The sequence below is a fragment of the Scatophagus argus genome, chromosome 23 (assembly GCF_020382885.2).
Source record: "Scatophagus argus isolate fScaArg1 chromosome 23, fScaArg1.pri, whole genome shotgun sequence".
NCBI lineage: Eukaryota > Metazoa > Chordata > Actinopteri > Scatophagidae > Scatophagus > Scatophagus argus.
The window spans coordinates 1,984,993-2,228,757 of NC_058515.1; the positions used below are offsets into that span (position 1 = coordinate 1,984,993).

At 40.1% G+C, this 243,765-nt stretch overlaps 2 protein-coding genes across 35 annotated transcripts; one reads left to right on the forward strand and one right to left on the reverse strand.

The window, feature by feature from the left end:
- The first annotated feature begins 5,865 nt into the window (after positions 1-5,865).
- ank2b (ankyrin 2b, neuronal) lies at positions 5,866-163,706 on the forward strand. 27 transcript variants are annotated; one of them, XM_046380285.1, is made up of 54 exons: positions 86,136-86,596; positions 93,098-93,199; positions 96,122-96,220; positions 98,570-98,668; positions 98,884-98,982; positions 100,331-100,516; positions 104,070-104,093; positions 105,423-105,431; positions 106,067-106,165; positions 107,657-107,755; positions 109,396-109,494; positions 109,954-110,151; positions 110,351-110,449; positions 111,564-111,662; positions 112,208-112,306; positions 112,445-112,642; positions 114,460-114,558; positions 114,965-115,063; positions 115,685-115,882; positions 116,232-116,330; positions 116,467-116,565; positions 117,122-117,220; positions 117,313-117,411; positions 117,975-118,047; positions 118,739-118,792; positions 120,531-120,672; positions 121,200-121,208; positions 121,771-121,858; positions 123,037-123,128; positions 124,532-124,570; positions 126,611-126,835; positions 128,146-128,244; positions 129,684-129,838; positions 129,957-130,168; positions 130,729-130,933; positions 131,018-131,114; positions 131,208-131,436; positions 133,947-134,072; positions 134,188-134,310; positions 135,082-135,114; positions 135,422-135,443; positions 138,038-140,158; positions 140,594-142,624; positions 143,191-143,268; positions 143,406-143,537; positions 143,652-143,801; positions 143,947-144,184; positions 145,082-145,142; positions 156,907-156,999; positions 157,577-157,660; positions 157,743-157,907; positions 159,852-160,040; positions 160,309-160,400; positions 161,052-163,706. In XM_046380285.1, exons 1-54 carry the CDS (start codon positions 86,456-86,458, stop codon positions 161,278-161,280), a joined length of 10,227 nt encoding a protein of 3,408 aa, XP_046236241.1. In that variant the 5' UTR covers positions 86,136-86,455; the 3' UTR covers positions 161,281-163,706. The 27 variants fall into 27 exon arrangements, with proteins under 27 accessions (XP_046236224.1, XP_046236226.1, XP_046236220.1 ...); XM_046380286.1 differs by having other exon boundaries at positions 86,177-86,596; positions 138,038-139,621; XM_046380268.1 differs by lacking the exon at positions 86,136-86,596 and adding an exon at positions 5,866-6,157 and having other exon boundaries at positions 138,038-142,624.
- A 357-nt stretch (positions 163,707-164,063) lies between these two features.
- Positions 164,064-240,078, reverse strand: camk2d1 (calcium/calmodulin-dependent protein kinase (CaM kinase) II delta 1). Of its 8 annotated transcripts, none has more exons than XM_046380294.1 (19): positions 239,738-240,078; positions 238,195-238,289; positions 207,095-207,154; positions 202,390-202,444; positions 200,007-200,072; positions 198,690-198,762; positions 191,661-191,763; positions 190,716-190,799; positions 189,008-189,102; positions 186,659-186,781; positions 186,482-186,565; positions 186,201-186,243; positions 183,818-183,855; positions 180,475-180,534; positions 178,752-178,796; positions 177,450-177,498; positions 169,028-169,103; positions 168,595-168,689; positions 164,064-167,121 (listed from the first exon to the last, which is right to left on the reverse strand). In XM_046380294.1, the coding sequence occupies exons 1-19, from the start codon at positions 239,797-239,799 to the stop codon at positions 166,889-166,891; spliced, it is 1,539 nt and encodes a 512-aa protein (XP_046236250.1). In that variant the 5' UTR covers positions 239,800-240,078; the 3' UTR covers positions 164,064-166,888. The 8 variants fall into 8 exon arrangements, with proteins under 8 accessions (XP_046236250.1, XP_046236249.1, XP_046236248.1 ...); XM_046380293.1 differs by having other exon boundaries at positions 183,818-183,858; XM_046380292.1 differs by lacking the exon at positions 198,690-198,762 and adding an exon at positions 196,818-196,890 and having other exon boundaries at positions 183,818-183,858; positions 239,738-240,077.
- Between the last annotated feature and the right edge of the window lie 3,687 nt (positions 240,079-243,765).

A 243,765-nucleotide genomic window follows, 5' to 3' on the forward strand; every position in this document is an offset into this window, starting at 1 on the left:
ACAGAGGAGAGAAATGTCTTGTAGTTAGCATGAAAAAAATGTTACTGAATGACTACAATATAGGAAACAACAAGTGCAAACATTAGCTATTAAGATAACAATAGGTTCTGCTTGTGTGCTAATATGGTCATTCCTTAGCGTTAAATGTTTTTAAATTAGCATGAATGTAAGTACAGCAAGTTAGCTACTGTTAATGTAAATATACACAAAACGAACTTCTAGGCTATGCAGAATATAAATCTAAGACACCTAAGAAACACCTAATCTAAGAAATCTAAGAAACATGTGCTTTAAAGTAGTAAACAACCGAAACATTAAATTAATTTTGAACTTTCTTCCATTAACCTAACTAAATTAAAGGGAAGAACAAAGATGTAGCTACATCACTGTGTAATTTGTATTTATCTTCAGATTATATGAAACGCTGTTTGTTCATTTAGGGATTATCTCAGTGAAAGAAAGTTATTCTTACAATTTGATTGTAATTCAATTGGAATGCTGTTTGCAAAAAATTTCCTGTTTAGAAATATGCAAAATTCACAAAATATAAAGTCCATCAAGGTGTAATTGGTGTTTATGTTCAAATTACATAACTGCACACATTATTTGTTCGATTTGGTATTATCTCAGCAATAGAATGTAAGCAATAATAGCTATTACCTTCGTAAATTTGACTTTAACTCTTTTTGAAAGTTATTTACAACTTTATTTCTTGATTCAGAATACTCTGGTTTATGTAAATATTAAGAACATTGTGGTTAACATCAGATTTTAATTCAAATTAGGACTGCACACACTATTTGTTCATTTTCACATTATCTCAGTGAGTTATTTTTACTTATTTGACTCTAATTCACTTGGAGAGATGTTTCATACTGTGTTTTTTGTTTAGAAATAGGCAGTGTTCAATAAATATGTTGTACATCATGATGTTATATGTGTTTACATTCAGATTAGGAAGGTAAACACAACTTCATTGTGTTCATTTTGACTTTATCTCAGCTAGAGAAAGCTATTTTTACCAGGTTGATTGTAACTCACTTCGAATCATGTTTATATCTGTGTTTTTGTGCTGAGCAACACTCTGATTTGTGTAAATATGAACTTAACATGTACTGTACTGTACATGTACTTAACTACATGTATTACGCTTCAAATTAGGACTGCACACAGCTTGTTCATTTTGGCATTTTCACAGTAAGAGAAAGCTATATTCACAGATCGGAATCAGAATCAGAATCAGCTTTATTTGCCAAGTATGTGTGACCATACAAGGAATTTGACTCCGGTTTTTTCTCTGTCCTGTGCACCATACAAAATACAAAATAGCAATAATAATAATAAAAATGAAGAATAAAATATTTACAAGAAAGGGAATATATATATATATATATATATATATATATATATAGTGCAAACAGTGGAATGATGATTTCACTGTGTCTCACGTGGAAATATTTCAGTTCCGAAAATATGAAGTATATCAAGGTGTAAGGTGTATTTACCTTAATATTGGGACTGCACATACTATTTGTTCATTTTTTTCTGTATCTCAGCAAGAGAAAGTTATTTTCACCAATTTGACTGTAACTCACTTGAAAACATGTTTAAAACTGTGTTTTTGTTTAACAATACTCTGATTTGTGTAAATATGAAGTTCTTAATGGTATAACAGGTGTTATCTCAATTCCCTCAGCCCCGTGGACAGGGACAAGGACAGGCTCGGGGTTATGACCGCTGGGGCAAGTAACAAACAAGGGACCCAGCTCCAGTGTTGCTCTGTGGAGCAGGGAGAACCTTCAAGAAGGACAACCGTTTCTGCAGCTCTCCACCAATCAGGCCTGTATGGTAAAGTGGCCAGACGGAAGCCACTCCTCAGAAAACTGCATATGAATTATCTTCCAACAGGACAACGACCCTAAGCATACAGCCAACATCACAAAGGAGTGGCTTCAGGACAACTCTGTGAATGTCCTCAAGTGGCCCAGCCAGAGCCCAGGCTTGAACCCTATTGAGCATCTCTGGAGAGATCTGAAAATGGCTGTGCACCAACACTCCCCATCCAACCTGATGGAGCTTGAGAGGTTCTGCATTGAAGAGTGGAGGAAACTGCCCAAAAATAAGTGTGCCAAGCTTATAGGATCACACTCAAAAAGACTTGAGGCTGTAACTGCTGCCAAAGGGCCTTCAACAAAGTATTGATCACAGGGAGTGAATACTTCTGAATACTGTACATGTTATATTTTTGTTTTTCTATATTTGATAACTTTGCAAAAAATTCAAGCAAACTTGTTTCACTTTGTCATTGTGTGGTGTTTTGTGTAGAAAATGAATTTAATCCATTTTGGAATGAGACTGAATACTTTCCGGATGCACTGTAATGCCAAAAATGAACTTGCAATAAATTTATTTGTAAATATATTCCCAAGTGAGTTGGTGGGGGCTGTCTGTCCTGTGTAAATTAACCTATGAAAGAGAGGTGTCTGTGAAGCCTGAGACATGTCTGGGTGTGTGGCCATATACAGTATTCATTGGAAAGACTTGTATATCTGTGTGTGTGTGTGTGGTGGGGTATTCTTTAAAGCAGTTGTCCTTTGTGTCATTGTCAGAGCCACTTTAGCCATGAATCTGAATTAATTTAATTTTTAATTTTATTTACTTTATTAATCCCAAACTGGGAAATTACTTCTCTGCATTTAACCCTCCACTGACTGAAACACACACGCACACATGCAACATGCAGTGAAACACACAGGAGCAGTGGGCTGCCACTGTCAGGCATCCGGGGAGCTAACTGGGGCATTATTAATCACACCACCACACCCAAATTTTTCCTGCCAGTCTGGGGGTAATCAAACCGGCAACCCTCCATTCACAAGCCGCTTCTCCAACCTGTACTGTTTTTACTGTACTGTTCTTGCCATGTAGATACAACTGCTATGTTAAGTTACACAGCAAGCCAAACTCGGTTTACACGAGCGCCTTACCCCTTCATTTACAATTTCCATGCATGACAGGTGAAAGTCTTTGAGTGAAACTGTAACATACAGAAACAGAGGAGAGAAATGTCTTGTAGTTAGCATGAAAAAAATGTTGCTGAATGACTACAATATAGGAAACAACAAGTGCAAACATTAGCTATTAAGATAACAATAGGTTCTGCTTGTGTGCTAATATGGTCATTCCTTAGCGTTAAATGTTTTTAAATTAGCATGAATGTAAGTACAGCAAGTTAGCTACTGTTAATGTAAATATACACAAAACGAACTTCTAGGCTATGCAGAATATAAATCTAAGACACCTAAGAAACACCTAATCTAAGAAATCTAAGAAACATGTGCTTTAAAGTAGTAAACAACCGAAACATTAAATGAATTATGAACTTTCTTCCCTTAACCTAACTAAATTAAAGGGCAGAACAAAGATGTAGCTACATCACTATTACCTTCACACAGGAGCAGTGGGCTGCCACTGTCAGGCATCCGGGGAGCTAACTGGGGCATTATTAATCACACCACCACACCCAAATTTTTCCTGCCAGTCTGGGGGTAATCAAACCGGCAAACCATTCACTCCATTCACAAGCCGCTTCTCCAACCTCTAGGCCACAAGTGCTGGTGACAGAGTGATAGCCAGCTCAGTCTGTACCTGGATTGGATGTTTTTCAGGGGAAATCACAAACTGAATATGTGTATATTATGGACATATAGAAGTGAACTTTGCACTACAGTTGGTAAAGTGTCTCAACTGTGCACATTTCAGTGCTGAATTTTGATGGTAAACCTTAACCTTCTCGGAGTTCATTCACTTGATCAAACTATATTTTCTCCTCCACTGGAGCTGGTACAAAGAAAACACATTAGACTGAACTCATTGACCTCGGGTTAGAAACCGAAATCAGCACTAATTTTTAATGTTTATTGCGCTATTTTCATTATCATCAGAAAGCTTAAAATGTATTGAAGACACATAGCCAGTTTCTATTACTCATGTCTCCACATGTTTCTGAGTTTTAGCACTCAACAGTTCATACTGGAAAGCAGTCAGCATGTTAATCCTACTTTCATATTCATCAAGTTAAGGCAAAAACACTTTGGGTTGTATTCATTTCTGAAACTGTCTGAAAATAAAAACAAAAAAAATAACTTGAATTACCTCAAAATCAGTTTACATTAAGTTACTGATGATGAAGTTTAGTTGATTCCACCGAGTTCTGTTATGATATTTTACAATATATTAAGCTAAGCCAACATAAATATATCCTTAAACATATTAATACAGGTAAACACAGCAGTGACCTCTCATTTCTCCCTTGGGGCCACTGTAGTTCTTGTTCACTAATGCTGAGGGTTTTCACCCAGCTGGGATCCTCTTTGACAGACTAACTGAGTCATTCCTGTGACTCAGTCATTCCTTTGCTAAAATAACCTCTCTGCCTGCTCTCAGGCTCATGCATAAACACTAATGACCCTGCACAGTGCTCAGAGATATTGAAATCGTGAGATGAACTTAACCTACGACCTCTGATCTGTCTAGATTATACTGTAGCTTGATCATATCCACCTGTCTCTGATTAACAAAGGTTTGCAAGCTTTGGGTCCGGCTTCCTACTCCACTCAGAAATATTACATCATCAATCTTTCGTTCAGACAGCTCTCCTTTGTCTGCTGTAGCCCACTGGGACATTAATTGAATCAGAAACCCTAACACACCACTGATGGGTGTGTGGAAGTGCAGAAGTAATAGATACTCTGACCTGACTTTTTTTCTCCATGACATTCATGCCTAAACTGACGTGAGAAAAGCTCAATGCAGATGGCATTAAATGACATGAAAACCAAAAAAAGATGTTGTGATATCATGTGACAGAACTTGACACTGACATGTTATTCATACACCATTTAGTGAGACCAAGCAGAAACCAAACACTGCACAGTTGTTGAGAAAGGCTTTTATTTTGGAAAGTTATCACGGACACAATTCTTATGTCTTACATTGAGACTAGTGTGAGGTAAACAGTAGAAATACAGCATTAACATATCAGAGCAATCTACCAGGAATATAGATTGTAGTAATACATACAGACAGCTGAATGACATTACACTGTGCTGGGACAAAGGTCCAGCCAGAAATAGTGAAAATATTCCAGATGCAAGTGCTGACAGCTTGCTCTGGTGATGTCATATGGAGCCAGAGTCTGCATATTTGCATCTGGGCAATGGAACAGTAGCAAGGGAGGATAATTCTCACTCGCAACTCTCAGCTGTCAGTGAAATAGCATCAAATAAGTAATTAAAACCAAACTTATTAAGAAACACTTGAACACATATCAAACAACAAAAACTACCTAAAATTTGATTTTTTATTTTGACCCACGTCCCATCTACCAACATGGAGGGAGAGGGGTTTATGACCTGTACTGCAGTCAGCCACCAGGGGGCGTTTGAAATGTTGTCTCACGTCAACCATCTTTATATACAGTCACAGGTTTAGACAATGACAAGCTTAAAATATGTTTGAATCCAGTTCTACTTTTTATTCCCATCGAGAGGATCATTTCCAGCCAACTGTCTGCTGAAGTTGTTTTCATTTCAGTGACACACCTTCTTTTGATCATTTAAAATAAGCTGTCATCCAATTATTTTCAGTCGACATCATGATTATCTATCAGTTTTCCAGTCAGAGCAAACATGAATATTTGTCTTTTCATTCAAATAAAACCAACCCCCATAAGACAAATGACTATTCCTCATAACCCACTGCATGATGACAATAGTCATAATACTCAGGTGTATGTGATTTGATGGGTTAACTGGAAAGAAGTTAAAGACAGGGAGAAAGAGAGTGTGACACAGAGGTGTGTGTGTGTGTGTGTGTGTGTGTGAGTGTGAGTGAGAGAGAACACGTCATCTGCCTGACTGATACCGGACTACAAGCAGACGAGCACCAGCCCGAGGAGGGACAGAGATTCACTGTGCTCGTACGGAAAACCATTGCCGTTACGCGGGGAAAGTGACACAGCAGGACCATGTCTTAGAAAGTGACTGAGCCAGGGAGGAATGACATGGCTTCTTCTTCTTCTCCGGTCACCCCAGCGTCACTCGAAGGAGAGACACCTTCACCCACTGGGAACGAGGAGGTCGCTACAACTCGACAGGTACGTATCTGTCCGCTCCTTGCACGCCCGGCAGTGTTTTATTCACACAGATAGGCGAAGAAACAACATACCGAACTTCATTTAAAAGCACGTCAGTTTAACACTGCAAATGTAGACGCGTGCAATAGCGTGATTTCAAATACAGTCTGAGTGAGCAGAAACAACGCTTTCATTTTAGATTGCAGTTACTACATTAATCAGCACTTAATTTTAAACAAAATCCCAATTTAATATCCTTTCGTCAACTACCTACGTTCCATAAAATAAATAGTTGTCAAGCTGCACGACTTGCTATAGAAGTTGACATTTTATTGAGGTGAGTGCCATTTGATGAATCAAGCACACGCCGAATTTAACAGAAGACCTAAAGACAAACGGGATTGTCGATTTCATTTCCATGTCCTGTCCGTGTCTTTGCTGACGTCCGAAGAAATATAAACCTGATAGATTTTGCATGGAGTTTGGCGTGTCGCTCCTGACACGCTGATATTACGTCGCTGATACTGGTAGTGAAGTGTAAAGGGGATAGTTTGTCCCATAAAGAGACAGCAGGCTCTAGCTGGGAAGGCATTTCCCTTAATGTGACGCTTGCTTTACCGTCCAAATCACTGCTGTAAAGTCGTGAACTTGTCTTTGGTAGTTCTGTTAGTGCTGACTATCCAAACCAATGATGGTGTGTGTATGTATACTATATTTATTGACTGCAATGTTCCCCCCTCGGTGCTAGCATACTCACTTGTGGCATATTTTTCTACAGGCTATGGTGTGCTTGTGCAGGAAAGCTGACATGAACTCCATTCAGATAGTTTTAAACACATAGTGCCCTGACACTCGTATCTAGCCGCTACAGAGCATGTTGTCTTTGTAAAGGTGAATTTGTTTACGGCCTACTCCAAGCTGAGATCCTCACAACAGGTGTATGGTGGTGTCAGTGTCAGTGTCACCGGCCTGACAGCTCTCGTGTCCTAATGTGCAGTCTATACACGGCCGGGGTGACGGGAATGCCAGATGTGCAGCCAGACTGCTTGTTCTCCAACCTGGGTAGGGGTGGCATCAGAGAGTTTGTGATGAATGATCTGCAGCTGCAGAAATTCTCTATGATGGTGACACTAAACTGCACACAACATGTCAAGGTTTAAACATTATCTGTGTTCGGGAAATTAGGGCAGGATATTGTGCATCTTTACAGAGAGCCTGTTACCTGTTCTACTCCCATGCTTATTGTAGTGACTCACCACAAGCTTATTGTCATTATTTCCTTTAAGCTTCCGGTATGAACTATTTTGCAAGCAAATCTAGATGAACTTTACAGTGTCGCTTTCTTTGCACGTGCTTCCCCTCCTCATCACTTATCTGGCAGGTGAGGTTATTCATAGGCCTCAGTTTGGCTGGAAGACAGAGCTGAAGTTTTGAGAGCAGCACAAGAGTTGGATTCAGAGCAGAGTTGGAGCAGAGATTTCCTGCAGGTCGGTTTAAAAGGTGTTTTGAACATCAGAGTTTGACGAAAAAAGGCTGAGAGGCAGAGCTGCTCCACAGCTACAACGCTCAGTTTTGTGCCTGTTGTCTATTAGGCAGTGTTTTCCATTCCACCACAGTTGCAGTATTTCCTGTAGGCATTCCAAATAACCACTGCAAAGCACTGCGCTGTTACAGACATGTGACTATTGGATGCTGCAATCTGTCATTTCCAGTTATGCACAATCATTTTTATGCCAAAGAAAAAGCGACAATTTATGCCATAGGCTAGACTTCCAAATCATATCAGATATTGGAAGGTTAATCTTAACATGAAAATCAGTTTGTTTCTGTGGTTGGCTATTTGCTTCATCATTAGCATCTGAATAACATAAATAAACTGCAGAAAGACTTTTAGGTCTCGGAATGCTGACCATTAGAATGAGGTTGCAATAGAACATTTCCTCTCCAGGCCAAATCCCTTTAGTGCAGAGGCCCAATAATCAGATATTTAAGGTGTGTGACCATGCAGGGCCTGTCCGTTTTTATTTTTTGTATCGTTCAGAGATTTTACTGAGTGAAACTTGAGCTCTTTTCAGGTTTGTGCTTTCAAGTCTCAAATCAAGTGAGTCTTGTCTGTAAATTTTGTCAAGTAAAATTTCAGAGTGATCACGTGCAATTCAAGACTCAAGTTATTGCATACCTTTTTGACCAACAGGTCACTGCCTTATTTGTGTCTCATGCGCATGCGTAAGTGCATTTGTAGGCAAGTAGCTATGTCTGGCCTGATCATCATGAGCACCACAAGAATTCCTGCTGTCTTTGCCAGTCTTATTTTTCAAGAAAGTGTTGATTAATAATAGGAACAATGTGTCTCACATGAGTGGAGAATCGATTGATCTGCTGCACAGATTGTTTTGTACCTCAGTTGTTTTTGTAGTCTTATATGTTGCCACTATCATTTTTAACTTCCAAGATTGATTCTTTTTCTACACTTAAGCCTATGCTATCAAAATAATATTTGAAATTAGGGGCTTTAAAACTTCATGTTCTGTCGTATTATGAACTCAGGAAGCCAGCCTATGAAGAACAAACGGGGTTCCTCGCTTTGCATCTCCTCAGAAGCTCAGGGTTAAAATGGGGGTGAGTTTTTGTTTGCAGCATTGCAGTCTCAGGTCAGACTGACAGAAAAAAAATGGATATGGATATGTGGTTCTGAGAAAGAGAGGCAAAGAGGGGAAAATATTGTGCTTTGTCATCAATTAAAGGATGTTTTAATGTCACAGTCACTAGGTTTTTATTTCTGATTTTGTGTCTCAGTAAGAAGTATGGATTGATGGGCAGTGAGATTGAGTCAGGGTTTGAATGTGAGATGTTTGCCAGTTTAAACTGCAGAAGAGCTTAGATTTAAATGCAAAGGAGAAAGTGAGGGGAAATTTTGAGGATAATTCTGGTTTATCATGTCTTGAATTTTTTTTGCAGTTTTGCCATTATTCCTAATAATAATATTGTATTCATCAAAGTAATTTAGATATAGAAAGGTAGCAAAATTGTTAAAACAGCATCTGGTTCAGCTTTGGCCTAATGGGGACAGGGGAAAGCTTAAATCACTAATCAATTCCTTGTGATTTGAACTTTCCCTGTTTAGCATTCAGCACTTTGAAGGATCCATCGTGCTTTTAAATTTGTATTTCACTTAAAGTTGAATCTAGCAAACAAGGCTAGTTTCCACTTTCAAGGTGGAAGCTAATGAGCTAGGCTAATTATCTCCCTTTTGGAAAGTGGAGGCTAGTTGCCTAGCTAGCTAACTTTAGCACCGATTTCCCAGAAGACAGAACTTTCCATGTTTGTTACTTCAACAGCTGTTGAGTCATTGGCTGCTCCTGCATGCCTTTAACTTAATAGCCAGTTCAAATCTACACAGTAGCGTGCTCAAAGTCGCCTAAACTGTTGAAATGTAAACAATATAACGAGTTTTGGGGGCAGCCGTGGCCTAGAGGTTGGAGAAGTGGCTTGTGATCGGAAGGTCACTGGTTCGATTCCCCCACCGGATGGGCAGGAAAAATTTGAATGTGGTGGAGTGATAATGTCCCCACCCCCTCATTAGCCAGCTGATGTGCCCTTGAGCAGCCCACTGCTCCTGTGTGTTTCACTTCATGTTGTTCATGTTGTGATGGGTTAAATGCAGAGAAGTAATTTCCCAGCTTGGGATTAATAAAGTAACGTAAATTAAAATTAAATAAAAATATTCAGTCAGTAACAAAAATGAATACTAATCTGAACATTAAGAAAGGGGCACTATCGCTGCTGGAAAATTACTACTGTTTCTGTTTGGTAATTGAAATCTTGACCAATACGAATACCATTAGGAGGTGAAAAATAGTGGTTGAGAGTGTTTGTGTAATGGCAATGGTGGCTGTGTGTGTAGTGGGTGCTCCCTGGTGCTGTCACACACTGTGATTCATAACCTAAGGGTGATAACCTTGAGATCTGCTGCTACAGTGAAACAGAGACTCTCCACTCTCACCAACTCTCTACCACACTATTGTCTTCATTGAAACAAATGATTGTGTTGTGCAATTAGTATTAAAACTATGCAACAGCACCGCATAAAACAATTTATGCATGCGCTCTTGGTGTGTCTTTGCGCAGAAGTGGGGACACAGCTGTGTTGTGCGGACAGCATCCGCCCGTCTGTGCCTCCACCTTGTAGAACATGACAAAGCATTTTTGCACAAAGCAGAGCAGATACTTAAGAACAGGATAGGTGCAGTATCATGGATGATGGCCTTATTTATGAAGCTTTACAGAACACAAAACAAATCTGTTCCTCAGTGGTCTTTAATTTTTATTTTAGTCATCACTTTGCTAACAAAATAAACTTGACAAAATACTGATCACTAATGTCATTTTTGTCAACAAAAACATTCACCTATGAGTCTTGCTTAAACGCTTACATAAATGCTTCAACGGACTTTACAATCTTCTGTTCTGTATCACAAGTTTCTGTTTTGCGATACTGTATGGTTTCTTAAAAAACACTATTAATAATTTAAATTCAAAGATTTGTGGCTGAGGTTCATTTTGTGCCGTGTTTAAACCTACATATCACCAATGTAAACACAAAGAACACAGGCCTATGAAACCATGTATCACCTGGCTTACAATATTACAATGTATCACAATATAATGAATTGTAACCCCTGGATCACCATGAGATAAATTGTGTAACCAGATTGAAATGCATGACTTCCTTGACTGTCTCCTCTGTCTATCCTTGGAGTCTTCTGCATTGGCTCTTGAGTCCTCAATTTCAGCCATGTTTGTTGGCAGACAGCACTGGATGATGGTGATATTTTGACCATGGGTTGCAAATCCGATAATAATGATTATATGATTTAATGATGAGTTTTTATTAAACCTTATTTGCAGATCGGTTACCTTGTTCATCTGAACTGGTGTTGATGATTGATTGTTTTTTTGTGGTTGGTCCACCACTTTGTTCACACCAAAAAAGGCCATATCTAGTTAATGTTCTCACAAAACAAAAGGAAATTTGGTACAAGCTTCCAAATCGTGCTGATTTTGCTTAACCAATTACTTTTGTCTCACAAGATTGACACTTTGGTTTTTGAGTTAAATGTCTCTAACTGCTAGATGGATGATCCCATGAAATTTGATATTCTGTAGGGAGCATACCTTTTTGTTCCCTATAGGATGCAACTTTGGTGATCTCTGACTTTTCATCCTGGGTCAAATGTCAAAATGTGTTTGTTTATAACCAGAAGCAATACTGATGACATCGTCATCAGTCTCATTCTTTGTGTCCATTGCTAATAAGCAAATGTAAGCACACTTAATATGCCCAATTAAGATAGCAACAAAGACAACCTTTATGTACTTCTAATCAAAAGCATGTTAGCATTATCACTGCAAGCACGAGCATTTTTACATTAGCGTTTAGCTAAGAACAGCCTCAGAGAGCTGTTAGCATGGCTGTAAGTTGTTCTGCACTATACTGACAAAGTGACCATGAGCTGAGATGGAGGCGCGAGGACGGCTGTAGTGAGCTAGGAGGAAGCATGAGACGGACAAATACCATCTCAGTCTTTTCAAGTTACTTTCGCTTTCGGTTCATTTGTGTTCGAAGAGTCAGTTGAGCTCAGAACAACAACTGGAGGAAACAAAGATAATTCAATTTCTTTTGCCCCGTTATTAGCAGGGCCTAAAGATGACAAGGGTGATTGGTTAGCCTTTGGTCTGGAGCAAGATCATCTAGAACTACTGCCCAGATTGCCATGAAATTTGGTTTATATATTCATGATCCTAGAAGGATAAATGACTTGATTCCTTACTTTACTTGATCGCAGCAAGAGGCTGCTCTCAGGAAATCGCAGAATTAGGTAATTTATGATTGATGTTGAGTGCTGTTGATTTCTGGTAAGGACAGTCTCAAATTACTGCAAAATGTACATCTGAAAACATGACAAAAACAGCCCTGTGCTCTATTGTTAACATTTTCTTAGTTATCCTGAGTTTTGACATTACAGATCTCTTGATTCAAGTTTCATACTTTGCTGGAACCTTTGTGGAACTACTGAGAACCTCTGTACATGGTACTAAGAACAGTGACAAGAAAAAAGGAATGTTACTCAAAAGATTTAAATTGGGTGTGAACTCATATAATATGTATTTGGCTGGCTTCTGATTTTTCCACCCCTTTCTAGGTTCCTGCTTAATTCCTCCCACTACAGGTGATTGTGGTGGACGATTGTTGCCACCTGCTATGAGCTTATAAAAGCTCACAATCCAAGATGGTTCTCTCTCATCCACCTGGAAGCCTGGTGCCCTACAGGCATCACAGCTTGGTTTTGCTTGTGTTTCTTTGCATTTGATTGAACCATGGTTTGTTTCTCAGGCAGCTGAGTTGGTAGAACATGTTCCATGCATCCAACACCCACACCACACCACTGACTGCTGACCTACTAAACTATTGTTTGATTATGTTGTCTTAACTTAAATTTAATGCTTATTTTCCATGGCTGCTGTGAGGACCTTCCTTCTTTGTTATGCTCTTGAACAAGCTGGGTGTATTAACTCACAGAGTGCATCTGTGTTCTTGTTATATGCCTGCACAGTTCAGTTGATTATAAACAGTCATGTTTAACACCATAGTTCCAAAGTGATAAGATCATGGGAATTCACTAACATGCATCTCATCGGACCTCAGGTTTCCAACAGTTTTGAATTTGGTGGTTGTAGCCGTTCACTGTTCTCCTTAGCCACTCACCGACTCACTCTCTGACCTGGATCTGAAGGCTATCTGAAGGCTCTGACAGCATATTTGCTCTGGTTTGGGCTCATAGAGACGGTATCAGACAGCCTTCCAGGCTGTGGGCATGTGTCACATTGGTGGCATGCCTTCACTGTGCCTCCTACGGTCCCATAGGAAGTGCAGATATATATAGATATATATTTGTGTGTGTGTGTGTAAGCAGTATGAATGGTAGTCTGTGTGTTCAAGGATGATCAGCAGCCCCCAGGGGACAAAGCCAGCGTTTGTGTTCCTGACAGAAGGAGGCAGATTTTAGTTTCCCAAAAAACACAATGGGACAGTTGAGGCTCTTTTTCTCTTTTTTACGTCGTAGGCCTTGGAAAAAAAAAAATCTGTCAAGAGGTATGACAGCATGCTTTGGTCACCAGAATTCCCTTCTCGGTAGTAGACCTGATTGTACATATTACACATGTTGCACAGCCATGAATGGGTTGTTATGTCTCACTGAAGCTGGTTGTCTAAGTAAAGTGGACATGCACTGAAAGGTGGAACACCACCATATTTTCTTGCCTAAAAAGCAGTCAGATTAAATGTTCACAGGGCTGTTAGTCTCTAATTTTCTCGTGTAGAATGAACTCCCAAAGACTTAAACCAGCTCTTTGATATCGGGCAAAATTTCCCTCAGAACATCCTCATTTATTCTCTTTGATGTGGCTACATGAGGAACTTTGCATTCTGATTGGTCTTTTATGAGTCAACCTGTTGTCTTTTACTGTTCCCAAAGGCTTAATGTGCCTTATGAAAAGAAAATAAAAATTGATGATTGAAGAAAAAAAATAATAGAAATTATTCTCAAAATATGTCTCAGTGTATTTTTTATGATTTATTGTATTGACGTAATCATGTCTTATGTTAACTTTAAGCTCTGGAAAAAGGGAGTGAGTTAACCTTGCCTAATTTATAATGTTCTTAACTTCCATTTTTTTCTTTTGTTTTGTTTTTTTGTTTTTATCTGTAAACATTAAGTAAGATTAATGGCTTAATGAAACTTTATTGAAAACCAAAAACAAATAAAAATTTTAATTCATTATAAAGTTAAGAGAAGGGACCAGGCAAATTTACAAAATATAGAAAAGGCAGGCAGCTATCACAAACAAACCCAAGTCCTATTTTTGTTCATATATATGTATGTATGTATATATATTATATAGATAGATAGATAGATAGCACTTTCTGCTCAACCTAGATAAATATATTTATTATTTAATATAATATATTATTTCAACCTTGCATTTACACACATATATCAGGGGCAATCGTGGATCAGCGGTTAGGGTGTCGGACCCGTAACCGGTGGATCGCTGGTTCGATTCCCCGTCCCAGTGTCCATGGCTGAGGTACCCTTGAGCAAGGTACCTAACCCCCACTGCTCCCCGGGCGCTGCACGCGGTCGCCCACTGCCCCGGGTTTGCTGTGTGTGTGTGCACGTCACTTGGGTGGGTTAAATGCAGAGAACAAATTTCGTTGGAGTGAGTTCCCTCCAATGACAAAATATGTCACTTTATTATTTCTTTACTTTATAGTCAAAAAAATAGACCTGAAGCATAAATAAACATTTCATGTTGTGCTTATAGTCACAGCGGAGATGTAAGCCTTTATGACAGACTGACAGACTAAATGAGAGAGAATCTTGTGTGAGCAAGTAGGAAAAACATGCCTGATAAAGCTTGTCAACAAAATTCTTGTCCAAATCAATCATAAGGTGAGTCACTGTTGCAATAGAGACCAAGTTCTGCTAAATTATTATTACAAACCATATATACTGGAAAAGTGAAATATATCACAGTTTTGCTTTGTTTTTGTTTTTTTTTGGTGACTGTAATGCAAAAGTAGTATAATCAGTAACACATCACATAGAAAGTAGCATTATAAAGTAACTAGCAATATGTAATATATTACATTTTGAAAGTAACTTTCCCAACTCTATACGGGAGTATAGAAAAAAATAAACAAAAAAAAAGTTATGTAAAGCCTTTAGTGTCTCCAGAGGGAGCTGTGTGAAGTCTAAAAATAAACTTCCTTTAATGATATCAGTTAAGTCGCTGTCAGTTGTGGCTGAAGATGACGTGTAAGCTTACCTGACCCGACTGCTGGAGCTGCTCCTCGTCTCTTTTTGAGGCTAAAGGCACCACGCTACGTTAGTTGCCACTAGGATGACACACATGAAGTGTCAGTGGTAGAATTGTGGGTAATGTAGGCACCAGGTTTGGAATTGAATTGAAAGATGAATGTCATTTTCATGAATAGATTTAATTTAAAGCCCTGCGATTGGCTGGCGACCAGTCCAGGATGAACCCCGCCTCTCGCCCGTAGTCAGCTGGGATAGGCTCCAGCTCCCCCGCGACCCTGACGGATAAGCGGTATAGAAAATGGATGGATGGATTTAAGTTAGAATATTTAGTCATGTGCAGCGTACAAAGTAATCACATTGATGTCTGCACAAAACCTCTTGCCTCCATTTTCAGCACACTGTAACATGACTTGACTGTTTAAACAAAAGCGTAAAGGATGATTCGGCAGATTGTGAGATCTGTAGTTTACCTTCTTTTGGTCTCATATCCAGATCTGCCTAGTGGTACATGTACGAACACTTCTTCTTTTTCTTTTTCCTGTTTCTTTCCCTGCTCTTTCTCCTCCCGTTGTGAAACATGGTGGTCTGTGTTTGTGTATTAATATGGATGGATGATATTTAGCATGAAGACGGGTACTTTAAGGCAACACTGTGGCTGCAGTGACCTTACAGTTTCTTTCATGCACATCATGGAGTCATCTTCTTTCTTTTTTATTTCATCCAAAGAAGCCGAAAGCACGTCATCTGTACTGTGGCTGCAGCCCTATCACGTTAGTTCATAGCTGCTATTAAGCTGTGGTAAAGGTGAACCTGTGCCAGTTTTGACACACATATCTGGTTAAATTTAGCACACAGCTGCATGCTGATGTGACAAAGCAACTGTCTGTTCTGTCGGGCACTTGTGAGAGACTGAAAAACGTTAAAAAAAAAAGAAAAAAGAAAATTAAATTAAAGAGTTTGGTGTCGACCTGCTCTAATTGGAAAGTGTAATGAGACAAATAAAATTTAAATAAATTTTAATAACAAATTAAATTAAAGTGGATAGAACATTACAGGCAGGTGCAATTAGGTTTTTGCACGTCTTCTCTTATTTTCTTTCTCTTTTCTCTTCCAGGTAAGTTGACATGGATCTGTGCAGACCAGAGGCCTCACTGTAGGTACCTTTACCTTACTGTCTACGCTTCTCATGTGGCTTCAGTTGCTGTGTTTTTCCTGTGTTCCTCTTTGCTGGATGCAGTGTTCATTTTAGGTGAATGAGATTAGATAGTGGAAAGCGGAATCAGATTTTTAAAGCTTTGGATGCACATATTGTATGGAATTAATTCATTTTTTTTGTTTGGGCTTTACATGGGACTCTTTGACAAAAAGAAAAATATCCACCAATCTACTGCTGCTTTTAAACTTCTGATTGGATGGGATTTTACAGTGGTGTGATGTGTGGTGTGTCTGGATGTGGACACAGGAAGACAGAAGCACCATCCTGTCTCATGTCATCATATGGTGTCATGCTGTGATGTGACTCAGTGATATAGATACACTGGATGGCCAGAATGTCTTGATTTACCCTGTGCTGCCCTTACTCATAATATTGCAATACTGTATGTTTTTTTTTCTTCTGCTGACTGTTCATATACTTACACCAGACATTTGATTCATCTTGGACGTATTTTCATAATAATACCTGCTGTAAAGATCCAAACAAGCTACGGTCTGAATTTTGTGGTTGTTTATTCTCAGTTGTGATTATCCTCTCTATGCAGCTTTCTTCTCTCATGGTCAGAGACGGAGTTTGTGTGTCTGCTCTATTGAATTAGCGTGTCTGGTGCTCCAGTGGCAGCATACTGACCTGTCAGATGGAGAATGTCTGTTCATAAACAAGCTCAGGGGCCTTCATGTACATTTTAATGTAACTTGACTCATACTGACCAGAGCAACTGTGTTTTATAAATGCCCACTGCTGTTTGCAACAGCACAATTTCAGACTTTGACATAAAACTATCAGTCCTGGGCTGCTCCCTGGACTCAGTGGATGAGGTGGGTGACAGGAGGACGATAGCCAAGCTGTCGTCCATGCTGGAGACCTCCTCCCACCCCATGCAGGACACTCTGACAGCACTGGGCAGCTCCTTCAGTGACAGACTGCTACACCCGCTCTGTGTGGAGGAGGTACCACCGCTCCTTCCTGCCCACTGCTGTCAGACTCCACAACATTCACAGCTGATAGACTGGACATTTAAGCTGTTGAATGTGTTAACTGGACAATAAATCATGTGCAATAATGGGACAAATGGTCACACCAGACCTGCAATAATACATGTGTAGTAATAATTGTGCAATAATCCTTACTCATGTAACACTACTACCAGGATCAGTACATACATGCTTAGTCTTTTCCTGAAACAAATCGGTCCAATAATCAATCCATCCACTAATCATAACTTGAGGGACTCTAGTGTGAATAGTATTTTTCTTTTCTGTATTGTGTGCAGCTGCAGGTACTTGTTTCCTGTGTATTTATTCTTTTTGAATGCACATCCTTCCCTGCATATCCTGTTTGCTGCTGTAACACTGTATTTCCCAGTTATGGGACTAATAAAGGATTATCTTATCTTATCTTATAAAACATGGAACAACAGGCTAAATGAGACAAATTATGAACTTGATATCAGCATGCGGAGATATCAGTGTTGTGTTGATCAATTTGACTGATGATGAAGATGGTGATTCTGAGGAGGAGGGTAGTGATCACCCACTGATTTCCTTTGTCAAGGTAAACTGCAATGATGTTAATATTTAGATAGTATGCTAGTTTTTCAGTTTGGATTTCGCTTATAGCCAAATCTGGTTGTTGCCAGGGAACCATTTTGATAGATTTTGTTTTGTTTACATCATGTCTTTGTTGAACCTCCTGCACTCAAATGAAAATCAATTGTGACTGAGTTCTGTCTGTCTTTTAAAAAAAAAAAAAATCAATGAATTGTGTGCAGCACAGCCAACATACATCTGAGTAATTATGCACTATGTGTGCTCTGTTCCCCATTAAGCAAGCTAGAAAAACAAGTGCATTCATTTTTAATGAAGATGCCCTAAGAGAGCCCTCATATGTTTGAATGTGTGTGTGCCATCTTGACTATCCATAATTAATATGATAAAACATACCCTGCTGGGGGCAGTACTGACAATTACAGTAGTGACGGTCAGTCAAACAGATTGTGTTGATATTGATAGAACTATGTATTTAACAATCTTACATGATGGAATCGACTTGTGATTAATTGAACAATTTCCTCTGCCTATTTATTACCAATTGTGCTGAAATTCTCTCACTCACCTCATTCATTTAGTCTGCTGCCTCACATGGCTTCATGAGTAATGAGTGTGAATATTATTAATTAGATCATTATTAAATTGTAGCACATCTTATGTGAAATGCTGACATATATTCAAAACTGAACATGCCTAATAGGCTGTGATCTAATCTGCATGTTTCAGTAATCTGCATGTTTCAGTGTTTGGTGTGTAAAATAATAATGTGCACAAGACACAAGATTGAGGTCATTAAAACCATTAGGATCATCAGCCATCATCAGCCATTTATTTGACACTTATGGTTATCGGGTCTTTAGTCGTTGAGACGTTTTGAACTTAAGTGATGGATGGTTTCAGATGGACTCGACTGTCGACCACATCCTCTTGGTCTGATTAGTTTTCCATCCATCCATTTTCTATACCGCTTATCCGTCAGGGTCGTGGGGGGGCTGGAGCCTATCCCAGCTGACTACAGGCGAGAGGCGGGGTTCACCCTGGACTGGTCGCCAGTCAATCGCAGGGACAACACACAAAGACAAACAACCACACACTCTCACACTCACACCGAGGGGCAATTTAGAGTAGCCACTTAACCTAATGTGTATGTTTTTGGTATTGTGGGAGGAAGCCGGAGAACCCGGAGAAAACCCACGCAGGCACAGGGAGAAAAAGCAAACTCCACATAGAAGGGCCCAGACCGGGATTCAAACTTGAAACCCTCTTGCTATGAGGCGACAGTGCTAACCACTGCACCACCGTGTCGCCCCTGATTAGTTTTATATAGCCTGATTTTTTTTTTTACTGTTGTGTAGTTTAATCTGAAGAAATGCATTATCCATCTAATCCAAGAGGGGTTTAAATATCTTTAGCTTAAAATTTTCTTGACACATAAAAGCAAACTTCACTCTTCATTTTATCACAAACATTCAGAATCAGATTCAGACGTGTTGTTTTCACTGTACGTGACGTGTGTGAAAAACTAATCACTAATCACTAATAATTGACACTGTGGTCTTAAATTGTTTGTAATTTCATTTTACAATGAAAAAACTAACTAAAACTAAAAACATCAGATTGGAACATTTCACATCCTCAAAAGGCTTAGTGTGATTGTATGATTGTACAAAAGATATTACTAACTATGGCTCAGGAACACAGTGAGTGTCAGTAAACACACACACACACACTCTTTTTTTTCTTTTTTTTCAACTTTTTTTTTTTTGGAATTAGCGTTATAGCTGAACTACAGCAGACACTTTTAGACCTCACAGACCTCACACACCTTGCGACTCTATAAAATTTTTATCGCCTCAACATTTTAAACATGAAGTCGAGTTGGCAGACTTTTGAGAGAGTGAACAGAATAAAGAAGGCTAAATAATGATGCAGAATTTGGATTTTGGGGTGCTTCCTGTTTCAGATTTGTAGTAGATGAGTCAAAATTACTCCAGTGTAACCCAAAAACATCATCAGGGGTTTATTTCTCAGACCTCCCCGTGATCCACATTATAATTTCACAGGCTGAGTTGCACTAGTGGTGCAGTGGTTAGCGCCGTCGCCTCATAGCAAGAGGGTTTCAGGTTCGAATCCCGGTCAGGGCCCTTCTATGTGGAGTTTGCATGTTCTCCCTGTGCCTGCGTGGGTTTTCTCCGGGTTCTCCGGCTTCCTCCCACAATCCCCAAAACAACATTAGGTTCATTTGCTACTCTACATTGCCCCTAGGTGTGAGTGTGTGTGTGGTTGTCTGTCTTTGTGTGTTGGCCCTGTGATTGACTGGCGACCAGTCCAGGGTGAACCCTGCCTCTCTCCTGTAGTCAGCTGGGATAGGCTCCAGCTCCCCCGCCCCCATGACCCTGATGAACAAATTTAAATTCAGTGGAGCGGCCAGGTCAGAAGCTCTTTTGTTTCAGATGGACTTGTGAGTTGACCCCCTTCAGTGCCGGCTGTACACCTTCCTTTATGGCAAACTGTCAGCTGTGTTATTTTCGACGGGGACAGTAAAAGCGTCTCGCACTAACTGTCACACTTCTGCGCCCGTGAGAACACTGTGACACTTTGGCGTGCCATGTGACCCGCTGCCAGGAGTAATACTGTCACAGTCACAACAGGTGTGAGTGCTGTGGAGAAGGTCAGGAGAGGAAGAGATGCCACACTGAACACAACATGAATACTGCCTATGGAGATTTCATTTAACAATGCCTATATTTAATTTAAACATATTGTCTAACATTATTATTATTCAATATTTTAAGCTCTTTCAGTGGCTTCAGTCACTCGTAAAGCGATTATGGTCATGTAATGTTTGTAAACATCCTCAAGAGGGCACCATTCACCAGCTGAAATTTGACAAGAGGTTGGGAAGACTTGGATCAATAAATGAGAAAAGTAAATGGGAAATAACAAAATGTACAGTTCTGGAACTGATTTTTGATTTTGTATTTTATGCTATATTCATTCAAGAATATAATTAAAGTCCCAGTGTAAATCATTTCATCATTTAACTTTCAGGTGGAGGTTGATGGGTATGATCTATCTCTCTGTTGTGAGGCAAGACTGAGGAAAAGAAAAAAAAAAACAGGAGCCGGAACAAATATATTAAAATGACAAGATTAATTTTTAGTTATTTCCTGTTAGTTTGTTGCTTAGATACTTTTGTCTCCAGTGTTTTTTGTTGTACACTGCTCATGTGTATACGCAGTCTGCTACTTCCTGCTATGAAAACTGGTCACAAAAGATAAATAGCTAGATAGATCGATAGATAGATAGATATTTTATTGATCCCAAGGGAAATTCAAGCATCCAGTAGTCCATTACAGCAGTGTAGGTTAGTCAAAAGTAAGCAAACAAACAACCAAATAAGGTCTAACTAACTAGATTAAAAATATACTAAATAAACAAAAATATGCTACATAAAGTACAATAGAGTGCAGAGGAAGCAGGTCGACCAGATTGAAAATTTATTAAGATTTATACAAGATAGAGACATCATTCAACACCAACAGTTTTATATAGTACACATGGAAATGAGAAATCAGTTCCATTAAAATATCTGTCCTGTCAGACCTCCCATACCTTCTATAAATTTTTGTCCATGCCTTCAGATCAGCTACTGGGTGTTAAGACTCCAAACTGCCTGTTGATTGGTTATTGAATCTGAGAATCAAAGGTGACAGGATGTCCTCAGTCACTCTGTTTTTTTGGTTTTTATTCCGACCAAACTTTGGACAGGTTACAGTTGCGTTTTTCAGAAGACTTGAGTTATGTTAGATTGTCATCTGTCTTCTGTGTATAGAGCCTGGTCTAACATGGTGACAAATGATTAAACTGGGAAAGGATTATGATGAGTTGATGATCAGTCTTCCATAGTGGATGTTATTGATGGTGATGTCTCAACCTTGGATAAAGAAGTTGGATTTTGATGGCCAAATATACCTTAGGTTTTATGTTATGCTGTCACTTGATGTACACCGTACTGTATGTTAGCTTTGTGTGGTAAGTGTTTCCATATGTTTCATACATTTATGTTAGATGTATTTTATTCTGTTTATATATCTGATGTTCCACTGTACATTTTCTCTGGGGACAAGTTGATATTGAAGTTTACATTAACAAATGAGCATACAGATATTCAGACATGCTGACAGGTGATTAAGCAGAAATGTATATCTCTATATATGCGTATATAATATACTTTAGTTTTATGGTAAAATAAAATTTATACAAGATAAATGCAATCATGATAAACTAGTACAATAGAAGTCTGCTGAAATACATTTATGTGGGATTGTATGCTTTTTTAAGAACTTGGTCTCCAGTTAATTATGTCATTCATGTTATGAATGACATAATTAAGCCTGATTAAGCCTTCATCCAATGTTATGAACTGATTGAAGGCTTTATTTCGAACATGTGAAAATAATACAAAAAAAAGAAAAAAACAGTTTTAAGTTAGTATGCCCAAAAAGGAGTAGAAAGAAGCACAAGCTTATTTAATCCTGCCCCTTCTCCACAACTCAGTAATGTGTATGTGGGTGTGTGTGCACGTGTGTGTTTTTATATATATATGTATATATATATGTATATATATCCTATCTGTGCCTTCTGAAAACCACATTTCTGTACTACCTTTTGAACTGTGTCATTCAGTTTAGTAATGTTGTATGAAAGCAAAGATGCTTTAAATTTAGTCTATGTACATTTTTAAGTAAGTGACATCGTGAAGCTCTCAGCTGACTGAGCATCTGCAGCCCTGCCTCTCTTTGTCATTTCCACATCTACCCTCCTCTGACCCTCTTGTCTCTACTGGTATTTCCCACTACAGCATCTCCCTTTGTCTGGTTGCCCTGACAACAGACAGTCACCCATGCAAGGGTTTCCTTGAAGATGGTACAGATGAGGGTTCTCCACCCCTCTGGTCTGACAGTACGGCTGCTGCACCACCTGTGAGGGTTATATCTAATAAATATGATAGTCTGTTTTTGCATTGTACATTGTTTTTTGCTTTTTGTGTATGGTTCATGTTCAAGAGCACATTGAACATGTGGCTGGATGGCAGATTGTGGATATGAATTTGAGGACCTGGGGATGTAGGGGCAGTGAGGATTAAGCAAATCATCTCCTGCATTGTTCTTTCTCTCAAAGTCTCAGAGTAAATCGCAAGGACCCAAGCTGTCAGATGAATCTCTAAATCTAAGAACAGAATATTTTCACTTTTTTTTTTTTACAATCTGAAATGTGCACAGTAACTGTTTAGAGGAATAAATAAGAGCCAGCTTTCTTTTTGGAGCCATCTGATGGTCCTATCAAGACTCATCCTGTGACAGACATGTGTACTACTACAGAAATGAAATGAAACGGGGTTCTGTTTCACAAGTATGAAAACCTCTTGGTGAAAGCACTAATAAAGACCTATCTTATCTTATTTTAGAAAATCCACACATTTCAAAATCACTCTACATCACTTAAACTCCAGCCTCAGAATCATGCACAACATTATGTCCCATGGTTCACTGCATTTGTATAGCTTTAATAAACACGATGTTCCACTAACTTTGCATATGCGCATCATCACTAAAAAGTTTGAAAGACATACGAAAACTACATCATCATCAGCATCAAATGTGACAAAGAAACCTACTTTTGGGAAGTTGTTTTTAATATAGACAGGTTCTGATTTGTTTACATCAGGGCTGCACATGCTGACTCAAGCTCAAATAAACATTAGGTTGGCTAGTCACTTTTAGCTAATGAGGTTCTCTGGGTATCAGCGCTGCTTATTCATGCTGGAGAGAGGTTTTGTCTGATGTTCACACTTTTTGCTCTGTCTTGGTCTCCACCAACTCCTGAGGGAAATATTTGATTCATTAGCTGCTTACACGATCCACTATGGTCACTAGTCTGTCTGCTGTTTGGTGTGGCAGGTAAAACAGTGAGCTGAAGGATGCTTAAAGGTCCCACAGAGGTACATTGAACTGCAGAATTCAGTGACAATTCCTTATTATGTTGCTTTAATAAAATATTGTGATGAAAACTGATGAGAAATGAAAAAAAAAAAACATTTATTACCCCTGGGGCAATCCCTGTCTCAAAGTCAGTCTCTGAAACAGCAGCAGTAATGTACTTCAACAGCACATGAAGTCATTCATGAGGATTATTTGGTGAAGGCACAGCTCTAGTGTCTCCTTTGGAAGACTCTGACACTAATTAGGCTTCATATTAAATTGAACGCAGCTTGGTTAAATAGCTACTTATCACCAGCTCCTCTGACTCCGAGCTCGAAAACAGATGCTGTTCTCCTAGCGTGGTCTACCCCCGAGGTAATTATTACACAAGAGGCGTTTGGAAAGGGTGGCAGTGCCTTCAGGGAATACCTTCCTTTTTGTTCTTTTCCCCTTTGCCTTTCCTCTCTCTTTGTCCTCCTTCACTTATGTCCCATGTCCTCTTCTTTCTTTTTTGTGTCCTTTGTGTTCTCCCTCTCCATTCTCTGCTTTCCCCTTGTCCTCCTCATCGGGCCTGTTTGATCTCCAGCACTGTAAACCAGCAGCTATCACTGTGCCACCGAAAGCATCTCTGTGGTTGCTATGGTTATTCACTTAGATACAATTACTATAGCAACGCTGTTTCCGAGGGCATGGGAGGAAGTGGCTCAGCTGGAGTCCAGGTGGAGACACACACAACACATGCACTACATAGACACACAGTTTCATGTTGGTGTACCAGGGAGGAAGCTGAATGAAGATACATTTCTTACATTAAAATGCTCTGCGTGCATCAAGTTCAGAAGCCAGATTGAATTAGCTTTAAAATTCATCATTTCAGACAATTAATTATGTCCCCCAAAGGCAGGAATATTATACTGAGTTTGTGCCTGTAGTAAGCCAATCCTTAAACACCAGCTCATTTAAAAAGATTTATTATTGAATTTCTTCCCTGAACAGAAGAACATGTTGGTCAGTAATGTTGAGGGATTTCTATCGACCATTTATGCTTAATTGTTGTAATGTTCCAATAGACTGGTTGATTCAGTTGCAGAGAGGACACAAGCAAACCAAAGGCAACACAAGGTTCGCAATACAAACACTTTAATCGACGGGCCAGGCGCAGTTTCAAAAATCCAAAAACACAGTAAGAAAAAGGGCATCAGTACAGACAGGGGCAAGGCAACAATCAAAATCCAAATCAAGCAGGCAGGGTACAAAACCAAAGACGGTCAGTGGATCAGGCAACGGTACAAGCGGGGTAATGCAAAGAATCAGTAGTCGAAAAAACAAAACAAGCAAACAGGAAACTGAACACACATGAGAAAATAAAACAGGGAGTGCATCCAAGACCTTGCAATTGTGGCAGTGTAGCAGACAGGATATAAAGCTTGTGCACATTTCAAGTTGGTTAGCACACATATAAGCTTTTCATATGGATGCATAGTTAAAAAAAAAAAAAAAGTTAAAACATTTTGGGAGGAAATATTTCATTTATTTAGTCGAATTATTGTGAAACTGATCAATGCAGACTGTGCACATGTACTTGCTGAAGGAGCACACAAACAGAGATGTGTAGCAACAGCAATAATACCAGAAGTATTGGAACTATAGATAATGATAATGATGAAGTACACAGAAAGTATTATGGTGATTATGATAACAAAAGTGGTAACAATAATAATGGTAGTAGCTGTACAGAGTAGTAATAGAATTAAAATAGATTATGACTAAACAGTAGTAATCGCAGGAGGTTTCAAGCAGGACCGCAGCAGGAGGCGAGAAAGCACAAGGACTCCGGGAAAGAAGCATAACTAGGGGCCAGCCTAGGCCGGCCCTAACTATAAGCTTTATCAAAAAAAAGTTTTAACTCTATTCTTACGTGTAGAGAGGGTGTCTGCCTCCCAAACTGAAACTGGAAGATGATTCCATAGGAAGGGAGCTTGATAACTGAAGATTCTGGTTCCCATTCTACTTTTGAAGACTCAAGGAACCACAAATAACCCTGCATCTTGGGAATGTAAAGCTCTCATAGGATAATAGGGTACTATGAACTCTTTAAGATATAGATCCATCCATCCATCCATTTTCTATACCACTTATCCTTCAGGGTCACAGGTTAAGATATGATATGAAGTAATATGGATTTTTTCATTATACTTTCAAAAATAATGGAACTATATATAATGTGTTTTCTAGAGTGTTTGTCAAAGGAGATGAGCTGAGAGATGGCTGGATTTGTTGACGTGTGTTTTCTGATTTTTGATCAGTGATGAACTACTCGGGGGCGGCATGGTGGTGCAGTGGTTAGCACTGTCGCCTCATAGCAAGAGGGTTCCAGGTTCGAATCCCAGTCTGGGCCCTTCTATGTGGAGTTTGCATGTTCTCCCTGTGCCTGCGTGGGTTTTCTCCGGGTACTCCGGCTTCCTCCCACAATACCAAAAACATGCACATTAGGTTAATTAACTCTAAATAACTTAACTCTAAATTGCCCCTAGGTGTGAGTGTGAGAGTGTGTGGTTGTCTGTCTTTGTGTGTCAGCCCTGCGATTGACTGGCGACCAGTCCAGAGTGAACCCCGCCTCTCACCCGTAGTCAGCTGGGATAGGCTCCAGCCCCCCCGCGACCCTGATGGATAAGCGGTATAGAGAATGGATGGATGGATGAACTACTCGGATAAATTGGCTTAGATTGTGTTGGCAGAATTTTTTAAAAGTTGAGCTACCCAGTGGCATGGCTTTAGTTCAGACGTCAACCAAAAATAATACAAACAAACACTTCAGAGAATACTAATACGAGCAAAACCTTCTTAACCAAAAACCTGTATTTTTTGAATTACAGGTGGGCATCATTATCATCACCGTCTCCTTTGTATTCCATCAGAAGGACCAATAGATCTGACCCCACATCATCAGTTACAGCTGGCTGGTCAACAGAATCAGAGGCTGGATCAGCTGTAACATTTTTACGCTATGGATCAGCCTGTTAGCCAAATCAATCCCATCATCATGGCTTTTTTAGCCACTGTCCCGTCCAGGTCATCAGCAGTTGCCAATAGCCGCATTAGACCCTGCAGCTGATAGTGTTACTTTCTGTATTATTCACTTTCAGTGTGAACGGGTGTGTACATTGTTTATAACTGCATTATTTGCTGTCCATACAGTAAAAATCAACACTTTATTGAAGTTCTACGTAGAACTGCACCCTCAGGCAGCAATACTCAGACCTCTGATAAACCCACTGTACACTACCTGCTCAGCACCAAACAGCAGACAAACTGGTAAACACAAAGGAGCATTTAGCAGCTGAGGAGCCAGATACTCTTCTCAGGAGTAAATTAAGACTAATCACAGGGTTAAAGGAATAGTGATTAACATTCATCAGGTGGGCACAAACACGACTCCAAATGATTGCTAATTGCTCTTTGTTCACTGGATGAGCAAAAATTGAGTTGAGTTTAGCCATGCTCACACCTCTGTGATGCTGTACTTAAAAACCCCAGTGGTTTGAATGTGTTGAAATGTTAAAATCAGCCTAGAAACATGTTTATGTTTACCATGGTCACCATCTTAGTACAAAACAAAACAAAATTCTCTTGCACTGTGGGGTCATTTTTATTAGGAATATGTGTACTGCTGCTGCTTACTTCATATCAAACGGTGTGGTGGTGGAGAAGGAATTACAACAGGCATGAAGAGGATTTCATTATGAAGCATATTTCTGTAGCACATGAACAGGTGTTCACCTTGGGAACAGTAAAGATCAGGTGTCCTTGTCCTCATAATGCCAAAAGATACAGGTTCGTCCTACAATAAGTCAGAATCAAGGTTAAAGCTTCTTCTTTACTATCCTGTCACTATCATCTCCCTCCGTTTCATTTCCCCCCTCAGTCACCCCACCTCTCTCCCTCATGAAATATTCAGAAAGCTTGGCACTTGGCCAGATGGCCCCCCTCCATCTCTACTAGGCAGGCAGGCAGCTGACGGGGCACGTGGCTCACAGAGAGGAACAAAGGGTGGATGTACAAAGAGCTAGTTGGGTTTGAAAATGCAGAACAGGAATATTTTTGATGTTCATCTTCTAATAGTGAACCCTGTTATTTTGCAGGTACTGATAAAGGATTTTTTTTAATTTATCTGCCTAAAGGAAATTTTCTCCTACCTAATGGTTTATGGATTATAATATCGAGCCCTGGAAAATAAATTACTCCATAGAAAACTGTTCTTTTGCCTGGAAGCATGATTACATGCAGAGTCAGGGCTGACCTGACCTTTTAGCAGCCCCTGGGTTCATGTGTTTATATCATCCTGCCAGCCATCACCAGGAACATAAGGGACAATCTACATATTCACTTTGAACATATAAAGATTTTGTAAAAGCAACATATTTGTAAAAACCCAAATAATATTTGATTGTGTGCAGGTGATAGGTTTTTGGGGTATCTGCTCTCAGGTGGGGTCAAAAATTAAAATGGTGGCAATAATCTCGGTTGTCCACTTTGAAATTGTGCTGATTGTATATCTTATGTACTGCCAAGTTGAACCTGTGTCAGTCATCAACTTTTTTATAATTTACTGTGGCCTGTGACAGCCATAGACACATTGATTGCTGCTGGGATGTTAAGAGATTTTCAACAAATATATCAAAAAAAATCCTGTGTTGCAAATCAATAAAACATCAAAGTTTCAGTTCAGTTCAGTTTATCTATATGGCGCCAATTCACAACAAAAGTTATCTCATGACACTTTCCAATTAGAGCAGGTCCAGACCAAACTCTTTAATTAAATTGTAATACAGAGAACCCAACATTCCCCCTTGAGCAAGTACTTGGCAACAGCGCAGGGGAAAAACTGCCTTTTAGAAGGCAGAAACCTCGGAGCAGACCCCGGCTCAAGATGGGCAGCCATCTGCCTTGACCGGTTGGTCAGGACAGTTTCCAAGGGGAATTTTTACTGTTTACACACATGCTGTGTATTCACACACAAAGTGCAACATAAGAGGAATAATACCATCCTAAAAAGATATTACCCATAACCTCCTGCATTTTTCATGTTACACACAGGCTTACACACACACACCATTTTTCTTTATTGGTATTGGACTTAGTTTTAGATTGTGAGCTGCAGAATTGTCTAATATGAGTGGAAACCCTAGAGAGACTGGGCTCTGTGAAGCTTATCAGGGCTCCTTTTGGTTTGAGGACCTGGGGCATTTGCCAGACTTGCCCTTTGAGTAATACACACTGCATAATCATGGTCTTTCCTGAAATATAATCCCCCTGTTGTCGAGGAATACCTCAAGTTTTACTCAAAGAGAGGAACAGAAGCTTAGACACAATAAGAATAGATGTGGTTTCACAAAAATGTTCAGAACAGAAACTGAATACCAGCTCACTAATGATAATATTAAAAAACCATTTTTTTCATTTCGTTTTTTTTTTAAATATATTTTTAAAAATAATTTGTTTAATCTTAATCTTACTTAATCTGATACCTCTCTGTCTGCTCTTCTGTCTTCCATGCATGTTGCTGCAGATTTGTCTTTAGCTCTTGTTAAAGTGTGACAGATACGGCCTCAATAGCAGTCCTCAAAGTGACTTCTTTGGACTCTGAGCCATTCACTTCTAAATCACTTTGATTGCACTGAGAATCCTTTATACAAGCCTTTGTAGTACTTGTGCATGTGTGCGTGTGCATGTGGTTTTGTGTGTGTGTGTGTGTGTGTGTGTTGTTCAGTGGCTCTGTGGAATGTGGGTGTTCATTTTGCCTTGGTGTGTATTTGTAAAACAGCCTTTTCCTCTTAATGGAAGTAGTGTCAGGCCAGGTCAAAGTCACTGAGGCCTTTGTGTGTGTGTGTGTGTTTGTGTGTGTGTGTGTTCGGAGTTGGTCTGGGAAGCAGTTTGAAAAGACTTTTTCTTCTTTGGGTCATAAAGTGAAGAATCTTGGTTTCTTCTTTATGTTTTAATTTAATAGAGGTAGAACAGAGAATTCCCTTGTTCAGTACAAAGTTTGCTTGGGTACACAGTTCTCATGCGAACAAGCGCATACACACTAAACACACTCTTAACTTGTTTAAGCTCGTCAGCATCCACATAGATACACAGTGCATCTGGAAAGTATTCACACCGCTTCGCTTTTTGCACATTTTTTTATGTTACAGTCTCATTCCAGAATGGAATGAAATGGAATGAAATTCCATTGGAATGGAATGAAATTCTACACAAAATACCACATAATGACAAAAAAAATATATATATATATATAACATGTACAAGTAAGTTTTCACACCCTGTGATCAATATTCAGCCCTTGGTGCAGGGCCATCCAAGCCATCACCAACTACAGGACGACAACACCTGCCTGTGACAGTGACGGCCCCCTCCCAGATGCACTGAACAACTTCTATGGTGTCTCTACAGTTTGAGACACAGAACAATGTGGCAGCAAGGAAGACCACCCTTCCTCTCAACGACCAGGTGCTACGTCTCACTACAGCTGACATGTGGAGGACTCTATATAGGGTGAACCCACGGAAGGCTGCTGGACTGGACAACATCCCTGGCAGAGTGCTCGGGGAATGTGCAGGCCAGTCAGACCAGCTGGGTATTCTCACGGACATCTTTAACATCTCCCTGAGCAGTGCCATCGTCAAAAGTGCGTCAAAGAAGCCACCATCGTTCCCATTCCCAGGAAGTCCACAACGTCCTGTCTCAATGACTACTGACCTGTCACACTGTCGAACGCCCGCCCTCATGAATTGCTTTGAGAGGCTATACACATCAAGGAACAACTGCCCCCCTCCCTGGACCCTCTGCAGTTTGCGTATCCTCTCAACTGTTTAACAGCCGATGGCATCACCACTGTGGTCCACCTCGCTCTCGCACACCTTGACAATAAGGACACTTATGTTTGAATGCTGTTCATAGACTTCAGCTCAGCATTCAGCACCATCATCCCTCAGCAGCTGGTTGGTAAGCTGAGCCTACTGGGCCTGAACACCTCCCTCTGCAACTGGATCCTAGACTTTCTAATTGAGCAACCTCAGAAAGTGTCGATCTCCAGCACTGCACAAAGGGTACCGGAGCCCCACAAGGGTACGCACTCAGCCTTCTGCTGTTCGCACCGCTGACTCGTGACTCTGAGGGAATGCACAGCACAAATCACATCGTCAAGTTCGCTGATGACATGACCGTGGTTGGTCTCAACAGCAAGGATGATGAATCAGCTGAGAGAGGTGGTGCAATGTCTTACAGACTGGTGCAACATCAACAACCAGTCCTTGAATGTCAGCAAAGATTAAGATTAAAGATTAAAGTGACATATTTTGTCATTGGAGGGAACTCACTCCAACGAAATTTGTTCTCTGCATTTAACTCACCCAAGTGACGTGCACACACACACAGCAAACCCGGGGCAGTGGGCGACCGCGTGCAGCGCCCGGGGAGCAGTGGGGGTTAGGTACCTTGCTCAAGGGTACCTCAGCCATGGACACCGGGACGGGGAATCGAACCAGCGATCCACCGGTTACGGGTCCGACACCCTAACCGCTGATCCACGACTGCCCAAAACCAGAGATGATTGTGGACTTCACAGGGGCGCAGAGTGCCTAGTCTCCGCTGATCAACGACGGCTCCAGTCTTTGTGCACTGTGTATAGTCCTTGTGATTCATGTAGTTATGAATCCAATCCAAGTCTGGATTGTGTTTAATCTCTTTTGTTGTGCTAGTGTGGCACCTGGTCCCTGGAGGAACGTTCATTTCACTGTTCAGTGTATTAATGTAAACAGCTGAAATGACAATAAAACACCACTTGACTCGAAGTTATGGCATTACATTTCTGTTTTCATTCGAAGTCCACAATGGGACATTTTGAGTACAGGAAAATATTTTTTGTACACTGATATGGGTCAGGCATGGGTCTCTGGCAGAATGGCTTTGATTGGCTCATCCACAGCAGGTGTAAACACTTTTGGCTTTAGACATGATGTTATGAAATGTTTGAAGAATACTCACATCACCCTACTTCTTATTTTGCTTTGTATGACCAGAAGAAGTTTCTTTCAATTCAATTCTATTTCAATTCAATTTATTTATATAGCACCTTATTCAATCAAAATTGTCTCTAGATGCTATACAGAGACCCAGAGCCTGAACCCCCGAGCAAGCAGACAGTGGCAAGGAAAAACTCCCTTTTAACAGGGAGAAACCTTGAGCAGGACCCGGCTTGCAAGGGAGAACCATCCTGCTGATAGTCGGCTGGGTGAAGGGGGGGAAGAAGAGGTAGACAGGACAGAGAGGATGAAAGAGAGAGAGAGAGAGAGAGACTTTAGCACTACCAAGGCAAGGCTGTTTAAGAACAGCACCTTTTATACATTGAGCACATTGCTGATGTTTAAAACAAGACATTTCCTTGTTTTATTGCCATTTATATGTTCGAAGCTCACTGGCTCCATGGTTTGTTGTCTTCATTTGTCTGTCTCTGTGGAAAGTACTTTAAGCTCATTATTGGAACCTGAAGGCATTGGAGCTCAGGCATCCAACCTAAAAACACACTGTAGGCTATGCTTACAGCAATAAACACAAAACCGACACAAATTAACACAGATAGAAATGCTGCTGATGCTACAGTGTGGTTTAATTGCAATGTGCAAGATGAGGATTTTGTTACGGCACAAGTCCAGTAGTACACGAACTACACATTAAATTTGAGAAGAGAATTATAGATGCTTAATTAAAATGATTGCTATAGTGTGAAGAGTTACAGTAAAAGTTCTCATGAGATAACATCAGTGTCATGTAATTTCTGCTAAAAGCTTTGATGGGATTCGACCCTGAATGATCAGTCCTTACTATAAACCAACAGGCAATCAGACTAGGAAAAGCCAGATTTGGTGGTAGAAAAAATAACTTTGATGAAACATTTGTAATGACTAAATCATTTTAACTTTTTGGTTACTCCTTCCGATACAGAATGAGGTCACTAGTCATACATATGTGATACACTGCTGTCCAGGAAGTAACACTTTTTCAGGCAGTTCACATTCTTATATCTGGGTGTCTTTACAGTTACTTGTATTTGTTGTAATTAGTGACTGCTGAAAAAAAAGAGATGAAAATTCTTTTTCCTACAGTGTGACAATGTGACAGTGCTTAACAGAGGAATGAAGTATTCCACAATGACCGTTTACTACTATAAGATGTAAATGTAGTCTTCTAAAAGTCTTCTGCACAGAAATGCAAGATTGTGCAGGTCTAATAAGGTGTAGGATTAATATATCTGTTTGTGTTTGATGATTGTGACAGTGTTCCTAGCTTGTTAGGTCTGATCTGGTCTGGTCTGGTCTGGTCTGAAGAGTTGATTTGATTCAAGCTGACATATGAACACAGGCAGAACGCCCCAAAATGAACACATCACACTGTCTTCCTTGTCCTCTTCTGTTCTCTCTTTCCCTCCTTCATCTGCTTCCGTCTCCGTTATTTCCTCAGCACCATCAGCAGGTGTGCCTTCTGGCATTGGGAAGTTCTCATGCCAATAACACATACATGCGCATGGTGGCTTTATAATTGCGACTGAAAGGATGCGACTTTGAACAGCAGGTGTAGCGTTCCAGTTAACAGTTATTTTCTAAACATATTGATCCACAAAAATAACGGGTGATCCTCTGGAGGTCATGAGCATCCTGAACAAATTTCACGAATTAGTATTCAATACCCAGTTTACAGGGGTGACATATTGGTGTGAAGGTGGTATTAGAGTGTTCGAAATAGAAAGGGTTCATCATTCAGGGAACATGTATCATCTCTCTTTGGCCAGAAGCTGGGGCTAGATCAAAGGTTGTTCTCACACACAGCACAAGTCAACACATATGCTGATGTCCGAGGCTGCCATTCAGGGTGCCATCCTGCTCTATGGGGGTAATACAACACCCTCCATCCAAAGTGTCCTTTCTGTGTTCAACCATTCACACGCTCTTACATTGTGTATCATTCTCTGAGGACTGTGAACAATCAATGCAAAGTTAATCCAAATTTTGACATTTGTTTCAAAAGTTCTTGACCAAGATTTTCAATTTCGACTTCCTATAGCATGAAATGACATGTGAGGATGTATCAGAATCTTTGTAGGAAATCATTTCTCCATTTATCTCAAGGCATCTTGTACTTGACCAAATTTAATGGTAACCTAGTTGACAAGATGTATTAATCGCTCTGAATTGAAGCACTGAATGAACAAACTATGCTGCCAAAGTTCCATTGATTACAAAGACGAGGTGCTTCTTATTGGATCCATTAAAGTGGCGATATATTGTATCCTGCTCCTTGCAGATTCAACTATTTTATTATATTGAATTTTCCTCGGGATCAATAAAGTATCTATCTATCTATCTATCTATCTATCTATCTATCTACCTGTATTTCTGAGTTTGACAACTTGTATGTAAATCGAATGTGGAATAACATTTAGAACATTATGGAAAATAAAGTTTTACACATAATAATTAAATAAATGAGCAGTTACTGAGTGAATAAAATATGACAAATTCAAATACATAAACTTCATATGATTATTATTATTTTTTTGTTGTTTTTTGGTTATTTTAGATTTAATTTCTTATGTATTCAAATTTTTGATGTGGGGTGGTTGTGCATTGGGAGGATTGTTGTTTTAAGATCTGGGGGGCCTGTAAAGTCCTGTACCTGTCTCGTACAGAGCATAGCTGACAGTGTCTATCTATCCCTTATAGACACCTTAACTCACCTCAATCTATCTCTCTCTCTTTCTCTTTCTTTCACACACACACTTCCTCCCACACTCCCAAAAACATGCACATTAGGTTAATTTGCTGCTCTCCATTTCCCCTAGGTGTGAGTGTGTGTGTGTGTGGTTGTCCATCTTTGTGTGTCAGCCCTGCGATTGATTGACGTCTGTCCGTCCAGGGTGTACCCAGCCTCTTGGCCCTCGTCAACTGGGATAGGCTGTCACCTGTAAATGGATGGAGGGATAAGATATGATGATCCTTTATTTGTCCTGCAGTGGAGACATTTACGTTGTCAAGGCAGCAAGCAGGATTCGAAGAAAGCAAAATCCACTGAGAACATTCATAGAGCAAAAGCACAACAAACAAACAATAAATAAATAAATAAATAAACAAAATAAATAATAAGACCAATAGCTGGTCGGTAAACAGTAAACTGGCTGTTGATCGAATTGCACAGTGAGTGAATGAGTGTGGTCTGCAGGACACAATGTTCATTAATGAGTGTTTAATGATGTATAGTATTTATGGAAAATCTTTCATTAGGGCTTCATGTAATGATTGACAAAAATGAACCCCAAATGAGCAGATGAACACAACCCACAAAAAAGTTCAAACAAGTCGTTACTAAAGGTTAGTTCATAAACAAGTAGAAAACCAAATGAAAAACAATCCAGTTATGGGCGACAAATGAGTGCAATCAGTCCAAAAAACACAAAACATCCAAAGGTCCAGTCCAAGATCAAACACAGAAAACTCCAAAACAGGAATCCAATGACGAGGGCAGAGCAGGCAGAGACAGACCAGGGAACCTGAGAGCAGAGGAGAACAGGATTAGTCTCAAAGACATCCAACGGTTGCAAAACACAAGAGAGAGTCTGACTGAATACAACTGCAGCAGACAGGATAATCTGGCGAGGTGGAGAGGGAAAGCTGACCTTAAATATCCGTAGGGAAAGGTGGATGATGGATGCAGATGAGAGGAAACGGGTCCACTCCGCCCCGCGTAGAACCAGATATGCTCATTCAAGAAAAAGAAGGTAGGAAAAAACACAGACAGAGATAACAACAACCACAAGAGATAAATCCCGACACTCCAACTGGAGCCTGTGCCTGTATCAGATTTTTAAACTATATTTCAACACTGCTTTATCACCAAATTCATTAAATATTAATAAAATTACTTCACTGGCTGTTTTGGGGAGTTTATCAGACCTGATCAAACACTGATCGGTGAACCTCATGATGTGACGTTATTAGACTCTGCAAATCATTAAAATAAAATACTATTGGTTGGTTGTTTAAAGTCTGGCACCGTTTACTGGGAACTACAGATTTTTTTTTTTGCTGATGAACATCTTTAGCTGGATCTAATGGAAATTTCATTATCATTTCTTTTTTTTCCATCAAACTATTCATTGTTTAGTCAATGTACCCCCCATAAATATCAGGATTACTCAAACTTCTCTCAGGGCAGAGAAGTACGAATTCCATGTCAGCTGGGTGAGTTTCCTGGAGTACATTATTGCTGACAACCAAGTTCAGGCTGAACCTGAAAAGGTAAGGGCTGTTAACAGTTGGCCCAAGCCAGAGATCCGTGAACAGTTACAAAGATTTTTGCTATGGTCGTGCCTCTGACTAAGTTTACCTCAACTAAGGGAGCCTTTTCTTGGTCAGCAGATACTGACCAGGTTTTTGATCATCGGAAGACACTGTTTTCCTGGTTGAGGTGGATGCAGAGACTCCATCCCTGTGCCTTCTTTTCTTGCTGTCTGACTCCTTTAGAAAGGAACTGGCTGGCTGTTAAATTAGCTTTGGAGGAGTGGAGGTACTGGCTGGAGGGAACAGCTAGGCAGTTGAATTTGTGGCAGGCTAGGTTCTTTAGTCGCTTTAACTTGACTCTGACCAAAAGACCAGGTGCTTAAAACATCAAGCCCGACGCCCTCTCCAGACGGTTCACAGATGCAGAAGAAAGAGACTCCAGCCATGAACCCATCCTTCCCTCCACTGTGGTTGTAACAGCTGTTTTTTGGGAAATCAAATGTGATATGCATCAAGCTCAGAGATTGGAACCAGACCAAGGTAATGGTCCTCTTGGTCGATTATATGTACCTCTCTCTGTAAGATCACAGGTCCTCCTGTGGGTTCATACTTCCAAGTTCACTTGTCATCCAGGAGCCAGGCGAACCCTGTCTCTGCTTAACCGACATTTCTGGTGGAGCATGATAGACACCACGTGTGTCACATGTATGTCGGAGCCTGTACTGTACTACACTGTCATTCTCACTGTTGTTGATAGGTTTTTCAAGGCTGCGCATTTTATTCCTCTTCCTAAACTACCTTCTTCCTCTGCAACTGCTGACTTGGTGGTCCATCATGTGTTTTGCCTACACAGCATTCCCCTGGACATTGCGTCAGATTAAGGTCCTCAGTTTTCCTCTCATTGGAGTCCTTGGTCAGTTTATCTTCTGGTTTTCACCCACAGACCAATGGCCAAACTGAGAGGACTAACCAGGACCTGGAGTCAGCCCTTCGCTGTGTGGCATCCACTCACCCAGCTTCCTGGAGCGAACATCTGCCCTGGCTTTAGTATGCTCACAATTCCCTGACCAGTTCTGCTACTGGTCTGACTCTTTTTGAGGCCTCTCTGGGTTACCTGCCTCCACTTTTCCCATCCCAAGAGACTGAGCTGTTTGTTCCTGCTCTTCAACCCCAACTCTGTTGCTGCTGCAGGATTTGGAAGGAGACCAAGACGGCCCTTCTGCAAACTGAGACCAACTGCAAGATGGCAGATCTGGCAGTACCTGTCCCAGATTACCAAGTAGGTGAGAAGGTTTGGTTACTGGCTAAAGATCTCCCTGTTAAAACTGAACCCAAAAAGCTTTCACCTTGTTTCATTGGCCAGTTTCCCATAGCCAAAATTATTAATCCCTCTGTTGTTAAACTCGGTCTTCCTGCCTTACTCACATTTAAAGCCATTTTCCTCCAGCCAGCTCTGCCCTTTTTCCAAACCCCCACCACACCCCTGGCTCATTTATGATTGCCCTGCCTTTACACTCCATGTCCTGTTGGATGTCAGGTGGCGAGATATGGGTCTCCAGTTTCTGGTTGATTGGGTGGATTGTGGTCCTAAGGAACATTCTTGGCTGCCTTGCTCCTTTATTTTGGACACCCAGTTTGATTTCACCACTGCCATCCCGATAAACCAGGTTGTCCGCCTGGAGGCGCCTGTTAAGGGAGAGGCACCGTTAAGATTACTTTCTTGTTGTGTTTTGTGCTCTTAGTTTCCTGTTCTGTTCTTTCCCTCCCGTCACTCTGAGGTTTGTCTGTTTTCCTGCACACGTTCTCCATCAGCATCTAACTACTCACCTTGTCCTGTGATTATGTAAGACCTGCTCTCCCTCTCCATTGTCGCCAGATTATACCCTCAGCTCAAGTGGTATTTTGTCAGGCTCTCTTCTAGATTTGCTTTGTTACTTGCTTCATAAAACTAATTATTGTCTACTTGTTCAAGTTCACCTTCTGTCCCTGCCTGCCCTGTTCAGCACTGCCTCTGGTTTTAGATCCCTGGTTTCCCGAGTTTGGATTTAGCTCTGTTTTATGGACTCAGTGTTTGTGGATTCCTCAGTCTCAGACTCAATGCACTCTGGACCCCACTTTATTGCTCTCTGTTTTTTGAAATCATTCCCAGTACCTTGGTTTGTCAGTTTGGAGAATATCTGTCGAGTAAAGAGTTTATTATTATTGCACTTATTTAACGAACCTAACAATAAAACACTGAAATAAGACAATAAAATAAGAAGACATTCAGCAATGTTTTGTTCAGTTTGCAATGATGCAAAGACAAAAAAAAATTAGCTTCATAATTTATATTTTAATTTTTATGTTATTATGAAAGTTCAAAACGGTGACCTTATTATTATTTGAGCTTGATTCTTTAATCGTGTTGATGATTTCAAATCAGCTTCTCCTTTCATCTATGCTGTTGGCTTTTACAGCTTCTTATAAACAGAATAACAATTAAAAAATGTGCAAGAGCACCAGCAGCTACTGTGTGTGTGTGTGTGTGTGTGTGTGTGTGTGTTCATGCACATGTGGTGACTATTTTGGTTTGCCAGCAAGGTTTCTAAGATAAACACTGGTGGCAGCTGCTGCCATAGCAACACCATTGTGCACCCTCCTTCCTCACCTCCCCTCCCCACCCCCTCCCAGCCTGGCTCTGTGCTCCACACAGCCTGAGAGTACGGACCAGAGATCGCACCGTGGAGGGTTTATAGAGACAAGACGAGCGGATAGAGAGAAGAAACAAAAAAGGGAGGAATAAACGAGTGAGAAGTGGTAGCTTTGGGACAGAATGAGTGAGGACAGCCATTCCCACTACAGGCTGGACCCTAACGATCGCCTCAATGGGCTGGGACAGAGGAGAAAAAGACCCAAGAAGGTAAATGAATAGATGGAGAAGCCACATGGTACAGAGAGAGTGAGGGAGCTGGATCTGGGGAGGGAGGAACCCTGCCCGCCTGCTCCCAGTAAGAGAGCAGGGTGTAGTAGGGTGTCTGGGTGTAGTGCAGATGGAGAATAGTGATATGTGTGTTTGAGATTGAGATTTTTTTTTTTTTGGCCGGAGGTATTTTTTTTGTTGTGCCAGCGAGGGATGTTTATGTTCTTTTAAACTTTAATTCCTGCTTACACTGATGTGATTTTTCTGTCCATCTTCACCCCGGGAATAAAGCCATATCCCAGCAGGAGCTTTCCATATTTTCTGAATACACTTTTTTTTTTTTTTTTTTTCCTTTGATTGATTACTCCTTCACGCTCGCTCATATCCATTTCCTTCTCTTTCTTATTTTCTGTATGTCAGTGTGTTATTGTTGTTGTGAGTAGTAGGAGGAGGCTCCTCTCACATGCTGGCAGGGTGGGTCCCTGCTTCTGCTTGCTCTTTGTGTGCCTGTTGTTGTGGGCGACGTTACACACAGATATTAGCTCTCAGGAGATTTATTTATTATTTATTTTTTTGTTACCCTATCAACCTCAGTGCAGAAGGTCTTTTTAACATGCACAACCGATTATTTCCTGTTATCGTTTTAATTCTGCAACCACTGTGAAGAGCGTGCACACGCCCATTTCCCCGTCAGCTTTTCATGAACGCACAGATTTTCATGACATAGAAATTAAGGAATATTATGAGATGTCACTGTCTGCACAAATTTAATGCAAAAGTTAAATTATTATTTGTATAATCATTATAATCATATGATATAATCATTATATCATTATTACATGATACATATACAACGATGTCCATTGTAATATTGAGGGATATTCTATTTAGGGCTTAATTATTGTATGTTTGGTGAATCACTTGGTCTACAAAACAGTGAATAGTGAAACCAATAGTGAAATCTTTAAATTGCTCAAAAACACCAAAAAATAGTGGAAAGGGAAAAACGGTAACCTTTGAATTTGGGGTGTTTTTGCTTTAAAAATCATCAAGATTAATTATCTGTTGATGTAGTCAGTTCATTTTCCCCATAATTTCACTTCCAACAGTTAATTATTAAATATGCAGCCCGTCCAAACATTGCTGCAGCCTACTGGACAATGTTAGCCCACTCACTGATATATAATTAAATCTCATACTGTGCTATCCAATGTAATCCATTACATATTTTGTCCACCAGAGAGCACTGTCAAGTTTATTTCTGTAAACTGTAAAATTTCTTGCTCAGAAAGCGCCTTAGTCATCACATTAAAATTAGCCTATATGTAGTCGCTGGCTTTTTAAAGTCTTAAATACCAATACTGAGTAGTAGTAGTTCATGGTTTAGTTAGTATATTTGCTTATAACACACTGAAAAACAAAAACCAAAAAAAAAATCTTCACCAAACATTCTTCACATTTGTTACAACTACAGAAAGAAGAAAGATTCTATTTCAGAACTGTATTGTTTCAAATGTGATTAAATATCACTAAAATACCAAAACAAGCAGACGACTGCCTGCCAAACTACCTCATTTTTATGGTTCCATTTTTTTTGTATGTCCAGGCATCCACTCAGCTCAGCTCATTGTGATTCACAGATCCAGTATATAGAAAGGTTGACCTCTTGACACTGCTGCTACACTGGACTGCTGGTCATATCTGTGAATGTTGACCGGCATACGTCAGCTTGTTTTACAGCTATGTTATAAAATGTATCCAAATTGGCACTGATGTGGCCTCAAGTCTGTGTTTTGATTTCTGCCTGTGCTGATTTTTTTTTTCCTCACTGTCTGACTGCATTTCTCTTATACATGACAGATCAGTCTTTTTCCCTCAGGCTAGAAGGGCGCAGAAGCACAGAATCCAACCTTATTGCATTTTGACGGACTTTGTGTGTGTTATGAGGCTTGCTGAAGGAGAGCGGTTCAGCTGATTTCATGGCAGAATCTTTTCTTTAGCCAAAAACGGCAGCGTAGGGGTCTGCTGTCCTGCGCATTTGACCATGTTGGTTTTGAAACAACCTTGTCGTTCATGTTGCTTCTCTGTATTTTGCCCGCATTGTTTACAAAGGGTGCAAGGATTTTAAAATGACAAGGGCCTGATGGCGTGGCTCCCTTTACCACGTCTGTCATAGATGAACACAGCAGTAACAGCCACTTACACCTAAAGCCTAGGACAAAATAATGGAAACCAAAACACCACAGCAATTAGCATTTAGCCATGCCGCCATTCACAGATCAGAATCTGCTGCTGCTTTAGGGCGTGTCTGCTTCTTTAATGTGCACACAGAGTGCTGAAAATTGCATGAGACCCTGAAGATACTAGCCAACAAATCACAAGCATCAGGTAACGTTTAAAAACAAAAAAACAACAACAATATGCATACGTTTACCAGAAGGCTTCAAAGTTCAATCATTGTGTGTCGCACTCAATTTTTCCCTCCTTTTCTGCCATTGTAATCAATAGACAAATTCATAGTGTGGAGTTATTGGGGACAGAATTTGTCTTGTTTTCTGCTAAGCATTTCTAGCACTTAGGGAGCTATGGAAACTTCCTTGGTAAATTCCCCAAACAAACAATGGGGCCTCCAGAATTTTGAAGATGATTGATAAAGATTTTGAAATGTAGATTTATTCAACCTAAAGATAACAAGAACAAGTGGAAGGCTGATTGCATCTTTTATCAAAGCATGTTGAAAGTTCTGTCGCTGCTTTGTTAGCAGCAGAGGGAAATTCAAGCTGCACAACTTTGTTTTGATGTATTCTTTTTTCAGACTCGATTTTTGGATCAATTCTACAACAGTTTTGCTCCTGATGCCCCTGATCTTCTTGTTAACTTGTTATATCATTATTGCATTTTAGTGTTAAATAATTCATGTAGACTCAAGTTTTAGTTTTGAAAGTAAACTTTCATGTGTGATTTGAGTGCAGACGTTTCTTCTTGACCGTGGAAAGGGGATAAAGATTGATTTCTTAGTGTTTTCAGAGCTTTCAACCTTCATCGCAATCACAAACAGCTCAAAGCTCCAAAAGAAAAATAATTAAGTGGACCTCAAGATACATTATTACTTTATATGTAATAATGTATCTTGATACAGCAGCTTCACTCCCTTCTCCACTTTATACCACTCAGATTTAAACTGCATTTTGCTCAGTACCTGCAACAGTCACCCATTGTAATAACATAGAATGAGTAGTGATAACAAATGCTTTAAGACAAAAAAAGATGTCACTGCTGCCATGCTATACCCGTGCCTTCACATTTTTCTATTCCAGGAAGAGAGAGTGAGAAGGAAAGGCGCAGCAGAAGGCAGGTGTGCTGAATCTACACAAGTTTATTGTTGGTGGAAGCAGAGGCGAAGCATTTGGCAGGGGGGTGGGGTTATTCAGAATCAATGGATGAATTATTGATATGCTCCCTGCCCCATGCTTAGATAGGCACATGGAAACACAAACACGCATGTTACAAATACACACCCCTTTGGTGACCTACAGGCGCTGATCTTTGCTGTGTGCAGCTCAGCTGAGTCAAAGTAAGGTGCTTTGCTTATGTCTGCTGGTGCACTCTTTCAGCTGGTAGAAAGCCATAGTTTAATACTGTGTGTTGTTGGCTCTTTCGTGAAAGCCTTAAGCACTTTAATCTTCCACTGCCTCAATTAAAACGCTGCCCCCGACACTGATCCAAACGGGGGGTTTGAAACACAGCCCTACTGTACCCATGCAGCTTATGCTTGTTCATTGTATAGCTTCTTTCAAGGTGAGGAAGACTGTGGCAGTGATGAAGATACAGGTTTCACTTTATGATGAGCGCAGGAAGGTGTCAGTCGTGGCTTTCTGTCCTGCAGGACAAGGACGTTTTAAAATAGTCAGATTGGTGTTTTGTTTCATTGAATACAGAGTTCAGCGATTTTCATCCCCTGTTTTTTTTCATTTATTTATTTTTTTTTTTTTCCGTGACTCAGTGGTTCTCATTTGGATTTATAGTCCTTCTCGTCTTTTTTAATGGCTTTTAAGCTGAACCACAATGGGGGGAAAAAAAAAGAAAAGAAAAATGAACATTAGATTTGCTTTATGCTTGCCTTTCAGTGATGATGTAATGTGGTCCAATCAGCATCACAAAATACTTATTTGATATGTATATAGTGGTGTAATGAATGAATGTAAATGAATGAACTGCAGGGCCGGGTTTTGTTTGTTTGATACTAATCTGATGCCTGAGTTTCTGTAAACTGTAAACTTTTTCCCAGCTAATATCTCTAGCCATTGTGTCCATATTCTATTTTCTCACATTCTGTTTCTAGTGCTTGTTTTCAGTGCAAGTGCAGAAACTAGATTGCTCTTTATGTTGCTGCTATGAGTGTCACATGACTTTCACGGGGAAGACAAGAGTTTGCGTCCTGTCATAGAGCTGTAATTACCACCTACCGTTTTTGAAGAATTCTGAAATAATATCTGGTCACAGAATAATGAACAGCATCAGTCCTAATAGGAATGTTTGTGGAGCCACTCTCAGATACAGACCTATAAATGTCTCATGACTCATAGCTGCTTAAATCATCCTTCCACCAGGATGGGCAAATTTTCAAACTACCTCAACCCTTTCACAAAACATGGTACAACTGTGATCCTCTTCATGAGAGCTTCAAAAAAATCTTGTCACACATCCCATATACAACACAAAAATACATCTGATAGTCTTTGCCAGGCACTTCCTTTCCACCAAGATTTCCTTTCTGGTCTACACAATCCAGGAGTCAGAGTCGGTCGATTTTTGTGAATACCTACTGATTGAAACAAAACTTAAAGCAACATCTCTATTATTAAGGCATAGCTGAGTTTAAGTAACTAACCAGTGATTTGTCAGACTTGTTAGTTTTCAACCCCATTTCATAATCTGTGAACAGCAGTATCTATCATGAAATTGTGTGCCCAACCAGCTGTCATGACATCCTTCAGAAGATACTATATATATACAGTATATGTACCATCACCCTTTACTTCTGTCAAATAGTAATTATTCATCTGATCACAACTGGTTGCTGGTCAGGAAAGTGTAAACGAGTTCATTTTCAGCATTTGAACAAACAGCAGAAGCTATCAGTTGTCTTGTGAGGTCTCAGAAGCTCAGTTTGATTTCCATGCTTTTTCTGTAGGATCGTCTTTAGATTTTTCCGTTTTTCCATATTTCCACAACTGGCAAAGCTCTACGAATTGGTTTGGACTTCTAATCTTGTTACATTTAAATCTTTAAATGTAACAAGATAACACGATGCGTGTAAATGACTAGATCTTAGTCATTGGTGGTATACACAGAGAAAGTCAATTCAAATGTGAGGACTTCTATCGACCAGTGTTACACAATTGCTGGGTTACTTCTCTGCTGTCTGGTCTGATTTGTCTGGAAATAACTCTCAGGATAATGAGGAAGTACCCAGTGTGTCTAGCTCTCTAATGACTGTTCACACTGTGACTCAACATGGTACAAAAGATTCAAGCTTGAAATCTGAATTTACTGTTCATTTTATGTGTTCATATTGTGGATTTCATCCAAATTTTGAGGCTTGGCGATTTTAATGCTGAGGCAAGGGTTACAGCGAGAAATAGGATTAGGTTTAGGTTATAGTCAGGATTGAGATTAAGGCTGATTTCTTAAACCATCAGCTGTTTTTCTGTAGGTAAGCGAGGAAATGCGTATGCAATCCATGCGTGCTCTGTCTCCTAGATATTACATTTATGTGTGGTGTAGCCCAAACAGTCATGTTGCATGTTATTATGAAAATCAGTGTAGCAATGGGCAAATATCTGAGCATTCTGTTCTATTTTGTGTGTGTGTGTGTGCGTTTGACCCTTCCATGCTGCCTCTGTGTGTTTTGGACAGCAAACAGCTATGCAGATGGTCTGTGAGGATGACCCCCAGACATTGCCATGATGTCCAAGAGCCTTGTTGCTAAAAAGAAAACCTTTAGCTGTAAACATCTGAGGTGACACCTCTGTTCTGGCAACATATTCTTTGATGTCAGAATGGGGTTTTTATCTGGAAAGTGATAATTCAATTTATTTTGCCACATTTCACAACAAGGAGCAGCACTTGAGCATAATATGTCCCTATCTGATTTATTTTTTCATGAACTGTCTATTAATCATCAATATTGGATTTGAGCAGAACAACGCCCCTCTTTGGTAAAAGGTCAGGGTGTGGTTATTCTCTGGGCAGCTATGACTCTGTCTTGCTATGTGATCCAGGTTTTTTAAAATGTGTTGTTCTCATCTTTCAGATAGAAGATCAAAACATTGAGGGTTCTAAGAAACAACATGAGCTTAATGGGCATTTAATTTCAATTAGTGGATGATGAAGTCGATGTGCGCTCTTATCAGGAAATAACTTCAATTACTCTTGCTTGCGCAGACTCCTGCAGTCATAACAGATGTCATCTGTCATCAAACTTGAGGCATGGCATTTTTACAGGAATACCTCATTAAGTGCTTCACTAGCCCAAAAGTCAGCCAAATGCATACATTTTTACTATGCTGAGAAATCCAAGGACTGTGGAATCTCCCACACTACAGTTTACAGAAGGGTTTAGGAAAGGCTAGAAATCTGCATGTTTCATTTGAAGGTCCACATCTGAATTTAAGTAGACAAGGTATTACGTTACTTTTGAGGATATTGTGGCTGTTAAGGTACACAAGACATCTTGTGTGGCATGAAGACATCTTTTTTTTTTTTTTTTTTTTTTTAGGCAGTGGAATGTCTGATGACATGTGACTTAGTCATGACTCATGTTTCTGCACTATGAATGACCATTTTTCTCTTTTCAACCAATGAAGTGCTTACAGTATATTAAAGTGTCTCATTTTCATAACTTGAGACAAGTACAAAGTTTCTATTACCCAATCTTTTATACATTTCCTTGAAGCTGGATCTTTTTTAGTTATTTAAATTAAAGTTATTAAGATATTTCTAATTAAGATCAACAGTTCAAAGTGACAGTTTTCCTGATAAAGTGCCAAACCCCTTCATTTGCTGTGTGTCAGACGTGCAGTGGCAGGTTTGAATGCCAGTTCTGTGCTGAAGTGGGAGTACTAAGTCTGACACTAGGCAGGTGTCTCCCGTCTCACAGTTATGGATGGTCAGGGATTATTTATTGATGAATGGAGCTATCCATTAATTATGCCTGGGGACTCTGGGCTGGCCCGTGGATCGATGCAGCTTCTCTGGTTCAGCTGAGGCAAGGATTTTGGGCAAGTCAGAGGGTTTTGGCCTGGGCAAGAGGTCACAGAGCTGCAGTCACAGAGGCATTGGCATGGTTTTACTTTCCAGAGAGTTCCCAGGAGAAGTTCTTCTTCCAGTCCAGTGTTGATTGTGTTGTAATTTGCAGCTCTGAAAGATTGTGCACTTAAATGCCTTTTTAAAAAGCTAACTCATAAAGATCTTGAAGAAAAAAAAAACCTTCAACCTTCATACATTAAAGTGAAAAGGTGTTTCTGCTGTAAATAGTCCAACTAAAAGACTTCATGTGTACATAGGCTGTAGCATCACTGGCAAATGTAAGTATATGTTATGATATCATGCACTATCTGACATTGTGCATCGATGAAATGGATGTCTAAATTGTCAACATTTAGAAAGACACAGAAGAACATCCATCCATGCATCCATCCATTTTCGATACCACTTTATCCATGCAGGGTCGTGGAGGTGCGGAGCTTATCCTAGCTGACAATGGGCGAGAGGCGGGGTACACCCCGGACAGGTTGCCAGTCAATCACAGGGCTGACACACAAAGACAGACAACCACACACGCTCACACACTCACACCTTGGGGGTGTGCAGAGTAGCCACTAAACCTAATGGGCATGTTTTTGGGACAGTGGGAGGAAGGTGGAGTACCTGGAGAAAATCCATGCAGACACAGGGAGAACATGCAGACTCAAAAGTCCACCACACCAACACGGAAGACCATAGGAAATACAGCGATGAAGAGGAAAAATATAATATTATTGACTATGTTTTAATAAAAATAGCATTATCTTGGAGGATTCTTTGAAGAGCAGTCCTCTTTCCCTGCTTCACCATTTTTGTCTTGTCAGGGAAGAATTTCTTATCTGTTGCCTTAGTATCTGCTGCTTGTAACATTTAGAAAGTGTAAATAAAAATATGTAAGCATAAGTAAAGACTAAGCAAAAATAAAAATATTAGGTGCAATTCCGGTAGTCAGTTTTACATTTTTTTGCTTCTTTTATCTAGTAGTCATACCTGACCAAGAAAGGTTGCATCTGTGAAACCTCTGACTTCTTATGAATTCAACTTTTCATTTCCATGACAAAGACTGTTTATGAAGAGCAATGTTGAAAGTTGAAACTTTTAATCTGGAATGCATCAAACTGATATGGATATTGGCTCTAATTTAGCTTACATGAATTGGGCTGTGTCTGTATAGCGCTTCTTTAGTCTACAGACCACTCAAAGTGCTTTACAGCACCAGCCATCATTCACCCATTCATATACACATTCATACACTGGTGACTTCCATGAGACTACAATGCAAGGTGTTGATGTGCTCAGCAGGAGCAATAACCATTAAGACAATGAAACACCTGCAGAAGAGCCATTAGGAGTCATTTGGATTTCAATATTTGAAGGTTGTATTTTATAAAGACAATTTAGCTTCCTCTCAAGCCTCTGGCATGAGCTCAAGCCTCTGGCTTGAGTTGGCATGAGAGGTGCTATTGACCCCAATTTCTTTCATTTCTCTTGTTTGTGTGTGTTTTCCTGCTGTTTCACGCATTCAACAGCATCTGTAGAAATTCTATGCAGAACTGAATAGGAGAAAACATTACAAAATCGATTTTATGAAAGGCACATTTTGTTTTGTTGATTGCTTCATTTCCGTTGTCCAGGCCTCATTACCTGAGGAACCACACTGGACCCTAAGGGTAAAACTGGGGATGTATACAGAGAGACATCCAAAGTAATTAGAAAGGAAAGGTTACCAGGTTACAGCACAGTGTGTGTGCAAATGGCTGGGGCTTCACCCAAAGGAAAGACTTCAAAGAGCAGCATGTCACAGGTGGCCTTCGTCCAGCTTATTAAAAAGCATATTGTCTAACCTTTGCCTTTCAAAGTAAAGACAGTGTGTGCAGGTGTTTATTAATCTCCCATACATGTCATCCAAAAATACACCCACACTGTAAATCTTATTACATTTACAGTATTAACACATCCCCATCCAATGAATCATACCATATTATGGTCAGTGTGAGACCTTATTTGTTGGTTTGTTTGATTTGGTTTGTTATGAGGGAAATGCTGGTATGTGTGTATGGGGGTCTTTGTGTGCATCGTATGGAGTAGAACTCAATTTCGTTGTATTTTTGCATAATACAATGACAGTAAAGGCTTTCTTCCATCTATCATGCTGAGATGTTGTTGTTGGTAAGAAATAAATCAAAACATCAGAGAATATAGGAATCAAGATGACTTGACGGCATTAAGAGGAAGAATATAAAGTCATAAAATCCTGTTCTCTTTTTCTCTTCATCATCCTCACTAAATCTTCTCGCTAATCTTGTATTTGCTACATGATGGAAAGAATTACTGGACGACCTCCAACATTCCTGTAAAACATTGAGTTCTCTGTGTGGATTTGGTATATGGTATATTTATCTTTACAGTATATAGAGACGTTAATAGCAAAAAGAAGTCAGATATATCATTTATTATTACGAATTTGTGATCAGACAAGTGAGTGCACTGTAAATTGAACATTTTGAATGGAGTCTGACTGTCATGTGTCAGAATTAAACAAATTAAAAAGATCCAGTTTATAACAAAAGCAATTATAGCAGGAAAAAAAAAACTTTATTTGAACCACTGAATAATGGTGTGCTTGATTCAACTGGCAATAATGGAAATAATTCTCGTGTGATATAGCTGGTGGAAGAATAGATAGAAGGGAGTAAGGTTATGGATGGATGAGGACGGAAGAGGAGAGCATGTACCCTGTGGTAGACCTCAACGTGGGATGTTTTCACACTAAATAGCTTTCCATACTTTGTAGTTATTGGAAACATTAATTAAATAAGTGGCGTGATTTTATTTCAAAGCATATGTAAAGTGGTTTGAATAATATCTAATCCAGCCTATTACAAATGCTAGTTTTTAATAGTTGCTTCTTGGCAAAATATGTTGCAGCTTGTTCTACCTTAAAACATAAAAGGTGCAATATCTTACATTAAATACATACCTTAAATGTGCAAAGATATAGCTAAAATTTTAGTTGATATCTTCTGAAGTTAGCATGCTGAGAGGCTAGTTCCAGCTTATCCTTTCAGATAATACCACCTCCACAGGCAAAAGTCCAATAGCTCCTCCCCTTTTTGGCCTCAGTGACTTCCAACTTTGCGATAACAATTTGGGGAAAGCCATTTTCTTTTCCAGCATGACTATGCCCCAATACACAAAGCAAGATCCTTAAAGACATGAATGGATGAGTTTGGTGTGGAAGAACTTGACTGGCCCACACAAAGCCCTGACCTCCAAACTCATCGAATATCCTTGGGGTGAACTGGAATGGAAATTGTGCGCAGGGTCCAACATCAGTGCCTGACCTCACAAATGCTTTACTGCATGAATGTGCTAAAATTCCCACAGAAACCCTCCAAAACTTTTGTGGAAAGCCATCCCACAAAAGTGGAAGCTCTTATAGCTGCAGTGCTGTAGAATAATATCCCAGGATGTCTCAGAGTAGAAGACCAGAAGGGGGAAAAAAAATCTCCTATTTCCCACTTGGTAGGGTTTGGTACTTCAGTAGAGTTTGCGTCGAAGAGAAGTTTTACTTGCCACAGACAATTTTGCATCTAAGACATGCTCATTATCCGTTCTTCACTAAAAGGTGGATTTTAGGAAGCTCTGAGGGCATAAGAAAATATTTAAGTAATAAATTATTTAGTTAATTAATTTGATATACCTTTGGCTTTCCAAACCTGTGCTCTATAGTTTTCAGAGGAGCTAAGGTAGGATGTGCCTACATGCTTCTGCCCAGGTCCCAGATCATTAGCAGCCAAAATGTTGCGTAGGTGCCACCTTTCAGGTAGGCTCCCTGGGGATGGGCAAATGAACAAATATATACATCACTTGTAGGTTTTTGGAGCTAAGTAATTATTTATTTATTTCTATTTTCATAGTTAATTTATTTTAATAATTTATGCTGGTTCCATGCAGGGTATGAATTTAGGATTTTTTTTAAGCAAGTTTTCAAGTTGGTAATTTTTGGAATAAATGAAAGTCATACTAAGGCAGAAGTGTGTTTGTAGGACCTTTTAAAAGGCACCTAAGCTCAGTGAAAGAGAGAAAATTGATTTCAAAAGGTGTGTGGTGGAATTTTTATCTTTAATAAGGAAAGCAGGAGTAAGATTATACACAGGGGTGTGCATAACTGGTACGCATGTGCGACGAAATCAGAAGTGAGTACCAAAAAAGAAAAGAACACCATCTCCTGGTACTCACCTGAGTAACTCACTAAAAAAGTTATGTGCACCCCTGATTATGCAGTATTTATACTACGTATGAAAGTCACAATCGGCACTGAGACACCTCTCCCAGCTGAAACTAAATCGCCAAAGGGATTTTCCTTTTTTGATTACACAAATCTAACAAATTACTTTTCTCAGAAGGTAACTACTGTAATGTAACAAGTTGCTTTTAAAAGTGGTGTTACCCAACGCTCCTGAGTAATACAAATGAAAACAGTCAGGAGCAGAGAGTAAAGAGTAATAAATAGGTTAATACTCAGCAGCCCTCCGTGTTGTGGAGCTACATGATGTAACGACTCGCACCAAGTAAGCCTCAGAGCAGACTCTGAATGTGCTAGTAGTTTGTAGTGTTTGACCTCAGCCTCATTACTGACTGCAAGTATGAAGACAGGAACCCCACCGCCCGCCCTGCATCAAAAGATTTTCACATTGTGGCTCTGACTTCTGTAGTAATGTCCATACACACACACACACACACACACACACACACACACACACACACGGCTATGGCTGGAGGCTTTTAAAGGGCCATTTTGTTTTGTTTTGTTTTGATAGTACCTTGGTCCCAAGTGTGTAGCTTTTCATTTTCTGCTGTTATTTGCAGCGTTTTGTGCTGAATCAGAAACTTCTGGCTTTTGTCTGCGACGCTTCTGCTTTAGTTGCTTTTTAGCTGTGTGTGTCATCAGGGGTGAATGTAATCACTACATTTGTAAGGCTCTTCTTGTTGGCCTGGGGATGAGAGCTCAGGTGCAAAGATAAACAACCATGGTGGGTATAGAGTGTATGTATATGTGTTTCCCCCTTTAATTTCCCCCTGAGTTTTGATTTAAAATCTAAGGTGAGTGCTTTATATGTGGATATTGAATGTGTCATTCATTATCCTAATCCTCCTGGGGGAAAGTATGCATCCACTTTTGTTTTTATCAGTTTTTTGCTGAAACTTGTGCAATAATGCATCTCATCATTTGGCACTACTGCAATGTTATTCTTTAAAAAATATTCAAATACTGTCAGTTTTCATGCATGCAATAAAATGACTAGCTTTGAGAAGAGGCTGGACCAACATGTGATACATTTATCCCTATTTGTACTTAAAATACTATCTCTCTATACCCCACTTTTCACCTCGTGTTTGATTGTGGCCATTCAGACCATGCATAAGACTGTATTTTTGGTTAAATGTTAAAATATTGAAAATATTGTGCTTTTGTGTGTTTTTGTCCTTTTGAGGCAATGTTGGCAATACCCCCACAACCCTAACCTCAATTGTAGTCTTTAGTTACCAGGTTGTAACCTTAACCCTAACCCCCATCGAGTTTCATGCACATATATATTGTAATTGTGTTTGTTTTTGCTTTTTTGTCCTTCATTTTGTCCATAATGGTGTTTATTACTGCCATTTGCCATTTTCATCCTTTAAGTGTTGGGCTTTGTACCTAACATACATACTAAGAAGCTCAAAACTTGATGAATATGCCAAAGAAAAATTACACTGACAGGCCAAAGGAAATCATAACAACATGCTTAAACCCTCTGATGTATTTGTGAATGATTGGTCCAGATGTGGTTGCAGTTGTGATGACACGTTTATTTTTTCATGTTGGCCGAATCATTCTTCCCCATTAATCTTTTGATTAATCCGTCTGCCTCACAACAACAGCTTCATCATCTCAATCTTCCTGTTTTTCAACAGCCCTCTCTGCTCTTTCTCTATGTTTTTTTTATTTTGCCTCTCTCCTCCTCCCCTCTCGGTCCATCTGTGTGTTTGGAGTCATGCCATGCAGCCTTAATGACAGACAGTCTAGCCAACAGTGGTTGGGTTAATCCAGTTAGTTTGGTGCTATAGCAGGACTCATTTGCTGTCCCTCACCACCAACACAATCTTTTGTTTCTGTTAATCCCACTGGCACAGCCTCACCACGCTCTACACACACAGAGTCAATATTCTTGTCGCCCTTCATACACAGATGAAATCACACACACGTGGACAGGACATTGCTAAGTCTACTGCCTGGTGTAAATTCTGAATCCTCCCCTGTGGATCAGGAGTGTTTGAGTGACACTTGCTGTGTCACATGATAAAGCAGTATTGTGACAGCTTTTGTTTGATTTTCTTACCAATTTCAAACACACCCTGTCACTCAGCCATCAGTGAATGTTGACGGCATCCATGTTTGCCATTTCCAGTGTTTTTCAAGGCAAATTTATTTTTGTCTTGTCAGTTGTCACGCTGGTTTCCCATGGTCACGACTGAAATTTGGACTCTGCATTGTGTATGCTCGCCAAATTCAAAATAAATCCTAATGGAATTTACCATTTGGATGATTTTCTTGCCATGAATTTAGGTTGTCATCAATGCGATATCAAGAATGCTAAAATCAGCCTGATAATGGCCCAACCCGATAGCTCTGGTCTATATTAATGTCTATTCCCTGGATGCTCACCGGGCCACGACTGCGAAAATCCGCCACCTGTTCCTTTGCTTTCCTGGTGCTGATGTGGAGGCAGTTCCGCTGGCACCAGTCCACAAAGTTGTGGATCAATTCTGTGTATTCAGAATCAGAATTCCTTTGTTTATTCCCGAAGGGAAATTCTATTTTTCTTTAATTCTGCATCATTCTGCTCAGTTGTGAGGCCAACCGTCGCAGAGTCATCAGAGAACTTTTGCAGGTGACCGTTGGTTGTGTCTTAAGTCAGCAGTGTATGGGGTGAGAAGGAATGGAGCCGAGACCAGGTGAGAGAGGGCCCTGTGCAGGAGGAAGGTTGGTAGGCCAACAGGAGTGGGTCCATTGATGGGTTCACCCGATGGCAGAGATGTACAAGGACCAGCCTCTCCTGAGTCTCCATGAGGTGGGATGTCAGTGCCACTGGTCTGTAGCTGCTTAGGTCCTTGAGTTGTGGTGTCTTTGGCACCAGTACCATGCAAGGTGTTTTCCATAGCGGTGGCTCTCCACCCCAGGTTAAGGCTCATGGTGAAGATGTACTTCAGTGCAGTTGGTCTGTTCAGGACTTGAGGAGCCTGGAGCTGATGCCATCTGGACCTGAAGCCTTCCTCTCCTTTATTTTTTTAAGCTCAGCTCTCACCTAGTCTCTGGTGAGAGACATGCTGGAGCAGGGGGGTTGTGTGTCGGAGGGATTGGGGGATGGGTCCACAGCAGATGAAGCAGGAGGAGGTGGAAATACAGGGGTGGAGGCTTGCAGTAGAGATGGCTGGGTGGGGGAAGGGCGAGGTGACTGATAGATAGATACATACATACATACATAGATAGAATAGACTTTATTGATCAGTGTTGCACACAGTGACGATATCGTGAAAGAAAAATAATAACCTATACATGTTAAAATATACAATATACAAATATACATATATATAAAAATGTATATACAACAAATAAGCAGTATTGAATGTTGTGCAAAATAAAATAAAATGTAAGGTGCAGTGAACCTCTAACAGCTGATCCCTAATGTAAATAAAAAAGACATGGCTGCACAACGTGATCTCAAACAGCAACATAATTTTGGTCTCCGTAGAAGAAACATCAAAGTTTCAAAAGATATATAAGAGTTGTAAATATAAGAGAGGTATATAAAAAAGAAGTACTTAAGAGTACTTAGGAAGTATATGAGGAAGAGCAGGAGGTGCTGTGTGCTCATGTGGCACCATCTTGGTGATGAAAGAGATCTACAGAATGCTTCGCCTATCACGCAAGAATTCTGATTCAAGAAAAATTTAGATGAACATACATTTAAGGCACTTAACGGTAGATTAAAGTTAAAGGCAGTTTTCCATTAGGCATAATTTCCTCGAGAAGCACTAGTTCAGTGACAGACCCCCTTAAAGAAACCACCCCTTCTGGTCGGCCTTGGCTCCAAACTCGTTGTTAACCACAGATAGTGTGAAGTTAATACCCGAGCTATCCCTGGGCGCTTTATGGCAGAACATGCTTTTCCACTCACAGAAAGGAAAGACTCATTAAAAGCCCTCTGGAGCACCACAATACCTATCATGTGATCAGTATTTAGTTGATTTTAATGTCCCAGTGTGTACCGAGGGAGAGGTAGAGTCTCAGGTTTCCAAAAGAAGAGCAGCTTGCACACTGGTGTTCTGGGTTTAATTTTGGTAACTCTAACCATTGGTTTGGTAAACTATGGTAATACTGTACTCACCAAAGTAGTTGTAAGTGCTAAGATGAATGAGATCACCATTGTAAGGCAAATAGGGCAAGAGAGATGTATGGCTGGAAAATCATACGGGTGTTAAACGAATTCACAGTTTTGTCAAATTTAGTACAACTTGATTTGGAAGTAAAATTTAAATAGAGTGGGCAGTGGTTAGCACTGTCGCCTCATAGCAAGAGGGTTCCAGGTTCGAATCCCGGTCTGGGCCCTTCTATGTGGAGTTTGCATGTTCTCCCTGTGCCTGCGTGGGTTTTCTCCGTGTACTCCGGCTTCCTCCCACAATACCAAAAACATGCACATTAGATTAATTGGCTACTCTAAATTGCCCCTAGGTGTGAGTGTGAGAGTGTGTGGTTGTTTGTCTTTGTGTGTTGGCCCTGCGATTGACTGGCGACCAGTCCAGGGTGTACCCCGCCTCTCGCCCGTAGTCAGCTGGGATAGGCTCCAGCTCCCCCGCGACCCTGATGGATAAGCGGTATAGAAAATGGATGGATGGATGTAAATAGAGTTATATTGCTAATTATACTTATTGCACAGGTGACCCAATGGGTTAGCTCAAGTACGATACACAGAACTGAATCAGAAACTCTTAGTTACTCATAGTTACTGAGTCAAGGTTTTGATGACTTTCAGTAATTTGAAAGGTACCTTTAAATAAAATGCATTCTTCTTCTTCCTCTTCTCATTATTATTATTATTGTTGTTGTCGTTGTTATTGATTAACAGTTTTACCATTCACTCCCTCTTCCCGACAAGTCCGACAGATTTGGGATCTTGTCTACAACCTGAGTGGTCATCTGACAGGTTTAATGTCTCCCATGTTTGATCTGCCTTTAGAAATGATATTGCATTCTGAGATCTCTGCAGTTCCTGGAACTGTCATGGAACTGATTGCCAGAGTTACCGTACTGAGGGTCAATAGATTGAGCATTTTGCTAGGATGAAATACAGATGTATGAGGGAAGTCTCCTCAAAGTAGGTTCTTTCAAATATTTGTGTTTTAAGCATGTACTGTGTTGCAACGCTTGTTTCCTATAGAGCCTTTAGCAGTACCTCTATCGACAGGAAGCATGATTTATTGACAGTGGAATGAACCTGCCTTGACAGTAACTTTTCTTTCACTGACAGTGATAGATGAAGAACGCCCAGTACTCTGAACAGCCTGTACTGACACTGGCACATTTTTGGTATGTCATATCAAATTCTTATGAAAACAAGACTGCCAAAAATCAAAGTCAAAAACATAAAATGTCTTTCTGGCTCAGAATACCACTTTGGCTCATTCAGACAATCATAAGAACTTGACAGTCCTGTTACCTCATAATGTTGGCAGCAGTACAGTGCGTATATGTGTTTCGAGTACTGCTGTTTGGTGTTTGGGGCACATTCCAGAATTTCTGAATGTCACAGGGTGAGATTTATAGGAAGGGCTTGGCCTAGCATGAGTTAAAGGCCATTTTCAAATGAGAAGGCCAGTCATACATGTGAGAGCAGTGCTGGAGACATGACAGCTCACAGAGCGGCAAGAGCGAAAGTCAAAATAGGCAGTCTGTTCATCAGCACAAAAGATAGCCTTTTTACGCAAGACCTTCCACTGCACTGCATGTTCTTCCACCCCTTGCTTCTCAGAAGTGACACAGAGGAAAGAAGGACAAGGCAATGCGGTATCTTGGAGATCTTTGTTGATGTTTTGGTCAGCACCAGTGTTCTAGTGAAGGAATTTGATGAGAATTTAGTCAAATTCAATAGCGGGGTCAGAGGATAAGAGCTCTGGTGTGCAGTCTTTTTCCACAGCTGTCTAATTGCTCAGACTGACACAGTCAATCAGCAACACAGCTTCTTTTCCACATTATTAACCTGATATATTCAACATATTTCAAGCTAGCCTCCTCAATGAACACAAATAAGCAAATAACTTTACTGACCAAAGAGTTTGTTAAAACATGCTTATTAATTCCATAATATGTGCTTCCAATTTCTTTATAATGTTGTCAAAATCTCCCATAAATTAGACTCAAATACAACTCCGCTATTTGAATTTTGTTTATAAGGGACTGTGAAAGTAGATATAGTGTAGTTCACATTTACATTTTATTAGTGGTTGCGATAGGAGAGCTCATTACTACATTCATACATAAATCAACTGTTATCTGAATAACATGCAGTATAGGCGCAGTTCTAGCATTAAGTTTTTAATCAAGGATTTATACTCCACTGGTGTAATAATTCACAAGTGGTTGGCAGGTAATAGCCAATGGGAATTGGATACAGAGACAATCTCATTGGTTGTTATTCCATGGTTTTTTTCCCTCTGAATTTGTATCAAATTGCCTTTGACCCCCCTGTTCTATCAAATGGATCATATTTACCTTGGTTGCACACACACACACACACACACACACACACACACACACACACACACACACACACACACACACACACACACACACACACACACACACACATACACGTACAGAGAGAGAGAGAGGACACGCCCTGCTTCCCTCATGCATCATTCACTGTCATTCAGTGTCACTATAGCAGGTACTTTAAAACCTTGCAGCACTGCCTCAGCCCATCAAAGGATGTAGAAACAAACAAAAAAAAAAACCACAAGTGTGTTTTATGAGAGATGCTAATCCGGGCTCTAAATACAGTACATGCAGATGTGTTTTCATGGTGTTCAATGAGCCAATGTTTCTCTGCACTGTTTCCCCTCTGGTAGCCCCCACCCCCAGCTATAGCCCCAGGCCGCGGTAAATAATCACCATCCCACCCCCCCGTAGCCTCTCCTCCCTTGGCCCCATTCATTATTCACTGCCCCATGGAGGGCAATGGCGTGTATGTGTGTGCATACATGTACTTATCACCTTCACTTTTTATGTGTTGTCTGTTTTCATGTGTTTGTGTTGGATATACACACTGTTTGCATTTGTATATAGGAAGATGTGTGTGTGTGCGTGTGTGTGTGAGAGAGAGAAAGAGACCATATAAAGTCCTTGAGCATATATATATAACGCTACTTCAACTGTGGTGCCACCTGCTGACAGAGACTCCTTACTACATTAACCTTGCACAATACACACACAGGACACACACAAGGTTTTTACAAGAGACAAAATGATCCATACAGTGTTATTTTGATAATAATATATTAATATCTCATATATTATGTCTTTTCATGGGGTGGGGACTGTATGAAAAAAACTAAGGAATAGTTACATTAAAACAAGCCATGAAAGCACACCATATGCACAATTATGTCTTATTAGGGTGTTGTTTTTTTTCCATCATGACTTGTTAATAGGACTAATATGTTAATAAAGTATTATAATGCATTCATAGTGCATTATGACTGGATCAACAAACAAACAAACAATTATTTTATGATGCACATAAAACCTTTACAGTTCACAGGTCTTATGGAAGCTCCTGATGAGTTATGAACTATGGGGCTTATAATAAATTATGACCCTGTAACACACTATAGATGTGATGTTTATAAATAATCTCCAACTACTTTTTATATGTTTTTTTTTATATGTTCCACAAACCTTCTTGTCTATTTGTTGCCTAATTGCTGTCAACTATTATGCACATCGATTTCAGTGTGCATGATTTTACAAACATGTAGAGATGACATCACCCCCCCAACCCTCAATCTTGAAAATAAACAGCAGCTGCAAGCTTAGCATGTGGTGTGCACACACATACACACACACACACTCTGACCTATGCATACATCCATGTGCACATATGGTATAGGAGATGATGGATGCGTGTGGAATTAGCCAGATGTTCTCTCAAGTAGGGTTTACTGTTAAGAAGAGATTCATCCTTACATAATATTAAAGCACATTTTTGATCTAAGCTGCGCACTGAAATGTACGGTGCAATCTTTGTATCAATCTGCTGACATCTACAATGCACATTATAGATGGGTGCAGGCATCATCTGTTTTCCTTCAGAGGAATGGTTGGATTGTGAGCATGCACACGGGTGTGAACAAAACGTTTCCTTGCACAGCCGAGACAGCATTCTAACAGCATTCCCTTGGCATCTCCTGATGTATTTATTTTAAAAAAAACAGAGTGGATGAAATGGAACAGATAAAAATGCCTCAGGTGATGAGGTTGAGTGAAAAGCTAAACAGCTGCATCCTGTTCCAACCTGTTCTTCAGCGGGGAGCTCATCATTGGCCAGCATAGGTTTTCGGGCGTCTCATTCTCATGAATTTTTTCAAATTTAGCACAAATATCCATACGGAGTCAAAGATGAACTGATTAGATTTTGTTGGTCAAAGCTCAAAGGTCAGTGTGACCCATGACAAAATTTCCCACAAATGTCTAATAAGATAAAAGGTCAACATCACTGTGACATAATGTTTTCTGTCCATTATTCAATAGCGTAAGTCAGGATCAGAAGGGCAAAACGATTTTCCCACAAACATCTTTGCATCAACATCCACATTTGAAGCATTGTGGTCCGCCTTAAGCTCACTGGTTTGATGATACTGAGGTGTGATATCTGCTCAGCAATAAATAGCTAATTAATGAACCTGCATAATACCCATTTCATTAAACAGTATCTCTAAGTACACATTTTTGGCCTTGGTTTAACCTGAGGTGCAACCATAAGCAGATGATGCAACAAGTCTCAAAGTCCTGTAAATCCTGTGGGGCAGAATGGATAAAAATAATGGTACAAATTGAGAGTTTTAGTCTCTAGCACAAATCAAACCAGAAAAAAAACTATCCTTAAATTCCCATAATGAAAGTCAGTAGCATATTTCATTATACCCTTCCTGCTTGGTAAACACTCATGTCTACAATCACCTAATTTCTTGACAGAACTCCACAGAAGACACTACAAGTGTTTTATCAGCCTGAATAGCCCTCCTCATGATCCATGGTTCTTATGAGCAAAATGCCATTTTATAGGCTAATGCCCTCAAGTGAGGATAAGAACATGGATTTCCGAGTGGTATTGTTGTTGCCGTTTGCTTTCTGCTTTCCTTATGGTGACAACTAACAACAAGAGGGGCCAAAAGCACGAGTTCATTCATCGATTTAGTCTGTGAGAGACGTTTTAGCTGACGTGTTCTCCTTCATGATGTAACACAAACACAGCCTGGAGCTCAGGTTAGCGATTTGTGTTTGCATTATATTGCTAAACATAAAATGTTAAGGGAGTGTGTGTGTGTGTGTGTGTGTACACTCTGGCTCACCTGCCCTCCATTGTGTCATTATTGCAGCATTGCAGTTCTAGGTCAGTAGAAAAGACTCCTCTATTTTTGTCCAAGTAATCCCCTCAGTGTGCACACACCCATGTGTGTGTGTGTTTGTACGCGTGTCAGCCACAGTGTGTTAATACCTCCAGCACGTTACACACTAATCTATCACAGTCGGCAAGACTGTCCTGCACTTGCGCCTCTTCCCTTCTTTCCCCATCTCACACACACGTACACACACATTAGGCATAGCATGCATGCTTCCATCTTGGGTAAGACACTTCGAGTCATACACACATTGGATATATTTCACCCCAGGGTGTTGTGGCCTCTTTAGGAGCACCCATGAGCGCAGGCATGGTGGTAGGAGCAACAGGCCAGGTAAGCTTTGGCGGCTCAGCCTCCTTCTAAACAACTTGATTTGTGGGTCCTTGCTAAATTCTGTGTGCTTCTTAATGTTGCCGTCATGTCATCAAACTGTAGTGCAGGTGAACTTTTCAGTGTTTTGAACTTTTCAACACTTCAGTGTATAAATAATGAAATTAGTGGCCTGGATGTGAGTTTGATGAGCTGCACACTGTCAAACCTTTCCATCAGTGTTGCGAATACTGCACCGAATTGAAAATAAATGCTTCTGATACAGTCTAGTTGTAAAGTTTGGCATTAAAAAAAATTGAAATTGGTGCAAAGTATGTGTAACTTTTAGTGTAAAATAAATGGGTGCAAATGTGGCGAAAAACTCATTTGAAGTATGCAGAAATTTTGCATCCATAAGCAAATTCAGCATCAACTGGCGTTAAACCAAATCATGTGGTTGACTAAATGGTGGAAACTTTTGTTCCTCAGACTTCACTGTCACAACTGTTCATTTGGCCAAGACTTAAATATTTTACTGAGGTTTGCCATCTTTTTCCATCATCTCTGAAGCTGAAAGTTCCTCTCCAGGTGGTACATCCTGGCCTCTTAATTAACCGTCAGCTGTGTTGACTGCTTGCTGTGGTTCCCTCTCAGAGAGAACTCGTTCAATACTTGCTGGATTTTTAACCCCTAATCCCTCCCCATAACCAGAATTCCCTGCTCCATCTTTTCACACTGGATTAAAATCTCATTAGCCAGACAAAAGCTATAAGGCTAGTTAAGCAGGTCTTTGCATCAGTGTACAAGATTTGACTTAAAGGGGTGCTCATAGAAAACCATAAGGCCAATGTGACTACAAAGTAAATGTTGTAATCCAGTCAGACATTTGCAAAATATCAAGTAGTGGGGGGGAAGGGGGAGTATTTAAAGGGACCAGTCTGTCGTTAATTACATGATACTAAATAGCAGTTAAGTTTCTGATGATACAGTTGTTCATAGTTGCAGTTGCTGGTTGTTTACAGGGGCGCGGCTCCATTTGCACATGGACTACAACAGTCGGTACAGTACTTTACAGCATACGGCATATCACAAGAGCATTTTAAGGTTGTTATGTTATTCAGGACCTTCAGTGAGGAGCAGCAACTTGTCCTTTCAGACAGTGAGATGGTTACACTATGTAGCATAGCATTAGCTTAGCATCCAAAGTGAGACTGAATGCTACAGGATTAATTTAAAAGATGTGACATCTTGTCAGATTGGATATACAAGCAGTTTGTCTTTATTAGCATGGTTAGACAACTATGTATATTTTATTTACGACTTTTGAATATAACTGAATAATTGAATATAAGGGAAGAGATTTCTGAATTAATCAGTTTGAGTAGCAGTGAGCTATTGGGCATGTTTATTTATTTAAAGTTTCTTGAGGACCTTATTTTTCATCATATAATTTTTTTCCATTTCCTAGAAATGCTAATATAATCACATCAAAAATGTATCTGACAAAATAGAACAGTTCTATGTCTAATAGGGCTTTTTTTTTTTGCACTCACCCAGTCAACTCTTGTACGGTTTTAACATAATTGATTCTTTCTACTCCTTGGACTGAGCAGTGACTTCGAGAAAAAGTAGTAATGAACCCCATTTCTTCTCACTTCTCACAATCTTGTCTCAAACATTTAATTTACTGAATGGCAAGAGTAAAAAAAACAAAAAAAAAAAACAAAAATTCTATCAGTTGCATTCTGGGAAATGTAGTTTGTAGCCCTCACATTAGGAACTTAAAGTTGATAAATCCATATCTTAATAAATCCTTTCTTGTCTGATTGTACTGCTTAATTTGTTTTACTTGTTAGACATGATTTAATACAGACTGATGGTTTCACCTAAGATGTACTAAACATCTAAACAATACTAAAACATGATTCATGTGCTACTCACTTGTGTTAAAGATCCTTTGTGGGTAGCTGTTATAGTATATGCAGTATTTATTATGCTCCTGCAGTGGGACCGATCAAGTCTCTGTTGTAGTGAATTGAAACACGCCTCCTATAGGCAGATTTTGGTAGCTGCGTATAACCATGTGTGTGTGTATGCAGAGGCCTGTTCTCCATCCGAGTTATATTAGTTGTGCGTGGCCATCTAATGACAAACTGGAGCAGAAACTGGGACATGCTAAAGATGTGTGTGTGTGTCTGTGTGTCACGTTGAATAATGCGTGAAGCAACAAGGGGCGCAGCGGTGGATGATGTCATCACGGCCTCATGGGACTTTTTGTACAGCTCGTTTGGCTCAGTTGGGTGGGGCACTGATGGATCGACTCCCTGTTGCCACGCCCGCCCTCTCTCTTTGTCTGTGCTGCTCCCTCATCCTATTGTGTTCACTATCAGCAGAGATGAGGACACTTGATGGTCGACTTTCGTGACACGGGAGATTCACATGCACCTTCTCTGTAACACATACACACAAATGCAACCTCCCATTTTTCTGTTTGTGTGTCAGTAAGCTTATCAGGTGAGGAAAGTACTGTACTTTACAAAGACTTACATTCATTTCCTGGAGGCTTAATTACCGCTTAACCATAACAATTACTTGTCTAACCCTAATCCTCACCTTAACATCTCCCTCTTCCCCCTAATATTTATTGATTTACCTTTTTGATGACTTGTGTTTTGTTCCCATGTGTAAGGCAGGTCCTCACAATGTGACTGAGTAAACAGATTTTTGTCCCCACAACTACAGGAATACACACACATGCACACACGTTTATCCTATGGAGAGACTTTTGTCCACCTTTCTTTGCTTTGTTGTCACTGCTCGCCGCACCCTCTCCCTTGTTGCTAGGCAACGGGTGATGAAAAAGCAGCCACTGCGTTAGGAGCGTTACTATGACGGCAGTGGTTATCAAGAATTCCATTGATCCCATTTAAAATCACGTGTTTCCACTTTGTTAGAGACCTGATACTTGAAATCTCCTTATTTAGTTATAATTGTGGGCGTTTTACAATCACTTTTGCTGCCTCTTCTTTTTTATAGCTGCACTAGTCCATATACTTGATATTAATCCATGTATTAATCCATATAGTTGATATTAACAGTGTAATGTGAAAGATGTCATTCAGAGTGATGGACCCACAGAGAATTATGACAGCTCTGCAACTGTCTTCCACACATACAGATTCCAGATATAGCAGCTAAAGAGCCAGATAATTTTATAGGAGTTGGTGGAGACCAAAGCAGAGCTAAAAGGGGAGTGAACATGTGATGAATTCAAGGGCTGACTTACCAAATGAATTTGTCTGCTGGATGTATAAAAAGACAATTTTTGGTTATTCAGCTTTTGTCATTAGGCATATCAGCTGTCGGAGGGAAACTCTGATTTGAATTACCTTTCCCAGACATTGTACCTGTCACGTGACAGGTGGATTTCATCCAGAGGAAGGTAGTTTGTAGAGACATTGCTCTTTAAATTTTAGAAAAATGGATGAGAATTATGAGTGTGCCCTTGTTTTTACTTCATGGCTAGAACAGACATGCATCTTCCGTCAATCCTGCTCTTTCATGCTATACAAAAAAGGAAGGTTGAGGCAGCCTTGTTTCAATTCAGTTTTCAGTTTATATATATATATATATCTATATATATATATCTATATCTATATATATATATATCTATATATAGATATATATATCTATATATAGATATATATATATATATATATATATCGCTCCAAATCACAAAATATGACACTTTCCAATTAATGAATTCCAATTCACCCTATTTCTTATAATATATTCTTTCAAACATGTTGTTAGTAAGTGATAATTGTCAATTAATTTAAAATAATCATGTCACCAGCAGTAAAATATTGTTTTATTGTTTAGTCTAACTGGCTGGGACTGAAATCTGGTTTGTATAACCTTCACTGCGTTCATCCTAATAGCCAGGTGTTGTATGTCGGTACTGGAAACTAGGGATGCGTTAAAATGTTACATTTGATTTGTTATTGCGTAGTATTTTTTTGTGTGTAAAACTTGCAAAATTTTTAAAAGACATAATGTTTTAAAGTTTTACCCACAAATACGGCTGCAAAATCTCCCTCACGTGTTGTTCAAAATATCTTCCTTGGTGCCATAAAGACGGCTACTAAATGTCCCTACAGGTTGGTTGTCTCTTGGCACACATCTTGCACAGGTGTAATGCCGACACCCCTACCACCAGTGGGATTTATACTCTAAAAATCAGATCAGTGTTTTTATTCCTTGATTTTAAGAGCCGGGCAATGTGAAATTTTGTAATCTTGAATAAAACAGCTGTAACACCACCATTATTTTTTGTGTCTACAATACAATAGGGAATTGGTTTGCCATATAATCACTGACACACGGAGTGATAAGGTGATGTGCTCTGTTTGTCCCTAGAGTTCCATCAACTCAGAGAAGCTGCAGCTGGAAAGAGCTAAATTACTCCACTGTTGTGTATTGATGCTATCTGGCTAGCAGTACACTGACACACATTACAGCTCAATCGGAGCAGCAAGTCAGTCATTTGGCTGTTTTGGCAGGCACCGTAAATCAAAGACCCTTCCCCCAGGGCCGCTGAACAAGACACCCACATATGCATATGAAATAAATACACATGGGTGCACACACCTGACCTTAAACTAACCCTAACCTCAGCCTAAACTCATAGAAAGTCTTCACCTTAATATTTATTACATTATGGGGACTTGTGTTTTGTCCCCAAAAGTAAGGCAGGTCCTCACATACACACACACACACACCCTCAATGGTGTTGATTTCCCCATGCTCTCCTGCCAGAGGTGACAGATTGTGTTTAATGGTTTTCGTAAAGCAGCACAGATAACACTGATGTATGTCATTTGTAATCGCTTCAAAATGAGGATTTTGATTCTGACAGAAACTCAGCTCAGTCATAATGAATGTGTTAATAATGATGTGTGCTGCTGTTGAGGCTAAGTGGTGCCTCTGTGTCTGCTCGACACCCCACGGACGCCCACCTCAAGGGAGACCCTCGCCCTGGAAAACCAACCCCCCTGAGTGTTTGGAATGTTTGTTTATAGCTTCTCTCTGCTTACTGTGTAACTTCATATGAGGTGTGAAGATGAGTAAACAACTTCAGTTATAAATATGTTGGATAATGGCTGCGGTGTTGGTTTCGCAGTACTAATGCAGAACTGCAGCTGGAAAAAGAAAGAAAGGCGTAACGTAAAGATAAGGGAACCTCTTACCTGTATATTTTGAAATATCCATGCTTTTTCATAGAAATTAAAGTTAATCTGTAGTTTATTACCACATTGGTTTTTTTTTTAATTTACTTTATTAATCCCAAGCTGGGAAATTACTTCTCTGCATTTAACCCATCACTGATTGAAACACACACTCATGCAACATGCAGTGAAACACACAGGAGCAGTGGGCTGCATCAAGCACCCGGAGAGCACAGTGTTAAGTACCTTGCTCAAGGGCACATCAGCCGGCTAATGGAGGGGTGGGGACATTATCACTCCACCACACTCAAATTTTTCCTGCCTGCCTGGTGGAGGAATCAAACCAGCAACCTTCCAATCACAAGCCACTTCTTTAACCTCTAGGCCACAAGAAATGTGAGATCTACTTTGGCTTCTAGTCACTGACCTTTGACCTCTTGACCTCCAGTGGATGTGCCTTACAGTTTTGGTCAGGTGTCTACAGGCAGCTGTCTGTTTATGGTGTTCTGGGGCTGGAGGTGTACCAGCTGCGGTGTGTTGAAATATTTGTGGTTTCTGAAATGAGGTGTCTTAATGAACCTTAAGTTTGTATAAAGTTGTGTTAAGGCATTTTTAGCTGTTTTTAATTGCATTTAACCGTTGTTTTAAACAGTAGTTATACAAAACGTTGATGATGAGCAATTTTCATTTCATTACATTATTGTTTAACACAGCAGTGCTGTTGAGAAGTAACCCGTTTCATCATTAATATCATTTCATCAGTTTTTTGCATTTACTTAATATTTATTACAAATCATCCAGCTGAAAGTAACCAAACCTTTTTATCTTTCTTTTTTCTAGGTAAGTTCAAATGGATGGGGAGGCGCACTGAGGCTGGAGTTTTGTTATAGGTATTGTTAAGCTGTTCTTTTAACCTCTCTGCTACAGGACCCAGCTGGTCCTGCTTCTGATTGTTGTATTGATTTTAACACTTGGATAAACACATCTTCAGCAGAGCAGTGAAAACTGTGTGTGTGTGTGTGTGTGTGTGCTGTAAGGTTCTAGTTGAGACAACCAGATGGCTCCTGTAGTCAATCCATTACTCCTGTTGTCATATACACTCAGTCGTGTTTACTGTCACATTAGTGGTGGTCACAATTACTGTATGTACTGCACCAGGTCTGACCAAAAGAAATTCATGATTTATGCTGAAGGTTACCAATAAAATGGAATCTAAGCTAAAAAAAAAGAAAAAAGAAAAACGATTTCACAAGATGTTTTTGTGCTTTCAGTTTAGAAGTCGTTTTAGGTCCTGTATCAAGTCAAGCCAAGTGGTTCATTATTGTCATTTCAGCTGTTTACAGTAGTACAGTAAACAGTGAAACGAGACAACGTTCCTCCAGGGAACGTTACATTACAATAAAGGTCAACACAAACATGTATATACATGTTTATACATGCTATACAGCTATGCAATTATACACAATGCAACCTGTACATAACTGTACATAGTGCAAACAACAAGACTATGTTTATATGTGAGATTTAGTGGCATCTAATGGTGAGGCTGCAGAAGGAGAAACATTGAATACGCCTCATATCAGCCCTCCCCTCCATAGCATGCAGGAAAACCTACTTTGGCACCTAAAACATGAAATGTGTGAAAGGTTCCTCTCTAGAACCGATGTTTGTTTTGTCTGTTTTTGGCTGCTGTAGAAACATGGCGGTGCAATGTGATGGATTCCAGTCCAGACCTTTATACTCACCCAAAATGCCCCTAAATCCACTGGCCTTTTCAGTTATCTTATGAAACCTGCAATACAACTGACCTGCTAACACGGTGACATGTTTTCTTCTGTCTTTCTTGGCTGTTCTTTGCTGCAGCCTGCTCTGAACCAATTACCTGAGTTAACTAGCCCTGAGGCCACGAGGCTTAGAGGTCACGGCTCTGTCAGAGTCATACTCCTCAGGCCTGAACAGTGCTTGTATATTGTGTAGATGGTAAGCCCTGGTTTTGAGGATTGGAAGGTCGAGGCAACTGGAGGTCCATTAATCTCAGAGACCCTCAGCCGATTACTGATATAATGCACACCAGCTCTGTTAGCGAAGATCTGGACGAGATTAGTAACCGGGCAGACGTACCACAGGCATCTGCTTTTCTACTCGTACTGTAGGTTAAACCGGGACTTGCACTGACAAAGCACAAAACCCATCAACAGTACTATTTGATTGAAAGGTTTCTTGTGAGTTTTTTTCTTTCATTTAAAGTTTGGAGTACTTTGGCTCACATGTGCTCATCATTACTTATTCTCTGGATAAAGTAATATTCTATCCTGTGAACTGAGGTGCTGTCACTGCCATCACATTCATGCAGCATGTTGAGCTTCACTTTTATTGCCACTGTTTGTCCAAAGGTAAATGGTTCTACTGGCTATATGTTAATGTAGGAAAACAATCTCAGATGCAAAGTCAGACAAACATTGCTTGGTGTAAACAGTCTCATACTACCTCACCCTCAATAACTGGTCATAATCCCAATGGAACATTCTGCATTCTACTTGTATGGACTCATATTTTCTTTGTTTTAATATGCTAGGACATGCTAGGTCTGTATTTGCATATTCTATATAAAAAAAGGGCAAGGGAAGTCATTTATGACAGTTGGAAGTGTTGTTGGATGGTAATGTCGAGAGGTAGTCCACAGAGGAATGTGCTAAAGGCTCCGGAGAAATGTACTGACGCACCCTGTTGACTCTCAGGGTCTTTGTTAAGCAAGTATCCATATGAGTGAAAAGCAGACTTTATATATACAGAAAAATTACACCTTACAGAATATATTTAACATTTTTACAGTACATTTTTTTAAATTGTGGGGAAAACCTCAATTTAGCAGCAATGGGAGATGAGAGTAGAAGGGATTGGACATTTAGTATCACTAAATGTTTCATCATGGCGTAATACTGTTCAGTGTGCGGATCCAAATGTTAATGTTCAGGAGTTCTGGACCACCAGAGATTTTTGATTGGTCTCAGTGAACCTCGTGCTTGTGGTTCCCTATTTTGGGATCAGGTTTGCCCAGAGGTATCCAAAATATCTGAATTTCTTAGCTAAAATTAATAAGGGGTGAAAAAGAAAGTAAATTTGATTTCCATGCACATGCATACTCATGCCACAGCTTGTAATGAAAGGTCACAAGAAGGACTTGCATCACTTAAAGCATCATTTAAAGGGATCATGTGATGAGAAACTAAGCCAGCTGGTGTCTGAAATGCACTGAAATGGACTTAAGATCTGTTCTTTTGTATCATGTGATCTCCTAATTATAGGTGAAATTGTTGTTTTCTGTATATGCTTTTCTATCACGTGAATGTTTGAAAGTTAAATTGTTGCTTCAGTAGGTTCAATATGCTTTCCATATGCTTTTGTCTTGCACTTGTATCCAGCTGGGATTCTTTTTCTTTTTTAGTTGCAATGTTAGATCAGGCCATGAGGTGGTACCATGGTGTTAAAAAACAAAAGGATGAAGGGTGAGGCCTGGGAAAGAGAAACATTGCAGTCATTGTCTTCATAGAGTGTTAAGCAAAGAGTCTGATATTAGACAAAAGGCTTAATTTGGTGCTGATACCAATGTGTTGTGCTTCTCTGAATATCCATGTGTCATTCATGCAAATAGATGATTGATGGCAGGCTATGTTGCATGTTTTTCTTAAACAAAAAATTGGCACTGATAGGGCTAGTGAATACATTACCACAGTATTCCTATCATCCTTCTTGACTGTAAATGTTCAGTGTAAGAAATAGTGGTTTGGTATCCTTTGCTGCCCTTCAGTGGTGCTTTAAATACCTGAGCAGTATTGTAATGTCAGCACCATGGACAGGATTTGTGTCATTAAGTGAGCACGGATTGCCTTTTATTACAGGATAGTAGTGTTAGAGGTTGTGGAACATTGATTTCAGTCGTAGCTTCTCTGCCCTCACAGTGGCATGAAATCTGGACACAATATAGGTGATGTACACACAAATGTGCCCAAAAAAGCTTTACTATACATGCAAATAGCACTTTAGATTTGCTGCAGTCAGGCAGTTATATCATGTATATGGCTACAAGCTGTGTGTTTTTTCTCTTCGTATTTATGCGTATGTGTTTGCTCAGGAGCTGTGAAATATTCCAGTCATTGAAGCAGAACGTACCATTACACACTTCCTCATAGGGGAGGTTAAAGACACTGACTGGAGTCCAAGCTTTTCCCGCTCTGACTCCAGGAGAAGTGGTATCTCCCTTGTTCTTTTTTTTTTTTTCCAATAGACGCTGCTGATGCTTCCGTGTCCCGTATCCCCTCCCACATGTCATTTCCTCCTCCCCCCACTCCCACACCTCACTTTCTATAATCCTAACACACTCCTGCCTCCCCTTCTGGTACATCATGATGAGTAGGGTAAGTCTCGTATTTTGAGAGTCCAAATCAGAGGCTTCCCAGCTTCCCGTAACATCTGCTGCTACCTCTGCAGTCCGAGTGGAAAAGGGAGGGAGGAGCTCTCAGCTCCCGATATCTCTGTGTCTTTCTGTCTTCTCTGCCTTTCCATTGGTCTTCTAGCTTACCTCTTGGTGGTGTGCATTAGCCCACCCCTCCTCTCTCTCTATCCCTGTCTCAGATGCAGTTATCCAGGCAGCGGGGAGGGATGCTTCAAAGACACTCACACTCTCTGCATGGGTGAAGAGAAATGGTGGGTTAGGCGAGTAGAGGATGTAAGCTCTTGCTCTAACCTCTTCCCACGTTCATCTGCTTGCGTCGATTTGTTCTTAAAAAGAAAGTCACCTGGTGAGGTGGAAGAAACTTTCACCGATAAGGCGAGATTTCTGAGAGGACTTCTGAAAGTGATTTCAAAGCTTTAGTTTCCTTTGTGTTGGGGGCAGAGAGAGGGCAGCCATGGCTCATGCCGCGGCTCACATTAAGAAGGCCAGGTCGGAGATGGATCAGCCTCCGGACCTGAAAGCTCTGGAGAAAGCCAGAGAAAAAAGGAGACGTTCCCGGGAACGAGCTGAACGCAAGCGCAAGGTACTGGGCAAACTTACTGGAATCACCCACCTATTCATCCCTTCCCACTTTATGTGAACAATCAGCGTTTTTCTTGTTCACTTCATCCCACTTCCCATCATTCTTCCACCTCGTCATCAAGGTGTCACCCTTCACCTTTACAGGATGAAAAGAGCTTTATTGGAGTCTGTTATGAAGGACTGTACATGTGTTTGCAGATCAGAAATCATGAACAAAGACTTCCTCATCTTTGCCATTTTCACCTACGCCTTCATTATTATCTAGTGGTATTCATCAAAGGGGAAAAAAGGAGTGTAGAGGGCACCAGGCTGAAGCTCTAAAGCACCGATCTGTGTTCTGTGATTCATGGCATCAGTCCATTGTCACCTACAAAACCAGAAGAAACACGAATCTGTGATTCCAACAGTACATGGCCTCTGCTGCTGCCAGTGCTTGTCCTTATCCCATTTTGTACAACACTGAAGGATGTTCCCGAGTCCATCCGTCATTCCACTCCTCATTCGGTCATCATGTCCTGCATCACACTGTAGCCATCTCCCTGGGAGGGCACCATCATAACACTCTTTGTACAGTCAAATTTTTATAAATAGCTCTGCTTGTCCCCCTGTAGATGTACCTACGCAGACCACTCTCTGGTGCTTTGCTAGGCTGCGTAGTGTATATTCTCTCTGTTTTCTTATGGATAGACACGTCTTCTCCCACAAACAACACATCTTTTTCATTCGCTGAGATTTGCTACATCTTTATAGTAAGCAATGTTATAGTGGGGTGTTTTAATGCACTTGATTCTTTTGATTGCGCTGTTAATAAAATCATGTCGCGGAGCAAAAATCATACATGTGCCATTCATATGTGTGGTGAGGGAATGGGCCTCCCTGTCACATTCTAGTGATATTTAGAGAAAAGTAAGCTACCTGGTAATTAACCCTTGTGAGTTATTAGCTTGGATAACTACATGCCTCTGTTGTATGAAACTGAAATGGAGGATGACACAAGGAGTTCTGTTTGAGGCAGTAAAATATGATGAAAAACTTGTGATATTCAAGTAAAGGATTATAAAATGACAAGCTGTACGTTTAATGATGGCAGGGCTGAGAGCCCCCTGACATGAAGCAGAGGGAAGATGGCCTCAGTAGCTAAGCCTTATGCATGGTGCATTGCCATCAGTTTATTACCGCATCATTCTTTTACACTTGTAAACAAACTGGCACATCATACTTGTGGGTGCTTAAAGTTAATTCACGCTGTCCAACTAGTCGGAATACTGAATTTCCAAAGGTTGTCGGCGATCTGTTCAGAAGTGTCGGGCTGATTCAGTACACACTAACGTCATATGAAACAAAACTGAGGGATGACACACAGAAGAATGACGAGGCAGTAAAATTTGGAAAAAAATGGGCCATTCTTTCAAGTACTCACATCCACAGTGTAGAAATACACTATTGCAGGTAAAAATAATGCTTTCAAAATCTTAGTAAAAGTAAAAATGCAAGTATTAACATTAAGATATAATAAATACAAAAAGTAAAAGCACTCACCATGCAGAATCGTCTGTATTATGTTATTGAATCTTTGTGTGTATGTACATACATTAATGTGTTAATTAACTTAACTTATCGAGTACAATAAATGCAGTTGAGTAAAAAATACAACATTTGCCTCTGATATGCTGTTTGGATGAAGAGCTGTCGTATTGTTTTGTAGTGTTTACTTGGCCTGTTCCCCCTTCACTGCTCTTATTACTGGCTGAACTGGAAGGGAGATTATCACTTGGGATTATTGGTGTGCCCTCCCTCTCTGCCTGTGCAATCACACACACACACACACACACACACACACACACACACACACACACCTAAAAGTGATTAATAGATTCAATTTGGTGGATTGTCCAGCTAGTGCCTGAGGCCAAACATTTACATCACAGCGACATGCACACACACTGCTGTCAAATCACAATTTTATCACCAGTGGTCAGATCCAGCTGGGAAACAATTAACTCCATCTAAACGGTACTTAGCGGGTATAAGAGGGCTTGGCCCGGTCAGGCCATGGCTAAAGCATGCTGTTATGAAATAATAAACAGAGCGGACGTAAAACTGGATTTCCTCTCAAATACGTCATTCTGTATGCACATGAGTTACGTAAAAAAGCCGGGATTTTTAATTAATTGACAATAAGGATGATGCTGAAAAAGTTCAGGTCTGAAATGACAACAAAGAAACAGATCTTATACTACAGACAGCTAATAATTAATGCATAGTGTGTGTAAAATTAATCTGATCGATTTTTGGGACAACATTGGACATCTGTTTTATGATCTCCATGTGTGTTTGTATTAATAAAATCTCAACCCTTCTTCCTTGTTTACCTGTTGTGTTGATGAATGCAGGATAATGTACATCAGTTTTGTTGTTTTCAATCACAGAAGAGCCTAAGTTTAATACATTTGAACACCTCCTGAACAGATATTGCACATCAAGCGGCAAAATCCTTCCCGTTACTGGTACACATTTATTTTGATGCGCATACAGAAGTGTTGATTTTTAACTGAGGCATTTCTTTTAATAATACTATAAACAAATGGCAAAGAAGAAGCATTGCATAAGTGACTTATTTGTGTTAAAAAGAGAAACTCAGAGCAGCAGAGTAGTGATTATGACATGTATCTGTTTGCATAACAAGGTGGTAGTTTTGATTATTTGATATTTGCAGTATTAAAAAATGAGATTAAAGAACAAAATGCAAGTGTTTCCTGTGTTCACAAAAACTGCAGTTTGTTTTGAAATTTAGCGACTGTTAGCTGTGTTTTAATCGACCTCCTCTAAATTTATTACAAAAATTACAAATAGCAACAAATGTTACCTTGTGTTTGGATGCCATTTAAATCCCACATTAAAACTAACATGACCAGAACCCAGCCTTGATATTCGGCATTGCCACAAAAAAAAAGACAAGGCAAACTTTGGGCGGACAGCTGATGGAAATTCATGACTGTAGGTCCACACACACTTGTCATTGGCTCTACAGTGTAACTTTCAAAAGTCAGTAAGATATAGGGCAACATATTGAGGGTTCTGGGGAAGGCCCTCTGCACTAAAATAGCTGCAGTTTAATAGTACAGTTCTCTCTCAGTATGTGGATTTGACCACTTTAACAGTGACTCCACTAGTACTCAGTAAGGCATATGAATCACTGCAGGAGTGGTGCCCTCAAACATTAGTGATTTAATAGACACCCACACCGAATGAAGTACGTGGAATTTTTTTTTAGTGTGCATGAATCTAAATGGCACAGCCTCATGTCGCCATATATCTTGATGAAACACTCTTGTTTTGTATGTGCTGTACCGGCTGTGCTGCACTTTTCATTAGTGTCCAAGCACGTGAAAGAGTAATTCAGCACTGAGCTGCAAAGTGCACAGAAGTGTTGCTGTAATATTTTTCTGACAGTTGAAATATTCAAGAAGGTTTCTCCTTTGGCCACACCCTAATCTGTGATGTCACAGAAGGTGTATTCAGTTGAATGTCTGAGAGCTGCTTTTAAAAACTTTGGAGAACATGACAACAAATGTGTTTGCTCTGCATTTCAAGTCCAAAAGTCCACAATATCTCTTAATGTACCTTGCTACATTAGAGGACCTTGACCAGTATTTTCCAGTTAGCTAAACATGCATTATGTCATGTGTTGGGACACACTGCTAAAGTCTTAACCTTGGCAGCCATTTTATTTTAAAGTAAGTTTATTAACCAGTTGACCTACAACATAGAAATACTGCAACCAACTTTTTCAGAGCTGCACTGAACTGAGCAACTTGGTTATGTGTCTTTAAAGACATTTCATGTCCCATCCAAGAGGCTTCATCAGTTCATGTTCATCTAGGCTAAACTAGGCTAGCTTTGGCGAAACGTCTCCAAAGAGACGTTCGATTCAGTCTTCTTGAGATAGATATGCCCTGGATAAATAAGAACATCCACAGACACTTTACACTTGTTCCACATTTATTAGCATACTTTGTCTTTTCATTGGCATAGGGAAATAGCAGGAGCTGTGGAAACCTTCCCTTTGGCCCTTCAGGACAGATGAGAGGTGAATGTGTATTTCACAGTCGAGCAGCATCCAGCTTTACTGCAGATTTAGACGTCACAGAGAGAGAGAGAGAGAGAGAGAGAGAGAGAGCAAGGGGAAAGAGGGAGAGGACAGTCATACTGAAGGGGTAAATGCGATTGATAAAATGTTTAACAATCCAGTGTAATCAAAGATGATAAAATGTTGCCTACTTGCAGTCTTTCTGGGTGTATTACACCTGCAAAACGACATGGTGTTGGTGCGCTTGTCAAGGTTGTACTGCAGTGCTTCAGCAAGTGCGAGGGAAGAGAGGAGAATCTTAAGACTTCATTGAAATGCATGAAGCAGAGTCCTACTTTAGACCTGTCTGATTACAAAAGGAGTGCAAGGTGCAGGAAAAACAGACTAAATAAAATGGTTCTTTATCACCTCAATCTGTAATGACGGCATAGATTACACTGTGAAAGCTACACGAGCCAAGCAAGCCAGTTAACTTAATTCCTCTGTGCTCCACCACATTTGTGAGTTTTAACTTTAGTAATGAGATAGTGATATCCCATGGTAGTGATAATGTTGTTTTAGTTGCTTGTCTACGTTGCCTGTTCACCAAATTGTGTATATATGTCAGTACAGAAAGAGTGGCAGTTCGGTTTACCACAGCAGGTGATACTTTGATTATACTGTAGTTGTATTACATGAGTAAAGAAGGAATCAGTTTCAAACACTGACTGTACGGTTGTTGTTTTCTTCTGTTCCTGGGCTCTCTCCCTCACCATTTTTTGTCAGTGTCTCTTCTGTGACCTAATACCTATCTAACACCATTTCTACACCAAAAGCAGGTAAACCTGTTGAAAACAGATTGCATTCAGAAGATGTTGAATCTTACTTCCAAAGTCTTAATCAATAATACTCTGAATTAAACACATTATCCCAGATTTGATGATGGAAATTGCTAAAGAGTGAGCCATCTCGTTTCCTTCCCATCTTTGTTGAAGAAGAGGAATCAGCTTTATTGACAGTATATATATTTTTGCATACACACACTGAATTTGTCTTCTGCATTTGACCCATCCTTAGTTGAACACACACATGCAACACTTGGCAAATTACATGCAGTGAAACACACACAGGAGAAGTGGGCAGCATCGAGCGCCCGGGGAGCATATTGGGGGGCAAGTGCCTTGCTCAAGGGCACATCAGCCGGCTAATAGAGGGGGGGAGCATGTTACGCATGCACAGTACCAAACAGGTACTAACATGGAGGCCAGGGAAAATGTTCCAGTGATTACTTTTACTTATACTTTTGCTCCTTTACTTCAGTTCCTCTCTTCAAAACTGAACAATAAAGTGCTGCATGAACAAACGTAGAAGGGAATCTATTGGTATGTGCCAACATCCTTAAATTAGTGCACATCATAGCAATACTAGCCTGTGCACCCTGGTGTCATGTTACCATCACAACTGCTTGAAGCTGGAGCCAATAAATACCTGTGACTACTGCAGACTCATTTAACATGCAAGCGAATGCTTATTGTTCCTATTAGTAGGTGCTTGTGTGTTTTGTTGTCCAGTGTGAAAGGCTGTGAATGATTAGCAGATCTAATACCATGTCTCATATGTCGAAAAGAAACACAATGATGGTGGTATAGAAAAGATGTATCATACAAATCCTGCTATCAAGAAATGCAGGTGCAAAACAATGACCAGAAAATCTCTACATCAGCATGACTGCAGACAAAAGTGACTTCTCACACAGAGGCAGTTGCCATGGCAACAGTGTCAGCTGTCGAACTGAAAACTTATTGTACAAACTTGTTTGGCTCTCACATTTCGTAGTTAATTACTTGATTGACCCGCCCAGAGGAGCTGTTACGAAGCCTCAGCCGGAGCCTAATTGAAAAGAACTGAACAATTACACAATTCACCTCCCTTAATCTTCCCCATCTCTCTGGCTTCTTGTTGTTTCTGGCTCAGTCTCTAAAATATAACAGCAGAATGATGGACTACTGCTAATCCACAGCAGTAGTCCACAGTGTTGTAGTAATCCATTTTCCATTTTCGTCATGGTTGTTTGTATGGCCATTTGTGTTTCAACACAGTGCATTTCAGTCTTAGCCTCTTCAAAGTATTAGTTGTTCTGAGTAAATGGAACATTATTTAGAGCTTTTTCTGTTATTAGGCTTGATACCAGGTTTGTGGACATGATGCATATTAAAATAAGAGTACAAAAATTTTATTCCACATGCTTTTAAGAGTGTTTGTGAGACCCATTAGAACACCTGTGGTTGTCCAAGCGGTTATTCTGTCTCTACACACTTTTCTACCACCAAAACACTGACTGACTGGAGTGTTTCACATGTAAAACACATACTTACACTAGGTAATCATTTCTCATAACCTGGAATGCAGGATGAAAAGATGCTCTTACATATGGCTCAAATCTTCCGAAGGTGAAAGCCGTTTGTAAATAGAATAGGATATCTTTAGTTTATTATCATCTGTAGTTGGCATGATGGTGCAGTGGTTAGCACTGCCGCCTTATAGCAAAAGGGTTTCAGGTTCGAATCCCGGTCTGGGCCCTTCTGTGTGGAGTTTACATGTTCTGCGTGATTTGTCTGCCTTTGTATGTCGGCCCTGCGGGTGACCAGTCCAGGGTGTCCAGTCCCTGCCTCTTGGCCGTAGTCAGCTGGAATAGGCTCCAACCCCCCCCCCGCAACTCTGACAGATAAAGCGGTATAGAAAATGGATGGATATGAAACAAATGTGGAGTTAATAAATGATCAAATTTATTTTTAAAAGAAACACAGAACTTATTAAGACAGAATTTTGTAAAAACAAACAAAAAAACTCAGTGTCTCAGTTGTCTCAGTCTTTTTTCCTGAGGTCTTTGTGTTCTCAAGCCACTACTCCAACACTTGGTCACACAACCACAACTTTTGCTTCCTGTCAAAGTAGGAATCTCATTAGTTGAATGTTGTTCACAAAGACTGGTGAAAAATTTTATAGTACACTGATACAGCTTGCACAGACTCTGTCTCCATTGAAAATAATGGGCACATTGCAGTAAAACACACAAAAGTCATAATCAAGTGAGTTGGATTAATGGCTTCCACAGGAAAATGTATGGTTCTACTTCCACCAAGCTAATTCCATCTGGGTTGGTTTGGATGCTCTACCCTCCCACCTTTCCGTTACACTGTTTAGCTGTCCTGCTGGCAAAACCACTCTCCTGTCCCTTTTTACATCTAATCTCAAGCCACAGCTGGGTGCTCAGCTGATGTAATTTCCAGGGAAATGTTTGTGGTGGAGACGTTAATCACTGCCTTAACACCATCCACCACCACCCCCCGCCACCTTCTTTCCATCTATCTATGAATCTTGGAGATTTATACAGATATGTTCGCATCATTTTACTGTATTTCAGTCATTATACTACAGTAACCTTTTCTGCTAACTGCATTTTCATCCTGTACTGAACACCACAGAGTTAAACTACAAACATACAAGTGTTTTATTTGTCCTAGAAAAACAGTTTTTATCACTGATCAAGAAAGGTTTACTCTCAGATTGGTGCTGCAGAAAGCAAAACAGGTCACGTTTTCTAAAGATGTCCACTGCCTGCATGATGCCCCCACCTCAATATGCTCGCTTAAGCTACACACACACTCGCACACATGCACGCATGCACATACCACACACGGATGTTAAGCATGCACCACTGTTGGATACTGAACTGGGATTGGCAAAATCCAGGATTAGAGCATTTCTAATCTGGTTGCCGTGGCACTATGGAACACTGTAGTTCAGGAGAGATACCAATCCTATTGCCATGGCAGCCAAGAGAGGAAGAATCCACTAGAGAGTAGCAGCAGGGTCTGCCTTGGCTGTGCAGAGATGGACTACCACTGCACTATGGCAGTGTAATGGGAAGATTACAAACAGGAGCTAGTCTTCGTAAATTATGTTGAAGTTTGAGTGCACCTGCAACTTGATGGTCTGTTTGCTACGTCTTCGGCCTGTCCTTATTCTTGCGTGCCTTTCGGTTTATTAATCAAAACAGTTATTGTTGACAATTCGGGCTTCTATGAGCTCTTGACAGATTCAATCTGAAAAACTGAATTCTGTTAATCTGATGATTTATTGATGTTAAATTGCAGCAGATAAGAGCAGTGGATGTGTCAGATGCTTTCGTCACAGTGTTGTGATCCAAAGTTAGAAGTACGCTACAGTATGGAGCATGAATGTCTGGCTTAGTAATGCAAGGGGAAAGGTCACCCAAAGGAGCTTAACATGAGAGCAAACCCTTCCTGGAAGCTATCTGCCCCAACGTCTTTTCTCAGAAGTAAAGATTTAGATACTTTAGGTCTTAATGAACTGTGCTCACTTGTAGGTAAAGTCAGACAAAAATCGTCTTGTGTAATTGGAAAAATTTCCTTTTGATCTGGTTGTGTAAAATATTAAGTCTAAAACACATTACAATCTCAAGTAATACCCACAAACTAATGTTGCATCATTTTAAATTAGCCAGCAGATGTCCTTATCTTCCATGTATTTTTCAACATAAGTTTGCAATATCTTGGTATCAAAATGGCAGCTGACACCACACTTGACCCATGAAGAGATTCCGTTTCCTGTCCACAGATTACGGTGGCCAGTAAGAGTCTGCGATAAAAGGAAGTGTCTGCTCCTTTTTTTGCGTAAAGGTAGTCACAACTGATTTTTCTGTGGACTGGCAATTCATATAGCCAGTGAAATTCCAAAAATGGCCATATGTGCATTTAATGGGTTCTATAAAACCACAACAAGAAAAATATGTAAATAAATTACTCTCTGTGCACTTGTTCGATTGCATTAGGGAATAAGTATAATCTGTTTATGCTTCAGTTTCTCAAAAGCAGGGGTTTAGATGTCACTGAATGGTCTTTGTTCAGCGCTGTGATCCATTCCATTTTCCAGCTAACACTTATTATAATCTGCAGGAATCTGCAGGTAGATAAGAAACCTTATACTGCCTGGCTCAGGCCAATCATTCAGAGCAGAGTTGTGTTTGTGTCTAGCTGATAAATGTAAGTCCAAGATTCAGTCTTCTTGTAGCTCTGTTTTGGTCTCCATGGACTCCTGAGCAAAATATCTGGCTCAGGATAAATAAGAGGTACCAAAACCTTCTTTTGGAGAGCCAAAACTCAAACTTAATGCTCTGCCGGCGCCAAAAGCTAGCGCCTCTTGCACAGATTTGTTAAGATGCAAAATTCTACAAGGATCCCAAGTCCTCTTAAGACCGAACTCTTAGAAACCATGCTATGATGCTAAAGTTGCAAGGTTTGAAACAATGTTATAGTCACACCAGTTCAATTAAACAGCACAAGCGCAGAGAGGCTCACTGAGATTAATTTTCCCTGCTGGGTCCATTCCAGGCACCAGCATTGCTACCTACAAGTGCGTATCAGTGTGTGTTTTCGGATTACTCACTGTTTGTCCTTGAGGGTTTCAAAGAGTCCCTTAAAGACAGAACGAATTGACAAGTGGAGACATTTGGAAGCTCTGTACTTTTTCAAAAAAAGACAATTTAATCAACATTTGTTTTAATTTTTGTACTCATGTATCAGTGACAAATATTCTTCTCACATCAGGAAAATTATTGGATTATTTAATTTCCCTTTCATGTTTTTAATGCAAATCAACTAACTTCCAATCAACAATGAATTAGCATTTTATTTTAAGAAAAAATCAATTTAATAGTGCACTACAGTAAATTAGCACTAGGATAAAGTCAGTGGACTTGCAAGGGATAAGAAATAGTCCAAATAACTGACTTTTAGGCTGCAGTGTACTCCAGAAACACTGGAAACCACCCTTCTAACAAAGGTTACAAAGGTTACTTATTTCACTGTCCCAGTTTGTGATTATTGTCTTATTGTTTGAGACATAGAGATTTTGTTTTGTTTAGAGATATTTGAAATTAGATTCCTCAAAATTTGATTAGAAATATGTGAAATCATTTTTAACGCCAACCACAGGGATCCAGGTCATTGCCTCTGCCTTGTTCCCCTTGTGTCTCTGACCAGCTGTTAGGTACTTTTGTGCCACTGTTATTTTGAAAATAAGATGTGATGCAAATTTAAGGAGGTTCTTGGAGAAAGTAGGACACCAGGACACATCAGGAGTAAACATAATAATAGGACAACAAAAAGGAAGATGCATAAGAACAAAAAAAGTACTGAAGAAAACAAAATTTTATCAAAAAAAATGTTATTTAAGACTGTGTATCATCATAAAATGTATGGAAATTTTGCTACTTGCGTGTCAGAATCAAGTGAAGAAAAGTGATTCCTTAGTCTACATGTATCAAACTCAAAACGACAGGCCAGTTCCCACCCGGGACCTCATTTTACATGGCGTATTCATTTTAAGAGCTTGCAAAGAATGTAATATGCACAATAAAATGCTGCAAAAAAAGTACAGCATCCTTAAATTAGGCTGCATGTCCTAGAATACATCCAGATTTTTTATTTGCCCCACACACTGAAATCGCATCTCTGTAGCGTCTCAATAACATTTAGTCATTTGTCAGCAGTGGTGACGGTTTTGATCCGGATTTCCTATCAGGAAAAATATGTTAATGCAGGTGCAAAGCACACAAATTTGTTGCGATCAGAATGCAAACAGATTGGCCAGATCACATCTGGAGGTTGGTCTGTCTGTCATTGTGAGTAGATCTCAGCTTGGTGCAAATGCATCTATACAGCCCATTAATTTATTATTTAGATATGGATAAGACAGTGCTTTGCTTGAACTTTTTACCCGATGGAGTGGACTGCATAACCAGGAAATAAACCAGGAGGCTAGAAAAATGTTCTGGCATATGCAACATATGACCAATCCTCACTGAACTGAACATGTGCAATGTTTTGATCCAGTATCCAGTTCTTCTGTGCTTTGTGCTATTACAAGCACCAGACAAGTGCTTCCTCTGCAAAGGAAAATTTACAGATTCCATATAGCAACGCCGCTTTAGTGGAGTCTCAAGCCAGATGTCAATGTTATGACATCCAAAAAACTGTGACTGTGATTATCTTTATACTGAATAAGTAATATTAACATCAGCAACATGCCAGTCTTACTAAGGTTTGACATAGGAGAAGCTATATTTTTTTTGCAGGTCTTTTATTTTGTAGCAAAAGAAAAATCCATGCATAAACCTTTTCCAAATCTGTGTTTCCATGGCAACCTGGCCTCCAACTTCTAGAATTCATGTTGTTGTTTTTTTCTCCATTTTTTTCATAATATTTGTGTCTGTTCCTTATGGATAGACCCTTATGGATGTACAAGTCCAGAATTGTGACAGAGTGTTTAATACTGATTAATATCTACATGTGGCAGTAATGTGCTTGACACAGTATGCTGTAATATTAAATCCCAGATTTGTGTTTGCTTGGATAACTGACTACACCCCCTCCTGCGTTAGTCCCTTTTACATGCATGTCCTGTTTGTTCTCTATGTCTGATTTGTGCGTTAGTTCAGCTTTAAGTTAGCATTAGCTATAGCTTGTAATTTTATTTTAGCATCAATAAAAAAAACACTTGAATTATGTAGTCATTCTAGTTTGACTCTGGTACATTTACACTAGGAAACCTAAAGAAATGGTATTTATCTCTTTTGTAATTTCTAAATAAAATGAATACACATTGAAACAGGATGTGTTAAATCCATCATTCACATTTAGCTCATGAATTTTCATATTAAAACATTTCCACTGCTACTAAACCTTTTCATACAGCTACTGTACATACTACATACACACACACACACATCATCACATTTTCCCCCACAGCGGGAACATAATGCAGTACAAGTAGTTTTATCCAATACCCCCTCCTTCTCACAGCCAGCGAGCCATATGGTCGATCACAGATTAAAAGCATTTGTTGTCTATGTCTGCACCGCCCAGTGGATTACCAACCCACGGGGGGGGATGGAAAGGAGGAGTGCTTGGGGAGGAGGGGAGCTGTCCATGGGAGGGGAGATGAAGCAAGAGGAGGGACTGAGAGACTTTAACTTGTGATGAGTTAGACAAAAACGAATATAAACTACAGGTCCACATTTGACCTTTGTCTTTTTAAACGAAACACATACAAACGCACCCTTGACCTTGTCGACTGGCAACCATAATCGGATGAGTGTTTTGGCAGATGATGGCTGTTTAGAGAGGAGACTGGAGGAGTCGTTAAATTAATTACATCCAGGAGAAGGTTAATGAAACTGAAAAGGCTTTCTGGGTGATAAGGCGGTGGAAGGGACCATGTCTGTTTGTGTTTATGTGACCAGTGATGGTACGACACTGAACTGAAGTGGTACTGACTGTGTGTGTGTGTGTGTGTGTGTGTGTGTGCTAGCATTCAGCATGAATGTCCATGTCATTTAGCCAAAAATTGATCCTTAAAATTCAGTAAGGCAAGAGTAATCACGGTTTGAGAGAAAAAATAATTCTTCTTCTTAATTCTTACTTACTTCTTACTTACTAAATGAAGACTTGAATTCATAAGCACTCTTGCTATGGATTTATGTGGTCTGGTGACCAGTAGGTTTTGGTAGCTAATATTAAATTTTAGCAAACTTTATATAAATATTGTTGTGTAACTGAATCAGTGTACTGACTTCACGATTCTTCTACTTGTCGTTCTGCCACATTTATCAGTCTGTGACAGATAAACAATTTAGTGTCACGGTGTAAAACGTTTCTTTGTCATTGGCTCCATGTCCTATTCCACTTCCACAAGAGATCTCTATGACCTGCGCCTGTGTTATAAATGTCCTCGATGTATAGCACAGCTGTCCTTGAAAAAATACAAGTTTTGACTAGCAGTAGGCTGCCTTCTGTGCTTTAAAACATCAGTGCTAATATTTTCAAATGTAAAAACCACAACCCTGTTTAGTATATACTCTTTAAAATAGTTTAGATCTCTCACATGCAATGCACTGTATGTCCTTGTTAAACCAAACTGGAATTCATGTACTTGATGTTGCTGTGAAACATGACCATCTGCTTACACCTCACCCCATCTTGTCTGGCCTGACAAGAGGAGCAGGTCATTCTTCTCACCTTACATCTGCAGTAGAGGACCAGACCACAAAGTTTTACACCGGTTCACAGCTAAAGGTCATATAGAGGCTTGCCTGACAGGCCTTGGTCACGTGCTTATCACTCATATACCCTGTGGTAAGTGCTAAGAAGAAATAGTCAAAATTAGTTTAGATTAGATTAGACAGAATTTATCTGGCTCAGAGGTGTGAGACACTCACACGAGTCCCGCTTTGCCGTGATATTCTTATCATGTACATTACCATTGCATTGTAAATGTTGGTTCAGAAGACTATAATATAAAGTTAGTCATACCTGTTTAATGTGCATTCCAAAGGGCTCTATACTTGGAGTGCATCTTTTTCAATTATACATACATACATGCTTCAATTCAGGAGTGAATGTCCTTACAATGTCTCAGTCCCTAAGACACCCATATATTCAAATAGTCAGTTTTTTTAATACTTTCTTATTAAAAAAAAGAGAGGTGATAAAAGATTTGATCGAGGAATTATTAGACTCTGAGTTAAATGTAGGTATTTTACAAACTAAACTCAAAACAACACTCTTACAAAACCTCCGCTCAGCCAAGTTATACAATACTTCACAGTTAATTAATTCTTTGGTTTTCTCTTGGCTGCAGAATGCAGATCTGAGTTTTGTTTATTATTTGGCAAGAAGTCTCATAAATCATATCTGATTTCTGAGCAAGAAAGGTTTAGCTCTGTTTCTGATTATACAGTATTTTGGTTTCAGTGCTATTTGAGCTACACTATATAGACAAAAGTATTGGGACACCCTACCAAGAAGGACTTTAATGACATCACTTTCTAAGTACACAGGCAGCCACTCTTCTGGAAAAGCTTTCCACGAGATTTTGGATTGTTCCTGTGGGACTCTTTGCCCATTCATGCGGTAGAGCATTTGTGAGGTCAGGCGCTGATGTTGGATGAAAAGGCCTGGCTTGCAATCTTCATTCAATGTGGCCCAGTCAAATTCTTCCACACCAAATTCTTCCAATTTTTTCCAATGTTTTCATGGACTTTGCTTTGTACATTGGGGAACAGTCATGCAGGAATGGAAAAGGGCCTTCCTTAAACTGTTTCCACAGAGTTGGGAGCATAGCATTGTCCAAAATGTCTTGGTATGCTGAAGCACCAAGTTTTCCTTTCACTAGAAGTAAGGGACCTAGCTCCGCTATTGAAAAACAGTCCCATCCCAATACTTTTGTCTGCATAGTGTATGGAGAACTAGTTGGAGAACCTGTTTAAATGGTGTTCAAGTTCTGCTCATAAAGCATTTTTTCAACTAAAAAGCTCAATGTAATTTTGTCAGATCTAGTAAGTGTGATTGGCATGTGCTCATTTATTCAGTTTCTATTCATTAATTCCGAGAGAACTCCAAAGTTGCTTTCTCATGTGGTTTCTGTAACTCCCAACAAAGAGAAGTCTTTCTCCCTACGCTAAGATATTCAGTGAATGAGTAGTGTTTCGGTGATATTTTCCACAGTGAAACTATTGTCTAAGTCATGACGTAGAAGACTGCAAAGAGAATGGAGAAAGTTACCTCCCTGTTGCCATCAAACAAGGACATATACATGCACATGGTTTTAATGCAACATACACATGATAAGACATGTACTGACATGTAGAGGCAGCAGAGACCTTATGTCTGAGGCTTTAATTGAACAGCATACCATTAATTCTTTGAACCAATCTATTGTCATGAAAAGGTCTGTGTGACTTTAATTTGCATTCAGTCCAACTAAATCGATACCTCTCTGCTCCGGGCTACAGTCTGACACAGATCTGCATTAGCAAAACACCATGCCTGTTTCAATTAAACAGTTCGGGACATGTGATCACAGTGCTAAAGAAAGGTCCCTTTGGAGACTGGACTAAGGCAAAAAGCCTTGCGGCATTTGTTGGTCAACACAACACTGTCTTGAGCAGGGGTGTAATTGATGGATAATGGATCTCATCATGGTTCTCAGTGGAGCGCTTTTGTGTCTCTTATTTGGAAAATAAAGCGGGTGGTTTAACAAACCTGCGTACTATCTACAGATGCACCGGGTGAAATTTCCTTGGCCGGTTCTGATTTCCGATTTTTTTGTAAATGTGACCTTCCGATATGGTAGTCCCCCGCGGTTTACTTTGGCCTTACATTTATCAGGAATTACAAGCATTGTGTCTTATTCGCTCACAGTGAAGAACTTGTTAGGATGTGGCTGTGTGTACGACATGTAAGCCTCATATCAATCCATGCTTACTGTGTCTCTCATGCCCCCCCTCCTGTTTTGCCACCCTATGCTGACCACCCTCTCCCTGCTCTCTCTCTCTCTCCCTCTCTCTACATGCATAGCTAGGCTGGTGGGTGTAAAAATAGCCTGTTTGGTGGAGTGGGGAGGGGGTGTTGGTCAATGGTCAGAGTTGGAATTAGCAATGAGGAAGCGCAAGCACTGGGCTGGCAGCAGACACAGTACACAGGTCTAGTCAAATGGTGCAACACGGGACGGGAGTGCTGAGGCTGAGGCCACAGGGACGTGAAGTTTGGCTGAACTGATGGGGTCACCTTTCTGGATGGTAGCCCATAAGTTTTTAAGGGGCAGGGTGGGGGGACAGGGAAAGGATTATCAAAGTCATCAGATGCACTCACTGAGATTCCTTTAGGTTCTTATAGGATAGATTTGTAAACCTTGCACCATGGGCAACACAGCGATATGTAAGGTGTGTGGCACAGACAAGGGCCTGAGGACCACTGGGAGCCAGTCAAACCTGAACCAGTATGCTTTGCCAGACTACTACTGTGTGGAACATTTTCCTGTGCAGCCTCCACTGATGCTGGTAAGAGCCCACACTGGCAAGTCCGCCACTCCTGAAGTGTTCTTGTTTGGGGTATTTTAGAAGATTTTTACAGATGTGAATTTTTTTTAAAGCAGGAACTCTGAAGCGCTTTAAAGTCAGTATCAGCTCTTGCTTTTAAATTCTCAGTTATTTTTATATTGGTCAGAGTATGGATGGTAGGACTGTTCTTTGTATCTATCACTGACAAGCTGCTTGCACTTTTTTGTTTCTCACATGGGATACTTTTGGTTTGAGCTGATACATTTTTCTATTTTTCATTAAAGTACTCATTTTTACCTTGTAATAAGTGTTAAAAGCATGTCGACTAATGGTTCAGGTGTTTAGGGTTTGAGCTGTTTATTTGGAGGTGATTTGTGTATTAGTGTTCATTTGCATGCATGTCGGCTGTTGTTACCTCTCCTCTTCCTTCAAAGGCCAGTGTGACATTTTTGTTCCTAAAGAATCCCTACACAGCAGCATGAGGATTCGTGCAGCTAATTTAAAACGTGGTGCAATGACTTTAGCAGTATGTTGCTGCTGCTGGGAATACCAGACAAAAAAAAATCTCTCATTTAATCTGGTGCTGAATGTTTATGTGTGGCTTGTCCATATTTTGTTTGTTTTTAAATTGGGTTTCTTGAATTGACACTTTTCAAACAGTGTTTGACTGGCCTTAATGCCTTGTTTATATGGTAGTGGAATTCCGTTTTTTTCAACCTGCCATGTATTTACATAAGTGGTGAAAGTTTTGGAATTGGTCCAGTAGTTCACCTCAGTCTGCAACCTCGACAAGGCCTTAGTGGCTGAAGTAATCCTTTGGGGCAGCTCTAAGTTGTCAAAGTTACATCTGCTTACTTTTGTTTTCCAAACTCAAGTCTCCCGGGTGAAAGCGGTTGGTGTGTGTGACTCGGCGGTCAACCCCAACCTTCACCGTTCTCGGACTTGGACTTTCTCGCTCTGTATACAACATAAAGTTGAGCAGTTGCTCTGATTGGCTCATAATGACACCAATTAATTTACATTGGAGCTAGTTTAAAGTACGGTCTGTCTCATTCATATGCTAAAGGAGTGTAGTAGGACATGACAAAACAGAATTTGTTACCCTGGATTTGCCAACATGTTACTCATATCATTTTTTGGACTTGCAGTGTAAATAGTGTGTGAATCAACCCTTTCATACACTGGGGTAAACTCCAACATGCCGGCAGAGAGCCTGGGGGGCTTTAAGTAACCCCACACCTGCCCTGCGTCTCTCACCCTCACACACAAACTCAGGTCCCTTCCCCACCAGTGAGGTGACATTCCATGTCCCAAAAGCTAGCTTCAGGAACCAGATCTGACCGCCAAGGTCCTTGCCTTTGACTGTTGCCCGATCCACACTGCACCAGAGCTCTCTGACTCTTCCTGTGGGTGGTGGGCCCACTGGAGGACAGACCCATGTCTCTGCTTCAGACTGGGCAAAGGCCCGGCAACCAGGCACTTGCCAATGGGCCCCTTCCCCAGGCCTGACTCCAGAGTGGGATCCTGGTAACTCTCTGGGCAGGGTACACTTGCCCTTGTTTTTCCTCTTCATAGTGGTGGTGGTCTTCGTGAACCACGCTTTGTCTGGATCCTCCTTTAGGAACAATTTTCCCCAGGAGCTCCTACCATGGGAAAACTTTCCCGAACAACATAGCTCCAAGGATCATTCGGGAGCTCAAACCCTTGCACCATGACGAGGTTGCGGTTCAACTCACGTCTCGAAAACAGAAGCAGCTTTTTAATTGAATGAAATGTAAGGGGTGTAGTGGATTGGAATGACATTGGTTGCATTGATTGAAGTGCTGCTGTAATCTCAAAACAGTGGGTGTGCAAGGTAGCCCAAAGGAGCTTTTAATATCAGAAACACACACACACACACACAAACAGAGTGACACCTATGGGAGAAGTGCAGTTGCCAGTAAACACGGATACTGTTATTCTTTCCTGACACCTAAGAATAGAATGTACTTGTTCAATCAAGAAAAACATGGACACAGATGCAACTTATGTTTGTGTATATTCTCATTCCTGTTCTTGCGCTGGGCAAATATCCTCTTTTGAAGGTTAAAAATATTACTATTAGGTTACATGCTCCCATAAATATTAACTATTGGCTGAAGTAGCTAACATAGAAGTCAAGATAAGATAATTAGACTTTTCGTAGTCACACAGAGGGGAAATTCTCTTTGTCACAGCAGCACAAGGATAGTGAAGAAACTACTCAGAAAACACACCCGATATTTAAGTTATTTCACGATTTTCAAATTATTAGCAGTAAGAAGTAACTGTATTGCATTAGGAGTCGGGGGATGATTGCACAATGATTAATTGAAATTCAGTTAAACTGTTGCTTCACCTGCAATTATTTAAAATGTCTGCCAAGGAAAATGTCTTACTGAGCACAAAAGTTCATTGTTGACCTTGGAAACAGTGGTTTTACAAGACAATCTTAAGATCTACTCACAATCTTTTTATAGAACTTTGGAAGACATCACACATGTTTTATGGACATTGAGCTAAGATTGTTTTGTCAAACAACTGTCCCCTTAAGACTGAACTTTAACATGCAAATGCTAGAGTGCTTACAATAGTGGTCATGATAAACCATTTACCCTGATGAAAGCTGTTGAGATACAGTCCAGTTTAGTAAGCAGACTGTGAGTTAGATCTATTTGTTTGTGTGCTGGTTGTGGTGTTCTATGATGATTTCATGACATTAAATAATGTTAATATATTAAAATCACAATTTTGTACACGTAAGTGTTAGTATGGATCCAACTAACATGTATATTTCCATTGAGCAGAAGTTTTAGTCCACTTGAAGTATGAAGTGTTAGCACTGGAGCTAATTGTATTACCTGTACACCAGTATTACCACTTACTAGTGTGGACATATGGAAGATTTTTGCAAAGATAATACTTAAGAGCAACATTGCAAACTAGCTAACTGACAAACAAGTTGCAATAATTGTTGAAGATTCTGATGAAAACCTGGGAGGATGACTATATGGACAAAATGTATTAGTTTGTGTGTGTGTGTGTTATTCTGTAAAAAATAAATTTCACATATCCATTGACTGTTGTCATAACTCATAATGTGAATTTGTCTTTCAGAAGAATTCCAATTGCACACTCGAACAAGCATGCATACACACACACACACACACACACCCCTAAAGATCCAGCATACCTCTACCATCCATTTAAACAGTAGACAATTGATAGACAAGTGACACCCTTTGTGTTTTCCTGTGCTTACTTTGCTTGCTGTACAGACAGAAAGCCTAGTTGTCATGGTTACCTGCAGAGAAGGTAATGCTTGTCTCCTTGGTAACTGGGAGTGGTAGGGATGCTCCCAGCCTGGGCCAATTTTCTTACAGTTTTTGTGTGTGTGTGTGGGTGCGTGTGTGACTGGGTGGTCTGCATTATTGATAAAGCTCCTTGCCCTCCACAGATAAAGACAGTGACGCTGTAAATTAATGTTTAATGTACTATGTTGGTGAAAGAGCTTTAGACCGGTGCTCTGTCATGCTTGGTAGGTTTGATTCAGTCAAGAAGCAGTCTGTCTAGACATAACCTCAAACAAAGGAAGAAACAGATTGTTATAGAAACGAAACACGATACGATTTTAGAAAGACATGATGCGGTCATTGTTATTGGGGATATTTTCTTTAATTTCACTGAACTACCTAACTCAGTTTAACAGTAATGAAAGAAACAGAAACGCTCTGACCTTCAAGCTTGACGTAGGTTCCTGATATACTTTTGTTTTTTTTCTATTACATTTCTGTTCCTGTTTATTGGTGACTCGCCTGAAACATGTCAAGGTCATGTAACTGTAGGCCTTTAAAGGCACTGCACATTCAAAACATTTCCCCATCAAAGACAGTGACAAAGCTCCTTATATCTGTCAAACTATTTCTGTAGGAAGATGTCTGCCACAGTTCTCCCTTTACCTCCAATGTTAAAATGTTTTCCACTGGAAAAACCCCATTTGTCTTAGAGTCCTGTTGGTTTGAGTATCACTATAGAAACCCACCAGTCACAGAACGATGATTAGGGCAAGGCCTTGCATTATGTGACTCACCAACTCTGGGAGGGATATGCATATATTATCACACACACACACACACACACACACACACACACACACACACACACACGCACACACTTGGCTGTGTTAATGGCTGCTTTGTGTCATGCAAAAACAATGTCTCCCCTGTACAAACATCTATGAGGCTATATGAATGAGTCTTTTTCAGAACTGATGCAAGGTATTTTCTGTTTAATTGTGAATGAGACTGTTTTTTTGTTTTTCCATGATACCAGATTTTACAAATGAACCTGAATGAATGAATGTACCAGTGGCCTATGGACAGACCAAAGAACAGCAAAACGGATAAAGAGCTGTTTGAAAGATGAACAAGTTCTCACCAGCTGTTCAAATATAGCAGCTTGGTCAGTGTCCCCAGGCTTCAAACTACCACTTACCCCTATAGCATCAGTTTTGTAAAGTTAGCAATAACAAGTTAGTGAACATCAAGTAAGACTTTCAAAATAAAGCTTGCTGCCATGCATAGTATTTTGAGCGATTGTATCGGAAACGTGTGCATTGTTCAGTTATTGTGAGATACTTTGAGATTACAAAGTCCCGTATTCTTGGCTTCCAGCTGTTCATGTGACCAGATGTTCATCTGAATCAACCGTGTACTGGCTCATCTGAGGTTTTTGTACAAATCAGCTGCAACACGTCATGTAATGTGGAGAAATTGTCACCCATTGTAAATACAGGCTCTCGATTACTTTATCAAGAGCAGAGTAGGTGTCTCGTGCCACATGTGGAGGTGTTCAGCTTGCTTCTTTTATGAAGAGTTGGTGTGTGTCAGTACTGAGCAGTACAGCAGTGGCATATCCTGAGAATTGACCCGTATCAAATTATAATGTGGGTCAAGACCCTTTGAGCTCTGGCTTGTTTTGTTTCAGTTCAAGGGATCCGACCCTTCAATGTGATCACTTCATTAAAGCACTCTGACATTTTGGAAAATGTTCTCATTTAATGTCATATCCTGAGGCTTATAAGAAGATTGATATCAGACTTATTTCTCAGCATTCCATGCAGCAAGGTTAGCCTCAGGCCCCAGATGCCCCATTTATTGTGTATAAATGAATAGAAAAACACAATCAGCTGATATTAAAGGGTTTTAAGGTGTATCCCGCATTATTATATACTGTCTCTTTTTACATGTGTACATTACCCAATGAAACTGTGTTTAAGAAAATTACTACAAACAGTTGGTCAGTATGGCCCCCTAGCTCATTGTTGCCCCTGGGCTCCACTCCAGATTAGTCTAGATTAGATTAGAGATTAGATTAGATTATTACCCATGCTAATGAAGTGCTATTTATCAGATAGATTTTAGGTATTTTGAACAGACAACAAGGAGCTCATGAGACTGAGACATAGGAGAATTCTTGAAAGCCCTAACAAGGACAGATATCAAAATGTGGTATACAACTGCTACATCTATCTCAAACATGCTTGAAAGTGTCTGAAACTTAATTTATGTATAGTTAGCACACTGAAACATGGAGAAACATCAGTGTGGTCCTTTGAGGTGATCATGGCGATCTCCAGCAGCCGTGGGTGTGAGTGATGCAGTGCTGTTCTCTGCAGCAGCCAGAAACATTAGACCATGACTATCTGTATGTGTGTGAAGAGGACATCAGTGCTGAATCCTTTTGTCTGATCCCTGTGTTCTTTATCAGCAGTATGACGCTGCAGGTGACTGAAGTTGAGACAGACTGTGATGAAAGACAGAATACACTAATAACTGTCAATACTGAAAAAAAGCTACAATATCTGACCTCTGACCTTGCTGTGGAAGGAGTAGCACAGTTTGAATGCAGTAAAAATAAGCATGAGACAGTATTTTTCCACAGGAGGAGCAGAGAGCTGGGAGCTCTGAAAAAAAGGATGTAGCTTTAGTGAAGGCAGCAAGAGGAAAATGCTGAATTATTCTGCCTCCTTAAAGTCCTGGTCTGTTTCCAGCGTCCAAAAACAGACAGGGGACATGTCCTTCCCAAAGCAGAGACATACACATTACTGCACACTAAGGGAAAGAATGTGTATGTAGATAATTTATTTTGAGATTCAGACCAAGAAGCCATTTTTTCCTTTCTAGAAAACTAAAACTTGTTATTTACATTTGTTGTTTTTATTTATTTATTTTTTGCATATTTCACGTGTTGCTTGAAAAGCACTGACATAGTGCCCAGCACTAGGTTAATGGCTTTTTACAGTGGTTTTTTTATCATGTAAAAGCAATTTCATAGGGATTGCTTTGAGAAAAAATGTGAATCATTCAGCCATAAAGGCCAAATTACTTGGTTACCATTTGACAATCAGCTACTAAATGAAAATGTGGTTTGGTCATTGTGTAGGTAGTTTTTGAAAATGTATTTCTTCTGTGTCTCTTCCAGTCGGACAGTAACACCAGTTTCCTGCGAGCAGCGAGAGCAGGGAACATCGACAAAGTGTTGGAATATCTGAAAGGTGGAGTAGACATCAGCACCTGCAATCAGGTAGGAGACAGATAACGTGACATCACTTACAACCCCCGCTCACAGTCACACAATTTAAAAAACCCCCACCACAACACGTCAGCAACATCAGCTTTCATTCTTGTTGTGTTTGTGTCCTCCTGATGAATGTAATGTCGAATATTTTCTCTTTTTTTAACTCTCTTTTGGTCTCCTCCTCTCTCAACAAAGTCCTGAGGATAACATTTGGTTCTTTAGCTATTTTGTCATTCAGCTAGTTTGTCTGTTAGTCTACAGTGGATTTATCTGAGTTTTCTACTTAAAATAGCTGCTGCTGAAAATGATACTGAGAGAGAAGTTTGCATACCCCCAAACAATCAGATGAAAGATGCTAAAATGCTCTATAGAGCTGAAGGGAACAGCAAGGTAGAAGGCAGGGAGAAGCCAGTCAGATGGCCCGAGGCTGCAGAGAGACAACGGTGCGACATAAAAGTTTCTACGGTCACAAAACAACAGGTGACAACCTGAAATGGCAGAAGTGTTCGGCTTCTCGAATACAGCAGAATGGGCAAGATGGATCAGGGGACTTGAAAGGTTCCTGATTGCATCAGGACTAGCAGAAAAGGACGAGGAATATCAGGTGAATTCACTCCTATAATGCAATTGGGGACGCTGCTGAAGATATTCTTGTTGCCATCAATAAATGAAGATAAAAAGCACAGCTCTGTGAGTGAGTGCAGAAGCATTCATCACAGCAGTGCATAAGTTAGCAGACCATGGGGCTATATACTGCATCGTGTGCTTCAGACTATACGCAAAGTGAGACAAAGTGAGACTGTCAGAACACGACAGACTATCCTGCACGGCAATGCAGGGGGAGGAGATAACAAGCTGAACATGGACACCATTTAAAACACATGAGAAAAGTTTCGACACTCAGGAATACAAGACAAACAGAAATCAAAAGCCAGAGACCCACAGTGAAAAAGAGTGTGGAAGATGTGGCAAAGGACGCAAACATGCATGGAAAGACTGTCCGGCTAGAGATGTGGAATGCAGACAAACAGTACATTCAGTCACTCAAGGACTGCCAGACAGTGAACAGAACTATGCATTCTTAGTAGAAGTGGCCACACAAACTACAAAGCCATGGACTGAAGAAATTCTGAATGGAGAAACCATTACTTTCAAGATCGACACATGTCACTTCTGTTCCAGCAAGTGCCTACAAACCTGAGAAAACCATTAAAAAGACTGTTCAGCCCAGGGCACAACCCACTGAAGGTAAAAGGATGCTTTCAGAGCACAATGATGGCCAAAGGGTGTTGTACAGTGCGGCATGTGTAGCCTCTAGCAGTAGTGGCCATGGCATTGGTACGCAGAGCAGACAGTAGGCAGCATATCAAACAGCATTTCAAGGTCTGGGCAAGCTAAAAGAGTCAGTTATATTGTCACCACATTTCCAGTCCAGGGTGGATTCGAACCAGCAACCCTCCAGTCAGTCACAAGCCACTTCTCAAACCTCTAGACCATGGCTGCCACAGGTAATGGTGATGGTAAATCTGTTGAAAATCAGGTTTATGCCCAGCGCTGGTCGCCTTCAGCTGTCCCTCTGTTTCCTGTCCCCTCCACACATCTCCTGTGTTGTTCTGCTCCAGCCGCACCTCCTCTTGTAGCTGTTCTTGGCCCACCTGATTGAGTACTTAAGTTCACACTGAACTCCACTCTGCAATGAAAGGCCTCTTCTTCTGGTTCAGCAGGGCTTTAAGCTCAGGGGTCAGCCGGGATTTGTTGTTGGAGAAACACTGTACCCTCTGGGTTGACTAAGTGTTCTTTACACCGAAGTTGATGTGGTCTGTGATACAATTCGGTCGGACCATTGATGTCGTCACCATGAGAGCTGTAAAGTGTCTCCCAGTCTGTGGTTTGGAAACAGTCTGTCAGTCTCTCACTGGCCTCATCAGTCCTCACTTTCACAGACTTCTTCTGTGAAGACGCTCTTCTCACCCTGTGTATTCAGGGAGCAGGTGAACGAGACGGTGATCAGAGCGTCCAAGCAAGATAGAGAGGCTTGATTGTAGTCTCCGCTGATGAGCAGGAGGGACTGTGGGTGCTGTGTCTGCATCCTGGTCACTGGTCCACATCGTGGAGCAGCTCACAGACGGCTGCTGCGTCAGCCGAGGGAGGGATGTACACATTAAGCACAATAACATGCAGATACTCCCTTGGGATGTAATAAGGTTGAATGCTAACATTTGTGTGGCAATCTGTCAGTTTTCAAGCATGCTCTCTTATTTGGTGTTCCACCTCACCAAGCAGCACATGACACTCATAGGACCAATACAGATTATTAATAGTGCTCATGAGTGATTTATAGCTTGAAACTTCAAACACCACTCTGACCTACCATGTGTGCGAAGTTAGGGAGAAGTTTTTGTCAGTATTATTACCATTTGAAATATACCAAATCATCAATGAAATGACAAGCTTCTGTATTCTTTGTTATTACCGGTCTCTGCTTCTTGTGATATTTTGGAACTGTAATCCCTCCTGTGTTTGTATTTTCTCAGCCATCACCAATCAGCGTCAGTGATATTTGAGCGAAAACGCAACATGTTAGAATGAAAAAGAGGATGTTTGCTTGACCTGCACACACACACACACACACACACACAACTATTTATATCTTCATACCCAGGACTGGCTCCGCTCCGCGACAGCACGTGGTGCAACATCTAAGACAACTTTGATAGCTAACTTTGATATTTCAGTCTGTCCCAGCACATGTAATAGTGAAGTACAGCTGCTCACATTCAAAATATTGAAGCACAGGGAGAAGGGCAGTTCAGTTACCTGGAAGAGGTAATCCCTTCTCTATTCATTTGGATTTGTCTTTATTCTTTGTTGATGCTGGGTGGTTGAATGTTTGGGTTGACCTGTCCTCCCTTCTCATTTTTTCCCCAGAATGGTCTTAATGCACTGCATCTTGCAGCCAAGGAAGGCCATGTAGATCTGGTCCAGGAGCTGCTGGACAGAGGTGCAGCAGTGGATTCAGCCACAAAGGTGAGTTATCTCATCTTCCTACTGAGTGAACTTCAGTTTCTGAAAAGACATACATACATACATACATACTACACAGTCATTTTCAGTGTATTAATAAACAACATTTTTGTCAAATTTGGAAAAATCAGGTTTTATTGGTTTGAACACTGTTGTTCACTTTTATTTGATGTTAGTAGTATCTATATAACTAACTACCAATTGTTCATTTGTCACAAATAACTTCTATTAACAAACAGTTATTCATTTAAGGCCTTTGATGGAACCACACCTTACGACAACACTTGTTTTGTTACATGTTACAGTAATCTATCAGTTTTAATAGTAGTAAACTGTTGTGTGGTGTTGACAGTGTGACACTTATCAGAGGATGTCATATACGACACACTAAATATCTGTTCTGTAATTATTTAGCAATTTGTGTTAAAACAGAATCATCATCATCATCATCATCATCATCATCATCATCATCATGCATGATTTGAGTCTATCAAAAAGTCAGAGATCACGTTTCTGACTGACAGCCTACATTCATCTTTAGTTAAAGATATCCTGAATCCTGAACAAAAATTAATAAATAGTCAAAAGTAAAACATAAAGCAGTGACATATTTGATCAGCTGAAGTATTAATTAACCAAATAAATTAAACTATCTGTGTGATACAGCTGATGCCACGTTCTAAATTCCTTTGTTACATCAGTGACCTTTATCACAGGCCTACACATAATAATATAACAAATATTCATTAATAATTACATCTTTTTAAAACCAAAGGACAGTTCTGAATTGTGCGAAATTACCATAGTAAATAGTTCGAAGAGAGGATGGCATTATTTTCTGATCCCGTCTGAGTTGTTTCATGCATAAAACATATGATGTTTGCCAATTTAAAGATATTCTGCGTCCCTAATAGCTACTTAAAGAAATGTTTATTTAGGTGAAATTGCTCAATGGAATATGTGTATTGTCGCAGACAATACACGTCAGACCAGCAGTGACATCCTCACTAGAGGTTATACCTCCTCATCAGTCTTAGAACCAAAGAAGCCTTTTGAGAGGTGACCCGTTTTTTCCTTTCATTTGCCATCCATCACTATCTCACCATCATCCATATGGCCAACGTTCAGCTGCTGTGTTGCTGTGTACATTTTACTCCTGTGAGGAGTGACAAGCCGAAGTTACTGAGGCTTTGATATTTCAATTTCAGTTAATGGGATCATGTTAGCTATTTATTGATGTCAAGGTCACTGAGAATTGCAACTGCGTACTCTCCTCTTCAGTTATATAGCAGATCTATCAATATAGATTTAATGTAGCTACAGTAAGTATTGTAAATTAAAGTAAACCCAAAGAGTTTTAGGTGCTGATGTTATAAGACTGAACTGAAACCTCTCATGAGCATGATGAGCATGGTGAGCCACTTTTAATGAGGGTTGATTAACTGAATGAAACTTAATGAGAACAGTCACAGAGATTCCTTCATATTTATGACAGGTTATGTCATTGCACAAATAAAGTGTCACATGTGCGCTTGTGTCAACACGTGTGCAGCCTGTTACAGATGCTCCTGACTTTCTTTATTGTTTTCTTTTGTTTTTATTATTTTATGCTATTTTTCTTATGTTTTCACTTTTCTTGGTTGGGAAAATTGCAATGTCTGTAAGAAAGAAGAATTTACCCTCGGGGATAAATAAAGGAATTCTGATTCTGATTACAGAATTTTATTTTAACTGCTCACTTGTTAAAAGTGTGATAAAACTCAGCATTGTAATATACATAATGTTTAGTAGCACCACATTGTTTACATCCCTGTATACTAGCTAATGGTCTTCCTTGCATGTGTTTGCAGTATTGTAGCCACCTAGGGTATCGTCAAGGGAACCAAACCACCATCTCAGTTTACCATATTTATAAGTTATTATGTAAGCACTTAACTTAACTGTAACTGAGTGCATACATGAGTAAGCTGAGTATCATTGCTCCCAATACTATTTTGCACACAGAAGTATTAGAGACAGGCTATTTCCCTGTAGTAATCACAGTGTCAGGATGTAAATTTGTTAACCGCATCTACTACCAAATGAGATCAGAGATCCTTCAAACTATATGGAACTTAATGGGTACAAACCGATCTGCAATTCAGTAGACTTTGCTAAAATAATAAAGAATTTAGACTGGAACCCGCAAATACTAAGAGCTGTTCATTTTTGCAGGACATCAACTGTATTCAAAGATACTATCTTCTAATGAGCTGATGTCCTAAATAAAATGTGGTAACTTGTACTTGCCATCATTATTTTTAGAGTGTAATGCTTCTTCTCACTGTCCTTGTATGTTTTCTGTTATCCCAGAAAGGAAACACAGCACTTCACATATCCTCCCTAGCTGGTCAGGCTGAGGTAGTTAAGATTTTGGTCAAACGAGGAGCTGACATCAACGCACAGTCTCAGGTGAGTTTCTGCACTCTGCTGCTGAATTATTTAATTCTATATTCCCCTTAAAAGTCTTTGACAATTGACAATTTGACAACCCCTTTTGTCACTAATATCACGAGAGAGTTGGTTGGTGTTTTGTTGAGTAAATACAAAAGTTTTTTACATGGACTGTAGTTTATTATTTTATTGCAGTTTATTGGTAACCTTTTGTATTTGCCTGTGTGCTGCAGAATGGATTCACTCCTCTGTACATGGCTGCCCAGGAGAATCACCTGGATGTGGTGCGATACCTGCTTGAGAACGGTGGTAACCAGAGCACTGCAACAGAGGTGTGTATTTAAGAAGACAAACTCTACTATATCATACATAAGACATCCTGCGTACCTGGCTAATATTTAATTAATAAGCACTGAATACAAAGTAGATACGAACCTTGATGGAAATGCTACATCAAAATTCAAGGGTTCACCAACAGTTCACCATTTGAGAGACGTGAAAGTCTGTGCCAAATTTCCTGGCAACCTATTCAGGAGATATTGGGCCGTTGCACTCTGCATTAAAAATGTCAACATGCTAATGGAATTAGCAGAAATGTTATGAGACCACCAAAGTGACTGGGACACATCATCTGACCATCTGGGAGTCATGATGTCTATGCAAAAATATATGGCTTATTTATTTATTTTATGTATTCGTTGAGGCCACTGACCCTAGTGGCTAGCCTCAGTGTAGGTCATAAATCCCATCCCATGTTTTCTGTCATTTTATGTAGTTATGTATGTATGTGTGTATATATATGTATGTATATCTATCTATCTATCAATAGATAGTAAAATTGCATATATGCAGATCAGTCCACGTTTGTCCATACAGTGACTACAATGTCCACAGATGGATTATGGGTCAGAAAGCAAGTGTAAGGAAATGAAAAAGTTTGGCATGTTGGCAACTCTGAAAAAGCATATGAAACATTAGTGTCATCCCTATGTTTTTCGAGAGAGGACAAACATGAGCTTTGAACAAGGGTTCACTTTGCTTTCACTGAGTAATTAATCATATGAAATAAAAGAACCACACAGAAACTCCATGCAGAAGGGCCCCAACCAGGATTTGAACCTGGAACCCTCTTGCTGTGAGTCAGTGCTAACCACCGCACCACCGTGCCGCCCACATTCAGTGTCGTGGTGTTTATTTTCGTGGTGTTTATTTTGAAAGGTGGATGAAAACGCTTGAGTAGAGACAACCCTGCATTGAAACTTGGAAACTTTGGCTAGCTCAGCTCCCTGGCTGTTAATAGTGACTTGTACAGCCTTGCTAACCGAAGTACTTGCCTGGGATGGATTTTTCTGACTGTGATTTTTCTGTTTCTTGGGCATTATGACGTGATACTGAGTACAGCAAGTTACACAGAGGATTTAAACAGCTGACTAACAAAAAAAGAAATGGTTGGTGCAATATATTACTTATAATGCGGAGAAGTCAACACGGAGCCTCTGAAAACCATGTGGGAGTACACAGTATATAGACTATTTAGAACTGAGCAATCATCTAGAAATTAGACAATAGATATATTTTATAGGTATGTCATATTAAATATTAGATAAACACCTTGCTGGATGTTCCCACATTAAAGATTTGCTGAGAACAACCTCTGCCTTCTCATCCCTGTCTATCCAGGATGGATTCACCCCTCTGGCCATCGCCCTCCAACAGGGCCACAACCAGGTGGTCTCCATCTTACTGGAGAATGATACTAAAGGCAAGGTTCGCCTGCCTGCTTTGCACATCGCTGCCCGCAAGGATGACACCAAGTCGGCTGCCCTGCTCCTCCAGAACGACCACAATGCTGATGTTCAGTCGAAGGTATGCTGATGGTGCTGTTTGTATTTGAATGGTTGGCATGTGTGGAAGCAGTGTGGAGCTATGCTTTTGTGCCAGTGTGTCCATACTGTGGAATGAGGAATGAAGTCTCTGGGTTAGATGAGACTGCAGTGGATTTAGCTAAGTAACTAAGCTTGAATATCTGGTGATATATGAGGAATGGAATACAGAAGGTAAAGTGTTCAAAACCAGTGTAGCTTATATGACATTGGTTTTTAGAAAACCAACACGTGGGGTTCACACATGACCTTGACCTTGTTTACCTCTGCTATTAAAATATGATGTGTATCTGGATAAGTTTTCCTGATAATCTAATATAATAATCATGCCATTCTCATTGTATTCTATCTTCAAAATAATCACAAGGTCTTAGTTTTTGCTCATTGTGGAAAGTGGATGAGTAGGTGGAAAGCTGGCAACAAACAGTTACATGGAAGATGATGTTATAGGCCAATTGTGCGACTTTTTCTACAGGGCTGAGCTGTATTTGTAATGATGACATTAGTGCCTGTGGTGATGATGTTAATACTCTAAGTGATGAGGTTTCTACCCACAGTGATGACCTCTTAGCACATAGCACTGACATTCCTACCTATCCAAGGTCTGTGTTTTTATACACACAGGTAATGTGTGGTAAAACAGTTTTATCTATGATTATGATGGTTGTGGGATGAGATCACTTACAGATGTGTATACTCTCCATCATGAATAATGATCGCAACAGTTATTTTCAAAAAAAGACCAGGTTGCATTGCAATTAATAGAAATATTTGAATTAAAGTCAACAAAATTATATGAATTGGAATCAAATTCATGAAAACATGTAGTACTCAACTTTGATTTCTTTTAATCATGACCACAATATTTTCTCAAGTTTAACCAACACCATAGAGTTGGCAGCTAAGAAAATGTTCATATGAATGATTCTTATGTAGGTCATTTGTAGCTGTTTCAATTGACACCAAAAGAAAATATTTTTTGAAAAAAGTTCATCAGAAAAAGCACACATATGGATTGTGGGAAGGCAACAACACTGGGCAAGACAGGGAGGAAAATTCATTCTTGTGTTACTCTCTATTCAGTTTCTTGCAAGTGGAGCAAAGGTTGGAAGCTAGTTCAGTCAGTCAGCTCAAGCTGCACTGCTTGAACTATAATATGACCAAACAAACACTTCCGGTTTGGCAGTGAAGAAGCTGAAGAATTTCACTCCTGCCCTACTATCTGACTCTGGCAAGTTCTGTCAGCTGTGGATGTGGTCTGGAAAACTGGATGTTATTGTATCACACTTTTGTTTCAGTGAAGATTTTCCTTACCTTGGTGAAATATCTAGATACCAATTACAGCAAGTGTAAATAAGGTCACTCATAATATGATTAAGCGTGTGACAGAAGAGCACTTTTTTTTTTGCAATGTACTTTTCCCAAGAAGCTGAATTCCTGTGCATAGTGTGTGTTTCCATCTGTCTGTCTATGCGTCTCTCTTCTTCCTCTTCTTTCTCTTCCTCTCTCTCTCTCACTGTCTCCTGGTCCTGCCACTAATTGGGTCTCTCCCTCTTTCCCCCCCCCTCGCTGCAATGGTGTCGAATTGGAGCACTGTCCACTGCACGGAGTGTGTCTGCAAGTTGTATGGTGGTGATATTTAAGGCTGCATGCAACCAATGGGTGGTTGGAGGTTATATTCAATATTGCTTTTTGACCACTGACAAGGGATTGCAGAGTTTAAAGTGTCAATCCAGTACCAGTGGGAATGCACAGTTATCAAATTTTTAGTTGTGACTCTTCCTCTATACCAGGCGTGTCAAACTGGTCCACAGGAGGGCCGGTGTGGCTGCAGGTTTTTGTGCCAACCAACCAAGAGCACACCATTTGACCAATCAACTGTCTGAAGACGGAGATCAGTTGATTAAATGAGTCAAGTCTGGTGTGCTGCTACTTGGTTGGAAAGAAAACCTGCATCCATCAGGTTCACACCGGCCCTCCTGTGGACCAGTTTGACATGCCTGCTCTATACCAAATAGTGACTTAAAGTGACATGGCTAGAGTGAAGATGATTTACTGCACTATATCCTAGTTTATCAGTCTTAACGTAGTTATAGTACGTTTCAACAAGGCACCAATTAAGTTTTGTTTTATTGACGATGGTAGCCCAGTGTTTAAGCATACGTTTAGTATAATGTGTGGTTCAGCTGTTGCAATGCAGCCATGTTCAATACTGTATGAGTAATAAGAAAGGCCCAGAGGAAAACGACTATAAACGGCAGCATGTACAGTCATATTCAAACACATGTACGCATAAAGCACATATTGCTGTCACACGGGTACAGTTTTATTAAAATACCTTGGAAAAAGCAGTCCAGTGACAGCTGCCTGAAATGTTCTGCTTACATCTCCGTTCACTAAACAAAGATTCTTATAAAAAATGTAGCTCTTATAGAGTGCAAAGCCATTGTTAAAAACAAATCAAAATAAACCTCCTTATTCCCTTCTGACTTGATGTACTACTGCATTTTAGAGGATATGGTGCACTTTGTTTTTAGATAATCTAGTTAAACTGCTGCATATTTACAACCTGTCTGATGATCTCACTGCTTGTGTTTGTTATCCTAGCTAAACTGTGTCACTGCGAGTACAATGTTACTGTAACCAGTAACCAGGTTGCAGTAAAGCAGAATTATCCTTTAAAGAGACACAAGGTTTTGCTGTACTGGTAATAGAACTGTTCGAATGTTTACCCATGACATGCTAAAATGTTCAAGTACAGAAGAGTTATAGGGTCAGCAAGCTCACTCAGTAATGTTAGTTACGCCCATTTGTCTATTCAAAGTTTCCTAACATTCATTTTTGAATTTTTTTAATTTAAGTGACTTTATTAATCCCAAGCTGGGAAATGACTTCTCTGCATTTAACCCATCACTGATTGAAACACACACACATGCAACACGCAACATGCATAGAAACACACGGAAGAAGAAGCGCCCGGGGAGCATATATTGGGGGTTAAGTGCCTTGCTCAAGGGCACATCAGCTGGCGAATGAGGGGGTGGGGACATTATCACTCCACCACACCACGTTTCTCCAACCTCGGCTGCCAAGCTGATGCACGTAAAGATTAATCAACATTTTTTACAAGTGTTTAATTCTTTTATCGAGCAAAAATGTTGAATATTTGTTTGTTCCAGCTTCTCTGGATTGATAAGTTGCAATGAACATTTTTTCAGCATTCTTTAAAATTCTAGACCAAACAGTTAAACCCATGAACAAACAAACAAACTGATTGCTCAACAATGAAAACAATCACTAATTGCATCTCCACGAGACCTTCGGCTTTGATGTGCCTCACCTCTGTGTGAACTTCACATCACTGCTCTGGGTTACCACATGAAAGGGAAGTGACCCACCACAGCCACATGGCTGCTCAGCTTACTGTCTGACTGCACAGCTGCTTCTGAGCTGCTTTGCATCCGTCTACAACGCAGTAATGTGTTAAACAAGCTGAACTGAACTGATCTTTCACTTCTTCATTCCCCCTGCTTCAGATGATGGTCAATAGGACTACTGAGGTATACACACGCTCCTTTAATTCTCCACAGGTTCACTATGCAGTCCCATCCCTTTATTATTTCTCTTTTCTTTCCCTCCACCATTTATTTGTTTTTATTTCCATAGCACTGCATGGTATAAATAAAACGTGCATGTGTAAATAAATAATTTGGTTACTTTTCCCACAGTTTATTTTGGTTTGGTATGATAAGAGACGCAGTTGACGTTAATGGCCAAGCTGCTGCTTTATGTCCTGTGCTCAGGCACTGCATACCTTCTGCCTATCTTCAGTTTTTGTCTTTAGATTTTGTTTATTCGTACTCTGTATGTATTTCATTCTCATTTTTTTCCAGGTTATATTACTTTTGTCACCAGCCCCTTTTGCATCATTATTGAGATGTATGTTTTATTGATTGATTTTAAGTCAATACATTTTTCTACCGCAAGGTTTTGATTTGATGCATACTTTACTAATGCATTTTAGGAGCAGTCATAAATGTATACTGTTATTAGTCTGTCTTGTAAGTTTGTCTGTTTATGTTGCTTTGCATGATTTACAGAGATGCACTATGAACTACCTAGTTCAAATATTGGTTAAATAAATGTAAATATTACACCACATGATTTCATACATGATGAAGTATGGAAGTCCAGGGCTGCCAAAATAAAAACAAAATTATTTACTCCAGTTGAAATTTAATTTTCCATCTGTGTGCCCATGGTGTATGATGAAATGAAAATGAAAATTATATTATGTTAAAGTGATAAAAATGCTATTTTTATTTTCATGTTTGAAAGTACATAATTGCTAGCAAATTGCTAGTAAAATCTTCAATTTATGGCGGTATTTTGCTTTGTTTTGCTCAGGATTATTTGTCACTAGAATTTTTATTTTTATTTTTCATTTAATGCATTTTTAAAAGTGATAAGTAAAATCTTTTCTTTTTGACATATTTAATGTACACGCAAATGGGAAATTTAAATTGATGAAATTATTTTATTGTAGTATTGAAAGTGCTGGTCATCCATACTAACTGCTTCCTGATCAAATATTTCAAATGCATGCTTTCTTTATCAAAAATATCCAAATTACAAGTATATAACTTTTATTTTTTAAACTGTAGCAAACAATGCAAGTCAATAATGGTATGGGAAAATCTGAAAGCTTTAAAAATAAGACCTGCATGGCTAAAAACTTGACATTCTATAGCATGTTGCATTCATATTACCTTAATTTGCACCATTCTAAGCTTTTGACTGTGTAAAGTTTTTAAACCATCACGTTAGTCACTGTATTCTTCACACTTTTGTAAACAACTTTTTCACATAAAATCGGACCACACTTACAGAATGGCAAGGTAAGGCAAGAATTTCACAACTACTCCAACCTGCTCTGCAGTCTCTAACTTTTCGCATATATTTCTCATTGCTAACTCTACTACTTCTATGATGTACAGTTAACATAGTGCACTTTGGTGTTGATCAGAAATAAACTCTCTTCATTAAGTGACACTTTGTGATTTTAATATAATTTGGTGTTGTTTGGGTAGCTGTCTGTCTATATGTGATTCTTGATGACAGTCTGTGTGTACTGTACATCTGTTTGTTATAATTTTTTTTTTCCTTTTCAAATTTTTTTTTTTCTCAAAAAATATTTTTAGAAGCTGAGGAAAGCTCTTCCTCTACTTTTGTTTCTGTGGTTGCTAACCTGCATGGATTTGACATGTCTGAGTATGTTTTGTTTGGTTTTGTTTTTGAGTTGCGTGTATGGATGCTACACATTCTGACTTGAATATTTTCAAATATTTTTTTTTCTTTCCAGTGACTTTTTCAATTTTCTTTGCTTTCAGTTTAGTTTTGTGATGCTTGATCCAATTGCTGCATGCTGGGAAGACTAAAGATCAAGAGACAAGAATGAAAGTTCAAGGACATGAAGTAAAGGCTCATGTCTGACCTCTCTGCCCCTCTCTGTGTGTCTGTCTCTTTCCTCCAGAGTGGATTCACCCCCCTACATATCGCTGCCCACTATGGCAACGTCAATGTGGCCACACTTCTGCTGAACAGAGGGGCAGCAGTTGACTTCACAGCAAGGGTAGGATTCCATATGTTTGACCTTGGAGCAGGAGACAGAAGGGCTAGTTCTCTCACTATTCATCAGTTAACTATGGCTGTTGTCCCTGTCTTTCTCCAACCTTAGTGCCATTAACTTTTAAAGTTGCCTGGCCTTAACCCTAACTCCAGTAGTTGCCTAAATACACCACACACTACACAGGAAGACAGCCATGATTTCAGACATCTGATGGAACAAATACACTTCTGGTTTAATCAATCCAGCTATCACAGACTGCACAACAGTTTTTACTCATGCTACATCCATGTAACCACAACCCACATCACATTTTTACACAAAGTTTAGTGTAGATTAGTTTTGGTTTAGTTTCATTTTTTTTGTCTCAAAACTGTGCATGGATGCATTGACTTCAGCAAATCGTGTGTTGCATGTTTTTTATGTTTTATGTCTTATGTTATTCTTTTTGTATTTTATTTTTTTCCTTTCTTAATGCACCACATATGTTGTCACATTAGTGAAGCAGTAAACATTGCTTACTTTAATTTCTGGCCTTTCATTTGTTGTGTTTTGTCCCTTTCATCAATAAAAACCAGTTCAGATGTTCTATTTTAAGCAGTTTGAGTAGTGTGGATAAAAATATCTCTTTCCTCACCTTGCACCCTGGGAAAAAAAACAACAAAACACAAAAATCACTGACACAGCAGGACTTCAGAAAAACATACTCATGGGATTGATTATGTGGCAAGGTTGCAGAGACAAATTGCATATGTTGAAAAGATATATGTTGAAGCAGATATATATGTGACACAGCAACAAAGTAGTGAGTAGAGTTGAAAAGCACAAATTAACATTCGTGTATAGCATATGGCATGTAGATTTAATGTGTTTCATATGTTTGAGTTGGGGGCGGCATGGTGGTGCAGTGGTTAGCACTGTCGCCTCATAGCAAGAGGGTTCCAGGTTCTATGGAGTTTCTGGGAGGAGTTTGCATGTTCTCCCTGTGCCTGCGTGGGTTTTTTCCGGGTACTCCGGCTTCCTCCCACAATCCCAAGAACAGGCACATTAGGTTAATTGGCTACTCTACATTGCCCCTAGGTGTGTGGTTATCTGTCTTTGTGTGTGTCAGCCTTGTGATTGACTGGCAACTAGTCCAGGGTGTACCCCGCCTCTCACCCGTAGTCAGCTGGGGTAGGTTCCAGCCCCCCCCCTTTACTAAGTATTTTACTTTTCAACTTGTATGGTAAAGGGGGTTTTATTTGGCATAAGAAGAGTTTTGCTTTTGAACTGTCAGTTGTTGCTTTAGTCTATTTATGATTCATATTTTTAAATTTCTTCTCTGCATACAGTATTTTCACTGTGTGGGTTACATTTCAATATCAATATCAGTATATCAGTTTTAATCAATACTTTGTGTATTATATTGTGTATTGTGCGTATTTGTATTTGTGTAATATTTTGATGGGACTAAAACAAAATCCAAGTTAGAAAAGTAATTTTTGTACCTTCCTGCAGAATGGGATTACTCCTCTACATGTGGCATCCAAGCGTGGTAACACTAACATGGTTGGCCTGTTACTGGACCGAGGCTCTCAAATTGATGCTAAAACAAGGGTGAGTATAATGAGAACAACACAGCTATGGTGATGGTATCTTCTTCACAAGGTACAGACTAAACATTCTGATTAAAAGGGAATGTGTCTCAAAATAACAGCTTAATACACATCTCTTCTTTCCTTTTTACTAAACCAAATCCATTTCTCCACATTTGTACTAACTGAACACCCTTAGGTCAATTGTTTCCTCTATTAAAACTACCCGGTCTCACACCAGCGTGTAACAGACCTACTGGTCAACCACGACAGGGTCCCATTTTGCCTAGATGTCTTAGCCCTGAGAAGTACACACTCATTTGGTGGTCTAGTCAACAATAATGCATATGCAATGTCTGATTACACTTTCAAAATAAAGCTTCTTGAGAAACACTTCAGGTAATGGTTGCAGTTTGGTCAGGTTTAGGCGAATAAACTACTTCAGTAAGTTTAGGAAAAAATCATGAGATGTGATTTGAGTTAAGTACAATAAATACTTCATATCTGTGTGAACTTTTCACACTTTTTTTTGTGTTATGCCGAGGCAAAACATACCGTCTGTTACATGTGTCGGCATGAAGCTGAGCTAGCAAAAAAAAATAACAGCTCATTATTATTATCTCCACTAGAGACAACAGATGTGTTTATGAGCTTAATGCTGTTGAGCTCAGCTGCACCTCAGTGGGTCAGTGGGTTAAATTCAGTATCACACTGGATGGACATCCTAACCTCTATCTGGTGTTGATCTTAGCAGGACATTCACATCATTAACCATATTTGACTGTAACAATATGAACATCCTGTTTGGTCTGGTCACTGGCAACGTTTAGAACATAACCTGGCTATATTAAGGCACACGAGGAGGTCTTTTTAAGGTTAACCCAGTGACCTCTACAGAGAGTGGTTTTCTTTTCAAAATGAAATGAAATAAATATAACTATGAAATAAACCCAATGAATTAATAAACACATTCATTTACTTCAAAATGATGTTCTTGGTAAGATTACATTTAGTTATTTCATGGTACTTTTATTTCAATTCAGTTTTCAGTTCAGTTTATTTATATAGCGCCAATTCACAACAAAAATCTCATGATACTTTCCAATTAGAGCAGGTCTAGACCAAACTCTTTAATTAAACTGTAATACAGAGAACCCAACATTCCCCCTTGAGCAAGCACTTAGCGACAGTGGCGAGGAAAAACTGCCTTTTAGAAGGCAGAAACCTCAGGGCAGACCCCGGCTCAAGATGGGCAGCCATCTTTCAGCCTTGACCAGTTGGGTTGAGAGAGAGAGTAGTTAGGCCTTATAGTTAAGGCCAGCCCTAACCATAAGCTTTATCAAAGAGGAAAATTTTAAGTCTACTCTTAAGTGTAGAGAGGGTGTCTGCCTCCTGGACCAAAACCGTAAGATGGTTCCACAGTAGAGGAGCTTGATAACTAAACAAACTAAAAAACTAAACTAGCCACATTAATTTTTTTCAGGGCACATTGTCTTTATTTATTTTTTGGGTTTATTTGATTGCCATATCTATTTATTTCATTTTGAATAAAACGACTGTCCATAGACCTCAACTAACCAGATTGACTTGTTAAAAAGAAAAAGACTTCTGTATGTGAGCAATAATCTCAGAAAAGTGAAATCATTGTTATTTGTTCTGTAGGATGGTCTGACTCCTCTTCACTGTGCTGCTCGAAGTGGGCATGGTACATCTGTGGAGCTGCTGCTGGAGAGAGGAGCACCCTTACTGGCCAGAACCAAGGTGTGCCACAAGGCTAATGTTAAATACCCACTGTATCACAATATTTTATCAATATTCTCATTTGATCATTGAAATAAAAACTGTTAAAAGCTACAGTAACTACAGGACCTGACTGACACATTTAACATGTTAACAAGCAGCCCCTTTACAATGTTAGCATTCATTTGAAGACTTGTTTGTCTCAGTCTCTGTTTTGTTCCACCAAACCTTGACAAAAATATATGACTTTTTAGCTGCTAAATGTTATCAGCTAATTGCTAATTAGGTGTTTGATGCTCATATGAAAAAGGGGTACTCTTGCACTCTTAAACTGATTTTTCTTTTATCAGAAGATTTTCTCAGTAGTCATGGTTTCATGTATACCCAAGACGATGATCTAAGCAGCAGAGTAGTATAGTACTAGCCAAATAGTCAATCAGCATCTCCGTTAAACTAAACTTTCTCTCTTTCACATTTTAGAATGGGCTGTCTCCTCTTCACATGGCGGCACAAGGCGACCATGTTGAGTGTGTCAAACACCTTCTGCAGTACAAGGCTCCTGTTGATGATGTCACTTTGGACTTCCTAACAGCGTTACACGTGGCAGCTCACTGCGGTCACTACAGAGTCACCAAACTGCTGCTGGACAAAAGGGCCAACCCCAATGCCAGGGCACTGGTATGGTACAAAGATACTATGTAACTTTAGTAATTCTTCTGTGGGAATTCGACCAGTCATAAGATACAAGTCAAAAGGATAATTTAGTCAAGCTATACATATAGATTCAGAGGGATCAGATGACTAAGGTGAATATTTAGTCATGTTAAATATTGTTTAGCTTCACTCTTTACTTTGTATGTGATGGTTTTCCCAACAGAATGGCTTCACTCCACTGCACATAGCCTGTAAGAAGAACCGAGTGAAAGTGATGGAGCTGCTGGTCAAATATGGAGCCTCGATCCAGGCCATTACAGAGGTTGGTCACACACCTGAGTGTAGTAGAAATCAGCACAAATGCTTCTTTGAACCTACCATCTGTCACATGGCAACTGACAGTCATACCAAAAGAAGTTCCAGATAGCAGGAGTTTAAGGATTAGTTTAGGTTTAACAGTGTTAACTTTTGCCAAAAATTGACATGAATTCTAAGAACAATAAATTAAATTAACATGAAAGCAAACAAATATGTACTGTATTATATAGTATTATATTATTATATTATATATAGTATTTAATACTTGCCTTTTTGTCAATAAGCTTCCAAAACTTACTGCTGAACTTGCCCAAAGCTAAGATTAGCAGATGAACTTATACTGATTGCTATGTTTCTCTTGCTGAACAGCAGCCACTGTGGCCACAAGTCACATTTAGGGGATATTGATAAATGTTATGAGTTGATAAAAGTAAGATTTGCATCCCTTTAGCAAACTGACTCAGAACTTTGGTTTACCACCACAGTTTCTATTTAATGTAAGCTAAGGTCAGCAGCATTAGCCACCATAAGCTATTAGACCAAATAAGGCTGCAGCAGCAAAACACCTGGATGCATTGAATTGGGCAAGACTGAATATTATCACAAATGAGTTCAACTTTGGACTTTTCACTAAGTAGAAGAATGTGTTGCTTTATACTACAAGCATAAGTTTGACAGTATTTTTGTGTTAGCTGACGTGTTTTTCTAGTTTGAAAATTAGGAATCTGTGCTTTTGTCCAGTTAGGTTCTTAAGAAAGATTGTTGTTTCAATAGAATTAAAGGAGAAATCAGCTATTGTAGAGCCTGTTCATAATGACATAATGCATCAAGATGTTTTATCAATGCACAATACTTAAGGCAATAATACGATAACTGTAGATCTTAACAAGATACAGACTTGGAAAGTAGTAGATAAAATCCTTTTAATGCAAAAAATAAATAGAAGAGTGAAAAAACCTATAAATTTGTAAATTAACATCTAAAAAATGTAATAAGTAACTATTGATTAGTCAGACAATGCTAGAATTTTCCACATGAGATCTTCTTGAGTAACAGATCTATGTTGACTTGACTGACATTTCATCTTATTCCTCTTTCACTTACCTTCCTGTATCCAGTCCGGTTTGACCCCTATTCACGTAGCAGCATTCATGGGTCACCTGAACATCGTTCTGCTGCTTCTGCAGAACGGAGCCTCACCCGATGTCAGCAATATTGTGAGTAATGAGAAACAAGCCAATCAAAACGAGGGGAGTGACGGAGTGGGCAATAACGCATCTTCTTGTAATATAGTTATTTTTCTGTGAGAAAAGTGCTAAAATAAATCCGCTAGATCTGCTCCTAAAAGGGGATAAGACATGTTCCCTGCTTGAAACAATAAAAAAAAGGTGGAATTAGCACATAAAAATTCTTTAAAAGGATAAAAAGTTTTCCTTCTACCTCCTTAAAAATCCCAAAATATGTGAATATGCACATTCGTTTTCATTTCACAAGTTTAACTCTGGGGCATAAGATGTCTCCTACTTCACTGGAAAGTCCATTCTCAGTGAATGTGTACTGGCAGTTTCGAACTTCCACATCACACTCGTGTATGCTGAATTAAAGTCAGATTTTCAGTGAGCACAGAGAAAATGTACAATTTGAGCAGTGAATGTGAAAACAGCCTTATAGTGTCAGATTCTGGGGAGGGCTTTCGTATTTCGGTTAATTACGTGCGTGTTGACTCTGCTGATCCATATGCTGCTGTATGTTATATGTACAGCGTGGAGAAACAGCATTACACATGGCAGCCAGGGCAGGACAGGTGGAGGTGGTCAGATGTCTGCTGAGGAATGGAGCAATAGTGGACGCCAATGCACGGGTGAGCCTGCTGTCGTCTTTACTGATATACCAGTTAGCACTTTCTACTGTAGCATTCTGTCACCATGCAGGATAAGCTACCTTAAAATAATCATAATAATAAGTTTTTCTTTTTCTTTTTCCAATGGGTCATCTTCAGGAGGATCAGACTCCCCTTCACATTGCATCCCGTCTGGGAAAAACAGAGATTGTACAGCTGCTGCTGCAGCACATGGCCCATCCTGATGCTGCCACAACCAATGGCTACACCCCCCTTCACATCTCTGCCAGGGAGGGGCAGGTGGAGACAGCCTCGGTCCTGCTAGAGGCCGGAGCTTCACACTCCCTAGCTACCAAGGTGGGTCTTTGAATACCAACACTTCTAAAGGTATACTAGTCCCGTTTTCCTCTCCGTCTCCAGTCTTCATGATAAACGAGGCTGTTTTATCGTTCATGAAGTCATGCTTTTCGTAATCTGCAGAATGTATTATTTCCTCTTTCTGGTTTTGCATAGTCTTGCTTTGACCAAAAAATCAATTTTGAACTCAAATTGAGGACTTTTGAGAACACATGAAGAAGTAGCTGATTATTAGCCTTTAGTTAAACTTGTTAGCCTACTGAACAGTTTTACTTTCCACACATAGGGGCCATTTAACGTCAGCATCTGCCAAAAACATTAATTTTTGCGCCACGTTTTTCTGGGGCAGATGAGATGGCAAATATTGCTCTGGAAACATCTGGTTACTGAAGCAGTAACAAATACTGCAGATATGAGTAGGAAAAATGATGTGATATGTATATTATAAAAACAACAGAAAAATCCAGTCTGTTAAAAATACAACTAATGCACAAATCCACTGAAAAATTTTAACAGATTAGCAGGTTGGAGCCAAACAGACAGATGAAATAACTGCAGAACTGTAAGTGCAACTGTTGTTTAAGTGATGATCCCATCGTGCCCCTTCCTGTAGCCTCAGATAAAGAGGTCACACTATTACTGTATGTGCAGGGCTGTTTGACCCACTTTTGTTGAATGATTGATGTGGCTATAAAGCTGCCGCTTTCCTCTATTGTTGTTGTTGTTGTTGTTGTTGTGCATGAAGCCTGAATGCAAGCAAGTGATTTATTATAATCACTGTGTTTACCAAAGGACACTGCACAGTCAAAATGTTCATTATGAATCCAGACTAGGATAGATTAGTCTCAGTTCATTCAGACACTAGTAGGGGTGGGGTAAAGCACTCTGTATTTGTCAAGGTTCAGTGGCTTTTCCTCTCTCACACTCTTGAGACACACTGTCCTTTCTGAGGAGGAAGGATGTGGCTGTCGCTATGGAAAGAAAATTAGGGAAGGTTGTCGTCATGCAAGTTTGACACCCTCTGTACACCGTGGCATGTTCATAATGGTCGTCATTATGAGTATTTGCTTAGAGTTGTGTTTTTCTCTTCCATTGTCTTCTTTCCTTCTTTTATTTTATTCTCTGTCCAATCACTTCCTGCATCAAATATAATCCAGGGTTTGACAAACAAAGAATCTCTCAATGGGCAGGGCTGGGTCATAAACACACTGGTCGTGAGGTTTCTGTCAACTCCAGTATAGTTCTGTATTCCAAATAGTTGAAATAATGCTCCCTCTGCTGGTTGTAATGTGAAGGTTAAAAGACTCTAATTAGTGCTTGTGGTGTAAGGTTAAGTAGAATTGCATCAATGTGTTGTACCAGCAAAGCTGGGACTTGATTGTTTTCAATTACAAGTTAATGAAGACAAATTATGAGACTATAAGCAGGTTTTCATGATGAACACAGTGATGATGCGTATGGATATGTGTGAATCTAAGTTTCAAAACAAAATGTCAAGGGCAGCATCTGTCCATGGTTTTTAATACAACTTGTAATGCAATAAATATTTTAGTACCATTGCTATTTTGTGTGGGAAAATAAACTCAGTTATATTTATTTTTTAATGAATTGCACATTGAAATGTCTCAATTTGGTCTGAAAAATGGCTTGCTTGTGTCTTACAGTATTTATATGATACAAATATTTATGTAGTGAAAGGTCTTGGCCGTTGTTGCCGTTATTGATAAGGTCTGACGTTAGCTAACTTCTAAATATTGTAAATTTTCTGTCTTCAAATGCACTTCTGAATATAACGTCCAGGTTGTTTCTCTCCACAGAAAGGTTTTACTCCCCTGCATGTGGCTGCCAAGTATGGAAGCCTAGATGTAGCCAAACTCCTGCTACAGCGTGGTGCTCCACCTGATTCTGCTGGGAAGGTGATTATCCCAAATTTATTTATTTATTTTTATTTTATTTATTTATTTATTTTTATGTAATATTTTTGAGGAGCCCTTTCCCTGGGTGTGACGTTTTTAAATCTACAGTGTGTTGCTGTTATTCTGAGGTTAAGTTGACTATAAGAGAAAAAATCAGCCATTCCTTCATTTGGATTAACTATGATTACTAACTATGATTATTCCAAAAAACATGACACAGATAACAGATAACACTGAGATTCCTTTTTTTCTTTGAATATGTTCGTCACCAAGTCAGTGAGCCCTACAGCTTTTGCTATTTAACATAACTCTTATTGATCCAAACCTGCAGTCTTATCCCCTGTAACACCTCTTATTAACTCAGCGTGTACTGCCGTTTAATCCACTCACTGTACATCTCTTACAGAATGGCCTCACCCCGCTTCATGTTGCAGCACATTATGATAACCAGAAGGTGGCGCTCCTACTTTTGGACAAAGGAGCGTCCCCCCACACGATGGCTAAAGTGAGAGTCCACAGTAAAAAGCTGTCCTGCTGTGCTGGGTATAGTGGGAGTGCTGAGTGGAAAGTTAATTATCTAATATAAGATGTTATGAGGAGTAATTTACTCACAGTAATTTCTTTAAACAGCTGACCACTATAGTCTTTACTCAAACCGGAGAAAATAGTATTTTGGTGCAGCAGGACAGTGACAAAATGTGTTTTTAATCATTTTTGAAAGACAATGGGGCTCAGTGACTGAATGAATGAATAAAATATATCAGACCTTGTGTACAACCACAATACCTGTTAGTAGGATCCATTTAAAGTTGGTTTGGCTTTCCTCATTGTGGCTTTTGTTGACAATAAAAATAAGTTTTATCCTGTGATACTACACATAGTAATTTGTGTGTGTGTGTCCTACTACATGCTGGAAAACACACTCATCTTATTCAGCATAAAAAAAAACCATTTGGTGCTTATAAGATTATTTTAAAACAATGTTGGATAAACAGGTCTGTTCATGTTAGTTCTTAAAGAAAAGAAAAATGGTATATGAGGTTTTTATCTGGAAAGTTAACGACAAACAGTCTCTGTCACCACTCAGTAGTAACACCAGTGTGTCTCCTCTGTCCCCATGAATCAGAATGGCTACACTCCTCTCCACATTGCGGCTAAGAAGAACCAAACAGAAATTGCTACAGTGCTGCTGCAGTATGGAGCCGAGACAAACATTCTGACCAAGCAGAGTGTCACTCCCCTCCATCTGGCCTCCCAGGAGGGTCACGCAGACATGGCTGCCCTGCTTATAAGCAAGGGAGCCCAGATCAACGTCCAAACTAAGGTAATGTACGAACCTGGGTTGGATTTGAGTAGTAGTAGTTTTTATCCTTGCTACGGTTAAGTAAAGCCATGCTATTTTTGAATACTTTTCAATCATTGGAAAAATCATAGAGCCTAAGGGGCAGACTATACTCTCACTCTTTGTACTTGCTACCATCTAAATAACTTAAATCACAGAATTAATCAGGTAATTAAACATTAACAAACCATGATGTTTTTAGTGACTAATCTATCTTCTTCATTATATCAAATTAGCTAAATGAGGCAATTTGAAAAGAAAGAATGGACAGATTATGATCTGATTTTTGCTACTGTGAATATAGTAACTGTTCAGTGTGTTCCTCATGCAGAGTGGTCTGACTGCCCTCCATCTGGCAGCCCAGGAGGATAAAGTGGCTGTTGCCAAGATACTAGCCAAAAACGGAGCCAACCTTGACCAGCAGACCAAAGTATGAACAATCCTACCTTTTCCTGCTAATCTTAATGCATATTTATTCAAAACCATCTCCCATTCTGCTGAAATCATCATTTTAACATTAGTATTTTTTGTTCGAGAACTGTAACAGATTTGTTGTTGTTTCGCAGTTGGGTTATACTCCGCTGATTGTAGCATGTCACTATGGTAATGCCAAGATGGTCAACTTCCTGATTCAGAATGGAGCCAGTGTCAATGCCAATACCAAGGTACTGAAACTAAAGTAAACGTTTGTGAGGCCCTACATGTACCACTTATTACATGTTTTCATGTCGCAATTTCATCTCAACATTATTTTAAAATCAAATTATTTTGTTTGGATAAGGAGCGTTCTCATTATTACGCAGTACCATTTTGAGTACTTGGCGAGTTTGTCCTCATAACTGTGGCCAAGTGTTTGCTCATGGTGGAGTGTGGGGTGTCCCCCTATTAAAGGCCAAATTAAAGAGAATGTGCTAGAACTGCTCTATTTGGAAAGTCTCACTAAAATGAGAAACATTTCTAATTATAAGAAAATATTTTTTATTTTAATTGAAGTTGCTTCATGTGTTAGAGAAACAACTTTAGAAAAATGTTATTGTTATAATGAAAAATCTATATTTTTGTCAACAATACACTGCTGTTTATCAGTGACCAGCATCACAGTTATCAGTTGTCTGAATGTTAAGGATCTATTAAAATCAAATTAAACACTAAATAATCAATTCATTTAATGCTTTTAATTTTACTTTTTCACTTTTATCTACTGTGTTCTTTCCTTCCCAGAATGGATACACGCCCCTTCACCAGGCAGCCCAGCAAGGAAACACACACATCATTAACATACTGCTGCAAAACGGTGCCAAGCCCAACGCTATCACTGTAGTATGTAAACAGACACCAGATTGAAATCTCACGCAAACATACGTACCCACACAGACAGACACTCTTCTCATACAATATGCTTTCTTGTCCAGAATGGTAACACTGCTCTGGGTATTGCTCGAAGGCTGGGATACATTTCAGTGGTGGACACGCTGAGGGTCGTCACTGAGGAGATCATTACCACCACAACAGTAAGTCACACACCTAAAACATTTAAGTAACATCAAAGTCAGTTTCCTTGAGCCAAATTTTGAATTTGTAGAAATGTTCGACTTTGGGAAAGATTTGGCCTTTTGTATCAAACCTCCAGTGGAGGCACTGATGGTCCTGCATATTCCTGGGTCACATCTGTCTGCCAGATACATGTCTTTGGATTTATTATTCACTTCTATTTTCATATAACTAGAAACTCATATTTGAAGTTCCTTAAGTCATAGTCAAGTCAAGTGTCAGCTTGAATTTTCTTCCTTTTGGACTTGCTGTTTTTAGTATTTTGGTCCATTTTAGAAAAGCCTTTCAACATGAAAAAACGTAATTCAACACCAACACTAAGTAAAGCTTCCAAACTGACAATACCGTTGAACCAAAACCTCTCTTAAACCTTTATATAAGACATAACCTTCATGAAGGTAGTATTTGTTGCATTGCCATTCCTTTATGTGACATTGGTTTCAGGCAGGTTTACCTCATAAACAGGAAGCAAAGTGTGGTGTGAACTGAGTCTAACTGGGTCTGTTTCCTCACGTGCTGCCAGACGGTGACAGAGAAACACAAGCTGAATGTGCCAGAGACCATGACTGAAGTGCTGGATGTCTCGGATGAAGAGGGTGAGTCATGTTGTACACTAAAGCCTGTCAACATTAACCCACAATGAAGACTTCAGATGGGAAGAACTCTCTCAGTGGTATTCTAATATGTGTGTCCAGCCGCTGCGAATAATTATGATCAACTGTCCCACCTTACCGTTTTGAATTTATCCCAATTAAGCTTTCTGAACTGAACAACATAAGTTTTCCTCCTGACAGCAGATTGTGAATATTTCCATTACTGCTAGTATGGAACTTTTACAAATCCATAAAATCACCAGTGAAATCTGCCTCATTCTGCCTTAAAGCTGCACTAATCAATAATTTTAGATTAACAATGACCATGTGAAATGACAAACAGAGCATTATCAGCCGGACTCTGCTCTTCCCCTCAGCTCTACAAAGCTTTTTATCCTTGTTTAGTTCATTGTTTTAGTTTAAGTCTGTGCATATTTCCCTGCCACAGCAGCAGCTGTCATCAGCCATAGCACTCCGATATACCTACTGTACAGTATACTAATGTGCCACTGCTGAATTGCTGCTATCACCATTGTTATTGGACTTCAGAAACCAACATTAGTTTCAGGCCTCTTTTCATTTGAGCCCAGATTGTGTTGGATGTTTCTGTCTTGCATTTAAAGAGAGTTCAGAGGTCTTTTATGGCATTAGTAGATTGTAGGAGGTAGTGAGTGACTGTACTGTCAACCCACAGCATTAAGATCCACTGATGATGATGTTATGTCAGATGACTCCATGGATGTGGAAGGTATTTAGCATATTCCTTTGTGTGAAGACTTGCTGTGCTGATTCCAGTGGTGGAATATTTTCTATGCATGCAGAATGAGTCTGTAGCAACTGCTTGTTTGGTTAAGTTCTAAAATACTAACTGTGATATGATATTAGAGAACACAGTAAAGCAGAGAAAATGATTGAAGTTGGATAAAGCCAAAATGATTTCCCTCATGACAACCTTATTCGAAAATTCAGTTTGGCTCAAAGCATCAATCAATACGATTTCTAATGTATATTTAAAGGAATAGTTTTGGCAAACTAAGAGTCAGCTGAGATAGGCTCCAGTCCCCCACATCCCTGACAGATAGGTGGTATAGAAAATGGATGGAAAGATGAATCAGACAAAGCATTTTTTTTTAAAAAAAAGGGAATATTCCAAAAAATATTTACTCAAAAATGCCAATAAAGCCATAGCTAGCCCCTCCAGCATGAAGAAGAACTTATCAAAAATAGATTTACTTTATGTTAGAGTTGGGACATCTAAATGTCTGTTGTTATGAAGCCTAATTTCTGTTTGAATTTCTCTTCTTTCAATGCACAGAGAGTGTAAGTGTAGATGTGCCTCACAAGCTCCACCAGCCAGAATATCCATCCATCCAACCATTTCTATTTCTATATGGGGAGCTGGAGCCTATCCCAGCTGACTACGGGCGAGAGGCAGGGTACACCCTGGACTGGTCACCAGTCAATCGCAGGGCTGACACACAAAGACAGACAACCACACATGCACACACTTACACCTTGGGGCAATTTAGAGTAGCCAGTTAACCTAATGTGCATGTTTTTGGTATTGTGGGAGGAAGCCGGAGTACCTGGAGAAAACCCATGCAGGCACACGGAGAACATGCAAACTCCCCACAGAAGGGCCCAGACTGGGATTCGGACCTGAAACCCTCTTGCTGGCCCAGATTAATCAGTCAATAGTAATGCTACCCCCTGCTTTACAAGCTTAGACACTGTGGCACAGATAACACATCCATAGAAAATGCTGCCATAAGATCTGTTTGGTGTGAGTCAACAGAGGTGAAAACAGACAGAAAATGTTGCTAACAGTTTGCACAGTCTAGAACTGATATGTGCTAATAGAATAGATTATTATAACCCAGTAACATTATTTCAGGAAGAAAAAAATAAATGGTAAGTATGCTAACAGTATGCAGCTGCTGAGCTTGCCATCGTCAAGCCTGACCAATAAAACAGCCAAGTGGATATTTTGGCCCATAGCAGATAATGTATGTCAGCCAATGAATAACAAGAAGCTGAAGTACAGAAATGTTTTGAAAGTGAGTGAAACCATTCTACAATTTGTTCACCAGACAAGACAAGATAATCCTTTGGCTGGATGTTCTGCCCAGCCCACGTCTTTGGTCACAACTGTTACTGAACAAATTAAACAGAATATTATTAAAAATGGTTATCTGTGTAACGGATTCCATTAAGAAATTAATATTAGCCAGGTTTTTTTAAATTCCTAAATATCAGTATCAATATCAGCCTCAAAAATTGGTCACCAGCCACATTACTGAAGGTGACCTGATTTAAATGTGTCGAATGAATTATGCCTCATTATTAAAACGTCTAAATTGACAGGCCAAAGATAAAAACACACTCACGTCAGGCACGCCAGATGTCAAAAACTAAATTTGGAATATTCATTTAATCAGTTTGTTTTCTTTCTATTCATGAGTTCACTTTCTCTCTGGTCCTCCAAGGTGATGACACGATGACAGGTGACGGAGGGGAGTATCTGAGGGCTGAGGACCTCAGGGAGCTGGGAGATGACTCCTTACCAGGACAGTATCTGGATGGAATGAACTACCTTCGTTTCAACCTGGAAGCGGGATGTACCGACAGGTACTTCACACCCTTTCACATTTTTAACAAATACACAACTAGAACAATTTTATTAGTGTGGTAAAACCTTTTTTCTATAGTTAGAAAACTCTGGCATGGCTTGCATCAGACCCAAATGTTTGTGCCCATCTGCTTCATGCACAAACAAATGCTCATCCGCTCCATGGAGCAAACAGTCCTCTGTGCTCCATACACACTTTCAAAGCAAGTAAATAGAGCTGTTGTTTTCCCATTTTTACATACAAACCTTTTTATAGAATCTAAAGCCCAGTTATGTTTCAGTGTTGATCTGGTTCCTTCTTGACCCTGTTCCTGTGTGATGATGCGTGATGTGATGATGTTTTCTGTACAACGTTGTTCTAAATTCTTTCACTGTGCGTATATCTGTATGTACTGTATAAACTCAACAACTAATCACCTGTGTTTATATATTTGGTTATATATATATTGTGTATGTGTGTGTGTCTTTTATAACCTCTTCTGCTCATACTTCATCATTGGTCTCCCTTTTCATGCTTCCATGGTAGAATGCAAAGGTATGTACTGACACTGGGCACATTTCTGTCCTTTTAAATCTTCAACATGCTGAATAACTAGGTTCATGATCTGGGTATTGAACTTTTTTCGACAGATATTTGATTATCCCAATTTTTTTCTTCCAGCATCATCATCAGCAGTTCGAAACAGTTTGTCCAATACTTTAATTTATGCAATTTATGCAAATACCTGCTAAACTGATGACATTCCCATCAACCTCAGCACCACTTTGTGCCAAGTGCTAATTTGCAAATGTTAGCCCACTAACATACTTAGCAAAAATAGCAACCATTTCAAACATTATACCTGCTTAACTTCTGTTTGTTAACGCTGTGAGTGAGAGTCAGTTAGAAGTTTTGTTTGAGCATGATACAGTATGGTGTGTGGCAGAAATAAACACCTGCTGGTGCAGCTGTAGCTTCTTAGTCTTGTTCATTAGCTTTATATTATGGACACATTATTTTCCTGTTAGAGTAGTTAACTTGTGTGAGACTTTTCTGTTAATCTTGACATCTGTGATGTTGCACATGCTAAGAACACCTTTCTTCTCCTCCGCTCCAGTTCCGACAGGTCCTTCACACCTACCCACCGTAGCTACTACTCCCCTAAACATGAAGGCCTGATGGATGATATGCTCAGCAGTCACCAGGTACAGTACATAGTCAACATATTCGCAGATGACATACACCTCTAGCTTTCGTTGTCACTGTGGCACATATGATATGATGCTGTTTTTGTCAGTGGTAGAACGTACTTCACTCAAATAATGTACTTGCAGCAATTTGATGTAGTTGTACTTCACTATATTCATTTGACAGCTAGACTTAGCAGTTCCCCTCAGGAAGGAAGGAAGGTCTTGATTAAGAATCCATTAGGTTTAGCTTCACTTTGACAATATTCTTCTGCCTACATGTATTACACACACATGCATCACACACAATGGTCCTTGCCCGTTGTTAGCTGGGAAAGGCTCCAGCCCCCTCCACAACCCTGCACAGGTAAAGCAGTATACAAAATGGATGGATGGATGGACATTTACAGTGCATCCGCAAAGTATTCACACCACTTCGCTTTTTCCACATTTTGTTATGTTACAGTCTCATTCCAAAATGGATTAAATTCATTTTTTCCCTCAAAATTCTACAGAAAATACCCCATAATGACAAAGTGAAACAAGTTTGCTTAAATATTTCCAGGGATTATGGAGGCTACTGTGCTCTTTGGGACCTTTAATGCGGCAGAAATCTTTCTGTACCCTTCCCCAGATCTGTGCCTCGACACAATCCTGTCTCAGAGGTCTACAGACAATTCCTTTGACTTCATGGCTTGGTTTGTGCTCTGACATGCACTGTCAACTGTGAGGGCTTATATAGACAGGTGTGTGCCTTTCCAAATCATGCACAGTCAACTGAATTTACCACAGGTGGACTCAACTCAAGCTGTAGAAACCTCTGAAGGATGATCAATGGGAACAGGAGGCACCTGAGCTCAATTTTGAGTGTCATGGCTAAGGGTGTGAATACTTATGTACTGTCATTTTTAATACATTTGCAAAAAAATTCAATTAAACTTGTTTCACTTTGTCATTATGAGGTATTTTTTATTTGTAGAATTTTTAGAATTTTGAGGGAGGAATTTAATTACTTCTACTATGACCTAATACCTAGTACCTATTTTCCCCTCAGGGATGAATAAAGTAATCTTTATTCATCCCTGAGGGGAAGTAATCAAAGGAAATTATAAAGTATTATCCTCAGGTTAGTATTGCTGCAATCAATAATTTCTGGTAGGTATATGTCTAATAAGAGGTTCTTTTTTTGATTCTAGGTTTCGTCACTTGCCAGGGATTCATACCGTCTGAGTTGGGGCACAGAGAACCTGGACAACGTGGCTTTGTCCTCCAGCCCCATTCACTCTGGGTATGTACTGTCAGACTCCAGGAAATTATTATTATTCACAAGGACAAGGAACAAAACAAAAAAAATGTTACATTCCTACATACATTACATTCTTTGAAGTACTTTACTGCATTTTATTATAGTATTTCTTAATTAGTGGATTAACTTTCATTTAAAAGAAATGTTTAAATTATCTGTTTTGTCCCCAGTGCTTGCGGTGCAGTACTTTCCCTCACTTGGCCATTGTTGCTGAAAATATGTTGTCCTTCTGTATGTTATTTTCTAGGGCTATGCAGTTAATTGAAGTATAATCAGAATCACAATATAGCCAAGTGCAATATCCAAATCACAGCAGCTGCAGTTTTTTAGATAAACATACCACTACATGAAGCACTGAGGGTTGCTGCTGAGATGTTCTGACCTACTGTTGTAATTAGTCTCTTATCCTCCCTAGATCCTCAAGTTGTCCTAGACAGCAAAACAATGAATCATTATGTGATAATTCCAAAGAAGCATAATAAAATCTATATGTGAAATATATAAATATATACAGTATATGTTCTTCTTTCATGTAATTTCCATTACCTGAAAATTATGGACTGAATCACATTTGATGTCACACCTCAACTTTGGGTAGACAATTAGCAGTTGATTTCTGTTGTGCTTATATTCTGCAAAGTGTTACTTTGCTGGCATCTGTGATAAATCTACATGGCATTTCACCGCCGGTCAGACTTAATTTGGGTAAACCTAAGCTCTCATTTTTTTAGTCTGTGGCCCAGTAGGTAAATTAGTTCTAAAACCTAACGTAGTTAAAGTGTTGTTGTTATATGGAAGCAGTGAATAAGTATTTTTGATGAATGAGATCTATACACTTGATAAAAAAGAAAATTAAACTGTATTTAACCTACACAACACAGGGGTTTTCAAATTTTCACAGGGTTAACAAACATAGTGCTGCTGTTCTTTGCAGCACATTATAAGTAATTAGAGGAAAAGACCATTTATTTTCTTGCTATAATGGGTAGACTATTTTGTTATCAAGATAACAGAGCTTGTTTGCTCAAAATAATTACTTTGACATTTTGTCATTTGAGATGACATTAAACGAGCATTAAACAAATAATTGCAAACATGGCCATTCTCAGCTTTGATACATGTGGAAGTGTAACGTACTATGAATACAGATTTAAACCACCACTATTTTCCGACAGACAATATTTAAATTTAAGTTATCGTGTCAGCACTTGCTGAAGGTGTTACATTGTGAAAATGTATGTAACTGTTCTGTGTCTTTCACAACAAGTAGCCTCTTTTCCAGTCTCAAGTCTGCACTGTTTTCTCCCTCTCTTGGTTCCTCTTTTTCTGAATTCTTTCTGCTTGACTTTTGATACCTCTCTCTCTGACGTGGTTGTCGTCTTTAGCCATTCCTCTCCGTGCCATGATCATGGAGACCACAGCAGGTGACCTTCTGAACCTTGGTTAAATCATTCTCCTCATTGTCATCGCACTCTTCCTCACTTCTCAGTGTGCTCTCCTGGTGGAGAGGTGTATGTGTCACTGTCCTCAACAGGCATTGCCTTAGATATTTTTCTCTTTGGGTTTTGCAGTGTGTCATATCATTTTAATCTGACTTAAATTGTCAGAGTATTACACCTAGTTTGAAATTCCGAGTCACTGATGTCTCCACAGATCATGTGAACCAGTAAGTTAAGGAAAACAAACCTAAATAAATTGTGGATTTTTTGGCAAAAAGAGGCGGTGAAAGTTGAGGACATGTTTGCTCTTTCATACAATGTCTTGTGAATTGTGCTTTTTCACTAACATACCCACCAATGTTTCATGTTAGCCTGAAGAATATTCTGGCATAAAACAAATACTGTTAAAAATATGAATATATATGTATATATATAATAAGCATTATTGGATACAATTTCCTTATCATATTGAATTACCGGTAAATGAATGAGGCATGTTTGTAGCAATGGAGGTCAGCAGTCTTTGTCTTCTAACAATGTGCTCGTCTGAATTCAGTAGCACAGGGTCATATGTCTCAATGTTATGTCAATGTATATGTGTGTTTTAAAAACTGTTGTTAGCTTAAGATCACATTACAGCTGGGTATGTTGTCAAATTGTAATGCCACCTCATCGCACTCATACTCCCCCTCACTGAGATGTGTGACCCATGTATGCATGGTATTTTCCACTTTGGATAGTTGTGAAATCAAATACGGTAGTCTATGCCTATGAAGTAAAAAAAAAAAATAATGCAAAGTTATGTAAGATTTATGGAGCCACTGATTACTGTGAGTATTCAGTATTGAAAGATAAATAGATAGATATATAGATAGATACTTTATTGATCCTGAAGGAAATTCAAATAGACACCAAATCATCTAAATGGTCCCAGTAGGTCAGTGTAAGTAGTACGAAGACTGAATCTGAGGACAACAATGTCCACATTTTGGCCAGGGAAGACAGATGGTTTGAGAGAGGGGTAAAGGAAGCCATCTTCATCAACCTGGAAAAGCCATCATTCAACAGAGAAGGTTGTCTAAGACACAACCTGTCACCACCACTTATAAGGCCCTCTTAGGAATAATACCCAAAAGATTCACTTCTCACCTGATCCCACCAGGTTCACACATCAAAGACCCATCAGAGCACCCTCACGACCGTTAACACTTCCCCAGGTGACCCTAACGGCCCACTCAATAGGAGGGACCTGAGGCACCTTTGTTCCCACACCCACAGTATATATATTCCAGTACTCCCCACCATCAGTTAGAACTGATTTCTGTCCAGTTGCCTAACGGAACTATTCAGCCTTGACCATGACCTGGATGACTAAGAATCTCCATAGAAACATCTTTGCTCTGCTCTCAGTGGTATTGTTGTTACAGTCTCAAGATAGTTATTGCTGTTTAACTGACATTGACGGGTCAGTTTACTTACTTTATGACTGGTTTGTAATGGTACCACTGTAACTTTACATTTCCACCTTTACTGTTACACTCTGCAATTGCCACTACTGGTAGATTATGTCGATTTGCTACAATTATACATAAAATAAATGTGAATATAAATGAATTTCTCCAGATGTGGACATGGAAGTGGATATGGCTAGGTCCGTCTGCTGTAAATGAATTTTAAAAAGTTAAAAGTTTATAGTTTTCAACCACATTGTTTTCAACTGATCCATTTTAAGACTTTAATTTTAAACAAAGAGAAGTCTTCACTCAACTGTTATTTATAGTATTTATAGCCAAAAGCTGCAGAACAGGAGAGTGACTGTGAGAGAATTTTCAAGCTCAGCCTTCTAGTATAAAACATGTAAATCTTTCAACTCAACAACTCTACACCACCACATTGGCAGTATGAGTGCTAGCATTAGCACTTGGACAAACAGTCAAGTACATCTGATTTCTATATTCTCAACCCTTAATGGGGTTAATGATTAATGTCTTTAACATTTGGAATTTATCTCCTGTATCTGGTTAGCTTCCTGGTCAGCTTCATGGTGGATGCCAGGGGCGGAGCAATGCGTGGTTGTCGGCACAACGGCCTACGCATCATCATCCCGCCCAGGAAGTGCAGCGCTCCCACACGGGTAACGTGCCGGCTAGTGAAAAGACACCGTCTGGCCACCATGCCTCCAATGGTTGAGGGCGAGGGCCTCGCCAGCAGGCTCATTGAGGTGGGACCCTCTGGAGCCCAGTTCCTTGGGTAAGATGATAGAATGAATGAATGCTTTTGAGGTTATTAGATGCACAGGATTAAGAAGGAAGGTAAATAGAAAAGTTGCAGAAAGTACAGACAACAGCAGATAAATGCATTGATACTACATGAAGATGTAATATCAGTTAATGGGTTGTGATAGGTAGGTGTTGTTACTTGCACTCAGTGTTTTTAAGCAGGTCTAATAACCTCTGAAATTAAATGGGAAATTAGAATTTAGGAGAGGTCTTGCGTTTGCTTTATGGCTACTGACAATGATTTCTATCCCTTTTAATGAGAAGCTGACAACTTGTTGCCCCTTCCTTTCAGGTTAATTTATCCTCTGCCTCTGCCTTACTAAAACTTTTTCTGTATTTGCTCTTGCTTTCTCCCAGCCCCAGGGATTTGTTAATCTTTGCTCTTCAGCATGCCATGTTTTTCTTTTTTTTCATAACAGCTGCAGTCTAACTCTTTTAACCTTACCCCTAACCCTTGACAAAGAAACCCTTTCTTATTAACTTCACATGCAGTATATTGCACCATGATTGGTTTGATATGTGGCCTCCTTCTGCCTTCTACTGTTAATACCTGAGTCAGAATAGAGTGAAAACATTCATACTAGAGTTTTATACTAAAATGAGTTTGCCAGGATACATTACATATAGTTAAGTTTTCTATCCAGTTATCCATGACATAATGGATGTTCTTCCTGATCAAAGCCACAGAAATATCATAGTTCTCATTGTTGTATTTAAATGAGTATTTAACTCAGTAAAACCTGTCTCACTCTAACTTACCGTCACTTTTTTACATTTTGTTATCATGAAATGCTTGTTTATTGCAAGTTGGTATGACATAATTGTTGTGGTTTTTATATAAAGCAGTCCTTTATTTTATTTTTTTCAAAATCATAGGCTTGTCACTTATTCGGGCCAAAGCAACAGCCAGTCACATCCAGCCTCTACCCTGTTTGTCTTGATTGACAAAGACTTCAGGCAGAATCAAAATGTGGCTTCATGAAATATTGGAAAAAATAGCACTGTGAAATATAAACAAATTTCAGAAAACTGTCATTTTGAAATAAAAACTCCTAGAAGTGAATGAAACGTATGCAGGACATATATTCCATCATATCATTATCATTTTCCTAGTTTATAATTAATTTATTTAATTTTGAACCCCAAAATTACCACAGTTTTAACAATCCCACTCATCTGTTTCAAATCACTCCCCAAGTTTCCTATTTTGCACCCAACCAAAACATTGTGTGTGCTCTTTCTTCCTCACTGCTGCGAATGGATGCTTGGTTGATCACACAGTAAACTCCACCTCCCCAGTGCTCCTCCACCTCTTAATGAGGGCGAGAGTTTGGTTAGCAGAATCCTCCAGCTTGGCCCGCCGGGGACAAAATTCCTTGGGTAGGGTGGACTAAAATCAGTGGTTTTGCATATGAAACAATCCATGGATGCCAGACTCATTATTTTCCTTTCCAAACCTTCCATTTGATGTTATTTTGTCCGTAGATTATTTTCCTGTCATGCTTGTGCTTGTGTCTCGTAACCCACTTCATCTGGTACTTATGACCCTCTAGACTTCACATTGTTGTGGCATGAGTTACTGTTTCTTCCATTCTTTAATCCCTCCTTTTCTGCTTAGCCTTTCCCATTTCTGTGTTTGTTTCTGTGCTTCCTATTTTCTTAATAAATGTGTGTTCTACATTTTTTTTCTTCACTTTTTGTGAAATTTAAATGGTTTCATGGCCTGTGTGTAGCATGGGAACTAGGTGAAATTTGACTATATGGTGTGGCTCGTGGTTAGCTCTTTTTTTCAGTTTTTTTTTTTTTGGTTTGTTTTTGTTTTTTCCTTTTATGGTAGTGTAGCTAAGCGTAATTTTATTACTTTTAGCTTATAACATGGAAATTTAAATGTACAATACACATACTATTACAAACATTTGATACAAATTTAACTTACAAGCTAGTTATGATTCTTAAACATGTTGAGCACTTTGCTGTTTGTTTGTTTGTTTGTTTGTTTACCATTTTGAGTCAAAATTCAATAATATAGTGGTGAATTCCTATCTTATCTTAAGTAAGGACACAGTCCCATTATATTTTCTAGATATTGAAGTTTCACCTTTTCAGCCACCACCTGACCAAAGTGTTTTAAAATAGCATATTTGAAAATGTAAAATGTAAATGTAACATACTATCATGTACTGTCAGGCCAAAGAACCCAGTAAATATCACATGAAAATATCTGTAATATCTGAGATTGTCCCATGTTGGATTGTCTTTGTGGCATGCGTCTTGCTTTTAGATATGTGTTGTAGCTAGCTTGTTATAATTATATACAAAAGGTAAGTATTAAGGTGACAGTACAATACTAAAATCTTAAGGGGGATAATTCATCCCCTGTGGTATACAGTGGTGTACAGTATAATAATAGTTGCTAATAGTGTTCATAGCCAAACAAACAAGCATTTTGCACCTGTGGTAAACAAGGCAAGCTGCTCGGTTTTAGGGATGAGTAAAATTAGCAGTGTTAACTATGTTTTTAATTACAAATTCACCTAGATTGTGCTGATGAAGCACAGGGAAAGTTAAGTAATGCTGAAGTCAGACCAGAATAGTCAATAAACAGTCTACATGTCTTTTCAGCCGTTAACTTGGTTGTGTGCAGTCTTTGGAGGACAGACTTTTAGCTCCAACCAGTTGGTTATAAAACTTCTACTACTTGCACAAAATGGCAGGAGGAGAAGGTGAAAAAGAGAAGCACGCCCAGTTATACGCATACTGTTAGCATCCATGACACTCTGTGCTCACTTACTCACACTACCTCACTTTTACCACTCCAGTCCTGTGATTGTGGAGATCCCACACTTTGCTGCTCTACGCGGGAAAGAGAGGGAGCTGGTGATCCTGAGGAGTGAGACCGGAGAGAGCTGGAAGGAGCATCACTGTGAACACACTCAAGAAGAACTCAATCAGATACTCAACGGCATGGATGAGGGTCAGTCTCTAATGGTGTGCCAGTTGACTGCGCAGTGAGATGAGGAAAGCAGACCTAAAAAGTCTAAATTTATTCCTATAATCTCACATTAATGTTCCTTTCTGTTCCAATCATGCAGAACTGGACACACCAGAGGAGCTGGAGAGGAAGCGCATTTGTCGTATCATCACAAGAGATTTCCCCCAATACTTTGCAGTGGTGTCGCGCATCAAGCAAGACAGTAATCTGATTGGTCCTGAAGGAGGCATCCTGAGCAGCACTGTTGTGCCCCAAGTGCAGGCAGTCTTTCCTGAGGGGGCCCTCACCAAGAGGATCAGGGTTGGGCTACAGGTGACTGACAAAAGCCGCAGTATAGTGTATAGTCAGTCTTTGATATATGCATTCACCTGTTTTGTATTTGTTTGTATGCTGAGGCTGACTCTGGTGAGATTTTTTTAAAACAGAAGTTGGAAGTCAAAGCTTGGTTTTTCTAACCATACCAGCAGGTAAGGTGGATTTCTGTGTGGAAAACAGGGTACAAATTTGACTCTGTTGTGGGTCAATAACAAGGATTCACCATAATTACAGTTAAGCCTTTGAGGAATATGAACATCTGTTCTGAAACAAGCTGACAGGTGACAGTGTCGTAGAGGAGGCACAGTGTTGGCTGATAGGTTTCTTTGCAGTTGACATACTATCTAACCATACTTTATGTGCTTTTTTGCGTGTGGAAACTCATTTTGGAGATGAAGGACTGGATCCATTAGAAAGTTATTCTATACTGTTCTGCTAAAAGACTTTTGGGTAATTCCATAGCATGTTCATGAAAGCACCCCTTCCCAGACAGACAATGACCGTATAATAGGATTTATTTAAAGTAATGTTGTTGCATTCACTGATTACTTTCCCAGGCCCAGCCAATTAATGTGGATGTAGTAAGGAAGATCCTGGGCAACAAGGCCACCTTCAGTCCCATCGTCACTCTGGAGCCCCGCAGGAGGAAGTTCCATAAACCTATCACCATGACCATTCCTGTCCCCAAGACCAACTCCGACACCGTCCTTAATGGATTTGGAGGGGACACCCCCACCTTACGATTGCTTTGTAGTATCACTGGTAAGAGAGCACACACAAATCTGTGAATAGATCAACCAGACACATGCTCACATTCTAATATGTCAATCTTGTGTTTGTGTCCAGGAGGAACCACACCAGCACAGTGGGAGGACATAACAGGAACAACTCCGTTAACATTTATCAATGACTGTGTCTCCTTCACCACAAATGTATCAGCCAGGTAACACAAAAAATTGTTATTGTACTAAAACTTAACGAAATCCAAAAAATACCCATCCTCACTGGTTCTTTCTAATCCTCTTCTGCTGTTTAGATTTTGGCTGATAGACTGTCGACAAGTCCAGGAATCTGTCAACTTTTCCACTCAGGTGTACCGAGAGATGATCTGTGTCCCTTACATGGCCAAATTTGTCATCTTTGCCAAGACCCATGATCCCATTGAGGCCCGACTGCGCTGCTTCTGCATGACGGATGACAAGATTGACAAAACCCTAGAGCAGCAGGAGAACTTCACCGAGGTGGCTCGCAGCCGAGATGTAGAGGTGAGGAAGGAGACCAGAGGAGAAATTTTTCATCAACTGATGCTATAATAGATGTCCAAAGGAGACGGCCAGGCCAAAATGGCTTCATGAAAAACAACTTGGTGTAAAACTGATTGTTGTGATAATGTGTGGATGAAACTGCCTTCGCTTTAAGACTCTACCAACTGCATTTGGTTCAAGCCAAATTAAAAGTGAGATTGTGTTCTGGCTTAACCCTGAAAACAAAGAACTGCAGTCATATAAACATGGGGATATGAAAACATTAACACATAAGATCTGATTTTGAGATCTTCAATTGGAATAAACATGACTGGACACAATATGCACGGGGGTGCAGTAGTTAGCACTGAGGGTTTCAGTTTCGAATCCCGGTCTGGGCCCTTCTATGTGGAGTTTGCATGTTCTCCCTTTGCATGTTTCTCCAGGTACCCCGGCTTCCTCCCACAATCCCAAAAACAAGCACATTAGGTTACTTGGCTACTCTACATTGCCCCTAGGTGTGAGTGTGTGGTTGTGTGTCTTTGTGTCAGCCCTGCGATTGACTGCCGCCCAGTCCAGGGTGAACCCCGCCTCTCGCCCATAGTCTGCTGGGATAGGCTCCAGCTCCCCCGCTACCCTGACAAATAAGCGGTATAGAAAATGAATGAATGAATGAATGACTGGACACAGCTTGTGACTCATTTGTCTTGATGTCAAAGATTGAAACTCTTTATTAGACCAGACTGTTCTATAGACTGGAGGTCCACTTGGAGAAGCACCAAATGCAACTGTGTTTTTGCTTTTTGTTTTTTGGCATGGAAAGCTTTGAGACATAAAACACTAAAAAGTTTGACAAGTTGCCTTCTTTGCTGGTTTTTACCAGCACACTGATCAATGTACAACCTCCACAATGTTAGTTGTGATAGTGAGTTAGCTGTCCCAGTTGAAGTTGACTGCATGTCCTAGTGGGGCCCTAGGTGGAGAGACTGAAGGAATACCACACGTTAGAGAGGGCATCATCAATCAACCTGCTGCTCCTACTTTCCCTGTTTACATCCCAGCCTGCCCTTTATGCATAACTTATGTATAACTCTATGGGATTTTGGGTGGATAACTGTACTAATGGGAGCACAGAGAGGCATGTAGGACTGCAACTCTGCCTTCTCGTCTCAGCTTTGTGTTGTCATGGATTTGGTTTAATAAGAAACTCATTTGGATTTCTAGATATGAGAGCTGCTCCATCCAAAGTGGGATGAATGCTGCCTCTCCTAATGAGACCAGGTCTTCCCCTGAAGGTCTGCCAATTATCTACAAAGCCCACATCATTTGCTGGACACCACCTTGACAGCCAGCGATTGAATGATGACATGCGGCTAAACATGTCATCTGTGGTCAGATTGGGTAGGGGTCCAGAGAAAACTACGGAGTCCCACATAGTCTTTGCAAATGTACACACCGATTCAACACTAATTTTAGTGACCTCCGACTGGTGCAGCTGTGTGTCATTACCGCCGTCATGTATTACTTTTTTACGCTATTTACGTTTATCCTTAGCCAGCAGTTTTAGATATGATTCAACGTCGCTCAGATGTGTAGCTGAGTGGGGAGAATCTGTTGGAAACGTGAACAGGTAGGAGGTGAACCGTGGGCTTGTGCTTAAGACTATGCTTCCGGTCCGATCGGTCCACATCGCCTACTGAGGGCTGACTAACCCCAGCAGCTTAAGACTGTTTCCATGGTGCAGAGCTGCGTTTCTAATTCACAAACCCTTGCCTTCAGCGCTGCAAAGAAAGGCAGAGGAATAACTAAATGTGTGACACACTAAACAGGAGATTGAGAGGGAGACAGAGAAGCTTACAGTAACTGCCTTGACTGGACAAACATTTCCTCAGAAATGTTCATTCTCTTCCTCCTCATCATTGCCAGGTTTGTGCTGCCTGGGGTGTTTACTTAGCAGTTCATCTCCAAGGGCCCTCTTCCTGATGTATTCCTGGATCTTTGTTTCGGAGTGCAGTTGGCTTCTTTAGCCAGTAGGTGTGGATCATGTCAGGGCCTGGCGCTGTCCAGCTCTTACCTCATACCTGGCACTCTTTGTTGGATGTCTGCCATTGTGATGGTTACTGGGTCTTGTTCTGGGAGATTGCTGTAGTCTGCTCTTAGATCCACAAGCCTCTGAACATTGATGTTATGTGATGCCTCCCTCTCCCATATGTTCCTCCAGAACTGTTCAGTCTCAGCCCTTGGTGGATCTATTGTCATTCTTGGCCAGGTTTCCTTTTAAAAAGAGCCATATAGGGTTAAATAAGACTAAAAAATAATAAATATGATTTAAAAAAAAAAAAAAAAAAAAAAAGATCAGTTTTAAGAAACAGTTAACAGTCAAGGCTTCCTGAGAAATAGGTGCCCTACATGTGCACGAAGCTGCAAAGGGGAAACATCAGGGTTTTAAACAAGTATGGAATAAAAGTCTTTCTGATAGTTGTATGTGATTGTTTGTTAATTTGTATTCATCTGCCTCTTGCATTTCTCAGGTCCTGGAAGGCAAACCTATCTATGCAGACTGCTTTGGAAACCTTGTTCCCCTTACCAAAAGTGGCCATCACCATCTCTTCAGCTTCTTTGCCTTTAAGGAGAACAGACTAGCGCTCTTCATCAAAGTCAGCACTTTTATTTATTTGTTTATTATAAGAATTAAGCATGTTTTTTTTTCATGGAAATACAATAAGAGTCAACAATTCTGAACTAATAAGCTGATCCGCTTGGCTGTTGCAGATCAGAGACAATACTCAGGAGCCATGTGGCCGTCTGTCCTTTATGAAAGAACCCAGGAACTACAGGTCACTCACCCAAAATGCCATATGCAACCTCAACATCACCCTCCCATCATACTGCAAGGTAAGAGCACTGTACTGTTGTTTGACTCACCAGAGGGTGCTTTCTGTTACAAATCTTGTCAGATCTTGTAAGTAACGCTGGCTGCAGGAAGCTACAAAGCACTACAATAAGAGATAAAATACGGAATAAGATACTGTGGTTGCTTGTAAGCTTACTGTAAAACACACTAACCACACACTTATTAATTGCTAAGCTATTCTAAAACATAACTCCAGTTATGTTTGTACTTCTTAGTACAACTTTAGTAATTTTAACAGACTTAGAAATTTCTTTTATTAATGTTTGATGCATTAAATATTATGTGCCATCAACATTATTACTTTAATATATGTTGCTACTTTGTTTAAAATTGCCTTTCTATCCATCCATTTATCTACAAGGTAAGGGGTAATTTTGTGGGCTGATGGCCTACAATCACTAGAATATAAAGTGCATTGGACTTAAAATCATACATATAAAATGTACTTCATCTGTACTGGATATTCTTTCAGCCAAGTACTTGCTCAGCCCTAACGGCTAGTTTGTGATGCTTCATGCCAAAGCACCAAGTGACAAAAAGTATGACTCAGGCTTAAAAGTTGAATCTGATTTTACAGTAGAAATCTTTGCCTAATGCAGCTCAAAAGAGCACTGTGGCTTTTCCTTACATTGACTGTTTGTCCTTGTTGCTATGGTAACCATACATTGCGCTCTGTCTTTTTCACTCTTTAATGTTGCTGTTGTTTCTATCTGTACATCTTTCTGCTTCTTGCTGCTTCTTCCTCCCAAAAGGAGTCTGATTCAGACCGAGAGCAAGAGGAAGAGGTAAAAGCAGCCACCGCTTCTCCTTCCCTCCCTCTTCTAATAACTAGCTCTGCTGACCCGTTCTGTCCAGTGTCTTGTCATCAGGACTAAATGGAGGACATGTTCACAAGTAGTCAAATGTCATATTTTAGATATATTTTGTTTATTATAGCATGTTAGATTTTGATTTGTCAGCAGCATATCTCAGTTTTGCTGTTGTGTTATGTGTGACCATGTTTTTTTCCTGAATGAGTAGTAGTTAGAATATGAGACACATACTGTGGATGAAACAAGGCTAACTGTGAACCATTTTCATGTTTTTTTCCAGATCAGCAAAACGCTAGAGAAATGTAAGAGAATTTTCTTATTTTGTTTATTATTCAATAACTTACTAAACGTACTAAAATAGTTGCCATACTGTAATAATATTGTATAGTTAGTGGTCTTAATTAACCTACTAATATGACCAAAGCACTGATATTGTTTAGGTGATTAATAAAGTTAAACAGACTGATACACTGACACCACTGGCTTTGCCCTTGGCATAATTATAGGTGATATGCATCTTATCAAAGCCCTTTAAGCTTCATGTGTTTTTGTCTTGTCAAACAAACAAAAAGGCCTGACATCCACATCCCCACATTAATGATCTGCTTCTCTTGAGGCTTAACTTCGCTTTTTGCTTCCTTTTTTTCTGATTTCACACCTGTCTTCAACCGAACTCCTTCCCTCTTCATAATTTGAGATCGGACATGTGGAGAAAGAGTTAGACACTGCTATCTATGTATGTACATGAAAATTAAAGTCATTCTTTACTGTGGTGATGTTTAATTGGCAAAGATTTCTATTTTTGTTCTGGCCAAAAGCCAGAGGTGCTAATGCAGTCACAGTGCCATTTTTGTTATAAGATTTTACTGATCAACATTTAATGGCTCCAAACAAATCTTCATGAGGTGGATGGAGTTGGGGTTGTGTTTATGCATCTAGGGAATGCAATTTTGCTACCTGGCATCAAAACACTAACATTTTTAACTGGGGAGACCACAAGGATCAGAAAAAGTAACCAAGTATTTTGTTCTTGGTTTCGGACGAAATCATACCTTACAATCACAGAAAACCCTGTCACTTTTAAATTGTAATTGGATATATATTACTTCAAAGTACAGATTTAAATGCACATCAGAATACAGGTTTTAAAGACGTTAAGGTAGACTCTGTACTGTTAAGACAAAGGAGAGAATGTTAATTGCTTGTAGCATTTAGGAGTTCCAGTGCCTTGCAGTTGGTTAAATGACTGTAGCCATCATATAGCAGCGAGAAGGGACTAAGATCAGTTTTAAAGAAATTATGTTATTTGCTGTCAGTAAAGCATACTTGGACTCTACCTGTTGATGCTGCTTTTATCCTTCTTATGACATTTTCATCTGTGCCATGGTGGTGCTAGCACTTCTGGCCACCCAAATTCCAAATCTTAGTTGCTCACATCTATGTGCACTTGTGCTCTGAGTTCTTGAAACTGGCTCCTAGTAATTGCACCAGCACCCACTTCCAGGAAAGGAGGCCAGAGGCCAGGATAGTAGCATTCCTCCAACTATAGTCCTCTAGTGTAATGGTTAAGCAATCTTTCTGAATCCCTCCCCTTCTACCCTTCTCACCTTGTGAATGTAGCATTGTGAAAATTGCATAAACAGAAACAAATACAGGCAAATATAGCCTCTATGATTAACCTCTTAATGAAAACCTATGGTATATATGAACCATACTTTAAATGCATTCATGATACTCATTAAATTGTCATGTATGTGTATTCAGGAGAAATTTAATATCAACATAATGTGTATTTAATATAGTTGATATTGAAACTACATGTCACGGCGGTAGTTGTGTATATGGATCAATAACTCACCACATTACTGAATGAAGACTTGTTAACAAGCAGCTTTTGATTATGAGCATCTCTTAGCCCCTATTTGTGGATTTAATTAGTACACATTACTTCCCACTTGCTCCACTCACTCTTCACCAGTACCTTTCCATTAGCACTTCCCTTTGCTTTGCATGGAAATAACTTGCCTTACATTAACGTGTATGCATGTGTATGTCTGAATGATTACAAGTAATGTCTTGTGAGAGTTAATTTATTTGTTTGTTTGTAAGCTTATTTTGGAACGCTTCCTCTCAACATCTGCTCATGAAATTTTTATTTTTTTCAGTTTTGATTTCAGTTTTTTTATGTTAGTGTTTATTTAAGTATAAGACTGAATGGAGGAAGAAGAATTACATTTTTTGTCCCTCCCTGCAAGATCTCTTTTTTGCAGTATTCCTGTAAATCCTCCATTTTCTTTATTAATTTTCTGAAGTAAAATCATCATTTTATAATTTACTTTGTGCACAATGAAAAGCATGGCAAATCATCCAATGTTGTTAAAGTTATCACTGGCTTTCTTTGCTAGATACTACTAGTAAACTGAGTTGTTTTCAAGCCATTTTCACCTGTTATCACACTGACATTTGTCATATATCTGAGCAATCTTGAGATGTCTTAATGTTGTTAATTTGTTTGCTTTGTTGTCTTATTTTCCATCAAACTTATTGGTTTCTTGGTAATCTGATCTTGTAGTTGTTATAGCTTTTTTTTTTTTTTTTAAATGTGTTTTAGTTTTGTTCAACAATCTTGTCTTGTGAGTGTGGGTATGCTGAGTGCATAAGCAAGTTATTTCCTGCTCATATCATTTCCCATGGATATTATTACCCTTTGCTTTTCCGCAGAACTACAAGTCCAGTTCCACTGATACACCACTGTAGATCCCACTGTGAATTTGTTGTCCTATAATCCCTGCAGTGTGTTCCAATCTTGTCCTGACCACATTCTCCACTGTCTGTCTCCTTTCATTTGAATTTTTGATTTTCTTTACTCCTTACTTGTTCTTCTTCCATATGGAAGATGAAGAGACGGAGACATCAGTCCTGAAATCAGAGCTGATCCAAGAGCCAGACCTCCTATCCGACGTGTCAGAGATGAAACAAGATTTGATCAAAATGACTGCCATCTTGACTGCAGACTCTACAGAGAAATCTCCTTCTTTAGGAGGGTCTGGTCTAGAGAAAGTGACTGAGGATATTTCTGGAGAACCTTTAGAAATAATGGAGAAGGACTTAGAGAAAGTCAAAGAGGACCTAGAGAGAGTCAGTGAGATACTGAGGAGTGGAGCATATGAGGATGAGGCAGAGGAAGTAGCAAAGGCAGCTGGAATTGCTGAGGAGTGGGTACTCCTCTCAGACAGTGAGATAGATGAGGCCAAAAGGATAGCAGCCTTAGAAATTCAAGAGCCTATCTTGCGTGAAAGCCGAGGTAACAGAGGGGCTCCCAGACCTAAAGCCATAAAGGACAGTGGTGACCTTAAAGAATACCTTCTGGATACACCTGTAAGCTCCAAAATAAAAGCTAAAAAAGAGCCATCCCCCCAAGAACGATTCACTGATGTTGTACTACGCAAAAGTGCAAAACCAACCACACCAACCAAAGTGCATGACAAAAAGGCTGCCGGCGATGTTAAAAAGCCAGTCCGAAGAAAAGGGAAAGACCAGGGACAGGCAGAAGAATCAACAGATCAAGGTGCTCTTCTGAGCGTGCCTACAGCCCCTGCCCCAGCGTCACCTGTATCTCCAGTGGTTGAAGAAACTCCCATTGGGTCAATAAAGGACAAAGTCAAAGCCTTACAACAGAGAGTAGAAGCAGAGCAAAAGAGCAAAAAGGTCACTGCAAGCAAACCTTCACAATTACCTGTTATGAGCAAACCCTCTCCAAAAGCCAAAGAAAGCCCTAAATCCAAACAGGGCCCCCCTAAATCCCCCAAAGCTGAATCTGAAAAACTTGAAGAGACGATGTCAGTTAAAGAGCTGATGCAAGCATTCCAAACAGGGCAGGACCCCTCAAAAAGAAAGTCCGGACTATTTGAGCTCAAAACATCAACTACATTAAGATCAGACAAAACCACAAAATCAGGATCCATGCAGTCAAAATCCATGACCAAGGCAATAACTGATCTCAAACCGGTCTCAAAAGGACGAGAAGTATCTTTGGATTCCAAACCTAGCAAAAAAGGGACTCAGCAAGATATGGAGAAAGAAGCTATGTCAGTTGCTGCCACCCATTCAGAGCTGGCTGAAAGTGTAGACTTTGGAAATGGTGGCCTTGATGACAGCTCTGACAGCTTAAAACATGAGGGTGTGGCAGACTCACTAAGCGCCAGTTCTGGAGATGGAACTCCTCATATGAGCTCTGAGGACAGTTATAAACATGAAGGTCTAGCCACTCCAGGCACAAGCCCGGAAAGTATGCGTCTTTCTCCCAAAACTGGAAAGCATACCTCTACAACTTTGGCCACAACGGCCACAACAGTCAAAAATGAAAGTAAAGACATAGAGAAGTCTGGAGATTCTTGTATAGGGGCCATTGGTGACCAACCATCTACAGAGTTGACCCTCCCCATCACTTCCAGTGAGGCTGCAGATGACCACACTACAAGTGAGTCCATATCTGTTAAGAGAAGTGCCTCTAAGCCATCTAAACCTCAAAAGCTTACAAAGAGAATTTCAGAAACTGTAGAAACTTTTCTTAGCGATGACGAAAGCCCTGATCATCAGCTAGCATTGTCTTTAGTTGGTTCTCCAGCCTCTAAATCCTTTTCTCACCTTCATGAAAGCTTTGAGCTGCCTCTAAAACAAGACTCAGATGCTCTGAGTCCATTCGCTGATGACTCTTTGACAATAAGCCACAGAGACTCTCTAGAAGGTAGTCCTCTCATGGAAGAAACCTCCTCCCATAAGTCCCCAGACTCTATTGAACCGAGCCCAACCAAGGAATCACCCCCTCATGATTCATTAGAAAACAGCCCTGTAGAGCAAAAAAGCCTAGGTCCACCTAGTAAATCCTCTATCCGTCCAGAGCCTTCCAAAGCTACAGAATTCCCCCAAGATGCTTTGCGTGGTATGCTGCTTCGAGACCATGCAACTAGTGCCGATGATGACAGTTGTGAGCAGACATCTCAAATGACAAGTTCTGGTAAGAGTCCCCTCACCCCTGATACCCCTAGTTCTGAAGAGGTAAGTTATGAGGTAAACCCCAAACCTGACCATACATTCCTCTCTGTTCCATCCAAACCGGCTGTCATCCCTGAAGCCCCAGAAGAAGAGGACACATCAGACAGTTATGAAGCTAAGAGAAAAATCACTCCAGAGGATGAGATGTTTAAGATGGCAGCAAAAATAAAAACTTTTGATGAAATGGAACAAGATGCAAGGAGCAAAAAGAACTCTAGAAAAGATTTGTTTCCATCATCAGATGTTGAAATAGGGGATGACAGCTATGAAATATTAGAGCCCACAACTGAGAAGCTTTCGCAAATTGAATGTGGGCTCAATAGCCCCACTGAAGATTCAAAGTTCGCTCTTTTTGTTGATCCCCATAATAAAGTACAACCTCCCTTTCCTTTTTCAGCAGGTTTGCATGATGGATCCCACAGCAAGGAGGTCAAGAACACAACAGCAACAACCAGTGTCACTTCAGAGGGACCTCACTCTGTCTCAGATCAGCATCATTCAAAATCCAAATTGGAAACTGCACAGGAACTGGTGGGAATAGTCCTGCCATCTGATCAGAAAGACACTGTGGTCAAAAAGGCTGCTGTAACATCAAACACTGAAAAGAGTACTGGTGATCAGAAGGAGAGCTTAAGGAATTCAAGAGAAAACAAACATGTTGATAAGGATGTTCAAGAATTAAGTGTTTCCAATCAACAAAGTGCTACAGTAAAACAAGGTACCAATGTAACAGATGAACTGAAAGGAGTGAAAGGAGATCAAAAGGTGCATATAGGAGCACCAGTGGATGGAACTGCAACTGTTGCCAAAGATCAGACAAAGGAAATTTTCAAAGCAGAGGTCTGTATCTATGATGACACGGAGAATGATGATGAGGCACTGCAACCTCCCAGAACTAAGTCAAAAGGGGTCACTGCAAGAGTAGACACTGATTCATGGTCTGCCATGCGGGAGGATGATGTCACTTTTGCAGCTCAGGTAAAAGAAGAAGAACAGAAGATACTCAATCTTGTGGTGGACTGTCAGTCTCAGCAAGCAACTCCAGACACAACCCCTGGCAGAACACCAACAGAAGAGAGCACTCCTACCAGTGAGCCCAACCCCTTTCTATTTCAAGAGGGGAAGCTCTTTGAGATGACCCGAAGTGGTGCTATTGACATGACAAAGAGGAGCTATGAAGAAGATGAGGGTGGCTTTGCCTTTTTCCAAATAGGTGAACAGCCTGTAGAGGATCCTCTTTCAGAAGATGCCAGGCAAGAAGTTATGAGATCAGCAGGAGAACCTGAAGTTGGCCTTAATCTAACAATAGAGGTTAAGACTGAAGAAACTGAGAAGTCTAAAGAAACAACTGGTTCTCAGCCTCAGTCCCCATCTGAAGGTGACCAGCCAACCTCTACAGCTGATGCCTCCAAGTCTAAAATCCCTAAAATGGGCATTTCAGTTTCAGCCAAACCTACAAAGGAAGATCATACATCCCCTGAAGATACAGAAAATAAAACAGAAAAAAATGTAAATGAAGGTTTTTTAGATTTAGACACAAATTCCCCTGACCAAATAATAACAAACGTACAGACAGCAGAAACTACAGTCACTAGGTCTGTTTACTCTCAGCAGGACCAAGAATCCTCTGATTCCTCTCCAGAGGAACCGCAGTCAGTGATAGAAGCCCCCAAACCAACAGCCAAGTCCAAACAAAGAGTTTCTACTAGTGTTAAAAAGATCCCGGTCAAAACACAAGCTAAATCTGTTCCTCAAGGTCGGGGTAAATCCACAATTCCCTCTCCATCTCATGCAACTTCCTCAACCACAATTAGAAAAGAGGCCTCTGTCACTTCTGAATCTAAATCTAGAATTCCCATCAAGGCTAGCACTCTAAAAGCTGATTCAACTGTCACCCAAGACAAAAAACTTAAGGTTCCTGTAAAAAAGGATACAAGGAGAAAATCTGAGGCAGATGCAGGTCCCTCAGTCGATGCCAAAACCAAGACACCATCTTCCAAAGCAAAGAGCTTCTGTGAGGGGGAATCTACCAGGCCATCTGCTACAAAGAGTGCTGAGTCAACAAAATCTAAAAGCTTCCAGTCCAGATTACCAGTCCGAGGCAAAAGTGGTCAGTCATCTAATTTATCAACACCCACTAGAGAAACAAGTGAGTCATGCAAAGAGTCCATTGAGTTCTTTGAAGAGATAAGCAGTGAAGCAGCAAAACTTGTATCAAGATTGGCAGAGACAGAGAAAGAACAAGAGGGCGCAGCCACCAACTCAGATGATGAGAGCAGTCTCATTGATCCAGCAATCATAGAAAGAGAAACTTTCCCTGAGATGCAGTTCCATCCCTCAGGAGACATCTTTCCCATTAGACCACTGTGGGACAACCCTGTTGAGACACAGATGCAGCGAATCCCAGACGATAAAGCACAAAGTCAAGGTATCCCCTCCGTTTAAGGGGCTATTCTCTATCTCTTGTGCCTCATTAGTACGCCGTAGCTGTAAAGGTACTGCCTCTCTGTCTCTTGTAGTTAGGTTCAATTGTAGCTGAATGTGGCCATGTGGCTCTGTCACTTGTATTATGTCTGTGCTTGTAACGATGTCTCTCTTTCCTTCCGTGTGTGCTGAAATTCTTAAGATTGACTTAAAGGCTGTATGGTACTTGTGAAAACAACTCAGTATCTAAAATTTTTTTAAAGATGAAAGTAAATAATTATTTTAACAGTCATATGTAATGTCAGTAATCATGTAATGAGTGAATGATTAATGTAGTGATTAATGATTAGCAAGGTCTATCGCAGTCATTCTTCATAGGCATAGAGTGACATCATGAACTAAACCCCACCTCTCCCCCCAAAAAAGAAAAAACCTGTAAAGAAAGCCAGTGAAGATTTTTTTTCTTTTGTCAGTGTGATTTGATTTGGTATAACTTTTTGGAATAACAGCGTGACAGTGTGGAATAACTTGCTGATCTGACTGCTCATGGCTGTCTGGTGGTATTTGCAGTAGATCCACAGGATGAAGCAGAGAGAAAAGAGCAACAGTTGGCCATTATAGCTGACCATCTGGGCTTCAGCTGGACAGGTGAGTCACACATAGCAATGATCAAGCTATCAAGCTTAAAATATCCAAAATTGCTTTGTTTGTATGGCTCCCAGGAAACATCATTTCAAACATATAATTGGATCATTATAATCATCATCATATCTTTTTCTCCACAGAGCTGGCACGAGAACTGGACTTCAGTGAGGAAAGGATCAACCTGATAAGGACTGACAACCCCAACTCACTTCAAGACCAAAGCCATGCCCTTTTGAAACTCTGGGCAGAGAGGGAAGGAAAGCATGCCACAGGTTAGTGATAAGAAGGATACAAATTTCTCAGAGTTACTACTTTTTATAAAAGTGCAAAGTAGAATCTCTTATAACAATTGAAAGTTGAACTTTGTCTGTTTTCTCTGTCACCAGAAACAACACTGATCAAAAGACTGACAAAGATCAACCGAATGGACATTGTTCACCTCACTGAAACCAAGATAATCAAGTCCACTCAGGAGGAGACTGCCTCACATACCTATGCAGAAATAGAGCGGACCATATCACTGGATCATAGTGAAGGTGCCTATGTCAATGTTATCTCAAAATAGATTGATGATGATAAAGTTACAGTTATGTCTTCTATTCAACTGCTTTTCTGTAAGATACAGTTATTTGTAACAACCAGAGCACAAACTTCTGTATGCCTGCACCGGATCTTTGTCAGGTTTCTCTGCTCTTCATGAAGACATTGACAGCCCCAGGCCTGGCAGGCATGCAGAGGCCACACGCAGGATTCCAGGCTCAGGACGAGAGGTGCCCATGGTGTTAGCAGAGGACCTGTCCTCCAGTTTGTCATCACTTCATGGGGAGACAACGGGAAGATCAGAGACAGATTCCACAGCAACAGGCCTTCTTATAAACGCCCAGAAAGAGAAACTACAAAAAGAGATGGAGACAACATAGTAAGTTGTCCAGAAAGTTTAATTCATCTGAACCCACACATTACCTGTGCTGTTTTCTTTTTATCTCCAAACATGGCCACATGATGCACTATACCTCAGCTCGCTGAATGAGCTACCAAACAAACATTAATCAGAGGTGCTTACTGGTGTGATTTCACTTGATCTTTATTGCATATTGTGTGGTGTTATGGTTTTCCAGAAGATACACAACCAAAAAGCAGACAAACCAGATTTGAATGAACGATTCAAAGAAATTTATCACAAAAAGTAGGTTAACAAACTTATTTCTATTTAAAAAGTTACTTGAGGGAGGTAAGAAAAGAGTCCAACCACAACAGTGGGCAGTGGGTGAGTGCAGGGAGCTGTGGAGAGAGCTGAGTCCAAAAGAAACCAGAGGGTCCATCCATAAGATCCAGGAGATGGGGAAAACACACAGGTTATCTCAGGAATGAGGTAGAGGTGGGCAGGCAACAAGTGTGTTGAGTGAAGCACCGAATCTAAAGCACAAGAGCAAAAATGTTAGAATTCTCAAAAACTTGAACATGGTGAAAAATACAAGAGCCTGGTGTGTAGCAAACCACAATGTGGCGACAATGGAGAGGAAAAGCCAGTGTTAAAAAGCAGCGGTCAGGAGGTGGCGTAGATTGGAGAGATGAGTTGCAGCTGTCCAGGTAAGTCTTCTTACCTGGATAGCTCACACACCAGGAAGAGAATAGACTAAAACTCTGACTTGTGGTCATTACTGCTTTGGTTTACATGGCTTAAGTGAGTATTTCAAGCAATATATTAAGTTTGTACATTATGACGATATGAGGAAATACTGCTATTCTTTTTTACATCTCACAAAGCAATCCAGTGATAGAATATTAAAAAAAAAAACTTTTTTTTTTTCCACAGCTCATCACATAGAGTATATGAGGAATTGACAGACACGGTACACACAGGCAGTTTTAAACAAGTAAGTCCTTTCTTCACATTGTACCGTACATCTCCATACAACCTTCAATCTCATGCGATAAGCCCTGTGCACAAAAGGCAGCCAATGTTAGGCGCTGAGATTAACCCAACTCCTTACCCCACTGTTGAACCATGTGATGATGAAGAGGAGTGGAGCTTGGAGTGTCTACAAAGTGCCCATTCTGAATACAATGCTCATTATTTGTCATCATCCAATAGCTCTCGAGCAGGTGTATGCGAGAATCAACCACTGTTAATGACTGATTTTGGAGATAGCTTGGTTGAGTGTGATCAAGCTGAGCAAGATTTCAGGAAATTGTCTCTGGAGCTTATGGAATCCAATGAGGTGTCTGAAAAGATTTCTTTAACGCAACAACCAACTAGTGAACAAAGGCCTCAGCCTACTCAGTTTGCTTCTGGTTCTGTAAATGCAATGACAGAATCCATGCAAGTCAAACAAATGGATAGAAGACATATGGATGAAGTTTCACGTCGACTTTATAAAGTCCTGTATGGATATGAAGTTGGCCTGATGGATTCATATAGTGACGATGAGCCTGTGCTTCCTGAAAACACAATTCAAGCTGGGGAAGATGAGGTTGAGGGAGCTGCTACACACACAAATGCTGATAAAGACTTTTCAAACTTTATGCTTGAAATTGATGTTTGCCAGGCCTCAGTTTTAGATGACCTGGATGATAGATCCATTTATGGCAAGAATCAGCACCAAGATTCTACCGGTCAGGAATTAGCAGGTCCCTCTGATGCGAGTTGTATCATTCCAGATGTAATACATCAAAAACCAGATATCGTGGGCTCAAACAGTTTCACTGAGGTATCACATGACTCAACTTATGAGCAGATAGATACTTATTCAGTAGATAATGCTATGTCTGTTATACCCGGAGCTGAGTGCAACTCTGAGAAAACGTTGTCATTCAGAGAGAATGAGCTTGGAAATAACGTTCTGACTTCTTTGAAATCTATACATGAGACTGAAGCCTGGAGATATAGATCCTGTTTACCACATACTACTTCTGAAACCATTTGTGAACTTCATAGCTTAGTTCATGACAAGTCATCTTCACCTGAATATGTCATCGAAGAAGCTACATTATTAACAGAGAGTAGGGCTTCATCACCTGAATCAGTGTCTTCAGTAAATGAACAAAGTTTTCTTGCACCAGTGCCTCAGTTTAGGCCTTTTTCTCCCCTGCCACCACCTGTTTTTCCATGGGAAACTGTTAATGTCAAGGCTTCAGTTCAGGGCCAACCATTACTGAGTGCACCAGGAAGCACTCTGTTAACACCAGAAGTAGAGGAGAGACCATTAACGCCAATGGTTTCAAACAAAACACCATTTGGAAGGCCAGTATCATTAGAGAGTTATTATAGTGGTGAGGGATCCATCTCGCCTCAGTCATTAATTTATGACATAGAAGACAGAGCATCATCACCCGAGTCAGTGGTTTTCGAAGCAGTGCAGTCATTTTTTACATCCTCTGAGAATGCAGTTCTGTCTTCTGATTTGAGAAGACCATCATCGCCTGAATCAATTGAATCCATCACTGCACATCGTCAGCTTCCACCAGACTCCCCTGTTCCAGATAAGTGTGGTTCATCATCACCTGAGTCAGTGTCAAAAGATGTGGAATTTGAATCAGCACTTTTATTTAAGTTTGTTAAAGACAGAACAACATCCCCAGAATCTGTAGCATCTGGGACCAAATCTAAAACATTGTCAGTTGATTCACCTTTACCTGAATTCAGTCACAACTGGCCCGACTCAAGTATTGTAATGACAGGAAAGAGGTCCACTTCACCTGAATCTGTATGCCCAGATGCAGAAAATGGCTCTATGTACCTAACATCATTTAACTCATCATCTGCTTCAGTTGCATCTAGAGATGAATCTGTATCTCAATTACCCATAATTGGACACACATTACCCTCCTCTGAATCAACTGAATCTACAGAGGGAATGTGGGATTCCATACCTGCTGATCATAGAACAAAATCACCTGAACCATTAGTGATTGATACAGAGAACAAACCATCAACATCATTAGAATCAGTGTCCGATTCTGAAGAAGATGACTGGGTTGTTTTATCTTTGTCTGATATTGAGGAAAAAACACCTTCATCACAGTTAGTGCCTGACTACAGACCAGTGTCTCCACAGTCAGCAATGTTAGATATTGTTCGAGCATCCTCTCCTGAATCAAAAACATTCAGTGAGATTCTTTCTCCGGATTCTCCCATACCACAATATATGCTATCTGTGCATCATGCTGTTACTATAAATTATCATTCATCATCACTGGAATCTGTGTTGTCAAATACAGAATGTGAGGCTCTGCCACTGGTATCATCTATTGAAAATAGGCCTTTATCTCCTGGTTCTAATGGCTCTGCAAGTGACTGTGGTCCATTAACTAATCCTGTAATGGACCTACCTCTTGAGGATGATATTACTGAAAAGACAGGAGCTGCAATTTTTGCCCGAGAAGCTTATGCTGAAAAACAGTTTGAGTCAAAAATAAACAAAGTTGTTGTTCTAGATGAGTCGAAAAGTGAAGAAAAAAAATCTATCTGTCCGTCAAAATCTGAAAAAGAAATTGCTATGAAATTTACTGAAACTGAACCTCCAAACACCCAATCAGCGGTACCTGATTGTAGCTATATTGACCAAAACATCGCTGCATCACGAGCGGGTGCTGAAAATTCTGAAATCACAGAAGAATTATCTCATGATTACAGAAACTCAGATGAAGAAATGCACAATCCTGTAACTGTGAAGATGCAGTCACCTAGAAAGAAAGAATCTAAGAAATCAATCAAAACAGATCCTGAACATGATTCACCTGTGTTTAGAACTATAAAGACTCAAGGATCTAACAAAGCTATGTCACCTATTTTGTGTCCAGAAACTACATCTGATTTACCGTTAAATGTCCCTGAAGATCAGGAATTACATGGAGAGTCATCACCGTCTGTACGTCAGTGTCGTATACCTTTATCCTTGACAAATTATTCAGTGCCCATCTACAGCTTACCATATGATGCACAACATGGGAAGCTCATCTCACAAATCCTTGACCCACACTATACAGAAGAAACCTTCATCAGTAAAACGGGATTGTTTCAGTTTCCTGGAACAAAGACAGTGTTCTATCAGACCAAATCAGATCTGACAGAAGGTGCTGCTTTTCAGTCAGAATATTGCCAAACATCACTTTCACCAGATTCTGAGGCAGGGTTGAACATTTCACTTGGTTGTGAGGACAGATCAGCTGATTCAGTAGGATCTGAAAAGTTATACAGTGTACTTTCACCTGAATCACCTATTTCAGACTTTAAACCTTCTTTACCAGAATCAGTTGAATTTGCTAGATTGGATCGGTCTTCATCACTAGAATCAATAACCTCTGGGGTTGTGGCTTCACAAATGCGGGATGACATTCAAACCTCATCTCTAAAGGCAATAAGTGTGCCAGTATATAGACTTAATTATGATGCTGAACTCTGGAAGCTCATTTCTCATGTACGGGATCCTCACTATGCTGGGGAGACCTTTTGCAGTAAAACAGTTTTTTTCAAATTTGCTGGAACAAGAGTTGATTATCTCCCTGAGAATTCAGATGTGAAAGATGGAGATTTAGAGGATGATATAAAGTTGGATATTACAGATTCATCTGATGCTAATGTTTTACAAACAATGCAAACAAATACTGAGGGGGAAAGGAGACTAGCTTCTCCTGATTCTCAGACAGGACACAAACCTTCATCACCCTCAGAGTCTGTAAATGATTTGTCTCCAGATCTCCCAGTTCACCAGCTTTCTTCTGAATTTTTTAACACTGTACAGTCTCAGACATGTCCAGCAGAATTAGCTGTGGAAAATGAGGAATCAGGTGTTTGCCTGCCCTGGCTTTTCAGCAAAAGCAGACCTTTATCTGTAGATGAAAACAAGGGATTATCACCTAACTCAACATTACCAGAGTTCAGACCTGAAGCGCTTGAATCAGGTACAGACACTATTGAGTACAGATCCTCTTCAACAGAGTTAGTACTTTCAGATGGCTTTTCAGCTTCAGAGACCTTTACAAAGCAGAGAGGAGACTTATCTGGATCAGCTGATTTCATGGTTGAGGAAAGGCAATCAGCTGCTGGAACAGCATTTACAGCAAACCAGCTGATGTGTAAACTTTATGATCCCTGTTATGTAGGAGAAACAGTAAGAAGAGCTGAAGTGTTTGAATATGTAAATCCTAGTAAGGAATATGTTCCCCTTGACTCATATGCAGAAGAGACAGACAGGCTAAGGTCACCTGACTCTGACGCAGAATATAGACCTGTCTCCCCTGAGGTCCAGAAGTTACTCAGTGCTCTAAGGTCTAATTCCCAGGAGATGGGGAACTCTGTGGATGAGTTTAGAACTTTGTGCCCAGATTCACCAGTTCCCCAAGTTTCTGTCTCACTTCCTGAAGCTTCAGTAGAAAATAACAAGGTGTCATCTTCAGAACCTGTGTCAGATACAGAACTTGAGCAAGTTAATATCGCAGGTTTATCTACTGAGTCAAGGTTATCATTTCAATCACAGGAATCACTGAGCAAACATAGACCTGTCCTTCCTGACTCACCAGTGCCTGCCTTTAGTTTGGATTTACAGAACTCTCTTAGTCATGTTAGTGGATACAGATCATACTCACCTGAATTAGGTACCTTAGATCTCGAAGATGCATCAGGATTTTTTCCTTCAGAATTTGAAATTCAAGACACACCAGATTCTCCACGTTCTGTGACATTAGAAATGAACACAAGGTCACTCTCATCAGAGTCAGTGACAGAATTTAGGCCCATGTCACCTCAGTCACTAATGATTACATCGGAATTAAGAACATCATCTCCTGATTCAATAACATCAGTTAATGAGTTTAGGAATTCAATGGTAGATTCTCCTTTGCCACAGTTTAGACAACATATAGAATCAACCGTGTTAATTACAGGGAGTAGGTTGTCATCACATTTATTTGTAATGCCAGACACTGAAATAGATGTTCTGGACATGCCATTAGTTGAGGTGCATGGGAAATCCATCACACCCGATTCTGAAAATGAGTTCAGGGCACTTTCACCAGATTCGCCCATACCTGATTTCAGACAAACTATAATGCACCCAACTATTTCAACCACGGAATACAGATCTATGTCACCTGAGTCAGTTTGTTATTCATATACAGAGTGTAAAGATGGGTCGCTTGTATCAGTATCCAGTGATCACAGACTCCCATCATATGATGCAGTGACATCTGGAGATAAATGCCAGTCCCCGTCACCAGATTCATCTGCATCCCAATCCAGTACAAGATTGTTCAAACATTTTCCATCATTTGTTGGATTTAGGTCAGCATTCGATGAGTCAGCTACATCAGATGTTGAGTATGCGCCAATTTCTCCAGAGTCATTAGAACTGGAAGTTGAAGAGAGACCTCTGTCACCTGATTCTGAATCAGACTGTAGGCCTTCTTCACCTACATCACTGATGTCAAACATCAGATCATCCTCTCCTGAATCAACTGGTTCACTGAATAAATGTGTTGTTATTTCACCAGAACCCCCCATTCCAGAGTTTAGACAGGTTCTGCAAGAGTCTTTACATTCATGCATGGAATATCCATCCTCTTCCCCTGGGTCAGAGCTGGATTTGGAACCAGAATTAGTGACATCAGATGTAGAACTTGCCCCACTAATGTCTCAGCTGTGTGAGGCCGAGGGGAGGTCAGATTCTCCACAATCAATCTTGTCTTTCAATGAACACCAATGTTTGTCTCCTGACTCCCCAGTACCTCAATACAGCCAGACTGATTCTCCCATGGTGACAATAATATATAGATCTCCATCGCCTAGTATGGTACATTCAGATGAGGATTTCGAGACAGAACTGTGTATTCCCGTGCTTTTTGAGGACAGATCGGAATCCGCGGGTTCAGATGCATCTAGAGATGAACTCAAACCTCTTTTGCCAGATTCACCCATTCCTGAATTTACACAGGCATTACATAAGCCCTCTGTATCACATATGGTCTTAAGGTCCACCTCCCCTGAGTCAGTGTTGTCAGATTTTGACATGGACAATGAGTTATCTTTCCCAGTTATCACATCTGACAGATATTCATCTCCTGAGTCCTTTGCATCTCTGACTAAATACAGCCGACTTTCTCCTGATTCCCCTGTTCCAGACTTCAGACAGGATTTCCTAGAAACACATCTTGAGTTTAATAGTTACAGGTCTTCATCACCTGTATCTGAGTCTTCAGAAATAGAATATGCTCCTTTGATTTCACAACCGTTTGATTTTGAGGACAGACCACAATCCCATCAATCAGGTTTGTCGGCCGGATGTTTGTGTCCTGACTCTCCACTACCCCAGTACACCATAAGTGTGCTCAATATGTTAGAAACAAAATACAGATCCCCGTCATCTGAATCAGTAAATTCAGACGAGGATTTTGAGACAGATTTGTCTATTCCCAGCCATTTTGAGGAGAGAGCGGCATCTCCTGGTTCAGTTGCATCTAGAGATGAATTGAGACCTCTTTTGCCAGACTCGCCCATTCCTGAATTTTCACTGGTGCTACATGGTTCCACTGTATGTCACAATGACTTAAGGCCCACTTCCCCTGAGTCAATGCGGTCAAATTTGGAAACAGAATTACCTTTCCCAACACTCTTGGAAAGCAGACCCTCATACCTTGAATCCCAAGGATCAGTCAGACTTTCACCTGATTCATCTGTAGCTGACTTACATGGATTACCTAAAACTATTTTAGGACAGAGGTCAGTCTCCCCTGAGTCAACATGTTCAGATGTAGAATATAATGTTATAAGCCTAGGATCACTATTTCATGACAATAGACCCTCTTCACCTGGCTCAGAAGGATCTGGAGATGAATACCAGGATACCTCACCCATACCTGAATACACACTCACAATGCCTGAATGTGATATTGTAAATGTTGGGTATAGATCTCCATCCCCTGAATCCTTTGAATCAGATATTGAGTATGCTTTGAGTGACTTTGTGATGTCCATGAATTGTAGTGTTGAGAACAGAACAGATTCTTCTGAATCAGAAGTACAAGAGAGGCCACTCTCAGTTGAATCTACTCCAGAATACAAACCCTTGTCACCTGTGGCATTGACCTTACTCAGAGACATTCAATCAGTATCTCCAGAATCTGTTAAATCACTTGATGAACACAAGAGGTTGTCTCCAGACTCACCTCTTCCTTGGTTTGCACAAAATGTCGCTGAAACAATGACAACAGAAACACCGTATGGGTGTTTGTCTCCAAAATCAGTGTTTTCAGATATGGAATGTGGTTTGGCTTTCTATGATATAGAAGTCAGTGACATGAAACTCCTGTCACCTCAGTCAGAGGGATCAGATAATGAGTGTAAATCACTGCCCCCTGAATCACAAACACCTGATTTTATGACATTTGTAGAAAATGTTGTGACTGTGAGAGACATATCACTGACTGAATTTTCGAATTCAGATGATATGTCACAAAGTTTAGACCCATTTTATACAGAACAGAAGTCTTCATCACCGGAATTTACTGAATCAACTAAAAAAGATTTTTTCTTGGCATCCAAATCATCAGTAACTGAAATGAAAGTTCAAACTGCCGATGAAAAAACCAATTGCACTGTGTTATCAACTACAGTGCCACCTATCACACCTGAAAAATCTGCTATTATGGTAGCAGAGTATAATCTCATTTATGATGCAGAGCTGTGGAAGCTGATCTCTCAAGTACATGATCCTCAGTATGCAGGAGAAACCTTCAGCAGTAAAACAGGGTTCATGCAGTCTGTTGGCTGCACAACAGATTATGAAAGGAATGTTCCAGATGATGAACAAGATGATAAAGTAAAAGATAAAAATAAGCAAGATACCTTTGCCACAGACTCACATGCTGAGATGACGCATCCATTTACTTCAGCAACAGCATCAGCAACAGCTGATGTTGGCTTTCTTTGCACTTCAGGTTCACAAGCCATATCTAGCATACCTGTTTCAGAATCACTTCCTCCAATGACTGAACTTGTGTCTTCAGGCACAGCTCCATACAGACAAACTAGATATGCATTTGAAATGCCTCCCCCTGAGACACAGGCAAGGCAGTCTAATAATGCTACAGTGGTGGTTGTATCAGTATCTGACAGGGCGGATGATGATGTATGCTATTCACCAGAATGTTGGAGAGATGACAGACCCATGTCCCCTCATGCACTTATGGTGGTAGAAGCAAGACCATCATCACCAGAGTCTGTAACATCAGTCAGTGGGTTTAGACCACTTTCACCAGATTCCCCCTTACCTGAATTTACAGTGCCATTGCCAGAATGTGTAATGTTCCTAAGATCAGTATCATCTTCACCTGAAATTTTAGCATCAGATGTAGATTATATCCAATTTGCAAATTTGGAATCTTGCTTTGCAGAATGCAGGCCATCATCTCCAGAATCTGCACTGTCAGAAGATGAGAATAAGTGTGATAGGCCATTATCATCTGAGTCATTGCTTGAATACAAACCTATGTCAATTGAATTAGCCATGCAAATGGCTGACAAAAGAGCATCATCTCCAGAATCAATTCTTGAGTTCAGTGAGAACAGGTCACTGTCTCCAGACTCTCCCATCCCTCAGTTTACAATGTCGTTGGAGGAACGCACCACTGCACATAGGTCATCATCTCCTGAATCAGTGGGTTCAGATTTGGAGTGCGAGCTTGTAGTTACATCATCAAGAGTCCCTGAGACTGACAGACCATCCTCACCTGAATCCATATCATCTGTCAGTGAGTTCAAACAACTACTGCCTGATTCCCCAGAACCTGAGTTCATGAGGATATTGCCTTCTTATTTTATGGATGCTACCCACCTTGATAGATCATCTTCACCAGAGTCTTGCTCATCAAACTCTGAGTTTGTTGCTTTGCCTATCGATTGTTGGATTGACGATAGTCCAAGGCCACTAAGCCCTGAAACTGTTGAGTCAGATGAGGAATTAGGCTTTTGTTTAGACAGGACTAACAGGCTGGTCTCTGAATCAGAACTTTTGAGTCATGTGGCATCTCCTTTCTTGCCTGATCAATCTTCATCATTATTTAACAAAAATCCATTGGTTGTGTCACCATTACTAATTAAAACTTGTGAGACAAAGGAAGGACATGTTAATCCTGACTGGCAACAAATGACAGGACCGAAATCAGACATTTTGTCATACACTGACAAATGGATGCAGCATGAGTCAAAAGCTGAAAGTATTTCAACTTCACAAGTGAATGTTTGTGAGGAAGACTGTCAAAAAGAATTTCCTGTGAGGAGATCACCAGTTCAAGATGCAAAAAGAAAGATCCTACACATCAGTCCTGAAGAACCCAAGAGCTCAGCCTCAGAAAGGGTAAGACTGAGAGCATGACAATCGAGCAAAGACTTTTTTGGACGAACGTGCCATATGGATGGAGAAAATAACTCTGTGTGCTTTCATGAACTAATAATGAAATTAAGTGTAGTTAATTCCTTAAATGTGTCTGGAATTTGTACAGATTGTTTTGAGAAAGTTAAAATACTTACTCATTTATTATACTACCTTTATTCCCATTTATTTAACATTGGTGCTATGATGCTTTTAAAGTTGCATGTCATGGCTTCACATATATTGCTCACTAACAGCACTAATGAGATGTTGGCTGGATGTAAAATAATCTCTCACTGCACAGTAATGCAATGCTAATGTTGAGGTCATTTGCCTGAGAACCTTTTTTGGTGAACTCAGATCATGTTGATATTCACTTACAGGCTCCTCCTCAGACACCAGAGGAAACACAGTTTCATACAGATGATGAGGTGCACACAAAGCTGTTGTCTGTTACAACGGTGACTCAAGACACTGGTAAATTAAGAAGGCCAATAAATTCAGTTTCCTTACAGCTACCTGAACAGAACTCATACAAAACCCACAGAACTGTTACTCCAGTTCTACCTGGATCTGAAAAAACATCATGTATAAAGTCGGACAGGTTGTATGGATGCCCAGAGTTATTCTCTAAGAAAGCACAACCCAGTGAGCTTTTTTCACCCATGTCAACCCAGTTTTTGGAATCTAGCCAAGCCTCCTTGAATGATTTGAGTCCAGTGCCTCCAGTTTCTGGTGACTCTGTTTCAGCACAGGTTGTGACAGAAGCCTCCACCAAGAGAGACAATGACAATGCTAAAGACTTTGAGCTTTCACCAGATTTCAATCGAGTTGTCTCAGAATTTGAGAAGACGATCTTGGAATTTGAATCAGAGGATCCAAAGGTCTTACCAAAGGACGTGGGTAAGGGATTCGAATCTCCACAACACTCTGACTCTGATCTGGAGTTCTTTGACTGTAGACAGACCTTCTCTGACTTCTCCGAACCAGAAGAAGGGAAACAAGAACATCACACTACTTATCAGATTTCCGAACCTCCATCCCCAATGCCTGGCAGTAGCCCTGATGTCAGCTTTCTGAAAGGGACCTTTCCGTACACTGGTCCCGCTTATGGCCGAGAGTACAAGCGCTTATCTTCTGGCAGTGAAAGTTTAGGTGAATTTGCTTATGATTCAGAGGGTTCACAAGAGTGTCAGACAGAGGGTAACCTCCCTGTGTGTGAGGAGCTTCCTTCCAGAGACCAGGCACAGTATTATGATGATGACGACTTCCTCGGAAGGGTAAGAGGTTGCTGCACTAGCCGATGTCTTGCCTGGCCAGGATGGTTGCTATGGTGCTGCATTCAAAACTCTGAAGATAAAACACACAAGTTTGCACTTTGCAGACTAAATGTGGCTGCTTTTGTGTGCATGAGTTCCAAACTTTTAACAAAATAACAAAACTTTAACATTTGTGATGAGTTGCTGTATTAATTTGGCATCATCAGTGACTGAAAATGTTTTTGACATTGGTGGTGTGATGTATTTGCAGTTCATTATTTTGAAATCTGCTGTAAATAACTGATTCTGTAACTTATAACTCTTGGTTCACATTGGCACCTGTTTACATTCTTTAATTCCTGCTTGTCATTGTTTCCATCAGTCTGCGAAATACCCTTTGACAGTCAATGAATCATGTGTTTTATGGGGTACTAAATAGAGTAGGCCTTCCGTAGACACACTGTAATGACCTCACATATTCAGCATAATGTTGGCCATTGTGACTTAATTGGTTATGCTAACTACACTTGTCCCCTATGTTGTTGAGATGGGGAAGTGAGGACTCATCTGTGTGAGCCTACAGCTTTCCAGATAAATTTGATTGTTACATGAATCATTTGAAATGCTTGCAAGTACAAAATTTAGCACGCTGATATAGCCATTTTGGCTAGCTGTATAGGGGTCTGCATCCAGCGATGGGCAAACCTGTCATGCACCTGCAATACTGAGCATTGGGACTGTATTTCGCACACTGGTTGCCATCCTTGCACGTTTATTTCAGATGAAAGTTTTAACATAACTGTGCCTTCTTTTCATCTCCCCTCACTGTTGGTAAATCTTTTATTTTTCTCCCTCATTCCATTTGCATATACCTTTCTGGCAAGTAAACCTAAAAGTGAGGTTAAGGGAAAAGAAGAAACAGCCACAGTCTTCAGTAATCAGTCAGAAGTCTGTTGTTTTTACACTGTGCAGACCTGATATATTGACTCATGCTGGTTGTGTACCATATATCATAGGAGATAGCAGAGGAGCTAGGGTGCCTGTCCTCTGATAGCTCAGAGGAGGAGGTGCTGACCACCAGGGTGGTCCGACGCAGAGTTATCATTCAGGTAAAGGAGCATGATGCAGGTGTGCAGCCCCAGTGCTTGGTGGAGTAATGCTGGGTTAGTGGGCAGCAGAGTTATTGTATTCTATTTTTCTTCATGCAAGACCTCCCAGGTTATTCATATACTACAGGCTGGCCCATATTAACATTTGCTTGCCACAAAAAGTACTTTTTGCAGCACGGCAGTAAAATTGCTATGGAGAAGGAAAGAGGACAAATATATAATATAAAAATAAGTTTTTGTTATTTCATTGTTTTTATTTCTACACACTCACTTAATTGCCTTACGTCTGTCATTTTCTTTGTTGTGTTACAGAAATGATCAAAATTGAAAAAGCCACATCCCATATAACTTTTCATTCATTCATTCATTTTCTATACTGCTTATCCGTCAGGGTCGCAGGGCAAAAACATTAACAATTGAAATGAATTCTTAACTATTATTAATAATAAATAATTTGTAATTTGTGGTGTTTAAATATATGATGCTTGAAATACCTTCACTGATGCAAATAACATATTATTGATTGTTCTCTTGTGCACAGTAATATTTGAAGTAACAGTGTTTTGTCTTTTTACAGGCGGATAATTTACCAGATATCCCGTCACAGACTGTCACAGAGGAGGAGTATACAGATGAGCATGGCAACATGGTAGTGAAGAAAGTAAGGAGACACTCGAAGGTGTGAACGTTAAAAAATCCACATTTTTTACAGTAAAGTTATTCTGTTTGTGTCTTCTCCACAGATCACACGGAAGGTGATTTATAAATATGTGTCATCTGATGGCACTGAGAGACAGGAAGTGACCACTGAGGGCTCTCATCAGGAGACAGTGCAGGTCAAGGAGGGAGACACTGTCTCCAAAGTGATAAAGAGGACTGTCCTTCATACTGAGGGAGATCAGAAAGAGGTGAGTGCAATCTACCAGCTACTTTCATATGGTTTTAAAGCAGCAATACTTTAATCATAACTGTATTGCTTCACTTCCAAGTGATAATGTTTAAGCATTAATTTATTGCTAATAATGATTAGCTAATCCTGTTGTTGTTGGGACTGCACCTGTTTTTGTTTGTATTGGGTGGTGAAGAGAGTTCTTTTGCTGCATTCAGGGCTGTATTAAGTTTGGTATGCTGACTTCAGACTGGAAAAAATGTGAAGCTGTGGCTACAATAGCAACATGCACTTTACCTGTAACACACCTGAAACCGCTTCCATTAAAAAACTTGTGTGGTACGCAGACAAACTCATACCTTTGAGAAGTAAAATAAAAGCATGTTTGGTTGCCAAAGTTCTACAGAAACTAGCTAGCTAATCTGCGATTGTTATTAATAAGGGAAAATTAGTTTATATTGCTTTAAGAGGATTTTATTATGTATGCATACATTTACAGGTGGAAACAGGAAAAACAACAAGAATGCAGCTTTTATAAAACACTTCATATTATTTATCATTTCTGTTGTTATTGCTAATGTGAGCAAATTAGTATATCATCTTTATTAATTTGTCTTAAGCTTTCTTTTAAGTATAATTTAACAAGACTGGTATTGTCAGTGTGAACAGTTAGCACGTCTTTATTGTTGAAGAGCTAGAAGCGAAGGCAACCGGATATCTTTAGGTTGTTGAAGATGTTTCACCTCTCATCCAAAAGGCTTCTTCAGCTCTGAGATTGATGATATTTAACCTCTAGTGGGGTTGTCACCTTGGAGGTGGTCTTGGCGGTCTTTGACACTTTGTGCCATCATGTGAGTCATTAGGGTCACATGAGGGATGGTGCAAATCGGGGTTCAGCCGCCTGGGGAGGGATATCAAAGCTGCACTATAGGTGGCTGAAAGTTGGTGTTGTAAGCCATCACCTCTGCTCAACGATGGATGTTCTGTCTGGACATAGATGGCCTCTTTCACACCTCTCTCAACCCATCGATCTTCTTTGTCCAAAATGGGAACACTTGAGTCCTCAAAGGTGTGTCCCTCACCCTTGAGATGCAGATATACAGCCGAGTCTCGTCCGGATGAGCTGACTCTCCTGTGTTGTGCCATGTGTCTGTGGAGTGGTTGTTTGGTTTCCCCTACGTAAAAGTCTGAGTGCTCCTCACTGCACTTTACCGCATATACGACATTGTTTAGTTTGTCTGTAGGCATTTTGTCTTTTGTCTTCCACTTTGGAAGTCTCAAACTTTGTGGATAAGGCACATTTGGCACAACAGGCTAAAGGAAAGGAACAGCAGACAAAGAGATCCACATTTTACAAACAAGAGCATACAATTCTGTAAGAACACCTGGACTATCTGGACCAGAACAGGATAATGCCACACTCTCAGACAGCCACGATAAATGGGTAAAGAACAGATAGGGTCCTCACCAAACCTGAAATGGACATCCTGGCCAAAGGACTCAACTTCTCCATATCCCCACAACAACTAACAATAGTAGAACTCGTCACGGCCACGGAAACCATGATACCTTTTGATGTCACTTCACTTTTCACCTGCATGCCCACAGCCAAGGCAGTGGAAACAGTCAAAAAACAACTACAGCAGGACGACTCCCTACACACCAGAACGAATTTCACCCCGGATCAGATCTGCCTTACTACCACCTATTTCAGTAGTACAGTGGAGTTTTCTGTAGACAAAAGCATGGATGTGCCATGGGTTCACTGGTGTCACCCATTGTGGCCAACCTCTGCATGGAGTCGTCTGAAAGCAAAGCACTGTATCATCTGTACCTGACCCCTCCGAACCACCCTTTGGTTACAGCCACTGAATGACAGCATTAGATAAAACATAAAAATACATTTTATATTATATAAAGTACAGTTTTTCAGCCTTGACATCTTGACATCTCATCTCTCCAGCTGAGCTACTCAACGCCTCTGGCCCTGGGGGCCTCCACAGCATCAGAATTTGAGGCGGAGCCAGTGCAAGGACGAAAGGTCAGCAAGGTTGTCAAGACAACAGTGGTGAGAGGCGAGAGGATGGAGAAGCAGACAGGAGACCCCTCACTGGCTGCAGATCTCCCCTCAGCCAGAGAGGACTTTGAGAAGGTCAGTGTGTCCAAACTAGAAAAAGGATTTCAATGATTGAGTTAACATTTACTGTGTTATTTGGAGATTATCATCATGCTGAGAGGAAATTTAAAAAATGGAGGTGATACCAAATTCAAGGAATGTACCTTACAGTACATGCTAACACGTTTTTCTAACTTGTCAATAACTACTGTTGAGCAGATGTTTGTATCAGGTATCCAGCGTTTGTCTTTCCTCTTTCCACCTTCTGACCCCCCCTGTCCCTCACTTGTTTTTTCCCCTCCAGGCATTGAGTTATGCTGGAGGCTTTGGGAAAGTACTCCTGCCTCATGTAGTAGAGAAAGAGAATGTGCAGGACGACGGTTCTGTGGTTAAAAGGTTGGACAGCAACATGGGACTGTGTAGACACTGGTGTTTACTAAAATGTAGCATTTAGCAGAGGTTAACAGTGAAGCATGGTGTGATTGCATCATCTAACCATGAATTTCAAGTCCAGATTTAGGTGGCATTTATGAGCTTGTCAAAGGAAAATTTTATTTTTTTAAGCATCACCTCAGTTTCAATGTCTTTCTACTTTTGGTCAAGCAAAAGGAGAGTCGTTTTGAATGTATAAAATGTTCACAAAGTTTCGTGGTTTGTGTGGTTCTGACAGGCCTTGTTTAGAATGTTTGATTAACCCACATTTTTGGTTACTATAGCATGGAAACATACTTGACTGGGAGTTACATTTTCCAAAGGACAAGGGCAAATATAAAAATAAAATTTATTTTCCCATTTGAGTGCATATGAAATATGTATGAAAAAATCCAATTAATGTATTAATTATGCACTGCAATGTTTAATGTAATTATTTAACTATTTAATTGCATTACATCATAATACAAAAATGGTGACTGAAATATTGCCCATTTAACCAAAGAGTGAAGCTGGGGATGACTGGTATCCGTTCAGTCCGTGCCGGTAAACATGGACAGATTGACAGCACGTCAGCTTGGATGCGTCCTAACACTTATTCTTTTATTCGTGCAGAAGCCAGATGCGTAAGTCACGCACCCAGAAGAGGACTGTGGTGGGGGATGCCCTGGGGAAGCACGTGCACCTGGAGCGTCTGGACGACACCCCGGACGCCCTGCAGCCCGACGCACTGCAGCAGTACCTGCACCGCATGCTCCAGCGCTACTGTGAGGACGACCAGGAAGAGGAGGAGGAGGAGGAGGAGGAGGAGGAAGGAGATGAAATGGACAAAAAAGAACTTTGACTGGAGCGGCTGCTTCCACTGATCCTCTCCCTACATCTTCCACTGGAGCGTTTGGTGACGTACGCTTCCTCAGATCAAGATGTTCCAGATCCCCTTTTTGTTGTCCTTGTTGATCACTGGATTCAAGTTTTTCAGTATTTTGTTGCTTTAACACTCATCCTTCCTTCTTGTTGTGTTTCATTTGCTTTTTGTGACCAAAGATAACACCCTTCATTTTTGATTGATTTTGATTTTTTTTTGTTTTGTTTTCACCTTTTGGCTGCTGTGGTATGATTTATGGTACGACAACCGCATAGGTGGATCAAAGTCAGGAGATCTTGGATGTTGCCCCTTACGCATGGGCCTCTTCTTGAGGAACTCTTGTAAACTTTTGTACATAAAAGAGCTGAAAAAAAATCACACTTGGACTTGGGGGAAAAAGTCCGACAAATTTAAAGCATTTAATGCAAAAGCCCACCTAAACCTGCTGTACATGCACCGATTCAGCTGGAGAATGGCCACCATACAGATGAGATTAATGTTACATAGAGAATAAATTGGGAGGAGTGAATGTGTGTATCATCACGGAGCATGGAACATCACCCTGCTGACCTGTTTACAAAGGCTGCGTGATCCCACCTTCCCATGATGCATCTGCCCTTTATTTGTTCACGTTTGTCCATCTAATGTGTGTCGTGCATTCACGTTATCCGTCACAGAGCTGCCACCTCTATGTGTGTGTGTGTGTGTGTGTGTGTATACATATAGTGTGTTTACTGAGAAAGAAAGTAGTGTGAGGGATGCAGATTGAGCACGTCACCCTGCTGTCCTTTTTAGAACCTGTGATCTGTTTCACCTCAAAATGCAGCTCAGATTAGTAAGTCTTTTGCAGGATAAGTCTGGATATTTTTCTTCTGGTCAACAAATCCCATGTGTAGAGCTAAGCCAACATTTAATGGATCCTACTAACATCTACTGTGTGTCTTACACCTGCCACACAGCTCCACTATTGTCCGAAAACTATTACTAAAAAAAAAAAAACATCAAGTCTTCCTTCCTTGCCATGAATATTGTTAGAATTAGTGGAGATAATTTAACACGCGGTCTGTCACATCAAGCCTGTGAAAGTAACCCTGGTGATGTCATAGTGATGTGTTCCAGGGTGGGGCTGTGCTTGAAAGAAGTGGGTACTGAAAAGATGCATTGTGGGAACTGTAGGATTTGCAGTTTGACTTAAGCTTAACTCGTCTCTGATACTTCAGTTTTCTTTTTCAAGTCTTTCTGTCACGTGTCCAACAACTTAACAGAAGAGCAGTGAATGTTTAAGGTCGTGAAACACCTTCTTCTTGTATCTTACCATGAAGTTTTCATAATTTCCCTTCTTGTTGCTGCTTTCTGTCTTTAACCAGCTCACACTTTTTAATTGTCTGTCAGCGTAATGTCTGTTCAGTCGTGTGAGGCTGCAGATCAGTCATCACTGTGTCAGGAACTATATTTTGATGTGAGCTTTAATTAGGCTTTTTCGGCAAAACAATTAGTGTAGGTAATTATTAATGCAAATTATGACGGTCACTCTCTAGTGTGAGGGCATCTCATTTCAGAAGTGAGATTTTGTGAAATTATTATTATTATTGATATAAATTTGAATCAATGAGTTTTTTTTAAAAATGAAATTATATATTTGTGAGCTGTTTTTAAGTAATTATTCAACAGGAGTCTGTGGGCTTGGGGCTGATTGTTAAGGAAGTCAGAAAATTTTTTGTTTTTTCATGGGATTTGTTGACAAGAAAATATGCAATAACAGTCTTGTCCTTTAAGTTTTTAGACCCTACACATAGCAGAGACACTTTCCTTTAAGCGTCGTTGTTTCTCTTCAGAATTGCCGTCACTGCTAACAAAGGATTGGAACATCAACATAAAATCCAAGGCCAACTTCCGCTGACTTCACTTATCACACACACACACACTCCCTTATTTATTTATCGCTGTCCATTTGTGATCCCTGTGCACCAAGCTGACAATAGCTGAGAGAGGGGTATGTGTTTGGAAGTGTTTTAAAGCTTAAAGACATTTTTTTGTTTGGCATCGTAGATGAATAGGTGGAAAGCGGATTGATTGTGTACAGACTGATAAAAGTATGTTTTGTGTTCATCTACAGTTGAGGCTTATCTAGGCTATTTAACAATACAATCCTCACTTTGCCATTTACTTTGAGTGTGATCCAATGGAAGAATAAAAGAAATGTCAAAAAGAGATCATTGGTTTGATAAATGAGCATCTTGTTTCCATGGTGATAACAATATATACATATTAACAGTGCAAATATCTATGCGGGCATGTATGACTTTATCAAATTACTAAAAAAAAAACAAACCTGAACTACTAACAAAGCATAGCAACTGCAGTGTGTACATGGCAGAACAATAAAACTGTACACGTGTCCGATATGAAGTGATGTCGTTCTTTCTAGCAGCAGCTAAAAGGAGTTTTGGACAGCTGTCCCAACCCAGTTCACGAGCCAGGTGGAGTGGGCAGAGTCAAACCTCTGGATCCAGCCAGCTTGTCTCTTGTGAAATGCATGTATTTGGTCTTTGTACTAACTTCAGTATAACACACTGAAGTGCCAATTTGGAAAATAAATCCATTTTGCGAATAAAGTAAATAGCAGAGGGCCAAGTATTGATCCCTGCTGGATTATTTACAGCTGGCTGCAGGAAGTTTTTTCACAATGATATAAATACAGCTTAAGACTTTGGCAGTTATTACAGTAGGAATAGAAGACAAAATAGTCAGCTACAAACCAAGTCGTTTGGCATAAAACACGCATTTTATTTGATATTTCTTAGACATGAATCAGGCTTGTCCCATCATTTTAACATTATATAGCAGTGTCCCATTGAGAACGTCAAAAGCATCTTAGACAGGTAAAAACCAAGTATGGTGTTTGAGGGACAAATGTGATTAAACAAAAAAAGATGCAAAACATTTTACTGAAGAAACAATCAATGTAATCATCAGCGGTCACCCTGTGGCGTAATCTTTGCATGTGAATGCTCCCTTTCCCTGTACGTTGATTCTGGAATTAAATTTCCAGAATCAAAAATAAATCTTTTTTTTTTTTTCCTTGTGACATTACATCCTAATATGCATGTTGGAAAATATAAACATGAAAGTGAAGCTAACAATTCCCTTTCCCCTTTTTTCAACAGTGACATTACAACAACATGATAAAGTAACGTAAGATCTAAAATGGCGATTTGAGTAATCTGAGTAATTCTGGCTAATAATGTAATTCCCCATGGCAAAACTGAATGGGACTTATGGAACCAATGTCCAACCATTCATTTTGTACACCGCGTGTCCATCATGGTTTTTTGGGGGGGGGGGGGGTGTTGCTGCTACCCCAGCTGACTACAGGAAAGAGGCGGGGTACACCCTGGACTCACCAGTCAATCGCAGGGCTAACACACAAAGACCAAAGACAGACAACCACACATGCACACACTCACACCTAGGGGGCAATGTAGAGTAGCCAATTAACCTAATGTGCATGTTTTTGGTATTGTGGGAGGATGTTGGGATTCAAACCTGGAACCTGCTGGCTGTGAGGCAACAGCGCTAACCACTGCACCACTACGCCACCCTTGAAACCAATGTTTCAGCAGGAATTTCTCATTCACGTCAGTTTCAACATCATGATTCTGCCTCACTCTTATCCAGTGTAAAACATGGTGATATAAAACATTGGCATACACCAGTCAAAGGGAGAATCAAGGAGGGAATCAGGTGAAAAGGGCTCTAAAGAAAAGCAACAGTAATGAGCAGTGGAAGGACAAGCATCAATATCACAATATAAAAAGTAAACACAAGAAAATAAAACTAATAAAATTCACGAAATTAACTCCTCACAGTATGAAAACATGATCTGAGTGATATCTATGAATTCTATGTATCTCTATAGTTTGCATTCTATCATAAGTGACTTTTCTTACATGCTGCTCTGTGAAGACAGTGGTCCATACTGACAAAGTAAAAGATTTAAACTGATTTAATTAAAATTCCCAGTAAACATACTTGGAGCCAATGGCAACCCAAAAACAACAAAACAGAATTGTAAAAATTAGCCACCACCAGTACATATGGACCCTGCTAAAGATTAACAGGGCAACTTACAGTTACCGAAACCTATACATCACCAAAACAAAAGCAAGCTTGTGCCTTAACTTTAATAGATGGCAATTCATGAAAAGATACATGAGTAAAAAGCAGATATGTGATATATTGGTCATCATGCCCAAAGGCGACAAAAAAAGACAAAACTTCACAACAGCTCAAGAGTCCTCTATATGTGCAATATCCAAATGAGAAACTGTCACTATACATGATCACTGGAAGTTTCACAGGCTTCACCTGTTAACTGGAACCTCTGAAAACATCCTATATTTAAAACATACTGATCTAAAAAAAAAAAAAACCTCAACAATAAAACATGCTGCACATGGTAATATCCCTTAATGAACACCACACACTCTCATTACAACATTATATTGTCAAGACTTGAAGTTTTCTCCCTCTTTCTTGTTTTTTTTCTTCCAACATGGTACAGTAACCTCCAGGCCAGCAGCGACAATATGTAAACAACACACTGAGAGGGTGGAGCTCTAGCTCTAGTGTGGTCAGGGATTGGCTGAGGGGTCTGATGAACACTAGGTAGGTATGGTCTAGATGGTCCTCTCAACTGAAACTCAAACCACATATCATTGCTACATAAGAATACAAACAATGACAATTACTTTGTTTAGTCCTCTGAGATGTCTTCTCTATGGCAAATATTCTCTGCTTGCCTTTTGCTTGATCTTTTAGTTGTATCTGATTTTTCCCAATTGGGATCATTTAAGAAACCAATACAGGTAGAAGGTGCCACGATTAGTCAATTAGGCAAAGAAAATTACTGCCATCTGTTTTGATACTCCATTAAACATTTCTGTCATTGTCATGTTTAAATCAAATATGTCACTCATTTGCTGGTTCCACCTTCTTAAATGTGAACATTTGGATTTGGGCTCTGGGAAATTGCGTGAAATCGCATTTTTTGGAAATTTAACAGAGAAAAACGATTCATTCTGAAAATAAGTTGGATTTTAGGGAACGCAGTAGGAGAAGCGACTGAGGATTGTGTTATATGGTTAAAAGCTTCACAACAGATATGTCTGATTGCTTTGATTGGTTGTGGGCCTATTCAACTGTATCCAGAGGCATTTCAGTCCACGAACGCCAAACGCCCCTTGAAAGCTGAAAATGAACTGAACTGGTTCCAGACTAATCTGCATATGTAAACTTATCTAGCAATCCTAGGTCAAATAATTATCATACTGATGGAGGTTATGTTGAATTTATCAAGGAAACAAGTCATCATGAAGGAAGTTCATCAGTAGCAAATTAAGAAAGACCAGATCAGGAAACAAGGGACGCTTCTTAGTGAAGTATGATCACATAGAATTATAACACAGGAAATAGTAGAAATAAAAGCCCAGTAGCCACTCTGCAGTTAAGGTGACTTCTCTTTGAGAATTCACAGAATTCCTGCAGATGAAGGACAGAGACACAGGCGAGGGAGGCGCCACTGGCCTTACTTGGTGGGCACGGTGGGAGAGCCAGAGCGGTGGAAGTGGATGTTCTGCCACTTGCTGTCACGGCGGTGCCAGATGCGAGTCTCCTCTGACTGCATGGTGCGAGGCATGCCACTGCTGTCAATGTACTGGGTGAGGCGGATGTAGGCGATGCAGGCGGCCTCGTCCCCGATCAGGTGGACGTGGGGGTTGAGCAGGATGGTGTGGATGGGCTGCTTCACCTTGGACAGAGCTGCAGAAGAAAAGAACATGATGTAGGATCTAGAGAAAAATACAATGATTGCTAAAGACATACTGTGACGGCTCGTTAATTGAATATTGGTTCTTTCTAAATATATATATATATATATATATATATATAAATATTAATACTGAAGACGTTCTAACTATGAAAGAACATGTACGGAATTATGTAGTAAGCAAGAACGTGTTAAACAACCTGTAATATGTTTTATATTATAAATTGTCCAAAATAGCCACATTTAGCTTTGATGGCACAATCACGGCATTCTGGAATGGTTTTCAATTCACAAGTGTCAAGAATTAATTTGTGCCATTTTGTGCCTTCTTAATGTGCTTTAGACTATCAGCAGACGAAGGGTGGGTACAGTCAATAGCCCCAGAAAAGACAGTTCATCATTTCTTTAAGAAATTAAGGTCAGCCTGCATCATCCTTCTCTCCCACCACCTGAAGGCAGTTCTGCTGGCACCAATCTACAAAGTCCTAGATCAGTTCTCTACTCTGCATCATTCTCCTCAGTTATGATGTCAACGATTGCAGAATCATCAGAGGACTTCTGCACGTGATGGTCCGTTGAGCTGTGTCTGAAGTCCGCAACGTAGAGGGTGAAAAGGAATGGAGCCTGGACCATTCCCTGAGAGGCCCCCATGCTCCAGACCACCATGTCAGACAGTCAGTCTGTCAGTTCCATTGCACTGGGAATACAGGGATAGGTTGTTGCAGCAGAGATGGCTGGGTAGGGGGAGTGGAAGGTGATTGATCAAACTTGTTAAAGAATAGGTTCAGATCATTCACCCACTTCAGGTCCCCAGCAGCCTCGGAGTCAGCATCCTTGTGGCCTGAGATGGTTTAAAGGCCTTTCCAGACTCAGGCTTTAGTAGCAGCCAGTAGCAGGCTTTCTCCTCTGTGATCTCAGTCCTGGTGGGTACGGTGTTCTCCACACCGAAGTTTATATTGTCTGTTATGCAGTGTGAGAGACTGTTGATGTTCTCCCAGACAGTAGAGTCGAAACAGTCTTTCAAAGCCTCTTCAGTCTCCTCAGACCACCTCTTCACTGTGTGGGTGACAGCTGGTGGCCTGCATACAGTGGGTTTGTACACAGGCAGGGGATGAACCAGGTTGCGATCAGATCTTTCCAGGTGAGGGAAACCAACAGTTCGATGTCTACGTAACTGTTGACTACATAATTCCATATTTATTCTATCAGAATTTCATTGTCTTATTAATATACAATGTTGAGAACAATAAATATAAAGAAAAACTACAGAATAAGAAGGTGTGTATGTATAGAACCAAGAACCAAAACTGTGCATGGATAGAGCCTGCTGGGTTAGGTCAGATACTGACTCTTCGTGCTAGTACTGTAATGACTAGAACAGGCGCTTTAATTAAATTTATTCCAAAAATAGGCCAGTGAGCTGCGTTTCTCATGCTTCATCTTATCATGTGAAACAGAAATCATACCGTTCTCAAAGTAGAAGCGGTGGAAATCGGTGCCCTCCACCAAGTTACCCAAGGCCTCAGGCTCAAAGGATGTCAAGCCAGGATCACATATCTTCCTGAAGTAGGGCACCAGACAGTCACATTAGAGTCATAAGACACATGTGAGGATTTACTAAAACAGGATCAAGCGTGTCAGATATTTGAGGTAGATGGACTGGTTGCACAGCAGACATTTTGATTTGTTGCAGTAGGAAAAAACACAGGTGGACTTAATAGCAGTAACCACAGTTCCACTAAGTGACCAAATAACAGTTACAGTGAACCATCATGCACAACAGCAGGACTTTCTCTAAGTAGAATGCAGCCACCATTAGTTTCCTACATGTCAAAATGTTTGCTGTGCAACCAGTCTAAACTTCTAAACTAGCCTAGCGATTTAACGAGGTGAACTGACGTGTAGGCCTCAAAGTCGCCGTTGTTGATGGCCTCGATCAGCTGCTCGGTGACTTTAATGATCTCTTGCTTACGAGCTGAGACACAGACATAAAGAGAAACAAAGATAGGTTAGATTATATCAGCAACACAACCCCTGAGAAATATGAAAAGAAGCACAAATTAAGATTAAAAATGGACCAAAGTGGAACATGAGCAAATGAACGTCGAGCAAAAATCACAACATCGGGATGATCAGGGATTGAGGTTCACGCCATTGTTAAGAACACACAGAAATACAGTGTCACACAGAAATGGATGAAGGAAAGACAAAGTTAGTCAAAGTGGGTCAACATTTGACAACATCAAAATTACCTTTTATGCTAAGTAGGTAAGCTAGGAGACAAAAATTTAATGGTTTATGTTATCGGGTGGCGTCCGGCTTCAGACAGGCTAATACAGTAGCAGGAAGAGATTCTGGACATATGCTGATGAGATAAGGAGAATACCCTCCTCTGATTGGCTATTTCCATTAAAAGCCTGACAAAGTTAAAGTATCTTTTTGTACCAACTGTGGACTTTACAAATAGCAAACTCAGTACTGACTATGTTCACAGAGACACACCATCAGCTTGCTTATGGGGCAAAAATGAGCCCTTTGCAAACTCCAGTAAGACAGATGCTTTGTACAAGCTGATTTATGGTCACACACACCAGGAGAGATTAGTGTTTCTGCATCCTGATGTGTGGATGTCACGGACCATTGTTCTTCTAACATCAGAGACGTTTGTATAAGAAGCCTTTCACCTGAGATGATCCTTCCTGCTTGGTGTCCATGACCAAAAGTGGAAGAGGGAAGTACAGTAACTACATACTGCATATTCCAGCAAGATCGCAGGTGGACTGAAGTCTATCCCAGTTGACAAGTGGCGAGAGGCGGGGCACACCCTGGACTGGTCGCCAGCCAATTGCAGGGCCGTTTTTTAGTGATGTCAAAAGTCTGTAGTGACTTCTGTGTTCATTCTACTAACATCATGGTATATATATGCATTTTAGTCAGAGTAATTACGGCCCGAGCACTAAAAGTGAAAGGATCCTATTGTTATTCACAGGATTTTTCTTCATTATTATCAATATTTTTGTTATTATTATCATTATTATTATTAGAACCTGAGCACCAACAGAACAAGGACCCCATTGTAATTCAGAGGAATTTTCTTTGTCATCATCACCATTATTAATATTATTATTTGAATGACTCACAACTAAAAATGAGGCTTTTCCCATGAAAGAAAACTCACAAAAATTGGCAAACCGGTCAGGATCGACGAAAAAATTGCAAAAAATGGCTCAGTAGTGCAACTCATCCCCACCTACAATAATGGGTGGACTCTCTACGACACACAGGAACATCCCCAGCACGTATCGTGTGGACCCCCCCCACCACCTGTCTCCTAACATAGACAAAAGAGATCATTGTCTACTTCAGAAGAGACCAGGGGGACCACGCTCCACAGACCATCGATAGCTCCTCGGTGGAGATCATCAAGAGCAATAAGTTCCTTGGTGTTCACCTGGTGGAGAACCTCACCTGGTCCCTCAACACTAGCTCCATCACCAGGAGAACCCAACAGCATTTCTACTTTCTCAGAAGGCTGAGGAAAGCCCATCTTCTACCCCAAATCCAGACCACCTTCTGCAGAGGGACTAGAGAGAGCGTCCTGGGCAGCTGCATCACTGCCTGGTTTGGGAACTGCACACATCCAGCACACACACACTTTAACCGCCTGCCTTCTGGTAGGAGGTACCGGAGAATTCGGACCCTCACATCCTGAGTGTGCAACAGTTTTTTTCCTCAAGCCATCAGACTCCTCAACTCCCAGGGACAGGACTGGTGCAAATACACACACACACACACTCACAATACACACACACTCCATTCGAGTACAATCCACCCCAAACTTTAGACATGATCACTTTTCCGCCAATGAGTACCATGACGCCACCTAATGGCAACAGGAAGTAGCATGTTGCATGCTTTGCACTGCTACACCTAGTAGGTTGACCAGAACCACATCAAATTTGGTCAGTAATGCCTAATGATGTATCAGAGTGAAGACCGCAATGTTTCATCAAACACACTTCCTGTGGCGATGTGGCGAATTTTGATGTTGCTGATGTTTGATGCCAGGAAATTGTAATAACTGACATGTTCTTTGTCCAATCTGCCCAAAACTTCAAACGTTTGATGACACTGGTGGCCTCAAAACATGTTCATGTTAAAGTTCAACCTCAGTCATAGTGCCATCTATTGGCGACAGGAAGTATCAAGTTCTCTCTTTGGGTGTAATGATCCTAGCAGGTTGATCAGATTTGCATCAAATTTGGCCTGCACAACCTCTAGATGTTGATGATCCTTCATTACTAAGTTAGATATCAGCAAATACTGTTGCCATGGCAATGCATTCTTTGCCATAAAACAAACAAAAAACATATACTGTCCAATCTGTAATTGCATTTATTTTTGTCTTTGCTAGGTTTACATACAAACCAATAAAGACAGATTAGAATTTATAGTAATCAGTATGACAGATACAATTGTAATGCATTCTCATCAATATAGACTTGATTACAAGTCTTAATTTGTGTATTTTGGAGAGAGTACGCACACCTTCAACTTGAGTAACAGCAAACATATGGCAGAATAGAATCACTGGCCTGCTGCATTTATTCCCAAAGGGTAGATTTTACTTTCCTACAATAATTTGACAGTTTTAGCTTTATAGCTTTTACTAATTACTTCATAAATTAATATTTCTGAACAAAACGTACAGAAAGCTTATATAATATGTAATATGTACTGTCAATTGCCAGTGTGCAACAGTATCTACAAGTACTGCAAAAATGATCAGTTCATTAATCAGTTGGTTGGCAGAAAAAGATGCTGTAATTTTGTATATTGTATAGCAGACACCTAGATCAGCCAACACAATGTTCACAACACATATTAAGACCTTGATTTATTGCCAGAGATGTGGAAAATCCTTTCTGAATCCTTTCTCTCTCGCTCACACACTCACTATTGACCATTTAGTATTATATATTTGAGTAGAAAAAAGAACTTAAAAATCCTTTAATGTCTAAACAAAAGCAGCCATAGAAGAACTTTGCTGTATTAAAGTTTAAAATGAGACACTTTTTTGGAAGTTAACAAGTTAACAAGATTACAAATTGAGCCAGATATTCAGTACCAGTTTTAGTACTTTGTGCTACAGATACATGTTGGTTGTTATCAAAACATAGTTTTACTATAACTGTAAATGTTAACAGTCCAAGGCCATAGCTTTAACTTGAGTTTATAAAATTCATACCAGGTCACCGAAGTGTTATAGTTCAGTCTATACATCCTAACATGAAAGTTAAAAGTCCAAAGTCCAAAGGTCCAAAAGTCCAACCCCCAGTAATCTGTTTAATTAAAGCACAGAACACATCACTTTCCACAGAGTCTCTGTCACCACTTTGTGTTACAGTCACTGTTGTTTTCTGAAATATTTGGAATGTTTTTATGAAACAGAATGAGAGAAAATCATTCTCATCCACACAGTGAGAACAAAACATGGAAGGGTCACACAGAAAATGCTGGGAAAGACCAACTTAAATAGATATGTTAGGGTGTCGTGACAGCTTGCGGCCTGTGGGGGGTGCTATAAGACAGCAGCTCCACACTCAGACACAGAGGATGTGGTGTGGTTCACTTCTGATGAAGTCTCACAGAGGACTGTTTAATTCAATATTTTTTTTGTTAATGTAAGTGCCATGTGAACTTTGGAATTTGTCCAGCTGTACCTTTTATAATAAAGAACTGAGTTCTGAGCTGAGCTGAGCAAAATCCAGGTTGTAAAGCGTGTTGTATTCCTTTGTTGCTGTAATAAACCCAATTAATCACAAAGCTTATGCAATACATGTGAGAGGCAAATGATATCACTGAGCCAAAACTGTTCTGAACACAGTATAAGTCGGTGCATATTCACTGCACAAGACTTTGAAGTAGTCTCATTAAAACTGCTGTATCACACAACATACTGTATGTTGTTATGATGCCAAAATTTGGGTGATTTCTTAAGGAATGCCAGCATTCTCCTTTAACGATGTTAAAAATCATCAGGCCCTAAAGCCAGTGCCACCGTAACTCTACTTAGCCCTTTGACAGATGACTTCACTCTCTAGCACTCACCTAACTTACCTTTAAATCCTACATTTACTCCAGAAATGGCCAGTCTGCAGCATGACCCAGTCTTATATCCATATTGTATCTATCCCTCTGCCTTGATAGGCAGTGCCATCAAAGACCACGGTGCACTCAGTAGTCCCGCTGTCATCGGTCCACTAGTCTTACAAAGAGCCACTAATTGGCGAGCCCGCTGGTATGCTGAACTTTTCCAAGTATTAATCATCAGTACGTGACTGAACAACCTTTTTAATACACTTGCACTAACGCATCGATTAAGAGCGTGATTAAAAAACAGAACTCTTGCAAATATTTACAACAGACCCTTACACACAACCACTTAAGTGATGGTTTTATAGTCTGATACATTTTTCTGAATAAACCCTCACTGGAGATTTTCTTCCAATAGCGTGGATTGTAAAGTCAAACTAATAAAGTATAAAGAATAAAATATTTTAAAATTTTGAGTTGGGCAGTGTTTGTTATAAGTATTTCCAAAATCCTGGCTAGGCCCTGAGTTGCATACTTCAAGTCATCTAGAAAACCATGACAAAAGAGTGGCAAAATAGAAGATTAATAAAATATTCTGTCAGACATACTGTACATAAAACAACAATAACAACACAGACAATATTTACAACAACATAACATTGTATGTTGTCTGTTAGAAGGGTCTATCAATCAAACATTCCTTGGTTCATTTACACCAAGTCCTCACATTTCTTTTATACTTTTATACATACTCATACATTTTAGCAATTGTGCAAAAATTCAATTCTACTTCTTCCTAGACTACCTTTGAATACCTTTGGTGGTACCAAAAGGAAGGGGAAGCTTGCAGTTTCAACCCATGCACAGGGAATTGGACTTACACTGGGAGCTGAAGGGGCCCAGACTGGGAGGGGGCTCCCTGAGCTGAGGGGAGGGCCCTTGTGTGATGGTGTGATGGATGTCGCAGTGGCATGTGGTGGGATGATCATAGAAAAAGACCAGAAAGGAAGATGTGAAGAAGAGGAGCAGGTAGGCAGCCACCAGTGCCCACAGGATGTAGTGGCAGCACTCCTCACCACTGGGCCAAACGCTAGGAGAGTACCAGCAGGAGAAAGAGGAGGAGGAGGAGGAGGATGAGGGGGAGGAAGAGAATGAGGAAGAAGGTCGCTGAGAGGTGGAGTGCTTAAAATGGTAGATGTGGGGACTGAAAGAGGGAGAGTGTGCTGAGGTGGATAAAATGATATGGAGGGATGTAGATCAGCACAGAGGAGTGACAGGAAAACATAAAGTGGAGAAAAGGCAAACATGAAATGAAGAATGAATGGAAAACATGCAGGAAATGACAGTTTGTTCAAAGTTCAATTCTTCCACCAGCTGAGAACAAAACGATTTTGGACAGAGCATGTGAAAATGTGAAGATGAAAAGGTGAATAATAAAAGCCTTTCCTCAGGTAGACGGTGATGATGCAGGAGCATGAGCATGAGCATCGCGCGTAACAACTACAGAGACAGTCACCTTTAAAGGTGATACACAATGCAATGTTTGGCATGTTTTTCCCCAAGCTGCCGACACGCAGTAACAGCTTGGTACACCACCATCTTCCATCATCATTATGCTTTACAGGGAAGTGAAAATGCTCCCATTCAGGTGACTTAAATGATGCGAAAGGCTTTTCGGGTTCTTCAGCTCCTCTGCTTATCATGCTGACATACTGTGGTTTAGTTAATGGTGCATTCATGTGCTGTCCGGCATCAGAAAAACAAGTTTCCGAGTTAGAAAATGCACGTGAACGCAGACTTCCTGACTCGGAAAATAAGATTATCCGAGGAGCACTTGAGTGCAGTGTAAACATGTTCCGGTTCAAGTGAACACACAACAGGATTCTTCGCACAATCATATTGTTTCAGACTAAAACACAGTGATCTGCGGTTCAATGTGCAAACCAAACTGTGGGGGAGAACCGTACGGTTCACAGATCAGCAGTGATCCATCACACCCCTAATTAAGGCAGTACTAAATGTACAATTTTTTTTGCCATTTGGAGAAACAGGAACAAGTTGCAAGCCTAATATTTACATGTTATCACCTTATAACACTGTTATGGCAAGTATTAGCAAACAGAACATTTAAACATCCATCAGATAACTACATTTTTGTTAAAAATGTCTGGGAGTCTATTTTATTTATTGTTTTGGTTGTGCGTTTTTATGAAAGGGTGAACTTGCGATATTATACTAATAAGTTCTCATGATATCAGTGGCATAAAATGGTCTTGTAGATAAAGTATCACCCAACAAAAAGTAGTCACTCTGACAGTTAAACCAGTTGTACACTGCCTGCCCAGCGATAAGCAGCAGACAGTCAAACATCTAAAAGCTAAATAGCCAGGTGCTTTGTCGGAAGTTGGTGGAGACCAAACCAGAGACAAAAAGAAAGCAAATATTGGACTTTCATTCACAAGGCGGAAACTTTGCAAACTGGATGGTAATGGTGTGTGGGTGTGTACATAAACAACTGCTTGCTAACATGTTAACATTAAAAAAACCTCCCACCCAAATCATTGCCATCACCTTTCCATTATGTCACCAAACAAAAGAAATGCTGGCCACTTCACTATCCATTTAATGCGGAGAAATTAGACATTTTACTGAAAAGCCGTCAGTCATCCATCATTCTCACTTTCAGGAAATAAGAAGTGCTAGTTGCCCTGTAATCTTCCCACTTCATGCCACAGACAGCCTATCCACAAAGGAACCACTGCCGAAATCACAAAAGATGTCATGATTAAAAACCCTCTAATTTCATAAAGATTTCTAAGCCTCTTTGTAGGCTGAGGCTCTGATTGGGCCCACAAATGCATGACAGAGGGACAGCTATATTACAACAGGATGTAAAAGAACACTATCACACGCAGAGCACTGTAAAGCAATTTCAAAGCTTTGCTGAATAAGGTTATTGGAGCATTGAGGAATGATGACCCACCAGCCATGAATAACAATGGAGGCCATTACAAAGGCTTGTGCCATGCCCCTTAATGGACCTGTGCATGGCAGCACAGAAGCACACATACTGGAACACACAAATACACATACAGCGGGAAGAGATATGAGTGCGAGGGGCCTCAGAGAATCAGAAAATAGTTATATGACAAAGGCTAAATAATTCAACTAAATGTTAAAAAGCTGAACTCAAATCTATTTGAGTCACTGCTGTAGTGAACTATCAGAAAACACAGACACAAAGCCACACAATGACGTTCACTCTGTAGACAATAAGAACAAATGTGTAAAATATTCATTTCACTGAGAGTGAGAAAAGGTCCTTCCCATTCTTTATTTTACCACAACCTTTGAACTGCAGGTAGTATGTGTCTGGTTATACCTCAACACAATACTTCATCTTTGCAGGTGTGTCCCTTAGTTGGTTAAAATTACCACTAACTACAGAAGCAAATCAGACGCCCTTAACAAAATCATAGTTTTGTGTTGAGTGTTTATAAATTTTGTGAAACACTGTCGATGAATTCCAAATTATTTGTCCCTATTTGTAAATTTGGTAATTTCCTTTTTGGTCTAAAAATATTGTGCCAGTTTGTCCTGATATGTGGCAGTACTGGTGAGTAGGCTCCTCTGTGACTACAGAGATTACATCCCTTGTGAACAGGAGATCATTTACTTATCTTTATCTCATTTACTACCAGGTATGAATGAGGGGATTGACGAGGTCAAGCCTGGACAAATAACAATCAATCTCATGTGAGTCAGCTGACTGAAACAAGTTTGTGCTCAACCAAATTACCACAAAGAGGCATCTTATCTTATCAAGAAGGGTCTACAGCTAATTTTCACCTTGTATGCCTCTAACAGAGCAGTCCGACCATGATTAAGTATATGGTGCCGAGATGGTCATGAAATACAATATAAAGCAATGTGGACCACGAGCAATTGAAACATGACAAAAATGAAAGGCAATAACTGATACAACATGCAACACACTCATGCAATAGACACAACCATCTTGTCAGAAATGTTTCTGTGGAAAACATGGTTAGCTTAAACCTAATAATAATGTGAGTTAGTTACTCAAAGGGTTGCACTAGCAATAAAGGTGACCTTAAAGTGTGATGTAAAAACTTCACAGGAAAGACTTTAAATGAGGTGTGTGGGAGTCGTCCTACTAGAAGAAAGTTAGTTTGCTAAAGGTAGTTGGTCTGAACCGTCCTACCTCTCACGTCCTCATCCTCAATGGTAGTGTTGGCACTCTCACTGGACTCCTGTGAAATGACAAATAAATGACAGGGGTATAACCAGCCAGACATTAAAAGCAGAAACATGCTGAGGACAGAAATTTCAGTGCTACTGAGAACAATACCCTCAGTCAGGTCAATTCATCATCCCCTTCAGCACCTGTTAATCTGGGATTAGACTTCTGTCACAAACTGTCACCCAATTAATGGCGAGAAGAAACAGCGACGACATCACGCTGTGATAATACTTATGGTGAGACCTCAGTAGGATCTTTTATAAGACAAGAACAAGTATGACTCCCCCTTCTTATCAATCTCTGGATTATTGCTGAAATCTAAATACCAACTGGATAACTGGTTTATTAATCAACTAGGTCTTATGTTCTGTAATTTCAGATGTTATTTATAAAAATTAATCAAATGCAACTAAATCTGATGGGATTAGAATTATGAGAAGTCAGGTGACATGATTTTAAACCACCAAATTGCGATCATTTTACTTAAACTATGTAACATAATTCATGCATCACATTTACCAAATACCAAAAGCCAGAATATTACACTGGTATGTATGAATGAAGCTAACAGTTGCAGACTCTTCGTTTATGATAGTTCTGTACAACACCATCACTATTTACAGGAACACATACTATATGCCACACTGTAAGCTATAACACTATCATGTCACTTCACAAAGCAAAAGAAACAAGCATGCATGTGTTTGCAAAAAGTCCTCTGGAGGATTAAACATCATAATGTAGATCCACACATCTGCACAAGCAAACCACACACAAGATGGACTCCAGAGTATTCTGTTAAGGATTTAGCTTGGAACAGCTTTGGCCAAGGTATTGAAGGCCTTTTACTTTGTTCTAACAGCATGCGTAATCCCTTTGTCACACAACTGTAAAACTGATTATGATGTTATGATGACATGCTTTTCAAAGGTTTAAACACTGGCATGTAAGATGATACAAATTCATTTTTATGTTCCGATCTTTCATGATAACAACAGCATGAATATCCAGAGTTGTAAATAATACACCAAATCGTACACCTAGATGACAATGATGAGTCAAAGAAAAACATGCAACAGCTGTTATCAGCATGCAGTGTTTTACAGAATCCGGTCCTTTGTCTTTTAATCACATGACATGTTGAGCGTCAATCCAATGGCACACGAACATCATCATCAGAAGCAACACTAAGGCTCTACTCTAAAAGTCGCACACATCAGCAGTAAACTACAGCTTCAGACTAGGATCTGGTCAACTGTATACCTTGTTTCCATCAGCTGGGTTGTGGATAACAGTGGTTTGAGGCTCCTGATTTGAGGACCAACAGTAGGAAAAGATGTTGGTGCAGAACGAAAGTGAGTTAGGAAGAACGACTGAAAAGTTTTTTTTTGTAAGAAAACAAAAGATAAAATAAAAGTGGGGAAGAGAGTGTGGAGAATTTACATGAATACTATTTAGGGGGGAAAGCACATCAGGACTAAAAACAGGATCACTACAGCATAGTGCAACACCGTTATAGACAGATGATCAAGTTTTACCCAACACTGACAACAACATGACAAGAACACAACATCAGTAACATCTCTACGGAAGAGGCACGCACACAACTTTGCAGATGCATACAAAAAAAATACCTGCATTAATCTAAAGAGATTGACGAAACCATTAAAACCAGATATGAAAGAAAAGTAACACAAATCAACTGTCACATCAACAAGACATGCTGTCGTAAAACTTTGTGGTGCTCAAACGTGGCGTTCCAAATGACATATGTTTTAACTTTTACTGAAACCCTTAAATATCAGATAAAAGAAACGCTGGTGTCAGTCTCATGTTTTTGTGTTTACAGGAAGTGGAGGCAGGACGAGGTTAACCTAGGTTAGGTTAACTTAACCTAACTCTGCTGGGCTCTGTCCAAAGGTAAAAGATACATCATAACCTCTAAATGTTGACTACTAAAACATGTAACACATTTGCCTAATCTGTAAACAAGGTGAAATATAAAAATGACAACTGTGTCTTTACAGGGAAATAATTCCAACATGTGACTTCCTCTCTCTGCTGTCCGTCCTCTAAAACCGCAGAAAGTCATCTTCACATTTCTGTTCGCATACAGATTAAACAAAAGTTACATGGTACTAATTATTCAATTTTAGAGCTGCAGCTAAGCAAATCTCCCTGTTCCAAATGTTTCCCCCTACTTGTTTCATGCTACCTGGACTAATCACATTCAGAATTAATAGACTGATATCAGTATTCTTCACCAACAGTAGTCAACTACAACTCCCTTGGTGCATTTCAGTTAAAAACATCCTCGTCTATCAGCAGGATGGTTCTCTCTTGTGAGCCGGGTCCTGCTCAAGGTTTCTTCCTGTTAAAAGGAAGTTTTTCCTTGCCACTGTCTGCTTGCTCGGGGGTTCAGTCTCTGATTCTGATTGCTATATAAATAAATATTGAATTGAATTATTATCAAGTTTAAAATGATGTTGTGTGCAATGCTAACAATGAGCAGAATTTAGTCTTTAATAACACTGATTAATCCAACATCAGTGATTCTGCTTTAAAGAACATTCAGGTTATCCTGATTACAATTAAAATACAGTGGTTAGAAATAATTCCAGAGAAAATAAATGTCTCTTCTACTGCTGCAACATAGGCTTGAAGCCTGTGGCAACAGTATATTATCCACATTTAACATGCAATGGCCCCAGTCTTGCCATTGCAACCATTATCAACAACAAAGGAAAATGCAGTCCATTGCACAGCAATATGGCAATGCAATACAGCAAACCAGAAGAGCATTTGGAGAGTTCATGTCACACAGCTGCTACAGATATTTGGCTCTTGAGCTTTACAGGAATAAAAGGAAAAAGGTGTGTAGCTGCATAATCAAGACAGCTGGAAGTACGGATGGATGGCAAGGTGGTTAGACAGATATGTTACAGTCATGCTAGCATGCAGGCAGCAAGGCAGGCAGACAGTGTACCAGAGAAGGAGTGGGGAGAGGCTCTTTGGGGCTGGTGACCACATTGGCCTTGTTGTTGATCTGGAGGGACAGACAGGTAGACAGGACAGGGCAAAAGTGACAAGGCTTAGTGTTCAGACAGACGTTCCTCCAACTGCTGCTGCGGAGGGAAGAGTGGAGCATTGAGCCTAAGAAAGTGCCGGTAAGTGTCAGTGAGTCAGTCCACCATCACTGTGTACATGAAATGTGTGACCCATCCAGCACAGAACAGGGTAAGCAGATAAAGCACCTTTAATTAAAGCCCCAACAGCATGAAAAAATGAAACCAAACTTCATCAAGAGAAGAGTTAATATAATACAGCTAGATGAAGAGAGGCAGGGTCAAAGTCCTCACTGCATTACAATGATACAAGATGCCTGAACTGACTTTTTTACTTGATGCACTCATGCTGCCTTCTTCATGTACTGACATTATGGTATTCTGTTTTGTGGCTGCCATATCCTGACTACCATGCCTCCAATAAGCTGTTCTGATGTCTATTACCCAGATGTGATGCCTATCACCTGGGTTTAGTACTTGAGGTGTTTTCAGACAGCAAGCAGCTGCTGCTCAGCCCAGTTACCTGTACACCACAGGCTGCTGCAATGGATACTCTCAACAGACAGTTTAAAAGATTAGGTTGTAGGTTGTAGCTTAAAAATAGAGGAATTGGTTGGGAATAGGACTGAATGATCTGAAATTCTGACTTCATAGTACGAATAGATGAAAAAGTCACAACCATTACATGAACAGGGACTTTAATGACATTGCATTCTAAATACATGGACATTGATACAGAGTCGTCGCAATCACAATCACCATTCCAGTTCGATGGAGTTTAGGTCAGGGCTCTGGGTGGGCCAGTCAAGTTCTTCTACATCCAACCATGTCTTTATGGACCTTGCATTATGCAAATACTTTTGTTTGTATAATGTATCTCTCTCAATGAGAGACTGAGCAAGATAGAGATACTGGATTGGAACTCGTTTTATAAAGAATTTAAAGTTGGTAAAGTTGTGCATTTAATGCAGTTACCAAAAAAAGAGTCTTGTGTTACTCATACTGGATTTGATTAAAGTTTTAACATTTCTCCACGAGTCTCTGGCCTGGAACAAAACCATTTGAGAAAACGTAATAATTACAGTCCCATCTTCTCTACTTCCAAGGACTGAAGATTAAATTAAAGACTTTCTGTTGATCTGCTCAACCTTAGAGTCTGTACAGTGGCATAGCCAGAATGAAGCTTCTACTGTGTTAAATTCTAGTTATTACTGTATGCTAAGATGTCTTACATTAGTAGCTCATTAGTAGGTAAACAAACTGGTCATGAGTGAGGTAGGGCCATAATGAAGACTTAGCACCCTAATCCAATAGTCCAATATGATAATAAAAGGGAGTTTTTTTTTAATTATTTTTTTAATTATTTGGATTTATTTCAGTTACTTATTTCAGATATTTTGGAGGGGTCCAAAGTTTTTTTTTTTAAATTGTAGAATGTAAACTCTCCATCAGTGATGAAAAAACATCCAAATTTACTGAACAAAATACTGCAGAATCTACAGCTATGATCAGAAGTATAGAAGACAATTGTGTTTTTTGACTAAACGTAAAATCAGTCCAAAATATTAATATATGAATGGAATAGCCCAGTATCTCATTGGTGAACGGAGGGTATCCTGGAAGTTGAGCTACACCCTCTATACCAAGTGACTGTATCCATCCTTCATCCTACATCCTTCAGCAGCACTGTAGTACAATTTAAATACAAGGGGTTTTCTACTGCTAACTATGCAGTACAGCAATCAGTCTGGCTAACAAGCAGCAGCAAGCTCAGTCCTACCCCCAAATGGTCTGCACCGTCGGCCTTCCTCTTCTGCATTGAGCAGCCACAACACAACAATAGAGAAAATTAATCTATGCCTGATTTTATATACAAGGTTTGTTGAAATATCTGCTATAATGTACAAAGTGCAGTTCGGACTCATATAGAGGTGCATTTACTCCATGCACCAGGTAAGCCCCTCCAAATGAAATAGGAGGGAAAAAGGTGATCAACGCTGACTTATAAAAGCGCATTAAGTTCATATTGAAATCAAATTCTGAAAACAGGAACAGCAGTTCAGAAAAGACAAATAAACGGCTGCCAGATTAAAAAGCTCGTCAACAGAAAAAGAAACACATTAATCATTCAGGCGAGCTTGATTAAAAAGGAAGCACATTTAAAAGGGAAATACCTCAGAATCAGGGCTATAATAAGCATGATCCTTTGAAAAGAGAAGCACTTAAAGATGAGCCAGTTGTATTCAGAGCATTGCAGATGTCAACAGTTGATTAGGGAGAACCGTCAACTCTGCAGCTCTGCTGAGCTTCTTAGCCTTCTGTCTGCCTCTTGTTTGGGATTTATACTACTTTGACTGAATAGTTGACTTGCATAGCTCATATCAGTCTTGTTTCTCTGATAAACGGATATCTGCCCAGCACCAAACATCACACAGACACAACTAGTGACTGATAAAAAAATGGAGCACTTAACAGCTATGGAAAGAGTTAATTTTCTCATGTTGATGGAGACCAAACCAGAGCTAAAAGGAGAGTGAGAATTGGGCTTACATATTATAAATTTAGAACATTAGGTATAAAGTTCTAAAACTGAAACTTTATACCACACAGAGAGGTATTAAGAGAAGAGTAACACAGATTTTGGCTAATCAACATCCTACACAAGCGTGAAATTATATTATTATACTATTATATCATAGGATAAGCATGAACACACACACACATTACACCCCGTAACCTTACCAAAAACATTACTTGCCTAATCCCAACCCTTACCTTAACCTAACCCTAACCTCACCCTAACCTTGAAGCAAAGTGACTGTGTAAATAGATCTGTGCGTGTGTGTGTCACACACACACAGATTCCTGGGTGGTGTCAGTCGAGGATTTTCATCATATGACAGTTGAGTGGAGAACTCATTTCTCACCCTTGAATCATAATTTTAATCATCAGAAGTTTCCAACAGTTCACTGAGCTTAGGCAGCAGATGCTCCTTCTTCTCTCACACACACTGACAAAGCAGAGGGGGATAATATAAATTAGTCATACCCTATTGGGAAGGACTAATTTCACTGATCTTAAGCTCCAAGCTGTAGTGTAGTTTCAGTTCATGGACAATGCTAAAGTATTCAGAGAACAATGCTTAAGCATGAGCTGAAACCTGAGTTTTCCTGTGATATCCATTATCACAGTATGCACGCAGAAAGGACATGTAAGCTTTTTGAACAGAGAAGAGTGAAGAGCAAAATGGAAGCTGAACTTACTTTGACACCATCTGTTTTTTTGTTCAGCAGACTCTTGGCTGCTGCAGAGAAAAAGATAACAATGAAAGGAAATCAGTGGGCAGCGGGAATTAAAATGTACACACACACATACGCACTGCACCTAATCAAGGCTGGACAATTTCTAGAAACCTCAAAGTGGGACCTGGTAGAAATGGAAGCAGAAGAGGAAAATGTAAATCAAGTCAGGAGATGAAATAAAACTTGGTTAATCATTAGCCTGGAACATGCAATTAGATCCATCTGACAAGACAATAGGAGACACTGTGAGTAGTGCCAGGCAGTCACAGCAGCAGTGTCCAGGAAACTGAGCTCTTTAGCTTCTCTTTCCACTTTCACTCAAGCACTTGCATATTTTATCTCAAACACATGATTTAAAAAAAACACCTCGGATTTGGAAAAAGAAGATTAAATGATGATGACTTAAGGTTTTGGTGGCCAGTGAAGACCACCTGCTTTGTGAGTTAACATACAAGGAGACACAAAGAGACAATTGGTAGTAGAAGGGAGAGCAGCACGAAGGTTTCAAGGGTTTTATGAATCCTCTACGGCAATGAGAGGATTACTGGCATTGAGTGATTTGTCAAGCCATAGACATGAGCATGTTCAGTAACTGATACGGGCTTTGCAGTGACAACAGATTAGTAGCCATATTGGAGGTAAAAAATTACAATATAAAATCTTTTCAGCACAGCTCAAACTAAATGAGTTGTGAGGTAAGTTTAAAGCCCCATTGTGTAGCATTTTTAAGCCTAATCATCGTGTTATTCTAATGACAGACATTCTGGTTTCAAATAGGGGCGACACAGTAGTGCAGTGGTTAGCACTTTTGCCTCACAGCAAGACGGTTCCAGGTTCACATCCCGGTCCGGGCCCTACTGTGCCAAGTTTGCATGTTCTCCCTGTGCCTGCGAGGGATTTCTCTGGGTACTCCGGCTTCCTCCCACAATCAATGAAACATGCTTTTAAGGTTAATTGGCCATCCCACATTGCCCCTCCGTATGAATATGTGAGTGTGTGTGGTGATTGACTGGCAACCAGTCCAGCCCACCTCAGACCTGTTGTCAGCCGGGATAGGCTAACGCCTGATGGATAAGTGCGATGGATGGATGGACATTTCAAATACGAGTGTATGAGTGAGTAATGCAGTTTTATGTTTTGCGCTAGTGTATCAATTCCCCTAAACACTGTATAAATTTTTAATTGCTTTATAATCGCTGTGTTTAAGCCCCTGACAGCTAGACAGCAGTGCTGTAATCTATTTTCAGTCTTTTGATGCTTCCACTCCAATATAACATCAACTGAGACAGAATCACGTAAATCCTATTGTTAGGACACATGTATATGAAACAATATGTCACCTTGCTTACAGAATCCCAAAATATATCACATTATGATACCATCATATTACCAGATCTTACCAATACACAGCGCTAATTTTAAAATACTACACCTTGGGGCTTTAACAAGGGAGATGTTCAATATCATGTAACATATGGACACTATGACACCAATTGTCTTATTGACAGTGTTAGAGAACAACCAGCAATCTAGATTAGATGTAACACTTTTGTTCTCTGTTGGTTTTCATGACTGGTAAAACTGAAAAACTGACAGCTTTGGGCAAGGTGTGGCAAAGCTTTTATATTACCACCACTTTCTGATTATCCGCATGTCATACAAGCAGTTTAGACAGAAGAAAAGATTAGTTTTTATTAGTTTTCTTTTCCTCCAATATGGCCATCAACAGATGCACTGTTTCACCTGAAAGCCCTATGATGGTGCTTTAAAAGACATGGCATGCCTCAGGACCAAACCTGGCAGTGTAGTTTGACACTGTGAAGAAGTGCCAAACACAAAGAGAACTCTTACCTTTCACATGAGTTACCACACAAGAGGGGGAAGGAAGAAAAACAAAAGTAAACACTAAGGGAATAATGACACTTGAATTAAATGCTGCCAACTACCAAAACAGAAACTGGAAATAAAACTGAAAGCTTGACTGTCATTTGTTATGAAGAAAAACAATCAATGATGTTGAACTCCGTTTGAGTGGTTTGCCCTTTAAAAGAGACACGGGGATGGGACTGTATCGATCTGTATGGTCATTCAGTTTCTGCTTATAGCGACTGAAAAAGGAGGACAGATGGAGCTTATGGGGCTCAAAAGTCTTGCAAATTTGACAAACAGCAGCAGTCAAATGAACAGCATTTTAAACAATGTATAAATACATAATACAGACAGAGTTGGGAAAACAAACTGTCATCGGAATGGTGTTTCTACCAAGAAGGACCTATATTTTAGGCAGGACTAGAAGCAAACAGGAGCAAGCCGGCAGTCTTTATTATTACTGGTTCAGTCCTACCTGAGAAGTTGCGAGTGGCGAGCATAGTGGTCAGGATAGCACCCTAGGGAGAGAGAAGTGAACGCTGAGAGGAACAAACTCCAATATTTCCACAGGCTGACAGGTTAATAATTACATGTTCTGGCGACCAAGACTGGATTTGGCTGATTTCTGTATCATCTTAAGCCAAAAAAAACACCAAACCTATTCATGTTCTCCTCAGAGAAGAACGCAGCAACAGAACTGATAGGTCTTCTGAGGGATTTGTCTCATCTTATAAAGCCGGTCTTGTGGTCACTCACCTTGAGTTTCCTTCTGGCGTTAAACTTCTTCAGGCACTCCACAGTCTCCTGTCTGTGCATCATGGATGCCACAGTGGAACGTTGCTAAGAACACAGAATGTTCACAGGCATTTTACTGTTAGAAAAAGACCTATCTTAGAGTGAACGTTAAAATGTTTGCGTGCATGGGACACTCACGCAGATCCAAGGATGTTTGAGCGCGTCGGTGGCTGTCACTCTCTTGGCTGGATTAATGGTCAGCATCTTGTTGATCAGGTCTTTAGCCTCTGGAGTCACTGTGTCCCACTCAGGAGAAGGGAACTGTTCCAGGATTAGACATCACAGTGTCCAATCATGTACATCTACCGCACACGCATCAAACTCAAGGCCTGGATTTAGCAGTTTCCATGAATGGCACTCTAATTGAGTGGTTGTAGCTAGTAACGTTAACAGTAGTAGCACACACGCACACACTCACACCTAGGGACAATGTAGAGTAGCCAATTAACCTAATGTACAGGTTTTTGGGATTGTGGGAGGAAGTTGAAGTAAACCTGGCAGGCACAGGGAGAACATGCAAACTCTGCACAGAAGGGCCCAGGCCGGGGTTTGAACCTGGAAATCTCTTGCCGTGAAGCAACAGCGCTAACCACTGCATGACCGTGCCGCCACCGAACACGTGAATGTCTGCTTGATATTGTTTTTGCTCAAGTTATGCTTTCAGAAATGGTTATTAATTATTTGAGTTATTATCATATTTTCCGGACTATAGAACGGACCTGAGTATAAGTCGAACCCACCAAATTAAAAAAAAAAAACAAATAATAGTACAAATAATAAAAATACAATATTTGTATTATTAATACTTATATTTTAATATTTTTAATAATATTTTTATTTTATTTACGCCAAGCTTACATGCAGCAGCTCTATTTCCTTCTTGGACAGCCAGTTTGATTGCTTTTAACTTAAAAGCTGCATCATATGCATTTCTTCGGGTGTTTTCCATGATGAGGGTGTGTGCATGATGCGCAAAATGATTGTTAAAAGTTACGCTTAAAACTAGTGTGTTCCTCTTCGCATCACCAGGCCGTTAGAACGTAAAAATCTATAGATGTTGTTTAGGCCGCAGAGTTCAAGGCGTGGGAAAAAAGTAGCTTATAGTCGCTATAGGTTAGTGGCTTATACTCCAGAAAACACGGAAATTTGTTACTAAAATCAACAAAAATAGAAGGAAATTGACAAATAAATACATTTATTATCATCTTACATTTACATCCAGAATGCTGATATGGCTGATGTGTGTATCAGTACCAAAAGTAAAGTGTGCTACTACAGTACTGATTTTTAATTTCAAAAAATGTCCAGCACTGAGGGAGTGTTTGTGATGATGTATCATATCATATTGAAAATGTTATTACTGAAGTGTTTTACCTGTACTAACATGCATGAGTTCCAACATTTTAAAGCTTTTTCATTTCATTAATAACAGCAGGCTACATCAAGTATACATTCATCCTCTTTCATAAGCCTTCACTTCTTAGAGTGGGCAAAGCTATTCTGTTAAACCAGTTTAACAGTACAGTTTCTGACCATATTCAAGCCATCTCCATTTCCATCTCCTCCTCCCAGTCATGTGGCTGCTTGTGCAGTGGAGAACAAACAGCAGGTAGTGTTTACAGAGCTACAGCCTGTCTGCTATGTCAGAGTTTGCCAAGGGGCATTGAATGCATCAGATAAGGGTAAATGTCCTTACATCTGGATAAGGAAACAGCAAAATGCTTCTTTTAACTGACAAGTATGTACAGTATCTACTTCCTACAATCAGATATAAAACTGCAATGGAGTTATAGGGTCACTTCAGTTGAGAATAAAGTTGTATTATTTTGAATAAAAGTACTTACACTATCTCCAAACAGCAAGCGATTGTCCAACTATTATGTCACATTGCATAACATCAGTAAACAAGACACTCAAACATCAGCTGTGCTCTGGAAATCAGGCTGGAGACCTAACAGTCAGCAGGTACCCACTATATTCCTAAGTTTGTACTTTTAAACAGTAAACGCATGTTTTATATTATGAATTTGAGATATTTCTTCACTGCAGATGAGTAATTTTCTTATCAGAAGCTTTCAGCTCCATGACGATCTCGCTTTGTCCCACTGTAACGTATTTCCCAACTTATTTCAGTTTTTATAGTTAAACGAGGACGTATTTTCAGAGATAAGTCCTCATTTCGAGTTCATCAATCAACCCTTCCTTGTTCATGACGTAGTGCATTCAACACATAAATAATAACAAACAGAAATGTCATAGGAATAAATAGAAACGGGGTGTTTGACAAATGTTCACCTCAGAATGACTTGCAGTGTTGCTTGCAGTCAGGACAATACAAATCAACACAAACAAACTGATTTTATTGCTGGCATAACATTGTGATTTTACATCTGGATTGTCGTGAATTTTTATTATTACTTTTTTTTTTTAATCTGAACTGACTTGATTTTGGAAAAGTGTGTGTGTGTGTGCCACTATGAAACTCACATCATAAGCCCCAGCTTTAATCTGCTGGTAGAGTCTGTGCTGGTCCTCATCCCAGAATGGAGGATATCCCACCAGGAGGATGTAGAGGATCACACCTACACACCCACACAAACAAAATCCTTAATTTTGCATCAACAGTCTATGAGATCAGAGTTGAAGAAATAGAAACACATATGATATGAAGTGTAAATAAATAAGAGCACGAGAGCAGACATACAACAGGTGTTTGTGTTTGCTAGTGTTGTTGAAGAAGGTGGTTTCTGATTGGCTGGCCAGTCACCAGGAAAAGATGAAAGGCACTCTGTCTGGCGACGAGACAGTCTGACCACAAACACAACACCGCCTATTGTTTCAGTGGACTGAGTGAGTCAGCACAGGTGTGTGGAAAGGAGTGTGAGTGTGTGAGAGGGTGCGTGTGCGTGTGTATTTTTTACATGTTGTGTGTGTTTGACATCTCAGGACCAGGTGACCTGGCCCATCAGAATGGTGTGTAATGAATGTCAGTGATGATTAATTCAAGAGGTTAGAGCCCTCTGTACTGCTCTGTAGTACATAAACACACACACACACACACACACACACACACACAGGCACGCACACACAGCAAAAAGGACTAAAAGAATAATTAAACAGTGACTAAAAGCACTTTATACTGTATTGTGTCAATTGTAGCCAGGTGTTATGATTTGACAAGAGGTGTATTGGACTTTCCATGGTGGCTTGTAAACCAAAACCACTTAATACATCATCAGCGCTCACGGTTTACATTTAATGTACTATGACCTAATCATCCTTTGAAGTGTATGGCTTGGCTGCTGGATACCAACGTTGATGAGGGGCAAGATTTAAATGACAGTTATATTTATGCCAGCTGATATTTAAAAGGGGATAATGTGTGGAAGAAATATGGATTTGTGGGTAAGATGTGGGTAAAAGTCAGACAGCTTACACACTTTGTAAAATACAGCTGATTTCCATTAAAATTACTACAACATTCCTGCAAGGCCATGGTCAGAATTTTATAAACACTGAGTCCAGATTGTAAACTGTAAACCTTACAGGACTGCTTGAAACCCCCAGATTCTGGGCTCATAGTTATTACTAATATTAATTTCCTTGTTTCACTGACTTTGAAAACTATTAACAACTAGTTCTTTATTGTTTACTCTTGCAATTTTCTTTCACTTTCTATAGTCTTAAGTATAGTCTGAGCCGTCGGGGGGGGGGGGGGGTTTATTCACTGTTAACTGTGCTGAACTGTGTCCCCTAGTGGCAGCACAGACTACAGGGCTTTAAAGAAGCAGCAATCAGGGAACGTGCTTGTTAGTTCTTTCCTAAAGTGAGATGAAGAGATCGTCATCAATCTCTGTGCGTTAGCCTGTGTGTTCACTGCAGAGCCGGCAGTAGGAGACAATTAGCATAGCTTAGCATGAAGCCTAGAAGCAAGAGGAAATTGCTAACCTAGCTCGTGTAAAGTTCCAAACAATGCAGTGTCAAATCTTAATGGCATCTAAACCCCAATGCTACAACGGATCTTTGATGACAAACTATACATTAACAAACTATCATAGGAAACTAGGTTTTCAGATTTCAGATTAGTTTTGATGTAGGGTCACTGTAAAATGAGCAGCGAAATTATTTAAAAAGTCTGACTCTGTGTCGAGAGGTAATCAGGATGAGGGTACATTAAGTTAACCCAGAGTCTTACCACAGGCCCACATGTCAACCGGTTTGCCATAGGGATCTTTCCTCAGCACCTCTGGAGACAGATACCCTGGTGTCCCGGCAAAACCTGGAAAACACAAACACACACACACATGAATACACCATACAGACCAACCTGTTCTTGTTTTATAAAAGCTTTGACTGTGCAACACATTTCCTATTTGTTTAGTCTGACCCTGAATTCACCAGCTCCTGCATGGTAAAGTCTATCAAAAGCTTGTTAGGACCCCCAGTTTAAAGGTTAAGTTATGTTCATGAGGCAAGGATAACAAGCTTGTAAGAAAACATCCCTGTGTATGTGTGTAGTTAGGCTCAAAAGCAGCGTCAAACAACCTACTTAATAATAATAAAAAAAAAAACCCTCAAAGGGCAAAACATTGTAAGACTAGATGTAAAGTCAGAAGACAAAATGAACTGGTTCCAGCTGGAGGCTGGAGCTGGGGGAATAGAGAGCAATTATTTCTCTGATCCACAGGGAACAGGGAGAAGAAACAGGCTGAAATCCATTCAATCCAAACTTGATGTAGGAGCCGAAAGCAGTGGCACACCCAGTCCCTTCAGACAGGTAAAAAGGTGCATGGTAGAAAATCATTTGAAGAAAATTAGGACAATAAAAATCGACACTGTCCCGTTTTCTTCAGTTATCTCGGGTTAACTGTTCTTGAAAAAAGTAGCTGAGAATAAGCACGCAAATGTCACACTGTCTTCTGAAAGGGAATGAAGGGAATTACAGATGTCTGAAATTGGATTTATGTAATAGATTTGTGTAGTATTTTACTGCTGCCTCATAAAACAAAACAAAACAGAAATATACTAAATGCCAACAACCTTTTCACTGAAATGTATTCATTTAAAGCTTTGAAAATATGAATCCTAAGCGTAGCACAGAATCACAAAACAAAACCTATTTTTAAAGCGGTATACTCACCAAACCATGCCTGCTGGTCTCCCTGCACTTCAATAGCCAGGCCAAAATCTGCCAGTTTAACCGCTGCCCCCTTCAACTTGCTGGCTAAGAGCAAATTCTCTGGCTTAGAGTGAAGAGACACAGAGGAAAAACTTTCAGTGCACCACACTAATAGACTGACATAAAGACTAACCTTGACTGACACTTGACACTTGAAAGTGTTGAAGATTTTCTTGTGTTTGTGTTGCGGGCAGCTCACAAGCTTTTAAGCAGCAGGAAATGTTAGTATAGTTCACAGAGTAATAAAATAATACTGATGTCATACACTGAGCTTGTTGACTAATAGCTGTGCTACAGGCTGTCTGCAGTGTCTGTCCAGTCAAGCAGATAAATGTCTATTGGAGGATGGCTTGTCAGAGTCAGAGTCCAGCCTCTACACACACTCATGTTGAGCCTGATTATAGTCAGGTTGAGTCAGTGGCCACGACTGACCTCAGCCCAGCAAGATGATGCTGGTGGGCTGTGGTCAAATTGGGCGTGCAAGCCTGGCTGGAGGAGACAGACTGTGACTCATGCCAAACACCAACAGGAAGAGGGTGGGCGGGACCTCAGGAAAGTTTCAGAGAGGATAAATCCTTCATCAAAGTAAATCAATTCAAACTGAATGAGGTGTAATGTGCAGTAATAATACAAAAGGGGAGGAGTTATTTTGCAACTACAGCAGTCACACAAACCATAATTCATTCTGAGCTTCTCAACGTAGATTCATTTTACTATAAATTCCCTCTCAAGCACTGTTGCTATATTTAAATTCTTAGTAACATTTGGTGCCAATGTGATTTTGGTTCAGAACCCAGTTGTACAAAGTGGGTAAGAGACACACCCATATTATGTATAATCAAAGATGGTTGAATCTTTTTCAATTATCAAATGAGAACTAGACATGAAGATGACCAGCCTCTTAAAGCATCCAGAGACAGGTAGATTTAAAACGTGAAAAGAAGCTTCTACAGTATATACAGTATATTCCCTGAAGCTTACACCTGAGTGTCACCAGAGAAGCCACACCAGGATGTATGAAGAACCGGGCTGTCGCTATTATTTTCATTATTGATCAACCTGCCTAATTTAATTCATAAAATGTCAGAAATTTTGTTCAAAAAATGTTCATTACAATTTCCCTGAGTCCAAAGTGACATATTGAAATTGTTTCTTTAGTCTAACCAAGAGTCTAAAACCCTAAATCTTCAATTTACTATCATTTAAGAAGCTGCAAATGTTTAACATGTTTGCTTGAAAAATACCTATAACGATTAATCAGTTATAAAAATATCTGGCATTTCTAATGACTAATAAAGTAATTGTTGCACCTCTTATGAAGACCTTGGAAGAATTCTATGGAGTATCTGTCAATACAAAAAGAGCCAGACCTGGACACCTCTAACTGTCCTGATATCACAGCAAACACTGTATTTCAAAATTATTCAAATTCCTTTGTAATACTGCTACTGCTACACTTGTGTTTCTAGTCCTCCTCGCACACATTTAGAAGCCCAAAATGAATTATAGCTTGCATGACTCTTCATACACTGCAAACAAATTGCCTGCACATTCGTTTGAATTCTGCCTGAGGCGTTCATTCCCAGAAGGTGACAGACATGTCATTCACTCAAATCAATTTCCATCGGTCAGCGTTTACATTTCAAGGCTGCTCGAGCAGTTAGAAGAGCACATGGGAGTTGGGCAGCTCTTAAACCTTTACCCTCAACAAAGGTTTGAGGAGGTGAAGGGAAGGAAGGAAGGAAAAAGGAAAAAAAAGAGAGGGAGAGCGGAGAAGCTGAGGAGGAGTAAATGCATTCTTTAGTGTCATGCAGTCATTGCAAACACTCCCTGCCATCCGTTTACCCCAGCCCTCTGCCCTTCTCACCCCTGCAAAAAAAAAATAAAAATAAAAAAATTAAATAAATAAAAATTTTCATGTAACTTTGACGGTGGGAAAATGTACAGTAAAAGAATCTAAGATTAGTTTTGGTACTGTGTAGCTCAACTATTGCATAGTACATCTACATAGTGTTGGAATAATAGGAGTTGAAGTCATGTGCACAGAAAAATGGTGGACAAAAGTAAATAATTGTTGTCCAAGTAGAGTGAGCTTGATTAGTTAGAAAAGTTATTAATGTTAGCCCTGAAAACAAGCAAAGCAGTATTTTAGTGGTTTTAGGGAAATGTACTGTAAATCTAGGACGAAATCACTTTGTAACATAAAGTATTAACAGGTATCAACATGTTGTTTAAAAGCTCTGAGCAATTAAATACAATGTATTTTCTTTGTAGCGTCCATGTTGTCCCACTTTGTAACTTAAAAGTTCATGAAAACACTGAAACTGGAAGAACTTGTGAAATGGAGGGATCATGTGAATTGTCACTTTTATTTTGGCAATACTGACCATAATAATTAGTTCCCCAAATTACTATGAAAAGTGAGAATCACTGAGACATTCCTAAATGTCTGACAAGGTGAACAGATGATCGGACAACTTGTTAGAAAAGAAAATGAAGTATGTGATCAGGGTGCCTCCCAGACATCTCCCTGGGGAGTTATTTCGGGGATGTCCATCTGGGAGAAGCCCCTAGGGCAAACCCAGGACACTATGGCCTGGGAACACCTCAGTGACCCCCCCTAGGAGGTCAGAGGACAGTCTGGGCTTCCTTGCTCAGACTGTCGTGCCTGCAACCTGGACCTGGATTTTGTCTACAGCGTGTCATAAATTAGATAAAATTACTGGACTGTTAAACCAGGCTAGGGGTTCTGGTCTGGAGGACACACACTATACGTACTGCCAAAATACTGCACACAAACAACCTCCCCTAGATGTCTTCAACTCAAAGAGGAATGTCCCACAGGTACAACGTGAGTAAGACAAGTTAGTGAACTACAGATGGGATGGGATGTCTCAGTAAGGTGTTGTTCTAACCATGAACCTCCAGAACAGCCTCAGAGCTGGTACTGGAAGTCTCTACTGGAGGGATGATATTCATTCTTCCAAAAGACATTCCCTCATTTGGCGTCCAAATGGGGGTAGTGAGAGTGTTGTCTCGCTAGCTCATGTGTACGACAACTAGTCTGAGAATTTCTCCACTGCAGGACTAACAAAGGTTCATCTTATCTTGTCATGAAGAGACTACTACAGTAGTCAGACTCACTGGCCATAGACTGCTGGTAGAAGCCTGCCATTGGCCATCAATTCCAGGTGGCATTTTCCTCCCTTCTGTTAACTGGGTGTTACTGTTTTCAAAATTCCCAACAACCACAACCCTTGAGCTAGCAACCTTTACACTGAAAACGGCAAGTCACCCTAACTATAACTTCACTTTGGGGTAAAGACTAAAGAAGAAGGTTATGGTAAGGTTATGTTTAGGTTATGGTTTGAATGATTTAAATGTAAATTTATGTAATATCCCCAAATGTGATAGAAACAAAGCTGTGCATAGGTGTGTCTGTCTCTCTGTGTTTTGAACCCCTTGTACTATTTGAAATTATTTTCTTGATGAATGAAATCATATGAGTAATATGGCAAACAGTGCTTTCCATACAGCAGTGCCTCTGCTCTACAGCTTGCTTTCTTGTTTTGACTGTATTTGTTTTGTCTTTGTGTTTCTGCAGTGAACCATTGCAGCTGCCTGGCAACAGCCAATCAGAGCACAGAGAGAGGGCAGTTGGCAAATGCAAAATCAGAGCTTATTACTGCTGGGTATAAACCAAACCTCAGATGCACCTGGTTCATTTGATTGGCAAATCAGAGTCAAGGGAGCAAACCACAGGGAGAAAAAGCTGCATTAGTAGATGGAAATACGACCACTGTGGGTGTAATGTTTACTAATGTCCAAACATTCCACCAATGATAAGACATTTGACCTTACTAAATGCACTTAATTGGCCCATCTCATTCAATGACCATGACGTATATTTTATCTCTAAACTTTAATAGAAAACAGTTTTATGACCCTGTTACAAAAGGAAGTACATTTCTACTCTCTATCAGGTACATAATTGTCCCAATACAAAGTTCCTGTTCTAATAATTTAATTATTTATTCTCAAAATGGAAATACCTTTCATCATATTCAATAAAGTAATAATAAAGTTACATGAGATAACCTGAAGAACTTTAAATACAATTTTTTGCAAACCAGCTGTAAAACAAACACACCAAACAGGGGGTCATAACATACTAAGTCAACTTGCATGATAAGATATAGGGCTGAACAGAAGTCTACAATAAACCTCACTAAAAGGAAGGTACCTTTAAAAAACAACTGAATTTCAGTTCTGGTTATCGTTTTTTTACAGAAATTAACCCCTATATTATTAAAGGCTACATATCTGCAAGGATACAGCTATCTCATAGGACCTATGACCTATGTACCACAAAAATGTACCAGCATCATGTTGGTTTGTTTAGATACAAGCATACATGTCTAACATCTTGTGGATGCATGGCAGTGTGGCCTCACTTTAATAAAGAACAATGTGAACAATTAATTAGCTGCAAGGCTGCACATTAAATCAGGCCAGGCATTTAATGCAGCACAGTCAATGTAAATGACTGTAACTTCAAAGCATACGTCATCCATTGTCTTGATAATAGTAATTTGTTTTTGGGAAATCTTTTATTTCCCAAAAACAAATACATGTTGTTTTGAAGAACATGTGTGATGTTATACAGTGTTGAAATAAATGAACAAAATGGTCGCTCTCCTTGTTTGTTCTTCCAGCATTTTCAGAAGTATTACTACTTTTTCCAATGCCATTGCTCTGCGCATGCACTTGTACAATTCATCTTTTAGAGGCTCATTATAGCCTACATTTGTATTGTCTTAGAGTCATTCTTAGAGTAAGTGAAGTCTTATTTTGGGGATCATTGTGGGGGCAAGTGGACGGTCTGCTGAGTGGAAGGATGAAGTTAATTATTTATCAAAAAATGACCCCGAAAAATGTAAGGGTGCAATATAATTTTTAAAAAGAACTGAGAGTAGATTTACATCAGCAAGAAAAAACAAACACATGGAGAAATAAAGGCAGAGGAGGGGTAAGACATGTTGGAGAGAGAGAGAGGCCACGGGGCACAAAGGAAAGAATGATCTGTATTTCTTTGGTCTTTAAGGTGAATCCACTTACCTTGAGGTCGCGGTGGACCACACCCATCTGGTGGCAGTGGAGCACAGCCTCTAGGATCTGTTGAATGCAATGACTGCATGCAAACACCAGGGGGTCATGTGTTAGTGACAAGCTATCTACTACACTGTCTATGGCTGTGAGCTTGCTTTGACACTTGGGGAGTGGGTGGCCATATTAGTGGTGTGACTTTACAGTACCTTTGCCCAAGACCCTACACAGCAGCCATAATGAGGGGTATTTTGACAAAATGGACCATTTACTCAAAGCTCAAATTTGGTGTGTGTATATATATATATATATATGTATTTGTATATATATACACACACACACACATATAAATATGTGTGTGTGTTAGTTACCACAGTCACCTACTGATGCATGCTGCCATGGACCCCAACACGAATAAAAAAAGAACTGTGTGAAATTTGTCATTTGCCTACTACTCACACAACATGGCCAGTTCTCTGCCCGAGTCTCAAAACAGAAGTGGTGTTAGCTCCTGGCCAACTGGAGGCTGAAGCCTGAGAGACTGAGGAGGGAGACGGAGGAGCTGACGGAGGGTGTGGTTTGAATCTGTTACTGGTTCCCAGTAATAAGCCAGCAGTGGGTAATCAAGGGTAACATCAATTTGCTTTTACAAGTTTTTCAAAGTGGGTCAGTGGGTCAACTTGCAAAAATAAAAGCCAGAATAACTTGAAGGCAAGTTCTTTTCCATGGCCTGTGGAAAACATTACTGCTTTGAGTCTATCAGGAATTCTATGCAACTGAAGAGCCACAGTCAGTTAAAAACGTTGAAGGAATATTAAAGATAACACAACACTATGCTACACGCAAACTGACTAAAACCTGTAACTCAGTCCAAAATCACAACACACCCTGGAGTTCTCACTGAGTAGCTCAGTTCCTGTGATAACAGTAACTTGACAATGAGTGCGGACTGGTTACACTGTCAAACCCTGAACACTTTAAAATCAGCCAAATTTAATGCATTTGGGTTTGACATGCATTAAATCATATGTTAAATAAAACAGAAAATGTTCTGTTAATTTGTGATGATCATTTGTGTATAATTTAATATGTTAACATGTCAGATCATGATTATAGTTGATATAAACGTATCTCTTTTTGGACTTTTCCTATACAGATCATCAGTACAATAAGAAAACAGAACTTAATTTAAATGACACTTCCAACACTGACTGAAGAAGTGAATATTAAATATTCCCCTAAATCCATGTTAATACCATGTTTTAAAAGAAGACAGTTTATACACGTATTCACATATCTTATTCATTCTGATATTCAATGTACATTACATGTTTATGTTGCGGTGGTTGAGGTTAAAACACTAATTGGAGTTTTGACAAATCAAAGCATAAATCAGCATTTTCATAAAAAAATGGACAACTTTGGAGTCATAATTCGGAATATAAATTGCCAAACACTTCCACAGATGGTACTCTTTGTCCTCCTCTTCCTCTCTCAGCTGTCAGCCTCTCAGTGGCTGTGTCAGAGCATGGTTTAGGACAGATGTTACATGCACTTTGTGCTCTGGCATACAGGAGGGGCAGGCAGGCTATGACAGTATCTTCCAGCCTCCTGCACCCGATACTACATGACCTACAACCTCTTCTCCAGCCAACCTGCCCACAACACCCTGCAGCAGGTGGATTTGTGTGTGTGGGGGGGGGCCCAAAAACATTCCTGTCAGACAGCTTTGTGTGAGGGTAACTGGTGGAGGAGGGGCTGTGGCTTTGGAGGATTTCAATGGTCAATCATTGGTCGATTGATCAGGCAGTGTGGGAGCGAAGTGCGGTGCCACAGGTGGGCAGGCCTGCGTCTTTTTTGCTGTTACTGTTGAAATTTACTAACCTTTAGGTCCCTGTGCACTATGTCATTTATGTGGCAATGATTTACACTTTCTAGAATCTGCTGTATGCAGTGACTGTGGAGGAGAGAGAGAGAGAGAGAGACCAGGCCAGAAACAGAAAGGAGAGGAAGAGGGAAACAGGTAAACACCAGGAAACAAAGGAAAAAACAAGAAAAGGAAGACGGGGCACACCAAACACATGAAATAACAACATTTGATTGAGGAAGCACACAGCTTAAAGGAATAGTTCAGCACTCCAGGGAATATGATAATTCATTTCTCATGAGTGAGATGAAAAGAACTTTATCTGTCAGGACGCAGTTAGCCTAGCTTAGCATAAAGACTGGAAACAGGGGGAAAAGCCAGCCTGACTCTGTCCAAGAATAGATTACAAACACCTCTATAGTTGTCTTATTTACACAATGTACCTTTTCTGTTTAATATGAACAGATATCTAAAAAGTTTTAAATCTGGGGGGTTTAGGCGTTGAAACTATTTTGACATCTCCCCTATACTTCTGTGTCTACCAATCATCAGTGACCAGTGAGCTCCAGATGTATTTTGGACAGACATAGACTAGCAGTTTCCTCCCGCTTTCAGTCTTGATGCTAAGTTATCCTAGCCACGTCAGAACTGAACACACAGACATGAGACCGATCATCACATCACTCGAGTTGGTGAACTGTTCTTTCAAGGGATTTAACAAGTAGAGAAAACACAAAAGGACACATGCAGATTCTTTTCTTCCACGAAGCGCCTTCAGATGTCACCTAAAATTATTTTTACAAATCGATAAAATCCACTTCAAAACAGAATCCAGATCCTTAAAATCTAAAGGTGTCTTTGTACAACTGAATGAACAACTGTCTTGTAAAACTGGTATCAAAAGACCCTTAAGCTGCTCTTATGCTTCCTTTATTTAAAAAAAAAAAACAACTTGTACAAACCATCAGACAGGGTTCTTTCTGGAGTGGATTTTTAATAGACGGTGAGGAGGAAAAACTGGGAAAAGTACGTCCATAATGAAAGGACACGGGTAGAATAAGATATGTTGAAAGGTTGAGAGGTTTCTATCATAAAAGGCAGCACAACAGGAAAAACACTTATGGACTGCTTTATCCACTGCATAATGAGCAAAGGGCTGTAATTTTGTCTGAGTGTACGCTGCATATATTCAAATTCAAACACACACTGAAAGGTAGGCCACTTGCATAGATGTATACTGTTCTATATTTTTTTTTGTTGTAAAAGTAGATTAAATGGGGGGTTTCACATCACATAAATTCAAAATCACCAGTATAGCAGAGCATTGCACTGACCTGGCATCGGCTTCGCTGTAGTACTCTCTGGCAACAATGTCCTCAAACAGCTCGCCACCGGTAACTCTGAAGGATAAAGAAATGATGAAGAATGAGGTGGAAGAAAACATTAGAATTGCAAAATCACAGATGCTCATTTCAGCATCTGGAAAGGAAAAAAGCTTCATAACAACAAACCTCACCTGGAACTGATTTTTTTTAATTCAGATTAACTGGATCAAAAGAATGACTCTGTGCCTAAATGGTGAAATCACTGATATTTCAGCAGATAGGCTCACACAGTATGTGGACATCGTTTATTCAGCTGGAAGTGCTTTCCATGTCTCTCGATGAGGTTATGAGGTCTTTCCAAATGAGCAATGCAGACTGGAATATAAAAGGACGGAGGTGTAATAATAATGGAGGGCTGTAACATTACGCAGTCACTCAGCCTTTAGGCCTCAGAGAACGTATGTTCATGTACAGCAGGTATCACCCAAGGAAAGTAGTTGAGCTCAGGGGGACACTGGAGATTTCTTTTATTACTTTTTATTAGGTGCAAAGACTTCATGCAGTAGATATATTAAGCAGGTCAATCTTCAAAAATATCACATCCCACAATTCCTATAATGCAACGTTTCTGGTAAACACATCTTTCAAACTAAAAGTTGCCTTTAAAAAGTTTTTCAAAGTAAGTCAGTGGGTCAATTTGCACAAAACATGAAGAATGACTTAAAAAACCAAAATATTTTCCGTGACCATTAGCTGTTTGAGTCTTCGTTTCAACTTTTAATGACTTTGCTGCAGTGACTGGCAAAAAGGCCGCTGTTGTTCTGTATTGTTCGGTAGCTAGAAAGTGACCCAAACACGATGTGTATCATGATTTTCTCTGCTCCTGCTCCTTCTGCCAAAATTAATTCATTCTGTTCAATAAATATAGGATTAATAACACCTCAGATCAGTCAATTGGTATTACCCTACTGTGCTGCTGTCATCCTTCCAGGCAGGTTTTCTACTTTGGAAAAGAAAAAAAAAACAAACAAACAAAAAAAAACAAAACTAAGGCTATTTATCCCTGTGTTGTGCTTCTTTTATTGTCCTTAGTCAAAGTAAATGCAGCGTTTAAAATAATTTTAAAACAATTTTATTTCTTAATTGGAATGCAAACAGCAGCTGGCAATGTACTGCAGAAGAGAGAGGAGGAATGAAGACAAGACAACTTTATTTGTATAGCCCATTTTTACAAGCAGTTTGTCTCAAAGGGCTTTACGTAACATCATAGCAACATCCTCTGGCCTTAGACCCTCACGTCAACTAAGGAAAAACTCCCAGAAGAAACCTTTAACAAAAAAAAAATGGGAGAAAGCAACAGAGGAGGGATCCCTCACCCAGGACGGGCAGACATGCAGTGGATGTTGTACAGGCAGGAAAGCAGTTAATCATGAAATAGCATTAATGGTGAGGGGGGAGCAATCTGAAAGAAGACTAAATGAATTGACAGAGAAAGCCCAGGATGTTAGGGTTACAACGAGGAAACATTAGTGACTGATTCGTTAACACAGATGTGATGGATCATGACGAGATTACAGAGGAGCCTGAGTTAAATAAAGAGCACATTTACAGCTGGCACTTTCAATGCTGGCATGTAAGAGCGCACTTCGCAGTCATATCAGCACACCAAGTTGTTTCTGTTCAAATCAGTATAATGCGTCACGCTGTAGGGAACGAGGCTGATAGCTCCCATTTTACAGTTCAGGAGAAAACACATGAATTGCAGAGGAAATGAAGCGGTGAGCTCGTGTTGACTAACAAGCTTGAAATTTGTCACAGTCTGTCACAGCAAGATCATCGGCGACCCTCTGCCCTCCCTCACGGACATTCTCCGCACCCGCCTCAACCCGCAGAGCCTTCAGCATCGCCGGTGACACCTCCCGTCCCTCACACTCCCCCCCTTCAGCCTCCCGCCCTCAGGGAAAAGGTTCCCTCCAAGCCTGCTCCACAAGACTGCTGACCAGCTTCATCCAGCAGGCTGTCAGGATGCTGAACTCTGTCCACTGTCATACTCCCCCTGCTATACATACTGCTATATTTTTTTTTAATCTTTTTCTCATTTTTTTAATTTAATTGCATGGCATCAGTAATAAGGTGAGAGAGAGTATTTCAATTCTCCTGTATGTCCTGCACATATAGTGAACTGACAATAAAAATCTTCGAATCTTGAATCTAATGGATGGCTTTGACTAGTTATAAAACAGTTTGACCGATGGGGGCTTATAATACATCACGACTGCCTATACTCATCTACACACACCTTAACACTCATTTCATCAGTGAGACAGATCGAACAAAGAGCTGTCAGATTTCACCTCTCCTGAACATACAGACACAACAGGCCTGTACTTACAAGTCAAAGACCAGATAGTGGAATCCTTCTTCTGATATGCTGTCATGGAGCCGCACTGTGAAGGAGGGAGAAAAAAAAGAAAAAAGAAAAATCGAAGTTATTTCTGAAACCTGCCACATTGGCATCAATCAGGACCAGAGTGATTTATGAGCACTTTCATTCAAACACAAACTGAACGCTGAACACCAGTGAACTGCTGTCTTCTCAATGTATAAAGCGTGTTTGAGAGTTTTAGGCATCACTCATGAATTTAGCAGCCCCATTTCTGATGCAAAGCAAATTACTGTGAATAATCATGTTCCGCTGATGCAAATTGTGGAAAAACTAAGGTGTCAAAATCTAAAACACTGTGTCTGCTTGGATTTGTTTTTTCCATCTCTTTCATTGATGTGACAGTCCTTAGCTTGCCATGATTGCTAAACACGCTAAGAGGACTTCACATAATTTTCTACCTTAATGGACAAAACATATTACAACTGGTGCAAACACACACACACAACAGAGCAACAGAACTGCCATGCAGTCCAGCGTCGGCATCTTAGAGTTCAGTGTCCAAAACAAAACAAAAAAGCCTCCCAACACAAATGAACACACTGTATTGGCCGCCCATCTTGAGCCGGGATCTGCTGTGAGGTTCTCTGTATTACAGTTTAATTTAAGAGTTTGGTCTGGACCTGCTCTAATTGGAAAGTGTCATGAGATAACTTTTGTTGTGAATTGGCGCTATACAAATAAACTGAATTGAATTGTATTGCCTTCTTTAAACCATGATGTTTTACATTATTTTTTTTACTGTTTTTTTCTTCTTCCTTTTGAACAGCTACCTATCAACACTGTAAATATAGCATTGTATGGTGCATTTAGCGCTGCTTATTTGCATGCTTTATAGAAAAGCTCCACATCCAGTGAACTCACCATGACAGGAACATTAGGACAACAGGACAACATTGTTTCAAGCCACGTTTATCATATTCAAACTCGCTAACATGCCTCTGCATTTGAATTTGTTGGCAGACATTGAACTCTGCACATCACTGCAGCGTTTCTATTTCTGGCGTTCAGGTGATCTGAATGGGCATGAATGTCAGGGAGCAAGGGCTGTCTCTTTCACTTTGCTGAACAAGTGGAAGACGAAGGCAGGACAGGTAAGAGGTAAGAGCTCTGCCAGCAGAGAGGTTCCACTGAGCCAATGAGCTCCGGTGCCTAATGGACATAAAATGACATGGTATGAAGTGACAAAGAGGGTGAAACTGAGATTAACATGATGCCTCTGACAAGGAGCATCTACTGCAACGTAAGCTCTGTATTCTGGTTTTCAAAAAGCAGATAAATTGTACCATGTGTTTGAGTTAATTTGCGTGATTTGATATCATACCTGGTGCAACACACCTTGTGATGCAGATGCTAGGTTGGTTCATTTGGCTGTGCATCTTTGAGCTGTAATTATTTGTATCTGTGGTTATTTAGAAAAGTTGAAAGAGAAAGCTAAAAGGGTTTTATCAGTGCTTCCTAAGGATTTAGCTTTGATGTCTGGTTTGATTGGATTCATCTCTGATAAAAACGCTACTGTGACACCCAACCCTCAGGACAGTAAACACAATCAGTTACCACTTAGAGCCACCATGATGCAGTTTTAAGAGGTAGAATGGAAAGCTTGGCTACAATTGATTTTGGCTCTGTACTTTAATGACCGACAAACACTGGTTTGTGTTTAGCTTCAGGTCAGCAGGGAACACATCAGCTGCTACTTCTCTGCTATTTTTCCTGAATCCACTGGTAATTCATCCAACAGCGAGAGGCTGATTGTACTGTGAATGTGTCTGACTGCATGAAAGTGAAGTAGGGTGCTTCTGGGGAAAAAAAAAAAACTCATTCCACTTTCAGTTTAAAGACAAACAGACCAAAGCATAGGATGCTATGTGGAAAAAAACATTTCTGCTGGCACGTCTCCTGATTGACATTTAAGTCAAGTCAAGTGGTTTTTTTATAGTCATTTCAGCTGTTTGCAGCAGTGCAGTGAACAGGGAAATGAGACCAGGGAAAGGGGGACTGTGTGAGAAAGAGACACCTCAGTGAAAAGCTGGGGTCAATCAGTGTTCTAAATTCTATGTTATAAGAAGGTCTCAGAGGATCTGACAAGCTGTTGTTAATGTAAGGGTGTCATTGTTTTATTACTATCATGTAATGTTTTAAAGGAAAGCTCAGACTATTGATCACTGATCACTAATCAAAATAATGAACATGTCCAGCATGGCTTCTTACAGATAATGAGAACGAGAGCTTTCTTCCCAGGGCATGTTAGCTTTAGCCTCAGTGTTTCAGCGTGGAATCACATATGCAGCCAGTAAATATTATAGACCTCTTGGTTCTCGTCTCAAAACACGTTAGCTGGAAATGTTAATAAGCCAGCCAGGGACAGATTTTTCAACAAGGCTCACGGAGCTAGCTCATGAAGCTGCTAGTGACAGTGGTCATTTAAGCTGGAAAATAAAAAAACAAAACAAAGAACAGAAGTTAAATATTTAGATTTCAGTGATGTTTTCTATACCACTTATCCATCAGGGTCACGGGGGGACTGGAGTCTATCCCAGATGGCTACGGGCGAGAGGCGGGGTACACCCTGGACTGGTCGCCATTCAATTGCAGGGCTTACACACTCACACATGCACACCAACTGTAGGAGCAATGTAGAGTAGCCAATTAACCTAAAGTGCATGTTTTAGGGATCGTGGGAGGAAGCCAGAGAACCCAGAGAAAACCCACGCAGGCACAGGGAGAACATGTAAACTCCACACAGAACCCCCAGACCGGGAGTCGAACATTTAGCATTAGTATTATCAATGATCAGCATCATTTATTCCTTTCTAATATCTGTGTCAGCCTCAGAATCCACTGTCAGTTGGACAATGGTTTCAGAATCAGAATCAGAACTGGGTTCACTGGGTTGACATGGCGAGCATGTAGATATACTTATCTACGTACTTGCCATATCAACCCAGTGAAACAGAGTAATAGCTAAAGCTCTTCTTTCGTAATTTGGAGCAGACCTCTTAGTAAAGTTGCCAGTGTCAAAAATAAAACAACCATGTGGCTCTGAAGTAAAGCCTTGGTTTGGTTCTGGTTGCAGACATGGCAACACAAACCTGCAAAATAACCCTCTCTTAATTAAACCCTCCTCTCCTTTTCTCACTCCAGGACAATAGATCAGCAAACCAAATTACCCCTGCCATCCTCCATTCATTTGTCACCAGCCATCCCTCATTTTCACTACAAGAAAAGGAACCAAACAACAAATAAATGCCAGTTTTCACTGCGTAATGAAGACGTTACTGAGGTGGTAATTATAGTTTCTCGGCCTTCATGGCTCCTGAAGCCAGGATGGAGGGCGGTGTGTGTGTGTTTGTGTGTGTGTGTACTGGGGATGGTGCAAGGGAGCAGATGTTTGCACAAGCTGGAGTATAGTGTAACTGAATGATGCTAACCACAACAATATTGCTTAAGGTAGAACTTATTATGCATCAGTGGTTAGGGTTAAGGGTTGGTATGCCTCATCAGAATTGTTGGTTGAATATCTTCAGAAACCATGCTTAGAAGTAGGAATTAATTAAGGTACTGTGTCCAACCACTTCTGTAACACACCGAACCTCCCTTCACATCATGTTTAACCAGCTGTGCACAAATGAGACAGCAACCAAGGTTGAAAACAGTCTCTCTTTTTTAGTCTTTACACAGGATTGTTTTTTAGATTTTTTTCCGACAGTAAAGAAGTTAAACTCTATAAATGCCCTGCAGGACAGACAATCTAAGAATGTGCTCTGTTATCCACATATTTAAACACTATCACATCCTCTCTCTCTGAATGAACTGTGAGATTTCCATCCTGTCACTGAGTGTGGCTGCACTGAACAGCTATAGACACTTTGCCCGTTGGTGTACTCTGACAGCTGGGGTTTGGCAAGTTTGCGTAAAACCTCTATGAGAATAAAAGCTTTTCAGATGCCCAAATACAGAAGCAAAATACTCAGACAGGGTTTTATAACTCTAAGACTATGAATGTTCTTTCATCACAACAAGGTGAACAACAGATATTCGGCATCGACATTACAAAATGCTTCTAGTGTTATTTTGAGGTTCAAGGTTAAATGAATGCAGCCCATTGCCACATGCTGCATCGTGGAGGCTGCTTCACTCAAAAGAATGAGAGGCTATGGTGTTCACGCAGGTCTAAAGTAGGTTGAAACATAGCTTTAGGGTTAAGATTAAGGTGCATCTCCTATGAATTCATAAAAATTACTGACATGTATCTCATGTTAAATATTGTACCCTACATGATGCAAAGGCCCACATGCTTCTCACGAACGTAACCTGTCTTAAAGGCAAACTTGTGATTCGAGAACATACAAATAAAATCGTCTCTGCTCCAAAGTGACAAAACAAGTTTATGTGTGGGCATGTCAGCAGAATCGAGCCAAAAAATGTTTATTTCTATGGTTACACGTGTGTTGTATAGAAGACAAACAAACACTGTGGCTTCCTTCCAGATATAGTATGCGGTCAAAAGTACTTAGGAGGAAAACAATCTTCTGGCTAACTTTTGTTTTGAAACACATGGACATATATATGAAATATAATTCTCCGTGTGACATGATCAGAGGGAGGACAGAACACACACACACACAGCACATATAATGGTGGCACTAGTTACCAATGTTGGGATGCTTGAGCAGGCGGCAGATCCTGGCCTCTCGCTCCAACTTCTGGTGATCTGTGGAGACAAAAACAACACATCTGTCACATGTGTCTACTGAGCCCTCCTGAAATTCTTCAAACCTCTCCACAGCAATTCTACATTAAATAGTGCCTCTATTTGCCTCTGCTGTCTCTGTCCTCATGGGAACAAATGAGCAGCATAAGAAACATTCACAGGATATCACAGTATACTGTAGTCAGGAGATGAATATAAAGACACCCATGGGACATCTCCAGGCCTGCTGTTGATACAGTATGTGTTAGCTATGTTGACACTGCGATCCATCACATTAAAGCTGTTATGCTCTTAAACATAAAGTCACTTTTGCTATACTGAAGCAGAAAAACAATGGCATTCAATTTTAATTCAATTTATTTATTTATATAGCACCTTAGACAATCAAAATTGTCTCTAGATGTTTTACAGAGACCCAGAGCCTGAACCCCCGAGCAAGCAGACAGTGGCAAGGAAAAACTCCCTTTTAACAGGAAGAAACCTTGAGCAGGACCCGACTTGCAAGGGAGAACCATCCTGCTGATAGTCGGCTGGGTGAAGGGGGGGAAGAAGAGGTAGACAGAACAGAGAGGATGAAAGAGAGAGAGAGAAAGAGAGAAACATACATGCAATAAACACCATAAATTACAAAGGCACTGTGTGTTCGGCACTGTCAGATAGTAGCAGGTGCTTTTCCAGGTTAAAAGTATTCAGCACATAAAGTCAGGAACATATCCACACAGTCTTTCCCATTAACGACTTGACAGTTATGTATCTTTAATTTATGTTGTTAATTCCAGTTATTTATTTAAATACAGGAGAGCCACTGAGAGCACATTCTTTAAAGGTTTTGCTGAATGAAATACATGGACATCATTTAAATATAACATATGTATATACAATACACTATATATACAAAAGTGTAGGTCAGACCTCTTTATTATTGAATTCAGGCATGGTATGGGGCTGTTTCTTTAGGGGTTGGGTTAGGGACCTTATCTCCAGCGAACAGGAATGTTTCAGCATACCAAAACATTTTGGACAATGCTGTGCTTCCAACTTAATGGCAACAGTTTAGGGAAGACCTGTTCCAGCATGACTGTGCCCCAGTGCACAAAGCAAGGTCCATAAAGACATGCCTGGATGAGTTTGGTGTGGAGGGACCTGACTGGCCCGCCCTGACCTCAACTGCATCGAACACCTTTGGGATGAACTGAAACGGAGACGGGCCGTACTGTTGCTCTACTGCATGAAAAGGCAAAAACATGGGCAGAAATACTCCAAAATCTTGTGGAAACCTTCCCAGAAGAGTGGAAGCAATTATCGCGGCAAAGCTCTTGGTATACAGAATGCAATGTCATTAAAGTTCCAGTTGGTGTAATGGTCACATGTCCCAATACTTTGTCTACTGTCTATATAGAGTACAAAAAACAAAAAAAAAAACACAAAAAAACACAAAACAAACAGTCAAAGCATCACACACAGTCACACTGCTCCAAGCCAATCAAAAGGGCCCTGAATTCGTTTATTTGACTCACTGTGGAGAAGCGTTGTTATTACTCAATCAAGAAGATGCGAAGTATAAACGTTAACATCCACTATGTGCCACTACGAGGGAATTTGCTCTTCAAAGGAGCACACTCATACTTTGGAGGGTTTCCATTACAGGTTCTATTTCCTGCCAATACCACAGTTTCACCCTGCCATAGAGAATAGTTTCTGGTATATCATAGATCATATCGTACATCATAGATATTGTTGTTAGCAAACAGTAACAGTGCTAGGGTTTAAGGTGGGGTCCTTTGGGGACACCTCAGACAAATACATGTTCATAACGTGACCTCCTGCATATCAGTCTTAAAAAAAAAAGCAAAAAGGGAAGAATAGAACACAAAATACTAAGTTCTGTGCTGTGGAATATAACAATATACAGCAACAATGTCTAAACAATGTCTAACTAATAAAGTTTATTATTATCAGTAACGTGGATTGTTAAGTGGATTGTAACCTGTGCACCAAACTGTCACCTGATTGGACAAATCAAGAACTAGTCTCCAGCCAAAGACCAATCAAAATGCTGCCATGCAAATTTATCATTTGGTTCTCCATTCAATTTTAATTCTATTTATTTATATAGGGCCACTGTCTCATGACAGTTTCCAATTACAGAAGTCTAGACCAAAACTCTTTAATTTAGAGTAAGCAGTGAGGGTTGTCTCAACTTGCACCAATGGAACAGGATCCTGCTTCCTTGTAATCCAATTTTGGTTCCAACCAGATATGATGACACCATCTCCAATCACGCCTGGGTTTACAAGTCTCTAATCCTAACGAGACCAGTGGGATGTGCTTTTAAAAGGGCAGTAATCTTCATGGTCACCAGATGAACGTGGACTTCCCTCCCTTCTTCCTACATCATCCTTTCCACCTGGATGCCTGGATGGCACGCTGCTAATCTGTGACATAACAGGATTTATAGAATGAGCGCTGCCTCTCCGCGACCACACGCAACTGATCTTTTCCTCGCCACGCTTTCCTTCATTTCCTTTCATTGCTTCGCTGCCTGTATGCTAATTTAACAACCGAAGCCACTTCAAGAGAATTAGATGTATCCTTAACTGTTTTAAGTGATAATATGTGTACATAATATATTATTATATATGGGGGATGGGTGACATGCTTAAAATAACCATACTGTACACACATGATTATTTTATTTTCTTCATACACTTGAGTTAAAAATATCCCTTAAAAAAGATATCTGGCTGCCTTCGCTTCTATCACTTCAACTGCCATGACCCAGATGACTCAGAACCTACACTGACATTAAATTTTGAACACAATTAAAATTTTCAGTACAAACATCTTTGAAATGTACCCATACCCAATTATGGGCAACTGGTCAGTTTTGTAAGTCTGTGTGTCATGGAGAAGGCCGTGGGCATCAAGTAAAGATAGAGGGTGGTGTTGGGTCAGGGTTCAGCCATTTCTATGGAGACTCACTGCAATGAGTAATAATTCTATTTTCAAAATTGACAATGCAGCACCGCATGCTAATCCTGCGCTGGACACAGTGGACAATATCCTCTCTTCCTCTCTCATCTTCCTCACCTTCTCTCTTTGCCTCACTCCCCTCAGCTTCTCCAGTGTTTCCTCTCTTACCAAAGCTGAGCTTAAGCTGACAGCCTTTTCATTTTGACTGTCAGAAGAGGAAAGAAAGTTTTAGCTTATATATTTTATGTGAATATTAAACTGACAGACAATGCTCCAAATAATAATGCTTAGGATAATAGTAAGCAATAAAAATTGGGTTTCCTCATTTTATCATGTATTTTAACAACCTGACTGCAAGCTAAGTGCTCATACTTGAGTTTAATGTTAATCAATCTGACATTAATGGATGGAATTATGTTTACTTACAAAAGCTAACTAGTTAATTCACCAAAGTGAAACTAACAAGTCAGTTCAATGACATCACGATTGGGGTGTGAACTGTGAACTACAAGCTATCCGGCTGTAAAGCCCTCCCTCTCTTTCTCTCTCTCTCTCTCTCTCCCTCTCTCTCTCTCTCTCTCGGCCCGCAGCATTCAGCTGTATGTCCAGTTCGTTGACATGGCCAAAAATCTTCCGAGTTGATCAGAGATCTTGTATTTACATTAAGAGCTCTCACTCCTCCAATCATTCACTCTCCTGCACACATACACAAACACGGCATGACGCAAGCGATCAGGAGAAGAGATCAGGAGACTTTTATTATGGGGCAGCCGTGGCCTAGAGGTTGGAGAAGGTCGGAAGGTCGCTGGTTCGATCACCCCCCCCCCCCCCCCCCCAGACGGGCAGGAAAAATTTGACTGTGGTGGAGTGACAATGCCGCCCCCCCCCATATTAGCCAGCTGATGTGCCCTTGAACAAGGCACTTAACCCCTAATATATGCTCCCCGGGCGCTTGATGCAGCCCACTGCTCCTGTGTGTTTCACTGCATGTTGCATGTGTGTGTGTTTCAATCAGTGACGGGTTAAATGCAGTGAAGTAATTTCCCAGCTTTGGATTAATAAAGTAAATTAAATGAAAATTAAAATTAAATTACATACACCTCCGAAAATATACAGAGGTCTGGACCTCAATGGTAGCTACAGCCATGGTCCTAGAACGAGTACTTGATTAAGAACTAATATCAGCATACTTCATTGAGAACTGTTATACTCAAACAGAAAGCTGACTAAAAATAAGTCTGCGATCATAACTTAGATTTGTTTCAGTTTCTCAGTTCTTATTTGACTGTTCTGTATTTTCACTCACTGTACTTCCCCTACTGCCGCAAATAACTCAAGCAATTCGAGCTGTGTATTATATGTAACAGTACACAAGTATTAAATTCACAAAGGAGCGTAGTTTACAGCTTATATTTGGGCTGCAACATCAGGCTTTCGGGCTTGACCACCCGCAGCCAAATTCACCACTACACAAAAAGTCAAGATGCTTCTCAATCCTAAATCCAAGTCCTAAGTGCAATTCGCTCCGGAACTGACCCATTTAGGGAACCCACGAGCTTGTCATCAGGCCGTTGAAAACGAGGACAGCAGCTATTTTCAATGCAGCCGAATGATCAAATGATTTGTCCCTGCAGTGCTGTAAAACAGCACATCTGACTCCACATCTAGTTTCTGCAGGTTCAGCCACTTAAAAAAAAAATCATTCCTCTATGTACCTACACGCAAACACATTAGTGTTGCAGACACATCTTGGAGAACAGATTATCACTACCCTAAGATCATCTCATTTAAAACTAGAAGAAGAGAAAAGAACCTGAACTTTGACCACGATAACTCAGAAAAGGTCTGTCATTCCTCACCATTTTCACACGCTATTATTAAAGCAGGAGGTGAGCAATCCTGTTTTTCTAGTGCTTTTCCACATTTTTTGAAGGGGCCACGTCTACAGTGACGAGTCACTGTGTGACCAGGATCACAGAAGCTCACAGAGGAGCTGACATGTCAGGAAAAGAGAAGCAAAAGGAGTAGCAAAAGGTCCTTACAGACACACACACACACACACACATACATACAAACCCTGAGAAGCAAGCAGGGAATAACTACAAAGACTTTGGAAGATATTAAGGGCTCCTGAAGGTGCAGAACCCAAAGACATTCTTTAGAAAACATTTCAAAAAGTAGAGTTTTCTATAAACACCATCTATAACGGTTATCCTTGAATGGTAAAACTTGGTATGCCTAAATACAGCAAACACAAAACTCTTTCCGGCGTACTGATGTTTCCTTTCACCGTGCAGCCCCACACAGGTGTAACATGTCCGTCTCAACAGTCCATTTTGATGCTTAAGCTGACAATCATAATTAGTAATAATAATCCATCATGATTTTCTTCACTAGCAGAGCTACAGATTTAGGATTCTCTACGCGTGCGCACGCCTTCATGCGTTCATGTGTCAAGAAAACGCCAGTTGCCCCTGCAAACACAAAGATTTGGCTGTCCATGTGCGACACACGGTTGTGTGTCCTGCACCGAGTTGGAAGCACACTGACTCACTGCTATGTTTGTGTAATGTCTACTTGTGCATCTGGTTCTTTTAATTTATCCTGGAGTTGCATTTTCTGACTGACTGCTAGCCTGAAACCCAAACAAATATTGTATACATCTCTGATTTTTTTTTTCAGTGAAGCCTCAGGTTGACTGACTTACAAATGTGTGAGTCTTAGACTTTCAATCATCTACAGTTGTGGTGAAAGTGATCCTTGTCCTGTTTTGTGAGGAAGTTTGTGAGGAAGGTTAGCTTTGTGATGGGGTGAGCATTTGTTTTCTTATGGGGAAACCCTGCAGCAGTGCTTCATACACCAGCACACTTCAGTTCAAATATTGCTGGATCACCTAACAGCATCTGAAATCCTCTTTCCAAATATGAGATTGCAGGAGGACAATCCGACATCACAGCCACGTCATGCAGGTGTATGCAGATGTGGAAAAAAGGCAGGGTGAGAATTTTTCCCTTAAGATCTCTTTTTTTTCATTCTTCACTATTTTCATATATCACTATTTCCGATACTGCATATTCTGGTCTGTTATCTCATTCTAGGCTTCCCATAGGCCAAATCCTTCTGTACAGCACTAAACCTTCTCTCTCTCTATCTCTCTCTCTCTCACACACAGACACACACACACACACACACACACACACACACACACACACACATACAGCAACTATGGCTCAGTTGTAGCCAAATCTCTCTGGCCCACTTTCAGCCACAGGGGATATTTCCAGCCACCCCGAACACATAAAGAAGTCCAGTCACCACACTAAACTCTGACAACAGCAATCAGAGAGCTGACATGCCATTCCGGTAGCAGTAAAACAGCAGTAAGCTGTTAGTGAAGAAGAAACCTACAAAGATTCAAAAACATATGTTCAAAGATTATTAAAACTACTGCCAACAAGAGTAAGAGGAGCACTTTAAAACAATAACAAACCTGAGAGACCAAAGCAGTGTGTCCGATTTAATAATGCACATTTGTCTTTGTACTCCACCATACTTTTGTGGTGCATTATGAGTTAGATCTTAGATATTGTCACAACAGCTGCCAGAAAACAAACAAGCATTAAGCAGTACAGTAAATGAGTGAAGCAATAAATGATTGGAAGAATGAGTATCTGAATGGACTACTTTATGAATCCATGAGGAACTTCATATCTTAAATGGTAAATATTTAGTTAAGCAGAAAGAAGTCTTGTCAGTAAACTTAAAAGCTCAGAGCAGTGTTCAACTACAGCATGCAAAGCTCTATGTTCTGTGTTCAAGTGGCTTTTGCTGTATGGCACCAAAGCCATTCAGGTTGAGGGGGTGATGTGACAAGGTGGCACTGTCAGAGAAAACCGCTGTGAGCATGCTGCCCGCTATCACAACCGGTCAGGTGTTTGGGTGTTGTCGTGAGCCGCCACAGAGACATCCATCACAACAAAAACATCTAACAATCCTGACCCCTGACGTTCTGAACACTCAGCATGTGTGTGAGTGTGGCAGGGTGTGGTTCTGAAGAAAGGGCATTCAGGAGGTTAAGTAATGTCTGACTGAACAATGAAGCGCTCATTAATGCCATCAATGATGGCAGGAATTGCTCCTAGTCCAGCTAATATGGGCAATATTTTTTAAATTGATATTCAGAGAGCTGGTGACAAAAGCACTTTGTATAGGATTTCTTAAATGTATTGATTTCATACTGACTACTTGAAAGGGAGTAAATATTATGTATAATAAAGTACTGGCAGCCAATGGTTTCTGCAGAAGCCAAGATGTTTTTGCTTTCAAACAGGATTTTAATACTAATAGCCAGACTGCAGTGACAACGTGTGCTGTAAGCTTAGACTGCCCATGTGATGAAGATGATGTAGTGTAAAAAGGGTGGACAGGCCCAGCTGTTACACAGACCGAGGAGGGAGAGGACGGACGGACCAGCTTCAGTCACTTATGCATTTCTTCATGGGACGTCAACATGACAATTTTGTACTATTTTGTACTCAAGTCAACTTGTTACAGAGATTAAGTCACAACAATATTAAGAGTTAAATGGTGGTGATGAAAGTTTCATAAATCATAATCTTTTCTCCGATTTAAATCAAAAACTCTGTCAGCATTTGATTGGTATTACATTACAATGTCTAAGTTGACAGTATCATTGTGAACAATCGTTGGGTGAGGGTTACTCGTTGGGGAGGCTGACGGCAAATGTCCTCAAGTGATGTTTCTACTCAGCTTGGTCCGATTGAACTGATAATAGAAATACAAATTAGCGTGGCATGGTTTGACTTGGTATGGAAAAGCCCTAATTGGGTTTAGTGAGGAATTCAAAGATTCTGATGCGACTGACAGTCTTCGCTCTGAGGACCAATATGGATGTACCATGAGCAGGTGGGAGTCACGTTAAGTTATGAATGTTACTGACAAATGGAGAGTAATGCTTCCACTCACAACACCTTCATCATTTATCCCACTTCCATACTGGACTCTCTATTGATAATCTGGGCAACAAATTTCAACTCAATTGTTGATGAATGTGAGGTGTTTAGTTTTGAGAGCTATGATAATCTTCACCTTTGGGAAATTAAGTGCTATTTACTCAACAGTTTAAGTTCCCAATGGACTAATTATACATGCTGCAGGATTAGTGTTTTCGTTAGATCAGTTTGTTCCGCCCAGAATGACCATGAACCTTGTACCAGACAATCACTTCAGGAGCTGGTCCTTGAATGACCACATTTTTTGGTCATTCAACGGTCCACTGAAATTTTCTGGTATGTATAAAACGTTTTTGATAACATGTTTTTCTACAACCTACAAACCTGAGCTAGTTATACAACCCTTTGTTTAAAAGATCGCCAAAACCTCAGTTAATGAATGACATAAGGTTCGGATTGGATCAGATTGGATTGAGGAAGTCTCCTCAAACATGTAACATGTAACTCCATTCAATCCTATCAAAGGCCTTTTCTGTATCTAGTGAGACAGCAAGGACCCTGTGTTTCTTCTGGGTGTTGAACTGAACTATATTCAGTAATGTCCATGAATAAATCCTGTCTGATCTGGGTTTATGAGAGCTGGGAGTAATCCCTCAAGATGCCTGGCAAGTTTATTCTTTAAAATAGCATATATAAGATATATATATGGTGCCACGGTGGTGCAGTAGTTAGCACTGTCGTCTCATAGCAAGAGGGTTCCAGGTTCGAATCCCGGTCTGGGCCCTTCTATGTGGAGTTTGCCTGTTCTCCGTGTGCCTGTGTGGGTTTTCTCTGGGTTCTCCGGCTTCCTCCCACAATCCCAAAGACATGCACATTAAGTTAACTGGCTACTCTACATTGCATCTAGGTGTGAGCGTGAGAGTGTGTGGTTGTCTGTCTTTGTGTGTCACCCCTGCGATTGACTGGCGACCAGTCCAGGTTGAACCCCGCCTCTCGCCCGTAGTCAGCTGGGATAGGCTAGAGCTCCCCTGCAACCCTGACAGATAAGCAGTATAGAAAATGGATGGACGGAAGATATACAGTGGTATGAAAAAGTTTGGGCACCCCTGATCATTTTCAGGATTTTCCTTTATAAATCATTGGTTGTTCGGATCAGCAATTTCAGTTAAATATATCATATAGCAGACAAACACAGTGATATTTCAGAAGTGAAATGAAGTTTATAGGATTAACAGAAAGTGTGCAACAATTACTTAAACAACATTAGGCAGGTGCATAAATTTGGGCACCCTTGTTGTTTTATTGATTTGAGTACCTTTAGCACTAATTATTGGAACACAAAGTTTGTTTGGTAAGCTCATTGACCCTTGACCTACATACACAGGTGAATCCGATCATGAGAAAGGGTATTTCAGGTGGCCAGTAGCAAGTTGTTCTCCCTTTTGCATCTTCTCTGAGGAGTGGCAACATGGGAGCCTCAAAACAACTCTCAAATGACCTGAAAACAAAGATTGTCCAACATCATGGTTTAGGGGAAGGATACAAAAAGCTGGCTCAGAGATTTAAGCTGTCAGTTTCCACTGTGAGGAACATAGTGAGGAAATGGAAGACCACAGGCACAGTCCTAGTTAAGGCCCGGAGTGGCAGGCCAAGAAAAATCTCTGATAAGCAGAGGCGAGGAATGGTGAGAACGGTCAAACTCAACCCACAGACCAGCTCCAAAGACCTACAACATGATCTTGCTGCAGATGGTGTCACTGAGCATCGTTCAACTATTCAGCGCACTTTGCACAAGGAGATGCTGTATGGGAGATTAATGCGGCGGAAGCCTTTTCTACGCACATGCCACAAACAGAGTCGCTTGAGGTATGCTAAAGCACATTTGGACAAGCCAGCTTCCTTTTGGAATAAGGTGCTGTGGACTGATGAATGTGAAATTGAGTTATTTGGACATAACAAGGGGCGGTATGCATGGCGGAAGAAGAACACAGCATTCCAAGACAAACACTTGCTACCCACAGTAAAATTTGGTGGTGGTTCCATCATGCTGTGGGGCTGTGTGGCCAGTGCAGGTACTGGCAATCTTGTAAAAGTTGAAGGTCGCATGGATTCCAGTCAGTATCAGCAGATTCTTGCCAACAATGTTCAAGAATCAGTGACAAAGTTGAAGTTGCGCCGGGGCTGGATACTTCAACAAGACAACGACCCCAAACACAACTACAACGTTCTGGAATGGCCATCTCAGTCCCCAGACCTGAACATTATTGAAAATCTGTGGTGTGATTTAAAGCGGGCTGTCCATGCTCGGAAACCATCAAACCTGACTGAACTGGAGATTTTTTGTAAAGAAGAATGGTCAAAAATACCTTCAACCAGACTCCAGACCCTCATTGGAAGCTATAGGAAGCGTTTAGAGGCTGTTATTTCTGCAAAAGGAGGATCTACGAAATATTGATGTCATTTTTCTGTTGTGGTGCCCAAATTTATGCACCTGTCTAATGTTGTTTAAGTAATTATTGCACACTTTCTGTTAATCCTATAAACTTCATTTCACTTCTGAAATATCACTGTGTTTGTCTGCTATATGATATATTTAACTGAAATTGCTGATCCGAACAACCAATGATTTATAAAGGAAAATCCTGAAAATGGGGTGCCCAAACTTTTTCATACCACTGTATATGCCATATATAAGCCAGGTTTAAAGTAGGGGGGGGGGGGGGGGATAACCCATGCTGAGTCTAAGTATATATCTGTAAGGGGACCTATTAATATGCTACTAAACTTTTTGTTAAAGTCAGAACCAAAGCCATCTGGACCTGGAGCTTTGCCTCCTCTAAGAGAGTGTATTACTTCTAAGACTTCTTCCTTGCTAATTGGTCTGCATGAACCTGCTTTCTTCTCTTCAGGAAAAGGTGGAAGCTCTAGTTTACGAAGAAACTTTGCTCTAGTTTAAGTAGAGTATGTGTACTCAGAGCAGAGGTCTTTATAAAAATAATCTCACTTTCTTATTTATATCAGCTGATTTGAAGTTACCTAGATCCGTTATGATCAATGAGAGATGGGATGCAATCTTCTATGCTGTAGAGTGTCGAAGTAGCAGAGTGAAGAAAGCCGATGCCAACAGACTCATCAAGCTCATCAGAAAAGCTGGTTCTGTCCTGGGAGTGGAACTCCCAGACTCCTACAACTCAATACCACACATATGGACACTGGAATGCCTGGAAATGTACATCGACATTACACTAAGAGCCTTCATAAAGAAGTCAATGGGGCTGTGGAAGGCAACTCTAGAGGTCAACTTAAAGCCAGCACAAGTTACCATCAAATACAGCATATACCAAGGTGATGCGCTATGCCCGTTATTGTTCTGCATAAGCCTGAACCCCCTCAGTCAGATCATCACAAGGAGTGGTTATGGATATCGGTTGCCAAAGTGGGGCAACCATCAACCACCTCCTCTGCATGGATGACATCAAGCTGTACACCAAGAACGAGCGAGACATTGACTCCCTGACCCACATCACCAGGAACTACAGCAATGACATCAGAATGTCATTCGGACTAGATAAGAGTGGTCGGATAGTAACAAAGAGGGGAAAGATGATCAGAATGGACGGAACTGAGGCTCTGAATGTCCTGAGAAGAATGGTCACTAAGTAATCTGAGAGAAGACTGGAGGAGATGCATCCAGGTGGCTAAATTGGTGTTTAAAATGTCAATCTCTGGAGTCCATTCCTGCTCAGAAATTCGTCCACTTCCTGTGGCCCAGTGAGTTCACTGGATAGCGCATATGGAACCGTATTCGTCTTCAGATGAGTTGGTCGCACAACCCGTTCAACTACTGCCAGGCATCCCTCACCTGTGCCAATAAGTCCGGGCAGAGGTAAATCCTGCTGCCCTTGAAGGTGAGTTCGACCTTGTGTTGGTCTCCATGGAAACACAATGATAGAAACATAAATGTGACATTTCTGGATTTTTTGGAGAATCTCTGCAAGTTGATACCTGCTTAAACAAACAGCAGTAGGAATGACTGATCTAAAAACAAACAAACAAACAACAAAAAAACAAAACAAAACTGGGACACCACATTCTATTGTTAAAGAAAACAGAAAAAAAAACATGCATGTGTACTCAGCCTACAGGGGAATAAGACTCACAGGAAAATAGTTAATACCACAATCATCCAGGGTTTAAGAGATTAAGGTTACCACCGAAAACCTAGAAAGAACAAGAGTCTGCACTCTAATGGAGCTTTGTAAGCTTTTCAAATGTGCACTTATGCTACATGCACCATATTTACCTTACTGGTGGCAGATATTACCTGTGCTGTCCTATACAGGCTGTTTGCACAAATTGTGAGTGATCTCCATACCGAGTGTACTGTTAATGGAGGCCAAACTCCAGGTACATATATAGCTCTAAGAACATCCCCCAAAGATGACCTTTATTTACCCCCACCCACAAGCTCTCACTTTCATCCCTTCGATCTTTATCCTTTCCTTTTTCTCTCTTTGCTTTCATCATTCCAAGCGTTCTTCACCTTTTACCTCTCATTTTATCCATTATCTCACAAATAACATCTGAAAACATTGAACAATTCACAATGCAACATATTCACCTGGATCACCTGGGCAGAGAAAGAAAAAAAGACTAAATCTAAAGAACTCTGGGAAGAGCTGAAAGGGAGGTCACATTAAATAGTGACTTTTGCCTGTAGAAGCCATTTTGTTTTGAAAATGGTGTTGTTTTGGTATCCTTTGGTATCTTATCAGCAACTGATGTCATGGGATATATTCAGGGGAGGGGGTGAATAATCAAGCCCCTCCCTACTCCATTATTAATGGTTGACATGCCCTTGAGCAGGCATCTAACCCCGTAACTGCTCCCTGGGCACTTGACAGGCAACCCACTGCCTCTGTGAGTGTGTGCACTGCATGTAATTTGTTGGGTGTGCTGCATGTGTTTTCAACCACCGACGGGCTAAATGAAGAGGAAAAATTCAGTGTATGTAAAAAATATACTGCCCATAAAGCTGATTCTTCCTCTTCTTCTTCTTCTTCTTCTATCCCTCTTCCACAAAGTTCCAGGAAGTCACAAAAGAACAAAAAGGGGAAAAACACTGCTAAAACAATTCCCATAATGCAACCAATAGCATTTCTTCATTAGACCTTCCTGATGAACACATACATCTTTCAAACTGCACAGCTCCAGTTTGTGAGGCAGGATTTCTGCCGTAGAACTTGTGTCTATAAGCACTTTCTCATAAAACAAAGTAATTTAATCAAATAATCCAACACTGATTAGTACACTTTCAGTTCTCAAGGATTCTGGTGTAAGCGAACCCATAACAAAAGCTTTTTGCAAGCATGACCATTCTGCATGTTGTTTTTTAAACCACACGTCTATGTCTTTATTTTGTTAGCTGACAATATAATTCAGACAGGAAATATGAGTTGATATGCAACAAGTGCAACCATGTGAAATCAAGTTGTAGAGATGCTAATCTGTACAGTAGCCATATCTGCCTGAGGTCAAAAACCCCTCATTTGAATCCTCCTACACCTCATATCCTCTTCTGACCAGTCAACAATGGAAACTCTGAGGTCAAAAATGCATTAGGTGCACTCCAGCAAAATATCTCCAAACACTGGTGATTTTGTTTTCCACAGTAATGTTCCAATCTCTTTTCAACATTGCACGATTAAGACCACTTTTTATGGATTCTCACCACAGAAAAAAAAAGACAATTCCTCTGTGATGTTTCCTCAGTGTTTACGAGATTCAATATCTACCAGAAACCATTAAAATCTTATCCAGCAACAAGGCCATGTAGACACAGCCAGAAAATTCTTCTGGAAAATCTAAGCCCAACAGTATGTGTGAGTGCGAAAAGGAAAACTGTGACAATACGCTTATATCCTTCTGATAGTGACTTACACATACTGAAAAGTATGTCAAGAATGAATAGATAGAAAGAGGAAGGAAAAGAGATAATGGAAGCAAAAACGTGGTCTGTGAGTTTTTTTTCTTTCTTTCTTTCTTTCTTTCCTTATACATATTCATAACTTTAAAGCGCACAGCAGTCAAAGTTTTCTGAATGAAGTCATGTCAACAAAATGCAACTGTTGTGAAGCATAACTGTGAGATGACAATCAGAGGACTCTGTCTTTAATTTCTGTTGATTCCCCATTTTTCCCAGTGTTTCCCCTGCAATTCTTTCAGGGGTGCGCCCTGGCCCCCCAGCGGCACCTCCCGCCCCCCCAAGAACGCAGACTAGAAGTTGCGGGAGGCTGCCTTGTAAAGGGGTGGGGAGGCCGCCGCGGGGGTGGGGGCAGTGGCGTAGATAGAAATTTTTAGTTAGGTGGGCCTTTGCGAAATAGGGTGGGCCTATCAATACAGGGCAATTTTGATGGGCAATTTTTGTAGGCTAAAGTTGCTTCTCTAATATGGGATAGCCTAAAATAGGGATTGTAAACCGGTAGGCCAAAGTCAACTTAAATCTCATACATAATTAAATTATCAGCAGGCTAAATGAAGTAGCAATGCAAATTCACCTACCAACATGTGATGACTTGATTAATGCGTGCACAACTGCCCTCGCAACTTGTGACGTTGTGTATTTAAACCGCAAGGCTGCACGGATAACTTTTACATAAGGGGTTCCCTTACATACATAACTGTACTGTACTGAGTGCCTTGGCAGAGGAAGTAGAGGCCTGTAAATACCCTACTGATAAGGGACTGCATTCATTCCTTGCCACCTATCACTTCACTGCAGCCCTTCACCTACAAGCTGATGTCCTCCCTTATCTGACACGACTCTCTAAGCTCTTCCAAAAGGAGGATGTCATGTTCCTGACAATAAAAAAGCAGGTAACAAATACTGTAACTCAGCACATGGGCTAAGTTTTATCTTTGTGTTTATTTTTGCAAAAACATGGGGTGCCCCATTTAATCTTTCTACAAGTCAATATCCCTGTTTTCCCAGGTTCCTGTCACCCTGTCCTTAATAAAAGCAATAAAAGATTCTGGTGGTCATCAACCTGGTTCACACTTGAGTAAGTTGACTCAAAATTTGGATAACCCTTCAGGACTGGGGGATTTCAGTCACAGGTATGATCATGTGGCTTTTTGCTGACTTTAGAGGTTTAACTTCAATTTAGTTGTTGCACAGTTTTCTGTATATTAGTAGTTTACAGACAATTTTTCATGTTTGAGCAGGTGATGGATCCGTATTTAGATCGCTTAATTGCCAATCTTGAGAGATGTGTCTGTGTGGTTGGAGTCATGGCTACATCTGGAATTTTCAGTCCACAAGCAGCTACGCTTCCTGATGACATTGCACAAACAAAATTAAGAATACTGGCAGAAGAGTTTTGTTCCCGTAATGGACCTCTTTCAAGGAGCAAGTGGTCTCTGGTCTAGAGATAACTCAAGATAACTTAGAAATGTGACTATTTCACATGACATTATCATAATCATCATACTATCATTTTGTACTCTTTTCAGAGCAAGACACAGCTGGCCATACTGTCTGAACTTCCCTCTAAATATGAGGAGTTTGGAGTCCTGGACCCACCTATTAGTCTGCTGGCTTCCATTGTCCTGACGGTCCCAGTCAGCAGTGTAAACTGTGAGAGAGACTTCTCAACCTTTAACAGGGTGATGAATACTTTAAGCTATCAGCTTTGTCTTTAAAAGCCTAACAATTAATGCATTTGCAGGTCATGACAAACATTCGCAACAGGCTGCAAGGGGACCATCTTGCAGCTTGTATGCGAATATCTGTACATAGGCCAGATGTTTCTGAATTCCCTTATCAAGAGGCTCTGGAAATGTTTTTCAAGAAGCCCAGGAACATCCACTGCAGTGACAATAGCTGCAATCCTTGTAGATAATTATGTGTTCCAATGTTCTAAATGTGGACTATTCAGTGCAGGCTAAACATTTGTAGTTATGTGTTCCAGTGTTCCAAATGTGGACTATTCAGTGCAGGCTAAACATCTGTAGTTCTGTGTTACATTTATATGCAGGCTAAACAAAGTTTTGGAATAAATAACAAAGAATTATGCCTACTGAAAAGGACCTTGTCATTATAACAGAATGAACAAGAATAAATGTTAAAATGACATAAAGCTACAATTGAAAGCAAATATCTAACTGCTTCCTCTGTGGTTGGTGGGTCTTAGTCACCATAAGGGATGACATCTTTTATGGATGTTTCAATACTAATTGCAGCTATCGTGTCTTGGTGACAGTGAAGTAGTAGTCTGCCTCCTTTTTCTCTCCTTCTCCTTTGTGAGCACTCTTCTTTTTCAGAGATCAAACCATTATGTCTTCATCTCTGCGCCAGCATATGTCACCTGTTCCAGTCTTTTATCTTTTCCTCCCCTTCTTGGACAAGCCCCTTGTTAAATTGCCAAATAAACCATTTTGGTTTAGCAGAACCTCAGCCTCCCTTGTCTTATTTTCTTTCTCATTTGTCCCTTTTTCTCCACAACAAATTGTCCTAAACGTAACAGGGATACTAAATGCATCAGTTTCAGGGTGCTTATTTAAGTAAATGGGCCTGTTAATGCATGACCAGGTGGATGCAACAGAAAGGATTGGACTGAAGAACTTTTTAGAAAGAAACTTTGATAAATGAGGCCCGAGGACAGCAGGTTTATATATTCACATGGAAACTCTAACGATAATGTGAGAGTTGGGTATGAACTCCTACGTTTTTTTCCCCCATCTCTCTCATCAGCTCCTGGTTTGTCCTTCAGGCATGAGTCATAGTTTGTTTAATGAATCAACTTGGCTTGCACTCTGCTGCACAGACTGGGGACTCTGTTACAAACTTCCATTAAGTTTAACCCTCCCCATCTAACCTTGTCTTGAATTATCCAAGGCTCAAAAGTCATTACTAGTAATTCAATATTCAGTATTACACAATTACCTTACATGGTGCAAAGCAATCGCTTGTAGGGATTTTGTGGGATTTTTAAATTAAGCCTTGTAAATTTTGCATTTAAAAATAAATAAAAATGAAACTTTGAAAGATACATATAGAGTCAAAAAGTTAATTTATGATACTATCCTCCAGGTGTGTACATATGATGCGGGCTGCAAACACACACAGCCGGGAACCTTGGTCTGATGCCAAACTTGAATTCGAGCAGCATTCTAATCTGACTTTCTAATCTGAGTTTATGGGATTAAAGCGGAAAATGATCACTCTATCAGCCTGGATGAAATTGTGTATGCGCATCACAGACATATGTGTAAAGAAAAACCCTGGAAATGTATTTTCTGTTATCGTGGGCATGACTAAATGATCAGTCAGGAACATATGTGTATTGAGGTCACACCAACTGAACTGGGACCATGCTGTTAGGTTTATTCAGACACTGAATTTGGTACTTACAAGAAACTCGAGATTTATAGTTTATCTTGCATTAATATTCAGCTAAAATTCTATCTCTCATGTGGCATATATACCTGTGATGTGTGTAGCAATGATGCCCTTCCATCTTGTCCTCTGTAAAAGAATGGAAATACCAAAAGCCCTATGGAGGACCTTTGGTGATGTCACAGAATTTGTGATCTAAACGCTTACTGAGGGACTGCCACTTCTTCTTCTCCCCTAACTCCCAGCTGCCATTTGTCTGAATCCACTCTTGCCCTGGAGGGCTTTTTGACAGATGTATGACTGAGAGAAAACAAAAGCAGGGGAGGACATAATCCAGAGTAGTTGAGAGTGTGGAGGAGGAGGTATGCGAGTCTCTGGCTGCAATGCAGGGACAGCAGCACGAGACTGGGATTATAAATCCTGGATTACACACGCAAGCACACAAAAACATAAATCCACCATTGGATTTGCCTCAGTTCCTGCTTTTACTCATTTGGTCAAGATACATCCTCCACATTTCAGCATTTCAAATCACAGCCATGCCATAAATAATGACAGCTAGGGCTGAGAGATAAAATAAAATGCTACTGCGGTCTGGTAAATCTATGGCTTTAATCACCAAAAACATAGCTGCCCTACACTTACACTTAAAAGTACTCCATCAATTTAGCATAGTGCACTTATAACATTGCCAACTTACCGTATAATGGGCAGACATAATAAGTCAGCATCTGAACTATCATCTTTTTTGTTCCATACATCTTTCTTCATTGTCAAAAGCTGACGTCTACTTTACCCACAATGCAACTCGGTGGCTGACGGTCCAGTTGGATATTTAGGTGTGGTATGAAAGTGACAAATTTTGTCATTGGAGGGAACTCACTCCAACGAAACTCGTGCTCTGCATTTAACCCACCCAAGTGACGTGCACACACACACAGCAAACCCGGGGCAGTGGGCGACCGCGTGCAGCGCCCGGGGAGCAGTGGGGGTTAGGTACCTTGCTCAAGGGTACCTCAGCCATGGACACCGGGACGGGGAATCGAACCAGCAATCCACCGGTTACGGGTCCGACACCCTAACCGCTGATCCACGACTGCCCCACAAGGCAGTATGCTAGTAGCAGTTAACATAGCCTGGAGCCTCAAGCACTGATGATATAGATAAAAAGGATAGCCAAAACTATAAAGCAAAAATCCAGATTACATGAAACCGCAATTCGACTGGCATTCATCCTTAGCCTTGTGACAAATTACAGAGGCATCCCAACCTGAACTCTTCATTTCTCTATATTTGAACTGCAGAATTAAGCAACAATACTGAGAGGTCTTTACCCCCCACAGAAACATATCACGCTTGAATATGAACTGCTTTATTTTGGTATAGTGTGGGAGGAAACAGGTAGTGAATGAAAACAAGCTAGCAACTTGGAACGACAGCAAATAATGTGCATCACACATTTTTGGTCGTTTTTAGCTAATGAAGCCTTTTGCTTTCATTTTGTTCATCTAGCTTATTTGAAATACTTGAACACTAACATTTCGAAACAAAACTCTTAATGACTGTGTACTGTCAGAGTGAATACGTTTCAGTGGTCTCGTTCAATTCACTAGTGCCTTCAGGTCCTTCTGTAAAAGCTCTTATTTGTCTCATTTGTTTAACAAGGTGATACCTGGGGCACCAAATTTGCATTTGATGAAGAGCAAATCAGACTCATACTTAGAAAAATAAGACAATCAAAGCTGTGAAACAAAACTGCTCAAATCACACACACACACACACACACACACACACACACAGAGCCGACACACAAAAAGAACATGGACGCAAGCATATTTTTCCTCTCCTGTAGCTCATTCAGTCAATTTATAGAACTGAGTCACCCTCAAGTGGAGGCGTTAAATCTCGACAGCGATGTGACACAACCTCAATTAGCTTTCACTGCTTGCACAGATTCAAATCTGAAGGAAAAGAAAGGAAACTTGCTGTGTTTCACATGACAGCACGACAACTGATATTTGTGTATTTTAGAATGATAATGTTCTACTTATAGAGTAGCACATACATAGCACTATTACTGTTCTAAAACTTCCAGTAAGTCTGTGGTTTAAGGTGATCCAAAAAAGAAAATATGAAAAGCAACAGGTGTGTGTTGAAGACATTCAAAAAACAAAATAAGAAAAATACTGATGCTGTGTGTCTAACAAAAATGTTATTTCACACTTTTGCCTAGTCTTCTTATGTCTTCCCCTCATTTATGAGAGAGATGCAAGGCAGCGAATGTAAATTTATTCCCCTCTTTGGAGCAAAAAACAAAAAAGTACACTTATTTCCCACTGGCCAATTAGCATTAGAGACAGCACTCTGGAACATGACCGAATCACCTGGACATGCAGTCACAAAACACAGGATCAATGCAAGAAGGCAGCTGAAAGAAAAGTGCAAAAAATTGCTGTCTGTGCCCTCGAAAAAAAGTCAAATATCACCAGACTTAACCCGAAAAACAAATCAGATTTGAAACACCTCCAAGTGACATTTGTGTGGATGTCATTAGAGGCTCACTGAATGATGGGTGCTGGCAAAACCCGACTCTGATACCAGAGTCCATCATCCATTTAAAAACCTCTGATGTCATCATAATGTAATGTCTATGGGCTAAGGTCGAAACACTACAATGCATATTCAGTGGGGAGGTAAATGGTGACTGGTGACTGAGCCAGGTCAACAATTCTCATTTGTTTTTCTTGACAACAGTAATAATATCTCCAATGTGAATTTAATAATGAAAGAGCATTTTTTTGTTACAATAGCTTTAAAAAAAGTAATGTAACAAAACACTGCACAAAACATAGTTATATTCCCATCTAGTGCAACAACAAGAATGTCACCACAGACATCCCTTTTTGTAATAGTGCAAATACTGCAGTTTATTTCAATAAAAATTGAGACTGTTATTACAAAATATAGTTATTTTATGTACCAGTCTTCATTGTGTTTTCATGTTATACCACAGTGGAAGTGCCAGTGGAATCCCTGAATTTCAGTGGAACTACAGCGTAAGACTGTTGCTTTTGTGCCCAGATCAGCACTGCTGAGCAAAGTGGCCATCTGTTTGGGGAGTTTCCCCCTGGTCTCCAAGCACAGTCCAACCACAATATTTATGACTGAAATAAATAAATAATAATAAAAAAAGAGTAGAATGTTCTGAAGCCAACCCCTAACAAAAACTGGAAACTGGGAGTAAACATCAGCGGTGCAGCTAAAAGAGTAAAGAGAGAAAGAGAGAAGTTGGGGTGAATGAAGGATTAGGTTGTTTTAAACCATGCCACATTCAGCACAACAGCAAATGAAGTGAAATTGAATGGGTCTGTGAATGACATGTGAATGAGATGGCATTCACAATGAATCTGGCCTGAATGTAACTGACAAGTCAATACCTGTAATGCTGTCAAATATAGATGGGATCAGTCAACATTCAAGAGTTCTTGGTCAGGCCATGCAGAACAAGTCAGTTTAGTCCCTCTAAAGCCATGATAAGAAATATGACTCCAGGCATTATCTTGCTCCAACTGGCAGAATACCAGCTTTAACATTTAGGTTAAATGGAGTTAGTTTATTTTCAACAATTAACAAAATGCAGTGAATGAACAGAAGAGAAATATAAAATCAAATCAGTAGTTGGTGTGACCACCCTTTGCCTTCAAAACAGCATCAATTCTTCTAGAAACGCACACAGTTTTTGATGAAACTCAGCTGGTGGGGTGTTCCAAACTTCAGCGTAGGCGTCCTCAAGTCCTTCCGTCTCTTCATATAACCCCAGACAGACTCAACGATCAGGGCTCTGTAGGAGCCATACCATCAGATCCAGGACTTCTTGTTCTTCTTTACACTGATGGTAGTTATACTGACTGTATGTTTGGGGTCATTGTCCTGCTACAGAATAAATTTGGTGTCATTCATACGCCTCCCTGATGGTATCGCATGATGTAGAAGTATCTGCCTATATTTCTCAGCACTGAGGACACCATTAATCCTGACCAAATCTCCAACTCCATTTGCAGAAATGCAGCCCCAGACTTGCAAGGAACCTCCACCATGCTTCACTGTTGCCTGCAGACACTGATTACTGTACCGCTCTCCCGCCCTTCGGGGAACAAAATGCCTTCTGCTCCAGCCAAATATTTCAAATTTTGACTCATAAGTCCAGAGCACCTGCTGCCATTTTTCTGCACCCCAGTTCCTATGTTTTTGTACATATTTGAGTCGCTTAGCCTTGTTTCCATGTCAGAGGTATTGCTTTTTGGCTGCTACTCTTCTATGAAGACCACTTCTGGTACAGTGGATGGGTGTATCTGGTTCTCACTGGTTTCTGCCAGTTCTGAGCTGATGTCACTGCTGGACATCTTCCGATTTTGAAGGGAAATAAGTTTCCTTAGACCTGTTACATGAAATCCTCTTCCTCTACAACCTCCTCTTGGGAGCAGAGTTTGGCTGTTCCTCACACAGCTTTAAGACTCCTACACACCTGTTTCTGTTTCAGTTAATGACTGTGTTTCAACTTGCATGTGAAATTACTGATCATTAGCACCTGTTTGGTATATTCAGTTGATCATACACCTGACTATAATCCTACAAAATCCCTGACTTTGTGCAAGTGTACCTATAAGAATTGATGCTGGTTTGAAGGCAAAGGGTAGTAACACATTGATTTGATTTAGATTTTTTTTTCGCTTTTTTATTTGACAGCGTTTACAAGCATTTTTTCTACACCTGCCTGAAACTTTTGCACAGTACTGTGCATTACCTGAAATCAATTCTCTCCTGTTTAACACAATCAGTAGAACTCGCCCACACATTGATCTTGGCTGACATGACTGATTCTCTCTGTAAGGTTGAAAGGCTCTTCAATTTGAGAATCTAACCTTTGTCTTTCACTCACTCCATGTTTCCTCACCCTCTTCCTGTCTTTTCAACCTGGGGTGACAGGTCAACTCTCATGAAAAGCCTTGCACGTAGTAATAAATCATTAACTTTTGTACATTTCATTTTACTTCAAAATCCCTCCATTGTCATTGTGCTTTTGCCTTTGCTTTTAATTCACCCCATTTAAAGTAGAATGGTCAGTTGAAGTGTAGCTTCTAAGCGCTGAGATGTCGTCATTCCACAGGAAGCCAATGACGACAGATTGCAATCCATCCCTTCTTGGATAACAAACTTTTTAGAGGTCATTTCATCTACCTTTTCTTCATTTTCATTTCTTTCATTTCCATTTTCTGACGATGTTTATCGAAAGTGTTCACCATTCATCAATTTTGCTTTCCCCAAACATCTGAAAATAAATAATTATTGACTAGATGACTCACAGAAAGATTAATTATATCGACCACCAGACCAATTATTACCAATTATTGAGTGTTAACTCTAAAATAGACAATAACACACAGAACAATAACATAAGGGAAATGGAGGCAACAGCTGCCCTGGTTAGAGGACGGTTTCAGAGTTATTCTGGACTTCAACATTCTAACGATGAACCAGAGCTGTGTGTTAACTGTCATGGCAACATAACATACTGCGCTAACAGTCAACTCGTGGGCGCATCTTTCCATCTGAATTTCAAAACTGAGGAAAAAAGCAACAAAGCAACCTGTTGCTTTGGCTGCCAAAAGATTGGAAACATTTAAAACATTTCAGGTCTGTTCTTCAGACAGAGAGACAGAGTTTGACACTTCAAACTTTGCTGACATGCTCTCTGTCTTTTTAAAAATCCAGCTTATTAAATCATCAGCATCGGGCTCGCAGGCCACAAGTCCATGACAGAAAGCCTGCGTGAAAAACTGGGGATATGAAGTGCAATTTGATGGCTGTGACATAAATAAAACTAGATATAAACAGTGTCAAGGGGGCTTAGGTTTAACTATTTCTGGGATGACAAATCCACACTATATTCCCTGATGCATCACACACTTCTCATTCTGAGCCAGAAAAAAAACAGCTCTTGCTGTGGCTTCCCTTAAACACATGACTCAAATCAGCTATAATGCATGATGTAATCCCTGATTTCATCCACCGTGTATGAGAGAAAACATACTGACGGGAGGGAAGGCGAGGAAGGAGAGAGACAAAACAAGATATGTGTGGGTTGTCCAAATATTTAGAAAACTATATTACTTCCACAGTCCACATAGTATCCCTCTGAGACATGAGGCAACTCCATTAGTCATGTAGTCACCATTAACGATTACAGGAGAAGCCCCTTGGTGCCATTTTAACAACATGAGGTTATCATAAGAAAAATACTCTGTGGACATTATTAACTATGCTGTCTCAAGACGCTGTTAACACAATGAGTTGTAATGGTCTAAATGCACTGCTTCGTTAGTGGCAGTGGGCGCAATTAACATATTGAATATGCACTTATGATGTTCAAAGAACAAAAAGGGCATCGCATTACCAAAGGGCTGCATTGGTGATGCCATGTTGTTTCAGGTGCCAATGACACAAAGCAAGTACTTTATCTGTGTAGGTAATCACAGCATACAGTCTAACCATTCAGCAAGCACAGTATTCTGCTGCCATCAGTTTAACTAATATTAACTTCAGAAAGACTGGCTGTGGTGTCTAACGGTTTTGCTGTCAAAACCAAACTTCTCTGCTCCTAAATGAATGCCATCCATTCGCTTTCAGATACTTCCTTGAATCAATTCAATTCAGTTTATTTATATAGCGCCAATTCACAACAAAAGTCATCTCATGACACTTTCCAATTAAAGCAGGTCTAGACCAAACTCTTTAATTCAATTGCAATATAGAGAGCCCAACATTCCCACTTGAGCAAGCACTTGGTGACAGTGGCGAGGAAAAACTGCCTTTCAAAAGGCAGAAACCTTGGAGCAGACCCTGATGTGTTTCCTATTTTGAAGCACCTGTGTACCTGACACTCTATTGCTGTTAAAATAATAAATACGTACATACTAATAAGAAGTATTATAAAATATTCAATATATTTTACTTGCGCAGTAGTGGCGTAACAAAACCTAGTTGATCCATACAAATCGTACATGGTGCATGTGATTGGTGTAGTAACAACAAAATTTGACCATCAAAGCGTGAAACACAGTTGTTGTTACTTTTTAAATTAAGACTTTTTAAATTAAGCTCTCCAGTGAAAAGATAGAGAAGACAAATGGGTGCTGTGTTTTACTCTGAAGCACAACGAGCAACTTGGTTGCTAAAAGCCCTGGTTTTTACTGCAACCCTAACCCTCGTTTTCCTTTTGCTGATCTGAAAGAAAACGATCAGATCCAGGACTAAAAACCATGATATGATCTGAACTGTGAGTTTTGTGCAAATATCACTTTGTGCTTCATGAATGCAGACTCATGGCACCACGCCGCCCGTTGATACTGCAACAAAAGTTGAGCCATGTTCAACATTTGGCATCTCCATTGGATCAGGTAGATGGTGTAACTGAAAAAAGCCTGAACTTTTTCATACTTTATTAAAGCCAATCTGTACATGACTTTATGTTACAGACACAGACTGAATCTAAATGTACAAAGGTGCTTTCAGTTAAAGCGGCGTTTGTGCGGCTTTTCACAACTTGTATCAACTAAAATAAACTTCTATTCAGTGCAAATACGTGTTCCTTCACGTTCATTCCTTTTTACCTTTGTGGAACCAACAAGGATTAATATTATGAAAAGAACTACCCTTATAATTTTTTTATTTCAAGGGCAAATCCTGCAGCAATAGGAAACTCCCATAGCCTACACACGTTTGAACTGAAGCAGCATTGCATGAATACATTACACAAATCAGGGAGGGTGTTTTGGTGGTGAATGTGGAGGCTCTGAGACCACAGCTCCCTCCCTTTATTAAGGTGGACGAGAGCACCACTGGAAGATACCGTCTCTAGACTGGAGCACCCAGTCTCTGAATGACAGACAAAGAAACTCTAATTAAAGCAAGCAGCCTGTCCCTCAAATGGCTGCCCTACTTGGCTAAATGAGGATTTAGAATAAAGCCCAGAGAGAATACTCCAGTTTATCCCTGTTTCAAAGAGATGGGGAGAAGAATCACCTGAGTGCACGACACTAATGGAGGACAAGTTAGGAGGGGCCTCAGTCTTGCCTACTGTAGCTATGACTGATGATGCAAAAAGGCAAATAGAATCACATAATACAAAACACATAATATATAACTGAGAATCAGTAAATATTCAGATTTGATATGTTGGAACCAAAGAATATTTGACTTTTTTTTCCATATTTTCCTTTAAATTACCAACAAATCATCTCAGCACTATATGACTTATTTAAACATTTATTATTTATGTACTTCAGTATTTATGTATACTGAAATACATTGATAACATTTTTCAGTTCTTAAGTATCAGCGTCAGCCTTCAAATATCTACTTGCTCTCAGGCCAAATTTAACTAAAAGAAAAGCTGATGGACTGAAAAGTGGCCCCTTTTCTTCTCCATTTCCTCTCCAGGATTCATCAAACAAATTGAGTTCAGATAGGCTGAGGAACTAAACCACAGAAATCCCAGTGTATCCCACTGCAACTATTCCATAAGACAGAATGCAGCTGGTCAGTATTGATGAGATGCCTCCTGTGGGCGTCGATTCAGTGGCTGATAGCAGACGGGTCAGCTCAGCAGCATCTTCCAATGTGTTTCTTAATCAAACAGTTCATACCTGCCATCTGCTGCCTGCCAACTGAGCATTAAAAACAACTTCTGTATTCCAGTAAATTCAAACAAGGCAGTGAGTAACACATAATACCATGAGCTGGTATACTGTACGGTTGAATAGTTACATTATTTTATGCACCTTACCATCCGATGGATGCCTTCCTGCACCACTTATCATACATAATACATGCTGTTGATTTTCCCCAACTTGTTGTCCTCCGTTCCATCATTTCCCCACCTCATTATTCTTTCACTTGTTCATCCCCTCTTCAGATTGGACACAGTTAGCTATAGCTGAGGTGGAAATAACATTAAATACCATTTAAAAACAGAAATATTGGAGGTATGAGACTTTCTTTTGCCAGCTGATTGATGGGGAAATTAGGCAGGCAAAGATGGAAATACTTTCTGCCAAGGATGGGGGGAGTCCTCCACTCCTGCTGACAGTTGCTCTATAAACACTGCAGCCTGATTTCTGTTTTTCATGCTCGCTTGCATCGCTCTAATAAGATATTTTTAGCTCACCGTGAGCAGCTGTGCATCAGTTAGAAGAAGAGAGAGTCTAGGGTGAATTATTACAAATACACTAACATGTATGCTTCTGTCACTGTACTACCGTTAAGCTTCGCTGCTGCATTTCCTCCTTAAGTGGAAAAAACAGCTCATGTGAAAAAAACAGGAAAGCAAGGAGATAAAACAAAAACTCCATCTGTTTTCCCCTGGCAAAACACGCTAAGAGTAGATAAAACAGGAGGGTTTTTTGGGTTTTTTTTGTTTTGTTTTGTTTTTTTAAGCAGCATAAATGAGTTTTCAGTATGTCTGGAATCTCCTTAGCTGAAAACATGATACTGGTGTCAACACCAGAAAATGTGGCTGGTTTTCACATTTTTGTATTCTGTGGTTTTGTGGAGAAATGTTGTGGACATTTGTTCACAATCAAGATAAGTCAAAAGCCCCGGGGACTTCCTGGCAACAACTGCAACCAGACTTGATGATTGATTGGAGGAATACTTTCACCTCAAGTGTCACTTTCACCCCATTTCAGCCAAACAAGGCTGTAAATGTAAGGTTTGAAAAAGCAGTGAACCATTTCTTAAGGACAAAATTGCAGTTGGGATAAGTCCTGCATTACACTACCTTGCAGAACTTGTTTTACATTGACTTATTTCTCGGCAATGAAGATTTTAGACAAAACTGAATGAATACGCCTCTGTAATTTTAGTTTCACAAGTATCTGTATAGCTATGTATGAGTATTTGGATTCTCTGTGTATTCCAGCTGGATGATCTCCATCCTCAATAGAAAAACGGTGTGTTAATTGCAATCAGCTTACAGACTTTGACAGAAGCAATCTGGGTTGGAAGACACACATTAGCCATGAGACCGACTATTTAAATGGTGACAGAGACGCAAAGACACACTCTAAGGGCTCTCTGTGTTTTCAATTATGCTTGTGTCAACAGAGTTGCATAAACAGCTTGCTGGCCATATGGGTCAACCAGGACCTAAGGGATGAGCAACGATGTACAATGACAGGACACGCAAGTAATGTTTATTGTTATGGTTAGGTGGTGGTTAGGCCTCCAGGAAATGAATGCAAGACCACGTGGTGTCCCCAGAAAGTGATATAAACACAACTGTGGGTGTGTGAGGATATGGATGTGACTTAGGAAGAACTTACGAGGCTCATTAGTGATAAATGAAGCTCAACAAAAAGAAAAAACAAAGGCCCATTTCAAATCCATGGAACGTTTTTATTGTTCGTTGTTTAACTAAATGTGTCTGAGCTGAGTGATTCAAAGAACACTAACAGCATCATGTATTAGCACAACTTACAAAACTAAGACTGTGGCATACTTCAACACCTATATTACCCGACAGACTATATTTAGCTCTCCATTTCTTTTGTTTCCATGGGAATGAAGAGTTCACGGTGAGCGGCTGAGGCCTCTGGTATTTTCCAGCAGCAAAACGACAGAATGGCTGGCTCCTGAACCAGAGCTAGCTTTTCCACAGCCTGGTGGGTTTGTCAAGTGATCATTTCCACTCCAACGAGTCCAAGCATCACTAGGTTTGTGTTCAACCACTGCCCCAGTTTTCCCTTCATATTAGCCTGTGCTGTCACAGAAGACAGACTTTCAGTTCACTATATCTGGATAATATTTTAGTTACATGTTAGGGCTTTTATTCTGAAGGGAGACTTTTAAGAGAAGCAATTAACTTTTTACAAATTTGTAAACTTCAACAAATAATCATTCAAAAAAAGGAGAAAAAGGATAGATAAGATCTAGTCCGATACCAGAACAGGAAGAAAATGTGGCAAGCTGCCATGGATGCCGAGCACAGACACAGGAAGCTAAATATAGAAGCGTAAGTATGAATATATAAATGAGTCAATATACTATTTACTACTTTTATTTATTTAAGGAGACTTATTATTTTTGTGCACTCAAAGCCACATAAAAATAAAAAACAAGCAATGACCTTTTAAATATGCTTACATTAACGACATAACACAAAAGGAACAAGGATTATTAAATAGTTCAGTCCAGTTCCACTTCTCGACAGAATCTGACTTTACAGTCACGATGCCATCAAAGTGGAGGCTGCACCCTAAGGAGTCACACCATCTCTGCTCTCAATCCAAGCAGTGTCCTATCTACACACCAACCGCCCACTTCCTGATTCCCCGGGGTGGGGCAGTGACTTTGCAATGTGCTTTTCTATAAAATATAAAGTATGTACATTCTCACAGGAAACGCCAACTCACAGCTGAAGGTTAAGTATAAATTTCAAAAGACAATGCTGAGGTACACTATGATGTCTATGACGGCAAATACGTATCGGCACTGTCAAATTGGACAGACTTGCACCAGAGATGCCCGCAAACAGATGAGGATGCGATTAATACTGTAAGAAAATATTAAGGTCAAGATCAGAGAGTCTTCCGGATGTTCAACAAATCACATCATAGTTTATATTACTTGGAAGCGCACTGCATCAGATAAGCAATGCTTTTGGTATGAAGCCAAGGTTTACAGCTACATAAAGCTCCTCCAATGGGATGGAGCATCCTGTTTAGGATTTCTCATCATCCAGTAACAACAACAGCAGCGGCGGCGGCAGGAGCATTGGCAGCGACTCTGGGCTTTCCCCTCATTGAGCATGACCTTCACCTCAGCCTGCCTCCTTCAGTATGTGTCACTACTGTCTTCCCCTCCGTCTCTTCTGAACACCACTGCTGTCAGGTGAAAACCCCGTGAGGAGGATTATCATGGTTGTTTAGCATAAAATGTATCAGAAATAGCAAGACCACCAGGCTCAGAAACAGCTTCTTCCCCGAAGCTGTCAGACTGCTGAACTCTAGCCATGCCCTGTAGTCCCCCCCATACCCATATATACATACATACACACACACACACACACACCCCTGACCCCCCCAAACCCGTGCACTACAAACACTTTATCCTACAAGTGCAATACACAAGTGCAATATTAAGGACTACTTTCTGGACTACCTCATATTTGCACACACTTGCACATGCATATTTATGCTGCTATATGCTAAAACCGGCGTCTTTATATAAATGTTTAGCTTATTTAAATGTCTAGTTTTATATTCTATTTAGCTTATATTTCTTTTTTATTCAACTTTTACCTCGTACTTTTATATTTTTATAGTCTACTCACTGCTCCCGGGACAATATATGGACAATATGACAATAAAGTTCCTTGAATCCTTGAAATATACTTACGTTGGATTTAATTGTCTGCAACCCATCTGTTTGCCTGAAACAAGTCTTTGAAGGGACTGCAATGTGGGGATACTGCTAAGCATATCGCAGCTTGTCATCATAGCCCAAAGGCGAGCTAGGCTGTGGCCATGTAGTTGGATGACCACAAAAAATTATAACAAAAGTAACATCCTGAAGTCAACTTGGACTCATCTGGAATCAATCTAGAGACGAGGAATAACGGACGACCAGATCGCGATCTTAACTGCGGCAACAGGACTGAGCTGAAGCTACAACATCTGATGAGGAGCTACTGTGGGACGGTCACATGGTTAAGTTGGTGACAGGAAGGGACTTTAACTTTGTGTACAGAGCCTCTGTGCAAAACTGTGATGTACGTTTGAGAAATCAGTTCGCCACTAGAAAATAAGAGACAAGGTATGTTAAAACCAGGATGTACCTCTGCGGGATGACAAATTAAAAGCTCCAACAAGAGAAACTCAAAAATAACAAAGGTACACATTTCCCCTTTGTGCAAAGGCCAGAGCTTAGATGGTGACAACTACAACACACACACACACACACACACACACACAGAGAGAGAGCTTCCCCACACGAGATGCTACATCTGCTGCTGCATCCGCTCCCCATCACTGTGTGCCTTTTCAAGCCTATCTCCCTTTGTGTTTGCGTCCTGTGTGCTTTTGCTTAAGCCCATTACAGATTTGTGGGGGGGGGGGGGGGGGGGGGTATCAATCAGCGGAGCCTCAGCCCACGCCGCACAGATAATGATGGAGAGAATGAAAAACGGCGACGAGAGGAAAAGAATCCACACCTCCCCTTCCTGGATAAACGCTCCATTAAAGAAGTAGGCACAAAAGGTCAGAAGGTGGAGAGAAATAAGGTTTTCCCTCAATTCTGCCACCGTGTTGCCTTCACTGGCTTCTGACGGCGCTGTGAAGTCACATACAGCTCAACGCAAATCAGAAGGTGCAAGAGCTCCTTCACGTTGGCGACACTTCGAAAAGGTGGAGGCTTACAAAAACGGAAAGCAAAGGGAATTTAATGCCGGAGGAGCATAGTTCAGCATGGCTGTTACCCTTTGAAACTGGGCCCAACCCTCCTGCTTATACAGATGTGAGTGGTGTCAAAAGTGAGTCAAAATAAAAGAGGAAGTTGGTCAGAGGGGGCCACAAAAAAAAAAAAAAAAAGTCACAGTTTTAAGCAAAGACTCAGAGCAAGGTGCTGCAAACAGTACTCACCCCTGGCAGACAACTTCTTGGTATTGATTATTTTGGCGGCATATTCCTGCCCCGTGGAAATCTTCATGCATCGTCTCACCACGGAGAAAGCACCCCTACAGGAAGAGGGGCTGATCAGTCAGTGCGTGTCAAGATTTTCCAAAACATACAACACATCCATAATTTAACACCTTGGAATTAGGCTTGAAAAGAAAAGATAAAGGTGAACTGTGAATTAGCAGATTACAAGAGACATAACTTTAAATGCATGGATCATCACACTTATATAAAGTGAGCTTGAGGCTTTTACTAAAGTATCAAATTATTCTTGCTTTTGAGGTAGATACTATAAAATGTGTGTGAACGGACCAGCTGGAGAACAGAACAGGTTTCAACATTTGCTGTGATCGATTTGTTCTAGCGCTTTACGCTTTTTCTGATGCGTTTGACCAATTCATTGTTTTATTTTTTTTCCCATTTGGTCACATCAGGATATACCTTTCTGGAAATACAAGAAGACTATGAATTCAACTAAACTTCCACTTCAACACAAGTTGAAATAGATGCTCGTTCTTAAAAAATAAGGTAGAAAACAAAAACAAGAACCTCAATGTACAAAGCTGAATTACAGGAGTTTCCCACTTGAGATACACCTTGTCCTTGAATAAACTCTCAGGTGGCCAAATTCTGTACCCACCCCCCCTCCCACACACACACACACACACACACACACACACACACAACATTCCTGAAGACAAAGTGGAGCGATAACTGATATTGATATATCAGCTCAGAGTACTCCCTGTGATTTCTATATATTTTCAACACAGTTGGCTGTCTGATAAGTTTGTGACTGACCTTTGCTCTTCCCTGTAAAAACACACCAGAAGATTCAAATCTAAAGCCAAGCAGGCAAAAAAAAAAAAACAAACAGGAGCCACAAACACATTCGACTATGAAATGTTGCAATCGTCAAGGCGGGCTTCGTGTCACTACAGCTCAGTGAGAGCGACTCAGGTGACAGGCTACACGGTGCAGCGCTGCTAATACCAAATTCCTTTTAAATTTCTGCTTGTTTTCACATCCCTGGCACGTCGCCAGAGGTACATGCTTGTTGAATCATATTTTAAGGTTGTTGATGAATTACCGTGTAATCGTTATGTATTCGGCGTTCACTCCAGGGTACTGGCAATGTTTCTTACAAGAAATTGAACTCAAGCAAGGCATTTTAAGAAATACAAGCTAATGGGCGTTAACGAGCAGGGAGAACTGATTCAAAAAGTTGAGACAAACATGAGAGCAGAGGAAGTAATAAACGTTACATCTTTGGGTTAAACAGGGAGCCGTCCTTTATAACAACCAATGTGGCAAGTTTACAATTCTACAATTTTGAATGGAAGATCGCGTGACGTCCTGACTACACGTGCAAATTTAACGCGTCAAGGTAATAAAAGGTAGGCGCAGGTTTCAGTCAATCTGAACACCGACAGCACAGGACGACAATTAAGCTTCACCTTCACTGAAAATGTCAGATTAAAACACTAATAAAACGATAATAACTTACTTTCCCAGCTCCTCGTACAGCTGGTACTCATCGGTAAATCTGGTGCAGGTCGTTGAAGCCATGTTAAGGTGAGCAGAGGAGACTAACTTGGGAAACTGAAAGCCTCAGTCGTTCTAATACTCTTCAGAAATCCTTTCCCCTCTATGTCCCAGAGTGCCACTTTTGGTCTTTCGAGGGACAAAATACCAGAAAACTTCACTTGAGTTATAAGAAATGTCTCCTGAATGCGGTAAAAGTTCGGTGTCGCTCGTCCCGTTCAGAGGTCCTGCTCACTCCTGAAGTTGACAGCGACGTCGCGACCTGTTATTATGTTTGTCTCACCACTGCCACTTGGATTAGTTAACCGCAGTCAAGCTAGAGTCAAATATCGCTCAAGTGATGGTGAGATTTCAAAATAAAACTCTTCTAGTTTAAGACGCTTCTAGCTCTTCTTGTTCTGATACATATGTAATTGTAACTGGGACGTTTCAGAGAAAATATTGTTTTTTTTAAGGTTAAGTTTTTAAAATTTATCAAAAAAAAAAAAAAAAAAAAAAATCCCCACTTAAAAGTATTGTGACCAGCTGGGGGAATAAAAGACTCAGATTTGTTTAGTTCAGTGAAAGGTTTTTAATCCAACAATTAAAATTCTAAATTTTCTTTGTTTTTTTTTTTCCACATGAGCCTGGGAACTGTAGATAAAAGTATCAGAGTGGAACATACAGATACTGTAGTTCTGTACTATAATTGTATCATTATGTCTCATTAATTTGCAGGAACTCCTGCTGTTGTAATCGTATATTGAAGTTGCATTTTCTACCTGTTAATCTGGGAAAGTGTATAATCAAGCGGATGACATAAATTCACGAAGCCCCCTTTTAATTTCTTTTATCTGTTTTACCTTGTGATAAGCATATCACAATTTTATTCGTTTCATTTTATTTTTATCTGTTATTTACCTAGTACTTGGGAATCTAATGTACACCTTTTTCCAATATATCCAAACGTGTTTTCATTTATTTTGAAAGTAAATATTTTCGCATCCGTCTGTCTTGGTATATTGTCTAGCTTGATGTAGGTGAATTTCTTCTCAGCGTTCACTACGCCACACAACACTAGAGCTCCATCTAGAGGCAGCAGGGTTGACCTACTACTGTACATCTGCAGGAGGGGAACGGGAACGGGAGTGTTCCACACATCAGGACCGTCTAGTCAAGCCAAGAAAAAACAAATATTACTGAAGTAAAACTGCAGAAGTATAATCAGCAAAATGCACTCAGTATAGTCATCTTTTAGTTATCATATATGATGTTATTAGACTGCCATTGCTGATGGATCAGTGCAAAGTAACCTTTTACTGTTGTAGCTCCTCCAGACAGGGCTAACTACTTTAGTCCATTGTTTCCCAGTTTAGATGACCCCTTCTAAGGCTAACAGCATATGAATCTGAGGGGCTATTTTACAAGGGATTTTGTATTGTATTTTAAGCAGTTAAGCAGTAGAAACTGTTTTCTTTATAAGCTAATGTTACAGTTCAGCCGATATCTCACACCAAAATAATCTAGACTGCAAGTAAAAGGAAAAATATGTATTTTTGATTTTGAAGTGAACTGTCCTTTAAAGTATAGTGCACTTTGGTAATTGTATCAGTTGTTTTCCAACACTGTTGTTCAGAGCTGCTCTTCCTTTGTCCTCTTGCTGTGATTGGCTCTGTTCTCAAAACCAATTTGACTTTAGATCTTCCATCTGCACAGCCACATGTACAACTGAACTAACTCCTCTATCTTTGCATCAAAATACTGTTTCCAAGGTCAACAGTGAACTTTCAAGCTAAGCTAAATGACACCTTTATTCATGGAATGAGCACACTCAGTTGAAGACTTGAAAGCAACAGAGTATTTCCAGGGGACACAATTACTGTAATTTATTGGGTCAGACATTATCAGGACACTAATGTCTAATCAAAGTAATTAGGACATGGTATTTCTAGAGCTGCTTTAATTTTTGATATTCTTTGGCAAACACACTAAACTAACTTCATTAGTAAACCTCTTTTAAAAACATTAAATTGTCAAAAACTCCAAAATCTTCTCAGTACATAACCAGGTTCATAAAGCCATAATCAGGTGATCAGGTTCACCGTGAACACATACTGTTAACTGGATTAGCACTAATCCCATTTTAACCTATTCTGTTAGATCATTTAATCCACCACCAGTGGGGATGTGTGGTGTTATAAAACAAACACTTTCTGCTTCTTGTAGATGGAGTGTTAAAGGAGTACGTTTTCACGGCCATCACCTTGATGAAGAGGAGTTTTATTAGTAAAATTCGGAGCATTTGTGAGTCCAAAGCCTGGATTCTCCTGAATTTCCCTGCCCTCTGCTGCCCTCTAGTGACAAGACATTGCATCCACATATTCTCCCTATAGATCATAGATTTTTTTTTGTTTGTTTTGTTGTTACATTATGGCGTTTTGGGCTGCAAGAGACTCGAATCCTGGTCTTGGCACTTCTGTGTGGAGTTTGCATATAAGCTCCAGCCCCCACCCTGACCCTGAAGGATAAGTGCTATAGAAAATGGATAGATGGATGAATGGATGATGGCGTTTTTTAATCTGATAGATTATGGACCCACCAAAGAGAAAACAGACCACCATTTGATCGGGTTTAGTTCCAGTCCTACCCATATGACATGTTTGGACATTACTGTCTACACTGAATGAGTGGACACTGTTAAATTCAGGGGGATGATTCTGCTCTAAGGATGTCTGATGATATCTCTAAACCAAGGCTGGATTACAAATCATGCCCCAAATCCAGGGCCCCAGTGCTTCCCAAGTCCCCACATTCATTGTTTTTCCTATCTGCTAAGTTAAAGGTACATGATACATTCCTAAAATATTTGTCAATAGGGGCCCACAGCTCATTTTTGTCCCAGGGCCCTTGGAGTATTAACCTTTGCTTATTTCTGTATTTCTTTACTGAGCAGGAGAATAAAGTCTTTTATAATATGAATATATAATTTTTAGTGACAATATAGTCCAGAATTTATCCAATAAATTGCTGACCTTTGGAAAGCAAGGATATTGCCTCTTGTTCTTCATAAGGCCAATTTCAGAGGAAGTGTTCTGTTCTGTGTACATTGATGTCCACCAATGGCACATGTGGCCATATATTCTATAAGAACTATTCTATAAGAACTATGTCTACACTGCAGTATTGCACAATGTAGAAGTAGAAGTACGTACTGTATACTTTCTGTACAGTATTTCTGTACAGTACAATCTGATTGCTTTGTGGTACACAACAGGCAGGGGGCACTGTTCTTCCACTTCAGATGAAAATAAGGCTCAGTAGTTGATCTGGACATGGCAGATGCTGAAAGGAAAGGAAGAAAATAAAAACACACTTAATATGTCAATATGCAATATGCTTGATGCTGCCCACTGCCCCGTGTGTGTGTTTCACTGCATGTAATTTGCCGGGTGTTGCATGTGTGTGTTCAACTAAGGATGGGTCAAATGCAGAAGATGAATTCAGTGTGTGTATGTAAAAATATAAATACTGAAAATAAAGTGATTCTTCTTCTTCCTCATTATTGGCCTTGGAAACAGCAGTAAGATGTTTGGTTTGCATGTTAAGCAGTAAATGGGCTAAAACATGCAAAACAGATAAATGAATGAAAAAAAAGAGAAAAATTAATGTGCAGCAATCTCAAGCAGTAAATCTTGTTTCTTTGGGGTTTTTTTAGGCACTCACTTGATTTCCACTGGAAACACCCTGAAATATTCTTATATCCTGGCAGAAAAATACATTTTTAAAGGTGCAGTATGTAAAACAAAACAAAACATTAACTTCATGCAATATGAGTGGTTTTATACACAGTACATTTGAATTGACAATTGTGACAGAAAGAAGTCATGGTTTCCAAAGCTTTCCTAAGCATTTTTCTGGCTAAAACCTAACCAAACTACGACAGTTAGCATCAAATAAACCTCATTCCTATTGTGTTGTCAGGTACCATGTTGTTGGTAACAGACACACCTC

Excerpts from the sequence above, each read along its gene's own strand:
- camk2d1 (XM_046380293.1), bottom strand. The coding sequence starts at position 239,799 with ATGGCTTCAACGACCTGCACCAGATTTACCGATGAGTACCAGCTGTAC. Across the intron at positions 198,763-200,006 it reads TACAGCGAAGCCGATGCCAG|TCACTGCATACAGCAGATTC; the intron begins GTCAGTGCAATG and ends TCTCCTCCACAG. Across the intron at positions 183,859-186,200 it reads CGCCACTCGCAACTTCTCAG|CAGCCAAGAGTCTGCTGAAC; the intron begins GTAGGACTGAAC and ends TTTTCTCTGCAG.
- ank2b (XM_046380261.1), top strand. The coding sequence starts at position 86,456 with ATGGGCAACACAGCGATATGTAAGGTGTGTGGCACAGACAAGGGCCTG. Across the intron at positions 126,836-128,145 it reads TCTGGAGCCCAGTTCCTTGG|TAAACTCCACCTCCCCAGTG; the intron begins GTAAGATGATAG and ends TTGATCACACAG. Across the intron at positions 143,269-143,405 it reads TCTGGGCTTCAGCTGGACAG|AGCTGGCACGAGAACTGGAC; the intron begins GTGAGTCACACA and ends TTTTCTCCACAG.